Source organism: Amblyraja radiata, chromosome 1 (assembly GCF_010909765.2).
Source record: "Amblyraja radiata isolate CabotCenter1 chromosome 1, sAmbRad1.1.pri, whole genome shotgun sequence".
In the NCBI taxonomy this organism is placed as follows: Eukaryota; Metazoa; Chordata; class Chondrichthyes; order Rajiformes; family Rajidae; genus Amblyraja; species Amblyraja radiata.
Genome location: NC_045956.1, coordinates 112356049 through 112644406, shown reverse-complemented (window position 1 = coordinate 112644406; position 288358 = coordinate 112356049). Strand labels below are relative to the sequence as shown.

At 42.8% G+C, this 288358-nt stretch overlaps 1 protein-coding gene across 1 annotated transcript; it reads left to right on the top strand.

The window, feature by feature from the left end:
- The first annotated feature begins 60370 nt into the window (after positions 1–60370).
- On the top strand, positions 60371–280490 carry sgcz (sarcoglycan zeta). Its single transcript, XM_033034510.1, has 7 exons — positions 60371–60433; positions 61109–61210; positions 138292–138379; positions 190052–190174; positions 226982–227054; positions 269863–269986; positions 278545–280490. Exons 1-7 carry the CDS (start codon positions 60371–60373, stop codon positions 278737–278739), a joined length of 768 nt encoding a protein of 255 aa, XP_032890401.1. The 3' UTR covers positions 278740–280490.
- The last annotated feature ends 7868 nt before the right edge of the window (positions 280491–288358 follow it).

Genomic DNA, 288358 nt, shown 5'->3' with positions numbered 1-288358 from the left:
CCCAGGACATTGATCTCAATGTTGCCGACCCAAATGTGGTCGATAAACTATGTCTGGAACCTGATAGAAAGGTGCACTCTACAGCATGATTGCTTGTACATGCAACACACAAATCCAACACAAAATTTAATTCTGTGCCCATGAGCTGGCAATCTCATGAAGTTTTATCCTTTGTAATTAAAATGGGCACAGTTCACTATTTATTTATTTTTAGATTGCATCGATGATGCATTCACAGCTCTGACAATCATTATTCTCCATTAACCTAATGGAGAGAATATGATGTTTATTGGGGATTTTCTGCAATTATAGTAAAATCATAATTCTTTTGGGTTAAATATATTTGAAGTAAGGTTAATTACATGTTGTCAGTTGGATGAAGCAGGAAGCAAAATCAAATGGAGGGGAAGCTGTGAGCTCAAGAGCAATAGTTTACAAATAGGGTACCTACCCTTTTCAGTAACTATAAAACACAATTATTCATCCTCAAACAGCATGATGCAAATTACAATGTTTCTTGAACAAACGCTTGAGATGGAAATGAAAAGAAATCAACCGCAAAGAGCAGACAGCCTTATTCTCTTCAAATAACTTTGGGAACACTGTGCCTTATCTAATGCCTCCACCCCTTTTAATCTCAATTAAAGCCTGACATGTCCATGGGATACAGTTTATATTACAAGTAGCCCTACATAGGAAGACAAATCAATTGCAGAATAACCCAAGATCAACGATTTAAGATCAAATTTAAATATTTATATCTAGATGTCAGTGTAATACTTTGATAGGCTCTTTCTGGATCCTAAATATTTCCTCATATGTAGTGGGAAGCTGCTTTTCTGTTGTAGCAAGTTGCATATTTTGACTGATTTAAAAATACAGCATGGAAACAGGCCCTTTGGCCCACAGAGTCCATGCCGAGCATTCACACTAGTTCTACATTATCCTACTTTCTCGTCCACTCACTGCACACTGGGGCAATTTACAGAGGCCAATTAACCTACAAGCATGTGTTCAAGAAGGAACTGCAGAGGCTGGAAAATCGAAGATACACAAAAAAGCTGGAGAAACTCAGCGGGTGCAGCAGCATCTAAAAAGGCGCAGGCAGGCCCCGAGGAAGGAGATGTGGCTGTGGTATCTAGTCTGGGTAAGGATGTGGTCGTAGAGTTGGCGGGCAGGGGGGATCACAGAGAGGGGGCAGTTAGAGAGGAGGTTGTGAAACTGTCTCCGGAGAGAGGAGGAGAACTTCTTCAAAGTAGGCATACCTTGAGGAGATATCGCAGTGGAGTAGACAAACTGTTCAAGAAGGAACTACAGATGCTGGAAAATCGAAGGTACACAAAAAAGCTGGAGAAACTCAGCGGGTGCAGCAGCATCAGTCTGAAGAAGGGTTTCGGCCCGAAACGTTGCCTATTTCCTTCGCTCCATAGATGCTGCTGCACTTGCTTTCTCCAGCTTTTTTGTGAACCTACAAGCCTGCATGTTTTTGGGATGTGGGAGGAAACCCGAGCACCCTGAGGTAACACATGTGGTCACAGGGAGAAGATGCAAAGATGCAGACAGTATGCAAGGCGAGGATTGCACCTGGTTCTCTGGTGCTGTGAGGCGGCAGCTTTACCTGTGCCACACATGTTGGTCAAGGAGAAATGTTTCCTGAATGATCTTGCAACATTTCTCATCATATTGCCATTTGAAGTCCAAAACTGATCTCATTTATCAGAGGTCCAAACCTGCTGCAAGAACAGACACTCTGACACTATTTCACAAGCAGTTGAACAATTTCACCAGGCAACGTCACCAGATAATATCAAGGCATCACCAATTATGCACTTCAATTCTACAGCAGAAGCCAGTGGAAGTGCAGTAATTCTGTCAACTGAGTGACTGAGCAGAGAATTGTGCACTTATTTCTGAAGGAATTGTTTATGTTGACTAGTATAGCAAAGCTTTTAGTTTTACTTTCCCTTGCAGGGTGTCCATGCAAGTTATATTTGCCTTTAACCTCTTGAGTTTTACACCTTAGCTTATTGCTTTCCGTGCATTTCTAAAATATAATTAATAATAACTGCAATATCTCAGTTATATTAAATCTCAGCTTTGTTGATTTATTTTTCAAAACTTAAAATTTGTATGACTAAAAACAAGTGTCTCTTTAAAATATTTACTGGCTGTGCTACCATGCGCATAACTTTGAGATGTGGCCATCCATCAGTGAACAACATTCACAGGCAATACAAAGTGAAGTAGTTTGGGGATTTCACACAGCTGAGATATACAGTAACTCAATGTGTTAGATCAGATTTGGATATTATATCCTCATTGTTTGGTTCTCCTCCTGACATACTATATTGAACTAGGGGTCAAACCCTTCTACTTTCTACGTATTGTAATGCAAAAGTTAGTATGCATCAAAGCAGCTGTGTTTTGCAAGTGGGAGAGCCCAAAAGGTCAGGTTTTCTTATAGGTGTAGGAAGGAACTGCAGATGCTGATTTAAACCAAAGATAGACGCAAAATGCTGGAGTAACACAGCAGGACAAGCAGCATCTCTGGACGGAAGGAATGGGTGACGTTTTGGGTTGAGACCTTTCTGCAGACTGAAGAAGGGTCTCGACCCAAAACGTCACCCATTCTTTCTCTCCAGAGATGCTGCCTGTCCCGCTGAGTTACTCCAGGTTTTCTTATATACATGATACCCTCATACAAATATCCTCCATTTGGATTGTGAGTGGTATTCAGAGGTCATTAATTCCATCCTGCAATTGTCTCTTCAAAAGAGCAGCTGAATATAGAGAAACACCCAAAGGGAAAAATAGTGAATTGATGATTAGAATTCTCTGCAGTTCATTTATAGGTATGTGATTATTTTTGCTAGTACTTACCAGGGCATCTTGGGCAAGTTGGGTAGAATGGCCTGCTTCTGTGCTGTACTCAATGACTATAACTGGGTGAGAGGGCCAGACAGAGAAGATACACTTGTGACAAATGCTGGGGATGCTAATGAAGGAAGCAACAAGGAAAACAGTTGTAGTGAAGCTGGGAAAGGGTGGGTTTAAAGGGGAAATTAGATAAATATTGAAAACAAAGAAGCACAGTGAAGCAGTGGGATACGGGTGTCAGAATTATTATGTCTTTGATGGTAGTTGCAAACCTCTTACTGGTTATTTCCAAATAGTTCACCATCAAAGATTTAAACTTTAGACTTTAGAGATACTGCACGGAAACAGGCCCTTCGGCCCACTGAGTCCGCACCGATCAACGATCACCCCGTACACTAGCACTGCCCTACACACTAGGGGCAATTTATTTTACAATTAACAGAAGCCAATTAACCTACAAACCTGTACACCTTTGGAGTGTGGGAGGAAACCGGAGCACCCAGAGAAAACCCACGTGGTCACAGGGAGAATGTACAAACTGTGCATACAGCACTCATAGTCAGGATCGAACCCAGGCCTCTGGCGCTGTAATACAGCAACCCTACTGCTGCACCACCTTGTCGCCCTTGGAGGTGCAAAACCTTTTCTTACATCTCCTCCCTCTCCCCCATCCAGGCACCCAGCAGCCTTTCAAGGTGATTTAAAAATTCATGTGCAGCTCCTCCAACCTTATCTAATACATTCTGAGCTCCTGATGTGGCCTCCACTATGTTAGCGTGAAAAAGATCAGAGTAGATGACCGAATTGCCAAGCACATTGACTATCCTGAGCTTCCAGTTTCAAGCCACTTCAATACCCCTTCTCATCAAACACCGACTTGTCCATCCACAGCCATCTCCATTGCCTGGGTCAGGTCCAATGCAAACTGGCGGAAAAACACAATAGAATAGACAATAGGTGCAGGAGTAGGCCATTCGCCCCTTCGAGCCAGCACCGCCATTCAATGTGATCATGGCTGATCATCCCCAATCAGTACCCCGTTCCTGCCTTCTCCTCATATCCCCTGACTCCGCTATCTTTAAGAGTCCTATCTAGCTCTCTATTGAAAGCATCCAGAGAACCTGCCTCCACCACCCTCTGAGGCAGAGAATTCCACAGACTCACAACTCTCTGGGAGAAAAAGTGTTTCCTCGTCTTCGTTCTAAATGGCTTACCCCTTATTCTTAAACTGTGGCCCCTAATTCTGGACTTCCACAACATTCGGAACATGTTTCTTGCCTCTACCGTGTCCAAACCCTTAGCATTCTTATATGTTTCAATAAGATGCCCTCTCATCCTTCTAAACTCCAGAGTGTACAAGCCCAGCCGCTCCATTCTCTCAGCATATGACAGTCCCGCCATCCCGGGAATTAACCTTGTAAACCTACACTGCACTCCCTCAATAGCAAGAATGTCCTTCCTCAAATTAGGGGACTAAAACCGCACACAATACTCCAGGTGTGGTCTCACTAGGGCTCAGGACAACTGTACAACACCTCGTATTCCACCTCAGGATCCACGAGCCAATGGAATGAACATTGAGTTAGGTAATTCTCACCATCCCACTTCTCCTGCTGGCCCTCCTACAGTCCTCTCATTTTTGTCTTCTTTTCAATTCACCCCCTCCAGCCCCCATTGTCCAATGTTGTGTCTTTCCTGTTCTTGGTTCCATTCACCTACTGTTCAAACATTTAAACAACCAACATCTTCCCCCCACCTCCCCCCTCACACCTCTTCCCAATTTGGTTCCGGTTTCATCTGCCCTTCATGTCTCCTCTAATGGCTCCCATTGTGGATGATCAGCCATGATCACAGTGAATAGCTGTGCTGGCACGAAGAGCCGAATGGCCCACTCCTATTGTCTACTGTTTATTATTTGTCAGTTCCCTGCACTGGTAGTCTTTGCGTTCCCGTTTATCAACCTTTTGGCTGCTTTTACCTTCACCGCCCTCCCTCTATCTTGCTCCACCTGCCTTATTTTCTCTGCTCCCACCTGCCTCTGACTCCCTCTAAATTCCAACCCTCCCCCTCCCCTGCATGACACCATATGTGTCTCACCCTTTAACATTTCTTGATCCAGAGGGGCCTGTGGGACATTAGTGGGTTTCAGCATGCCTCCTCTTGATACTGGCTTCCTTCCCTCTCCATTCTAGGTCAACCTAAAACATCAACAACTCCTTTGTGGCACAGATGCTGCTCAATCTATTGAGTTCCTCTGACAGATTGTTTGTTGCTTTACTTGACTAGATACGTGGATCAGGGACTATAGTTACAAGAATAAATTAGTGAGGCTGGGATTGATTTCATAGAAACATAGAAAATAGGTGCAGGAATAGGCCATTCGATCCTTCGAGCCAGTGCCGCCATTCAATATGAACATGGCTGATCATCAGAAATCAGTACCCCGTTCCTGCTTTCTCCCCATATCCCCTGAGTCCATTAGCCCTAAGAGCTAAATCTAAATCTCTCTTGAAAACATCCAGTGAATTGGCCTCCACTGCTTTCTGTGGCAGAGAATTCCACAGATTCACAACTCTCTGGGTGAAATGTTTTTCCTCAATCTCAGTCCAAAATGGCCTACCCCTTTTTGTTGAACTGTGACCCCTGGTTCTGGACTCCCCGAACATGGGGAACATTTTTCCTGCATCTAGCCTGCCCAATCCCTTAAAGATGTTATATGTTTCTATAAGATCTCCTCTCATTCTTCTAAATTCCAGTGAATACAAGCCCAGTCGATCCATTTATTCCTCATATGACATTCCCACCATCACGGGAATTAACCCGGTGAACCTGCGCTGCACTCCCTCAATAGCAAGAAAGTCCTTCCTCAAATTAGGAGACCAAAACTGCACACAATTCTCCAGGTGTGATCTCATCAGGGCCCTGTACAACTGTAGGACGACCTCCTTGCTCCTAAACTCAAATCCTCTTGCAATGAAGGCCAACATGCCATTAGCTTTCTTCACTGCCTGCTTACTTTCAGTGACTGATGTACAAGGACACTTAGGTCTCGTTGAACCTCCCCTTTTCATAATCTGACACCTTTCAGATAATAATCTGCCTTCCTGTTCTTGCACCAAAGTGGATAACTCCACATTTATCCTCATTATACTACATCTGCCATGCATCTTTACATTCACACAACCTATCCAAGTCACCCTGCAGTCTCTGCCACCCAGCTTTGTGTTATCTGCAAACTTGGAGATTTTACATTTAATTCCCTCGTCTAAATAGTTTATATATATTGTAAATAACTGGGGTCCCAGCACTGAGCCTTGCGGCGCCCCACTAGTCACTGCCTGACATTCTGACAAGGACCCGTTAATTCCTACGCTTTGCTTCCTGTCTGCCAACCCGTTCTCTATCCATGTCAATACACCACCCCAAAACCATGTGCTCTAATTTTGCACAGTAATCTCTTGTGTGGGACCTTGTCAAAAGCTTTTTGAAAATCCAGATACACCACATCCACTGGCTCTCCCTTATCCATACTACTTGTTACATCCTCAAAAAATTCCAGATTAGTCAGGCATGATTTCCCCTTCATAAATCCATGCTGACTTTGACACGATCCTGTCACTGCTTTCCAAATGCGTTATTATTACATTTTTAATAATCGACTCAAGCATCGTTCCCTTGTATGTCTTGTAGCTTTGGGATCAAAACATTCATTTGTAGAAAGGAATGCTGAGGGGAGATGTCATTGAAGTATATAGAAAGAGGAAAGGTCTGAAAGGTGGATAGCAGGAGGTTGATCGCAAAGGCAAACCAAAGGTGACAGGTATAAAATAAAGGGGAAAAGTATTAAAAGTGAACTGAAGTGAAGATTTTTCATACAATACGTGTTTAGAATCTGAAATGTACTCCTGCAGATGTGATGGAGATGGATTCCATTATGAAATGGAATTAAAAAGTGAACTGGTTTAATAGAAGGTGAAGTAAATCTTGCAAGGCTGCGGGTTGGAAATATGGGATGGAAGTATGGATTTGCTGTGCTAAAGAGCTGGCATGGACAAAGTATGCACAATGGTCTACTTCTGTGCTATAAGCATTCTGTAATAGGAAGCCCCTGCAGATGCTGGTTTATACCAAAGATTCAGATTCAGATTCAGATACAATTTTCAGTACAACAAAATGGTTTAGCCTGCAGTCACAACATAGAATAAATAACAAAACACACACTCAACACAGTTTAACATCCACCACAGTGAGTTCACCAGGTACCTCCTCACTGTGATTCAAAGAATCACAGAAAGATGGTCACAAAATTCTCGAGTAACTCAATGTGTCAGTCAGCATCTCTGGAGAAAAGGAATAGGTGACGTTTCAGGTCGGAATCTTTTTCGGACTGAATAAAGGTTCCGATTTGAAACGTCACCGATTCCTTTTCTCAAGGGATGCTGCCTGACACATTGAGTTGCTCGAGAATTTTGTGACCATCTTTCTGTGATTCTTTGAATATCGGTGCTTCCATGCCTCAAGGGAGCAAGCATAAGATGAAGACAAATTGATGTCCGCAGGTAAATTTGATGAGTATGTAGCACAGTCTCTCCCAACTGATGCTGTCAAAAGCCTTGGTGGCATCAACAAAGGTTGCGTGTAGTGGCAGGTGCTGCTCCTTGTATTTTCCTTGGAGCTTTGTGTGTTGAAGATCATATCCATTTTCCATCCACATAGACAAAACCCACACTGTGATTCAGCTCTTTGGCTACTTGGAGAAACTGGCAGAGGGTGAGGAGGAGGAGCCATCTTGGGGAACGGCTGCTAACCAGCAGCCGTCCGTTCAATTCATTTTTTTCCCAGTTTTTAGTTAGTTTTGTTCGTCGTTTTTTCGGAGAAATTGACTTCTTATTGTGGGGGGAAGGAGGTAACCTTACTTCTAGGTCCCTACCTGGTCGGTGAGGCAGCTTTTTCTCTGGGCTGCCCGTCGACCCATCCTCGTGGCTTACCAGCGGGCTTGGAGCGCCGTTTCCTGGTGGGGACCGCCCAGCACCTCGGCTTCGGTGGTGGCACAGCGCTGGAGCGCCATCGCGGAGCGGGCGTTGTCTTGCCTGGGTCGCCGTGCTGGATCGACGTGTTGGAGCTCCGGTGAGCTGGACCGCCGAGAGCAACACCTCCGGGCTGCGGGTCTGCGGAGCGGAGCGGGCAGCGCCGACATTAACATCGGGAGCCTGGGAGCTCCAACTCGGTGCGTCCTTGTCGGCTTCGGAAGCCGACAATCCCCTGCTAGGAAGCGGCCGTTCCAGGTGGCCCAGCCGCTGTGAGGACTCTCCCGACGCCAGGGCAAGACCACCCGGCTAGAACGGCCAGGAACATCGGGCCTCCGTTGAGGCAACAGCGGTGGCCTTAATAGGCCTGACTTTTGGGAGAACTGGGGTTGGAGACTGGACTTTTGTGCCTTCCCCCACAGTGGTAACCACTGAGGGGGGATGATTTTTCTGTGTGTAAGGTACTTTGTTAGTCTGTGTCCAAGATGGCTGTCGGAAGAGAGAGTGGACGCTGGCGCGCTTTAGCTGCCGCTACTCTCTCTTCACATTGTGTTTTTTTTGATTTTGTGTCTTTGGAGCGATTTCTATCTTTAATTTGTGTATTGATGATGTCCTTATTATTTATTTTTCTCCGACTATATGTTTTTTTCTCTCTTCTGTTTAATCTTTGTAAGGTGACCTTGAGATTTGAAAGGCACCCGAAAATAAAATGTATTATTATTATTAGTGATAGTTTACTCTCAAGGTGACTACTTTAAGGAGATCTTGATTAATTACCACAGTTTATTCTGTGGCCCTTCCTTGAGCATTGACATGATCACGGCATTACTGAGGTCTCCTGCGATATTCCCCTCGTCCCAGATTGGGGTTGATGATTCTTGGAGTTGAAGCTCTCCACTGCTGAGTTTTAGCATTGCGTGATTACCATCTGCTCCTCAGACGTCATCTTTTAGTAACCGTGAACTAACCAGCGAGGGGCAAATTAATGTGTGTAGCCTAGATCGACATTCCTACCACATTTTTCACCTGGCTGTATGAAAGCACCAAACCTCAAATAAACAAAAGGACACAAAATGTTGGAGTAACTCAGCAAGTCTGTCTGCACCTCTGGAGAACATGGACATTTTGGTTTGAGACTTCCACGGACTGCAGTTCTAAGAAGGGTCTTGAAACAGAACTTACGTATTTATGTTCTCCTGAGAGATTCCTGACTTGCTGAGTTACTCCAGCGCTTTGTGTTCTTTTGTGTGTTAACTAGCAATTCATTGCTTCTACGTTGAAACCTCAACTACAATTCTCTTGACTGGGGCTGGATAACGCAAGTAGATTTCATAGATAATGATGGTCACCTGCAAGAACATACCATAATTAGATATATTCTCAGAATCATGTTAAAACACCAGGCAACAGCCAGAAAGGTTTACTCCACATATTATGGGATGTGGCAAGCTATTCACTGAGATATACAAAGAGCTAAATCATTCACTGCCTGCAGTTAACTAATGTAATTTCATATTTAATTAACTATACTAGAATGGGGAATTGCATCCTTGTTATAATCAAATCCAATTTCACTAAATAAAGAAATTAACAGAATGGACATGATTGAATTAAAACATTGTGTATAGTGTTGGTGTGTAGATGTGACACTTGTTCATGGCAAAGCACATTACTTGTTATTCTCTTCCTTATTTCAATCCAGGGAATACTGCTGTAGCATTCCCTGTCTCTGGTGCTATTGTAATGAACTGTCAGCATGGAAACTGCCTTTGCTGAGAGACTGATCCAAATATAGCCAGTTATTTTATATCCGATTTTAACGCACCCAGAATTCTCAGACAAATGCCACAAAACATTTTGTTTTTATGTAAACAAGCTCAAACAAGTGAATTTTATTTCAAGTGTTATGCAAAATAATTATGAGAAAAAATGCTTAGTTTATTTATGTTCACACAAGGGCAGTGAACTCGTAGGCTGATTAGTAGCAGCATCCTCCGTGAAGATTAGTAGCAGCATCCTCCGTGAAGATTTGGCACTTCATGTGATGAGTACAGTCATTTATTTGATTTATATTTGCTGTATTTTACATGAATACTTTATACAGAATTGCCATGTTGAACGTTATTATTTAAAAGATAAGGTGATGACATGTAGTTTGGCAATCTATTTAAAGGCTTATGATACATTACGTGTGTGATGTAGTTATGTCATTTTTTTAAAACCACATCTCTCAGGTATCCTGTACCCCCAGTCTCCATGTAGGCCAGATGGCTGAGAGTATATAGGAGCCCACATTGTACCATTAGCAAAGTGGTGGAGGGCATTATCCGCACTTACTCACAGATAATCTGCTCACCAATGGCCATTTTGGGATTTGCCAGGACCAAATATCTCCAGACCACATCACAGCCTTGGTCCAAGCATGAGCAAAAGAGTTGAATTTTAGAGATTAGGCAACGGTGACTTTCTTTGACATTAAGGAACACTGATGGTTGTCAGTAATCAGAGATACATATCATAGTAATAGTCTAGGATGCTGTAGCTGAGTATTACAAATATAACAGAGCTGATTATCAGAAGATTAGATCAGATGGAATCCATGGAGAGCTAGCTAGCTGGATACAGGTACAAAGTGCTGGAGTAACTCAGCGGGTGAGGCAGCGTCTCTGAAGAACATGGATGGGCAACATTTCGGGTCGGGACCCTTCTTCAGGTGAAAAAGGGTCCCGCCCCAAACCGTCACCCATTCTTGTTCTCTACGGATGATCCCTGACCCACTGAGTTACTCCAGCACTTTGTGTTGTTTTTTGTAAACCAGCATCTACAGTTCCTTGTTTCCACATAATTGGATACAGACTTGGCATCATGGAAGGAAGTGGAGGGTGGAAAGATGTGTTTCAGACTGGAGGCCTGTGACAAGCGGTGTGCCTCAGGGATTGGTCCTGGGTCATTGTTTGTGCTTTATATCAACGATTTAGCTGAGAATGTACAAGGCATGGTAAGTTTGCAGATGACAAAGCGTAGTATTGTAGGTATTGACAATGGCTATCAAAAACCACAGCTGTGCAAGTGGGCTGGGGAATGGCAAATGGAATTTAATGCAGATAAGTGCAAAGTGTTTTATTTTCAGAAGTTGTTCCTTGTTAGCATGGGGAAGGTAAAGCCATATTCATTCTCCAACACATAAAAGATATGGTGACAAGTAAAAAATATGCTCTCAACAGTGAATATGCAATTGTTGTGTGGTTGACATAAACCATCTTAATGAACTTCAATATTTTTAAATGATTATAGATTCATGCCTTCTTGAATGATTTAGAGCACAGAAAGTCACACCATATTTCAAGGACAATTCTGACGCAAAATGCTCTTCGTATTGTAATACATAATTCATGTATATCCTTCTTTCAGTTGAAGCTTAGAGCATGGCTCCTACTGTTAGGGAGCTCAAATCTCTTTTAAAGTCTGCATTAAAGGCTGAAATGTGTAACATAAGATTAATGAGCTGTAAAAAGTTAAAACACATTTTTCTCCAGTAACATTTTAATTCTAAAGTTATTAGGTTTGTGAGTATTTTATGAATGTCTGACTTTGTTTTAAAGCTTGACACAATGCATGGAATGGCAGAGTAGCATTGTGGTGAGAAATGTTACTATTTATATTTTGCATTGCTCAAATAGAGTCCAGAGATATGGTCCCCCTTTTGGTTTGCCCTCACAGCTATTAAAGCAAATCTTAGTCATGGATTTTTGTTTATGTGTAGGTGCAATATCCTTTAAAAAAAAACCTTGAATATACACACATCAAGTTTGAAAATCAGGCTAAAATATTTGTCTCCTGAACTCATGTTTACATAGGAAAAGAATAATACATTTATTATCGATAGCTCTTTCTACCAGTCTGTTCATTTTAGCTGCAATATTCCTGCATTTATCCAGCTTTATCTATTTAGAATTTACTATTGATGTAGTAAGTATTTTATTGGCTGGGAGAAATTACTGAAACAGATGGTATGAGGAAACTGAATTAAGATCAGTAAAAATGTAGTCATTAACCTGAGGTATTTCTGCTTTAACTGTGTATGGTAATTTATCTCATTCTCCCTTCTGCTCAGTAATTCATCTTTGCCAGTTTCTTCATTGCTGTGTCATCAACACTTATTAGCCAAACAAACTTTGTTGCAAAGCTTTGATTAAAGTAGACTGTATCTTAATGACATGAAGTCTGTATCCCTTGGGAATTGGATTTTGCATTTTAATATGGTGCCATGGAGGTATAGAGTCATACAGCATGGACATAGGTCCTTCACCCCAACGTAATCAAGCTGGCCAAGATGTCCCATCAACACTAGTCGCACCAATCCACATTTGGTCCATATCGCAGTAAACCTTTCATATCCACGTACCTGTTCCAGTGTCTTTTAGATGACAGCAACAGTACCCACCTCCTCTGGCAGATCGTTCCATATACCCACCAGCCTCTATATTAAAAGTTGTCCTTCAAAGTCCTATTAAATCTTTCACGTCTCACCTTAATCTTATGTCTGGTTCATTATTCCCTACTCTGGGTAAAAAACTGTGCATTCACCCTACATATTCTCCTCAAGATTTTATGCACCTATCCCTCAGATTATCCCTCAGCCTCCTGCACTCCAAGGAACAAAGCTATAGCCGGTCCAAGATCTCCTTATAACTCAGGCCCTCAATTCATGGCAAACATCTCATAAACCTTCTTTGCACTCTTTCCAGCTTAACAACACATTTCCTGTGGCAAGGTGATCAAAACTGAATACAATACAAAAATGCAGCCTCACCATTGTCTTGTAGAAATGTAACATAACATCTCAACTTCTATACCCAATACTCTGACTGATAAAGGCCAATGTACCGTAAACCTTCATGACCATGCTCCCTTTCAGGGAACTATATACCTGCACTTCTAGATCCCCCTGCTCTACGACACTCCCCAGGCCCTGCCGTTCACTGTGAAGATCAAAGATACTGGAGCAAGACAGACCACTCCTGCAAAATCCAATGGACTGACATGTAGTACGCAACGGAGCGTAACTTCTGCTATTTCAGTAAACCCGACCCGACTTCAGTTATGCCTCTCACAGTGTAATCAGTGTTGCGGGGGAACAGTTTGAGTGTTTCAGCGGATCAAGCATCATCTCTGGAGTAAAGGAATAGGTGATATTTCGGGTCGACTTTTTCGATAGCTGCCATGACCCGTTTGATATCATCCTCCGCCCTGCTCCTGGTCTCGGCCCGCACCGATCTGCCGGACATGCTGTGTATATGTGTGTGTTTGTTTGGCGGCATCTGAGGGGAGAAGCGCAGGCACCAAAAACGAGCGAACGTGCGGACAGAAGACAAAAGCAAAGATCATAGAGCGGAATAGGCGATATTTCAGGTCGAGACCCTTCTTCAGACTGAGTTAGGGGAAAGAGGAACAAGAGATATAGATGGTACTAAGGACAAATGAATGGAAGATATGTCTATATCTCCCGTTTCCCTTTAATATTTTGTATGTTCAAAGTTAATAAGGAAGACTAGGCAGGAATATCAAAATGATCACCTGCAGCTGAGAAAAAAAAGATGATGTGTGGTATTTGGTAAGATAATAGCAATATTAAGGCTCCATAACCAAAGCAAAGATATTAGAGCGGAGACAGAAGCTGGTTACGGAAGTGGCGCTAAAGTTTACCCAAGACCTACTACGGCTTTATCGTCGAGTGGACTATCTTGCTCCACTATAGTATCTTTGGTGAAGATCCTTAACCTCCCACTTGTCTGCATCAAACCCCATTAGCCATTCCTTAGCCCACTTGGTCAGCTGATCAAGATCCTGCTGTAATTTTTGATAACCATATTCTCCACGTGCGATACCACCCACTCTAATGTAATCTGCAAACCTACTAATCACACCTTGTACATTCCCTATTTTGCCTGTAGCACCTCTATCTGAAAGAATTAAGCTACTTGTTCCATCCCTCTCTTTGGCAGGTTTCTGTAATGGCTACAACGTCCCAGTCGCACATACCTATCCGCACCTTGAAATCATCCGATTTACTTGTCAGGCCTCTCACATTAAAATACATGCAATTCAATCCAACAGTGTGTCCTTGATCCCTGTTGTATTCCTACCTATTCTGTCCTAAACTTTCTTTCATGTCCTTCCATTCCTACTTCCACTAAACAAAACGATATTCATTTCACAGGACCTCTAACCTTTTTCCTACCCATGTCATTTGTGTCAACATGCACAATGAATTCTGGTTGTTCACCGTCCCCATTGAAAATGTTGCGGTGCCGCTCTGAGACATCCTGGATGTCGGCATCAGAGAGACAACGTACCATCCTGGTGTCACAACTGTTGCCACAGAATCTCCTGCCTGTCCCCATGTCTCCTACCACTGTGCCTCAGAACCAACTGCTGCTGACTCATCTTCCCCCCCTTGCCTTATTTTTATTTGGTGCTCAATTAGCCAAGTTTCACTCCAACAATTATTCCAATTATCGCTCAACCAATACAATGATTGCCTTTTGAAATCTCCCTCAGTCTGCATCAGAGTTTGTAGCATTTCTATATTCCAAAGGATGCAATACTGTTTGGCAATGTAGTGATGTGCGAACTGTGAGGAGGGTGCTATGAGGATGCAGGGTGACTTGGACAGGTTGAGTGAGTGGGCAGATGCAGCTAAATGTGGATAAATGTGAGGTTGCCCACTTTGATGGCAAGAACAGGAAGGCAGATTATTATCTGAATGGTGTCATTTTACGAAAAGGGGAAGTACAACAAGATTTGGGGGCCGCTGCCTCAAACAGGCTGCCAGCATCATCAAGGACCCCACCATCCTGGCCACACACTCATCTCTCCGCTGCCATCAGGTAGAAGGTACAGGAGCCTGAAATCTGCAACATCCAGGTTCAGGAACAGCCTCTTCCCCACAGCCATCAGACTATTAAACACAACTTCAAACAAACTCTGAACTATAACAGCCTATTGCACTTTATCTGTTTATTAAAGTGTGTATATATATATTCTATGGTATATGGACACACTGATCTGATATGTATTTATGCCTACAATATTCTGTTGTGCAGCAGCAAGCAAGAATTTAATTGCCCTATCTGGGACACAAGACAATAAACTCTCTTGACTTGACTTGTTCATCAGTCACTGAAAGTAAGCATGTTAATGGCATGTTGCTAATGGCATGTTGGCTTTCATAACAAGAGGAGTTGAGTTTAGGAGCAAAGAGGTCCTTCTACAATTGTGCAGGGTCCTAGTGAGGGAGTACAGTGTAGGTTCACGAAGTTAATTCCCGGGATGGCGGGACTGTCTTATGTTGAGAGATTGGAGCGACTGGGCTTGTATACGCTGGAATTTAGAAGGATGAGTGGATATCTTATTGAAACACATAAGATTATTAAGGGATTGGACAAGCTGGAGGCAGGAAACATGTTCCCGATGTTGGGGAAGTCCAGAACCAGGGGCCAAGTCAAGTCCAGTCAAGTTTATTTGTCACATACACATACAAGATGTGCAGTGAAATGAAAGTGGCAATGTCTGCGGATTGTGCAAAAAACTACAGAAAAGAATAGAACAGAATCAGTATTTACATGTTAGAAACAAAACAGCAATTTAAAAAAGACACAACACAACAGTAAATTAGTAAATTAGTCGCTGGTGAGATAAGAGTTTACAGTCCTGATGGCCTGTGGGAAGAAACTTCGTCTCATCCTCTCTGTTTTCACAGCATGACAGCGGAGGCATTTGCCTGACCGTAGCAGCTGGAACAGTCCGTTGCTGGGGTGGTAGTGGTCCTTCATTATGTTGCTGGCTCTGGATCTGCACCTCCTGGTGTACAGGTCATGCAGGGGGGTGAGTGTAGTTCCCATTGTGCGTTTGGCCGAACGCACTACTCTCTGCATAGCCTTCTTGTCCTGGACAGAGCAGTTCTCAAACCAGATTGTGATGTTGCTGGACAAGACACTTTCTACAGCCCCTGAGTAGAAGCACGGAAGGATCTTCAGAGAGACTCTGAATTTCCACAGTTTAAGAATAAGGGGTAGGCCATTTAGAACGGAGATGAGGAAAAACGTTTTCACCCAGAGAGTTGTGAATCTGTGAAATTCTTTGCCTCAGAAGGTAGTGGAGGCCAATTCTCTGAATGCTTTCAAGAGAGAGTTAGATAGAGCTCTTATAGCAGATTCAAGAGATATGGGGAGAGAGCAGGAAAGGGGTACTGGTTGTGGATGATCAGCCGTGATCACATTGAATGGTGGTGCTGGCTCGAAGGGCCGAATGGCCTACTCCTGCACCTATTACCTATTGTCTATTGTTTATTGTCTATTGACCAAATACATTAAAACGTGGACTCATTCTGTGGAATTCGCTGCCTCAGAGGGCGGTGGAGGGTCTGTGGAATTCTCTGCCTCAGAGGGCGGTGGAGGCAGGTTCTCTGGATGCTTTCAAGAGAGAGCTAGATAGGGCTCTTAAAAATAGTGGAGTCAGGGGATATGGGGAGAAGGCAGGAACGGGGTACTGATTGGGGATGATCAGCCATGATCACATTGAATGGCGGTGCTGGCTCGAAGGGCCAAATGGTCTACTCCTGCACCTATTGTCTATTGTCTACTGTCTATTTCTTTTCCTTACCCAGAGTTGGGACTTCTGCAGTTGCTGCCAGTAGTCTGATTGTCTGGCTGCTAGCAGTAATATAATAGCATGTTCACCAGTTGGTGGTTCTTCCTCATCGCATTCCACGTGCTTAGTTGGTTGCTCAGGGAATCAAGAAACTGAGCTGATCACTCGCTGCGAGAATTAATTTACTTTGTAAAATAAAGGACAAATTCAAACTTTCAATATTAGGTTCACCCTTTCCAGAAGAAATCCATTCCAGAGATGAGTTTGTGGTGACACAGTGGCATAGTGGTAGAGTTGTTGCCTTACAGTGCCAGAAGCCTGGGTTTGATCCTGACTGTGGGTGCTGTCTGTACGGAGTTTGTACGTTCTCCCTACGACCGCGTAGGTTTCCTCCGAGAGTTCTGGTTTCCTCCCACACTCCAAAGACGTATACATTTATCAGTTAATTAACAATGGTCAAAATTGTAAATTGTAAATTGTCCCTAGTGTGTAGTGCTAGTGTGTGATCTCTGGTCAGCATTGACTCGCTGGGCCGAAGGGCCTTTCATGCTGTATCTTTAAAGTCTAAATTCAAAAAGTAAAGTCTAAAGCCAGGAAAATGTCACCTGCTGTGGACCTTGTGCAACGATAAGCTAAAGGCAGTGGTTCAAGGTTGGTTGGAAGCCTGGTGTCATCACCAGTCTCTTGAAGCACTTTAGGATGGTGGGTATCGGAACCACTGGATAGTATTCATTAAGGCTCTCTTCCAGAATGTTGCCCTACTTGCCTTTAGCCCTGGTCTCTCCATTCTCTATCCATGCCTATATGTTTTCTGTCCTACTGCTTACTCTTACCATGTCCCTAATTTGCTTTGACTTTGGCAGAATAATTTATTTTCTAATTTTCTTATACTCTTTACCATTAAGATGCCATCTTATGGTTAACAGCAGAATATTTCTATAAAACGCATTGAAATTTCTTGAGTCTGGTGTAAGCTACAGAACTAGAATACTACTATTCCGTTTTCGAGCTTTTAATTAAAAGAAAGATATGCACCAGATTATGCTCATTCAGTCTGCAACCTGCATTGTACCTGACCTCCAGGTCATTTCTGGATTCCAATTTCAATGTCTGAGGTGAATGATCTCCTGGGAGGATATGACCAGCGGTTCTCTGAACCATTGATCGGACGTTAGTATTATTTGTCCCTTGTTTTCCCTCAGTCCCAAAAGCACACAAAGCTAAGGTTCTCAAGGGTCAGCAGCAACTGCGCAGAATACCTGTGCCTGGGTTCTTAATTTAGATTAAGAAATCCAGCTGTACTGATCTACGATAAATGTACAGTAGGTTGACAGGGACATTTTAAACCAATTAAATTGTTGTTTGTGCAATATTGTTAATCAAAATTTGGCTAATATTTAATTAACTTTTTTGCAGCACAGTCCCTAGGTTCTTTGTGAATTCCTGTACCAATATTTGAAGAGTTAAATATCTCTTGGTACTTTTTGAAGAAATGCTACAATATCATATAGAGCCATTGAATCATACAGCACAGAAACTGGCCCTTTGGTCCAACCCACCCATGCTGACCAAGCTTCTTGCTGAACATGTCGCATATGCCTTTGCTTCGTCCATATCCCTATAAACCCATTCCTATCCAATATTTTTTAAACATCAGTGTTCTGTTGGCTTCTAATGCTCGCGTGGGCAGCTCATTCCATACATGAACCACCATCTGTGTGATAAAATTGCCCCTCAGTCTCTTTTAAATCTTTCTTCTCTCATCTTAATAGGAATCTGAGGGGTAGCTTTTTTCCAGACAAAAGGTGGTGGGTGTATGGAATAAGCTGCCAGAGGAGACAGTTGAGGCAGGGACTATCCAAACATTTAAGAAATAGGTGCATTGATAGGACAGGTTTTGAGGGGATGCCAGCAGGTGGGACTATTGTAGCTGGGACATATTGGCCAATGTGTGCTAGTTGGGCCCCACACTGTTTCCACACTGTATGACTCTACGACTTAAACCTACAGTGGCCTCCATAATGTTTTGGACAAAGACCCATAATTTATTTATTTGCCTCTGTACTCCACAATTTGAAATTTGTAATATGTAGAAAAATGTACATGTGTTTAAAGTGCATATTGTCAGATTTTATTAAATGGTATTTTTATACGTTTTGGTTTCACCATGTAGAAATTACAGCTGTGTAATTTATGTCATTGCCCCTGTTATTTCTACACAAACTTCCCTCAATGTCCTAGGGAAAATCCTTTCAGGACCTGGAGACTTATCCACTTCTATATTTTTCAAACGTGTCAGTACTTCCTCTTCTATGGTCCTCATAGTTTCCATAGCTACTCTACTTGTTTCCCTTACCTCACATAATTCAATATCCTTCTCCTTGGTGAATACCGAAGAAAATAAATTGTTCAATATATCCTCCATCTCTTTTGGCTCTGCAGATAGCTGTCCACTCTGACTCTCGAATGGACCAATTTTATCCCTCGTTATCATTTTGCTATTAATATAGCTGTAGAAACCCTTTGGATTTACTTTCACCTTTCTTGTCAAATCAACCTCATATCTTCTTTTAGCTTTTCTAATTTCATTCTTAAGATTATTTTTACATTCTTTATACTCCTCAAGCACCTCATTTACTCCATGCTGCCTATAATTATTGTAGATCTCTCTCTTTTTCCGAACCACGTGCCCAATTTCCCTTGAAAACCATGGCTCTTTCCAATTATTACTCTTTCCTTTCAACCGAACAAGGACATAAAGATTCTGTACTCTTAAAATTTCACCATTAAATGTCCTCCATTTCTCTACTACATTCTTCCCATAAAACAAAATCTCTCAATTCACTCCTTTTAAATCCTTTCGCATCTCCTCAAAGTTAGCCTTTCTCCAATCAAAAATCTCAACCCTTGGTCCAGTTCTGACCTTCTCCATAATTATATTGAAACTAATGGTATTGTGATCACTGGACCCGAAGTGCTCCCCAACACATACCTCTGCCACCTGACCTGTCTCATTTCCTAACAGGAGGTCCAGCACTGCCCCTTCTCTAGTAGGTACCTCTATGTATTGTTGCAAAAAACTATCCTGCACACATTTTACAAACTCCAAACCATACAGCCCTTTTACAGAATGTGTTTCCCAGTCTATGTGTGGAAAATTGAAATCTCCCACAATTACTACCTTGTGCTTACTAATATATGCTATCTCGTTACATATTTGCTCTTCCAATTCTCGCTCCCCATTTGGCGGTCTATAATTCACCCCTATAAGTGTTGCTACACCTTTCCCATTTCTCAGTTCTACCCAAATAGCCTCCCTAGACGAGCCCTCTAATCTATCATGCCAAAGCACTGCTGTAATATCTTCCCTGACAAGCAATGCAACACCTCCACTCTTGCCCCTCCAATTCTATCACACCTGAAGCAACGAAATCCTGGAATATTTAGTTTCCAATCACAGCCCTCTTGCAACCATGTTTCACTGATCGCCACAACATCATACTTCCAGGAGTCAATCCAGGCTCTAAGCTCATCCACCTTTCTTACAATGCTCCTAGCATTAAAATATACACATTTAAGAAACCCACCACCTCTAATTCACTATTTGGGTCCCTCCTCCCAACCGTTCCAGTTTAAAGTCTCCCCAGTAGCCTTTGCAAATCTCCCCGCCAGGATATAGGTCCCCCTCGGGTTCAAGTGCTACCCGTCCTTTTTGTACAGGTCACACGTTCCCCAAAAGAGGTCCCAATGATCCAGAAACTTGAATCCCTGCCCTCTGCACCAGTCCCTCAGCCACGCATATATCCTCCACCTCACTCCATTCCTATTCTCTCTGTCGCGTGGCACAGGCAGTAATCCTGAGATTGTTACTTTTGCAGTCCTTCTCCTTAACTCTCTTCCTAACTCCCTAAATTCTCCTTTCAGGACCTCTTCTCTTTGTCTACCTATGTCATTGGTACCTATATGTACCATGACCTCAGGCTCCTCTCCCTCCCATTTCAGGATATCTTGGACACGTTCAGACACATCCCAGACCCTGGCACCAGGGAGGCAAACTACCATCCGGGTCTCCTGACTGCGTCCACAGAATCGCCTATCTGACCCCCTAACTATAGAGTCCCCAATTACTATTGCCCTCCTCTTCTTATTCCTACCCTTCTGAGCAACAGGGCCGGTCTCTGTGCCAGAGGCCCGGCCGCTGTCGCTACCCCCAGGTAGGCTGTCCTCCCTAACAGTACTCAAACAGGAGTACTTATTTCCAAGGTGTACAGCCACCGGGGTACTCTCTAGTCCCTGCCTCTGCCCCTTGCCCCTCCTAACCATGACCCACTTGTCTGCCTCCCATGGTCTTGGAGTGACCACCTCTCTATAACTCCTCTCTATGACCTCCTCACTCTCCCTGACCAGACAGAGGTAATCGAGCTGCTGCTCTAGGTTCCTAATACGGTCCCTTAGGAGCCCCATCTCGACGCACCTGGCGCAGATGTGGACGTCTGGAAGGCTATCAGACTCCATGACTTCTCACATCTGACATCCAGAAAAGTAAACAGCCCTGGCCCTCATTCTCCCCCCTTACGCTGGATACATTACAAAGGCTGGAAGAAATCAGTTTGTGACAAATAAGTTTGACTTTGACTGTTAACTACGCTATCATCCAGACCATTAATGTAGATGGCAAACTATCATGGACCCAGCAGCACACCACTCATCCCAGAACACAATCTGAAAAAACAATTCTGAAACACCACATTCTGACTCCTTCCACCATGCCAATTAGCTAGCTCATTCTGAATCACATGTGATCTAACCTTCCAGACTAGCCTTCCAAGTGGGACCTTAACATTAGCTTTGCTAAAATCCATATAGGCAATGTTCACCACTCTGCCTTTGTTAATCCTCTTGGTGAGCTTGTGAAAAAAATCGTTAGCAAAATCGGGTACAGAGTAACAATTTTACTTCGGAGTCACGCAAGTGACTACGTGAAGACCCCGTCCAGTACACATACGTGTAATATCGTCTCTCGCATTGCGTGACGACTGGCAGGGTGAACGTGATTCTCCTGCCAGCAACAGACCTGAGGTAAGTTTTTTTATTAAACTTTCAGGTTTAAAACTTCTTGCAGTAACCTCTACGAAGAGGTCCTGCTAAAAGTCCGGGGCAAAGTCGGGACGGAGGGGAAACCCCAGTCTCGAACTTCCAGGGAACCCCGGTCACGGGGAATCCCGCCCACGGACCTAGGCGCTCAGAAGACCGCGGAATGCGGGTAGCGAGCGACGGTGTATTCACCTTTGAGCCGCTGGCAGTAGAACCAGCGGCTTCATATTGGTGGAGAACCCGCTCGGGAGACCGTGGGAAGCGGGGAACGGACGGCGGTGGATTCACCTTCGAGCCGCTGGCGGTGGAGCCAGCGGTTTCATATTGGTACCTGAGAACCCGCTCCATAGACTGCGGGATGCGAGGAGCGGACAGCAGTAAGTCACCTACTGTGCCGCTGGCAGTTAAACCAGCAGCTTCATATACCCCCCCCCCCCCCCCCCGAAGCAGGATACCCCCCCCGACTTTGTAAATCGCGGCTATCCCTGTTATTGGGACCGCGGGGATAACCCGGCTGCAGTTACTGCGGGGATATCCAGATCGGGGGGGGGGGGGTGGGGGGAAGAAAGCCCCGACTGGAGAACACCGTGGAGAAGTCCTGTTAAAAGGGACCGCGGGGAAAAAGCTCGGGGGAGAAAAAACCCGCAATGGAAATGTTTCTACAAGGACCACAGAGGAACCCCAGCTGTAACAAACCACGACCACGAGACCAGGCTCGGGAGGAGCGTTTGCCCCGCAGCAGAAGGTTTAAAAAGAACATGCAGGTAAATTCCTTACTCGAAGGTCGTTTTGTACTATTTTGTAAGAATATGTTACAGGAATGGACCGCATCCAGACTGACTGCGGAGGACCGCGGAATTGCGGGCTGTCAGGGCAGTCAGCAGCTGTAGACTGCACCTGGATCGCTATTGATCAGCAGTCTCCGACCTGGCACCTGCACAGTCGGAATCGACACCTCAGACTGGTGGGAAAGCCAAGCAGAAGTCGGACAGGCCGAAGACTCGGACGAGTCGGGCTGTGAAGACTCACCGCCGGCGGGAGCAACTGTGATCGCATATCAATCAAAGGTATCAAAGGTATTTTATTGGTCACATTCACATACACCTAGGTGTAGTGAAGTGAAATGCTTCTTGCCATTTTGCAGCACATAAAGAAGGAATTTCAGACATAACATTAAGAAGAGTTTTAAACATAAAGAACATCCCCCCACAATGGTTCCCATTATGAGGGAAGGCACAAAGTCCAGTCCCCAACCCCAGTTCACCCATAGTCGGGCCTATTGAGGCCTCCACAGTTGCCTCTACGGAGGCCCGATGTCCCAGGCCGTTCTCGCCGGGTGATGTTGCTCCGGCGTCGGGAGAGTCCTCTCAGCGGCTTGGGAACCCTGGAATGGCCGCTTCCGTACTGGAGGCCGCGGCTTCCAAAGCCAACAAGGCCGCGCCGGTTGGAGCTCCACAACTGGCGATCTCATCTAGAGATCCCAGGCTCCCGATGTTAAGTTCAGCGCCGCAGCTGGTCGCTCCACAGTCCCGCAGCTCCGCGATGTTTTCCTCAGCGAACTTCAGCTCACCGGAGCTCCAGCGCGGCGACCCAGGCAAGGCATCGCCCGCTCCGCGATAGCGCTCCAGCACTGTGCCGCCGGCGAAGCCGAGGTTCTGAGCGGTCCCCGACAGGAAACGCCGCTCCAGGCCCGCTGGTAGGCCGCGCGGACGGGTCGAAGCTGCAGCCCGGAGAAAATCCGCCTGGTAGGGACCCTGAAAAGTAGTTTCCCCCTTCCCCCCCTCCCCACCCCCCACATAGAAAAGTCTAGACCTCCTAACAAAACACTTAACTAACTAAAATAAAAAGATGAAAAGACAGACAGCTGCTGGCTGGGCAGCCGTGCATATATCCCGCATGGAGCGGTTGATGGAGCAGAAGCTCCAATGTGACATGCTCCGGCATTGGAGTCTAGTCACCAGGGGGTCCTGGGACGCCCATGGCAGCACCTTATTAAGGGCTGCATAATGCATCTCCCTCGACAAAGGGGGGCATTAGGAGTCACTTCTGCGCTGACTCTGAAGACAGGGGTTTGGCTGAAGAAACCACAAGTGTGCAGGGGGTGCAAGAACAACACTACCAGCAGCAGGAGCTCGACGAGTGGCCGTCGGGTTCAGGAAGGCCACATCATCACGCAATACCTCACATCTTCGAAGGCAGCACCCCGACGCACCCACCAGCAAACCACGATGAACTGAAGCTGGTGAAAGCTTGAAGGCCGTACAACCAGGACAAAGGTCTTTTTTTAGGCCACAGCCCAGAACGGCCTTCCTGGAAGATGTGCCAACCTCGTACTCGAGCTCCTCTACCTCCAGGAGCAGATGTAAAATCATGCACACATGTTTGAGGCAGCTCCTGGGTCGGGTTGCATAAGTTCTCCCATTCGGATAAAGGTATGGAACGACATCGATGATGTCTCCTGTCACGGATACAAGTTGGTAATATTAAACTGGTTTGAATATTTACACTGGTTTGGGATAACACTAGATTAGTTTATACTGCACACAGGTATGGTTGGAGTTGCCTTTCAAGACAAGGCTCACAAGAATGGGATGTGGACTGATCATTGTCAACAGCCTCAACCCGTATGTGCAGTATAGACTTTTCTGAATAACTTCCATGTGATCATTTCCGCTCACAGGGTTGAAGATATTTGAAATTTAACTGGATGAGGCAACGGTACACTCAGAGTGTTGCAAAATGGGCTAACTCCAGTTTCCAGATTATTTACCAAATCACTACTATCAGTGCTTCGGCTGCACAGAGCTAACAAATAAGTAGCATGGCCAATCTGGATGATATTGAACATACTGTATTTTACTAAATTAGCCTTATCAGCCACATAGCTATATTTGAGGAATTGGTTCTCACCCGTCCAGTTAAATTTAAATGAAGTTGATACCAACTGAAACTATTGATTATTGGAATCATCCATTTATTGGTCTGGGATCAGCTCTGAGACAAAAAATTAGACCTCTGCTATTTTTTAGCTGAAACAATCAAAGTCACAATGATGGACAGCTTTGCTCCACTAAAACCTCTTATCCGTAAATCTTCAGTCATTTCCAAACTGATGCTATTGCCCAAAGATGGGTAATTTACTAATACCATCTCTAGTTACGGAGGCAGATGGGATTAGCATGAGTTATCAAGTGTTCAGTCATGGTATCAACTGCCAATGGATACCAGGTGCATTCTGTGCATTAAAGGGTGTGTGGCTATGCACAAGTCCAAGGTGATACACTTTGGTGGTGGTATATGTTAATCATAAAGGTACAATCAAATCAAAGTATCCGCTGATAGTTTTACCAAACCGCATTTAGCACTAGTGTATTATTATGCAAAATCAATGACAACACAGATTGAATGTGTGATCACAAAGTATTTAATGACAATGTGGATTGATAGAACACTAACTATTGAGTTGCTTGCATCCAGTTTCATTCAACAGTGAACGAGGCATACAGTGGTGAAGGGTGCATTCTCGCTACACTAGGAAGGAATGTTCTTTTATGTCTTCCTCCATTTGGCCTCAATAGACGGGTCTTGCAAAATTCAGCAAGATTCCCGCTTCCGGGTTTTCATAGTGCCTGCCTGGGTTATATACTTATGGCTTCTGCTGAGGCGAAGAATGAACATAAAACCTTACATGGTTAATTCCGGATAAAAAGATGCTGGTTCAGTTGTGATGTTGAAACCATCCTCTGCATGATATAATCAATCATACTTGCAGACTCTGAGAGATCGTTTCTGCGGCTTGGGTTGTCAAACCATAAGCGTTAAGAGTGCTCACTACAGATTGCAGGGATAGCACCAAATAGCAGCAATCTGCATAGGAGATGGGAAGCATTGTTTATGCTTCCTTACGTTTAACTCGGCACGGATGACTGACACATTAAAATTCAGTTTTATGGGATTATAACATTAAGTTACTATTCCATTACTGTGCCTTAAGTACCTCCTCATCATTTGGCTGAGGAGTACATAAACCACTCTGTCCGGTCTCACCCTCTGATATCCAGAATATGAAGGTATCGTCAGCTTAAAACCTCCTAGGCTTAGGGACGCAGAGATATGGGTTGTTAACATTGTACTATGTCACTTCACCGATGGGCACCAGCAACATCCCTGTCCATGGTCATACTCACGTACTAGTGATTATGCCATGGCGCTGAGTACAGCGCTATGGGTCCAGTCATTGCAACACTGGATAGGATGATCATATCTGCGGGCTATAATAACATATTTTGTTTATGATTAATCAAGCAGATTAGACAGGGACACAGCCCAAACTAGATGTTGCATATCCCATGGACCTTGGGTTGCGTGTGATCACGCATTTACACCAGTATGTCAAGGTCCCTAAGAGCCTTATAGACTGACAGCAATATTATTAGTTACATAAAATCTTGTTAGAAGGAATCACTACGAACCTTCTCCAGATGGTTATATGGGTCTGGCATATACAGGAGTGTACATTGACATTGAGTCTCACTCCACCAGGACCGCTATACCTCAGCAGCAGGGATGGACCACATCCTAGCGGTTGCAGGATGGTCAAACTATTGATCTGTCCAAATATTCAGAATAAACCTATTGCCAGATCAGGGTTATTTGCCAACTCTATGTTAGGTATGGTTCATACTTCCTCCAGGTTGAGGGAGGTTACTATTGCCACTATTATTCATTAATAGCATCAACATGTCTATATCTATGTCATGTCTGAATGCATTCTTAATGTTCACTCATCATTGGCCTACTGATGCAGTGTATGACGCCTGGACTCGGTTCCACGGCATGAAATCACAGAGCTTTAAAATCTTCACGTAGTCACTCACGTGACTCTGAAGTAAAATAGTAAGATTAAACGAGAATTTACCAGTTTGAAGTTTGATCTTTATTTTATGAGGAGTAACGTTGAGGGATAACGTGCCCTCGGCTGCCAGCCCTCTATCATAAAGTTCGACTGGTATTATGGTTCTCTTATCTTACTATGTTCAGTTCAATAACTGTTATCTGTGATTTCACATCACTGCTTTGAAGATTGACACGCATGCGTACTGGACGGGGTCTTCACGTAATCCCTCAACGTTACTCCTCATAAAATAAAGATCAAACTTCAAACTGGTAAGTTCTCATTTAATCCTACTATTATACTTTCAAAGAATTGATCACAAAAGGTGGAAATCTTTCTTTTCTCTACTCAAATGTTCTTCATGCCTTTTATCCTGAAATGTGGATGTTTGGAAACTAAACAGCAGCCAATTCACATTGTCATGAATACAAAAGTGTATTTATGAGATTAAAGCCATTATTTTCTTAACTATGCTTTCACGTAGCCTGAGGCTTTTCTTTATTTATCCAAAGCCTTTGAAAATCAAAATCATTTTATTATGCATGACATGTTATTGTGAATTTGGAATATTATAGCCTCAAAACTGTTTCTTTACATAAAACATTATGCCAGCATAAATTTTGCAGGAAGAAGTAAAAACAAGTAAGGAGCATTGGAATGCTCACTTATTATGGATTTCAAGATGCAAAGAGATTTGCATTAATCCAAGAAGCGAATGTGCATTAATATATAGAGGATAATATATCGTTATCCTGTATTAATGGGTCAATATTAGAGCATAAGAAATATAAACAGGTCCAGACAATTTGGCCGAAGGTACACAAAATTGCTGGGGAAACTCAGCGGGTGCAGCAGCATCTATGGAGCGAAGGAAATAGGCGACGTTTCGGGCCGAAACCCTTCTTCAGACTGATGGGGGGTGGGGGGAGGGGGGGAGAAAGAAGGAAAAGGGGAGGAGGAGGAGGAGCCCGAGGGCTTCTTCCATTCTCTATTTGGAATACAGACAATTTGGCCCTTTGATTCAGTTCCTGTCTGATCTTTTACCTCATCACCGTTTCTCTGCGCTATACCTTATCCCTTGATTCTTTTAATATCCATAAATCTGTCTATCTGTTTAGAATTATCTCAATGATTGAATCTCCACAGACCTCATTCCAAGCGATTCATCAGCCTCTGGGCGAAGACGTCTTTCCTCATCTCAGACCTAAATGCACAAGCTAATTTTGAGACTTTGACCCCTGATTAATCAGCAAATCACCTTCTGGTCGTACACCTCCTAGATTACTGATGATCTGAGGATCAGCACGGAGACTGTGACAGAGTAATGCTTCATTTGCCCTCACCTTTACATGTCACATTGGCATAACATTGCTAGTGGTAGTTTAGGAAAATAACGACATGGTCCTATTTGCTTCTCAGATGTGTTAAGGGGATTGCAGATCTAACAGTCAACACCAACATTGGCAATATGAAAGGTTAATAGTATCTTCAGATACTATTGGATGGCACAGTGGTGCAGCGGTAGAGTTGCTGCCTTAGAGCGCCAGTGACCCGGGTTCGATCTGAGTACTAGTGCTGTCTGCACGGAGTTTGTTTGTTCTCTCTGTGACTCCATGGGGTTTCTCCGGGTGCTCTGGTTTCCTCCTACATTCCAAAAACATGCAGGTTTGAAGGTTAATGGTCCCTAGTGTGTGTAGGATAGAACTAATGTACAGGTGATTGGTGCCCAATGCAGACTTGGTTGGCCGAAGGGCCAGCTTCCATGTAGTATCTCCAAACTAAAACTATAACTAAATACAGATGTCACTTTCTTACCTGGGTTGAAAATATCATGAGTAAACATTTGTGACATTTTCATCAGGTTGGTGGTTTCTGTTGATCCTTACAATAACCAGCACCACTATCATCCCTTCTTCCATTCTCCATTTTAATTGGAATATGCAGGATTGGGAAGTAGGTTATATTACCTGTAATCAACTGCCCTGATGTACCATGAAATACAATCACAAAGTTATTCACTGAATTAACGTTAGGAGATACCTCACCATACTGCAGTTTCTGAAGAGTTAGTACAGACTACAGCCAAGAATTTGCATCTTGCGGCATGCAATCACCAGTACAAAATAACAGTAGTCCACTATAAACCCACTGACACCCATAGCTATCTAGACTACACTTCTTCCCACACTGCTTCCTGTAAGGACTCCATCCCCTACTCCCAATTCCTCCTTCTACGCCACATCTGCTCCCAGGATGAGGTGTTCCACACCAGGGCATCGAAAATGTCCTCATTCTTCAGGTAATGGGGGTTCCCCTCCCCTACTATGCATGAGGCTCCCACCAGGGTCTCTTCAATACCCCGTAACACTGCTCTCTCTCCCAATCCCCTCACCCGTAATAAGGGCAGAGTCCCCCTAGTCCTCACCTTTCACCCCACTAGCCAAGTGTTATTTGCACTTTATCAGTTCATTTATTCATGTGTGTATACATTTATATAATGGTATATGGACACACTGATCTGTTCTGTAGTCATGCATACTATGTTCTGATGTGCTGAAGCAAAGCAAGAATTTCATTGTCCTATCAGGGACACATGACAATAAACTCTCTTGAATCTCTTGAATCTTGTATCTTGAATCACATACAACAAATAGGCTTCCGTCATTTTCACCACCTCCAACATGACCCCACCACTCGCCACATCTTCCCATCTCCCCCCCGTCTGCTTTCTGCAAAGACCGCTCCCTCCGTAACTCCCTGGTCAATTCTTCCCTTCCCTCCCGCATCACCCCCTCCCCGGGCACTTTCCCTTGCAACCTTGTTACACTTGTCGCTTTACCTCCCCCCATTCAAGGACCCAAGTAGTCGTTCCAGGTTCACCTGCATCTCCTCCAACCACATCTATTGCATCCGCTGCTCTAGATGTCAGCTGATCTACATCGGTGAGACCAAGCGTAGGCTTGGCGATCGTTTCGTCGAACACCTCCACTCGGTCCGCATTAACCAACCTGATCTCCCTGTGGCTCAGCACTTCAACTCCCCCTCCCATTCCAAATCCGACCTTTCTGTCCTGGGCCTCCTCCATGGCCAGAGTGAGCACCACCGGAAATTGGAGGAGCAGCACCTCATATTCTGCTTGGGCAGTTTGCACCATAGCGGCATAAACATTGACTTATCCAATTTCTGGTAGCCCTTGCTGTCTCCTCCCCTTCTCAGCTCTCCCTCAGCCCTTGGGCTCCTCCTCTTCATTTCTCCTTTCTTCTCCCCACCCTCCCCCCCCAACATCAGTCTGAAGAAGGATTTTCGCCCGAAACTTTGCCTATTCCCTTCGCTCTATAGATGCTGCTGCACCCGCTGAGTTTCTCCAGCACTTTTGTCAACCTTCAATTTTCCAGCATCTGCAGTTCCTTCTTAAACATAACAGTAGTTTAGTTTAGTTTAGAGATATGTCACAGAAACTGGCCCTTCGGCCCATCGAGTCTGCGCTGACCAGTGTTCCCCGCATATTAGCACTATCCTACACACTTGAAACAATTTACACTCTTTACTGAAGCCAATTAACCTGCAAACTTGTACGGTTTTGGAGTATGGGAGGAAACCGGAGCTCACGCAGAGTTGCACATTTTCACACAGAAAGTTGTGAGTCTGTGGAATTCCCTGCCTCAGAGGGCGGTGGAGGCCAGTTCTCTGGATACTTTCAAGAGAGAGCTAGATAGGGCTCTTAAAGATAGCGGAGTCAGGGGATAGGGGGAAAAGGTGGGAACGGGGTACTGATTGGGGATGATCAGCCATGATCACATTGAATGGCGGTGCAGGACCTACTCCTGCAACTATTGTCTATTGTCTCCCAGTGAAAACCCATGTGGTCACGGGGAGAACCTACAAACTCCGTACAGATAGCAACCGTAGTCAGGATCGAACCCGGGTCTCTTGTGCAGTAAGGCAGCAACTCTACCGATGCACCGCCGTGGTGTCACAGGAAGTAGGTAATGGCAGCTTCCATTGTATGTGTTATGATCCCTTAATTTAAAATTTTATGATGTATCCATATTAAGAGAAATGTGAAATGAAAAGCTGACAGATTAAGACTGTCCAGTGTATTCACAATTTTTAATAACATCATTGAATGTAATTGCATTGTGGTGCGACAGAGTTGATATAATAGGCACTAGTTGCATCCTGAAGTAGCCTTTACACGTCTGGTCACATCGGATGCCAGTGTGCAGTGCAACCCTTTTGAGATTTGCAGAATTGCTGCCAGCAATGTGCTTGGCAACTCTGTGCCAAGAAGCAGCCCTACAAGTGGTTCACTTACCAGGAAGTGAACATCCCAACAGATTGTGTGAGTGAGAAAGCTGGTCAAGAATTAGCAATGAGACTAGCAGGACAGTAAGAAAGACAATAAACTGGAGAGAAGGTCGTTTTCACACCTTTACCCTTCCGTATCTCTAATTTCCCTCTCCATTGACTCTTAGTCTGAAGAAGGGTCTCGACCCGAAACATCACCCATTCCTTCTCTCCAGAGATGTTGCCTGTCCCTTCCAACACATAGGTTGTTTCAGGCACCTGATGCTGGAAATATTAGCGATGTCGCTCAGCCATGGAGACTGATTGAATGCAGCCAGGGGCCCAATCTTGGAAATGTTGATCTGGAAGAGATTTTATGAAGACGTGTTGGTGTTGGTGTTGAGATGCTTTGAGCTGTCTGCTCTTGGTAATCTGACTCTCAGAGGCATATAGGGGAAGAAGAGTTTGTGAGGATTGTATGAATTTCAAAGTTTGATCTTTGAACACACTTTTCCTAAAATGCAGTGACCTATTTGCAAGCCCTAAATTGTCTCAGAAAAAAGTATGGCTAAATCTAATTGTCTTCCTTTTCGGATGAATAGCTCAGTTACTTCTAACTTCCACATAATTTAGTCCTCAATCACAGGCTCCAATTCATGCCTTTTCTTGGCATTGATTCTCAGATTTGAATACATGTCTGTGCACAAGAAAATGCAGTTTGATCAGTGCAGGGCACACATGAGATTCTTGGCATTGCAATCTGCAGACATAGCAATATTGTTGAGTCTTTCACACCCTTTAATTGCTGCTTCTCAGTAACTGGACATGATTCCAATTTGTTTAGATTTGTGTGCATTTTATGTTTAGTGAATCTCAAAGCTCTGGGCTGCAGTTCATAAATAATGAGCACTTCATTCTTACATCGTGCAGTAGTTCCATTCTATAGGTTTTTGCCAAAGTAAAACTGTAATTGTATCCATTTGACTATGTGCAGCCAAGAGGGGAACTCCACATGCATTTTAAATTACTTAAATGGAGGTATCGCACTTTGATAATCTATCATATGTGGAGCTAGGTTTCCCTCTAATTAGGAAATCATCACGAAAGGCAATGAAAAACATTTTTTTAGCTGACTAACCATTCCAACATTTCTATGTTTGTCTTTGATTGTGAGGGAAACAATACATTTGTATATCTTCAGCTGATAGTTTGAACGCTGCATTTGCTCACAAAGTGAGATATAATTGTACCTCCAAAGAGACTGAGTCAATTTTCAGAAGCACTGGCATAAGACATGAGGGGAGGGGGAATGGATGTTTGGAATGAAGACAACTTGAAGGCGAAAGATACTTGAAGGAGTTAGTCCATGGAGAGTTGATGTGATGGTTAACATTAAATGGAATTTCTAAATTGATGTCTTCACAGATCAGCAAGCAGCTACATTTCCAAGCACAATACAAACTGTGGATAACTGAGTTAATATTCTGTTTAATAGTAAGATTAAACGAGAACTTACCAGTTCGAAGTTTGATCGTTGTTTTATGAGGAGTACGTTGAGGGAATACGTGAAGAACCCCGCCAGGACGCATGCATGTCATTCTTCAAAGCAGCGGTGTGAAATCACAGATAACTGTAATGACTGAACATAGTAAGATTAGAGAAGAAAATACCAGTTGAGTATATGATCAAGGGTGGGAGCGGAGGGCACGTATTCCCTCAACGTACTCCTCATAAAACAACGATCAAACTTCGAACTGGTAAGTTCTCGTTTAATCTTACTATTTTACTTCGGAGTCACGTGAGTGACTACGTGAAGATTTCAAAGCTCTGTGATTTCATGCCGTGGAAACGAGTCCATGCATCACATCTGCCTTAATTGACTGTGGGAGGAATTGTGTTAACATGTTTAGACATGAATCCAACATTGAAATCCATGATAAATTGTTAACAACAAATTATAGCCCCTATTTATGGGGTGAAATTATATTACAGAACTTAAAATTGGCTCTGCAAAGTTCCAGTTTAACTACTGGTTTGTGGTAGAATAGTTGGAACATTTTCCCCTGATCCATTCTGCTGTCTCGAGGATTTGGTTCATTGGTACATCCAACTCCATAGCTGCCAATGTAATTGCAGCCCTGGTGGAATAAGATTTGAATATGTTAGTATCCACCCCAGCTGTTGTTAAAACCTGTTTCAACCATCTGAAAATAGTTTGAACCGACACTTTTTTGTGGGTTTGTTTGTGGCTGATTAGTAGTGCCATCTCATAGCCTCAGATGTTTTTGGTGTTCTCCATATAGAACAATAATTGTCTTATTATACAGAGACGATATCTGTAGGGTAATCCCTAAATTCTATTTTGAGGCCTGATGATCCCGGTCTGTTCTGTTTGACTAATTCGTAATATGAAACGTTATATTCCTGTTGAAGAAGTCATATAGTCCAGCCTTAACTTATGTACGACTGTACCCTTAGTGCCGTGACCAAAGCCATCAGCATGACTGTTTTGTGCGTCAGTCTTATGCAGGGACAGAGCTGTTGCTGGTGACCAATTCCTTAGCAACGTTAGGGCAATACTCATATCCCATTTAGAGAGTACCTGGTTCTTGGGGGATAGATATTAAAATTTCCTCTCATAAGTTTGGTTACCAGGGGTGAGTCCCAACAGAATGATGCTCTGATCCTCGCCATAGATATGTTGATAGGGCACTTCTGGCGCAGTTAATGGCACTGTAACTGAGCCCCTCATCATAATGGAGGCCTGCCAGGAATTCGAGAACAGACATTATGTTCATCAACTGTAGGTGATGTTGTTTCTGTGACAATATATCTCCCATTTCCTGATGTATACCAGATATAGTTTTTTGGTGGACTGTCTGTGGCCCGCTGAGATAATGTTCAATGTTCGGTCCGCCAGTCCCAGTTGCAGTAGAGGTTTCTTTAGACTCTACAAATTGATAGGTTTGTTGTTTTTGACATGGATAGGTTCCCCTGTTACAGGATGAACCAATAATCTGGTTGTTTCAGGATGGTGATGCATGGTTAAACCCCATGTTGAGTATCACAGGGAACCATGGTTAAGTAGACCAATCGGCACTACCAATTAACAGACGCTGAGTCTTGTTGTATTTTTCGTAATACCCGACTGATGATGCAGAAAAGGAGAGAATGCATAGATAAACAATTGCCCCCTCAATGCAGTGAAAAGCATCTGTCCCTGCACTCCCAGGGTCTGGTTCCCAAGAAACACAGTTTGATAACTGGTGATTAAGTCATATTTTATTGAATTTGCGTGACCTGATGTCTGTCACTGAATTTTGGATCACCTGGTAGGTAAGTAGCTGATATTCCAATATTTCTCAGGATACACCATTACCAAATTGACTTCAGGCCATAGAACGCACCCCACATTTCCAGGTAGTTTATGCCCAGTGTCTGTGATAATGATGCCTCCTGTGCCTTTCATCTACCTCCACAGATGGAGATGGAAATTGGTAGTATCCCAACCAAGCGCACTGGCACCAGTTTGTAGCACCACTAAGGGTTTGCTGATAACGATAGGGTTGGAACAATGCCGAATGTTATCCCTCCACCATTTTAATTCCATAAGCTTTGATTGGTGGCTTATTGGTCTGTCGAAATGACCAGTATTAACTTTGAGTGTTTATATTTTGCCCTTTGTAGATTTTTGGTAATACAAAGGTCCAAATTGTGTGGCTGGAAAGGCAGACACTATATGCCAATTACCCTTGCTACCAATCTGATAGACGGTTCACTGATGTCAGTGGGGTTGTTGCAGGCCTCAGTTAAGACTGTAGCCTTGACCTTTGGTAAAGTCACCGACATGTGAGCTGTCAACAGTGAACGCCAAATAATCCATTATGTTGGTAGGCGTTAGTTTAGATTTAACTGGATGGATGATAACCCCAGTTTTCACCCAATTGTATGGTGGCTGTTACAGCTAGTTAGGCCAACTCCAAAGTTATGCCGACAATTAGTATGATCATATGATTATGTATTTGGTAGAGCTCTATACTGCCAGAGCTGCCCCATCCAGTTGAATTTTTTTAAATAACCTTTGTGATCAGTCCGTGTAGGCACTGAATAGTAAGCATCTTTTAGGTCGATGTCGATGTCATGGAGTAGCCTTTAGAAATCAGTCCTTTAGCAGTTACCAGTTCCCATTTTGTACTGAATATATAGTACAATGTATTCCAGCCAATCGTGTTGGGTTTACCCATTACCCCTTTTGCACAATTCAATGGTATATCCCTGGATACTGCTTAGGATATAAGTGTCTGTAGTTAATATACACCATATCCAAAAGAGTGTAATCTCCCACCAATGTGTGTATTATCCACTCTTCCTATAATTTGTAAGGGACCAGACCCACCTACCTCCATTGTTACCAGTGGAAGTTTGCTTCTTCTGTGTGGTCTTCGTGGAGGTTGAGGCTCCGGTGTCTGGGTTTGTTTTTGGGTTGGGGGTTTGCGCATCTTCCAGAAAGGCCGGTCTGGGCTATGGTCTAAAAGACCGCTGTCCTGTATGCCCGGCCTTTGAGCTTTCACCAGCTTCTCTTGTTCTGCTGATGGGTGCATAAGGGTGCTGTCTTTGGCTGTAGGAGATCCTTAATGTTGTCGCCTTTAGGAGCCCCAGGGCTTTCCTAAGTCCTGCTCCGACATGTTTCCAGATGCTATTTCCATGACTGGAACATTCAGGGATGCGCAGTTTCCTGGTCCCAAGTATTTTTGCAGTGGTGTCCATCGTGGTCTGGCTTTATGTATTTGGACACCATGACCAGTAGATTTTGCCTTCTTGCACCCCCTGCACACTTGTAGTTTTGTTCGTCAAAACACCTTTTCAGGGTCAGCCCAGAATTGACCCCCCAGTACTCCCCTCTGATGAGAGAGATGCACTGTGCAGCCCTACAAGAGGTGCTGCTGTGGGTTTTACATAGTGCCCACAGTGACTAGACTCCATCTCCCGGAGCCTGTCATGTTGGAGCTCGGCTCCATAAGCAGCTCCAACTTTCTTTTCCATGTTGGAGCTCGGCTCCATAAGCTGCTCCAATGGGCTCCAGCGCTCACGGTCGCTGGCCGCCCAAAGTCGAACTCATCAGTCAACAACTCTTTTGGTTTCGTCTTGCCTTCCCGCCCAGACGCAGTGTTTAATCTGGCCGGTGCGGGGGCGAAGTCGGGCACAGCTGTTCCCTTACGGGTGATTCCTGTGCCGCCGGCCGCTGCTGGCGTCCACAACTCCGCGGTCTTCCCCCGCCAGCTTTGTCGCAGCTCTGGTCGACTTCTTTGTCTTGTGCATGTTTCCCCCACCTGTAGAACAGTATGGGAACAATAAAGACCGCAGTATCACTTACCTGCAGGTCCAGGCTTAAAACTGCCGTTAAGGGGGAATGTCGTTCCACCCCGCCTCCTGCCGTTTTGATTTGTCAAAGTCGACGGCCCCATTCTGAATAGTCTCCCGCCCGGCCGTGGTGTTCTGGCCGGCGCGGGACCAAAAGTCGGCACAGCTGATCCCTTACGGGGCTTGTGCCTTCAGCTGCTGCTGGCTCCCGCAACTTCGCGGTCCTCCCCAGCCAGCTTCACTCGCAGCACTTGTGGACACTATTTTGTCCAGCTTCCCCCCCCCTGTGTAAAAACAGCGCGGGGACAAACACTACCGCAGAGTAAATCACTTACCTGCAGGTCGCGGTTTCAAACTTACCGCTGCGGGGGAACGCTCCACCCCGCCTGTCGTTTCGCAAGCATGAAAGCGATATGACACGCATGCGTCCTGGCGGGGTTCTTCAAGTAGTCACTCACGTGACTCCGAAGTAAAATCAACTGAACTTCAACATAATTGGAATGACCAGAGTGATACACATTCTGTACTGCTTTTTTCAAAGTCCCATATTAAATGTCCTATTGAACAGATTGTTATGGAGTGATAATGAAATGTTGGAATTGTTCAGAATGTATAAGGATGAGGAAAAGAAGCCTTGGTGAATGGTGCATGCCTTTTGCCTGCAGTGTACAGTATTCAACATTCTAATGAGCCCATCAAAAGGTTTGTTTTATCCTCGAGGACCAGGATAAATGTATTCATTTCTGTGACACAATGCATAAAATGATTGCAATAGCTATTTTTGTCACAATTCTAAGCCTTGGAGCTTTAATCTTTCACACAAGATTGTATTCCATTGAAACATACTAAATTATTTCAGGGCTCAGCAGAATGGTTGCAGGGAGGTTACAACCAAGAAGGATCCCTGACCCAAAACATTAACTAGTTTCATTTTCCACAGTTCCCATTTGACTGATTGATTTCTTCTAGCATTTCTGGTTCCTTTCTACGAGCTTAAAGGGTAAACCACAACGTAACTTTGGGATGAGAAGAAATGTCTTCACTTAGAAGCTGCTGAATATTCAGAAAACTCTTCCCCAGAGGGCAATGGAGGCTTACTTACTAACTTCAATAAAACATTGATCACTAGATGCCAGGAGATTAAGGATTCGAAGGGTATGGGGTTCATGCAGATCAATGGAGCTGAGGTGGCAGTTACCTAGGATCTTGGTGAATGCCAGAGCAAATACCAAGGGCCAGATGGTCTCCAACTTTTCCTTATCCTTATATCCTCATGTTTGTATCTTAATTATTACGCTCATGTTCCCATGTTGTAGCATTGTCAATGATTATAGGACTTTTGTCAGCATTATGTCTGAACTTCTCCTTTTAGTGAGATTTTTATTTTATTTCAGTTCTAAATTTGCCTATTAGTTAGAAAGTGAGTATACCATATCTTTAATTATTCATCAAATCACATGACGAGAAACTAGTGCTAGACAAACCAAAGAGGTTTTGGTTCTGGAGATAGACACAAAAAGCTGGAGTAACTCAGTGGGACAGGCAGCATCTCTGGAGAGAAGGAATGGGTGACGTTTCGGGTCGAGACCCTTTCTGGAGACAGATAGCAATGGGAAGAAGTTGTTTTTAAAGCCTGGACATCAGAGCTGTCAAGCTCCCATATCTTCTCTCCGAAGGGAGATGAGAGAATGGCCAGGATGGCAACCATCCTTGACAATACTTCCAGCCTTCCTGATGCAAAATACCATGAAGATGGACTGGATGGAAGGAAGTAACAAGCCTCTGATGGACGGGGCTGAGTTCAACACTCTCTACGAGTTCAGGCAGTCAAGACTGGGCTGAGTTCACCACTCTCTGCAAGTTCAAGGGGTCAAGAGCAGAGCAGTTGTCATACCACATGAGATTTATCACATCAGAGTACTGTCTACAGCATATCTGTAGACGTTTGAGAGAATCCTAGTGGACATGCCAAAAATCTTCCTAAACACCGAAGAAAGAAACACACTGGGTTCACTGGATCATTTATTACATTATTGTATAAGAACGTACAAAAATATATTAAAAGTGTGGTGGGGTGATATATGCATAATATGTAAAAATAGGAAAAAATTGGCAGTTTAACACCACCATACCGACGAGGTCAGATTACTAGTGTTTTACTATAAACCAATGGAAAATCGGAAAGCAACTTCATTATAAGTTTGAAGGTACACAAAATTGCTGGAGGAACTCAGCGGGTGCAGCAGCATCTATGGAGCGAAGGAAATAGGCGACGTTTCGGGCCGAAACCCTTCTTCAGACGGTCCTTAAGAACCTTAAGATTCATTATAAGTTTATAAGTTTCAGAATTAGTCCATTCAACCCATTAAGTCTACTCCACCATTCAATCATGGCTGAACTATCTTTCCCTCTCAATCACGTTCTCCTGCCTTCATGACACACGTAAAAATCAAAAACCTTCCAATCTCTGCTTCAAATATATCCATTGACTTGGTCTCCACAGCCGTCCATGGTAATGAATCCCACAGATTCAACACCCTCTGACTTAGGAAATTCCTCCTCATCTCCTTTCTAAAAGTACCTAATTTTATTCTGAGGCTATGGCCTCTGGTCCTGGACTCTCCCAATGGTGGAAACATCCTCTCCACTCAGAAAGTGTTCAAAAATAACTTCAACAACTTTTCCTCAACAACTTTTCCTTTGACTCCTCTCATTTCCTCCAAATCTAAGGCGTAGCTATGGGCACGCACATGGGACCAGCTATGCCTGCCTCTTTGTAGGGTACGTCAAGCAATCCTTGATCGAGGCGTACCGTGGCCCTATCCCCGAACTCTACCTCCACTACATTGACGACTGCATTGGTGCTACCTTCTGCACTCATGCAGAACTCACTGACTTCATCCATTTCACCACTAACATCTATCCGGCATTCAAATTCACCTGGATCATTTCCGACATCTCACTACCGTTACTAGATACCATCTCCATCACAGGTAAGAGACTACTGACCAACATCTACAACAGACCTACTGGCTCCCATGGCTATTTGGACTACATTTCTTCCCACACTGCTTCCTGTAAGCACTCCATCCCCTACTCCCAATTCCTCCATCTATGCCGCATCTGCACCCAGAATGAGGTGTTCCAGACCAGGGCATCGGAGATGCCCTCATTCTTTAGGGAACGGGGGTTCCCCTCTTCTATTATAAATTAGGCTCTCACCAGGGTCTCCTCTATATCCAGCAACTCCGCTCTCACTCCCGATCTCCCCACTCGTAGCAAGGACAGAGTCCCCCTTGTCCTCACCTTCCATCCTACTAGCCGTCGCATAAAACATATAATCCTCCGACATTTTCGCCACCTCCAAAGGGATCCCACACTGGCCACGTCTTTCTATCACCTCCCCTTTCTGCTTTCCGTAGAGACCGTTAACCTCCGTAATTCCCTGGTCAACTCGTCCCTTCCCACCCAGACCACCCCCTCCCCTGGTACTTTCCCTTGTAACCGCAGGAAATGCTACACTTGTCACTTTACCTCCCCCCTCGACTTCATCCAAGGACCCAAACGGTCCTTCCAGGTGAGGCAGAGGTTCACCTGCAACTCTTCCAACCTTATCTACTGCGTCCGCTATTCCAGGTGTCAATTTCTCTACATCGGTGACACCAAGCGCAGGCTTGGCGATCGCTTCGCCCAATACCTCCGCTCAGATCGCATTAATCAACCTGATCTCCCAGTGGCTCAGCATTTCAACTCCGCCTCCCATTCCAAATCAGACCTTTCTGTCCTGGGCCTCCCCCATGGCCAGAGTGAGGCCCAGTGCAAATTTCAGGAACAGCACCTTATATTTTGCTTGGATAGTTTACACCCCAGCGGTATGAACATTGACTTCTCCAATTTCAGGTAGTCTTTGCTTTCTCCCTCCTTCCCCTCCTTCCCCTCCCCTTCCCAGCTCTCCCCCAAGCCTACTGTCTCCGCCTCTTCCTTTCCTCCCCCCCCAGACATCAGTCTGAAGAAGGTTCTTGACCCAAAATGTCGCCTATTCCTTCTCTCCATAGATGCTGCCTCACCCGCAGAGTTTCTCCAGTATTTTTGTCCTGTACTGTAACTAGTCTTCAGGATCTTCCTCAAGCATCGTTGTTGGAATGCATCCGGATCTGGAAGAACTTGACTTTTAGCATCTTGGATATCGTGCCACTAGACCATATTGGCTGCATTCTTCTGAAGACTGATGCAGCTTTACCAATTCTAAGGAGATGAATTCCAGTTTCTCCAGTCCACCCATGCAGCTGTAGTCCCTCAAAATGATTCTTGTAATTTTGCTTTTCTCTCTGTACCCTGTCCAATGCTTCCTTTTTCAAAAATGTGGTTCCCAGAATTAGACGCAATAGACCAGCTGGGGCCAAACTAAAGTTTTATGTAGGTTTAGCATAACCGCTGCTCACACCTCCCCACCCATCAGTTAATATATTTAGTGCATCGGTTTACAGAGCATAAAATATTATTAGTAATTTGTATTAATACTCTTGTCCTGCGGCCTTCAAAGGTTTACCTATATCTCCCTTTTTATAATTGTACCATTTTAATTCTAATGGCCTTCCATTTTTACAGAGCAAAGGTAACACTTAACCCTTTTTTTAGATTCCTTGTGCTTTGTGTCCTGCTCACAACCTGTCTTTCTACATCTCAACAAAGTCCCCCACTGTTTCGATTTCATATTTATACTATGTACTGATGGTTGTGATTTAATTCCATGATCAAAGATTGTGAGGAAGTTGATGCAGTAGTTTCACAATCATGGCAACTTTGTCTCACTTAATTTTCAATTAAGAATTTTGGCACATACCTGTAAATCTGATTTGAAGATGTTATCCCTCAACCAATCTTCTAGAGAATAGAAGATTAGTTGTTGGATAATATCTTACAAATAGGAGCATAATAGTCTGAAAATGATGTGAGGTTTTTGATTTACCTTCTGAATCCTAGTTGTATTTGTTCCATTGTCAGTTCTCTTTGTAGTTTGTTCTTTGTCTTCAGGTAACTCTTTGATCAGTATTTTCCTTTGTGAGCCTGGTTCTTGGCATGTTGCTAATTGGTGTTCCTGCATTCCTTTTAATTCAGTTAAATTAAACTATTTGTGTTTCTTGCTTTGTTGTGCCTGAGATTTGGAGAGTCCGTTTGTTCTGATGTATAAATATCCAGCCCATTTATTTTTTTTACCTAAATCAACCCAAAATAAATGGTGATATACAAGTTTCCATTATAAGATGTAAATAATTACACATCAATCTTTTGATGTGTAATACTTGGCATTTAAATAATATTATTGTTGAAATATTTACAAAATAATGCCTATGTATACTTAAATGACAATTCATTGTACTGGTTCATTTCAGGATTTTTATACCTTTGATACTATTAAGGATGTTATTCTAAAGAGCTGCAGAGATTGTATGCCTGATATTTATAGAACTGCAGATCACAGAAGCCTTTGAGGTATTCTGTATTAGGCAACCAGAAAAAAAAGCTTTTGTGTACTTATCATTAAATTGCAAGGATTTGAATAATACCCACCGGAATACTAAGCAAGGAAGGTTAGGAACAGAATACACAATGTAATCCCAGAACACTGTGGAAACATTGGGGGGGAAAATGCTGCTATCTATCTCTGCCTGCCTTTTTCTTTATTTAGCTGCAAATGACTCCTATTGCATGTATTTCCTGCCTGTAACCTTTGCTATTGCAGTCTTTTTATAGCATTTTTGATTTAAAATGTTTGTTGTCTTAAAACAGCTTTAACCTGGAATTATCATCGAACGTATGCATGCATAAGGCAGCATCTTCTCACAACTAGAAGGAATAATCTTTATTAAAAAATAAGTTGCTACATTTAAACATTGTTGTTCTGTGTCCACTTCCTCCATGCCATTTCTGATTCCAATGTTAGGTGTTGCAGCTAGTTAAGGATTCCTGTTGCCCATTCTTTGTTTTAGACATCCTTGACACATTAAAAAAATTGTGCTTTTCTTGACTATGGATAAGGATAAGGATAAGGATAAGGGGTGAGCCATATAGAACGGAGACGAGGAAACCATTTTTTCTCACAGAGAGTTGTGAGTCTGTGGAATTCTCTGCCTCAGAGGACAGTGGAAGCCGGTTCTCTGGATACTTTTAAGAGAGAGCTAGATCGGGCTCTTAAAGATAGCGGAGTCAGGGGATATGGGGAGAAGGCAGGAATGGGGTACTGATTGGGAATGATCAGCCATGATCACTTCGAAGGGCCGAACAGCCTACACCTGCTCATATTGTATATTGGCTATTGTCTATAAAGTTTTTGATGCTTGACATTATTTGTTCTATAACTGACTTTAATACCCTTAAACAATATTGGAGATAAAGGGTAATTAGGCTAGAATTTTTTTCTTTAGAGTATATTAAGATGTTTCAATGGCACTTTTTTGTCACATGTACCGAGGAACAGCGGAATTCATTTTTGTACCCAGTTCAGTACAAGTATCACTATGCATAAGCACTTAGATATGTCTTAGATATGCATCTCAGATACACTGCAAGCGTATAGAGTCATAGAGTGCTACAGTGTGGAAGCAGGCCCTTCAGCCCAACTTGTCCACACGCCAACATGTCCCAGCTACACTAGTCCCACCTGCCTGCGTTTCGTCCATATCCCTCCAACCTTGTCCGAACCATGTACCTGTCTACCTGTTTCTTAAACATTGGGATAGTTCCAGCCTCAACTACCTCCTCTGGCAGCTTGTTACATACACCCACCACCGTTTGTGTGGAAAAAAGTTACCTCTCAGATTCCTATTAAATCTTTTCTCCTTCACCTTAAACCTATCTACATCTTGTCCTCGATTCCCCTACACTGGGTAAGAGGTTCTGTGCATCTACCCAACTTATTCCTCTCATGATTTTATACACATCTATAAGATCACCCCTCATCCTCCTGCGCTCCCAGGAATAGAGACCCAGCCCATTCAACCTTTCCCTACAGCTCAGACTTTCTAGTCCTGGCATCATCCTCGTAAATCTTCTCTGAACCCTTTCAAGGTTGACAATATCTTTCCTATTACATGGTGTCCTGAACTGAACACAATACTCTAAATGCAGTCTCACCAATCTATATTACTAAAAGTCTGTTCTTGACCGGTTTTGGCCATCTTTGCTGCAATTTCCAAGAGAACGCCGCCACCTACGGCCGTCATTTTTGGCCACCTCGCTCAGAGCCCCCCTCCGCCACATGTGTGCCGAGGATTTTTCCAATCGCGGGGGGGGGGGGGGGGGATAGTTAGTGTGTGTGACGCTGCATGCCGCCTCCCCCCCCCACAACCGCACGTTGGGGGAACAGACCCAACGGGTCTGCACTTGGTCTAGTGTCTTATACAACTGCAGCTTGATCTCCCAATTTCGATACTCAGTGTGACTGCAACATGACCTCCCAACTTATATAGTAGTTTTAACGTTACATCCCAACTTCTATACTCAATGCTCTGATTTATAAAGGCCAGGAGATTCCACCTTCAGGGAACTATGCACAGTTATTCCTAGATCCCTCTGTTCAACTGCATTCCTCAATTCGCTACCATTTACCATGTACGTCCTATTTTGATTTGTCCTGCCAAGATGTAGCACCTCACACTTATTAGCATTAAACTCCATCTGCCATCTTTCAGCCCACTCTTCCAAATGGCCTAAATCTCTCTGTAGACTTTGAAAATCTACTTCATTATCCACAACACCACCTATCTTAGTATCATCTGCACACTTACTAATCCAATTTTCCACTCCATCATCCAGATCATTGATGTACATGACAAACAACAGTGGACCCAGCACAGATCCCTGAGGCACCCCACTAGTCCTGGCCTCCAACCTGACAAACAGCCACCATTACTCTCTGGCATCTCCCATTCAGCCACTGTTGAATCCATCTTGCTACTCCATCATTAATACCCAACAATTGAACCTTCTTAATCAACCTTCCATGAGGAACCTTGTCAAAGGCCTTACCGAAGTCCATATAGACAACATCCACTGCTTTACCCTCATCAATTTCCCTAGTAACCTCTTCGAAAAATTCAAGAAGATTAGTCAAACATGACCTTCCAGGCACAAATCTGACTGTTCCTAATCAGACCCTGTTTATCCAGATGCTTATATATATTATCTCTAAGTATCCTTTCCATTAATTTGCCCAACACTGACGTCAAACTAACAGGTCTATAATTGCTAGGTTTACTCTTAGAACCCTTTTTAAACAATGGAACAACATGCGCAGTACGCCAATCCTCCGGCACTATTTCCGTTTCTAATGACATTTGAAATATTTGATTTCAGCATCTGCAGTTCTTTCTTAAATACTTATGAGAGTACTGGGTGTCTGTTGTACTAACTTTTTAGTAAGAGCACAAACGTACAACAGGTAAGTGGAAGCAATACCAACATTCTTGCATGAATTTAGCTCTAACAACAGCAACAAAATATTTCATGTTTTTTTGCTGATCCCCTCCCACCCCCCTTTCCTGAGTGTTGCATTTAAAAAAGTAAGAAATGTGTATTTTAGGAACCACAATTTTTTGAACGGGCAGTTGTCATTATTTCTTTGTTGCACCTGGGCATTTTCCACAACAATATCTGCTGAGTACTTCTGTTGCGAACCGCTGTCCCAGCCAGGGTGGTTGATGGTATCATATGGACCATTTTTCCTGTGGTCTGACATGGTGCTACATCATTCCATGAAAGACTGTCACTGCAGGGTTTTTATTTTCACTCAGGAGCCACTGCTTTTTGTTTCAGCAAACTGCCATTTATCGAGTTCAGACTTGCAATATACTTCCTTTAACACTCGATTTTCAGGCTGAATCTCTCCACTAAAACACTTCCAACTCAGCACCAGCACTTAAGTAAAGATTTTTACCAAATGCTCATGCTCTTTGTAAAATGTGTAATATCTACTTGTAAAAAAAAGGACAATTTCTAAAAGCAATTGTTGCCGGGAAGAAATAGTTGTGAGATTTTCTTGGATGAGTACTTGAGCTTGTCATCCCTGGCTGAAACATGTAGGATTTATAGAGATCTTATGGGAGACGGCAGAGAAGTTTGAAGTGATGCATTTTGATAAGAAGGAGGAGAGGCAATATAAACAATGTGAAAGCAGCTGCAGGAGAATAAAGACGTGCCTTCATGTTCGCAAAGCTTTGAAGGTTGCAGGTCAGCTTGGGGAGGATGTGAAAAAGAACATAAATCATTGACAATATTAACTGACATGCTTCAAACAGGATTTCACTCATTTCTGGGTGCTAATTGCTTCTGAGACACACCCTGTTTATTGCAGGGATCTCAAGATATTGGAAAAATACTCTCAATGCTATCTCTGCAAAGTCCTCCAAACTAACTGGAGGGAAAATCAAAACGACATCAGTGTTCTCTCCCAGGCCAACATTCCCAGCATTGGCCTTAATTATCATCAGAACTACTACACTGGAGTGGCCATTTTGTTTGCACGCCTGATTTAAGACTCCTGGAATATTTCCAAGCTCTATCATGGGAAGAGATTCCAGGCAGACATGAAAAGATTCCAAATAAATGCAAAAACCTTCATGAAGAAATGTAACATGCTTTACAGTGAATGGCAGGGCTCCGGGGATAGTTGTAGAGCAGTGTAATCTAGGGATGCAGGTGCATAGTTCTTTGAAAGGAGTTATGATGGTCGCAAAGGTTTTCGGCACATTGGCCTTCATCAGTCAGGGTATTGAGTATAGAAGTTGGGATCTTATATCACAGTTGTACAAGACGTTGATGAGGCCACCTTTGGAATGTTGTGTTCAGCTTTGGTCACCCTGTTATAGGAAAGATGTTTCAAGGGTCTCGATCCGAAACGTCACCCAGAGATGCTGCCTATACCTCTGTTACTCCAGATTTTAAAGGACAAAGGACATTCATTGTCACACACACAATTTTTGGTGCAGTGAAATTTGTGTTGCCATTTGCAGCACACTAATAAAAATAAAACACAACATTAAAGAACTTGACATTAAACATAAAAAACATCCCCCCACAATGGTTCCCACTGTGAGGGAAGGCAGCAAAGTCCAGTCCTCTTTCTCTTGTTCACCTGGGGTCGGGGCCTATTTGAGGCCTCCGCAGTCGCCGCGACAGCTGCCCGATGTCTCAGACCGTCCCGCCGGATGATGGAGCTCATTTTTGTGTCTATAGGAAAGATATTGTTAAGCTGGAAAGGACGCAGAGATGATTTACAAAGATGTTGCCTGGATTCGAGGCCTTGAGCCATTAGAAGAGGTTGGGCAGGCTAGGACTTTATTCCTTGGAGCAATGGAGGATGAAGAGTAATCTTACAGAGGTGTATAAGATCAGGAGGGGAGTAGATAGGAAGTAGAGGTATAGAGAACCAGTGGAAGAGGGGGGAAAGATTTAATATAAACCCGAGGAGCAACCTTTTCATACAGAGCGTGGTGGGTATATAAAACAAACTGCCAGAGGAGGTAGTTGAGGCAGGTACTATCACAACATTTAAGACATTTGGAAAGGTACATGGATAGGATAGGTTTAGAGGGATCTGGGCCAAATGCAGGCAGGTGGGACTACTATAGATGGGGCATCTTTGTCATAGGAAGGAACTGCAGATGCTGGTTTTAAACCAAAGATAGACACAAAATGCTGGAGGAACTCAGCGGGACAGGCAGCATATGTGAATAGATGGAATGGGTAATGTTTCGAGTCGAGACCCTTCTTCAGCATCTTGGTCTGTGTGGGCAAATTGGGTCAAAGGGCTTGTTTCCTTGCTGTGTGACTCTGCTGGGAAACTCTGGCCCATCACTACTCAAAGTGAAGGAGGTGGGGATGACACTGAGAACTCCAGGCCAGGCATCATAAGCATAAAGAAGCGCTGCATAAATGGTAGAAGGAGTATCCCAGCACACAAATATAAGCATTCATCAAAATAAATTGTTAGGCTGACACAGCATGCTTGGTTTAGATTTTCCTTCCTTTGAAAGATGATGAAACCTGACTTGTGGGATGAATGGACAGCTGCTCTGTTATTTACGCATTAACTCATGCAAAATGAGAGAGAGAGAGAGAGAGAGAGAGAGAGAGAGAGAGAGAGAGAGAGAGAGAGAGAGAGAGAGAGAGCTATTAAAGAACTTCATATTATCCAGCCACAGGAAATTAGGAATAAGGGGGGTGGATGCCAGGGAACAGTGTATTCTTGCACACTTTAATCACCACAAAACACAGTGAAGAAAACAAACTGTTTCTGCTGGACAGTTTTTACGAGCCCCTCAGTACAGATCTCAACTTCCAGTGATCACAGAAGGAGGACTGCTGATTCACTACCATCCAATTTACACACAAACACAATTGAATATTTATCCCTTTGAATCAAAACAGTGTTGGATTCTAACAGTATCTTACTGACACCCTATTTGTCATTGAGGCTTTTTGGCTGGATTTGTCTTTACCTGTACAAATTAACCAGTACAATGGATTAACATCAATTGGAAATTTGTTATTAATCCACTATGCAGGTAGAGACTTGAGGACAAATAGTTAGATATAACAAGGAAAAATATTACAGCTTAAATTAAAAAAAACATGATTTACTCTACACTTTACTGTTCTTTCGGATATGGGTATTATTGGCAAAGGCATGATTTGTTGTCCATCCTTCATTGGCCTTGTAAGGAGTCATAGAGTCTTCTTCTACTTGCGTATGGCGTGCACAGCCTAAAGTTGTAGGACAATTTGTTCTATTTGATCTTATTTGATGTGCACACCGGGTTGATTGGATTCGTTGAAACAGGGCGGACCACGTGAAGATTACAATCTTCCACCCAAAGTCATAGAGTGGAAACAGGCTTTTCGGCCCGACTGGCCCAACATGTCCCAGCTACACTAGTCCCACCTGCTGTGCTTGGTCCATATCCCTCCAAACATGTCCTATCCATGTACCTGTCCAACTGTTTCTTAAATGATGGGATAGTCCCTGCCTCAACTACCTCCTCTGGCATCTTGTTCCATACACCCACCACTCTGTGTGAAAATGTTACCCTCAGATTCGTACTAAATCATTTCCCCTTCACCTTGAGCCTATGTTCTCTGGTCCTCGATTCCCCTACTCTGGGCAAGAGACTCTCTGCATTTACCCGATCTATTCCTCTCATGATTTTGTACACCTCTAAAAGGTCTACCCTCATCGTCCTGCGCTTCTTCGAATAGAGACCCAGCCTACTTAACCCATCCCTATAGCTCACGCCATCTAGTCCTGGCAACAACCTCGTAAATCTTTTCTGAACCCTAACATGTTGCCCAGAAATGAACACAATATTCTAAATGCAGTCTCACCAATGTCTTATACAACTGCAATATGACTTCCCAACTTCTATACTCAATACTCTGACTGATGAAGGCCAATGTGCCAAAAGCCTTTCTACCTGCGACTCGACCTTTAAGGAACCATGCACCTGCACTTCTAAGTCCTTCTGCTCTACAACTCTCCCTAGAGGCCTACCATTCACTGTGTAGGCCTTGCCCTTGTTAGATGTCCCAAAATGCAACACCTCACACTTCTCTGTATTAAATTCTATCAGCCATTCCTCAGCCCACCTGGCCAATGGATCCAGATCCTGCTGCAATCTTTCACAACCATCTTCACTATCTGCAAAACCACTAACATTTGTATCACCAGCAAACTTGCTAATCTGGCCCTGTAAAATTTCATCCAAGAAACAACAAAAGAAACAACTAGCATTGCCATGTGCTAGTAAGAGTTGGGTATGATAGGTTTTCAAATTGCTTTATCCATGTGATGAATTTAGATCCACACTTTTGTTAGGCAGGGAATGTTCATTATGCTTGTATTGCTTTGAAGGATACATAGTGCTGGAATAACTCAGCACGTCAGGCAGCATCTCTGGAGAACATGGATAGGTAATGTTTTGGATCAAGACCTTCTTTTGACTGGTCTGCAGAAGAGTCTCGAACCAAAACGGCACCTGCCCATGTTCTCCAGAGATGCTGCCTGACCTGCTAACATACACCAGTACTTTGTGTCCTTTTGTGTATTAACCAGCATCTGCAGTTCTTTGTTTCTGCATCTTGCTTCGATAGATCTTTTTCTTATCGAGTCCACACACAAGATTAGAAGTTGTTCAGCCAAAGCTGAACACACTTCTCGGCATCTGCATACAATGGTGTCTGCCTTGTTGCTTCTTGTGCTTCTTGTGCGTGGTGGTGGAAAGATTGGTGGAAACAGGGCCACGACATGAACGCTCTTTCCTTGACCCTGCTTTGAAAGATGAAGGAGTAGTAACGTATTTGCAAAATCAGGATGGTATATAACTTTGTGGAGAATTTGCAGCTGGTGAGATTTCCATGAGTCAGCTTCCATTGTCTATCTAAATGCAAATTTAATGGGTTTTGGACATGCTGTCAAAGAAGCCTTTGCCATTTACTGACCAAATCATCCTGGCAGTACTTACAGCAGCCAAGAGTGTTTGTGCTGGATGTTGTTTAGGTTGGTTTAGTATATTGTTAAATGTATCGAAGTACAGTGAAAAAGTTTGGTTGTGTGCTAGCCAGTCAGTGGAAACACTATACATGATTACAATCGAGCCATCCACAGTCTACAGATACATGGAAAAGGAAATAACATTTAGTGCAAGATAAAGTCCAGTAAAGTCCAATTAAAGATAGTCTGAGGGTCTCCAATGAGGTAGATTGTAGCTCAGAACTGCTCCCTAGTTGTTAATAGGATGGTTCACTTGCCTGATAACAGATGGGAAGAAGCTCCCATTAATGCAGTGATGGAGTGCCGGTGAGCAGGTTGCTTCATCCTGAATGATATTGAGCATCTGCAAGTCGACTGCCTCGCCTGCAGCGGGTTCATTGTTTCGACTTTTTTTTTGTTTTTTTTTCAGTATGTCCAAAAGTATGTTTTAGTGGTTCTCTGTATGTTTTCAGTGGGGGGTGGTGGGGAGGAATAGGGCAAAACTGTTTTTCAGGCACCTACCTCGACGGAGATGCAACTTTCTTCATTGTCGCTTCATCGCCCCCCCTCCTCACGGCCTTACAGCTGGTTTGGTGCGGCCTTTCCCAGAGTTGGGCCCAGAGCTTCAGCGGCGGTGCAGCGGGGACTTTAACATCGCGGAGTGGGGTGTCACCTTGCCGGGGGTCGCAGGAAAAGCGCTCCGACCGCTTGCCGGCGGCCTAAAACATCTTGGAGCCTCGGTCTGTGGAGCTTCTGGCGGCAGGCGTGGAGCGGACCTTCCATTGTGGGGCGGGCGATCCCTCACCAGGGGTCGCCGGAGAAGAACTCCGATCGCTGGCCTGCAGCACACAACATCTTGAAGCCACGGTCTCTGGTAAGGAGATGGATGATTTAGGCGCTCTGGGTGTGCTCGACCCATCCCAACCAGAGGGCTTGAACATCGGGCCGTCCGTAGCGGCGACTACGGAGGGTCAGAGCCCCGACCATGGGTGAACAAGGGAGGAGGAGGAGGAGGACTGTCTGAACTGTATTGTCTTCCACCACAGTGAAGAATGTTGTGGTGGATGTCTGTGTTGAATTATGTTTATTATGTCCTTTTTTAATTGTAACGCTGCATGGTAAATTAATTTCACTGCACCTTATGGTGTACGTGACAAATACATTTGAATCTTTGAATTTGAACCTTCTTGGAGCTTTACTCATATAGGGAAATGGAATGTTATTTCTCTCCTGGCTTAGTCTTGTAAATGGTGAACATATTTTAGGGAGTCACGAGTAGAATCACTTGCAGGCAACTCACCTACCTGCAAATCTTTTCTGTTGTCATTATACGTCTATGAAGATAGATACAAAATACTGGAGTAATTCAACGTTTTGTATCTTAGGAGAAAAGGAATAGGCGACTTTTTGGGTCGAAACCCTTCTTCAGATTTCCTCAGTCTGAAGATCAGCACAAAAAGCTGGAGTAACTCAACAGGATAGGCAACATCTCCGGAGAGACGTCACCTATTCCTTTTCTCCGGAGATGCTGCCTGATCTACTGAGTTACAACAGCATTTTGTGTCTATCTTCGGTGTAAACCAGCATTTGTTGTTCCTCCTACACATTATACTTCTATGGATTGGTTTAGCTGAGTTTCTATGACCTTTGGGCATTAATATGGAGATTGTGTAGTGGTAATACTGTTGAATATCAAGAATAGATTGTCAAATTATACTGTAGACATTATTTGAATTGCATTAGCTAACAATATGGTGACCATCTGTGTATTTGTTGTGATCTGCAGTATTAGAACAAGGGAAGAAATATAATTGTAATCACTGCAGGCAGACAAAATTAAGATTCATGTCAGAAAATGTTGTGTTCTTTGAGTTGACATTCTCCATTTAATATTTTGTTTCTGATATTTGTACTTCAAACTTTGCACTCACAATGTGACCTGAGATGGTATCGGCACTGGAACTGAGACAAAGGATGAGCATAACTGAAATAGCTGCACTAAAAAAATGATTGCAAAGGGAAATCTTGTTTACTCAAGCATGGAATGAGATTAATATTTATTGTCATGGGAGCTAAAATGACTTACTACCTTGACCTATAACAAGAAACAGCAACGTGAAGGATAGTTGTGGAGAATATTAAAAATAGAGAAACTGCGCCACAAATACAAACAAGCTGCTGAAGGAACTCCGGGGGTCAGGCATCACCTGTGGATGCAAATGGAAGATGACATTTTGGATTGGGACTCTTCTTTAGACTGATGGAGTAGATAGGATATAATTGATTGAAAGGGGTGAGGAGAAGGGGTGCGGCAAGTGCTAGCCATCTTAAGTGTCTCCATAAATAACCATCCCTGCATTAAAAGTGTCATTTCAACAGCACCGATTTCCATTATTCTCCCAACCCACACTTACCAGGTAATTTTATGTTAATCCCAGGTGCCTGACAGGCTGAGGAGATGATATACTTAAAATTGGACGTAGCATGACAGTAATATGTGCCCTTGTTCTCTTGCACATACAGCATACAATCTGCCTGACTTCCAAAAAGCATAAAGAATTTATAGCAATGTTGTTATGTGTGCGTAAATAGCTTCAAACTTGAGTCTGAAAAAGGGTCTCAACCCGAAACATCTCCTATGCATGTTCTCCAGAGATGCTACCTGACCTGCTGAGTTACTCCAGCACTTGCTATCCTTTTTTATTCAAACTATTTTTGCCATCATATAAAACTATTGACACTTATTCGTGGTTTACTTAAAATCCATTTGCCTGGAGTTTGCGATTAATTGCATTTTTTTCCCTGGGGACATTTTGAATTGAAATTGTCACAATGAGTCTCATGATTCAAATTCATGATTTGTTGTAATTAATTTAAAAAAACATTACACTGGAAGCTGGTCCCTTGTTCACCACTCTTCATAAGTGATAGTCACAATTGGGAGTTACAGGAGTTGACCAGTAGTCCTTTGAGGAGCCTCTGGATCTAATCATAAAGGACTAATGGGAATGAATGGATTTGTGGTAGGATTGGTTAGGCTGATGGTTAGCTGCCAGGCATGGTGGAAGAAGGGCACAGGTGGAGGGTTTTCTTGGCAGAATAGAGTAATGAAAGTGCCAAATGTGTGTCATGAGCTAGGATATTATGGGTATGTACTCAGCGGGCATTATGACGATGTGGTTCTTCTGAGGTAGGTAAATGGTTTCCATGGCAACTCGTATAATGTGACTACATTTATTTTGGATGCATGTTCTTGGGAGTTGAATTGGTGCTCTGTCCTTCATCAATGCCTCCAGATCTGCATTGAAAACTGGGGTGTATGTTTCAGCCACTGACTGACATAGAAACATAAAAAAATAGGTGCAGGAGTAGGCCATTCGGCCCTTCGAGCCAGCACCGCCATTCTATATGATCATGGCTGGTCATCTAAAATCAGTACCCCGTTCCTGCTTTTTTTTTCCCACATCCCTTGATACCTTTAGCCCTAAGAGCTAAATCTAACTCTCTCTCTTGAAAACATCCAGTGAATTGGCCTCCACAGCCTTCTGTGGCAGAGAATTCCACAGATTCACAACTCTCTGGGTGAAGAGGTTTTTCCTCATCTCAATCCTAAACGGCCTACCCCTTATTCTTAAACTGTGACCCCTGGTTCTGGACTCTCCTAAATTCAGGAAAATGTTTCTTGCATCTAGCCTGTCCATCCTTTAAGACTGCATTCTACAAGCGGTGCAAAAGCTTTCACCCTCATCTGTGGCTGCAAATTAAAAAAAACTCCCCTCTGCCATCTGTACGTCTGGCTATTATTGATGCTGGCAAATGTGAACTGGCTTTAAACTGATCAGTGTGGTTTGGTAATATAGCCAGCAGCAACTCATTTATTGCTGGCTGATCCCAGAACTGTTGAATCAGAGCAATTTACAGCACCGAAGGAGGCCATTCAGCCTATCGTGTTCAAACCAGCCGGACAAAGTAGATAGTGATCGACTTCACGAAGTGAAGCGGTACACATACCCCAGTTTGCATTGATGATTGAAAGATTCAAATTCTTAGGAGTAAATATCACCAACAACTTCTGGACCATCCATATTGAAGCAATGGGGAAGAAAGCACACCAACACCTCTACTTCCTTAGAAGGCTTGGGAAGTTGGCATGTTACCAACAACTCCCACCTACATCTACAGATGCGCTGTAGAAAGCATTTTATTGGGATGCATCACAGCTTGGTTTGGGAACATCTCCATCCAAGACTGCAAGAAATTGCAGCACATTTTGGATGCAACCCAGACCATCACACAAACCAACCTACTTTCCATTGTCTCCATTTATGCCTCACGCTGCCTCGGCGAGGCCAGCAACATAATCAAGGACGAGTCGCTCCTTGGCCACTCCCTCTTCTCCCCTCCCCCATCGGGCAAAGGTTATTGAAGTGTTAAAACGCACACATCCAGATTCAGGGACAGTTTCTTCCCAGCTGTTATCAGGTAGCTGAACCATCCTACCAACAACTAGAGACCAGTCCTGAGCTACAATCTACCTCATTGGAGACCCTCTTTTGATCGGACTTTACTGGACTATAACTTGCACTAAACATTATTCACGTTATACCCTTCATCATGTATTTGTACAATGTGGATGGCTCAATTGTAATCATGTATTGTATTGTCTTTCCACTGACTGGTTAGCATGCAACAAAAGCTTTTCACTGTACCTCAGTACACATGACAATAAACTAAACTATATTAAACCAACTAAATTAGACTAAACTAAAAAGAGCTAGTTAAGGTGATTTCACTTTCCGACCCTTGGTCCGTTGCCCTGAGAGTTCTGGCACGGAGATATTTAGTGTTTTTGTTCTCAGGCTAATAAGGTTGCAACAACATTGTTGTGTCTGACCTATAGCTGGACAAATAGCCTTGGGTCAATTCCACATGCTGATCTTACACACATTTTTAATTGTATTCTAATTTTAGTCCCTGCTGGTTATTTGAACGGACATCACGAGAGAATGTTTAGGTTCAAGAGTATTTAGGGCCTTAAATTAGAAAAAAATATCTCAGTTTATTTTGATTAAAAACTAGATGAGATGGTCACTTTTCACCAATTTATGGTGATGCACTAAAATCTTTCGCATTAAGAGCGTTTCAAACCTAACCTGTGCACATCCTATGGTCTGCACCGCTCACCACATGTCAATGAAGAACAAGAAGTTTTTAAAACATCTGACAAACACCTTTATAATATGAAAATGCCCTTCTATCATCCGAATAAGTGGATGCACACAAGTGTTTTTTTATTGGGCGAGATATTATCTCAAAAATGTCCAACACCCTTTATAATAAGGAACACTGACATTAAATGTGCATGAATTCCAGGACACCTGGCTGGAATCTCATTTCTTTATCTCATACACAATCCAAGAGACTATGTACAGCACAACAACTGGAATATCAGTGATGTAGCAGGAGAATGGTTATTCTGGTTTTTCTGGTCCCACCACCTTGAATTTCAGCCTTCAGTATTGAGGAGTCTCTTTGAGGTTGCACTCAGGACTAGGGTTTTTTTGCTCTGGTATTATGATTATTCATTTACTGAATTGGTTTTGTTTATTATATATTATCTGAATGTATTGCGTTGACAGGTCCATTATGCTGCTGGAAGTATGAATGTTATTCTGTTATTGGTACATATGACAATTATACTCTCGTCTCATTGGGTTGGGGATCTCGACCTTCAGTAACAGGGGCATTATTGAACTGGACCTCCAATACAAGGGAGGCATCAATGTCAATGTTGCCCATCAGTATCAGCAGTTTCAGCCTTGACCTTCGGTGTCAGTGGGTTGGAGGTCTCAACCTTTATTGTCGAGGGTTTGGGAACATGGGAACTTTAGTATGAGATAATCTTGGTGGTTTCTTTCAGTATCAGGATTGCAATGATGCCAGCATATAGCCTTGAGGAGTTCAGGAATCGCAACATATAATATAAGGGAGGTTGGGAGTCTCTACCTTCAGTATTGAGGGGGTGGGTTGGGTGTCTTATTCCATGGTTGGTACATATGACAATTATACACTCTTGATGTTCTTGATGCTTTTGACTCTCCTGACTTTGGCTCATTGGGTTGGGGACATTGGCCTAGAACAGGGGGGTTATATAATTGGCCTTCCATAATAGTGGTTGGGGGAGGTTGGCCTGAAGTATGTGTGTAATGGAGGTGTAGGCCTCTCACCCAATGTTATGACGTTTCCTAATCATTGCTTCAAATCAGATTTAGAATCAAAGGACCTAGCCCTTTAAACCTGAGATATGTAGGACTGAATGGCTCAAGAATTTTTCCATCCTGCGCCAGGATGATGTGGGAATAACAATAATTTATGAAGGACTCAGTGCAGCACTGGCAGAGAATAACTTATTTGCTTTTTGAAAAGTTAAAATATTGTTTTAGCAATATTTCTGCAGTGAATCTATCTGCAATTCTGTGAAATCTTTTTTATTGCCCTCATCCTCATTCTCAATAGACAATAGACAATAGACAATAGACAATAGACAATAGACAATAGGTGCAGGAGTAGGCCATTCGGCCCTTCGAGCCAGCAACGCCATTCAATGTGATCATGGCTGATCATCCCCAATCAGTACCCCGTTCCTGCCTTCCCCCCATATCCCCTGACTCCGTTATTTTAAAGAGCCCTATCTAGCTCTCACTTGAAAGCATCCAGAGAACCTGCCTCCACCGCCCTCTGAGGCAGAGAATTCCACAGACTCACCACTCTCTGTGAGAAAAAGTGTTTCCTCGTCTCCGTTCTAAATGGCTTACTCCTTATTCTTAAACTGTGGCCCCTGATTCTGATCTCCCCCAACATCGGGTACATGTTTCCTGCCTCTAGCATGTCCAAGCCTTTAACAATCTTATATGTTTCAATGAGATACCCTCTCACCCTTCTAAACTCCAGAGTGTACAAGCCCAGCTGCTCCATTCTCTCAGCATATGACAGTCCCGCCATCCCGGGAATTAACCTTGTAAACCTACGCTTCACTCCCTCAATAGCAAGAATGTCCTTCCTTAAATTAAGGGACCAAAACTGCACACAATACTCCAGGTGTGTTCTCACTAGGGCTCTGAACAACTGCAGAAGGACCTCTTTGCTCCTATATTCGATTAATCTTGTTATAAAGGCCAACATGCCATTCGCTTTCTTCACTGCCTGTTGAACCTGCATGCTTAAGGGCCTGTCCCACTTGCATGCGATTGCATGCGTCCGGCGCGACCTAACGTGGTCGCTTGAGGCGTACGGGCCGCGCGGGGCCGGTCCCACTTCCAGGCGCGGAGGCGTACGGAGTTGTGCGGGTCTGGTCCCTACATCGCGCGGGGCTCCGAAAATCCCGCACAGTCCGAAAATTATGCGCGCCAACGGACTGTCGGCCCGATGGCGCATTGAAGGCATACACAGCGTCTTGACAGCGTACGCAACTTCTTGACGTCATAGGCAGCGTCTTGACGGCATACGGCGTGGCGACATCACCGCCCGACGCCGTGCGACGTCCAAATTCAGTCGGTCCGCCTCCTGCCCAGCTGATTGGTAAGTATGACGCAAATCACGTCACGCGCGTACTTAGGGCGTACTTTGCGCGTACTCAGCGCTTACTTACCGCAAACTTAGTGCGAACTCCGCTATCATTTGGTTGCGCCAAACGCATGCAATCGCATGCAAGTGGGACAGGCCCTTTACTTTCATAGACTGATGTTCAAGGACGCCCAGATCCTATTGTACTTCCCCTTTTCCCAACTTGACGCCATTTAGATAGTAATCAGCCTTCCTGTTTTGCTGCCAAAGTGGATAACCTCACATTTATCTGCATTAAACTTCATCTGCCATGCATCTGCCCACTCCCCCAACCTGTCCAAGTCACCCTGCATTCTCATAGCATCCTCCTCACAGTTCACACAGCCACCCAGCAAGGCTTGGTGCTGGAACCGCAGCTATTTACAATATACATCAATGACGTGGATGAAGGGATTCAAATGTATATTGTAAATAGCTGCGGTTCCAGCACAGAGCCTTGCGGTACCCAACTAGTCACTGCCTGCCATTCTGAAGAGGTAACAATCTTCTGAAGCACAGAATGAAAAGCTAGCATTAAAGAAATAGAAATTCGTTACAAGACCAGTTTCATTTTAAATATATACATCTTTATGTACCAAAATTAGAGATGGGGAATACTAAGAATCGGAGGTACTTTTGCTCAGATATTAAAGCGAAAATATTGCAGATGCTGGGGAACTGAAATAAATTCCAGATAAAGTGAGTCTTCTCCGCTGGTCAGGCAGCATCTGCAGAAAGGGAAACAAAGAAAGGTTTTGGCTTCGTGACTTTCATCACAATCTGGATGATGAATGATGATTGATATAAATGCCCCTATTTGTCAGCTTTCTGGCCTCATGAGTGCTGCCAGCATTCTCTGATCTTGTTTAAGTTACAATCAAGCACCAAACTGACCGAGCGTGTCAGTGCAGCACCTTGTAAATCCACCAGTAATCTCAGCAATGCCTCTCAATGAAGCCCAAGCAACAGAGAGTTGACTGAAGGAAGGCCAAGGTTATTGAAGTTTACTTTCTATTTGCACACATTTCAAAGTGAAAGTCTTAGTGTCACTACATATCGAACTAACACAGTTCATAACAGATCGGTAGATTACCACCACGTCTGATCGAATACCGTGATTATATGTTATTTACCCAGTTTTATGACAGAGATTAATCTTTAAATGATTATTCTGACAGGAAGCTGGGGATTCACTGCAAGCTATCAGTCCACTACTTCTTTCAGTAAAAATAAGAAACTGCAGATTGTAGTTTACCGAGGAACGACACCAAATGTTGGAGCAACTCAGCGGGTCAGACAGTTATCCCTGGAGAACATGGATAGGTGACGTTTTGTGTCAAGACCCATCTCCAGATTCAGGGAGAGGCCTCAGGTTTAATCTAAACCCAAAACATCACCCAACCATGTTCTCCACGGATGCTGCTTGTTTGGCTGAGTTCTCCAGCACTTTGTGTTTTTCTGTGCTCCTTTCATTTTTGTGTAACGCTCAGGTAGAAATGAACTGAGTACTGTTAATTGGTCCATGGGCAGAAAACATACAGTAGGAATGAATGGGTTATTTCTGAGCTGGGAGGCTGTGATGAATAAGGTGATAGAGTGTTTACTGCTGGTGCCCCTGGTGTTAGAAGTACAAATTCCTGGTTTAAATGGAGGACCAGTATGTCCTTGTGTGCTGAGATGCAAAGCTCCAAAACAGCCCGAGTTGTGAGAATGTGGAGCGGAATCAAATGGATGTGGAGAAGCTAATCATGCTGAGAGATTGGACGATGCTGGTGCTTGGAGTAATCTGCATGTTTTGTGTACAAATCATCTTAAGAAATAACCTGCTGCTTCAGCAAACAATTAGGAAAGTAAACAGTATGTTCAACATGTCTGAAGAAGAGCCTCGACCGGAAACATCAACAATTCCTTCTCTCCAGCTGCTTGTCCTGCTGAGTTACTCCGGCATGTTGTGTCTATCTTAGCTGTAAACCAGCATCTGCAGTTCCTTCCTACACAAACTGTATGTCTACCTTTATTTCGAGATTATTTGGGTGGAAGAGAAAACACTCTTGAAGTCAATAATGCATGGTCCCATATAGTGTACAGGTCTGGTCTCCCCACTTGAGGCTATCAGACTTTTGGCATGGTGCTGTAGTTAGTAGCACGGCTGCCTTGGAGCTCCAATGGCCCAGGTTCAATCCTGACCACTGTTGCTGTTTGTGTGGCATTTGCATTTTTCTCCCAATTGCCTGGGGATTCCTCCAACATCAGGTTGGTTAATACATTGGCCAATATAATGTTTAAGAAAGAACTGCAGATGCTGGAAAAGTGGAAGGTAGACAAAAATGCTGGTGTGGGGATGGGGGGAGTGGGAAGAAGAAAGGAAGAGGCGGAGACAGTGGGCTGTGAGAGAGCTGGGAAGGGGAGGGGAAGGAGGGAGAAAGCAAGGACTACCTGAAATTAGAGAAGTCAATTTTCATACCGCTGGGGTGTAAACTACCCAAGCAAAATATAAGGTGCTGCTCCTCCAATTTGCAGTGGGACTCACTCTGGCCATGGAAGATGCCCAGGACAGAAAGGTCAGATTTGGAATAGGAGGGGCAGTTGAAGTGCTGAGCCACCGGGAGATCAAGTTGGTTAATGCAAACTGTGCAAAAGTGTTGGGCAAAACGATCGCCAAGCCTATGCTTGGTCTCACCGATATAGTGCAGTTGACACCTAGAGCAGCGGATGCAATGGATGAGGTTGGAGGAGGTGCAGGTGAACCTCTGCCTCACCTGGAAAGACTGCATAGGTCTTTGGATTTGCCATGATAGGTGATATTAAGAAGACTGAGCCTGCACTTAAATGTGTTTTGAAGAATGAAGGCTGATTTCATTGCAACATACAAAATCCTTAGTGGTCTTGGCAGGTCAGATGTTTCCCCTGGCTGATATATCTAGAACCAGGAATGATGATCTGAAAATAAGAAACTGGTCATTCAACATAATGATGAGAATAAATTGCTAAACAGAGAGGATGGTGAGGAAGGCTGTGCCGGCTCAGTTGCTGAGTACAATACACGGGTCAATGGATCTTTGGCCGTTAAGAGAATCATGGCTCATACAGTTAGTGCAGAAACGTGGCACTGAGGTAATAGCTCAGCCCATGACCTTATTGAAAAGCAGGTTAAATGTGAATGTCTGAGTGTCTGAGTGGCCTGCTTCTCGTTCTGTTTCTTAAGCTCTAATGGAAAATGCGCGAGGTTTTACAGTTTTGTGTAGGAGGAAGAATTCCAGAAGAAATATGTTGTTAGAATCAAAAATAGTGGCAGAAAGATAATGCAGTTGCAATAACACTTTGAGGAGTTTAATATGAAAGCTTTTAACTGGTTTTAACAATGTTAAATTGCCTTAAAAGTTTTAAAATTGCAAAGGAATTTGTGAACATGCATTTTACACTGACCCTTTGGGCTCTAATTTGGCTGTTCACTTAAGAGGCTGGAGTTCTTGACGGGAAGAAATCAAAGCCATTAACACATGATCGCTTGTAATTACTGACCTCATGCAGAAAATTATTAGAGTTGTAATTATTATAACATTCTTTGTGTTTTTTTCCAACTTATCTACACAGCCACAGATAGGTTAGTGAGCTATGATTATAGATGGTAGAATCACAGTTAAACAGACGTATTTGAACAACTCTCATCAAGGCCAGATATGAAACTTACTTATAATGGATATTGTTAACGTGCTTTTGTTAAAAGATTTTCTTCTGGTTTATACTTCACATGTTGAATGAAAGTTTCCTTTTTTTTACTGATTGCAGAATGGAATGGGAAATCTAAAAATCACAAATAAAGGGATAAGACTGGAAGGCAAATCTGAATTCTTTCTTCCATTATATGTCAAAGAAGTTCATTCACGTAAGGTAAGTAGGAACAGTCCCAGCTGTGATATAAGTATGAAATTACTTGCAGGTTTTGTAGCCCAATAAAAAAACAAATTAACATTCAACCCTTCTTTTTCTTACACCTCAAATTTATGTGCATATACGCAATGCAAACTTGATATAACAATAGACAATAGGTGCAAGAGTAGGCCATTCGGCCCTTCGAGCCATTCAATGTGATCATGGCTGATCATCCCTAATCAGTACCCAGTTCCTGCCTTCTCACCATATCCCCTACTCTGCTATCTTTAAGAGCCCTATCTAGCTCTCTCTTGAAAGTATCCAGAGAACCGGCCTCCACCGCCCTCTGAGGCAGAGAATTCCACAGACTCACAACTCTCTGTGTGAAGAAGTGTTTCCTCATCTCCGTTCTGAATGGCTTACCTCTTATCCTTAAACTGTGGCCCCTGGTTCTAGACTCCCCCAACATCGGGAACATGTTTCCTTCCTCTAGCGTGTCCAAACCCTTAATAATCTTATATGTTTCAGTAAGATCTCCTCTCATCCTTCTAAACTCCAGAGTATACAAGCCCAGCCGCTCCATTCTATCAGCATATGACAAACCCGCCATCCCGGGAATTAACCTTGTAAACCAACGCTGCACTCCCTCAATAGCAAGAATGTCCTTCCTCAAATTAGGGGACCAAAACTGCACAAAATACTCCAGGTGTGGTCTCACCCTGTACAACTGCAGAAGGACCTCTTTGCTCCTCTACTCGACTCCTCTTGTTATGAATGCCAACATGGCATTCCCTTTCTTCACTGCCTGCTGTACCTGCACACTTACACCTTATACATAGCACAGTTTTTGACATAGGATGTCTTTGATCATGTGTCCAATGTTGGAAATTATGTAAATATTAAGTTGATTTATAACATGGATAGCTTACAATGTTACCCTATGCACCAGCACCGTATCGTGGTTGTACCGTCTTTCTAAAATTCAAACTATTTTTTCAAATTGCTCTTCTGATTCTCCCTACTTATGAGTAATAGCATGGCATTGGCTTGGACTGCCAGTAATTATTGAACAATAATCTTTTTTTCCCCTGTTAAGCTACCTCAGCATCATTTTTGGTTTGCCTGAATTCTACAATTAAAATAATTGTTAAGAAATTGCCTGCAACACTTTTAGAAGTCTGCAGCAATTGTTTGGAGTAAACAGTATATATTACTTAACAACATTTCATAAAATTTGCCTGCTCTCTGTTTTTTCAGGAGTGCAGAACTGTAGTTCATGATTTTACTCAGTTATTGGCCATTACAAAATGCAACTATTCATGTTGCGAACATATGTCAGAGGTTTACTCACGGGGCATTTCTTCAGTTAATTTGATTGTTTTCCCATTAAAAGCAAATACGTTTTGAACACTGACATTACCACCTGAAACGTGTTGAAAGTTAGTAATAGAAAGTTTGTGCCGTCTTATACTTGAGAGACATGGATGAAGAAAAGGCAAAATGGACATGCATAAAACATCAGTGATTACTTATGCTCCAGTCACTCCCTCTTCTCCCTTCTCCCGTCGAGCAGTTGATACAAAAGCTTGAAAGCACATACCACCAGATTCAGGAACAACTCGTTGCTCACTGTAATCAAAATACTAAATTAACCCCTCATAAGCTAAGCATTTAGTTCAGATCTCACAACCCACTTCATTGTGACCCTGGCACCTTTTTTGTATCTGCACATTCTCTGCAGCTGTAACACTATATGACTGTAAAACTATATTCTTTACTTTGTTTATTTTTCTATTTGCATTCATTGGCTGTTGTACATGTGTATGCCTTAAATCGTTCTTATGTGTGTTATGATTTGACTGAATACATATTCAAGAACATATTCAGGAACTAATGCTTAAGATCTAACACCAAGTTCAATGTTTGAAATAATCCTATAGAATGGGTTAAAAGGGCTGCAATATCTTTGAACAAGTTCCCCGTCCTGTCCTTTGCATCTTTCCAATGGCATTGACCTTATGAAATGGCTTTTGTCACCTCTGTGGGAACTCATTTTAACTTTTCTTAACCTGGTAACCAATTGTTGATACTTTCAACAGATAAGAAAAATTGCTTGAAGTATACAGTATACATTATACATTAAAATATAGAAATTAAAAGTTAAAAATAATCCCTTAAAAAACAAATATTTTTTTTCATGGGACTGCTCCTAAGGTTGGAAGAGCTGCTGTTTGAAAGATAAGGATTCAAAAAGCAGCACGTTATTCTTGAAAATTACAAAAGAAACTGCAGATGCTGAAAATCTGAAATTAAAAAAATGTAACGGTTGAAGCACTCACAGGACAGGTAAACTCTAAAGGGTCTGTCCCACTTGGGCGACCTAATCCGCAAGTTCTGGCGAGTTTGCCCTCGACTCATACTCGCAGCATAGTCGACACGAGGTCGTAGGTCTTCGTAACTCTCCTTCATGCTCGAGAGTGGTCTCCGCATACTGGAGGCCTCAGCTAGGCCGTTTTTTTCAATAAGTTAAAAAATGCCCGCGAGTAAAAAAAGGTCGCCATGGAAAAAATCACTACTTTTTTTACTCGTAGGTTTAGTCGTAGTAGGTCGTAGTAAGTCATTGTAGGTCGGCATGTTAGTCGTAGGTAGTCGAGGGTAGTCGAAAGTAGTCTTAGATAGTCTTTATCATAGTCGAAGGGAGGTCGAAGGAGATCGAAGGAGGTCATCTTCACTCTCCACTATTCCGTGTCCAATTTTAGCAAAGTTAGTCATAGCTAGTTGTAGCTAGTCAAAGCTGGTCTTCAACATAGTCGGAAGAGGTCTTCAACGTCATTTTTTCAAAATCTTCTGAACTCGCCAATTAGGTTGCCCAAGTAGGACAGCCCCTTAATTTATTTTCCACCGATACTGGCTGAACTTTTAAATGCTGTCAGCATTTTCTGAAATTACAGCATATTATTAGGACATAGAACTAAGGTGAGAGGGGAAAGATTTAATTGGAGCCTGAAGGGGCTGCCCCACTGCGATGACCTAATCTGTGAGTTTAGACGAGTTTGCCCTCGACTCAAACTCGCAGTATGGTCGACACGTGGTTCTAGGAGGTCCAATGAGGTCACTGGAACTCTCCTTAATGCTCGAGGGAAATTCCTGAATACTCGCGGTCTCAGCTAGGTAGCGGAAAGATTTTACAGCATGTTGAAAAATTTTCCGCGAGTAAAATTTGGTTGGCATGGTTCTTTTGAACTTGTAATGCAGGGGAATGGGGTCGCTATTTAGTTACAGGCAGTCGAGGGCAGCCATAGGCAATCTCCTTCGCTGACCAGGCATTTTAATTGGCTCACTGGAGTTTTCAAGACCATGGAAAACTGACCGGTAGGTTAAATGCCCGTTAAACTTCATTAAATGTTGTCTGACTTCTTAAAAGTGTCTCCACTCCTTCCCCATCCTTCTCCCCCCGCCCCCCCCCTTCTCCCCTACTTCTCTCCTCTTCTCTCCCCTTCTCCCCCCCTGTTCTCCCCTTCTCTCCCCCCCCCCCCACCGCGCTCTCTAAAGGACTTACCGTACACTGTGCACTCGTCTTTTACCTTCCTCTTCATTTCAGACAGCGCTCCCCCGCTTTCCCTGGCCCCCGCCTTTGTGATGTGTTTGTGCGTGTGTGTGCGTGTGTGTGTGCGGTCGGTCGATCCAGCTCGCGGTTTCATCGCTGACGGTCGATCCAGCTCAAGGTTTTCCAGGCGAGTGCCCTCGAGCTTGAAGGTCGAAGACACTCTTCTGAATTCGCAGATTAGGTCGCCGCAGTGAGACAGCCCCTTGAGGGACAACTTCAGGTACTATAACAACTATGGCATCGGGGATGATGCCGTGTTGATAATGACTACACCAAAACTTTCAGTAGGGTGTACTCATGTGATATGATATATTTCAAGTAGACAATAATGATGAGAAGGTCTGAGTCCGCAAGGGGGCACAGACCCTTATTATCAGTTTGCATGTAAAGAGGCAATGGCGATCTTGGGCTTGTCCGGGCAGCTCAGTCCTGGTCTCGCAGGGGGAGGGGTGGTGATCGCAGGCGTATTCCTGCAGTTCATTCATTCCTCATTAGGCTTGTCCTGGCAGCTCAGTTATGATCTCGTAGCAGGAAATGTGGCAATCTTAGGCTTGCCCCTGCAGTTCACTCTTGCCTCGAGAGTGGTAGTCTCAGACTTGTCCTGGTGGCTCAGCTTTGGCCTTGAAGAGAAAACGCTGGCTGCCTTGGACTTGCCTTGAAGAGGAACAGACTGGTTCCACCAAGATGCAGCACAGAACGCCACAGGAGATTTTTTTTCCATGTGGCTATCAAACTGTACAACGCCTCCCCATTCTGTCATGGGGTAGACTGAGACTGACTTTCCTCCCCCCCCCCCCCACCCCCCCTTCTCCCCAATCTTTCTGCATCCCCAATCCTCGACTTTCCACTCGTCACTTTAATTTCATGTTTCATGTATTGTTGTGATGTATGACTGTTGTCAGACCAATTTCCCACCTAGGAGAAATAAAGTTCTATTTTATCGTATAGTCTGCCTTGGCGATCTTGGGTTTGTCCCAATTGCTCAATCTTTGCCTTTGAGTGCAGGCTTAGTCCCTCATTGTCTGTGGGTAGGAAAGGAAACGATGGCTGTCTAGAGCTTGCCCCCGTTGCTCAGTCTGAACCTCAAAGAAGGTGATGGTTATCTAGAGCATACCCCAGCCGCTTAGTCGACCTTGTAGTAGTCTTGGATGTGTCCCAGCTGGGAACACAGCTGGTAGGAAGGCTCCCTACTTTCTCTCCCTTCCTCGCTCTTCTTTCTTACTTCTTTCTTCCTCCCTTCCTCTCCTCCTTCCCCTCTCACCCTTTTCTTACTCCTGCTCTTTTTCTGGCTGGATGTGCGTTGACATTTAAGGAGGAGGGCGATGAGGTGCAGGTGGGCCAAGCTATCAACAGCTAATTGGACCTATCTGTTCCTTGTTTGTCAGTGGCCTCAGCTCAGTCAGGAGTTCTGCCCAAGATATTTTCTGGTTTGCCACTGTTTTCCGGAGGCAAGACACTGTTTATGGCGCTGAAGGGCTGGCTTCTCCTGGCCTGTCTGCTGGTGACGGGAATCAGAGCAACACCCAAGAGAGGCGGGACACTCCATTTAAACTGCATTTGGACAGGTAGGTTTAGAGGAATATGGGCCAAACATGGGCAGGTGCGACTAGTGTAGATAAGACATCTTGGTCAGCTTGGGCAAGTTAGGCCAAAGGGTCTGTTTCCATGCTGTATGCCTCTATGACTCTACAACTTGCAAGGGGATGAAATTGGTTGACTGTGAAATATGGATATGGGCTCGTTCTACTCAATCTGCCACATAGGTTTGTGCTGACTGCTCTGATAGCTCTGTGTAGCAAATGCTCCCCAAGATAATCATCAAATGTAAGTGTCTGCAAGGATAATGGTCTCAAACAAGCTAAAGGCTGTCAAAGTGATCGCCAAAATATGGTGGAGTTTCCTGAAATGTAATTTCAGTCTGGAAAATAATTGAACATGGGAGCTGTGAAGAATAATTTTAGAATAGTTTTACTTCTTGATTAGTAAGGGTGTCAGTGTTCAAATGGGGGAGAAGGCAGGAGAATGGGGTTGAGAGGGAAAGATAGATCAGTCATGATTGATAGGCGGAGAAGACTTGATGAGCCGAATGGCCTAATTCTGCTCCTACAGCTTATGAACTAATGAAAAAATGATTGGTCACAGAGGTGCATAGGAAGGAGGTCTTCTGTTGAAGGCATGGTGGGGTAAGAAGGTGTTCAGATCCTCTAAGTCAGATCCTCTAAGTAGATGGTTACGGGGCAGCAAAAACAATCAGGTATCAATCCCAGGAATATTGTGCCAATAACTTGAGTATGGTACAAGGTGAGATTTAATGCCCTGCCAGTCTACCCAGCAGCATCACCACCCTCAGACAGTTCTTAATGCTCTCCATTGCCATCACGCACACCTATCAATATTCAGCCATTCAATTCACATGTTTTATCTAATCCTGAAACACTTTGTACTATTGCAAGCCTCAATTACATTTTCAGTCTGTTCAAAACATTCTATTGACTCTCTTACAGAAGAAGGCATAAAAAAAAAATAACTAGCAGGAGAAAACTGGTGGAGGATAAGAGTCCCTGGTTGATAGAATTCCCACAAAGGGACAATAAAGTTCATCATAGATAGGAACAGTTAAAAGAGTGGCAATTGGCAGAGATAGACACAAAATGTTGGAGTAACTCATCAGGTCAGGTGGGATGTTTAGTTGATGTTTCAGGTCAGGACCATTCTTCAGGCTGGTCATTTAATGCCACACTACTCTCGGCAGTTTTGGTGGAATTTGGAGTCATAAGATCATAAGTGATAGGAGTAGAATTAGGCCATTCGGCCCATTAAGTCTACTCCACCATCCAATCATGGCTGATCTATCTCTTCATCCCAACCCCATTCTACTGCCTTCTCCCCATAACCTCTGACACCCGTACTAATCAAGAATCTATCTCTGCCTTAAAAATATCCCCTGACTTGGCCTCCACAGACTTCTGTGGCAAGGAATTCCACAAATTCACCACTAAAGAAATTGAGTCATATCATGACTCATATCTGACTAAATCATTGAGTCATACAGTAAGAATAAATGCCTTCAGCCCATTGCCACACACATTAAGCACTAGTTTATATAATTCTGCACTAATAGCATTTTCATTTTCCCTATATTTCAACTCCGCCTGGATTCCACCACTCACCTACATGCTAGGGACAACTTACAATGGCCAGTTACCAACCCACATGTCAGAGTGAAGGGGGTGTGCCCAGTGTTCATCAAATTTTATCAAGTTTATGAAAGTTATAGTGAAAAAATCTTTGATTGAATATCCTCTTTATTGTAAGTAAACAATTAAAATTACAACACATATCTGTACGCTGCATTGTAAATTTTTTGGATATTATTGTTTCCTGAAGTGTTCAAATAGTTTTGTTAACAACATTACCTACATGCTGTAAAGCTTCTTATTAGTCATAAAACAATTTACAAGGTGTGAATCATAACATTAATCCTCATATGAAAAGCTGAGAGAATTCTGCACCTCAGAAATAATTTTTAATCCTCTCTGATTAAATTATTTGCCCTACAGTTATAGTTCTGTACAATAATGGTTTTGACTAGTACTATTGTTTATTAAAAATAGTTTTATTGTTTGAATTATTGTAATCACCATTACCAGATAGTTTATATTAACTTTGCACTGTTATGAACAGAAAGATAATGTTTCAAATATGGGAAAAAAATAGTTTTAAGCAGTTTTTTGTACTTTTGTCTATGTTGGCATTCTGTATCCATTCCAATATTAGTCACGGTGCCAGGCTGTGCAGAAACAGGCCTTGAGGTCCATTACATCCATGCCATTTATTATGTACCTATCTGTACCAATCCCATTAACCATCCTTTGATCCATAGCCTATTGGTTTTAGTTTCAGTTTTGCACCAATAAATAAGTAGTGGTAAACTTCTTTAAATGCAGTTGAAGCACATCCAGTAGAGCTTGATTAATTTGTTCAATGGCTAAAATCATGTTGCTCAGCACAGCAGTTTCCCGGTTGAAATACCTTTAGTTCTAATCATTATTTTAAATGACCAAATGAGTAGTCTGCTCATCATCTCAATAAAGTAGGTTGGAATCAACACCAGAAGGAAGCAGTAACCAGATCGGTATCTAATGTGAACAGTGGTTCCACCTCTCTGCCCTGCATCTTCACCTTTCACATCTGCACACTAAAACTTAAATGTTGGAGATGTACTTAATTTAGAAACACAGCATGGAAACAGGTCCTTCAGCCCATTAAGTCCACGCCGCCGTCCACCTGTCCACACTAGTCCTATGCTATTCCACTTTCTCACCCACTCTTTACTCACCAGAGAAAATTACCAGAGGCCAATTTACCTACAAATTGGGTCGTCTTTGGGATCAGGGAGGAAAACAGAACACGCGGAGGACACCCATGTGGTCACAGTGAGAGGGGAATTTGCAAACTCCACACAGACTTCTCCCGAGGCCAGGATCGAACCTGGGTCTCTGGCACCGTGAGGCAGCGGCTCTACCGCCCCACGGTACGGGACTCACCATGGATTGGAGAAATAGGACTCACCATTGGCAGTGAGGACCTGCGTGCACTTTATAACTGACCTCATTTTTAAAACAGCCATGTCTGGTCAACAGGTGTAATCCTCATTCATTTGAATAGGAATGGTAAACTTGATTCAAACGTTAGATTCAGGTTCAGAATGTTCCTTTTTTATTTCACTTTTCAGTTAACTTACAGTAGATTAAAGTATTCTAAATACATGTGATTCTAAAGTTTTCAAAGTAATTTGAAAATTCTGGTTTATTATAAACTCAATGAATCTAAATTATGTTTTAAAAGACCTTGAATAGCTGAGAAGAGGTCTTCAGCAGTGGTGACCTCAAAGCCCTGAGGCACTCCTGGGCTGGTGCCTCAGGTCATGCTTAGTTGCAACTCAAGGCTCTTCCTCACAATAAAGCAAAGCATCTGATACAAGAGATCCCACAAGGCCACAAAAGTTTAATGGATCAGCAGGGACTATGCTCGGTGCAGTTACAAGGCACAAACTAGGTTAGTGTCAATTGTCAATAGATTTTAAATATCTTTGGTCAAAAATTCTCTTGGCTATAGAATTTGTGCACAGTACACAAGTAAATGTTATCGACTTTGTGTGTACATTACACATCTTTGTGAATTTTGACCTCAGCCCCTTGAGCACATGACATGCAGGCTAATGACAACCGTTTGTTTGAAGTGAAATAAAATAGATTCTGTACAAATGTTTATGCCACTTGCACAAATGATTGTGCTACAGGAAACTGTTGAATGATGGGGCTATTCACATTGAAGTAAGCTTTAACTTACGTGAATCTAGCGTTGGTGTTAGTTAAAGGGATTCAACCCTATCTCAACCTCTGATGTTGGAAATGTCCATCATCTCAATTGAACATCGAACAAAGAACAGCAAATCACAAGAACAGACCCTTTGGCCCACAACGTCCATGATGTGCATAATTCTAATTCAAATTAATCTCCCGTGCATGTTCCTGATTAATTCCCCTCCATTTACAGCATATGCATGTGCCTATCCCAAAGCCACTCAAGTGCCACAATTGTATTTGCTTCCAACATCACTTTTAGCAGCATGTTCAAGGTATCCACCACTCTCTGTGTAAAAGAAAAACCTCTCCTTCAAATGTTGCTCCTCTCACCTTAAAGCTATGCCCTCTGGTCTTTAACATTTCCACCCAGGAAAAGGATTTTAATTGTCTACCCTATATATGCGTCGCTTAATTTTATATGCTTTATCAGGTCTCCCCTCCACTTTTGACACTCCAGAGAAAGCAATCCAAGTAGAAAAGTATAACAATCATATAATTATGTTTTCCTTTTAATGCTGTTCTTATTGTCCCCTCTCACTGGCACCGGGTCTGTTCACCTGTCTGCTAATAATGGCAGAGCGTGTGTTTGATGTCCATTCTTTCTAATGCTATTGAACCACTAAACACCGAACCCATTTCTCCCTGGACTAAACCTGAACTCTCTCACATTACGGTTACAGACATGGCTGGGCTTCACAGAACCCGTGTAAGGCCTGTTTGGTTCTGCCGCACATGTTGCCATGGTCACTGTGTGCAATTAAACTTCACCATCAGGGCACCTCATACTAAAATGGCACAACAGGTGGTGGCTGTAAAGCACTTTCTTATTGCTGGACTTTGTGCAAAACATCACAGAATAATGTATGGGTTAGGGACCTCTTGACCTCCCACCACCCAACTGATGGAGCAGTATCCTTGTTCAAATCAAGATGCTGGACTTTCTGGCCAGATCCCTCTCCAATATTCCTTTAACTTGTATCTTTTGCGAGTATAGAATCCCGAGTCTTGTTACTTGAACAAATAAATATTGTTTGGGTGGTTTAGGCACCCAAGTTGAAAGCCCAGTGACCACAGTGTGCATTGTATATCTTGCACCTGGTAAATTCTGCTGTCTAAACCTATTTCTGCAAGGTCTGGAATGCTCCACAAGAAATAATGGATGCTTCTGCCTCCCAATTCAAGTTGCCCGATCCCTGGAAACCGCGTATATGTTGACTGCCTGGCACGATATCCAACGAGGCTGCATTAACATCTGTCCAATGGTTCTGACTGCAGTGGAGCATGTTAATCCATTTTTCTCACTAATAGTAAGTTGTTGGTCAAGCCTAAAAATAGATTGGGCTTCCTGCCAAATAGACTGGCCAATTGTCCAATCTTGAAATTAAATCCATTCTGATGAATGAATAGAAGTGGATCTATTGACTGAATAATTATGTTATGATCAGCATAAATGGATTTAATCATATTGGGTCTGATATTCAAGCATAGTCAAAAATGAAATTTTGTGTTAATTTTATTTAAAAGTAATTGATCTTCCTAATGTTGCATTGAGGAACAAACAATTGGCTTCTTCTAAACCACTCAATGCATTGGCTTCAGGCAAAATTAAATGTAGAAAATGCTGGAAAATAATGAGCTGCTCAAACAGCATCTGTAGAGACAGAGCACAGTGTTAACATTTTGCATAGATGAGCATTTGTCAAAGCATCATTATTTCCTCTCTGGCTTATTTGAACAATAAAAATATGCAATATAATTATGCATGGGGGCTTTACTGAACTCAAATGAACTCTGTTTCTCTCTCCATCAATACTTTCTGATACTGATTATTTTTATTTTCAGAAGCTAGAGCATTCTGCTTTTGCTTTGCTTATAAATATCTTTGGTTAATGAGGTTAAGTAAATGAACAACTTTGGTGGACTTATTGACCTGTGTGTTTCCTTTCATTGTCCTGTTGTAATCGGATTCAAATAACTTTACAGAACTTGCATTTTGCTGCTCTTCAAAACAAATAGTTCAGAAAAAAATATCTCCCATAATAAAGGTGGCAAGTGATTGTTTTCACATGAGATGTTTCCTGGGAAATTCCTATTTTACAACATCAAATAAATTATAGGTTGATAGTGAACAGTGCTTTAGTGAAAGACAAAGCATTGAAATCTTGCAAAAAGACCCATAGAACATGTCATCGGCGCCTGACCTCCAGGGTCTCGAGGTGCTTCACACCTGCCTTGAGGTCCTTTCTCCACCTCTCCCAGCCCTTAGCAGCCCCCTCCCAGTTGTCATTGCCAGTGTTCAAATTTGTCATATCTCTTTGGAACAAATTTGTAGCAAAGCTTTGGTCTTCCTCTTGGCATTGGCAACCTCCCCATATAGCACATCTTTGGGGATGTGCCCATTTTCATTCCTGTGTACATGTCCAAGCCGGTGGATATGCTTCTGCTTGAGGATTGCAGGTATCCTAGAAATGTTGATCAGGACAAGGATGGATTCATTGGTGATTTTGTCAAGGAACTCATGGGATGCGATGAAGACAGCGGAAATGAAAATTATTCAATTTCTATTCTTGATATGGATAAGCCATCCAAGCTTCACTGCTGTACAGTAATGTGCTAAAAACGCGCACTTTCTAGACATATTGTTGTTTTTTATTGGGAGTTTTCTGTTCTTCCATGCCGACTTTGTTAGGCTTCTGAAGGTGGTTGCTGTCATTCCTGCCTTTTCTATACTGGTGAATTAATATGTTCATCCAGAAAGAGGCTATCAGTCATCATAGATCCTAAGTAGGTGAATGTATAGACAGTTTCCAGTGGAGTGGTGTTTAGAGTGACTTCATTGGGGAGTGCAGTGCCTTGACCCATGACAATGGTTTTCTTGACGCTGATTATCATTTGGTTTGTGTTGCAAGCATGAGACAGTCTGTCTATAAGGCCCTGAAGTCCTTCTTCCATTGGGAACTGCAGATGCTGGTTTAAACCGAAGATAGACTCAAAAAGCTGGAGTAACTCAGCAAGACAGGCAGCATCTCTGGAGAGAAGGAATGGGTGATGGTTCTGTTCGAGACCCTTCTTCAGACTGAGGAAGACAACACTCAACACTTGCGTTTACAACACTCAAACTTATCACTGCGCAGATTGCAACACTGACTGCTCATTCATCGAGCAGGGTGAAGCTACTCCCACGTAAGGTGCGTACGTCCAAATGGAAAGGCCAGCCCCATTTCAACATCTCCAATAACATGGGTGAATATTAACATTTCTCAGATCTACTCACCCAAATGCTCTCAACTCTGGACCCTCCAAGTAATACCAACAAAGACTAGAAATCCAGCGGGTGTAGCAGCATCTATGGAGCGAAGGAGATAGATGCTGCTGCACCCGCTGAGTTTCTCCAGCATTTCTGTGTACCTTCGATTTTCCAGCATCTGCAGTTCCTTCTTAAAGACTAGAAATCCCTGGAAACAGTCATTTATGATGAAGCATCATTGGTCTTCATCAAAGAAAAGAATAAGAATACTGGATGGATCGAGGCACACTTTGATGAAATGTCACTACATGCTTGAAGCACATCGTACATGATGTACGACCAAACCCCAACACGCAAAAAGGCCTAAAGCTTGCAAGCGCAGCCACACAGAGAGCAGATAGACAATATGTGAACAATCTGAAGAAGGGTCTCGACCCGAGACGTCACCCATTCCTTATCGCCAGAGCTGCTGCCTGTCCTGCTGAGTTGCTCCAGCATTTTGTGTCTGTCTTCAATTTAGACCAGCATCTGCTGTTCCTTCCTACACATTATGTGAACAGGTACTGGAAAGAATTGTGAATAGAAATCCAAGCTGCAAGTAACTGTGGAAACCTTCGTGCCATGTACAATGGCATAAACCGAGCAATAGGTCCAACCATCTCCAAGTCTGCTCCTTTGAGATCAGCAGTCAGCACCACCATTACTGACAGAAGGAGGCAGATGGATCGGATTGCTGGGTTGAACATTACTTTCAGCGATGTTCATGCGAGGTTGACATCTCTACCGCAGCTCTTGATGCTCTCTCTCAGGTGCCAGTGATGAGTGAGCTCGATGATAAACCACCACTGGATGAACTGGATAAAGCCATCAATCGTCTGACAGCCAGGAAGGCTCCTAAACAGGATGGTATATCTGCTGCGCACCTTAAGTATGGAAACCGTCAACTCATGCCTTACCTGCACAGAGAGGGTGATATTCCACAAGACATGCATAACACCAATATTGCCACTGTATAAGAACAATGGAGACTGTAGCAATTACAACAACTACATAGAAACATAGAAAACATAGCAAATAGGTGCAGGAGGAGGCCATTCGGTCCTTCGAGCCAGCATCGCCATTCATTGTGAACTACAGGGGCATCTCACTTCTGAATGTGACAGGAAATGCCTTTGCCAGAGGGATCCTCCAATGACTTCACAGACTCGTTGGTAGGATATACCCTGAGGCACAATGCAGTTTCCACGGAGGTAGATCCACAAGAGTTATGATCTTCTCCTTGCGTCAAATCCGAGAAACACGCAGCGAGCAGCAAACCCCATTCTACATCGCCTTTGTGGATCTTACATAAACTTTCAATTCTGTCAGCAGACACTGCCACTAGTCTGACTGAAACGACGATATTCCAGTAACACAGCAAGGAAAAAAGATAGCATTTGCATAATATTTATATTTGAACCATTTAATTGGGAGAGGATAAAGATAGCATGGTGCTATAGTATTACGCCAAGGACATTACTGAAGATAATGTGTTATTTCAGACATGTTCAATTGAATACTTTGATTAAAGTTGACATTTCAAAAGGAGATCCTATTAATCACCACATTTGATTCAAAAGGCAAGATTTCATTAGTATCAAATGACAATCCTCTTCAGTAGAATAATGATTATTATTAGCCATAATTATATTACTTCACCATTACTGCGTCAAGTATTGTGTTATTAACAGTTTCTCTTCTGTCAAGATCTGACTTGAATTTAACAAAAGAACATCATCATAATAAGCGATTAAATTAAACTGACATTTTTAAATATAAAGAAGCATTGTTGGTTTTCCACAACCATGAAGGGAGAAATGTAAGATCTTTAAGAGAAAGGCCAAGAGTCAAGAATTTAAGAAAGAACTGCAGACGCAGGTAAAATCGAAGGTAGACACAAAATGCTGGAGTAATTCAACGGGTGAGGCAGCATCTATGGAGAGAAGGAATTGGCGATGTTTCGAGTTGAGACCCTTCTTCAGACTGATGTCAGGGGAGGGACAAAGATAGAATGTAAGCAGAGACTGTAAGGCTGGTGGGAACACTGGGAAGGTGGAAGGGATGGAGAGAGAAAGCAAGGGCTATCGAAAGTTAGAGAGTCAATGTTCATATCGCTGGGGTGTAAACAAAATAATTAGAGGTACTGTTCCTCCAATTTGCGCTGGGCCTCACTCATGGAGGAGCCCCAGACCAGAATGGTCAGATTGGTAATTGGAGGGGGAGTTAAAGTCCTGAGCCACCGGGAGATCAGGTAGGTCAAGACGGACCGAGTGGAGGTGTTCAGCGAAACGATCGCCGAGCCTGCGCTTGGTCTCGCCGATGTAGAGAAGTTGACACCTGGAACAGCGGATACAGTAGATGAGGTTGGAGGAGGTGTAAGTGAACCTCTGCCTCACCTGGAAAGACTGTTTGGGCCCTTGGATGGAGTCAAGGGGGGAGGTAAAGGGACAGGTGTTGCATTTCATGCTGCTGCAGGGGAAAGTACCCGGGGAGGGGGTGGTTTGGGTGGGAGGGGACCAGTTGACCAGAGAGTTGCAGAGGGAACAGTCTCTGCGGAAAGCAGAAATGGGTGGAGATGGGAAGATGTGGCCAGTAGTGGGATCCCGTTGGAGTTGGTGAAAATGTTGGACGGCTGATGGGGTGGAAGGTAAGGACAAGGGGGACTGTCCTTGTTACGAACAGGAGGAGGGGGAGTAAGAGACATCAGTCTGAAGAAGGGTCTTGACTCGAAACGTCGCCAATTCCTTCTTTCCATAGATGCTGCCTCACCCGCTGAGTTACTCCAGCATTGTGTGTCTACCCAAGAGTCAAGAGCATTTAATTGACATACTATATGTACTTCTTCTTCTTATCGAGTCCACACACAAGGTTAGAAGTTGTTCAGCAAGAGCTGAACACACTTCTCGGCATCTGCACAATGGTGTCTGTCTTGCGCTTCTTGTGCGTCTTGTGCGTGGTGGTGGAAAGATTGGTTGAAACAGGGCCGTGACGTGAACGCCCTTTCCTTGACCCCACTATATGTACTGAAACAGAACAATGAAATTCTTCCTTGCAGCAGAGCAACAGGTCTGTAAACACAGTACTCAATAGATAACATTATAAACAAACAAAAACAATTTCAATAAAAAAACAACACTACTGTGAAATAAAAGGAAAGCCTGAATTCCCCAGTGCAACCAAGCCATTTCATAGTTCGAAGTTTAGTTGGTGTTTTAGTGTTCAATAACCTGATGGTTGTTGGGAAGAAACTGATCCTGAACCTAGAGGTCAGGGTTTGCACACTCCTACAGCTTCTTCCTGATGGCAGAAGGGAAATAAGAGGCATAGCCAGGGTGGCATGGTTCTTGGTGATGCTGGCTGGCTTTTTGAGACAGTGTTAAGATCCCCTCAATGGTGTGGAGGCCAGTATCCATGATGAAATGTGCAGTGCCTACCATTTTTTGTAAACTCCTTTTTTCCTGGGCATTCATGTTGCAAAACCAGCCCATGACGGCTCTCAGTCAATATGCTCTCCACTGTACACCTATAGAAGGTCAAGATTGTATTTGCTGACATATAGATTATCCTCAACCTTCTAAGGAAGTAGAGGCATCGATGGGGTTTCTTTATAATTACATCAAAGTGCTGGCTTATGGACAGATCTTTAGTGAAACACATTCTCATTCACCTGATGTTGTTAACTCTTCACCACCGACTCATCAATGAAGACAGGTCTGGGTGCTTGGCCTTCCTCCTATAAAGTTTATTTTTAGACTCTTTGCAGATGCACAGATTGAAATTAATAGTGGGTGCTCGACTGGCTTTACATGTCATGTTTCGTCATGACATGACATGATGTGTCAACAAAACCAAGGAATGAATCGTTATTTTCAGAAAGGGGAAGTCAGGAGACCAAGTGCCAACTTTCATCGGTGGCTCAGTGGTGAAAAGAGTTAGCAGCTTCAAATTGTTAAGCGCTAACATCTGGGCTGACCTATCCTGGGCCCAGCACATGAAGAATGTGCACCAGCTCACTTCATTAAAATTTACAGAGATCCTACATGTTACTGAATACTTGAAAAAACGTCTGCAGATGCACACATGTGGTATTTGCAATTAAGATTGTGAATTGCCGAGATTAAAAAATGCGAGAAGAATTCAAAGTAGATTAAGAAGTATCAAAACATGCTTCAGAAAGTTTGTGCAATCTTCCTTAACTCAAAAAGCATAATTATTTTAGAAGGAATCTAAGAAGTTTAAACCTTTGTTTGCAGAATGGTAGCAATTGATATTTTTTCATGATTAGGGCTTTGAACATTTTAAGTACTCTATCCTCTTATTCACAGAGATGCTTCCTGAGTAAGATGGCATCTTACATTTTTTAACATAAATTTGCATTCGTGATAGTGTAACAAGAAAATAGTTTAATAAAAATTACAATCCTCCCGTTTCAATAAACTTCTTTCAAAGGAATGAAAGCTAAAAATTGGATCTAGATGGGGCCATTTATCATGCACAATTGTGCATGAAAGCAATTTAAGACATGCTAGATTGTGATCATGATAGTGATCATTTCTAGATTAAATTGTGCCCATTAGGAAATTCACCCTGTTGTGTGCAGCTCACCCATGATGTTTTCTAGCATTAGTCATGCAACTAATGAAGTCACACTCCTTACATTTCCTCCTTTGCTGGCATCAATTGCAGTGCAGCTAACAACAATTATTTTTTGAACAGTTTAGGAAAAAAATCTGGGAGCAAATTGAACTCGGATTACCAACGAGGTATGAATTTAAGGGTCTCCAATCTGATAGACACAAAAAGCTGCAGTAACTCAGCGGATCAGACAGCAACTGGAGAAAAGGAATAGATGACGTTTCGGGTCGAGACCCACTAAAGAAGGTCTTAACCCGAAACATCGCCTATTCCTTTTTTCCAGAGATGTAGCCTGGCCCGCTGAGTTACTTCAGCTTTTTATGTCTATCTTTGGTTTCAACCAGTTGCAGTTCCTTCCTATCCATTCTCATATGGATGTTTTGCACACAGCATCAGTCAGCCACAATTTTCCGTGTTCAGGATACGTGCCAACTCCTACTGGTTGTTTCCTCAATGCCCAAAGGCTTTTTATGCGGTGTACATCGGAACTATCTGTCTGATCCATTGTTCATTTCACACTAACAACGGCATGGATGATATGGGACATGATTAGATGGCTGATTAGATGGTCATTGGCATACATGCATACACATGCACACATGTGCACACACACACACACATACACACACACTCACAGATGCATAGAAACATAGAAACATAGACAATAGATGCAGGAGGAGGCCATTCGGCCCTTCGAGCCAGCACCACCATTCATTGTGATCATGGCTGATCGTCCCCTATCAATAACCCGTGCCTGCCTTCTCCCCATATCCCTTGACTTCACTAGCCCCTAGAGCTCTATCTAACTCTCTTAAATCCATCCAGTGACTTGGCCTCCACTGCCCTCTGTGGCAGGGAATTCCATAAATTAACAACTCTCTGGGTGAAAAAGTTTTTTCTCACCTCAGTCTTAAATTACCTTTATTCTAAGACTGTGGCCCCTAGTTCTGGGCCACAGTACTATAATTATTACTGTCTCCCCACCACCCCCAACCCCAACTGCATGTCCCATTTGTAAGCTGTGTGACTATAATGCTATAAAACATCAGATAAGTTGCGCACAAACATGCCTGGGTGAATTTTCCATTGGGCACAATTTTATCCTGAAATGATATGATCGTAATCTAATGTGAGTTAAATTTGGCCTACTTTGCAAGGATAGCTTGACAGTTGGATGTTTTATTCAGCTCCCTTCAGACTTGCACAGGTCCTAATTTAGCACACAATTTGTTTGCAGAATGCTTGATTGGACATTTGTGTGACAATGTAGCATTTGTTTAGCCCACAAATATCGACTGAACAATTTTATGCAAACCGTAGACAACTGCCCCAAATTACATTTATACATTGACAATATTTAGTCAAAAGATATATTTTAATGCAATATTAAATTATAGAATGATGTATAACTTCAGGCAGCAATCAAAACGGTGATGCAGACACACAAATGTATATATATTTTAATAGTCTATAACTTATGCTAGCAGATATTTCAAAGAAATTTTCATTCTTTAAATTCCTGAGAAAGTGATGTTTTATTCAAAAGTTATTTGATAATATGTTAACATTTATAGGAACATAAGAATTGCGAGATAAATAAGAAACCCAAGGTTCATCTGGTCACCTTCCACTATCCTGTTTTTTGCTGGTACAAAGTTAATGGAGTTAAGCACTCTCTGCAACCAATACTTCATAATTACTTTACATTGTAGGAAACAGAAGCATTGCAAAGGACAACTCATTGTCATTGAATTAAATGTCTCAGTAAGGAAAACACCTGAGGTGAAAAGATTTGTGAATCAATTGTCTAAAACTACCTATTCCACCCTAGCATGAAATAATTACCATATACTACATCCTAAATATTATTGTGTGCAAGAAATCTGCATTGAATTTGCATTTGAATGCATCGATACTTTCTGCTTCCTCCTTCTCCCTAGGGAGGCTTCTACATAAATTTATCACATGCTCACTGAAATATTCGCTCAGATTTAGCTGTCAAACTAACTGTGAGGCTAATGGTGCTTGCCATTATTTCTGCATAAGTGGTTACAGCAACTTCAGACAGCGAGGATGTGCAGTTAAGCTCAAACATGAGCAAGTTGTTGTCCAAGTTGTGCAGCTCCACGATTAGCCTGACCACTGAAATGCACCAAATCATGTGAAGGCGCTCTACACACAGGGGGGGGGGGTGTAGGGGAGGGGGTGGTGTTGGGAGGAGGGGATGATGTGGGGGGGGAGGGGGGGTGTGGGGTGGTGTCGGGTGGGGGGGAGGGATTGGTGTGAGGGGGTGGGGTGGTGTGGGGGGGAGGGGGGGATGGGGATGGCATGGGGAGGAGGGTTTGGTGTGGGGGGTGGGGTGCTGTGGGGGGATGGGATGGCGTGGGGGAAGGGTTTGGTGTGGGTGGTGGGGTGGTGTGGGGGGAAGGGGGGGTGGGGGGGGAGGGGATTGTGTGGGGGGGAGGGGATGGTGTGGGGGGAGGGGTTGCTGTGGGGGGAGGGAGTGGTGTGGGGGGAGGGGGTTGCTGTGGGGGGAGGGAGTGGTGTGGGGGGAGGGGGTTGCTGTGGGGGGAGGGAGTGGTGGGGGGGGGAGGGGGAGGGGTAAATGGGAGTGGGGGAGGGGGTGTGGGGAGGAGGTGGAGGGGGGAAGGGGGAGGGGGGAGGGGGGTATGTGGGGAGGAGGAAAGGGGAGGGGGGAAGGGAGGGATGTGGGGAGAAGGGGGTTGTGTGTGGGGGAAGGGACTCCACTCAGCAGCCACCGGCCACAGCACCAAACAGCACCTCCCGACCACACAGCGACTTACCCGACTCCACACAGCGTCTTTCCCGACTCCACACAGCGGCTTACCCGACTCCACACAGCAGCTTTCCCGACTCCACACAGAGGCTTCACCCGACTACACATAGCGGCCTCCTGTGACTCCACACAGCGACTTACCCGACCACACAGCGGCTTACCGACGCCACTCTTGCGGTCTCAATTACCACGGCCTGTTTACTCAGCTCCGCCTCCGGGGTTTTATTCTCCAGCGGGTGCCGGAAGGGGCGTTACCTTCATGGTGACTGACAGGGAAGAAGACCAATCTGTTGAACTCACAATTTTTTAAACCTTCATAACTTTTCTCATATTTCACCGATCGGAACAAAACTTGGTGTCTTGGAGCAGAGGAGAACGGTGAGTAAGGTGGCAAAAAAATCCTCGCCATTTTTGCGCAAATTTAATTACAACACAGACCGGAAGTGGTCAAGATGAGAGTTTTAGTAATAGTATAGATGTATTTAAGTACCTTGAACACTTCAGGGCTAAATACCTTATTTCCTTCATTGACATATTTATATTTTGTTTTTTTGGAGTTTATATTTTAAGTTTATATTTCAGAGATATGTGGTCAGTCCTTGAGCCTGTGGCCTAACTCATCCATACAGCCTATCTAAACTAGTCCCATTTACCCATGTTCAGCTGATATCCCGCAAAAGCTTTCCTATCCATGTACCAATTCAATTGTACTTTAAATGTTGTTATTGTACCTGCCTCAGCCACTTTCCATGGCAACTTGTTCCACATATGTATGACCTTCTGGGTGAAAAAGTTGTCCATTAGTTTCCTATTAAATATTTCCCTTCTTACCTTAAACCTCTGCTCTCTAGTACTTGATTCCACTGGCTTGAAAAAAAGACTGTGTATTAATCCTATCTATTCCACTCATGATCTCAAATACCTCTACAGGATTACTCCTCAATCTCCTACACAATCTCCAAAGCTAATAATATCATAGCCTGCCCAACCTCTCCCAAACATTCAGCTCACTGAGTCCTGACAACATCCTTCTAACTCTTTTCTGCTCCCTTTCCATCACCAAAGCATCCTTCCTTTGGCAGAGTGACCAAAATTGGACATAATACTCCAACTGCAGTCTCACAAACGTGTTGCACTGATGCAACTTCACATCATGACTTTTATACTCATTGCCTTGTCTGATAAAGGCCAACATGCCAAAAGCCTTCTTCGCCACTTTGTCTAGCTATCTAAGTGTGACACCACTTTCAGGGAAGTATGTGGATGTACTTACAGGTCCCTCTCTATACAACACTCCTGGAGGACATAAGTTTAAGGGGAAGGGGAAAAGATTTAATAGGAATCTGACGGATAACTTTTTCACACAACGCTTGGTGGGCATATGGACAAAGCTGCCAGGGCAGGTAGTTGAGGCTGGGACTATCCCAACGGTTAAGAAACAGATAGACAGGTAAACATAGAAACATAGAAACATAGAAATTAGGTGCAGGAGTAGGCCATTCGGCCCTTCGAGCCTGCACCGCCATTCAATATGATCATGGCTGATCATCCAACTCAGTATCCCGTACCTGCCTTCTCTCCATACCCTCTGATCCCCTTAGCCACAAGGGCCACATCTAACTCCCTCTTAAATATAGCCAATGAACTGGCCTCGACTACCCTCTGTGGCAGAGAGTTCCAGAGATTCACCACTCTCTGTGTGAAAAAAGTTCTTCTCATCTCGGTTTTAAAGGATTTCCCCCTTATCCTTAAGCTGTGACCCCTTGTCCTGGACTTCCCCAACATCGGGAGCAATCTTCCTGCATCTAGCCTGTCCAACCCCTTAAGAATTTTGTAAGTTTCTATAAGATCCCCTCTCAATCTCCTAAATTCTAGAGAGTATAAACCAAGTCTATCCAGTCTTTCTTCATAAGACAGTCCTGACATCCCAGCAATCAGTCTGGTGAACCTTCTCTGCACTCCCTCTATGGCAATAATGTCCTTCCTCAGATTTGGAGACCAAAACTGTATGCAATACTCCAGGTGTGGTCTCACCAAGACCCTGTACAACTGCAGTAGAACCTCCCTGCTCCTATACTCAAATCCTTTTGCTATGAAAGCTAACATACCATTCGCTTTCTTCACTGCCTGCTGCACCTGCATGCCCACTTTCAATGACTGGTGTACCATGACACCCAGGTCTCGCTGCATCTCCCCTTTTCCTAGTCGGCTACCATTTAGATAATAGTCTGCTTTCCTGTTTTTGCCACCAAAATGGATAATCTCACATTTATCCACATTATACTGCATCTGCCAAACATTTGCCCACTCACCCAGCCTATCCAAGTCACCTTGCAGTCTCCTAGCATCCTCCTCACAGCTAACACTGCCCCCCAGCTTAGTGTCATCCGCAAACTTGGAGATATTGCCTTCAATTCCCTCATCCAGATCATTAATATATATTGTAAATAGCTGGGGTCCCAGCACTGAGCCTTGCGGTACCCCACTAGTCACTGCCTGCCATTGTGAAAAGGACCCGTTTACTCCTACTCTTTGCTTCCTGTTTGCCAGCCAGTTCTCTATCCACATCAATACTGAACCCCCAATGCCGTGTGCTTTAAGTTTGTATACTAATCTCTTATGTGGGACCTTGTCGAAAGCCTTCTGGAAGTCCAGATACACCACATCCACTGGTTCTCCCCTATCCACGCTACTAGTTACATCCTCGAAAAATTCTATAAGATTCGTCAGACATGATTTACCTTTTGTAAATCCATGCTGACTTTGTCCAATGATTTCACCACTTTCCAAATGTGCTGCTATCCCATCTTTAATAACTGACTCTAGCAGTTTCCCCACTACCGATGTTAGACTAACTGGTCTGTAATTCCCCGTTTTCTCTCTCCCTCCCTTCTTAAAAAGTGGGGTTACGTTTGCTACCCGCCAATCCTCAGGAACTACTCCAGAATCTAAAGAGTTTTGAAAGATTATTACTAATGCATCCACTATTTCTGGAGCTACTTCCTTAAGTACTCTGGGATGCAGCCTATCTGGCCCTGGGGATTTATCGGCTTTTAATCCATTCAATTTACCCAACACCACTTCCCGGCTAACCTGGATTTCACTCAATTCCTCCAACTCCTTTGACCCGCGGTCCCCTGCTATTTCCGGCAGATTATTTATGTCTTCCTTAGTGAAGACGGAACCAAAGCAGTTATTCAATTGGTCCGCCATATCCTTGTTCCCCATGATCAACTCACCTGTTTCTGACTGCAAGGGACCTACATTTGTTTTAACTAATCTCTTTCTTTTCACATATCTAGGTACATGGATAGGACAGGTTTCGAGGGATATGGGCCAAAACCCAGGCAGGTGAGATTAGTGTAGCTGAGACATGTTGGCCAGTGTGGGCAAGTTGGGCTGAAGGGCCTGATTCCACACTGTATGATTCCCTGCAGTTCATCGTAAAATTCCAGCCCTGGTTTCATCTGCTACCATGTGGAATCTGATCAAAGTCCTTACTGAAGCCTGTATACTATGTATAGAAACATAGAAACATAGAAATTAGGTGCAGGAGTAGGCCATTCGGCCCTTCGAGCCTGCACCGCCATTCAATATGATCATGGCTGATCATCCAACTCAGTATCCAGTACCTGCCTTCTCTCCATACCCTCTGATCCCTTTAGCCACAAGGGCCACATCTAACTCCCTCTTAAATATAGTCAATGAACTGGCCTCGACTACCCTCTGTGGCAGGGAGTTCCAGAGATTCACCACTCTCTGTGTGAAAAAAGTTCTTCTCATCTCGGTTTTAAAGGATTTCCCCCTTATCCTTAAGCTGTGACCCCTTGTCCTGGACTTCCCCAACATCGGGAGCAATCTTCCTGCATCTAGCCTGTCCAACCCCTTAAGAATAATGCTGCCATTATCTTATCGAACTTCTTGGTTACTTCTTCACAAAATTCAAAGTCATGATATCTGATCTCCCACATGCTGACTATCCCTAATCAACCCTGGACATTCCCAATGCACCTGCATCTTATCCCTCAGAATCCTCTTCAGTTACTTACCCACCACATAAGTTAGGCTTACTGTTCTATAGTTCCCATGCTTTTATTTGCTGCCCTTCTTAAATAGAGACACAACTTTAGTTTCTCTATTGTCTTCTGGCACCTCACCTGTGACTGCCGATAACATATATATATATATCTCAACCAGGACTCCTGCAGTTTCTTCCCTTGCTTCTGAATGTACCTAATCAAGCTCCAGAGATTTACCCTATTTCATATGTTTTAAGATGTCCAGCACCTCTTTTACTGTAACCCAATCTCAAAGATATCCCCATTCCTGTGTTTCCTATTCTTTACATCTATCTCCACAATAATGACAGAAGTGACATTTTCACTGAAGACTTAGTCCATCTCCTGTGGCTCCACCCATAGATGTCCACTTTGCTTTATGTGTGTCCCTATTCTCTCTCTAGTTATTCTTACTCCCCTAATGTAGTTATAACATCTGTTTGGATTTTCTTTATTCTTCTCTGACAAAGCTGTATCGTGCCAACATTTTTTCCCTCCTGATTTCACTCTTAAGTACACTCCTGCATCCCCTGTATCCCTTAAAGGATACACTCTGTCCCAGTTGCCTATGCTTAACATAACACATTTATTTTCCTGACCAGAGCCTCAATATTTCTTGTCACCTCCTGCCAGCCTTGTCCTTCACACAAATAGGAACATGTAGACCTTGAACTCTTGCTACATCCCTTTAAAATGTTTTGTAAGAAAATTCAACAAGCCAGAGTATTCATCTCAACGTCCCACAACATGCAGTGTAACAAATAACCAAGTAATCTCTTGATTAACCAAGTAATCTTTTCAAACAGGGAAGTTACAACTGAGAGCTTCACCTACAAAGGAAAGCTAGTGCTTGAGAGGAGATGTTAGATTTCACCCCCCAAGAACATCTCAAAGATAAAAGTCTCCATTATTTGATGAATGGGTAAATCCAACCAGAAATGCAGAGTCAGGTTGATGCAGAAGTGGTGTTCCTTCTAGTCAACTTCATAATAGAAAAAGTTTTAGCCTTTATTGAGAAACCCTACCTGAAGTTCAGGTTCAGATTGGGAATTTAGCATATAACTTTGGAATGATTAGGAGTCAGCAGTTTTGTGCGTGGTATTATGTCTCACAAATTAGATAGAGGTTTTTAAAGAGTTCACCAAGACGATTGATGGGGGAGGACACTGTCCGTCTGGCCTTTGGCAAGTCTTTTGACAAGATCCTCCATGGAGAGCTAGCCCAGAAGGTTGATTAATTTGGGATGCAGGGTGAGTTTGCCATCTTGATTTGAAATCGTATTGGTAGGAGTCTGTGGATGATAATGGAGGGTCAGTTTTCTGATTGGGAGACCTGTAGCCTTCTCTATATCAAAGGTAACAAATGTTATAAAATAATAATGGATAGGCCATTTAGGTCTGAGATGAGGAAAAGGTTTTCACCCAGAGAGTTGTGAATTTGTGGAATTCTCCACCACAGAAGGCAGTGGAGGCCAATTCACTGGATGCTTTCAAGAGAGAGTTAGATATAGCTCTTGGGGCTAGCGGAATCAAGGGATATGGGGGAAAAACAGGAACGGGATACTGATTTTGGATGACCAGCCATCATCATAATGAATGGCAGTGCTGGCTCGAAGGGCCGAATGGCCTATTCCTGCACCTATTTTCTATGTTTCTATGTATCTGTGCTGCTTCTACTGTTGTTTGTCATCAATATTAACACGTTAAAACTCTTTCCACGCAGCGCTGCCTTAGCTCAGCTTGAGATGGACATGTAAGCTGCCTGACAATGACATTTTAATTTTTCACATCTGTGGTTTTTTGTTGAAAGAGAATGCTAATTGATGCCAGATTATAGGAAATATTCTTCTGTGACACATATTAAATAGGTTAGAACTGCTTAAATTCTTTCCACTTAAGATCCCTGCAGCTGGCATTGACAGAAAACATGTACATCTCATCAGCTTGGGCCAGATTGAAATTCAGACCATCTGTCATTAGTGAATCCAGTTAAAAGCATTCCTGGCAGAATGATGAAATTGCTCATTTTTCATCTCACCGTTGTGAATTGGGATATTGATGAGTAATTGAATGTTTTGTTCAGAAGGACTAAACGTCTTTGCGTTCTGATTAATGAGGGTGAACTTCATGATGACTCAGATAATAAGAAGGTGCAATCTTCTTTGACTGTTAAACTTATCATCTTCCAAATGCACTGGTGATGCCCAGTGAATGGTACGTGGCAGAGAACCAGCTGTTCTCTAGTTATTGAGATAATGCTTTGACATTGCTGAGACATATCTTAACTACCTGATTTAGCCTCACCCTTAAATGCCTGCTTGGGCCAGATGGAAGCAAAGTCAGTCATTCTTAGTGAGATTATAAATTCTCAAGTATGCAGAGTAATGAACAACACCTTTAGCTTTAGTCTCTAAAAAGTTTTGGAAAAAAAAAAAAGAGACCGTCTTCACCAGCTCACTGCACCACATGACATTTGCTACACGTATCATGGATCCAATTTTGCTATTTTCTTCTGGATGGAGTCAGATATGCAGCGGGATAAGGGAAAGGGAAGAAAGGTGGAGAGTTTAGAGAAGGGGAGGAACTGAGGAGAAGTTGTGTGTTTGCAGCTGGTATACTTGAATACTGTAAGAATGTCAGTGTTGTCAATGCAATCTTTAATTGGACTTTACTGGATTTTATCTTGCACTAAACATTATTCCCTTTATCTTGTACCTGCACAATGTGGACAAATTGATTTAAATCATGTAGAAACTTTTCGCTGATTGGATAGTGCACAACAAAAAGCTTTTTCACTGTACCTCATTACTTGTGTCATTAATAAACAAAACTAATATTTAATTAGTCACTGTCACCAGTAATTGGGCCTCTCCACAACTTAGCAGGAGCACGTAACTACTGCACAGGCTTTTTTCTAATGGGATTCTGTTACTTGGACCTGTCTAAGGAGTAGTGCAGGATGAAGCAGTTTTTATTTGCGACAATTATTGCAAGCGTTTATGGATTTCTGGAACAAATCCTGCTCAACATTCATCAACCTCTTTAGTTAGGAATCAGCCGAGTGATGATTCTTGGCATGCATATATAGATATATAATTCTTCATTAAGAGATCAAAATGTAGACAGTATTTCAGGTGTACTCTCACCAGCACTCTGTAATCACATAAAATGACCCCACATTAACATTGCTTAATGTTTGAAATAATAGCTAATATTCCATGAGCCTTCCTAATTACTTGTGGGGACTACATGCTAATCTATTGTGATCATGCACTCTATCCCCATATCTCTTTCTAATGGCAACAGTTTGTTGTCTCACTTCACTCTCATAATAGCAGGGCTGCCAACATTGGGTGAGAGTGAGAAATTGCGAGAGACCAAGCCCAAGGTAGCGTAGCGACCGAGGGACAAAAACTGCTTCATCCTGCACTACTCCTTAGACAGGTCCAAATAAATGAATCCCATTAGAAAAATGTTAGGACCGACACCAATGTGTCCCCCCTTCCATTGGTACGGAGCTTTCGCATTTTTCAGCTTGAAATTGCGCAATCTGGTGCATACTGTAGCAGGTCTTTTAACTTACACTTGAATGCAATATTTATGCTTTAAATTGAATTAGCTACGAATAAAGTTAGGCTAAATTACATTCCTAATTATATTCCACTATAGAACCAGACTCTGATCAACAGGTGCAGCACATGAATGATCTTAGTATATTCATGTATGGAAATCAGATTATAATCAAACACTTGCCCCATGTTGATCAACGTGGGTCTCACTGCACACCTGGTACTACTCCTGACCCTGATTTCAGTTGCATACCTTCTCTCATTCCTAACCCTGAGTCCAGCCTTACACCAGGTCCCCTATTCTCCCCGATCATAGCTGCTTACCTGCTTAGGTTCCCAGTGCTGAACACTCCCATTGTCCCAGCTTTGACTGCACACCAAGTACCATTCCAGACCTTGACTCTGGATGCACACTTGGCTTTGCTCCTAGCCCTCTGCACTGACAATATATCTGGCTCACACATAAAGCCCCATATCTGACCCCCTGGACTTAACCTAATACGTTCAAGTCCACGGGTGCTTATCTAATGCGGTAATCTTTTATGGGGCACTTCACAGACCAAATTTTGTATAACAAAATTTGCACCATCCATTGGCCTCCTTGTTATCTAGTTCAAAGTTGTCAAAGAAGTCTTCAATTGGTTGAGCATAATTTCTCATCCATAAAATGATGCTCACTCAGCTGTATGTTCTGTTACCATTTCCTTCATTTTCATCATAAACTGTCCTGAAGTCATTTTCACCCACAATATTTTCAGTATTTTGCTGTCTTCCTCTCAGCTGGGATTTTTCCGAAATGCATAGTCCAATAAATATATATTTATGCAATATTATTCTACTAAATGTGATCATGAGAGTAAATAATATATCCTGTGGTATTCATCAAACAACAATGAAAAAAAGATCTTTGTTTTGATTGCACCTACCAACATGCATACATTATTATATTACAATTAATATGTACCGAGGGCAAATTGTTGTTCCAATGCTCCCCATTCCCAATTACTTTTACAGTGAAGTGATTTAAATCCAAGTGAAGTTTAAATGGCATCAGAAAAATAAAACCTCCGGAATGGATGCTATACGTTACATGGTTGGTTGGAGTCAGTAGCAGTATACTATATTAAATTTTGAATCAATAGACAATAGACAATAGGTGCAGGAGTAGGCCATTTGGCCCTTTGAGCCAGCACTGCCATTCAATGTGATCATGGTTGATCATCCACAATCAGTACCCCGTTCCTGCCTTCTCCCCATATCCCCTGACTCCGCTATTTTTAAGAGCCCTAACTAGCTCTCCCTTGAAAGCATCCAGAGAACCCACCTCCACCGCCCTCTGAGGCGGAGAATCTTCAGATGTCCTAGTTCAAGCTAAAACTAAAGACAAATAATAACCTCCTCACACATTCTTCTGCAAGTATCTCTGTCACTCCTTTAAAATATGCCCCTTCTTTGCACAAGCTCTTAAACATCGCATCTGAATCCATCGCATCTGAATCGTTTCCATCTGATTACACTCCTTGAGGATGTTCATCTACATGTTCAATTAATAAAATAACGAGATTGCGGATTTTCTATTCAACCTGTCAAAGGAATTTGTGGAGGGGGGGGGGGTTAGAAATAGTCAGTGAGGTAAGCAAACATAATAATTGAGTGGCAAATGACAGTAGTGCTACCTTCCCAATATTTAACTGAAGGAAATAATGGGTAATCGGGGCTGTATGTTGTGACAGACAGCCTAACACCTTGCATGTCATTTTAATATAAAGCGGCCTTTTCACGGGGCGAGTTGACGCAAGATGTCACCAGAGTGAAGAGGTCGTGGTCCAGCACGAGTCTCGCACGATATAACGGGGGTAGATAAAGAGTTCCCACGGTACTCGGCATTTCTGCTATTTGTGCGAGTGACTTGTCCGTTTCCCGAGCATTACCGTTAAATCTTGAATGAACATCGTGAACTACACGTGACACAAATGATGTAACTTTTTTTTTCACACACTATATATATCCTCCCTTGGTTGAATTGGCTCATTTGGAGACATATTTTACTGTGTATGTGGGAGACACAGATGGACTGAGCACAGTACCTCGGTCTTACTGTGTGTGGGAGAGGGGGAGAAAGAGACGTACACTCACAGAGGCAGAGTCTCTCAGCCTGTGTAAGAGGGAGGGAGAGAGAGAGAGAGGCACACACAAGGTGGATGTGAAATCTCACCTGCCTGTTTCAGTGACAGACACCCGCCGCCAGTAAATGAAGACACCCCCATCTGTCTCCCCCTCCTCTCCCTCGACTCCCCCACCTTTCTCTCCCAACTCCAGTCCCGTCCCGACCCCCTGGGAAACTGAATAGAGCAACAGTCAACTGCTGCCTGTGCGCTGATATGACAATAAAGGCTACTTTACTTTACTGAGTTAAAGAGTTCCCACGGTAGACTGTAAAACTGGGACCCTGGTTCTGGACTCCCCCAACACCGGAACCCTTCTTCAGACAGCCTAATCGGAATTGAGTCTGAAGATGTGTCTCGTCCCGAAACATCAGCTTTTTTTCTCCAGAGATGCTGCTTGACTCGCTGAGTTACTCCAGCTTTTTGTGTCTGTCTTCGGTTTAAACCAGCATGTGCAGTTCACTCCTTACACGGGTCTCTATACAACATTGATTGGTAGCGTTCCGGACCCCTGGACCCGAGGACTCCGACCTGTATCTCTCAAAGAAGTACATGTGAAAAATTTCTCACGGACCATAAAAATGCGTAACCTTTCAGTAAAGTCCCTTTTAAAGATTATAGTTATTTTCTTGAATCTCATTAACATAACTCATGAATAAGTTGATGTCCATATACGGATGCAAATCTTTATTTTTATTTATTTTTTAAATTCAATCCCACATAAGATAATTTTACTCACCTTCTGTTCCCTCTGTCCAGCTTCCGGGTTCACCGTTCGCAGGAGTTCCCACGGTACCCGCAAGAGTTATTACGGATATCGCACTGGCCACTACGTTCATATAATGTTGCAATACTCAACCACAAGTGTACAAGTCACTCTTGGAGAAATTCAAACTTTCTTGAATTTTCTCCCGAGTGACCAAGTTACACGATGACCTGCCGTTAGCGCTACGGTGGTCCACGGTGGTCCACGAATGCCGCACTGTTATCGTACGAGGTTCCCACGATGTTAAACTCCGGTTAACTCTTGCGTCAAGTCGCCCCGTGAAAAGGCCGCTTAACACTTATCCCATCCCCCTGGATTTTCCTGATTAATAAATTAAGGTTTTGGCAACTAATTACAAATCAGGATAATTACAAATCAATTACATTAGCCAACATTTGGCATCGGACTTGAACGAATACGCCACAGTCGTTACAGACTTCATTAAGAAATGTGTGGAGGACTGCATCCCTACAAAAACCTTCAGAGTGTTTCCCAATCAGAAACCTTGGATGAACTTTGAGATTCGCACTCTTCTGAAGACCAGACACCGGGCATTCATGTCTGATGATACAGTGTTCGACAAGAAGTCCAGATACGACCTTGGTAAGGCCATCAAAAAGGCCAAAAGGGACTTCTGCTTCAAACTGGAGGATGAGACAGATGTTTAGCAGCTGTGGCGGGGCCTGAATGCAATCACCTTCTAAAAGAGAAATCAGGAGGCAGCTCGAATGTCGGCAAAACATCACTCCCTGATGAGCTCAATGCGTTTTACGCACGCTTTGATAGGGAGAACACCGATGTGCCTTCCCGAGCCCCAATTCGCTGTGATGGTATTTCAGTCTGTCACAGAGGCCGACGTCAGGAAATCCTTCAGAGGGGTGACCCTCGAAAAGCACCTGGACCTGATGGTATACCTGGTCGTGTTCTGAAAACTTGTGCGGACCAACTGGCTGGAGTTTTTACAGACATTTTCAACCTCTCACTTCTGAGGTCCCCACCTGCTTTAAAAGGTGATGAAGTGCTTTGAGAGGTTGATCAAGGCGCAAATCAACTCCTACCTCGACAAAAACCTGGACCCACTGCAGTTCGCTTACCGCCACAACAGATCAACAGTGGATCCGATCTCGCTGGCCCTCCACTCTGCTCTGGACCACTTGGACAACAAAAACTAATATGTCAGGCTGTTATTCATTGATTACAGCTTGGCATTTAATACTATCATCCCCTCCAAGCTGGTTACCAAACTCGCATAACTGGGTCTCTGCGCATCCTCTGCAATTGGATCCTCGACTTCCTCATTCGTAGACCACAGTTTGTTCGTATTGGTGGAAATGTGTCAGGCTCGATAACAATCAGCACGGGAGCACCTCAGGGCTGCGTGCTCAGTCCCCTGCTGTACTCACTGTATACTCATGACTGCGTAGCCGGTCATAATGCCAACTCCATCATCAAGTTCGCTGATGACACCACTATTGTGGGACGTATCACTGATGGGGATGAGTCAGAGTATAGAAGAGAGATCGAGCGACTGTGCATATGGTGCCAGCACAATAACCTGGCCCTCAAACTCAGCAATACCAAGGAACTGATTGTGGACTTTGGAAGGAGTAGGAGGGGGACCCACAGCCCCATTTATATCAACCATTTATACCATTTATGGTTGAAAGGGTCAAGAGCTTCAAATTCCTGGGCGTGCACATCTCTGAAGATCTTTCCTGGTCCGAGAACTCTGATGCAATAATTACGAAAGCACGTCAGCGCCTCTACTTCCTGAAAAGATTACGGAGAGTGAATCAGTTTGACAAGGAGGACTCTCTCTAACTTCTACAGGTGCACAGTAGAGAGCATGCTGACCGGTTGCATCGTGGCTTGGTTCGGCGACTTGAGTGCCCTGGAGAGGAAAAGACTACAAAGAGTAGTAAACCCTGCCCAGTCCATCATCGGCTCTGACCTCCCTTCCATCGAGGGGATCTATCGCAGTCGCTGCCTCAAAAAGGGTGGCAGTATCATCAAGGACCCACACCATCCTGGCTACCCACACATCTCCCTGCTACTTTCAGGTAGAAGGTACAGGAGCCTGAAGACAATAAACTCACTTGAACTTGAACTCCGAAACACGAAGCGCTGAGCATTGGGATCCAGACATCTCGGACAACTGGCTTCAGTTTCCCTCTGACATCTGGCTGTGCTCTCTGTGGGGAGGCTGAATGATCACTGATCACTGGCCTTGGGGGTACCCGGTGAGGGAGCGGAGCAACCGAGAGGGGGGAGGGTGTGGGAGGGGGATGTCCCCCCTGCGACGGTAGGGACTTTTTGAAATTTGATGCATTAAAATCATGTTTTAGTGCATTGTAAGTATTATTTCAATGTTTTTTGTTTGAAGTATTTTTAGGAGGTAACTTTTTAAGGGGTAACTTTTGCCAGACAAAGAGTGGTGGGTGTATGGAACAAGCTGCCAGAGGAGGTAGTTGAGGCAGGGACTATCCCAACATTTAAGAAACAGTTAGACTGATACATGGATAGGACAGGTTTGGAGGGATATGGACCAAAAGCAGGTAGTGTAGCTGGGACGTTGACGAATGTGGGCCGAAGGGCCTGTTTTCACACTCTATGACTAGATTATACCTCCACCATGCATGAATGCTTCAAAATCAAGTGGTCGAGTTTTATTGCCATATACTCAAGCATAGAAACATAGAAAATAGGCGCAGGAATAGGTCATTTGGCACCTTCGAGCCAGCACTGACTGTTAATGGCTGTTCATCTAAAATCAGTACCTCTTTCCTGTTTTTCCCCATATCCCTTGATTTTGCTAGCTCCTAGAGCTAAATGTAACTCTCTCTTGAAAACATCCAGTGAATTGGCCTCCACTGCCTTCTGTGGCAGAGAATTCCACAGATTCACAACTCTCGGCGTGAAGAAAGTTTGTCCTCATCTCAGTCCTAACTAGCCTACCCTTTATTCTTAACCTGTGACCCCTGTTCTGAACTTCCCGAACATCGGGAACATTTTTCCTGCAGTTACAGTAAGTGAAAATCTAGTAGGCAAGCAGGATGCTTTCTCCAACCACCCCCATTTGAAGGACACTGTCTTCCACCGTTTCTACCCAGTGCTTGGTACTTACTTCCAGCAGCCACTGCGTGTCCTCCAGGATGCACCGAGTCACAGCCTGATCCATGCCGGTCACCTGGGCAAACAGAGACTCTCACGGCAGCTGCGCAATGCTTCCGATGCTTCCGACGGCCCGTGGCACGTGCATTGAGGCTGCTCCATGGCCGGAGCCACAGCGAGCAACTCGCCAACCCGGCAAACACTCGCCAGCCCGGCAAACACTCACCAGCCCAGCAAACACTCGCCAGCCCCGGCTCCCCGTCCGCATCTTTCCACGCCGCTGCTTCTGCTTCCATCCCTCCCTCAGCCCTGGCTCTCCAACAGCCGCGGTCCATGCAATTGAAATGAGTTTTTAAATTTTCGTTGATCACAGAATTTCTCACAACAGAGCGTGAAAAATTTGTGATCAGTGTGAGAGTGTGAGAATTTGGCAAAATGCGTGATTCTCATGCTCAATGCATGAGAGTTGGCAGCCTTGCAATTGTTTGCTTTTTCCCCAAAGTGGATATCCTTGCAATTTCCTCCATTACATTCCAACTCTCTTCTTGGTTATTTACTTGATTTATTTATATCCATATGAAGGCTTTCTGTGTCCCACAACTTGAAAAGACACCTATCTTTCTATCAGCAAATATCGCCCCAGTAAACTTGGTGGGCCCATTATTGGGCACTGTGGTATTCAACTAGTTATTAAATGGCAATCACAAAATGACTAGTTTATCCTTATTTATCTATTATATAGTTTCAGTTAATTTGCTCATCTCTTTTCATGGCATCAAATTAGCCACAACTCTGTGCTCTCTGACCCTGTCCAGTAACGAGTTACTATGGGTTGCCTTCAGAAATGCAAAATATACTACTTCTACTGGTGTCCGTCAATCTACCCTTTGTTTTACATTCTGCAGCAAATATAGAACACAGAATATAGGGCAGTATAGCACAGTAACTCCTCAGGGACAGGCAAATCAACCCACAATGTCCGTGCTGAACATGATGCCAAGATAAATTACTCTTATCTGCCTGCACATGATCCATATTTCTCCAATTTATCATACACTGCTTCTCTTTCAGATATCCCTGATGGCTTTGCTTATAATTTTCTAAATGATCTCCTAGTATCCCCTTAATAGTGGCTTCCAGCCTGTTCCCAATGACAGATGTGAGACTAATTGGCCTAGATGCCTGCGTTCTGTTTCCTTTCTTCTGTGAGTAGTCATATTAATATTGTGTTGTAGTGGCATGTATAAAACTTGAGACATAAGGGTGATGTACTTAAACAATGTGTGAGAAATGAAGGCAGGAAATTATTTGGCAACATATAGAGCAGCAGTCATCAAACAAATAGAGGAAGAAACTGGAAGTGACATTATAGTCAACACAAAATATAGGCCAACACAAGTAATTTATTATGTGTTAAGTTTATTGCTTAGTACTTTAGAGTGACAAGTTAATTTGGTGACAAGTGTTTGCATTTTGGTATTAGCTAAATAATTTAATAACTTGGAACCCAAGAAGAAATTATAAATGCATTTTATCATCAATAAAAAATAGACAGTGCATCCATACTGCATTATGTGTGGGTTTGTGGACAGGGAGATTATTGCTGATGAACTGAACCTCAGGAACTTCTGTGTCCCGGGGAGCCGCGTGAGCCCAATCCACCCGCCAAGCAACCATGGTTCCGACGACTGGAGTGAAGACCGACGGCCGGAACAGCGCCTCGGAGGGCTCGACTTGTCCCACTAGCCTCCAAAGGGACTGCAAAGAAGCTGGGTGTCAAAGGAGCCTCAGTGGTGGCGGCGATGGGAGCCTTGGCGGCGGTGATGGGAGCCCCGGCAGTGGCAGCTTGAGCCTGGACGGCAACGGGAGCCTCAGTGGTGATGGGGCTTCAGCGGCAAGGGGAACCATGGCGACGGTAGAACGTGGGGGTGGGGGTGGGGGGAAGACAATGGGGACCCGGTGTTGGGGGACTGCCATGATGAACAATGGAGAGCCCAGTGGGGGGGGGGGCACTTTAGTTTTAGCATCCTCTATCCAGGGAATATTCCTGTGTTCGTTTGTTTATTTGTTCATTTGTTCTGGTGAAAGCGATGGGCACACAGCAGCCAGACAACACTCCCTTGTCCTTTTTTTTTTTTTTTGCACTTTTAATTTCAAGTTTTTGTGTACCTTCTGTATCGTGACTGTTGGCAGACCAATTTCCCTCCAGGGATGAATAAAGTTTTATCGTATCGTATCATATTGTGAGATCCAAAATCAATCACAAACTCTTCAGAGACAAAATCAAAGAAACAAGTTTTCCTTTATTACATTTCTGCGCTGAAAAGGGTGTCCCTCCTCTATCATCCTCTAGAGACACACAAAAATGGAGGTTGTATCTATCTTTTTATACCTTTCTTCACTATGGTCACTACCTCATGTCTCCCCATCGAGCTTCGTCCAATCATAACATAAAGCCCACATTCCCACGAGAACGTCCAGAAACATCTCGGAACATCTCCTGACGTCAAAGGCTTCTGCTGGAGTTTTTATCTGTTACTTCTTTATCTAGAAGTTCCCTCTGTCCTGTATATTGTTACTTTCTTCGACCAGCAGTCTGGCTTCTGCTGACACCTTATTTCTTTCTAAGTTATAATTTTCAGAGTTCTAGTATAAATCAACCATCCCTATTAACCCTTCTCTCACAATATTATAGTCAGAGAGTTATACAGCATGGAAACAGGCCATTCGGTCCAACTTGCCCATGCTGACCAAGATGCCCCATCCACAGTAGTCCCACCTTCCTGCATTTGGACCTATCCTTTTATACATTTCCTATGCATGTACCTGTCCATATGACCTTTAAAATCTACTTACAATTTCTTTGGCTGTCATTCATTGAAAATATTAGACTGAAATAACTAGAAGTTGTGTATTGGACATTACAGGTGGAAGGGAACCAATTAAAAACTGTACGGTGGTTAACAAGTGTTCAGAATAGTACTAAATGTGAGCAAAGCATCAGAAGGTCAGAGTAGAATGGGAGATTCTGCACCAGTACTGTGGCCTTCGGCCCCCGACTAACAAGTGCCCATCACCAACTCATGCTAATCTGCCACTCCCACCACCCTTCTCACTTTCTCTCCGTCTCCAACCTCCTTGTGTAATGAAGCCTATAGTTAATTACCAAGCCGTAGCCGGAGCTGGAGCCTCGTGGGTCGGAGCCGGAGCCCGCGGCCAACAGAGCCTGCGACTGGGGCCTGGGTCGGCACCACAGAAGCATCATGAGGGGACCCAGCGGTGATCCTAGAGGAGGCCGGTGTGGCGGTCGACGAGGGCACCGGCCGGGGTCAGCGGTCGAGGACGGGCCATGTTGGAGTTGGAGGACACACCGCCAGGAACAAAGGAGGACTCGGCATGTGGGGGGATCGCCATGAATGGGGAGAAGGGGGGGAGAACAAAGGTGGACCTGAAGCAGATACTTTGTAATTTTGTGTGGCGATGATTTGCATATCTTGGACATACACGCAAAGAATTTCACTGTGACTTGTCACATGTGACAATAAAGTAATCAATCAATCTAATGACTGGAACCAGACTATGAATGAGCAGGGCTGCTCCAATCACTTCAGCTCAAAACCAAATGTCACAGAAATAGGCAACTAACAATGTAAGATAACTGAAAGAAACAGGCCATAAAACAGTATGGTACTGGAATAGGCTCTTCACCCTGCACTGTCTGTACTGAATATAATGCCAGGTTAATATCATTTGCTCGGGTATGATTCATATCCCTCCATTCCTGCATATACATGTGCGGATATAAAACCTTTTAAAACCAGCAGCCCTGGCACCCGCCACACGTGTATAAAAACTTGCCCCGCACATCCCTATATAATTAAAAGTCTTTGTCTTGTTTGTGTTTGTGCCTCTGGTTAATTCCTATCTTCTTCCAAACACTAGGCCACAGCCTCCAGCCTTCTCACAGTGATGATGTCACAATGCCTCTCACAGTGCACTGATCACAATGGGCTCTCAAGCTGGCTGCCGACTGCCACAATGACATCACAATGGGACGTTGCCAACAGTATCGAGGTTGCTGCCCCTCTACCAATATCTGAAGGAGCTGCTCATCAAATTCTGGTTGCATTTTAGTCCCACGATCCTGGTGTTTGGGCACAAGGCAGGGAGTGGGGAGGGCCGATGGGGGGGGGGAACTCTCATCGCCCCCACCCCCCACCCCCACCCTCCATCTCCCCAAATCCCCCACCATTTCCTCTCTAACATTAAATCTATTCTCTCTAGTTGTTAACATTTCCACCCTGGGAAAAAAAGGTTCTGTCTTTCTACCCTAACTATGCCTCTCATTATTTTATATACAGTACTTCTCCCCTCAGCCTCTGACATTCTGGGGATAATAATTCACGTTTGTCCAACTTCTCCTCATTGCTAATATCCTCTAATCAGGCAGCATTCTAGCAAATCTCTTTTGAACCTCTCCAAACCCTTCATATTCCTCCTGTAATGGAGCCACTTGAGCTGCACACAATATACCAAATGTGGCTAAGCAAAGTCCTGTGAAGCTGCGACATAATTTCCTGACTTCCTATACTCAATGCCGTGACCGGTGAAGGCAAGTAGACTATAGGTCATCTTTACAACTCTATCTCTCTGCATTGCCTCTTCCAGGGAGTTATGATCCCTCTGTACATGAATACTGTTAAGGGTTTCACCACTAACTGTATAGTTTCCCCTTATGTTTGACCATGTAAAATGTAACACTTCACACTTGCTCAGTTTAAAGTCTGTCTGCTATTTCTTTGCCTGGATTTGTAACTGATCTAAATCTTACTCTGACAGCATTGTTCACAGTCTGCAATTCCACTGACCCATCTATATTTGCATCAGTCATTTATGTATATCACAATTAACAGAGGTCCTTGTACAAATCCCTGCAGGACCCCAGAAATGGCAAACTTTCAGCCAAAATAGCACCCATCCTCCATTATCTTCTGTCTTCTGTGGGTGAGTCAGTTCTGAACCTAAACTACAGTCAGCATGAATCTCATGCATCTTTATCCTCGTGATTAGCCAACCATGAGGTACTTTATCAAATCTTACAAATATCCGTGTCTATACCATCCACTCCCCTATCCATCATCACCTTCTTAAAAAATTAATCAAGTTAATTAGACATGACCTCCCGCAGATCAAGTTATGCTGACTGTCCCTAATTTTCCCATTCTCGTCCAAATGTGAGAAAAAGACCACGAGAAATTAGTAGGGCAAGTGAATGTTGTGCCCAAATTTGAATGGCAAGGTAGATATGAAGAAATTATTTCTGCTCATGAGGAATCTAAGGCTTGGAAATATTGGCTAAAATATTAGAGACAAGCCTTTCACGAGTGAATTATTCCACATTAACACCACGGCCATAGGAGTAGAATTAGGCCATTTGGCCCATCGAGTCTACTCCACCTTCATGGCTGATCTCTGCTTCCTTATCCCATTTTCTTGCCTTCTTCCCATACTCCTTGACACCCATTCTAATCAAAATTTGTCTATCTCTGCCTTGAAAGTATCCACTGTCGGCCTCTACAGCCCTCTGTGACAATGAGTTCCACAGATTAACTACCCTCTGACTAAAGAAGTTCCTCCTCACCTCCTTTCTAAAAGAGTGCCCTTTAATTCTGAGGCTATGACCTCTGGCCTCTCCTACCAGTGGAAACATCCTTTCCACATCCACTCCATCTTTGCCTTTCATTATTCTGTAAATTTCAATGAGGTCCCCCCTCAACCTTCTAAACTCCAGCGATGAGGCCCAGTGCTGTCAAACACTCATCATATGTTAATTCACTCATTCCTGGAATCATTATTTAAACCTCCTCCGGACCTGTACCAGAGCCAGCACATCCTTCCTCAGATATGGGGCCCAAATTTGCTCACAGTACTCTAAATGCGGCCTGACCAGCGCCTTCTACAGCCTCAGCGTTACATCTCTGTAATAGACATATAGCTTTGTAGGTTAATTTGCTTTGGTAAAATTATAAATTGTCCCTCATGTTTAGGATAGAGGTAGTGTACAGGGTGATTGCAGGTTGGCGCAGACACAGTGGGCCAAAGGGCCTGTTCCCATGCTCTATCTCTAAAGTCTAAAGTGTGAGATTTGTATATATATTTTTTTAACCTACAAAATTCAGGAAAGCTGAGTACATTAAATAATGTTTCCGATTAACAATGATCTCACTGATGCCTGGGTCAAGATTGGGAGGCTAAAAGACCTGGCCTTTTCCCTTTGTTTGTCTGCCTGTAAAATACCCAGTAAATGCTGTGGTCTTACCCGAGAAACATTAAATGACCCAAAATACTGATGTTTGTTTCAGTTTCTGCACATGCTGTTCTGACCAACTGAATCTTTCCAGCATTTTTAGCTTTATACCAGTTTCTATAGATATTGGGAATCACTTTTCAGTTTCCCCTTTACTTCCAGATAGACAGAAAATGCTGGAGTAACTCAGCGGGACAGGCAGCATCTCTGGGTTGAGTCTCTTCTTCAGACTGAACCCCTATTCCTCTGCCCTTGAAATTTGCCAACCCTCCTCTGCAATTGGTACATTCTTTCCCATTCCCTACATCTAAGGTTCAATTTATGTCGGCATCTTTAGTTTCACTGACAGTCTGACAATGCCTGTTCATGAGCTGCTATTAACGAAGATTACTATCAAAAGTGCTAAATGTAATAACAGTGATTAATTTAACGTGAAACATAATAAATCCCTCTTCCTCGCTTTGCAACTGAATTGAACAGCCCATTGTGCATTTGTCTGAAGTTTTCCAACTCTAATATTCATACAATAAAACAAGAAGTGCCAGTAAGGCACTTAGCAGGTCAGGAAGCATCAGTGTAACACAAGCAGATAGAGTGGTAAAGATGGCACATGGTATGCTCACCTTCATTGGCCGGGCATTGAGTGTAAGAGTCAGAGAGTCACAATACAGCTCTGTGAGAGACTTTGGCTAGGTCATATTTGGAATATTGTGTGCAGTTCTGGACACAGAATTACAGGAAGGATTGGGGGCCTTTGAAAGGCTTTGTGCAGGGGTTTATCAGAATGATGCCTGTTATTGGGGCCATTAGATATCAGAAGAGATTGGACAGACTTGGTTTGTTCTCTCTGGAAGTCCGGAGGCTGAGGGAAGACCTGATAGAAGTAAGTCAAATTATGAGTGGCATAGTTAGGGTAGACAGTCAGAACTTTTTTTCCCAGGGTGGAAATAGTCAAGACTCGAGGGAATAGCTTTAAGGACAAAGGGAGAAATTTTGAGTTGTGCGGGTCAAGTTATTTTACACAAGGAGTGGTGAGTGGGTGGGTGGTGGGTAGAACCCGGTGCTAGGGGTGGTGATTGAGAAGATACAATAGTGGTGTTTAAGATAGAAATATGGATATGCAGGGAATGGAGGGATACAGATCATGTGCAGGCAGATGAGATTAGTTTATCTTGACAATATGTTCGGCACAGACAATGTGGTCTGAAAATCTGTGTTTCTGTCCTGTATTATTCTATTTCTATGTTCTATGTTCGGTAAAGAGTGTTTCAACAACTGTTCATGTGATGGACTCAGTTTTTGTCCACAACAGCACTCATGGAAGCAGGGCCGGCCTTAAGCCGATTGGACCAATTGCTCCCAATTGGGCCCCGTGCCTAAGGGGGCCCCGTCTCTCTTTTCACTTCTCTCCTTCCCTCCCTCCCTCTTTCTCTCCTTCCCTCCCTCCCTTCTTCCCTCCCTCCCTTCTCTCCTTCCCCTCCCTCCCTCCATTCCCTTCTTCCCTCGCTCCCTTCTCTCTCTCTTTTCCCTTCTCTCCTTCCCTCCCTCCCTTCTTTCTCTCCTTCCCTCCCTCCCTTCTTTCTCTACTTCCCTCACTCCCTTCTCTCCTTTCTCTCCCTCCCTCCCTTCTCTAACACACACACACACACACACACACACACACACACACACACACACACACACACACACACACACACACACACACACACACACACACACACACACACACACACACACACACACACCAAGTTATGGGTTTTTCAGGATTTAGTTATTGAATTATGTGAGGTAAGGGAAACAAGTAGAGTAGCTATGGAAACTATGAGATTCAAAGAAGAGGAAGTACTGACACTTTTGAGAAATATAAAAGTGGATAAGTCTCCAGGTCCGGACAGGATATCCCCTAGGACATTGAGGGAAGTTAGTGTAGAAATAGCAGGGGCTATGACAGAAATATTTCAAATGTCGTTAGAAACGGGAATAGTGCCGGAGGATTGGCGTACTGCGCATGTTGTTCCATTGTTTAAAAAGGGGTCTAAGAGTAAACCTAGCAATTATAGACCTGTTAGTTTGACATCAGTGGTGGGCAAATTAATGGAAAGGATACTTAGAGATAATATATATAAGCATCTGGATAAACAGGGTCTGATTAGGAACAGTCAACATGGATTTGTGCCTGGAAGGTCATGTTTGACTAATCTTCTTGAATTTTCTGAAGAGGTTACTCGGGAAATTGATGAGGGTAAAGCAGTGGATGTTGCATATATGGACTTCAGTAAGGCCTTTGACAAGGTTCCTCACGAAGGTTGGTTAAGAAGGTTCAATTGTTGGGTATTAATGGTGGAGTAGCAAGATGGATTCAACAGTGGCTGAATGGGAGATGCCAGAGAGTAATGGTGGATGGTTGTTTGTCAGGATGGAGGCCAGTGACTAGTGGGGTGCCACAGGGATCTGTGTTGGGTCCACTGGTGTTTGTCATGTACATCAATGATCTGGATGATGGTGTGGTAAATTGGATTAGTAAGTATGCAGATGATACTAAGATAGGTGGGGTTGTGGATAATGAAGTAGATTTTCAAAGTCTACAGAGAGATTTATGCCAGTTGGAAGAGTGGGCTGAAAGATGGCCGATGGAGTTTAATGCTGATAAGTGTGAGGTGCTACATCTTGGCAGGACAAATCAAAATAGGACTTACATGGTAAATGGTAGGGAATTGAAGAATGCAAGTGAACAGAGGGATCTGGGAATAACTGTGCACAGTTCCCTGAAAGTGGAATCTCATGTAGATAGGGTGGTAAAGGAAGCTTTTGGTGTGCTGGCCTTTATAAATCAGAGCATTGAGTATAGAAGTTGGGATGTAATTTTAAAATTGTACAAGGCATTGGTGAGGCCAATTCTGGAGTATGGTGTACAATTTTGGTCGCCCAATTATAGGAAGGATGTCAACAAAATAGAGAGAGTACAGAGGAGATTTAATAGAATGCTGCCTGGGTTTCAGCAACTAAGTTACAGAGAAAGGTTGAACAAGTTAGGGCTTTATTCTTTGGAGCGCAGAAGGTTAAGGGGGGACTTGATAGAGGTCTTTAAAATGATGAGAGGGATAGACAGAGTTGACATGGATAAGCTTTTCCCACTGAGAGTAGGGAAGTTTCAAACAAGGGGACATGACTTGAGAATTAAGGGACAGAAGTTTAGGGGTAACATGAGGGGGAACTTCTTTACTCAGAGAGTGGTGGCTGTGTGGAATGAGCTTCCAGTGAAGGTGGTGGAGGCAGGTTCGATTTTATCATTTAAAAATAAATTGGATAGTTATATGGACGGGAAAGGAATGGAGGGTTATGGTCTGAGCGCAGGTATATGGGACTAGGGGAGAATACGTGTTTGGCACGGACTAGAGGGGTCGAGATGGCCTGTTTCCGTGCTGTAATTGTTATATGGTTATATGGTTATAGTTAATTAAAATATTTTTTTTTCATTTCACAGTCACTAAAACAAGTGGTGTTGTAACAATTACTTTTCAGGGGTGATCTACACAGTTTGTTTGTTACTTGTAGGCTTACATGTATCCAATTTTATATTAAAATATATCTTAGGTCTGTTTGGTCCATTAACTCGCAGGCATTTTTTAAGCGCACATTTTGATTACTATCCATTCTACCATAGAGATATAAAGTCTATGATAGACTGTATGTATATTTCTTTGATTCTACAGACCTTGGCTGGGAACCAGGGGCTCACCAAAATTGTCACAATTGGGCCCCGCACCTCCTAAGGCCGGCTCTGCATGGATGTTTACTGTTGCTTTGGTGGAAACGGTGAGATGATAATTGTTGGTGATCCTAGTGGGGTCCGGCTGCAACTGTGACTCTGCTGGCCCTGTACTTGCTGGAGTTTAGAAGGATGAGGGGGTACTTCATTAAAATGTACAGAATAGTGAAAAGCCTGGATAGAGTGGATGTGGAGAGGGTGTTTCTCTTAGTGGGAGAGACTGGGACCAGAGGGCACAGCCTCAGAATTTAAGAACGCACAATTAGAAAGGAAATGGAGGAATTTATTTTGTCAGAGAGGGTGGTGAATCTGTGGAATTTGTTGCCACAGATGGGTTTGGAGGTCAGATCATTGGGTATTTTTTAAAGCAGAGAATGATAGGTTCTTGATGAGGAAGGGCATCAAAGGTTACAGGGAGAAGGTAGGAGAATGGTTATGAGGGAAAGATAGACCAGCACTTTATGGTTTTCATTTGGTAAACCAGCATCTGAGCTGTGGGCATCATCAACTGATGCCCACAGCTCAGAACTTTGAATCACCTTCATGTGGAACTTTAGCATTGACTTTTATATGCCTAACTACTAAAGCTACAAGCTGTTCTGCTTTGATTCTGTTTTACTTTTATTTTTGCTTTTTTTTTCCACTTTAGTATAGGGGGGTTTAATTTTTTTCTTTTTTTCTCTTTTTTTCCTCTTTTTTTTCTTTTTATCTTTTTGTTTTTATACAGATGTTTTCTTTTAAACACTTAACTATATTTACATAGAGACCGGGAAGTCTATACCCAATGTGTATTTTGACACTGGACTCATATTTAGGTTAGACCTGCCATTAATGTAACCCTGATCCCTATATATCAATATCACTGTTATGTTTATCATTACTTTTTTGTTGTTTTGTTTTTGCTTTTGAAATAAAAATTAATAACAAGATTTTAAAAGAAAGAAAGCATTAGGCACCTGAAGTGTCCAATATGAAGGGTGGTACAGTGGCGCAGTTGGTAGAGCTGCTGCATCACAGCGTCAGTGACCAGGTATTGATCCTGTGTGCGGTTTATATGTTCACTCTGTGACCACATGGGTTTGCTCCAGGTGCTCTGGTTTTCTCCCACACTCCAAAGAGGGTCAGGTCTGCAGGTAAATTGTCCTCCTTGTGCAGAGAGTGGATGGAAAATTGAGATAACTTAGAACTAGTGTGACCATGTGATCGATGGTTGGCATGGGCTCGATGGGCCGATGAGCCTGTTTCCAAGGTGTATCTTTCAATTAATCAATATTAAAACAAGCAGGAGAACAGACTGCTGAAAATGACTGGGCATTTGTTTAACTCTGCTGGAGTTCCAGGGCTGTGATCTTCATTTCAACTTTCCTTCCTTCCTTCAATGTCATTCAACAAAGCAGAAACAATTGCATTCTATTTGTCACTTTGATTGTTATCCAGGTTTGGCCTTGAAAAAGCATAACCTCAGACCTTGTGTCATTATTCATGTGGAACGTTATCATGTCTTGTGTGTTTAATTATGAAAGCCAGTAGCTTTACGTCCCAGGAGTGTCCAATATGAAGGGGACCTACTGTATCCAGTCCCCCATACTGGTGTTTGCAGGAGCTGCCACTTAACCAGTCACCCCATACAAGGAGCCCAGTACAAGTTTGAGGACTGTTCTGCATTTTTTGTTCCTGTCAGCAAAGGGAAGCTGCATTGAGGGAGCCGCCTTTTCCAAAAATAATAGGTTTGTTCATTGTTTCGTCCTCCGGAAAATCTATTTTTTCACCCAAAGATTCAGTCGCTCTCTGACATACTCAGGAGAATCTCGGGTAGTCCATCAACCTGCCAACATGCACATCTTTGGGATATGGGAGGAAACTAGAGCACCCAGGGGAAGATTGCTTAGTCACAGGGAGAATATTTAAACCCCATGCAGACAGCACCTGAATTTGGAGTTGAACCTTGGTCATTGGCACAGCGAGGCAGCAACTCAACTTGTTGCATCATTACACCATCCCCAGGATAACCTTACCAAACATACTCCTACTGGATCTTTCAAACCAAACTCCGCATTTTTCATAGAATCATCTATCTATCTATCTATCTATCTATCTATCTATCTATCTATCTATCTATCTATCTATCTATCTATCTATCTATCTATCTATCTATCTATCTATCTATCTATCTATCTATCTATCTATCTATCTATCTATCTGTCTGTCTGTCTGTCTGTCTGTCTGTCTGTCTGTCTGTCTGTCTGTCTATTTATCTATCTCTATAATACTAAAACTCTTCGTCTTGTTTGTGGCTGTGTGTGTCAATATCTGGTTAATTCCTATTTTCTTCCAAACGTTAGGCCACGGCCTTCCCATTTTCACACATTCTACTCATATTTTTCCTGTCGAGGCGATAAACATCTTCCTGTCGCATTCCTACCTATATTTCCAAAGTTTTTAATCGTTTAAAGTTTTAAAGACAACCCGAAAACTCACCCTTTTTGAAAAGAAACCAGAGTGACGTCACAATAATAATAATAATAATAAATTTTATTTAATGGGCGCCTTTCAAACATCTCAAGGACACCTTACATAGTATATCGGAATAACATATAATCGGAATAAAACAAGTAATAAAGACATCAAAGAGACACAAATTAAAAACAGGATTCAATCCAAAAACAGAAAATCAAAAACACAGTGTGAAGAGGGAGCAGCGGCAGCCAAAGCGCGCCAGCGTTCACTCTCTCTTCACGGCAGCCATCACGGCACTCGCAAGGCAGGACAGGACACTCCGGAAAGAAGGGGCACTCCAGCGTTCGCAGCGAATGAGGAGTGACGCCCGACGCCCGGTGGGGAGGGCGGTGCTGGGGCTGCAGTGAGGGCCGAGCCCGGGGCTTGGGATGGGGCCGTGACCAGGGCCGTAAAAGAAGCTAGTAGATTCATAAAGTCATAGAGCTGTACGGCAAGGAAACATGCCCTTTTGCCTACCTTGTCAATGCCGACCAAGGTGGCATTCTGGGTTGGTCCCATTTCCCCGCATTTGTCCTATGTCCCTCAAAAGTGGCGAGTCTGTGGAATTCTCTGCCTCAGAGGACGGTGGAAGCAGGTTCTCTGGATGCTTTCAAGAGAGAGCTAGATAGGGCTCTTAAAAATAGTCAGGGGTTATGGGGAGAAGGCAGGAACGGGGTATTGATGGGGGATGATCAGCCATGATCACATTGAATGGCGGTGCTGGCTCGAAGGGCCGAATGGCCTACTCCTGCACCTATTGTCTATTATCTATTGTCTATTGTCTAAAAGTCCTCCAATCCATTTATCTATCTAAATATAAATACAAAATGCTGGAGTAATTCAGCAGGTCAGGCAACATGTCTGGACAAAAACAATTGGTGATTTTTCGAGTCGGAACCCTTCTCCTTCAGAAAGATTCCAACCCGAAACATCACCTATTCTTTTTCTCCAAAGATTCAGGTTGGCCCGCTGAGTTACTCCAGCATTTTGTGTCTATCTTCAGTATAAACCAGCATCTGTAGTTCCTTCCCACACTATCTGTCGAAATATCTTGATCACTTATACTATTCATCACCAATGCTTCAAGTTTAGAGTATTAAGAGTTAATTTATTTATTTCCAGACTTTCTCAAATACATGAAACTTAATTTGATACTAGGTAAAAGGATTGCTAAATCCTCATTTAATTCTGCTGGCATTCATTGGAATATTTTCAAATGCAAGACATTGTATTTACATTAATCTTTCTAAACCTTGGCATTACATATTGCTAACCTCATTCATGCCTTCATAACCTCGAGACATGGCTGTTCTAATTCACTCATGTCTAGTTTCCCATTTTTCACCCTCTATAAATTTAAGATTCTCAAATAATATGTTGTCTGCAGTCTAACAAGTGTTGTTCACCATCTACTCAATCATTATGTAGCTACATTGGTGCCTGATTGAGCAACTTTTCATTTAAAAACTCTCATCCATGCTTTAGCCCTTTCCATGGTTTTTCCCCTTTCTACATCTGTAAACTGCTCAAACCAGAGGGTATAGGTTTAAGGTGAAGGGGAAAGATTTTATAGGAATCAGAGGTGTAACTTTTTCACACAAAGGTGGCGGGTGTATGGAATGAGCTGCCAGAAGAGGTAGTTGTGGCTAGGACTACAGCAACATTTCAGAAGCAATTAGATAGGCACATGGCTAGGTTTAGAGGGATATTGGCCAAACACAGGCAAGTGGGCCAGTGTAGATGGTCAGCATGGGCAAGTTTGGGCGAAGGGTCTGTTTCCACACTGTATGCCTCCATGACTCTAAATATGAAAAGCCTTCAAGATCCTGTATCTGCAAACCTTCAATTCAAACCTCTGTCCATTCCTCTCATCAAGATCACCATTGATAGCTGTGCGTTCAGCTGCCTGGAGCCTTCATGTCTGGAATCCTCTCTCGAAACTCACTACCTCTCTGTCTTGTCATCCTTTTTCCAAAAACCCATCTCTTTCTGCTCACCTTCCCTAACATTCCCTGACACTTTGGTGTCAGGGTTTGCCTGATAATACTTAAGTAAAGTACCGGGACTATCTATAACTGGAACTTGTTTGCTAATATTTTTTCCTTTCTAATATGAAATCATTTTATTTATGTCTTTCCCTCTTAAAACCTATTTCAAAAAAGAATGTTAGGAAACTGGATGTAGCTTATTTATACAGACAACTGGTATAGGTCCAATAGAAGGGTAGTTTGGATAAGCTAATGGTCTTTAAGTTTCTGACATGTATGTAGTCATCCTAACAAGGAAATGCAGATGCAGGTTTACCAAATGAAGACATAAAGTGCTGGAGTAACTCAGTGAGGGGGAGGAAAGGAGGGGGGATTAATTTGGGATGAAGGGGAGAAGGAAGGGAACTGTTTGTGGGTTTGTTACTTAGAAATTGGAAAATTCAAATTTTATACAATTGGGTTGCAAGCTGCGCAGGTGGAATATGAAGTGCTTTACCACCAGTTCGTGTATGGCCTCACTCTGGCAATTGAGGAGGCCAAGGGCAGAAAGGTCAATATGGGAATGGGAGTGGTATTTAAAATGGTTATCAACCAGGGGATCCAGTCGGCCTTGGCGGACCAAGTGCAAGTGTTTTACAATGTGGTCACCATGCTTGGTCTCACCAATGTACAGGAGGTCATGTCGAGAACTCTAGATGCAGTAGATGAGGTAAAATGAGGTGAATGTGAACCTCTTCTCACCTGGAGAGACTGCTGGGGTCCCTGCATGTTGGCGAGGGAGGAGGTAAGGGGAAGGGTGATATATATTCTGTGGTTGCAGGGGAAAGTATCAGGGGGAGGGAGTGGTTTGAGTGGGACGGTATGAGTAAACCAAGGAATTGCGAAGATAGTGATTTCTGCAGAAGGTGGAAAGGGGTGGAGATGGGAAGATGTGCCTAGTGATGGATCACGTTGGAGGTGACAGAAATGTTGGAGAATGAGATGTTGGATGCAAAGGCTGATAGAGTGAAAGGTGAACACCATGGGAACTCTTTTCTTGTTGGGATCATGTTAGAGGTGTTATCTTACTTTCTTTCCCTCCACCCCCTCCAATGAACCCTGGCTGACTTAGCACTAGTTTCTTCCCTCCTCCTCCCATTCCCTCTCTTTCTCCAACCACCCCCCCCCCCCCCCCCGTCCCCCCACCTATATTCATTCCACCAGCTTCACAACATTCCACCAGCTTCACAACATTCCACCAGCCTCACAACCTCGAGATTTACAATTTACAACTCTTTATCCATTTGGGCTCATATCTGTCTTTTCAGTGGCCTTCGTCCAGCAATCTGCCCATTAAAAAAAGCCCTCACCTGTGCTGACCTATTAGTTGCCATGCTCGCTCCTGCTCCTCCCTTCCAGCTTTCTTTTGTGTGACCCCTGCAGTCTGTCTGATTAAGTGTCCCAACCCAAAACATCACTTATCCATGTTCTACTGAGTTGCTGTCTGACCCGCTGAGTTATTCCCGCATTTTGTATCTTTCAATGTCAAAAATTATGTTTCCTGCACTGCAGAACACAAAAACTCTGAAACAACCCACCTTGTTCCATTTGCATCAATTTATTTGACATTTTCTAAACACGTGGGATTTTCAACATCTCTTTAAAATAATAATACAATTTTTGCTTTGTGTGCAACCACATATCAGTAACTGCTCCACTCCTCAGGTTGGTGGCCAACTGTCACCATCATAATAAGCTGGAAAAAAACAAATTGACCTCAGTGGTAGCAAAGTACTTTTCACATCAGCTAATGGTCTCATCAGTTATTTCAGTCTCCAGTTGAAGACAAGGCCTATTACTAAAGCCTAACCTAATTTGGCATGCCTGAACATTATTTGAAATCTATCCAAGAAGCTTTGCATTTGTATTCTGAAAGCCAAACCTAACTCCAGTTTTACAGTAAATACAGAGTCAATCTAGTCAGAAGGTTTCCACCTAGAAATGTATATGCCAACCGCTGGGCAAGACGCCTGTATGACTCAAACCAAATAAATCATACAATTTTTCTGCGGATGCATAATGAAATATTGTATTCATTCATTCATTCATTCACAGTTAATTTTTGAATATTCTGTCATTTAGACTTGAACAGATGATGTTTCAATTTAGATGCAGTATATAGTCACAGGTGAAATTTACTTTTCTTCTTTGACTAAATGGAAGATTTTGTAAATCTGTTTCAAGAAAAGATTTAGAACTTTGAACACAGGACATAGAACAGTACAGGACTGGAAAAGGCACTTTGGCTGGCCATGATGCCAATCTAAGATGTGGCTGACCTACAGCTGTGGTGACCAAGTTGCATCTGTCCTTCTACTCAGAACATTATGGAATGTCCTCCACTCAGCAGTGAATCGGAGGGAGGGGGGGCGGGGGGGGCGCTATGGTTCGAAAGGTCAAGTGTAACCTCATCTGAGCTCCAGCGTGTTCTATCCTAAACTGCAATGTGCAGAGCAGACATCTGTAATACTAAACTAAGTGGGACCCGTTGGGTCCTGTGTTCACACGGGAGGGCTGATCCCCCAACGCAATATTCCACCTCTCCACCATTTCCAATTTTGGTGGCCAGTGGGGAGGGGCGGGGGGCTTTCTGGAGCACTAGTTGTGGGCTCTTGGGGTGGCAGCTCAGTCAATCAAGCCTGGTGTGATGGCAGCTCACTCATGGATGGTGGGCTGGCAGTTGACTCACGGCTATTCCTTGAAATTCCATTTCAAGCAGGGTGCAAGGCCACCAATTCAAATGCAGTTTCCGACCATTTCAAGCAGGGTGCAAGGCCACCAAATTCAAGTGCAGTTTCATACCACTTCAAGCAGGGTGCAAGGCCACTAAATTCAGGTGCAGTTTCATACCATTTCAAGCAGGGTGCAAGGCCACCGAAATCAAGTGCAATATCATTCCACTTCAAGCAGGGTGCAAGGCCACCAAATTCAAGTGCAGTTTCATACCTCTACAGGCAGGGTGCAAGGCCACCAAATTCAAGTGCAGTTTCATACCTCTACAGGCAGGGTGCAAGGCCGTAAAATTCAAGTGCATTGTCATACCACTTCAAGCAGGGTGCAAGGCCACCAAATTCAAGTGCAGTTTCATACCATTTCAACCAGGGTGAAACCACCATAAAACCACTATAAAACCACACAAAACACCACATAAACATCACATAAACACCACATTCACAGTTCAGTAGACATTCAGTGTGTTCAGTTGATTCACAGCTCAGAAAGAATCATGACCACTCCCTCCCCCATCTTGCAGAGACTGAGCCACACCCATACTTCCGGGTCTTATAATCCATCCCCCTCCCACCAGAAGGGGTGTGGCCTTCATGGTGTGATTGACAGAAGAGAGATTCTCAACATTTTTTAAACACTAATAACACTTTTATTTTTCAATGATGGGAAGAATCGGTGCTTGCTCGAAGGGCCGAATGGCCTCCTCTTGCACCTATTTTCTAATCCTCTGCACCTGATGACTGAGTAAGATGGCCAAAAATCTCAGCCGTAAGTGGCAGCGTTTTATCTAAAATCAATATACATTGCAAATAGGAAGTTGTCAAGTTTAGACTTTTAATCATTTGCCATTTCAAACCAACCACCACCAACCATTTGCTGTCCTTTATTTCAAACCAACCACCACCAACCATTTACTGTGCTTTATTTCAAACCAACCACCACCAACCATTTGCTGTCCTTTATTTCAAACTAACCACCACCAACCATAAGCTGTCCTTTATTTCAAACCAACCACCACCAACCATTTACTGTGCTTTATTTCAAACCAACCACCACCAACCATTTTCCTACCACATTTGCATTTTCAAACCACATTAAGGGCACTCAAGGTCAGTAAAGCCACACTCACAGTTTAGTAGACATGTGTTCAGTGTTATTCACAGCTCAGACTGAGAGACGTGACCCTCTCGTTTCCCCCGTCTTGCAGAGACTGACTGAGGCACTCAAAACATCCGGGTTTTATGGTCCCTCTGGAAGGGGTGTGGCCTTCAGGAGAGAGAATCTCACCATTTTTTAAACACTAATAACTCTTATTTTTCATCGATGGGAAAAATCCTCTTATCCTGCGCAGCGGAGGGGGACTGAGTCAGATGCCCAAAAATCACAGCCATGAGTGGCAGCGATTTTTCTAAAATCAATATACAGAACAACAGGAAGTGGTCAAGATCAGACTTTTAGTGATATAGATGCTGCATTGCTCCCTACAAGTTCAACTTGCTAACAGCTGTCCGTGGGTCTACCAGCTAACCGAGAGTGTGATCTGACACACTATACTGTAAGGTCTGGGGCTAACTTAATATAATTTATCGGTTTAATTTGGCTTTGCATTCCATTGTTGTTGCTATAAGATGTTCTAATAGCTGCTTTATTTACTTCCCTGCCTCCTTGATGATTTAGTTCACATTTTGTTTTGCCTCCCTGTTTTTCAGCCCTTGTAAAATGGTATCAATTAGCTTGTATTGTGCCCACACTTTTCCAACTAAAATACATCAACTCCCACTTTTGGCTTGAATTTCATCTGCAATCTATCTTCCCATTTTCCAGACACTAATTATCCTCTTTAAGTCAGTGGTGTTTACGCCACTTGCATGTTTTAAGCAATGAATGAATTCTGAAATTATACCATACCTTGCTGTCTCACATGAAATTTCAATAAGGAGTCTATGTACAAATATTTCTCATCTGTGGGGGTAGAAGATAGGGTAATAGTTGCAATTAATATAACTTTCAACGTTAAAAAAAAGCAGGTAATGATAACCTACAACACATCTAATATATCTTACTTCCTATAAATGGAAAGCAACAACAGTGAGAAATATCTGACTGAAAGTCTTGAGCAGTAAAGTGCACCCTGTGACTGGGCTGTGCAACATGGATGAAGTATATAAACCACATTATGCCAGGAGCTGGGTACCAGCATGATCAGAGGACAGATCCTTGTATCATCTGCTCACAGTTTCATAGACATATACATAGACATAGAAAATAGGTGCAGGAGTAGGCCATTCGGCCCTTCGAGCCTGCACCGCCATTCAATATGATCATGGCTGATCATCCAACTCAGTATCCCATCCCTGCCTTCTCTCTATACCCCCTGATCCCTTTAGCCACAAGGGCTACATCTAACTCCCTCTTAAATATAGCCAATGAACTGGCCTCAACTACCTTCTATGGCAGAGAATTCCAGAGATTCACCACTCTCTGTGTAAAAAATGATTTTCTCATCTCGGTCCTAAAAGACTTCCCTCTTATCCTTAAACTGTGACCCCTAGTTCTGGACTTCCCCAACATCGGGAATAATCTTCCTGCATCTAGCCTGTCCAACCCCTTAAGAATTTTGTAAGTTTCTATAATAGTCCCCCTCAATCTTCTAAATTCTAGCGAGTACAAACCAAGTCTATCTAGTCTTTCTTCATATGGAAGTCCTGACATCCCAGGAATCAGTCTGGTGAACCTTGTCTGTACTACCTCTTTGGCAAGAATGTCTTTCCTCAGATTAGGAGGCCAAAACTGTACGCAATACTCCAGGTGTGGTCTCACCAAGACCCTGTACAACTGCAGTAGAACCTCCCTGCTCTTATACTCAAATCCTTTTGCTATGAAGTTTCATCTCCATTAGGATGATCAGAATGTGGACAGAAGTAGAACATAGAACAGCACACCACAGAACAAGGCCTGGTATCAAGTTCGACTAATTTCCGCTGCCTGCACAAGTTCCATATCCCTCCATTCTCTGCTTATCCATGTGCCAATCTAAAAGCCTCTTAACTGTCACTATTGGCTGAAGAAGGATTCCAACCCAAAGTGTCACCTATCAATTTTCTCCAGAGATGCTGCCTGATTCGCTGAGTTATTCTGACATTTTCAAGATTCAAGAGAGTTTATTGTCATGTGTCCCAGATAGGACAATGAAATTCTTGCTTTGCTTCAGCACAACAGAATATAGAAGGCATAAATACAGAACAGATCAGTGTGTTCATATACCATTGTATATATATATACACACATGAATATATAAAACAGATAAAGTGCAAATAAACTGATAATGGGCTATTAATGTTCAGAGTTTTGTTTGAGTTGAGTTCAATAGCCTGATGGCTGTGGGGAAGAGCCTGTTTCTGAACCTGGACATTGCAGTCTTCAGGCTCCTGTACTATCTGCATATTTTGCATGTACTATCGCAGTTCTATAATCCGGAAGTGACGGCGCTGCCCTAGCAGCTGCGGCTCGCCTGCAGTCCATCTGTTTTTTCTTTTTTTTTGTTTTCTTTTGTCCTGTTTTAGTTAATTTTAGTTTATTAGGTTGTGTATGTGTGGCGGGGGAGGTGGGAGAAACATGTTTTTGGACTCTTTCTTCGGGGGGGATGCGACCTTTTCTTGTCGTATCCCCCGTCTCCGTCTCCGCCTGTGCTGAGGCCTAATGGCGGCCTCCAACTGGGACTGACCTCGAGGCTCCGGAGGCAGAGCCAACTAGGACTTACCAACGCGAGGCTGGCCGACTTCGAGGCTGTGGTGGCGTTGCGGTGGCTGTGACCCGACTTCGGGGCTGTGGCGGCGTTGCGTCAGCGGCGACCCGACTTTGGAGCCTCGGAGGCTCAGCCGCGGGCCCAGTGGACGACATCGTCGGGAGCTCGCAGGTCACAGTTTGGTGACGTGTTTTTCCGTAGATCCCGCAACAACAGCTGCGTCCGCTGGACTGGAAGGCGGCAGCTTCGGCAGCTTCGACCACCCAGGGCCGCGGAGTTTGAACCGGCCCGTTCGCGGAGCTCGGATTCAGCCGCAAGAATTGCTTACCATCACCCGGCGGGGTCCCAACATCGGAGGGCTGGATCGCCTCAACGCAGAAAGAGAACAAGGAGGGAAGAGACAAGGACTTTAAGACTTTTGCCTTCCATCACAGTGAGGAGGTGCCAGGTGGACTCACTGTGGTGGATGTTAAATCTGTGTTTATTGTGTGTTTTGTTATTTTATTTTATGTTATGACTGCAAGGCACGAAATTTCGTTCAGGCTGAAAGGTCTGAATGACAATAAAGGATACTTGATACTTGAACAGGCCCTTCATCCCACAATGTCTATATCGAACATGATGTCAAGTTAAACTACTTTCCTCGGCCTGCACAAGTTCCATATCCCTCCTTTCTTTCCATATCCATGTGTCTATCCATCCATAAACGATAGACACAAAATGCTGGAGTAACTCAGCAGGTCAGGCAGCATCTCTGGAGAAAAGGAATAGGTGACGATTTGGGTCGAGACCCTTCATCAGACACTTGATGCCTACCTAAAAGCCTCTTAAATGCCACTCTTGTATCTGCCTCCAGCACCATCCCAGTAGACTGGGTATTCCCCAAACAGCCTTATTGGACTCGATACCCTGTGTCCCCTCCCACTGGTATGGAGCTTTTGCATTATGCTCAAAATTGTGCAATATGGTGCATACTGTAGCGAGCCTTTTAACTTACACTTGAATGCAATATTTATGCTTTAAATTGGATTAGCTATGAATAATGTTAGACTAAATTACATTCCTAATTACATTCCACAGTAGAGCCCAGGCTCTGATCAACATGTGCAGCACATGAATGATCTTAGTATATTCATATATGGAAACAGATTATAATCAAACACTTGGCCCATGTTGAACAAACTGGGTCTCACTGTACACCTGATATTACTCCTGACCCTGACTCCAGTTGCATAACTTCTCTCATTCCTGACCCTGAGTCCAGCCTTACACCTGGCCCCCTATTCAACCCTGGTCATAGCTGCTTACCTGCTTAGGTTCCCAGTGCTGAACACTCCCCTGGTCCCATCTTTGACTGCACATCTAGTACTATTCCAGACCTTGACTCTGGATGCACACTTGGCCTTGCTCCTAACCCCTCTGCACTGACAATATATCTGGCCCAACATAAAGCCCCATATCTGACCCCCTGGACTTAACCTATTACGTTTAAGTCCACAGGTGGATATCTAAGCGGTAATCTTTTATGGGGCACTTCACAGACCAAATTATGTATAACAAAATTTGCTACATCCATTGGCTTCCTTGTTATCTAACATGCTAGTTACTTTGTCAAAGAAGTCATCGATTGGTTGAACACAATTTCTCATCCATAAAATTATACTCACTCAGCTGTATAAGTATTCTGTTACTATTTCTTTAATTTTCCTAACAAACTGTCCTGAAGTCATTTTCGCCCCCAATATTTTCAGTATTTTGCTGTCTTCCTCTCAGCTGGGACTTTTCCAAAATGCAAAATCCAATAACTACATATTTAAGCAATATTATTCTATTAAATGTGATCTTGAGCGTACATAATATTTTCTGTGGTATTCCTAACACAACAATGATAAAAGAAGATCTTTGTTTTGATTGCACCTACCAACATGCATAGGTTCCAATGCTCCCCATTCCCAATTACTTTTACTTTGAAGTGATTGAAATCCAAGTGAAGTTTAAATGGCATCATAAAAGTAAATCCTCCGGAATGGTTGATATTCATTACGTGGTTGGTTGGGGTCAGTATCAGCACAATTATTATATTAAACTTTGAATCTTCAGATGTCCTGGTTCAAGCTAAAACTAACGGCAAATAATAATCTCCTCACACATTCCCCTGCAAGTATCTCTGTCACTCCTTTAAAATATGCCCCTTTTTTGAACAAGCTCCTAAATATCGCATCTGAATCAGTTTCCATCTGATTACACTCCTTGAGGATGTTCATAGCTGTGCTCAATTAATAAAACAATGAGATTGGGGACATTTCTATTCAACCTGTCAAAGGAATTGGGGGGGGGGGGGGGTTAGAAATAGTCAGTGAGGTAAACAAACATAATAGTTGAGTGGCAAATGGCAATAGTGCCACCTTCCCAAGGAAATAATGGGTTATCGGGGCTGTATGTTGTGACAGACAGCCTGAACCTTGCATGTCATTTTAATATTACACTCATCCCATCCTCCTGGATATTCCGGATTAATAATTTAAGGTTTTGTCAACCAATTACAAATCAGGCTAATTACAATTCAATAATATTAGCCAACTCCGAAGCATGAAGCGCTGAGCATTGGGATCCAGACATCACGGACAACTGGTCTCAGTTCCCTGCTCACATGTGGCAGTGTTCTCCATCTGAACCAGGGGCCGTGGAGCGTTTTTGAAAGTGGGAAGGCTGAGCGATCACTCATCACTGGCCTTGGGGTATCCGGTGAGGGAGTGGAGCAACAGAGTGGGGAGAGGGTGTGGAAGGGGGGCATCCACCCAGGGTAGCGACCTTTTGAAATCTGATGTATTAAAATCATGTTTTAGTGCATTGTAGAAGTATGATTTCAATTTTTTGTATGAAGTATTTTTAAGAGGTATCTTTTTAAGGGGTAACTTTTTCCACACAAAGGGTGGTGGGTGTATGGAACAAGCTGCCAGAGGAGGTAGTTGAGGCAGGGACCATCCCAACATTTAAGAAACAGTTAGACTGATACATGGATAGGACAGGTTTGGAAGTATGGACCAAAAGCAGGTAGTGTAGCTGGGTCATGTTGGCGGGTGTATGCAGGTTGCACCGAAGGACCTGTTTTCAAAATCAAGTGATCGAGTTTTATTGCCATCTACTCAAGAATAAAAACATAGAAAATAGGTGCAGGAATAGGCCATTTGGCCCTTCGAGTCAGCAATGCCATTCAATATGATCATGGCTGTTCATCTAAAATCAGTACCTCTTTCCTGTTTTTTCCCCATATCCCTTGATTTTTCTAGCCCCAAGAGCTAAATGTAACTCACTCTTGAAAACATCCAGTGAATTGGCCTCCACTGCCTTCTGTGGCAGAGAATTCCACAGATTCACAACTCTCTGCATGAAGAAAGTTTGTTCTCATCTAAGTCCTAACTGGCCTACCCTTTATTCTTAAACTGTGACCCCTGGTTCTGAACTGCCCCAACATCGGGAACAATTTTCCTGCAGTTCCATAAGTGAAAATCTAGCAGGCAAGCAGGATGCTTTCTCCAACCACTCCCATTTGAAGTCCACTATCTTCCACCATTTCTACCCAGTGCTTGGTACTTACCTCCAGCAGCCACTGGTTGTCCTCCAGGATGCACCGAGCCGCAGCCTGATCCATGCCGGTCACGTGGGCGAATTTGGCACAGAGACTCTCACGGTAGCGGCGCAACGCTTCCGACGCCTCCGACGGCCCGGCACTCTTGCACTGAGGCTACTCCATGGCCGGAGCTGCAGTGAGCGACTCGCCAGCCCGGCAAAAACTCGCCAGCCCCGTTCCCCGTCCGCATCTGTCCCCGCCGCTGCTTCTGCTTCCAACACCCGTGGCCCATGCAGTTGATATGAGTTTTGACATTTTCGTTGATCACAGAATTTCTCACGACAGAGCGAGAGAAATTTGTGATCAGCGTGAGAATTTGGCGAAATGCGTGATTCTCATGCTCAATGCATGAGAGTTGGCAGCCCTGCCTCTCTAACCCCCCCTCTCCTCTCTCCCCCCTCTCTCTCTCCCCTCTCTCTCTCCCCCTCTCTCTCTCCCACTCTCTCTCCCTCTCTCTCTCCCCCTCTCTCTCTCCCTCTCTCTCTCCCTCTCTCTCTCCCTCTCTCTCTCCTCTCTCTCCCTCCCCTCTCTTTTTCTCCCCTCTCTCCCTCCCACCTCACTCTCCCACCTCACTCTCCCCTTCTCTCTCTCTCCCCCTTCGCTCTCCTCTCTCTATCCCCTCTCTATCCCCTCTCTCTCTCCCCTCTCTCTCCTCCCTCTCTCTCCCGCTCTCCCTCCCCTCTCTCTCCCCCACCTCACTCTCCCCACCTCACTTTCCGCCTTCTCTCTCGCCCCCTCTCTCCTCTCTCTCTCCCCTCCCCTCCCCTCCCCTCCCCTCCCCTCCCCTCCCCTCCCCTCCCCTCCCCTCCCCTCCCCTCCCCTCCCCTCCCCTCCCCTCCCCTCCCCTCCCCTCCCCTCCCTCCCCTCCCCTCCCCCTCTCTCCTCTCTCTCTCCCTCTCTCTCCCCCTCTTTCCCCTAACTCTCTCTCCCCCTCTCTTTCTTCTCTCTTCCCCTCTCTCCCCCCTCTCTCTCCTCTCTCTCCACCCTCTACCCCCTCCCTCTCCCCCCTCTCCCTCTCTCTCTCGCTTTCTCCCTCCCTCTCTCTCCCCCGCTCTCTCCCTCTCTCTCTCTCTCTCCACACACTCTCTCTCCCTTTCTTTCCATTTCTCTCCATTTCTCTCCCCCCTCTCTCACCTCTCTCCCTCTCTCGTCCTCTCTCACCCCCCATCTCTCCCCCCATATCTTCTTCCCACCTCACCCTCCCCCTTGCTCTCTCTCTCCCCACTCTCGTTCTCCTCTGTCTCTCTTTGCCCCCCCCCCTCTCTCTATTTCCCCGTTTCTCTCTTTTCCCCCCTCTCTCCCTCTTCCTCCTCTCTCTTTTACCACCCCTCTCTCCTTCCCCTCGCTCTCCCCCTCCCTCACCCCTTCTCTCCTACCCTCTCACCTCCCTCTCCACCCCCCCTCTCTCCCCTCTCTCTCTCTCTTTCCTCTCTCCCCCTTCTCTTTCTCCCCCTCTCACTCTCCCCCTCTCACTCTCCCCCTCTCACTCCCCCTCTCACTCTCCCCCTCTCTCCCTCCCCCTCCTCACCCACTCTCTCTCTTCCCCCTCTCCCACCTCACTCCCCCCCCACTCCTCTCTCTCTCTCTCCCACCCTCCCCCTTTCTCCTCTCTCACCCTCTCTCCCTATCTCTCTCTCCCCTCTCTCTCTCTCCTCTCTCTCCCCCCCTCTCCCTCCTCTCTCTCCCCATTCTCTCCCCCCTGTCTCTCCCACTCTCTCTCACCCCCCCCCCCCCTCCCTCCCCTGTCTCCCTGTCTCCTTCCCCTCTCTCTCTCCGCCTCCCTTTGAGAGTCTCTGTCCCTTCGGCACAGAGACTCTCACGGCAGTGGCACAACGCTTCCGACGCCTCCGACGCCTCCGACGGCCCGGGACTCTTGCACTGAGGCTGCTCCATGGCCGTAGCTGCAGCGAGCGACTCGCCAGCCCCGCAAACACTCGCCAGCCCCACATATGAGTTTTGAAATTTTCGTTGATCGCAGAATTTCTCACGACAGAGCGTGAGAAATATGTGATCAGTGTGAGAGCATGAGAATTTTGCCAAATGAGTGATTCTCACGCTCAAAGCATAAGAGTTGGCAGCCCTGCTAGAATGACAAGAGGAGTTGAGTATAGGAGCAAAGAGGTCCTTCTGCAGTTGTACAGGGCCCTAGTGAGACCACACCTGGAGTATTGTGTGCAGTTTTGGTCTCCAAATTTGAGGAAGGACATTCTTGCTATTGAGGGAGTGCAGCGTAGGTTCACAAGGTTAATTCCCGGGATGGTAGGACTGTCATAGGCTGAGAGAATGGAGCGGCTGGGCTTGTATACGCTGGAATTTAGAAGGATGAGAGGGAATTGAATTGAAACATATAAGATTATCAAGGATTTGGACACGCTAGAGGCAGGAAATATGTTCCCGATGTTGGGGGAGTTCAAAACCAGGGGCCACAGTTTAAGAATAAGGGGTAAGCCGTTTAGAACGGAGATGAGAAACACTTTTTCATACAGAGAGCTGTGAGTGTGGAATTTTCTGCCTCAGAGGGTGGTGGAGGCTAAATAGGGATCTTAAAGATAGCGTAGTCATGGGATATGGGGAGAAGGCTGGAACGGGGTACTGATTGTGGATGATCAGCCATGATCACATTGAATGGCAGTGCTGGCTTGAGGCACCGAATGGCCTACTCCTGCACCTATTGTCAATTGACCAGAAATACATTCCGGCTGAGAGCATTTGAGTGCAAAATTTACTCTTCAGTGCATGGTTAATGACCTTATTGAGAAATATTTTCATGGCCATCGACTTCCACACATTTAAAAGAGATCTTTTTAGTTCATTTTATTACTTTGAAACTTTATTTTTGACACTATTAATATAATCACTGAGACAAAAAACTAATCTATTTTCAAGAAATCTTCTGAAGGATTAATCTTCTAAGGAATAACTAAGCATAGTTCCTCAGCAAATTTTAATAGCAGAGGAAAATTCTGGGGAGAGAAGGGGAGAGAAGGGGAGAGAAGGTGGAGAGAAGGGGAAGAGAAGGGGAGAGAAGGTGGAGAGAAGGGGAGAGAAGGTGGAGAGAAGGGGAAGAGAAGGGGAAGAGAAGGGGGGGAGAAGGGGCGGAGACACCTTTAAGGAGTATAATAAAGTTTTGTGGGTATTTTACCTACTGGTAGGTCTTCCTAGGTCCTGAAACTCCAATGAGCTAATCAAAATGCCCGGTCAGCGAAGGAGATTGCCTACGGCTGCCTTCGACTGCCTGTAAGTAAATAGCGACCCCACTCCACTGTACTACGAGTGAAAAAGACCCATGCCGACCAAATTTTACTCCGCGAGCTAGTTCCCGAGTATTTGGGAACTTCCCTCGAGCATGCAGGAGAGTTCGAGCGACTTCATAGGACCTCCTAGGACCTCGTGTCGACCATGCTGTGAGTTTGAGTCCAGGACTCTTCTAAGGGCCTGTCCCACTGCGGACACCTAATTGGCGAGTTTAGAAGAGTTTGTCCTCGACTCATACTCGCAGCATGGTCGACACGAGATCCTAGGAGGTTTTTGTAACTCTCCTTCATGCTCGAGAGTAGTCCCCGCGTACTCGAGGCCTCAGCTATGTCGCGGCGTATTTTTCAACATGCTGAAAATGCCCACGAGTAAAAAAAGGTTGCCATGGAAAAAATCGATATTTTTTTACTCATAGGTTTAGTCGAGGTATGTCATAGTAGGTCGTAATGCTATCGTAGGTAATCAAAGGCAATCAAAGCTAATCGAATGTAGTCAAAGGTAAAGCTCGTTGAGAAAAAAAAGGTAAAGAGGCTGTCCCACTGCGGCGACCTAATTGGCGAGTTTAGAAGAGTTTAAGAGAGTTTGAAAAAGTGTCATGTTGAAGACTTCCTTCGACTATGTTGAAGACCTCCTTCAACCTCCTTCGACTATGTTGAAGACCTCCTTCAACCTCCTTCGACTATGTTGAAGATTAGCTTCGACTAGCTTCGGGAAAATTAGACACTGAATAGTGGAGAGTGAAGATGATCTCCTTCGATCTCCTTCGACCTCCCTTTGACTATGTTGAAGACTATCTATGACTACCTTCGATTACCTGCGAAAAACATGCCGACCTACTACGACCTACTTCGACTAAACCTACGAGTAAAAAAATTATTGATTTTTTCCTTGGCCACCTTTTCTTACTCGCAGGCATTTTTCAGCATGTTGATAAATACGCCGCGACCTAGCTGAGGCCTCGAGTATGCGGGAACTACTCTCAAGCATGAAGGAGAGTAGGACCTCGTGGCAACCATGCTGCGAGTATGAGTCGAGGGAAAACTCGTCTAAACTCGCCAATTAGGTTGCCACAGTGGGACAGCCCATTAATATGGTTTAAGGCAGGATTAATTTAAAACTGGGAGTTCATGGCTGACAGGGATTTCGTAGGCTAGTCTGATTCCTTGCTGCATTGCTCCATGACTCCAGACAAGAAGCCGCAATGGCTGAGGCATGGTGAGTTCTTTGGGAGAAAGTGGGAAACATAAAGCAAAATTGTATATGGACGATTTAATAATCCCTCACAGCACAGGCAATGTTTGCAATAAAATGCTGAAAGGCAATCTTAGAGGAGAAAATGTCGATTTTGGACTGGACTGAAACATTACAACAGGAAATAATGTCCTAGATTGGATTGGATTTATCAACATTTTCACATGAATTTTTGACCATAAATGTTAGGAGGCTTTGGGACTCCCAGGAGATTAGAGACATCCTGAATTCCTCGGCTAGTCTTCACTGATGATTTCCCAGATTTCTCTGTCACTGGATTCTCCATCGGGGAGGGGAGGCTGAAGTGTTTTCCGAGATTCCCCTGCAGTTACACTACATTTCTCCTGCATTTTCCTTCTTCCCCAGTTCTACAGAAGGTGTTGGAAGCTCTGGCAAGATGGCGCCTGCCTGCGGCGACTTTTGCGGAGCACCAGAACATAAAAGGTTCACCTACAGGCAGATGTTCGGCAGCTGTGGCAGGGCCTGAATGCAATCACCTCCTACAAGGCGAAACCAGGAGACAACTCAAATGTCGGCGAAACATCACTCCCTGACGAGCTCAATGCGTTTTATGCACGCTTTGATAGGGAGAACACTGATGTGCCTTCCCGAGCCCCCATTCGCTGTGATGGTATTTCAGTCTCAGTCACAGAGGCTGACGTCAGGAAATCCTTCAGAGGGGTGAACCCCCGAAAAGCACCTGGACCTGATGGTATACTGGGTCGTGTTCTAAAAACCTGTGTGGACCAACTGGCTGGAGTTTTTACGGACATTTTCAGCCTCTCACTTCTGAGGTCTGAGGTCCCCACCTGCTTTAAAAGGGCATCAATTATACCAGTGCCCAAGAAGAGTAAGGTGACGTGCCTCAATGACTATCGACCAGTGGCACTAACGCCGCTGGTGATGAAGTGCTTTGAGAGGTTGATCATGGAGCAAACCAACTCCTACCTCGACAAAAACCTGGACCCACTACAGTTCGCTTACCGCCACAACAGATCAACAGTGGATGCGATCTCGCTGGCCCTCCACTACGCTCTGGACCACTTGGACAACAAAAACTCATATGTCAGACTGTTATTCATCAATTACAGCTCGGCATTTAACACAATCATCCCCTCCAAGCTGGTTACCAAACTCACAGAAATGGGTCTCTGCGCATCCCTCTGCAATTGGATCCTCGACTTCCTCATTCACAGACCACAGTCTGTTCGTATTGGTAGAAATGTGTCAGCCTCGATAACAATCAGCACAGGAGCACCTCAAGGCTGTGTGCTCAGCCCCCTGCTGTACTCACTCTATACCCATGACTGCGTAGCCAGTCATAGTGCGAACTCCATCATCAAGTTCACTGATGACTCCACTGTTGTGGGACGTATCACTGATGGGGATGAGTCAGAGTATAGAAGGGAGATCGAGCAACTGTCCATATGGTGCCAGCGCAATAACCTGGCCCTCAACACCAGCAAAACCAAGGAACTGATTGTGGACTTTGGAAGGAGTAGGAGGGGGACCCACAGCCCCATTTATATCAACCATTTATACCATTTATACCATTTATGGTTGAAAGGGTCAAGAGCTTCAAATTCCTGGGCGTGCACATCTCTGAAGATCTTTCCTGGTCCGAGAACACTAATGCAATTATCAAGAAAGCTCATCAGTGCTTCTAAATCCTGAGAAGATTACGGAGAGTCGGTTTGTCAAGGAGGACTCTATCTAACTTCTACAGGTGCACAGTAGAGAGCATGCTGACCGGTTGCATCGTGGCTTGGTTCAGCAATTTGAGCGCCCTGGAGAGGAAAAGACTACAAAAAGTAGTAAACACTGCCCAGTCCATCATCGGCACTGACCTTCCTTCCATCGAGGGGATTTATCGCAGTCGCTGCCTTAAAAAGGCTGGCAGTATCATCAAAGACCCATACCATCCTGGCCACACACTCATCTCCCTGCTACCTACAGGTGGAAGGTACAGGAGCCTGAAGACTGTAACGACCAGGTTCAGGAATAGCTACTTCCCCACAGCCATCAGGCTATTAAACCTGGCTCAGACAAAACTCTGAACATTAATAACATTATCTGTTATTTGCACTTTATCAGTTTATTTATTCATGTGTGTATATATTTATATTATGGTATATGGACACACTTATCTGTTTTGTAGTAAATGCCTACTATGTTCTGTGGTGCTTAAGCAAAGCAAGAATTTCATTGTCCTATCAGGGACACATGACAATAAACTCACTTGAACTTGAACTTGAACTACAACTTCCATCAACTCACCTGGATCAGGGAAACGACAGAAATCGATGCAATTTCAGACATGCTGCTTGGGCACCTGAAGGCTCTGGCAATTTCGCGAGCTCCCGCAGCTGCGGGAGCCCTGGACTTTAAACTTTCCCACGCTGGCTGTAAAACTCCCGACCCGACGGAGGAATGCAGGTACTGTACTTGGAAATTCCGGGATGACCTCCAGAGACGACGGGCTGGATCTTCCAGGAACAATTAAGCTGGAGTTGCCGACTTTGAAGATATCCCCGTTCGTTACGGAGCTGGAGCTGCCGTCTGTGAAGGAATCCCCGTTCCAGCGCAGGTTCGCAGAAACAGCAGGTACAGTAAGCACAGTACCTGGAAACAAAGGGGAGGCCTCCATTGTGTCCGGAAACGTGGCCGACGGGAAGGACTTCAGGTCAGACAGAAGCACAGGGGACTTCGGCCCCCTCTCCCTACTATCCTACTGGCCGTTGTACAGTCCCTTGAAAATAAAGTGGAAGACTTAAGGGCAAGTCTGCTTTATCAAAGGGAGCTGAGGGAATGCTCTGTGTTCTGTTTCACAGAGACATGCCTCACCCAAGCTCCCAAGACTCAGCGGTCCAGCCTGAAGGATTCTCCATCCACCGTATGGACCGTACACTGGCATCTGGGAAAGGGAGAGGAGGGGGCGTCTGCCTCATAGTCAACTCTGCGTGGTGCTCAGATGTGGCAGTCCTATCCAACTCCTGATCTCTACACCTGGAATATCTGGCGATGAAGTGCCGTCCCTTCTACCTCCCAAGGGAATTCACCTCCATCATCCTGACCGCGGTCTACATCCCACCCCAGGCAGACGTCCGCCTGGCACTGGAGGAGCTGCACGCCGTGGTCAACAAACACCAGACGCCCTGGAGAGGAAAAGACTACAAACAGTAGTAAACACTGCCCAGTCCATCATCGGCTCTGACCTCCCTTCCATCGAGGGGATCTATCGCAGTCGCTGCCTCAAGAAGGCTGGCAGTATCATCAAGGACCCACACCTTCTTGGCCACACACTCATCTCCCTGCTACCTTCAGGTAGAAGGTACAGGAGCCTGAAGACTGCAACGACCAGGTTCAGGAATAGCTACTTCCCCACAGCCATCAGGTCATTAAACTTGGCTCGGACAAAATTCTGAACATTAATAGCCCATTATCTGTTATTTGCACTTCATCAGTCTATTTTTTCATGTGTGTATATATATATATAATGGTATGTGGACACACTGATCTGTTTTGTAGTCAATGCCTACTATGTTCTGTTGTGCTGAAGCAAAGCAAGAATTTCATTGTCCTATCAGGGACACATGACAATAAACTCTCTTGAATCTTGAATCTTGAATCTTGGGCCTGAAACATTAATTGCTTTTCTTTCCATTGATGCAGCTTTGTATGTTGCCTCTCCAGTTATTACAGCTTTTATTTTAGATTTCCCGTATCTGCATCTTTCTATTTGTTTTCATCAATGCTCATATACCATTCGTGCCCAAAAATACATCAATCAGCCTTGAATGTTCTAAATACCTAAACATGTATAGCTTTCTGTGTTAGAGAATTCCAAATATTTATAACTCTCTGGATTAGGGGACTGTAACTAATTCAATCTCAGATAGTTAGACTGGATGGGATTTTACAGGATGTTACAAGCTCCCAAATTATAGGAGTAGAATTAGGCCATTTGGCCCATCGAGTCTACTCCACCATTCAATCATGTTTGATCTCTGCCTGCTAATCCCATTTTCCTGCCTTCTCCCCATAACCCTTGACACCCGTTCTAATCAAGACAGTTACAGGCAGTGAATAGTTGGGGATGGTGAATACATGGTGAATAGTTTTTGAAGATTTCTGATTGTCAGAAATCGAAGCAATGAAAAATATTGACAGCTTGAACAAATAGCTACGTTGGCGAGTGACTTTATTGGCAAGCATGGGCTCTGCGGCACCTTCACCAAATGTGAGCAATTATACCAACTGCTTAAATTCTTTTTTAGTAAAGTGAATGTGTATCCATATGAAAATGTTCAGTATTAGTTTAGCGTAGTTTAGAGATACATCGCGGAAACAGACCCTTCGGCCCACCTAGTCCGCACTGACCAGCGATCCCCGCACATTAACACTATCCTACTCACACACACACTCGGGACAATTTACATTTATACCATGCCGATTAACCTACAAACCTGTACATCTTTGGAGTGTGGGAGGAAATCGACGATCTCGGAGAAAACGAATGGGGGGAGAACGTTCAAATTCCGTACTGACAGCACCCATAGTCAGGATCGAACCCAGTTGTCTGGCGCTGTAAGGCAGTAACTCTATGCTGCACCACCGTGCCACCGTGTAAAGAAGTATTTTCACTTTCACTTTGGGCTCAGCATTTGGCTATTTACTCTGTCCATTCTTAGTTACTGAGACTGCAGTTAAAACCAAATTAAATGCATGTCGAACATTTTGGGATAATTTTGAGGTTCGAAACAAATTCAGGTTGATTAATTTGGGAAACAAATGCCAATGTGCATATAACTCTAAATGGCTTGCCTTTGTGCTCTCTCACCATCTCAGTATTTCTCAACTGACATACATACAATGATACGTTCTAATTGTTAGTGGAAATGAATATTTATTTTACTATGTTCTAAGCAATCTGCTGGCAAGATTACATTCTAATTATCACTGTGGAACAATTTCAAACAGTTTCCATTGGACACATTTCTAATATAATGGAAATAAGTATAGAACGAGGAGTAGCAAAATCAGATACCAAAGCCTCACACTGTGTCCTACTGGGGAAGGAAATATACATAAGTATGATGTGTTTGATCAAGCATGCACCCTTTTTGTGTAATCTGAGAAGAATCTTAAATAAACTGGACACATCTTCAAGAGCTTAATGTGTTCTCCACTTATACCCGGTGCATTCTGCATATTAATCCACAACACATAGGAATCCACAGGGGATAATATCCTGCACTGGTGATCAGAGAAGGATAGAAAATAATTGAACCTAACAATAGTGTTGAATACATCAAGTTGGCCATTGCTTATAATGGCAGGAGAGTCTGAAAACTCACGATTAGTCACAATAACTTCACTGTGCAAGCTTGCAAATTTAGACTTAAAAACAGGTGAAAAAGAGAATAGTGCATGTCGATCATCAAGTATAAACCTTGTAATTCTTAAAGAGAGAACAGATCAAGGAGGGGGCTCAGACTCAATCTAGCAAAATTAGGGAAGTTGACAATTATAATAAACCACATGAACCCTTAAGCTTTAAGCAAAATGATTAGAGATTTTCTTAAGGGCAAATAACATTGTTGAATATGAAGACAAGAGTGAAAATGTGCCTGCTCAAAACAATGCCATCTCAGAGCATTACAAAAATCCAATCCCATTGATAAGGACAGTCCTGGACACAAAAGTATCCAATTGATTGTATTCATGTATCGTTTTTTTCTCTTGATTGTATTCATGTACAGTCTTTTTCGTGACGTGAACCAAAGTTTTTCACTGTATCTCGGTACACGGGGCAATAATAAACTAGTCTAAGCTAAATTAAACTAAACTAATAATGCCATGTTGGTAGACCATCTGACACTAAGAGCAAATATATTGCATTAATTGAAATGATAGATAGTCACTTTAAACCAGCACCTTCAGAGACAATAGAAATTACAAGTTCAGAACCAGGAACAAAAATCAGATGAGATCTTTAATAATAATAAAACTGTGTTGAAGAATTGATTGTGGCTACAACATTTGATGCTTTCTTGAAATGAGCACTGTGCGACAAGTTACTTAAAAATTAGTAAATTCAATCTAAGTGATGAAATACACATGATTCAACATTTGAGCATGCATGTGAATTTGATGAACATGGCTTCCAAAAGTACTAAGATATTTCAACTGGTACATAATGTCCATGTTGATGCTATAATTGTGAGAGAAAAGGCAAGAGCTCCAATATTAAAATAACACAGTAAAAGCTGTAAATGTTCAGCAGGTCAGGCAGCGGTTGTGGAGATAAACATAGTCAACCTCTAAAGTCTATGACGTGATGGAGGGTCAGCTCCCTGAAACATTAACGTATGATTTTCTCCCAATGGACGCTGCCTGACCTGCTCAGTGTGGCTGGAGTTTTCTACTTTAATTTCCAATTTTCAGCATCTGTAGTTTTTTTTTGCTTTCCAAGCTCTAATCCTAAATCGGAATAAGACAAGAGTGTATGGTGCTAAAGGGGAGCCTGCTAGGAAGAGCTGCTGCCGATGTGGAGGAGATCATTCATCACAAATGTCAGTATGGAGCAGTGCAATGTTTCAACTGCAGGAAGAAAGGGCTTAGATCCTTTGTGTGTAAGGCCAGACAAAGGATTGCAAGCCAAAATTATGACAGTCAAACAGGTTCTCAATGCAAGGGCAACATTTATGACAAAAAAAGTCACAAAGGCAAAGCTTGTACAATAGTAAATGTAATAAACAGTGAACATGGTTACCCAGTAGAAACAAGGAACTGCAGATGCTGGTTTACCAAGGAAAGTCACAAAATTCAGGTGTAACTCTATGGGTCAGGCAGCATCGCTGGAGCAAACGGAGAGGCGATATTTCGGGTCGGGACCCTTCTTCATACTGCTTTTGTGTATCTCCTCTGTATCCCACAATTCTGCTCTCGGTCACCCTTCTCCCAGACGGACAAGAGTAAAGTTCCCCTGGTCCAAAAGGGCCTGTCCACTATACAAACAAATTCAAGAGTTCTCCCGAGTTTCCACAGAATCGAACTCGGAGAATTATGGTAATAGCCGCTCGTAGGTACTCGGGGCTCTCGTGGACATTTTTCAACATGTTTAAAAATCTTCATGAGTCTTCACAAGCTTACCGCGTTTCCCGAGTAACTGCCGTTAGCGTTACGAGCCGCTAAGAAACGTCCCAAGCTCCGACGTACCTGTTACGTACATTCTACGTGCTTACCACGAGTTTAATTTTTTTTTTAACTCAGGAGAGCACTTGAATTACCTCGTACAGTGGGACAGGCCCTTTACCTTTCACCCCACCACCAGCATCCAGTGCATCATTCATAAGAAGTAAAGTAGATGAGCTTGCGGCTCAGTTAGAGGTTGGTCGATATGACATTGTGGGGATTACTGAGACGTGGCTGCAGGAGGATCAGGTCTGGGAACTTAATATTCAGGGTCAAACATCCTACAGAAAGGATGGGCAGGTGGGAAGAGGAGGGGGGGGTGTAGCTCTGCTGGTGAGGGATGGAATTCAGTCCCTTGCAAGGGAAGACATAGGGACTGACGAGGTAGAGTCACTGTGGATTGAGTTGAGAAAATGTAAAGGCAAGAAGACACTAATTGGTGTTATCTACAGACCCCCAAATAGTAGCCCGGATGTAGGGTGTAAGTTGCAGCAGGAGTTTAAACTGGCATGTAACAAAGGTAATGTCACTGTGGTGATGGGGGATTTCAATATGCAGGTAGACTGGGAAAATCAGGTTGGTTCAGGACCCCAAGAAAGAGAGCTTGTAGAATGCCTCCGAGATGGATTCTTAGAGCAGCTTCTAATTTAGCCAACCAGAGAAAAGACAATTGTGGATTTAGCGTTGTCCAATGAACCAGATATGATAAGAGAACTCGAGGTAAAGGAACCGCTTGGAGGTAGTGATCATAATATGATTAGTTTTAATCTGCAATTTGAGAAGGAGAACGTTATATTGGAAGTGGCAGTGATGCAGTTGAACAAAGGGGACTATGAAGGCATGAGAGGGGAGCTGGCCAAGGTAGACTGGAAAGGGATCCTAGCAGGAATGACGGTGGAACAGCAATGGCAGGAATTTCTGGGCATAATCCAGGAGACGCAGGATCATTTCATTCCAAAAAGGAAGAAAGATTCTAAGGGGAGTAGGAGGCAACCGTGGCTGACAAGAGAAGTTAGGGATAGGATAAAACAGAAGGAAACAAAACGGGCAATATGGGGTGAAAAGATGAAGTACAAGGGGAAGCTGGCCAGGAATATAAAGATGGACAGTAAAAGCTTCTTTAGATATGTTAAGTGAAAAAGAGTAGCAAAGTCAAATGTGGATCCCTTGAAGGCAGTCACGGGTGAAATTATTATGGGCAACAAGGAAATGGCAGAAGAGTTGAATAGGTACTTCGGATCTGTCCTCACTAAGGAAGACACAAACAATCTCCCAGATGTACTGGAGGACAAAGGATCTAAGGGGGTAGAGGAACTGAAATAAATTTTCATTAGGCGAGAAATAGTATTGGATAGGCTAATGGGACTGAAGGATGATAAATCCTCTGGGCCTGATGGTCTAAATCCCAGGGCCCTCAGGGAGATGGCTCCAGAAATAGCATTGGTGACCATTTTCCAATGTTCAATAGGTTCAGGATCAGTTCCTGTGGATTGGAAGATAGCTAATGTTATCTCACTTTTCAAGAAAAGAGCGAGAGAGAAAACGGGGAATTACAGACCAGTTAGCCTGGTGGTGGGAAAGATGCTGGAGTCAATTATGAAAGAGGTAACAATGGGGCATTTGGATAGCAGTAAAAGGGTTAGTCCAAGTCAACATGGATTTATGAAAAGGAAATCATGCTTGACTAATCTTCTGGAATTTTTTGAGGATGTGACAAGTAAAATGGATGAAGGGGTGCCAGTGGATGTAGTGTATCTGGACTTTCAGAAAACCTTTGATAAGGTCCCGCACGGGAAACTGGTGACTAAAATTAGAGCACATGGTATTGGGGGTAGGGTGTTGACATGGATAGAAAATTGGTTGGCAGACCGGAAGCAAAGAGTAGGAGTGAACGGGTCCTTTTCAGAATGGCAGGCAGTGGCGAGTGGAGCGCCGCAGGGCTCGGTGTTGTGGCCGCAACTGTTTACCGTATATATTAATGATTTGGAAGAGGGAATTAGGAGCAACACTAGCAAGTTTGCGGATGACACAAAGCTGGGTGGCAGCGTGAGCTGTGAAGAGGATGTTAGGAGGTTGCAGGGTGACCTGGACAGGTTGAGTGAGTGGGCAGATGCGTGGCAGATGCAGTATAATATAGATAAATGTGAGGTTATCCACTTTGGCGGCAAAAACAATGGGGTAGATTATTATCTCAATGGGGTTAGGTTAGGTAAGGGGGAGGTGCAGTGAGACCTGGGTGTCCTTGTACACCAGTCACTGAAACTTGGCGTGCAGGTACAGCAGGCAGTGAAGAAAGCTAATGGAATGTTGGCCTTCATAACAAGAGGATTTCAGTATAGAAACATAGAAACATAGAAAATAGGTGCAGGAGTAGGGCATTCGGCCCTTTGAGCCTGCACCGCCATTCAATATGATCATATGATCATGGCTGATCAGGAGTAAATTATAGGAGTAAAGAGGTTCTTCTGCAGTTGTATAGGGCTCTGGTGAGACCAAATCTGGAGTATTGTGTACAGTTTTGGTCTCCTAATTTGAGGAACGACATCCTTGTGATTGAGGCAGTGCAGCGTAGGTTCCAGAGATTAATCCCTGGGCTGGCGGGACTGTCATATGAGGAAAGATTGAAAAGACTAGGCTTGTATTCACTGGAGTTTAGAAGGATGAGGGGGTATCTTATAGAAACATATAAAATTATAAAAAGGACTGGACAAGCTAGATGCAGGAAAAATGCTCCCAAAGTTGAGCGAGTCCAGAACCAGGGGCCACAGTCTTAGAATAAAGGGGAGGTCATTTAAGACTGAGGTGAGAAAAAGCTTCCGCCGACAATTAGTGGAATCCATCACTTGACGCAATAGATGATAGTGGTAGCAGAATTAGCTCAGGATACTTCCAGTCTCCAGCCCCAGAGGGCACAGTCACCCTACTCCTTTCTCCTCCTTCACACACTCATCTCCCTTCCCCAAGTCCCTCATTTCCCTTTTATCCCCACTGTTTACCCTCCACCCCACCCCTTCCGCCTATATCCCTCCCTCTCGCTTTACATTTCACTCCGCTTCTCTACTTATCTCATACTCTATTGTCTTCTTTTCATCTCAAGCCTTTGTTATTTACTCCACGCATACAATCCCTCTCACCTGCATTCACCTATCATTTGCCAAGCGTTTCCCCACCCCCACCATTTTCTTTCCAGCTTTCTTCCCCCTGCCACTGTCTTCAGTCCCAACCCGAAATGTCACTTGTCCATAGATGCTTCCTGACCTGTTGAGTTCCTCCAACACATTATGCTTTGCTTAAGCTTCCAGTATCTGCAATTCCTTGTGTCTCCCCTGTACTATATTGTATCTGAAGAAAAGCATGAAGAGCAAAGCTTAAACAGAAATGCCACTAGCAACAATAATAGAAATTGTAACATTAATTATAAAAATTAAACTGAAATAAATGATCAGTACATCAATGTGAACACCGTTACACTTACTGGCTTAAATATGAGCGTCATCAAAAAGATTGGCAAAGTGCCATTCACAAAAAAGCACAGAAAAATTGAAGGATATTGAAGGATATTGAAGGACACTGAGACCGTTATATATCTATATTACTAAAAGTCTGATCTTGACCACTTCCTGTTGTTCTGTATATTGATTTTAGATAAAACACTGCCACTTGTGGCTTTGATTTTTGGGCATCTTACTCAGAGTCCCCCTCCGCTGCGCAGGACAAGAGGATATTTCCCATCGATGAAAAATAAAGGAGTTATTAGTGTTTAAAAAATGTTGAGATTCTCTCTCCTGAAGGCCACGCCCCTTCCGGAGGGACTATAAAACCCGTAAGTGTTGAGTGCCTCAGTCAGTCTCTGCAAGATGGGGGAGCCTACTAAACTGTGTGGTTTTACTAACCTGTCAGTGCCCTTAATGTGGTTTGAAAATATAGTTTGGAAATGCTAAAGCTGTGTTGCCTTTGCTTTGGAAATGCTAAAGCTGTATTGCCTTTGGTTTGGAAATACTAAAGCTGAGTTGCCTTTGGTTTGGAAATGCTAAAGCTGTGTTGCCTTTGGTTTGGAAATGCTAAAGTTGTGTTGCCTTTGTTTTGGAAATGCTGAAGCTGTGTTGCCTAATTAAAGTTGCCTTGCCTAATTAAATTTGCCTTGCCTAATTAAAGTTGCCGTGCCTAATTAAAGTTGCCTTGCCTAATTAAAGTTGCCTTGCCCAATTAAAGTTGCCTTGCCTTCAATATAATTAAAAGTCTAATCTTGATCACTTCCTGTTTGCGCTTTATATTGATTTTAGAATAAACGTTACCACGTACGGCTGTGATTTTTGGCCATCTTACTCAGAGTCCCTCTCCGCTCATCAGGTGCCGAGTATTTTTCCCATCGATGAAAAATAAAAGAGTTGTTAGTGTTTAAGAAATGTTGAGATTCTCTCTCCTGTCAATCACGCCATGAAGGCCACGCGCCTTCTGGTGGTAGGAGGGAAAGGACTATAAAACGCAGAAGTGTGGGCATGGCTCAGTCTCTGCAAGATGGAGGAGGAAGAGGTCGCCACTCGCTGTCTTGAGTGGCCTTGCACCCTGCTTGAAATGGTATGAAACTGCACTTGAATTTGGTGGCATTGCACCCTGCTTGAAGTGGTAAGAAACTGCACTTGAATTTGGTGGCCTTGCACCCTGCTTGAAATGGAATTTCAAGGAATAGCTATGAGTCAACTGCCAGCCCACCAGCCGTGAGGGAGCTGCCAGCACAACAGGCTTGAGTGACTGAGCCGCCAGCCCAAGAATCAATTCGGCCCACAATTTCCATACTAGCCCTCTGGAAACCAGTCCCTTCAGCCCACAACACCCATACTAGCACTCCAGAAAGCCCCCCCCCCCCTCCAACTGGCCACCAATTTTGGAATTGGTGGAGAGGTGGAAGATTGCGTTGGGGGACCAACCCTCCCGTGTGATGCTTAGTCTAGTAATTTATATAAATGGTCAAAAATTGAAGATTGTATTTATGGAAGCTGTCTTTACAAACTGACCAACTCTATGAAGAAAATGTATTTCAAAGAGATTTGGCTGAAATCAACTCGCTTTAGCTTCTGCAACAATATGTCCACATATGTTGGCATTATGGAGTAGAAACTTACTTATGCATTAACTCCAACACATTAAGTTCATCCGGTAGTAAAGTGTCATTGCCAAGGATCTGCCCCCAACTTAAACTTATAGCCCATAGATAGGCTCATTTTACGTCTCTCTTGGAAACCCTTATAGCCTTGCAGAAGCATACTTGAACTCCTTGCACAGTACAGATTTGTAAATGAGACTAGCTTAGAGGCTAGCTTGGGGCATCTTGGTCAGCATGTGCAAGTTGGGCCGGTGGGCCTGTTTCCATGCTGTATAAATCTCTAATACAATCAAGTGTTAGATGCTGTATGACTCTCTAAGTCAATCAAGCAGCGTTGGAATGTTCCAGTGGTCGTGTGGGAAAAGAAGACAGTGGATCTTGTCGCAAGCTTCCCCAAGTAAACTGCCCAAATCACATGGCCAGTCACCATAGAAAATCTCAGTTCAGCATCAACACTTGGTTTGCTGGTGAGGAGAATAGATCTTCATCGATCCTTCATCTTGCAACTCAATCCCACCACAAGCTGCCTTTGAATTGGCTGCACTCTGGTTGAGATAGATGCCCATTTCCTCCTGGAGCATGTGCTTGTTGAGAAGAACCCCAGGGCATGGGCTGAGTTCACAGTTGTCAGAAATGATTAACCACGGAAGACACAAGTTGGTCTACCTGAAACCTGTTGGCATTCCAGTGTGAGGAGGTGCCAACAACTTAATGTGGCAAGAGGGCACATTCTGAGACATAGAACCACATACTGAGAAAAGCACCTAACACAAAAGCTTGATAGGTAAACGGAGTCCTCCCATCACTGGGCACTTAGGCGCTGGTCCCTGTGTGACAGTAACTAAAAACTATTGCTAATGGGATTTAGGGGAATGAAAAATTGATGACCTGCTGCTATAATGTAAATATCAGAAATGAAAATAATAATATGCTAGTACTTCAAATGAATTCAATGCACTAACCTGTATTGTATAACTGTATATTTAAGAATAATATATGTCTTGTTCTATTTATATATTTACAACAAATATGTACTATTTGCTTTTCAGTTCTGACACTTTTTAATATATTTTTACATTACAGTAAGCTGCTTTGAAAAGAGTTGGGTGTCAGGTTGAAAGCTAACTGTTTTGGCTGTGACAAATTTGGATAGCAATTAAGAAACTGCATGGATGAATTATTAAAGTAATTAATGATATTCCTGAACAAGATCTGATGTGAGAGTCAGTGCCTAGGTGAGAGAAGGACATTTTTTTTTTAGAGAAACAAAGCTTTAATGAATTAATTTTTTTCTTTGTCACATGCTTTTGATTACTGTCATTCATTGGATGCCAGTTTATCGTCTCCACCCCATAAAATAATATTTTTATGTGTAATAGGGAATTATTTCTTGCCTTTTTTGGTTCTATCATAATTATGTCTCTACCCAGACAAATAATTTTGAATTCTGCGTGGAAGCTTATTGATAAATATAGTAGTCTGGAAGTTCCACAGAGATTCTCTTCATTGTCTGCTGAAGTATCTGTTGGGAAACTTACAGAAGCTGCTGACAAAAACTGCAAAAGGCTGCAAAAATGTACTACTCCTTGCACCAGTCTTCTGCTCTGTCAATCTGTGGTTAAAGGTGTGATGGGAGAACCCATGCAATTTCAGGACACTGAAAGTCCTGAAAATTGGTTCAATCAACACTGGATTATGAGAGAATCAGAAAGTAAGTAACATTTGCATTGTAAAGCTCACAGTCCAATCATGGATGGGTTCATTCCTGAAAGTTTGATCAAAGAAAATTCTGGCCATATGATGTGCAGTTAAGTCAAGCTTTGAGGCTTCAACAGAAGATTTGGCATTAGTTTTCCATTATCCCGTTCTCCATTGGTCCACTAATGAAATTAATCTTTCCTGATTTACCCAAAGTACAGTTTGCATAAGGCAGAAAATAGGTTTTCTCGAAAGGATTATCTATATTCTTGATTCATCATAAGAATGTTGAATTACTTAATAATAATTTAAATTGAGTGAAATAAATGTCATTGCAATACCGCGACAAGATGTGAATTTAATGCCTACACAATAAGGGGCCTGATGATTTGAATGAAATGACTTTGAGTTACAAGGGGTGGATTGCAAACCCTGTCTGGTAATTTTGCTTTGCATTCTTCAAGCTCACCTCAGTATCATTTTATCCCTCCCCACCCCATTTTTCCTTTCTTGTCATTATTTCTCAGGACAGCCCACTGATGTTGCAGTCTGACAGGAATGTAACTGTGAATGCCCGCAATAACCTTGGACAGATTACTGGGCAGCTGACAATTGGTGAGTTTGTTATTCTGTGATTGTATTTTTCAGTCAGAATCACTTTATCTGTCCGCTAATCGGGTGACAAGCTCTGTAGATCAAGTGTTTGCAGATTCATGCCAGCACTTACCCTCGTCTCTCAAGTCTCATTTGTATTAAAGCATGTCCAAGGCTTCAGATCCAACATTTCTTTTTTTGTCTAAATTACTAAATTATTTCTTTCAATCTGGGTTATATCAGCATTTGATCATCCCTTTCAGAAGCCTTACTATGGACTTCATTGCAATTAATTTATGCTATTTAATTAAAATATATCTTTTTATCAGTCTGCACTTCATAACCACCAATGTAATAGCTCTCATACCATGTTTCTCCACAAGATTTATAATGTGATATTCATTTTATCTTTAACTTCCTCTTGATGCCATGATATTAAATGTACTATCAAGCAATTTGCAGGTATCTGAGAAAAGATCAACATTTCATTTTGCATATGTTGTTGATGAGTTTTTATACATTAATTAATTTTATTTAAAAAAAATCCTAGTTTTAATCTTCCACTGGCTTATGCCTCAGTCATAAAATTAACTGATCCTTCTTCCTTCAGTTTCAATGTGAACACACAGCCGTACAAAGCGGGCTGAAATTATCAGAACACTGCAGGCTTACAAAATGAGGGCTGCAAAGCTTACTTCAAAATATAAATGCAACTGTCATTGTAGTCTCTAAATATTACCCTATAGACGAGACTGTATTCTCAGAAATACTAGGCAAAATTGCTTGTTCACAATCTAAAGCACTGGAATGAACTCCCTTGATAGGTCACTTGCCAATTCAAACAACCCAAAAGGCCTCAGGTTTGATTCTTGGCCTGTGCAAGTTAGATGACCTTTGCAGATGAGAAAGTACAAGGATTAACTTAAGGCTCCTTGGCCAAGAAGAAGAAAATCTGCTTAAGTGCTGACAGCTCATCTCTAGTTGGTGCTTTGCTGGAAAATGCATGAAAGGAGATCCTAGGTGAGCTATGGCAGCTGCAATTACGCTGCATAGCCAAAAGAAACATCAGATCAACAATGGAACAAAACGCTTGAGGCTTTGTTACTTCAGTCTTACATTTTCACAGGAAGGGCACTGGCAAGTGTTTCCTAAAACAACTTCAAGAGGCCATTTGCTTTTTCATATCGCCAATTAGACAAAACTCAAATTGAAAGTAAACCATAGAATAGCAGATATTTTTCAATCATCTTTTCCATATGTGTCACTGATTAGATTAGATTATAGCCGGTTATGGATTAGACAGTGCAATTCAAGTTTGTTTTTATCCTCAGAGGTCAAACTGTAATTTAATCATCCAGTCACACAGCATGATATGTTACTGGGCCTAGAACCAGGACATTCTCAGAATCTGCTTGTCTCAACCAAAGCAGTGGAGGATCATATTAACTGACTGTATGTTCCCAGAGGCCACAGTTTAAGAATAAGGAGTAAGCCATTTAGAACGGAGACGAGGAAACACTTTTTCTCACAGAGAGTGGTGAGTCTGTGGAATTCTCTGCCTCAGAGAGCAGTGGAGGCAGGTTCTCTGGATGCTTTCAAGAGAGAGCTAGATAGGGCTCTTAAAAATAGCAGAGTCAGGGGATATGGGGAGAAGGCCGGAACGGGGTACTGATTGGGGATGATCAGCCATGATCACATTGAATGGCGGCGCTGGCTCGAAGGGCCGATTGTACTATTACTTATTGTCTATGTTTTTGTGCTTAAAATAAATACATTATTCCCTTTTTCATGTATCCGCTCACTGGGTGGCTCAATTGTAATCATGTATTATTTATCCGCTGACTGGTTAACACGCAACAAAAGCTTTTCACTGTACCTCAGCACACGTGACAATAAACTAAACTAAAAGTCCACCCTGTGGAAAGTAGTTTGAGGGGGGGGGAGGCTGGTAAAGAGAGGTGATGGTGGGGCTGGGATAAAGCCTGGCAAGGGATCGGTGAATAATGATTGGGGGAGATTGTGATCATTGGCAGATGGATGAAATGACAAAGGCTGGAGATGAAAAGAAGATATGACTAGAGTGTCAGATAAGGAAAGCAGAGGAGGAGAGAAATTTAAAGCTGAAGGGAAGGATATGGGTGGAAGAGGATGGGGAGGAAAAAGATGGGAAATAAATGGAAATGAAGGACTCGGAGATGTGGAGTGGGAGATGGTACAGAGGAGGGGAAAAGAGTGGGATGAGTGAGTAAATAGTGAGAGAAATGTGAGTGCACCAGGGTGGGGGGAGGGAGAGAGGTTAGGATGGGAGGATGGAGGGTTGTTGAGAGGTGTTATGTGAAGGTAGATAATTCAATGTCAATGCTGCTGGTCTACCCAAACAGAATATGAGGTGCTGCTCTTTCAATTTGCATGTGGCCACACTCACTTGGCAATGAAGACAGTCAAGGACAGAAAGGTCGCTATGAAAATGGGAAAGGATTTAGATCAGTTAGCAAACGTGATGTCCAGCAGGCCTTGTGGGATGACGTTAAAAGATCCAACTTCAAGTAATAGTCCCAGTCCCCCTCCTCACACCCACTCCTTTCCCTTCTCTCTTCGTTTATTACAGACTTCTTGTGTTTACAGTAATTCAAGATAGAAACAGGCCCTTCTTCCCAATTTAGCATCAATAACTCAGTTACATGAATCCTCCACTATTACCATTTCGCCCTCACAGCTTGCTGCTGTGAATGTGACCACTTATTTGCAAACTGGGTACAATTTACAGTGGACAATTAACCTACCAGCCTGAATGTCTTTGAGATGGGGAGGAAACCATGAACAACTGGAGTAAACCCATAGGGTCATATGAAGGGCCCTGTCAGAACAGGGTTCCGACCTGAAACTTCACCTATTTCTTTTCCTCCAGAGATACTGCCTGGCCCGCTGTTCCTCCAGCATTTTGTGTCTTTCTTCGGTATAAAACAGCATCTCCAGTTCCTTCCTACATGTCATAAGAAGGAAATGCATATTATACATGGACAGCACCAGGGTTCAGAATTAAACGTAATCACTGGAAATGTAAGACGTCACTGTGTTGCCCTCATCAGCAGTACAAAGGCTAATAAACCAACACCTTTTATATCAAACCTATATGAATCTAAAGAAATGGCATCCATTTCTGCAAAACATAGAAGCATAGAAACATAGGAAATAGGTGCAGGAGGAGGCCATTCGGCCCTTCGAGCCAGCACCGCCATTCATTGTGATCATGGCTGATCGTCCCCTATCAAGAACCCGTGCCTGCCTTCTCCCCATATCCCTTGAGTCCACTAGCCCCTAGAGCTCTATCTAACTCTCTCCTAAATCCATCCAGTGACTTGGCCTCCACTGCCCTCTGTGGAAGGGAATTCCATAAATTCACAACTCCCTGGGTGACAGTTTTTTCTCACCTCAGTCTTAAATGACCTCCCCTTTATTCTAAGAAAAGATGAACTAAGGAAAAAAAAGTCATTTAATTGAGGAAAGCAAATGCTGAAGTTATGTAAAGTATGTTATTTCAATGTTAAGAGTTTAAAGTAATGATTTGTAGTTTTGTATTTAGTATTTTGGAGTGCCTTTCAATTACCAAGGGGTAGTTAATGAAAGATTTTGAAATGCAGGATTAATTCTAACTACAGGCAAATTATACTATGATTATGTTAATCACCTCCCAGAAGTAAAATGTAACTGAAAAAAGGCAGACATCCGAAGAAATAATTACACAGCTTCCTTCTATTGTCCCAGGGAAAGCTTGGGGCAAGGTCAATGGAAGTTTTGAAAACAATTCATACGTGATCTGGATCAGGCAGAGTTTAATTGAAAATGTCTCTTCTACCTAGCAACGTTTTCTGGAAAACCTGAGAAATAAAGCTGAGAAAGGGCTTCCTTATCGAGGCTGGCTGTAACCTTTCATTTTCGTTGGGAAGAGGGCACAAGTCCAGCCTCAGATGAACTGATAGTCACATGCAATGTTATGAGAAAATGAAAAGTAAAGACGTTGATGGAACTTAGGTCTAGAATGTGCTAAGTATGAAGCGTGTGCGGACGTGGCGCCGACGGACGAGAGGCAAAGCAAAGAAGTCGAAGCCAAAGAACGTAATGGAAACGAGGCCGAAACGACAATAAACCGAAAGAGTCCGAAGACGGAACGCCTACTAACCGAAAGGATGGGACGCCTAAATGCAAACTAACCGAATTTCATTCGACTTCTTTGCTTCATCTTCTTGTCTGTCGGCGCCACGTCCGGGTACCGTATGAAGCAGTCAAGTGGTAGGACACTGTACCAAAAACTTAGGGCCTTTGTGCTTGAATTTTGGGCTATAATGGCAGCTGTAAAAATACGGTACCGAATCCTTAGGGTGTTTGGGCTTGAAATTTGGTCACTTGTAAAATGGTGCTGCACTGGGGACTCATGCCTCTTTCTTGCTGTACAGAAGATTGAATGTCTTACATACACAGCGGGTAAGGTGGCATGAATGGCTTGTGCTCGGGTCACCAACATGGTTCCACACAATAATTTCAGGAGTCATGTTTGACTGAGGTGACAGTACAGCTAAATTCCACAGAGCTGAATTGCTGACCCAAATACTGAATTTGGGTGGACTTCCAACAGTGAGTCAGTCTCATGAACAGTGTCTGTGCAAACATGGAATTTGGTATGGAGGCAGCTTAGAGCTGGATAGATTGGATGTAAAACAGTGGAAAGAATTGGGTGTCTCATGTGCCGTTAAGCATCAAAGAGAAGAATTAGAAATGCTAGAGGTCCGTTCTATGATGTGCTACACAGTGGATGAAATATTTTAATCTCAAATATTCCTTGCAGCCTGTTAATGTTATGTACGTGTCCCTTGGTTCTGTTTTCAGAGTGCAAAATAATTTGTATGCATGGAATTGCATTAGCTTGTCCTCATAGCACTTTAAAACTTATACTGAAACAAGCAAAACTGACTCGGAAAGGTTAAAGCAACATATTGTAATCCTATAATCGTGGTGAAGCAATCAAAATTGATTCGGATGACTAATTCGATGTTGGTTGTTGAAATGACACTGAGAGTCATCATGGACTTAAAGGGCTGAATGGCCTCCTATATTGGAATAAAAGACACGAAGAAAGAGACAATATGGTAACAGAATGTACAGTGCCCATTATGATGTTTGGGACTAAGACCCATCATTTATTTATTTGCCTCCGTACTCCACAAATAGAAAAACATCACATGTGCTTAATGTGCACATTGTCAGATTTTAATAAAGGCATTTTTATACATTTTGGTTTCACCATGTAGAAATTACAGCAGTGTTTTTACATAGTCCTCCCATTTGAGGGCACCATAATGTTTGGGACACAGCAATGTCATATAGATTCAAGATTCAAGAGAGTTTATTGTCATGTGCCCCAGACAGGACAATGAAATTCTTGCTTTGTTTCAGCACAACAGAATATAGCTGCCCGGGAAACTGGGGGGCCTGGATGGTCTTCAGGTTGTTGTAGCTGAGATCCAGGTACTGCAGGCAGCTCACATCCCGCAGGAAGTCCTTGGTCAGCTTGGAGATCTGGTTGCGGGTGAGGTTGAAGACGCGCAGGATCTGGGTGCAGTTGGACAGCCTGCGAGGCACCGTGGTCAACAGGTTGCTACCGAGGTCCAGCAGCTCCAACGAGCCTAGCAGGTAAAGCCTGCCCCAGTTGAAGCTCCGCAGCTGGTTACTGCTCAGCACAAGCTCCTTGAGTAGCGGGGGCAGGCGGTCAAACACGTCGTGCGGAATGAACTCGAGTCTGTTGCCCAAGAGGTCAAGGCGGCTCAGGTTGGAGAGATTCTCAAAGAACTCAATGTACATGTAATTGCCGTCGCTCCACATGTAATTCAGCTGGTTGTCCTGGAACTCCAGCACGCTCAGCGAATTGCTCCTCAGCTGTGAGTAGGCTGAGGTATAGATGTCGTTCTTGCTCATGATCAGCTTGGAGAGATTGGTGAGGGTGTGGATGAGGTTTAATCTGTGCGTCAACCCTTCTATCTGGAAATAGTGGTTGTTGTTGCTGAAGTCCAGCATAGAAACATAGAAACATAGAAACATAGAAAATAGGTGCGGGAGTAGGTCATTCGGCCCTCCGAGCCTGCACCGCCATTCAATATGATCATGGCTGATCATCCAACTCAGTATCCCGTACCTGCCTTCTCTCCATACCCCCTGATCCCTTTAGCCACAAGGGCCACATCTAACTCCCTCTTAAATATAGCCAATGAACTGGCCTCAACTACCTTCTGTGGCAGAGAATTCCATAGATTCACCACTCTCTGTGTGAAAAATGTTTTTCTCATCTGGGTCCTAAAAGATTTCCCCCTTATCCTTAAACTGTGACCCCTTGTTCTGGACTTCCCCAACATCGGGAACAATCTTCCTGCATCTAGCCTGTCCAACCCCTTAAGAATTTTGTTAGTTTCTATAGATCCCCCCTCAATCTTCTTAATTCTAATGAGTACAAGCCGAGTCTATCCAGTCTTTCTTCATATGAAACTCCTGACATCCCAGGAATCAGTCTGGTGAACCTTCTCTGTACTCCACTTGAAGTTCCTGCAGTTCCTGAAAGGCGGACTCGTAGAGGAGGTCGATGCGGTTGTTTAAGAGGTCCAGGTAGCGCAGGTGAGGGAGGGAAAGGAACTTGGAACCATTCAGGGTTTGGCTGAGGGCATTGCCAGACAGGTTGAGACACTTGATGAACGAGATGTTCTCGAACTGCGCCGGGCTGATGTAGAAGATATTGTTCCTGCTGAGGTCCAAGGTGGAGCGGTGGCGGTCGCACTCGTTGTAGCTCACCGACAAGAAAGTGACTACATAAAATCGGTGGAAGGAAACGGGCAGGTGAGGTTTCGAGTCAGGGTCCTTCTTCAGACTCCATGACCCACTGAGTTCTTCCAGCTGTCAAATGGAGACATGGGGGACCACAGATGCTGGCATGTTGAGCGAAACACAAAGTGTTGGAGCAACTCGATGGGCCAAATGGCCTAATTCTGGTCCTATGACAAAGTGTCGAAGTAAGCCAACGGGTCAGGCAGCATCTGTGGAGGGAATGGATAGGCAACGTTTCGGATCAGGTCCCTTCTTTTCGAGCCGAATCAACGTCTGTCCATTCCCTCCGCTGATGCTGCCTGTCCCGCTGAGTTACTCCAGCGCTGTGTGAGTTCCTGCAACACTTTGTGTGTGTTTTATGATCATGATTCCAGCATCTGCAGTTTCTTGTCTCTACATAAACTAGGCCTCAGCAACACTGAGTGTACTAACCGGGAGATTATGTTGCTGCTGCCAAAAGAACAATTGACAATGTATGCACGGTAGATGTCACATTGCGTGGGAAACGAGGTCTCCAGGGAGACAGGCACAAAGTGCTGGAGTAACTCGGTGGGACAGGCAGCATCTCTGGACATTTATAAAGCATTACATTTTGGAACACAAGGAACTACAGAAGCTGGATTACGAAAAAATACAAAGTGCTGGAGTAACTCAACATGTCAGGCAAATTCTGTGGAGAACATGGATAGGTGACGTTTCGGGTGAAAGAAGGGTCTAAATTTTGAAGAAGGGTCCCGACCCGAAACGTCACCTATCCAAGTTCTCCGGAGATGACTAATCTTCAACATTTCACTTCTGACACTCAGACCAAACCCACGGTAGACTGAAGAGTCACTACGGTAAACTCACGGGCTACTACGTTCTTACAACGAGTTTAAACGTTTCAAATTTTAACTTCAAGAGTAAATTTGACTCGTGGAAATCTTTAAACATGTTTAAAATTTTTTAAGAGTTAACAAGTTTCCCGGGTACCTGCCGGTAGCGCCACGAGTCACTCAGTTGCGTCCACGAGTTCTGACGTTTCCGCTACGTTAATTGTACGTGATTACCACGAGTTTAATTTGTTTTAAACTCGCAGTCAATCATGGGTCGACTCGCACCGTGAGACAAGGGTTTAACTCAGGAACTGAAGAAGGGTCTCGACTCGTAACGTCACCCGTTCCTTCTCTACAGAGATGCTGCCTTTCGTGCTGAGTTACTCCAGTTTTTTGTGTCTATCTTAAGAATTATTCCAGGAATGAATAGGTTAGCATATGATGAACGTTTGACAGCACCGGGCCTGTACTCGCTGGAGTTTAGAAGGTTGAGGGGGGAACTGGTTGAAATTTACAGAACAATGAAAGGCATAGACGGAGTGGATGGGGAAAGGATGTTTCCACTGGTGGGAGAGTAGGACCAGAGGGCATAGCCTCAGAATTAAAGGGTGCTCTTTTAGAAAGGAGATGAGGTGGAACTTATTTAATCAGAGGGTAATCTGTGGAACTCATTGCCACAGAGGGCTGTGGAAGCTATGTCAGGGGATATTTCTAAGGCAGAGATCAACAAATTCATGGTTAGAACAGGGTTATGGGGCGAAGGTAGGAAAATGGGATTAGGAGGCAGAGATCAGGCATAATTGAATGGCGGAGTAGACTCAATGGGCTGAATGGCCTAGTTCTACTATAACTTGTGAACTTGTAAGTAAAACATCTGGAATGTGCTGCCAGAGGAAGTAGTTGAGGAAGGATCAATGCCAATATTTAAAAGACATTTGAACAGATACGCGGATCGAAAAGGTTTCAAGAGATATGGGCCAAATGTGAATTAATGTGGTAGGCTTAGATGGAACATGATTCCATGACTCTATGCCTTGCGTGGTTGTAAAGACTCAGGGTTTAGCTGAATTTGTGTTTGTATTTTACCAGTGCCTACTGTACATGCCATGCCGGTCGGTGTGTGGAATAGCCAGATAATGAATGTGCAAAAGTGCATTGTTCATTAGATTATACTGCCACCTGTAGGGTCAGGTGCTGAAACAAATATCATTGCAGTGCTCAGTCCTTGGATCAAGGTAATTGTAAACAAAAGAAAACCAGGGAACAAAGCAAAAATCAGATCAATTAACTTCTGTTGAAGGAAACTTCCTTTCCTGGATCTATCACAGAATTCAGATATTGGAGATGCGTAGGGACTTGGAAGAGCTGGTGCAGGATTCCCAAGATGCTAATTTGCAAGTTGAATCAGTAGTAAGGAAGGTAAATGCAATGCTGGCATTTATTTTGAGAGGACTAGAGTATAAAAACAGGAATGTTGTGCTGAGGCTTTATAAAGCAATGGTCAGACCGCATTTGGAGTATCGTGAGCAGTTTTTCCATATCTGAAGAAGGATGTGCTGGCATTGGAGAGGGTGGAGGGGAGGTTTACGAACATAATTGCAGGAATGATTGGGATAATTTACGATGAACGTTTGACAGCCTGTAGTCGCTGGAATTTAGAAGGATGAGGGGGAGAACTCATTGAAACATACCGAATAGTGAAAGGCCTGGATAGAGTGAATGTGGTTATGGGGAGAAGGCAGGGGTTATGGGGAGAAGGCAGGGGAATGGGTTGAGAGATCAGTCCTGATTGAATGACGGAGTGGACTTGATGGGCTGAATGGCCTAATTCTGCTCCTAGAACGTATGAACATCCAATAAATGATCAGCTCTCAAATCTATTGTATATGCAGCAATAAAATTATTAACAGTTGACTGACAAGGGGAGGTTTAAATATCCCAATGAAGACGATGTTGAGGGGTTGATTTACTGCACTATTTCTGCTAATTTTACACTGTTACCATTTTAAGTGTGCTGTCAATTGCGAGTTCAAACTGCCTGCCAAAGGCATGGAGGTATTTATTGAATGTATGTCATTGAGGTCCCCTGCTATTTTCCCTCAAAATCTGGAAACAGTGTCAAACATCAGACTTACCAATTAAAACCCCGTGCAATTGGCTTCTGCCACAGCTGTAGATTATAATTGGTGCCATTCGCCTGTAAGCACTCTGATCAGAAGATCAGTGAGACATTGTGGTTTGTGAATTCCCAGAGTATAATGGAATTGTTTTCTGCTGAATTTCATTTGTTTATACACTCTGAATATACACCAAGAGCTGACTATCAATGGCATTTGTGCTACTTTAATTTTGTTGCGTGAAGAATGAGAGACTCCAGCCGCAGGCCAAGTATGAAGCTAGGTGAATTAGAGGGTAGGGTGAAAGTTTGCAGCAAAAACAATAAAAATCAGTGAGTTCCACACACATGTAGAAGTTGCCCCTGATGCAGCCCCTGATGCAGCCCCTGATGCAGCCCCTGATGCAGCCCCTGATGAAGTGAAGAAAGAGTCGGGGAGTGGTGCCAGAGTAGGTTTGGAACAAGGACTGCTTCACGAAGCGAAAAAAGACAGGTGTAGTTGAGGTCCATGTGGGTGCCCAAGGCTACACCTTTGATTTGTAGGAAGTGGGAGGAATTTGGTGGTACATCGGTGCAGCTGGTAGACCGCTGCCTCTCAGTGTCAGACGCGGTTTCGATCCTGACCCCAGCTGCTGTCTGTGTTGAGTTTGCATGTTCCCCAAACAGAGAAGTGATGGGGTGCCCAGGTCTTCATCTTTCTTCTTGCTCCAGCAGGACACCACCACTTATCACATCATTCTCTCCCCATTTCTGTAGCACTCTCACCGTGACTTCCTGGTCCACACAGCCCAACCCACTCAGCTCTCTCCGTCCCTGTTACTGTAACTGTAACTGTAGCAGATGCTGCATTGCCCTGTCCGCCATCTGTCTTCGCTGCCACGGTGAGGTCAAGTGCACACTTGACAAACAGCATATATTCCACTTTGATAGCCAAATGATATGAACATTCAGTTTTCCAATTTCTGGTTATCCATACGCCCTGTATTCTTTTCTCACTCCCACCAGTCCACGCAGGTTTTCCCTCCCTGTGTTAAGCTTTTCCATCCTTCCCTCTTTATTAACATGATTAATGACCCTTCCTCACATGGTTCTATTTGCCCAGCATCCTTCTCTTTTCTGGTTCCACATATCACTTACTAGCCTCTGTCTCTACTTTCTCCCTCCCCTGTCTTACCTGTTTCCATCTGCCTAATCTCTCTCCACCCCCACACCCTCCATTTTACTTGTAGATACTGGTTACCTACCTTCTAAACACTCAATCCCGATGCAGAGCTTAACCATGTCTTTGCCTCGACAGATGTTGCCTGAACCATAGAGTTCTTCCAATCATCTATGCTTTGCTCCAGCCACAGTATGCTGGTCTAGCAGAAGGAGCAGTCTGCCCCAGTGGAGGATTGCAGGTGAAGGGAGCTGCTTGCAGAAGGCCTTACTCACCAATAGGATCTATAGACACAGACCCGGCACGATGGCCGCAAAGCTACTGCCTTAAGGGCCTGTCCCACCAGCATGCGACTCCATCCGGCAAGCGCGACCAAACGTGGTCGCTTGAGCCATACAGCCTCGCGGGGCCGGTCCCACTTCAATCGCCGGAGCCGTATGGAGTTGTGCGGAGCTGGTCCCGACATCGCGCGGGGCTCCGAGAAACTGACCGTGCGGCAACGGCCTGCCGGCCCGCAGTCGCATTGAGGCCGTACGCACTGCTCGATGGGCGTGCGCATCGTCTCGACACCGTACGCAGCGTCTTGACGGCTTACGTCACGCGCAAACTTCCCGCGGACTTTGCTCGAACTTCACGTCACTCACTCAACCTCCGCACGGCCCCCGCTTCCGGTTTGGTCGCGCTTGCCGCATGTGCAGGTCGCATGCTCGTGGGACAGGCCCTTTACATCACCAGAGACCCAAGTTTTCATCTGACTACGGGTGCTGTCGGCTGAATGGGTGGCTACGGGAGCGTTTGATGGCACTGGGCTTGTACTCGCAGGAGTTTAGAATGAGAGAGGATCTCATTGAAATGTACAGAATAGTGAAAGGCTTGGATAGAGTGGATGTGGAGAGGATGTTTCCACTAGTGGGAGAGTCTAGGACTAGAGGTCATAGCCTCAGAATTAAAGGACATTCTTTTAGGAAGGAGATGAGGAGAAATTTCTTTAGTCAGAGGGTAATGAATCTGTGGATTTCTGTGGACACCGTTGGTGGATATTTTTAAGGCAGAGATAGATAGATTCAAGTCAACTTTATTTGTCACATATACATACAAGATGTGAAGTGAAATAAAAGTGGCAATGCCTGCGGATTGTGCAAAACAACAGAACAGAACCAGTATTTACATGTTAGAAAAATAAAAACACACAACACAACAGTACATTATTCCCTGGTGAGATTAGAGTTTAGTGATTAGAGTTCTTGATTAGTACAGGTGTCAGAGGCTATGGGGAGAAGGCACAAGAGTTGGGTTTGGAGGGAGAGATAGATCAGCCATGATTGAATGGCAGAGTAGATTTGATAGGCCGAATTATCTAATTTTGCTCATATCACTTATGTTCTTATGATCTGTCTGTACAGAGTGTGTACGTTCTCCCTGTGAGCTGTGTTGGTTTTCTCCGAGATCTTTGGTTTCCTCTCATACTCCACAAAGACATTCAGGTTTGTAGGTTAATTGGCTTGGTGTTAATGTAAAAATTGTCCTTAGTGTGTGTAGGATAGTGTTGATGTGCGGGGATCGCTGGTCAATGTGGACTCGGTGGGTCAAGGGTGTATTCCCGCACTGTATCTATAAACTAAACTAAAACTAATTAGAACCGTCTGCAATACAACACTGTGCTTTTACTGACTAATTAGTGGAATTTAGTGGAATTACAGGTGCTGGTTTACAAAACAAAAAGACACAAATTGCTGGAGTGAATCTGTGGGTCAGGCAGCATCTGCCTATCCCTGTCTTGCAGAGATGCTGTCTGATCTGTTGAGTTACTCCAGCATGCTTTGTCTTATTTTAGGGACCCAATAGTGCCTTGCAATATTGCCAAATGTGGAATTACCAGAATCGTGATTTGTCTTTTAGATTCAGATTCAGATTCAACTTTAATTGTCATTGTCAGTGTACAATACAGAGACAACGAAATGCAGTTAGCATCTCCCTGGAAGAACGACATAGAATATGATTTTACCAGGGTCAACGGCACCTATGTATGTAGAGTAGAAACATGCCAATGTGCAACAGTGCAGCATTCATCAAATAACTAATCTTGAATCTCTGCATCTAACTCCAGAAGTGTTTATTAACTGCTGGGGCAAGTGGCCTTAAGAAGCCGTCATTGTCAATTCTACAAGGGACATTTCTATATGTCGCTGTCCAATGTTTATGAGTGCATTATCCAGGTTACCAATGTACCTTTTGCCAAGTCCTGTGATTATGTTGCCTTTTTAATGGATTCCAGCATTAATAATGAAAGGCTCTGGGGTTTGCTGGAGCAGCTGGCATCATTTGTATGTGGCAGATCATAGACTTTACACATGCTGCTGTCAAAGAACCAGAAGACCAGTCAGGGATATTAATTCATATAAATGGAGTTCCTTCTATTAATGCAAAGCCAAATTGTAGCCAACACAATCTGACTGTGAAGCTCTGTAACAGGGTTCCATTATGCTATTGTAATCCTTTTAACATCCTTCAACCAGCTTACCCTTCATAGACACAAAATGCTGCAGTAATTCAACTGGTCAGACAGCATCTCTGGAGAAAAGGAATAGATGACATTTCGGGTCAAGACCCTTCTTCAGACTGGAGAAGGGTCTCGACCCGAAATGTCAGCTATTCCTTTTCTCCAGAGATGCATTACTCCAGCTTTTTGTGTCTATCTTCGGTTTAAACCAGCATCTGCAGTTCCTTCCTACACCTTATCCTTTACATTTACCCATTTCCTCCAATATCATCCACTAGAATAAGGTTTACCAATTCCACACCCAGCTGATAACATTTCCTTGTCACCCAACAAAAATGGCAAATGGGATAGGATTGGAACTCTGGAGCATCCAGACGTTTACCAAGCCGCCATTTTGGTGACATGAGGAGTGCTGAGTTTAACATTATCGACCTTGGAAAAAGGCTTTTGATGGTTTAACCTGTAAAATCTTCAACTTTAAAGAAGATAACATTTAAGAAGGCTAAGCAAGGCTAAGCTAAGGCAAAAAGGTAGAATTAACTTTGGTTAAATGGCTCACATGTACCTAGCTAAGATTTTCATTAGTCATAGGATAGTTAATCTGTGGAACTCATTGCCACAGAGGGCTGTGGTGGCCACGTCAGTGGATATTTTTAAGGCAGGGACAGACAAAATCTTGATTAGAACGGGTGTCAAGGGTTATGGGGAGCAGGCTGGAAAATGGGATTAAGAGGCAGAGATCAGCCTGATTGAATGGCAGAGTAGACTCGATGGGCTGAATGGCCTAATTCTTCTACTTAACTTGTGAACGTGAACTACAGTGAAATTATTTTTGCATACTGTCCAGTAATACTCTGACTATACATTAGGCACAATATTACTTAAGTACAAGAGAGTAAGATTGTCGATTACACTTAGGCAGTACACAACAGTCACCTCGTTTCCAGTGCCACTTGTACCCATCCAAGTTCAGAGTTGTTACCAATGTTTGAGTCTTAACTTGGCCATAAAGGCCTCATTGTCCTGATGGCGTCACTGGGTTGGAGTTGCAAGGGTGGTCCTCTGCCCTCCTCGATGTCCTCCACCGCTGCTCAGCTGGTCCATGCCCGCTGCAGGCAGCATTCGATCTGTCACATGGCCACTGAGCAGTGCTCAACCTAATTGAGCCTCAGGCTGCTGAAGGGCCTCCTGTGGCCCATTCCACCGATGCCGCGATCCAGACGCATCACGTATCGGCCCATGGACACGTCGACCCTTGCCTTACATGGCTACTGTTCAGACTCTGTGTCCCGGGCCCCGACTTCGGAATACCCAGAGCACCTGCGAGGGAGTTTGAGGTGAGACTCCTGTCCGCTCACCAGCAACTGAGGAAGATCTGGGTAAAAGTGACAAAAAGACAAGTGGTGATTGACTATTCCACCTTATGGGCATGAATGGCAGGAATATGTAATGCATGGTGCTTTGATCAACTACCCTCACTTCACCGCTTGTGAACTGTTAAGTTATTCAGACTTCTACCTGTTAATCATCCTTTTTTCTTCCTTCTGACTATAGTGAACAAACATACCAAACGGTCTATTATCAAGATCTTGGTTGATTTCTATGTTGCAGCAGTAATTAGAATTCACAAGTACTTATTGGTTGTAAAGTGCTTTGGGATATTTGAGAGAGTAGCGAGAGGTGCTGTATAAATACAAGTAGTTCTTTCTTTGACAATTGGCAACAACATCACAAAATGGCGGGCTCAAAGATGTCATATCGAAGACAGAGATATGAAATGATAAATTGCGTCGAAGACAATGCAATCATTGCCATGAATTCCTTTCTTCCCCAAGTTTCAATGTACTGAGACTTCTTGAAATGATGTCCTATTGACTTCACTCTTCAAACAAATTGCTCTCCAGTGACTAAGCACAGATGGTTTATTTTTGTGTGAGGATTGCTTAGATACTGATAATTGTGAATACATACGATCTTGAGAGGCCTCAATGCAGTTTATCGCAATGGGACCGTCTGGCCAAGACAACGAGTGATTTGACATATTGATATATTGAGAAATGGCAGCACATGTCAGGCCCATTATGCCACAACTGTTTCCAATGTGTTACTGCTCATCAGTCCCATCGATTTGCAAGGGATTAGACCAGAAGAGATGACTGACTGCCTATACATGTAGTCCATTCATCTTTGAAAGATGTACGAAATGTTGGATGCATTTCCAGACTGATGACAGCTGTTGAGATCCAGCAAAGCTACATGAATTAATGATATAGATTTATGGAACAGACTCAAGTTGAAAATAACATAGTTTAAAAAGAGTTCATGAAGAGTGACAAATACAATTGCAGAATTTAGGATTTGCACTAAGAAATGCCTTGTACAACTTGTGGACCAGATGCTGGAATCTTTAGCAAAAAAACAAAAACAACTGGAGATGCAGAGTTGGTCGGGCAGCAACTGTGGAGGAAAGTTTCTCACCACCTGTACAACGTACTTTATTTTATTGTTAATAAAGGCCGAAGGGAAACAAATTCAGGATGTTGTGATCTGAAGCGGATGTTGGTATTGGATGAAACATGGACATTACAGCTCCAATGGTAAAACAGCAAAGAACAGTATTTTGGAAGAATTCAGCCAAATTCTATGAAGGGCTTTCTTCATCTGAAGCTATGGTACAATTTTCTTCTGAATTATATATTTATTTCTACTATAATCAGACTAATCATTTCCTGCTAATTGATACAAAGCCTTCATAAGCTGTTATCAGGCAACTAAATCATCCCACCACAACTAGAGAGGAGTCCTGAACTTCTATCTACTTCATTGGTGACCCTCCTACTCTATTTTTCCAGCATCTGCAGTTCTTTCTTAAACACTCAGTCTCTTTGATTGGACTTTGTTGGCTTTACCTTGCATTAAACATGATTCCCTTATCTTGTATCTACACACTGTAAATGGCTCGATTGTAATCATGTGTTGTCTTTCCTCGGACTGGTTAGCACACAACAAAAGCTTTTCACCGCACCTCGGTGACAATAAACTAAACTAAACTGAATATTGTCCCAAGTTGGAATGAAACTAATGCAATGGACCTTGAAGTTTATTTTGTTCAAATACAATCTAACCATTAATACTGCACAGGTGATATGTAGGCCAACCTCGAACACTCAGTAGATATCTTTAATTTAATGAGGACTTCCATATTGAACTTATGTGTAAATAGCTCGTTCTAAGCTTCCCCTCAGTCTAGTTTCAGTCAAATATTACTGAGTCAAGCACTTGCGCAACTAATCTTTATTTTGACAAAACACAATTACAGCTCCCACTACTATACCTAACCACCACGGGTTCGATCCTCATATCTGCTGATCATGCCCTCTTTAGACTCGCTCAAGCAGAGACACTCCAGAAGGTCACGCAGTCCCAAGTGTTCTCCCAGAAGATCAACACAGGATCTTGTGGGAGCGGCCTTTTATAAGTCCCCGAACCTTGAGGGGCCGAACCACATGGGGGTGGTCTCTTTACAGTCCAATAATAGATATCGGTTAACCCAGTACATGAAAGACATTTCCCTAATCCAATAATACAGTAACCAATACAATGTATTCAAATGAAGCTTCTGAAAGGAAGCAAGCATAGCAACATTTGCCCAGATATTCAAGAACCCCAGACAAGGCTCAATACTTAATCCAATCAACATCTAAAAGGAAAGCTTTGCAACATTATATACAATGTGTATGTCTGGTTTGCATTCATCCAATCCATTCCATGCAATTTGCACCTCATTGTCAGGATCTGCAGATGTTTCATTCTCTTCCTGCAGCTCTTGTCTAGGCTCTAGACAAACTGGCACCATTCTGCAGCTTAACCTATTTCTGCAGAAGGCACATTTAAATTGACCAAATGGCCTAGCAGCCCAGAAGCTTTTACTCAATTTTAGTGTCCTGGTCGCTCCAATTTGGCCAGAATTAACAATCCTTCCTTTTATCATACATGAGAAACCATCATTTATGAGAACCAAATAGTCAGATAATCAGATAACCAGATATACATATGTGTGTGTATTACATTCTCCATCTATTAACAACAACAAGACAATTATGTTTCTTCCCAGAATCTTGTCAAGCTTCCCAGGTTTTCGTGGGCGTAGCTTCCCAATTTCCGTCTGTTGAGTCTTCACCTCCCGAGTTTTCGTGGGCATGAATTTCCTCCATCTGTGTTGTTGCCCATTCTTCCATCCCTTTCCATAGTCAATCCTATAACCTATAATTCCTGAAAAATATGGGACCATTCATGCACCAATGCTTTCCTATACATTCACTGTAATTCTGCAATACTATCCCTTTCCTATTTCACTATGCTGCTCTATTGTATTCTACTCTATCATTGTACTATTACTATTCTGTATTATAATACTATCCTAGGATTAACACTAATCAGCTCTCTCCGTATTCACATGATGTTATAATATGTATATCTGATGATGGTTTCTCATATAAATTTCAGCTGGGCTCAGTCCAGATTTCCCTACAGGAATGACTCTTATTTAAAGCAAACCATGAAGAATGTTTCAATTCAACCAAATTCAGTTTCAGCCTTCAATTTAATATTTTAAATTTCAGTGTCCATCTCATCCTTCTCATTCCACAGCACAGTGGCCGATAACACAATTCTATTCCAATTCTTGTGGAATTCCCAGCTGTTCAAATTTAATCAATCAATTTCCATATGTTGTCAATGGCATCATAAATCCAATTAAGAATGCCCATTCTAGGGACAATTTATTTCCACCTTGATAATAGAAGCCGCTTTACTATCAAGGGTTAAACAATTTATATCCACCGGTCAAATACATCGACTCTGATATCTCAACACCCATTTAAGTTTTTCCTTATAATTCAATAGACTTCTCCTCCAGTATTTCTTCTGTAGTATGTTGGCTTGGCTCTCAGTCCATAGGGGTTCTCTCTTATACTAGTTTCCTATCCACTGAGTAATTTCTAGATGATCTCTCAAAGGGAAGTCTTGCTGTTCACAGTTCCTCTTTTGACCATTTCCAATTCCAACTCTCATGTTCCCTGAATAATTGCCGTTATCAGATCTTCCCAAGTTCCATCCTTCCTGATGTTCTCTGAATAATCCTTCCCATCTTTGGCTGCCTGTCTGGGGATGAGACAATAACAATATCAATTAATAATCAAACTCCAAATATTCCTAAGCCAAATCTCACAATTTGGTTTAAAATCTCAAACTTTAAAGTCCCCCCAATTCATTACCATACAATTTAGAGACCAAATTCAATTATTTATCAATTTATTTCTAATAATCATAATTTAGACGCAAAGTAGGTGTTTTACCCCAAACCACAGAGGAATGTATTTTTCAAATTCAAATTCAGTTGTTTAAAGTGGAGCTTGCCGCAATAGTCGTCATAGGTTGTCGTTGTTGTTTCTTCAGGAAAGATTGGATATTGTTACTTTCCATTCCTTCCACTGGTGTCAAAAGCTAGATGATGTTAAAGTTGGGCACTAGGGTAGGTATCTACTTCTTCTTCCTTGATGTCAGTTTCAAAGGAGCAGGGATACTGAGGAGCAGCTTTCTCTATCTGTTGGTCTTCCCAGATTTGTCTTAAACAGACAAGACAGCATCATTTCCTCCTTGTTGTTGATTCCTGTTTCTGTGGAGCTACATTACCTGAGCTGTCTTCTGCCTGTTCTCAAGGGGTCTGTATATTCTTTACCTCACTCCCCAGATAGTATGTTGTCGATTATACTGTTCTGCAGGACCAAACTTAGTAACAAGTTACAATAACAAGTAACAATAGCTCCTTTCCCCACTCCCATCCTCCTGCACAATAACTTTGTTTCTTCCCTCCCTAGTGGCATTTCAGTCCTCCTTAGTTCCCATTCCTTCTGACACCAGCTACTATGTTTCCCTTTTCGTAGTCTTTCCTTTTAGTGAGGTTTCTCGATCCCAATTAGATTCTTTGTGCCTCTCCTCATAGAATTTGGAAGAGGGTGATGTTCTTTCTGGTTGTTATTGTTATTTTTGGGCCCTGTGAGGATGCCTTCAAATTTCATATGTTGTTTTAACTGGCTGGTCAGGGCTACCGGAATGGGTTTGGTTGCCAAAATGTCCCTGATCTCCTGACCAGTGTCCTCTTCCTTTACCTTTGGGGTCCCAAGTGTCCCGGTAACCTCTCAGGATCCACTGATTCCTGAAACCCGGTGGCCCTCTTCTTTCCCTCCCCCCCTCCTTCTCAGTATTCCCTCACAGAGCACGATCGGCTCCAATGTCCTGATTCCCCACGTTTGTAGCACTGATCAGGTCTAACAACTCTATACCCTCCGCAAACAAACCGAGGAAAAGTCAGCTCTCAGAATGGCATGTCTATCCAAGCTTTAAGATACTCCTCCTCCTTATCTTCCTCCGAAGTTATTTCCCATTTCTGGATTCTTAGTACGGATGTCTCAGCTGTCGTCAGACCAGGTTGCATTGCAATGTGGACGTCTGTGGCCCAGGGACCATTTACACCTACTGCAGGACCTAATACCAAAGGTGGAGTAGGCAGCTTCCTACAAGGGAATTGCCGACGGGGAATCTGTTCTATACCCCCATCGTCGGGAATTTGCTCCGACTTAATAATACCATCAATGTCAGGATCAGCCACTTCGTATCCTCCTGCTGTCTCACCCTCAGAAAAGCTACTTGTTCTCTCTCTGGAAGGATTCTTTCACTTTCCCACTAGATTTCCTAATTAATTTTGATACCCACTTCGGTGGAACATTCCTTCTAGCTCCTTGATCTCCCATACTACCCTCCACTGGGGGAGAAATCATAGAAGCTAGAGAGACCTTCCCCGATTTTTCCACTTTTGATTTGAACTTAGTCGGTGGAGTCGAAGATACTGCTGACTCCTCGAATGTCTCGAGAAAGACGAGTTCTCTGTTGTTCCCCTCTAATCCCAAAATTGAACGCTGCCATTCTTAGAGTACAAAGCAGAACAATTTCTTAATCTTTCTGCTTCATGCGGGAAGTTTCTCACAAATTATACTTATCGGGCTTTCGTGTCTATTTGATAGGTCGTTCTCTGGGACATTCCTCATTTTTCTGCACAATAGTCACAATACAAAATAAAATTCCAGACACTCACACCTATTCCAACTCACTCCTTCCTTTCAGACTCCAAGGTCAATTGAATCTCTCCAATGCAATGACTAATCATCTTCCAGATTCACACCTCTCACACAATTGTTCCCTTCCAACCATTATTCAATCACTCACTCAATTGCTCCAATTCAATTATTCAAATCACTCGCTCGTACTCAATCGCTCTCCCAACTTTCTTATCAGTTAGATCACAATCACTTCATTCAACTCTCAACCTTCAAACAAAGGATCTCTGGTTTCTCAAACTAAAACTCTTAATCACAATCTCTCCCACGCAGCCATCTCTCCCACTCAAACCACTTTAAGTTTGCACAGCCAAACAAATCCGAACCATGGCAGTAACTCAAAAAAGAAAGTATTCCCCTAAGTAACCCCAGACACACCCCAATACAAGCATCCGCTTATTATACTGATAAATCACACTCTAATAAATCTTCCTCGACGGAACCAGGGACAGAAAAACCCGGGGGGGGGGGGGCAGAGGGGACACGTCCCCCCCATGTTTTGAGAGGTGGGGGACATCCCCCCAAGTTTTTGTAATCCGGATTTTAAAACCCGGTGAAAGACAGTGGGGGTGGGACTGATGATCGAGGGCGCCGATTGGACGAGAGAGACGTCGGTCAGCAGGCAATGGGGGCGGGACATGATGATTCAGCGCAATGATTGGAGGAGGGAAGAATGTGGGGGGGAGGGACTGAGGATAGAGTGCAGTGATTGGAGGAGGGAGACGTGGCACAGACCTGCGCTTCATCCGCAGTCAGGATCGATCCCGGCCGGCTCTCCGGCGCTGTCCTGAGTGCTCCCCGCCCCACCAACGGGTGGCCAGAGAGGTCGGCAGCAAAGATCCTCCGCTATAGGATCTTTGGTTGGGAGTCAGACGCGAGCTGTACCCCCAGGCCACAGCCAGCGCAGAGATGCTGCGCTAAACCCAGCTCAACTCTGCCTATCCCGCCAGGTGAACCTGCCTGGGCTTGTGGGAAATATGGCCAGCATGGAGTATTTTGGCCGCCAAAAAATTGTGTTCCCCGGTCCCCTCCATGTTTTGATAGCGAGTTCCACTCTTGGACGGAACGACTCCTCCCCCGACACAGCGATCGAAAGTGTACGAACCCTGATCGAACCAACACGAATCGGATTCTAACAATACTACATTCTAAACAATTACAAATATTAAATTCAAACACACCTTTACTTCAAATATCTAACACCCAAAAATCCTTAAGCATTCACACAAGCAATACAAATAGCGGTTGGCGAACACTCTAAATCTTAATACACTCTAAAACTTTTTACATACACAAAGTATTTATTCAATTCGGATCCAATAACGATGCTAAAAAAGACGATGCTGGAATTTTACAATTTACAATAACAATTTAACGAGCTAGCGCACAGTTTACAAACACTGGAGCTCAATGCCGTGTAACACTGTTGTCAATCAGTGAACCTCTCCCTCTGATACCGAAGATTTTCCCCTTCCTAGGGTACTCTTTGCTGAGAGGTACTACTTCTTAAATGACTACTTTTCCTCCTAAATGTTACTTTCCTCCTGCTGAGACTGGACTTCTATAGGGGGACTTCTATCCCTCCTCTCTAAGCTACAGAATTAGGGGTACCTTTCGCATCCGGGTATTTTTCACCAAGTAAACCAGGTTCCCATCTCTCAGTTACTCTTCGCTATCAGGTACTAATCAACAATCAATCAGAGGGTTACTATTCACTGCTGATCAGCCGCTATTCGGAATCGATCTCAAACATGCACAAACTCCGAAGTTCTATCTACACAGAATTCAAATTCTACTGTACGGGCAGAACTTCAATGTGAAATTCTGTATTTGGAAATTTGATTCTGCAAATCTAGACTCGTTCTCGGACCAACCACTTTCGGTGCGTATCCACATAAGCGGGCTCTCGAATTCAAACTAAATTGCCCAAAGAAATGTCGAATGGACTAGAGTATTCCCAGCCAATCTATCCTCTAGCCACCGAGCCCAGTGTCTTTACGAGATTCCTTGTCCATCACTCCATGGAGGGACTCACATACCTTCATGCAGACACCCCTCTCTGCTGGACAATGGAGGTTCAGAGCCTAGCCACTTCGCGCTGTTAGTCGATGTCGATTTTCAGAATGCACCTTTTTCAATACCCCACCAAATTGGGACAATGGGCCACCCCTCGCCCTCGAAGCGCGTCAGGCTCTCGTTAAAGCAGCTGCAGTCTGCCAACTATGACCAGGTTTTGGGCCACCTCGACCTGTTTTATGGCCCCCCTAACCCAAAGGCGTGCGTACCACCCTCCCGTGCTTGCTAGACTCTGCTCTAATGATCTCGATTGGACCCTTTCCCAAGCCCGCGAATGATCGATCCGCTCCGACTAGTGAAGTGCCGAAAATCAATGTGTAAAACGCACAGTGGGCCCGATTTCTGCACTCGCGATTGAAACAGCTCAACACCCTTGATCACAAAGTTGTGTTTGGGGGTCCATTGAGATCCCAGATGAGCTCCCAATGGAAATAGCTCATTCTAAACTTCCCCCCCAGTCTAGCTTCGGTTAAAAATCACTGAGGCACAAGCACTTGCGCAACTAATCTTTATTTTGACAAAACACAATTACAGTTCCCACTACTATACCTAACCACCGCAGGTTCATTCCTCGTATCTGCCTGATCACGCCCTCTTTAGCGTCGCTCAAGCAGAGACACTCCAGAAGGTCACGCAGTCCCAAGCGTTCTCCCAGAAGATCGACACAGGACCTCGTGGGAGTGGCCTTTTATAGGTCCCCGAACCTTGAGGGGCCGAGCCACATGGGGGTGGTCTCTTTACAGTCCAATAACAGATATCAATTAACCCAGTACATGAAAGACATTTCCCTAACCCAATAGTACAGTAACCAATGCAATGTATTCAAACGGAGCGCCTGAAAGGAAGCAAACATAGCAACATTTGCCCAGATAATCAGGAAACCCAGTTATTTCATAGAAGGCTGAAAGAGTTTCATCTTATCTTTTGAAACTTTAGCAAATTAATGTGTGATGGATTTTCACTTAAACACCAAATTGTTCCATCACCACACTGGAAATGTTGAATTCATTGAGGTTAGATTAGTGTTGGAGTGAATTATGAAATTATTTCTTGACTCTTGCCTCATGCAATACATTGTCATAAATTAGAATTAGATAAATTCCTAATTTCTATAGCTTTCTGCCTTTAGCCTTTTTTATATTCTTTTAGCTGCTTTGGTTCAGTTGCTTCAATGTTCCGTAGGCTGTATTTCTGCTGAAATATTGAGTGCATTTTAAATGATAAGTTTCAAATGTAAAAGTTCTTGTCAGCAACGCAAGCTAGTTTTTCCTTTTCACTTTTCATGAACAATGCAGCACCGTAACAACATAAATGAAATATAATAAAGCAATCTTTGGAAAATTATAAGGCATGCTGATTGGATTTTTTTTCCATACCTAAAATAAATATTGGAAGATTGGAGGCTTCAAGAAATAATATTGTGCATCTAGGTTTGCGTGTTTAATTATTAATTTTGTTATGTAAGCAAGCACACGTTCACTGTAATTGTAATTCATGACACAAGGGGTTCAGCGATCTTGCTGGCAGTATTGATATTAAGGTATTGTGTCATTTTATTGCAACTAAGACAGTTTTGAAAAAATTATGAGCAATGACTCCAATGTCATCACTTGTATGTGTCTATTGTCACATTTAAGAATAGGCGATGTTCCATGTGTATACAGATAAAGCAAACAGAATTAAATTTATACAGCACTTCATGTTTCACATCAGATTCTTACCAAGTCTCATTGATTGTTGGGAAATAGTGAGAACCTTTTGAAATGTGCTATTATTTTCTTATTGGAGGAAGAGGAATGCTATTTTTACTTTATATTGAATAAATAAATAAATAACTTGCCCGTGGGAACTCTGGATTGTTAAACATGTACATGATCATGCACCTGGGCACAACCATTGTTTCTTTCATTCAACATGAATAAATCAGGATGCACATTGTTGCATTTTCTGGAATTACATATAGGCCAAACTGCACCTGGTTGGTGGCTTTGTTCCCCAGAGATCAGGGAACCATTGCATTTTTACCTCAATCCAATAGATTGCAAACATAATATTACCAGTAGGAGTTTGTCATTCCCCACTAAAAATTGCTCGACCAAACGGTAAAATCATGATTGATTTGATTGTAACTTGGTCCACTTTCCTCTCTACCTGAGATAACCTTTCAACCCTTTGCTTATCAAGTATGTATCTACTTCTGTCTTAAAAAATATTAAACGACTTTGTTTCCCCTGCCTTTTGAGTGACCTTTCAATCTTTGACCCAGCACTGCCATTCAATATGATCATGGCTGATCATCTAAAATCCGTACCCCGTGCCTGCTTTTTCCCCATATCCCTTGATTCCTTTAGCCCAAAGAACTAAATCTAACTCTCTCTTGAAAACATCCAGTGAATAGGCCTTCACTGCCTTCTGTGGCAGAGAATGTCACAGATTCACAACTCTCTGGGTGAAGAGGTTTTTCCTCATCTCAGTCCTAGATGGCCTATCCCTTATTCTTAAACTGTGACCCCTGGTACTGGACTCGCACAACATCGGGAACATTGCCTGTCCAATCCTCTAAGAATTTTATATGTTTCTATAAGATCTCCTATCATCTTTCTAAATTCCAATGTATGCAACCCCAGTCGACCCATTCTTTCATCATATGTCAGTCCCGCCATCCTGGGAATTAACCTTGTGAACCTACGCTGCAATCCCTCCATAGCAATAATGTCCTTCCCCAAATTAGGAGACCAAAATTGCGCACAATACTGCAGGTGCGGTCTCACCAAGGCCCTGTACAACTGCAGTAGGACCTCCTTGCTCCTAAACTCAAATCATCTCGCAATGAAGGCCAACATGCCATTAGCTTTCTTCACTGCCTGCTGTATCTGCATGCTTACTTTCAGTGACTGATGTACAAGCACACCCAGGTCTTGTTGCACCTCTCCTTTTCCTAATCTGACACCATTCAGATAATAATCAGCCTTCCTGTTCTTGCCACTAAAGTGGATAACCTCACATTAATCCGAAACGTCTCTACCCAAAATGTCACCCATACCTTCTTTCCAGAGATGCTGCCTGTCCCACTGAGTTACTCCAGAACTTTGTATCTATCACCCTACTTTGGTGTTTAATTACCCTATTAATAAATTAATATGTGCTGTTATGTTTTCCAACTTTACAATACCTGAATACTGCCCTTTTGTAATTCATGCTCGAGAACATTGAGAGACTTCTGCTTCTCCTGGTCCTATCATTTATATACTGTTTTATTTCCCTTCAACATGGACCATTTCACATTTTTCCATATTATACGACATTTGCCAGATCTTTGCTCAATCAGTTAAGGGCCTGTCCCACGGGCATGGGACCTGCATGCGGCAAACGCGACCTAAAGGGCCGGTCCCACCAGCATGCGCCTGCATGCGGCAAGCGCGACTTAACGTGGTAGCTTGAGCCGTACGGCATGCGGCAAGCGCGACCAAACCAGAAGCGGGAGCCACGCGGAGGTCGAGTGAGTGATACGGCGTTGAGGCGGCTGCGGGCCTGCAGGCCGTTGCCGCGCGGAATTTTTAAACACGGTCATTTTTTCGGAGTCCCGCGCAATGTCGGGACCAGCTCCACACAACTCCATACGGCCCCGGCGATCGAAGTTGGACAGGCCCCGCGAGACCGTGCGGCTCAAGCAACCACGTTAGGTCTCGCTTGCCGCATGCAGGCGCATGCTGGTGGGACCAGCCCTTTAGGTCGCGCTTGCCGCATGCAGGTCGCATGCCCGTGGGACAGGCCCTTAAATCTATTCAAGCAACCAATATATGAACTCTTCATACTAGATTTGCAATTTATTCATATTTCGTCTCCGTACCTACTACGTCTGAGCAACAACCACTAAGTTTAGGAAAAATAGCTGGATCCAGGAGAAATCTGAATACTTTGCCAACCTCATGCTCTCTTAATTGCTTTCTGCATTATGATTACCATGAGGACTCACACCTCACAGATACATCATTATCCTCATTAAGAGATAAATGTCCCAAATACTTGCAAAAGGCATGTGACCTGTGGAGATGCAACAGGAACTGGAACAATTTATGTCTTCCTCAAATTCCAGTGAACAAGATCTGCAGGAAGTTTGTGATCTGAAATAGGCCTGAAGCAATTTCATCTGAAATAATAAAAAAACAATAAGGAAATAAAACATGAATCCTGCAAATCTAAAAAAAATATCCATTCCAGTGGGAAAAAAAAAATATATTTGTATTTTTATGTGAAAACAAATTCGCAATTGAAAACTGAAAGACAACAAAGGCCCTTCATATTATTTCACAAAACAAATACAAGTGAAACATATTAATAGTTCAATCATAGTCAAAGTTCAAGACTCAGTGTGAAGAGTGTTTTATCGTCATCTGTCCCAGACAGAACAATGAATTCTTACTTGCAGCAGCACAACAGAATATGTAAACAGTGTACCCTGTAAACAATATAATAAATGAGAAAAATGGTTCAGTATGTGTATATATATGTGTGTGTGCATGGGCATGTATATAAAGAAAAAAACCATATTTATTTATTTATATACATGCACACACATAAAAACAAACAAACAACAATAGTGCAAAAAAAACAAAACCGATGCACTTAAGTCTATGTAGTTCACAGCTTATTTGGAGGTTATAGTGTTTAATAGCTTGAGGCTACAGAGGAGAACCTGTTCCTGAACTTGGATCCTACTGCTGGGTAATATGAATCCCCAAAAAATGAATGATCTAAAAATTCAAATTGAGCAGCATAGATAGTTTATCAATGTCATATCTTGATATTGAATTATGAAAGAAGAAACCTACATGTAATTGATGTGCTCTCATGTAGAGTCAAGATACAAAAATGTTGCTACATGTAACTGTGGAGTTAATCTGCAGATTAATTAATTGACCATTCTGGAAGTAGATGAAACCTAGAAGTGATATGTAAAAATTATCTCAGTAGGCAGCAGCAAAAAATATAAGCAAAACAAAATAATGGAATAATGGTTAAAACAATTTGTAAGATGGTCATAACCACTGGAATTTGGGATGAATGATGAAGAATTTAAGGTGGTTCTCAATCTAGATATAATCAAATGGAAACTGGAATAAGTGGGCATTTTGATTTTATATTATTGTAACTTTAATGTACCTTTAAGTCTCCTGAAGATTGCGAACATTGGAAGAGTGAATCTAGAAATGGTTTGGGAGAAAATGCAATTAAAAAACAGTGTAAAGAAGATAGGGGAGAAATTGACATATATAATAAGAATCATTCCCCTCAGTTCCTCAAACATGGAATTTAGATTCAGCAGATCATAAAGGTGTCACAGCACAGAAGCAGGTCATTTGGTGTATTGAATCTGTACTGGGTCCTCAGAGAGCAATCCTGTCAGTCCCATTCCCTTGTACTTTCCCTGGAGCTCTGCAGATTATTTTCTCTCAAATGCTCTCAAATGCCTCACCAATTCTCTTTAGAAAACTTCCATTAGCTGGTTCCACCACCGTTTTGGGAATGAGTTCCATGTCATGACTAATCTCAACACAAAATGCATTTTCTTCACACGCTTTGTATCTTTTGTCTACAATTTTAAACTGGTATCCATCCCCAAATATGGTTACCGGATGTCGAGACAAACACGCATAATAATTAACATTTTAATTGTCCACAAATTTTAAATGATTTCAAAAAATTTCAGTCCTGAAATATTTTAATGAAATTATTATTATTATTATTATTATTATTATTATTATTATTATTATTATTATTATTATTATTATTATTATTATTATTATTATTATTATTATTATTATTATTATTATTAAATATAAGCCCTAGTCCTTGAACCACTACTAATGAAAACAGGTTAATAACTACCATTTTAGTTGTTCTATGGCCTATCATTAACTTCCCCAAAGTTAGTTCTAGGATTTGCTTTTTTCTTTGGTAGGGAAACATTGGTAGGGAACACTGAGTTTAAATCATATGTGAATTTTGGTATATTAACATTCTGCTAAAATGTTGAATATATGCCAAAGAGAAAATTCATAATTTGAAGAAAAGTCTGAAGAAGGGCCCTGACCCGAAATGCCATCCATCCTTCAGAGATGGATGGCATACTCCAGAGATGCTGCCTGACCAGCTGAGTTACTCCAGCACTTTGTGTCTATCTTCATTCATAACTTGGAGTTGATGAAAGTTAGAAACACTGCTGGAATAAGAGGAACATTTTTCTACTTTATGATGGTAGCATAATTTAACCTTCAGATGGAGGTGGTTATTCTAAAATTGAGGTATCAAAGTAATTCTGTACAAGGAACTGGTGGCATTGAATTAATAACATTGTACAGCTAGCTGCATGATCAACAAGACCTTGTACTTCAGTGTAAGGTTTTTAAATGAAAAGTAACTACTCAATTTGAATTAGTGTTACATTTTTCATATTCATAAGGTGCAGGGTAGTCTGAAAAGATTAAACATTTATTTAGATTATAATGCGGTAATTACATATAATATTGACAATAATTATGTCAAACCATTTTTTAATTCTCTCCAGGCAGCCTTTCTTTATTCGACGACATATGCTGCTTGTAAGAGCAGAATGGATATTACAATGCTATCTGAACTAATAATTTTATCATGCATCCTCCATTCCATTGTCACAGATTGTAAACCATTATTAAACAGCATTTCATTCCCTGGTTTTCAGTAAATGGTGATTAACATTTTCATTCCACCACTGCGAACAGAATTGCTTCTAATAAAACAGTTATTTCAGTAAGCTATTACTTATGGATTTCCTGTGAGAAATCATTTAAGAGAAACGCGACAGAAATGAATTATTAATTTGATTTTACACAAAGAATCAACAAAAAGACAGCTCGCAAGCTGTAGACTATTTCATTTTGCCATTTAATGAAGATCAAATGTGTCTCCGCTTTGTGCGACTCAATTTAATTTAAAGTGAAAGCTGAATTATAAAGAAGAGGCAGCTTCAAGCAGCTGGTGGTGAAATCAATTTTGAGGCAGCAAGGAGGCACAGTTAAATGACACAATTCTAGCCCAGATGATTATGCCAAGACTGGAGGAGGAACAGCAACATCTAAATTATCTCCTTTTGAATTCTTGTTTGGTAATCTCAAACAATTCACAAAAGCCTAAACTAAAATTAATATTCTCTTCAAGCTTTGTATACAATAAAATAACACAATTCTTTTCATTCTGTAAGTGAAGCAATAGCATGAAGGGCTTCAATAAGTTATGCTCTCAGGTCTTTCGGTGATGGATAAGTGGGAGATTAGTATTACAGGCCAGGAAAATATGGTTTAACAATATGTTACATTGTAAATATATAATATTATACCTGATGCATTGTACCGTATTTTTGTTTTTGTGATCTCATCTTCCTCCTGATTCTGATCATAAATGCAATAACGTCCCTTTGGTGAACAAACATAATTAATGCGCTTCAACCATGCCGTGTCTCAAACAACACAGAGAGGAAAGACAAATGTTTTAAGATGATGTAGCTGAGGGAAAGATTGTGATGATAAAGTCTCTACATGAACCAGGGAAAAGTATCCTCCGTGGGTTCTGTTTAAGGAGCTGTTGAAGGCATTAAACAGAATTCCATTTCAATATTAGACCGAAAGTACTGGAGTAACTCAGCGGCTCAAACCACATTGCCGGAGAGCGTGGATTATGGTGAAGGGGGGAGAAAGCGGTAAAGAGGTAGGGACAGTACAAAGACTGGCAAGTGAGAGGTGCATACAGGTGAAGGAGCTTTTTGGTTGGCAGATGGTTGTACAAAGATTTGAGATGAAAGGACTAAGGTGAGGGGATAATGGTAGAAGCCAGGGGAAGGAATATAAATGGAAGGGGATAAGGAGGGTGGGTCGGCGAGAAATGGGTGTGAATCCAGGTGGGGTACAGGTAATAGAGAAGTAACAAAAAGTGGAGGGAGAAAGTGCGAAGGTTGTTTGTAGGTTAGTTAGTTACCTAAAATTGGAGATATTCATACTATTAGGTTGTAAAGTGCCCAAGCGGAATATGTGGTGCTGTTCCTCCAGTTTGCATGTGGTCTCTGTCAATGGAGGAGGCCCAGGCCAGAAAAGTCAGTATAGGAATGAGAACAGAAGTTAAATTGGTTAGCAATTGGCAGATCCAGCAAAGCCTAATAAAGGGCTTCAATATGTGATTCTCTCAGGTCTTTCAGTGATGGATAAGTGGGATATAATAACCACTAGTCAGCAAAATATGCTTTAACATTATGTCAAATTGTAAATGTATAATATACCTGATGGCTCTCCTATTTGTTTTAATTGTGAATGCATTATCATAGAAACATAGAAACAGAAAATAGGTGTAGGAGCAGGCCATTCGGCCCTTCGAGCCAGCACCACCATTCAATATGCAGCGTAGGTTCACCAGGTTAAATCCCGGGATGGCGGGACTGACATATGATGAAAGATTGGGTCAACTAGGCTTGTATTCACTGGAATTTAAAAGGGTGAGAGGGGATCTTATAGAAACATATAAAATTCTTAAAGAGCTATATCTAAATTCTTAAAGAGCTATCTCTTAAACAGATCCAGTGAATTGGCCTCCACTGCCTTCTGTGGCAGAGAATTCCATAGATTCACAACTCTCTGATTGAAAAAGCTTTTCCACATCTCAGTCCTAAATGGTCTACCCATTATTCTCCAACTGTGACCCCGCTGATTCTGGACTCCCCAACATTGAGAACATTTTTTCTACATCTAGCCGGTCTAATCCATTAAGAATTTAATATGTTTCTATAAGATCCCCTCTCATCCTAAATTCCAGTGAATATAAGTCCAGTTGATCCATTCTTTCATCATATGTCAGTCCTGCCATCCCAGGAATTAACCTGGTGAACCTACGCTGAACTCCCTCAATAGCAAGAATGTCCTTCCTCAAATTAGCAAAACTGCACACAATACTCCAGGTGTGGTCTCACCAGGGCCCTGTACAACTGCAGTAGGACCTCCTTGCTCCTATACTCAAATCCTCTCGCTATGAAGGCCAACATGCCATTTGCTTTCTTTACTGCCTGCTGTACTTGCATGCTTACTTTCAGTGACTGATGTACAAGGATACCCAGGTCTCGTTGTCCCTTTTCCGAATCTGACACTATTCGTGTGATGTGTGTGATATAATTAGCATATGTTATGTCTTGTGCGAGAGGACGCATGCGCTGGGGGAGACTCAAGGTGGCGTCCTGGAATAAAGAAGCTTGTTAGTTTATTCCCGTATCTGAGTGTTATTTTAAGTCAGTTCCAAGCACCCAAATACACAACAATTTGGATAATAATCTGCCTTCCTGTTCTTGCCACCAAAGTGGATAACCTCACATTTATCCAAATTATATTGCATCTGCCATGCATCTGCCCACTCACCCAACCTATCCAAGTCACCCTGCAGCCTCATATCATCCTCCTGCAGCTTGCACTGCCACCCAGCTTTGTGTCATCTGCATACTTGGAGAAGTTATCAATCAATTGCATTTTTTCCCTTAAGGATTTCATAACATCCTTCTCTCTAATTGAGTATGATGCAGAATTTTGTTTCCCAGGTTGCTCCAAAGCACATTCCATCCAAAAAAAACCAAGGTGCTGCACAGGTAAATGAAAGTGGGATCCCTGTGTCTCTCAATACACAGCATAAGTGATTGTTTGGGACACATGGCTTGTTGCGTTGCTTCATCTTGCTGACTTTTATTTGCATTATTACAATTCCCAGAAAAGTTACCACATTTCCTTTGGTCCTCCTTGTACAGTTTGCATGTCCCTTACCTATTTTTTTTTATGTTGTGATTTCATCTACCTCCTGTTTCTGATCGCAATGGCAACAACTTTCCATTGGTGAACAAATGTAATTTATGAGTTTCGACCTTGCTGTGTGTCAAACAACAGAGAGGAAAGATAGATATTTTAGGATGATGTAGTTGAGGGAAAGATTGTGAAGATAAGGTCTCAAAATGAACGATGGCAAAGTATCTTCTTTGGGTTCTGTTTAAAGAGCCAACAGGAGGCTCTTTGTTGAGGTGCTGAAGGCATTAGACAGAATCCACATCAATGTTATTAATTCATGTTGATCGGTGACTTGATTGGGAATTAGGATCTGATAGGTGTCTCACTATGTTGTTTCTTTCGGCCTTGTTGTAGTTAAGGTTATGTGACTGGGTGCTGGTGTAGAAGTAATGTTGGTAAATTGGTCTAGTTTATCCTATTGGTTGCACATGTTGCTGCCAGGACATGCTAATGATAGATGGAGTAGATATTGAGATAGGTGGCAGAGTTACCAGTGATTCAAGCAGCTCTTTATTGAGAATGTAGAGTTTCTTGTAGCTTTACGCCTTAAGGCAAATTATAAATGTTTCATACCCAGCAGATTTCAGTCATGTAGATGGTGGAAAGGTTATGATGGTTAAAAAGATTCTATCCAAAGCGTCACAAAGCTTGCACAATCTTCTTATGTTATGTTAATATATCTAATCGAGTATTGCTTCTGATCAGTGGGGATCTCCAAGATATCAAGTGAAGTCGGGTTGCTACTGTTGTTGAAGATCAGATTGAAAGAATTGTCTTTCACTTCATATTATTACTTGACACAGGGGAGAATATTTATCTGACATTACCTAAAGCCTGTTTTTTTTCGTGCAAATCCTGTTTTGTTCTAAAAAGAATTGTCAACAAAGCTGAATATTGTAAAACTCCTCACCAAAACAAAAATACAATCCTGGTATTTAATAAATGGTTACTGAAAAATGTGCTTGATTGTAGTGCTGGGGTTGCTCCTCTGAGGAACGGTGATTTGTACTTGCATTCTTTTACCATTCATGTTCGTGGACAGAAAATAATTTATGGCTCGGAGATTAATTTGTATTTCTACCAATCGAAGCTTTTTTTTCAATGTTGAATTTGTTCCTCAAATTTCCGTAACTTTACTTCAACTTGAGCTTTGTGCATTGTTGCAATTACATTAGACATTGCCTTTCTCTAATTGCCCCCGAGGGAAGGCTATGGGTTTTCATTTTGAATTGCGGTATTCTGTGTGGTCAACTTGCTTCCATCATGAACTTACACAGCTCCCTCTTTAAACATCCAATGTTAACCTCTTCGGCTTGGTACGGTATGGTAGTTTATTTGTCACATGTACCGAGGACAGTGAAATTCATTCTTGTATACAGTTCAGTACAAGTATTACTATACATAAGCACTTAGATATATATTAGATAAGCATTTCAGATGCAGTCCAAGCGTATAGCAGTAGTACACTGAGACTGTATTCAGAGTTTTCAGATTCATGCCATTCTCGTCCCAAAGTTGTAAGTGCAGGGATCTTGATCTGATCATGAAGGTCATAAGGTCATAAGTGATAGGAGTAGAATTAGGCCATTTGGCCCATCAAGTCTACTCCGCCATTCAATCATGACTGATCTATCTCTCCCTCCTAAGCCCATTCTCCTACTTTATCCCCACAACCTCTGACAACTGTACTAATTAGAAATCTATCTATATCTGCCTTAAAAATATCCACTGACTTGGCCTCTAAACCCTGCTGCTATGTAAGCTGCTGCTGAGATTAAAAATAAAATATATTACTTTCTTGACATGTGTACATAATGATGTTATAGTGTCATAGAATTATTATGTAATTGGGATCCATTCAGCCTAAATATCAGATTCTTGTTGAGTCGACATATCCCCAATTCTTTCCCCATTGCTGTGCAAATTATCAGCTAGTGAAGGGTTTTCCTTGCAAGTAGCAATAGCGACAGAAGTGTGGCAGAGAGAGATCTCAGGCCTGTAGACTACTTTTGTCCAAACATCCGTCAATTTAGTTTATTGTCACGTGTACCGAGGTACAGTGAAAAGCTTTTGTTGCGTGCTAACCAGTCAACAGAAAGACAATGCATGATAAGTTTGTAGCGTGTAGCTCCATGATAAGGGGATAAGGTTTATTGCAAGGTAAAGCCAGTAAAATTTAATCAAGAATAGTTTGATGGTCACCAATGTAGATAGTAGTTGAGCACTACAGCTGTGGTAGGATGATTCAGTTGCCTGATAACAGCTGGGAATAAACTGTCCCTGGTGTTGTGCATTTTCACACTACTGTGCTGGTGTGCTAGGAAGTAGAGGCGTCAGTGTGCCCTCCCCTTTGCCCTCCCCTTTGCCCTCCCCTTGTGAGAACACAACAAGCACCTATCCTTTACAGGCATTGTCATACTGAGCGGACAGAGCCTCTGTACTATCACTGCTTCTGCCTGATGGGAGAGGGGGAAGAGGGAGTGGCCAGGGTGCGACTCAACCTTGATTACGCTGCTGTCCTTGTTGAGGCAGCTTGAGGCATACATGGAGTCAATAGGAGGTTGGTTTGTGTGATGGTCTTGGCTGACAATTCGCTGCAATGTCTTGTGGCCTTGGTTGGAGCTGTTCCCAAACAAAGCTGTTATGCTTCCTGATAAAATGTTTTCTATAGTAGAGAAAGATATTAATTCGCTTGTTGGAAGGGGACACGTGTGACTGAGGGCACCTTCCATTTCCAGTGGAGATTATTGTCTGGTGGCTGCATTAGTAAGTGGCTGCCAAATGGATTTAATTTCAGTCAAGCGTGAGGTTAAATATGTGGGGAGGTAAAATAATGAAAATATGTGATAAATAGAATTACACTGAGAATGCATAGCAATAGAAAATCCTGGATCCACAGATCACTGGCGTAATCAAAGCAGGCAGATAAGGTGATGAAGAATGGTGGGGAGGCAGGCTGCAATGCTAGGAAGGTTGTGATAACATGAGATAATTTATGAGGAAATTGCCACAGTCGGAGAATTATGGTTGTAAGATGTAAATGGGGGATAAGGTTTTATTTAGAGCAAGAATACTGAAGAGACAGTTAATTAACAATAGGAAAGACCTCAAATTAAAAACGTATTTACCCTGACAGCTTGGGGACATGATAGGTAGAAGGATTAGAGGAATCATTTTTATCAACCAAATGGCAATGAAGGTCGGTATTATTTACCTCTAAGAGTAGAGGTGGTAAACATCATCAGGTATTGTATAGTGTATGATAACATTTTTATGTATATTTGTACATAAAAAATATACACAAGAAATACAGTACAAGAGGTACCAGTCCAAAAAAATATTGTTGGTCACCAGAAGACCCTCACCCTTTAAGATTAGGGATTGAGTTTCCTTGCATTGAATGGCCTCCTCCTTAAACATGGTTTTCTTTGATTTTGCAATCACAGTTTAGCACTGATCCAGTTTGATTTCTTGAGGTCAGCCTTAACAACATATTGTAGCAACCTGAGGGAAACTGAAAAGTCAGTGTGTCCTAGAGACTTTTGTGTTTCCAGTGCAGATAAATAAGCTGGTGGTTGCACAAACGGGTAAGTGGGTGAGTTCCTCTGGGACACGGTGTCACCTCTGTTATTGGGAAATGTAATGCTGCGATTCAACAAAAATTGTCCTCAACCCATTTCAATGGTTCATTATTGTACCCAGGATACAGTGACATTCTTTTTTTTGCATACAGATCGGTAAAGTATTACTATACATTAGCACAGTTTTCATCAGTATAAGTTCAAGGAGCAGAATAAGGCCATTCAGCCCATCAAGTCTACTCTACAATTCAATCATGGCCGATCTATCTTACCCTCTCAACCCCATTCTTCCGCCTTCATCCCATAACCCCTGGCACCCATACTAATCAATAATCTGTCATTCTCTACCTTAAAAATATCCATTGACTTGGCCCCCACAGCCATCTGTGGCAATGAATTCCAGGGACCAGGCTCAGAGGCTTCCTTAGTCATAGAGTCATAGAGTCATAGAGTGATACAGAGTGGAAACAGGCCCTTTGGCCTAACTTGCCCACACCGGCCAACGTGTCCCAGCTACATTAGTCACACCTGCCAGCATTTGGTCCATACCCCTCCAAACCTGTCCTATCCATGTAGGATCCTTCCTGAGGATGGGCTGCACGGCTCTGCAGCGGAAGAGTCAGGCCTGCTGCTGGGCAATAGACACATCACCACGGCCTGCCAGTTGTCGACCAGTTGAATGAAAAGGCATTGCACTTGCTCACTGCTCCATTCAGTTCATATTCACAACATATAGTTCAATTTGTGGCAAAGAAATAATTTTTTTTAAATCATTTATATAAACAAAATCTGAATTAATGTCATTGAATTGTTATTGCAATATCTTCAGCAGTGATGGAATAGGTCAAGGAAAAATAAATAAATGGGAAAGTCAACTGGAGAAGAAATGATTTAAGTCAGTTGAACAAATATCAGCCTCAGTTATATCAAAAGCAAGGCCTAGCAGGTAAAACAAAAAATAAAAAATTGCAAAGCCTTCAAAGACAGTCATCTAAATATTCTATCACGTAGCGCTATGTTTTACTTTGTGTGATGGTAGTGAGTATTCAGAAATTAGATGCAGATTGCCCCATGTATGTACACTCGGAGATCACTAGGCAGCAGGCCGTCAGCGTGAATCCTGCTCAAACTTGTTTTGTGCAGTTGTTTCTCACAAATGTAAGTTTTCTCTGGAGAACTGAGAGTTGCTGTAGAGTCTACTCGGGCAGTTGCGTAGAGTCCTCCTGCCTATATGCAAGAAGGAGTACGGCCAGGGGGTCTAATTTTACCAAAGTGAGTGCGAGGGATGAAGCGATCAGCCTCTTTGATGGTGGAGGAGCAACGGCCAATTTGATCCTGCAGTGGACACAAGCTGGTTATTGTTAGAAGGTGACTTCCTCAAACTAGCCTTGCTGAAGTCCCTGCATATGATGGACAAGGTGTTGGGATATGGCCTTTGGAGTTTGTTGACCATACCATTCAGTTCCTCCAGTACTAGCAGCTGTCATGATCTTGGAGGTAAAGTCCCTCGGGAGATAGAAGAGATGATATTTCACTTTTAGATGTTCCAGGTGCAGGGAGCAGGAGCTGGACATGTAGACAAGTAGAGTTTATCTTGAGGTAATCCGGTACACGTGAAAGATCGAGAAAACTTTGGCCTGGAGGACTCAGTCTGGAGAGTTTAGGTGAGCCATGTCTCTGTGAAACATAGAACACAGCATTCCCACATATCTCTTTGGTGAAGCAATCTTGCCTGGAAATCCTCAATCTTAATTTCTAGAGACTATACATAGGCCAATAGGATGCTAGTGAGGGGTAGGATTGTGGTCTCAGTGGCTTCATTATTTCTCGCAGGCAGCCTGATAACCATGTTCAGACACAATGGAGGCCTCGCCAGTGCTTCCAGATACTCTGATCAGTGTCTATGTAGGCTCAGCGATTCCTCTACTGTCTTTGATTTCTCTGCCATCGGGAACTCCATTGCCATCAGGAATTCACAACAACACACTCTATTTAAATGGACTATCAGCCTGTCTGTTCAGGCACTGATTTGTGCTGCTTATTTTAATTTAAGAAGCTCAAAATGACGATATTGAATCTTGACCTGTTCTGCTGCTTATAAAATATCACACAATCTGCCGCCATTTTGTTTAGAAGGCACAGGAGCCTGAGAAACATTAACATCCAGGTTCAGAAACATCTTCTTCCCATCAATCACCGCATTCTTGAACCACCCTGCACAACCTTGACCACAACCCTCCCTCAGCACTGAATCACTACAGATTTTGCACTACTATTGTTGCTACTCACACGTTGATTTTGCACTATAATGTATTTATATTTATTGTTGTTGTTGCATCTAATGTGGCTCCAAGGCTGCAGTCAGTGAGAACTTGGTTGTTCCAGTTCATATACAGAGCATAAGACAAATAAACACTCTTGTGGACATTACATGTTTCAACCTGGAAGACCTCCCCTGTCTTGCACAATACCTTAAACATTGTGGTCTTGGAGGGAAGGATGCTCCTCAAACTGCGGAGCATCCTGGATAATACAGCTCACCCCCTCCATCACACACTGGTGCACCTTCAGCAACAGACTGATTCCACCAAGATGCAGGACAGAACGCCACAGGAGATCCTTCTTCCCTGTGGCTATCAAACTTTACAACTCCTTGCCCTTCTGTTGTGAGATAGGCTGAGACTGACTCCCCCCCCCCCCCCCCCCCCCCCCCCCCCCCCCCCCCCCCCCCCCACCGCCCCCCCACCCACCAATCTTTGCACATCTACCAAGCCTTTCCACTCATCACTTTAATTTCATGTTTCATGTATTTTGTGTTTTTATGACTGTTGGCAGATCAATTTCCCTCCTGGGATAAATAAAGTTTTATTGTATCATCATATCACATCGTACATCATGCACAGAGCAGTACACCTGCCTGGAAACCTGGCACAATATTGGTCCAGGCCCCCACACATCGGCATGTAGCACAGAAATAGGATCTTCAGCCAACCCTGTATATCAATTACCCATCTGTACTCATCGCAATTATCAACACTTGGCCCATCGCTTACCTTGATGTTTCAAGTTCTCATCCTGAGATTACTTACACGTCATGAGAATACTATCACCACCATCTTCCCAGGCTTAACAAAAGTTGCTTGATGAGTTAAAATGATTCGGCTTTTGGTTAAATCTGTCACTTTTCAATGAAAGGGTACAGATGTACCCCAATAGCGAGAGATCTCTGGATAGTTATAGATTCATAGTTAAAAGATGGTAAGAGGAGGCTTATGATAGATGTTAGCTTCATAAGACATCAATAATGCAAGCAGAGATTATGGAGGAGAACTGATAGAGGAATGAAATGGCATTAAAGTGAATGCATGAGAAAAGATAACTGGGAATATTAATGGGAACACTAAACTCTAGAAAACAAAGTCAAAGAACATAAGGGAGATGAGACTGCGGCATTAAAAAAATACTTTGTATCTCTATTCATAACGGAGAATGCTGCCAATGGTATAACATTGAAGAAGAAGACATGAAGAAAAGAAAATAACAGTACAGTTGGCTGTGCTTAAACTAGCAAAGTAACTAATTCAGGTTTACTCTCCTGTTTTACTGAAGAAAGTGACATGAAATGATGAAGCTCTGGCAACTACCTTTCAAATGACTGTGGGGGAAAAGCTGGTATTACAGTATTAAGGAATTGGAAATGTTACACTCTGAAAAAAGAGGTGAAAAAGTAAATCAAAAAAGCACTGGTCATCTAGTCTCACGCTATCAGTAGGAAAACCTGTGGAGACAATAATCCAAAACAAAATTAATTGTCGCTTGGAAGAACAGTGATTAATATCTGACAGCCAACAGGGATTTATTAAGGTCAAATTGTGGCTGGCTAATTTTATTGAGTTCTTCAATGAAGTAACATAAAGATTAATGAAGGCAGAGTTGTTGAATGTATGTTGAATTTCAAAGGAGTTTGATAAAGTATCAAGTAATAACCTTTGAGGAAAACTGAAGCCTTACACTTGCTCAGGTCTTGGGAATATAATTTTGAAATTTGTGGATTCAGGTCACAGAGAGAAGTGTTAAATTGGCAGAAACATTAAAATTTAATGCCAAGAAGGATGAAGTGACTTCCATTGGAATGAAAGATAAGAAGAGGCAGTGTTAACCGAATGGTGAAATAATGCACAGACATATGTAAGTACATCCACAAAAGCTACTTCCTGCGCCCCCCCCCCCCCCCCCCCCACACACATCAGTCTGAAAAACTGGAAATGTTTGGCTGTGCCGAACATAATGACAAGATAAGCGAATCTCGTCTGCCTTCACATGAACCATATCACTCCATACCCAGCATATCCATGTGCCGATCTGAAAACCTCTTAAATACCAATATCATGTCTGTCTCCACCACCACCCCTGGCAGCGGGTTCCCACCACTCACCACCCTCTATTGGGTGGGAGATTGCAACTTCACGTGGTCCGCCCTGTTTCGACAAATGCAATCAACCTGGCGTGCACAATCAAGTAAGATCAAATAGTACAAGTTGTCCTACAACTTTAGGTTGTGCATGCCATATGCAAGATGAAGACCACCCTCTATGTAAAAAAAAGCTGCCCCACACATCTCCTTTAATTTTCTCGCCTTTAAGATATGCCCTCTTTGTCCTTTAACTGTTGACTTATTGAGAAGCAGACCAAGCTGCACAACCCACAGGAACCATTCCTTGTCCTATTTCCTCTGTAGCCAGCTTCATTTTAATACATATTGATTAATACACTGTTTAATTACTTTTTGCCTGCATTTGTTGTGCCAAAAATAAATGCAATTTGTTTTTTGTTTGTGAGTTAAGTGTGTGCACAGCAAGATGAATATATTTGGCTACGATTGAGAGTGATATACTTTATCCCATTTTCAGATGATAGCTGATAAATATAATCAATCAGTAATTAATTTAAAAGTGATCGGGCAGTTACAAATAAAATCCAGTACATTTGATTGAGCAATTTAACTTTGCTAATTTGTGCACAGATAATGTTAAGAGGAATCCAATACATTAATATGGGGCCTGGTATCTTGTGTGAGAGTTATGGTAATTATGTGCTATAGACTTGCTCTCCTTGGTGAATGCATGGAAACTATTCAACTGTGGTTTCATTTTGACCTTATCAATCTTTCTTTAATTTGATTTGAAAGTTAAGTTCAGGACTTGAAATAGACTGTTCTTGGTCATTACATCAGCAAAGACCGGATTTTGTAACTTAATATCTCAATATTCACTTAATTTCCCCTGAGTTCGAGAAGTTGAACTAGACTTTTTTTCATCATTCTAGCTTTTTTTTAATCAGATAATTAAAATGTTATTAATTTCATTAACATTACATCAGACACAAAATCATTTTTTGTTTAAAAAGCAGTATCCTTATCATCAGTGTTTAATCATCTCTTTGAAAGGAAACTTTAGAGATGGAGCTTTAGAAGATTGCCTTCTTCAAAGTTAATTTGAGGGAGGCTTCATTATTCAATATTGTGCTTCTCCAATGTGCTGTATGGTTTAAGCCAATTAATTGGATGCTATCTTAATTGGGAGTGACATTCATTGGCACAGATGAAGCTGCAAGGTCAGATAGCTGCATGCTGCTCAGAATATAGATTTAGCTCTTTTCTTGTACACTGCTTCACTGAATTGAAATTGCCAAACAATTCTCTGCCACAAATTGCTGAATGCCGAAGACTGAATAGAGGTATGCCAAATGGAGTTGGCAAGACATTCCTTCCCACAAAGCTGAACAAATGGTGTTTTGCTTTTGAACATGGACCTAAACTGGAGTAGAGTCCAATTGCACCCACTTCAAGGGTTATCAACATCTGATGGGAAATTTCACCCTAGATTTTCCAGCAGAAAGTCTCTCTTATGTGGTGAACATTAGTCGAACATTCAATATTTATCTTTGGTTTGACTTTCAACACCAATAATCTAACCCCAACAACCATCAAAATGATAGATTTTTTTTCCCTTGCAGAATATCCAACTTTTACAAATCCTTCTGTTGCCTCGCTGTTTATCATATACATTTCTCCATAATGGATCTGAGTCTTTACTTGCACCTTCATGAACTGTTTAGGACTCAATGCTGACAGCAAATGGGGGATTTGTCTGGACCTAACATTGGATGGCGTGCAATTGGACTATTATATCAGAGACACCACAGGCAGCCATTGAGACCATGAGGATGCATTGGAAGGTTTAACACCAGTGCCACATTGTATACTTTGCTGTGTATTACTCTTTTAGAGAGACTGCTAATGTCCACACGTAAATATTTCTTTTATTTCTCCTTCAGCCCGCAGAGGCAGGCAGAGCAGCAGGGCGCATTGCTATTTTCTCAGGCTTTCTAAAAGTGCAGGCATTCGTAGACTGCATTCATTGTATGTTATTACTTACATAGAAACATAGAAAATAGGTGCAGGAGTAGGCCATTCGGCCCTTCGAGCCTGCACCGCCATTCAATATGATCATGGCAGATCATCCAACTCAGTATCCCGTACCTACCCTCTCTCCATACCCCCTGATCCCTTTAGCCACAAGGGCCACATCTAACTCCCTCTTAAATATAGCCAATGAATCGGCCTCAACTACTTTCTGTGGCAGAGGATTCCACAGATTCACCACTCTCTACGTGAAAAAAAAAATTCTCATCTCGGTCCTAAAAGACTTCCCCTTTATCCTTAAACTGTGACCCCTTGTTCTGGACTTCCCCAACATCGGGAACAATCTTCTTGCTTCTAGCCTGTCCAACCCCAGGTGTGGTCTCACCAAGGCCCTGTACTACTGCAGTAGAACCTCACTGCTCCTATACTCAAATCCTTTTGCTATGAATGCTAACATACCATTCTATTTCTTCACTGCCTGCTGCACCTGCATGCCTACTTTCAATGACTGGCGTACCATGACACCCAGGTCTCGTTGCATCTCCCCTTTTCCTAATCGGCCACCATTCAGAGAATAGTCTACTTTCCTGTTCTTGCCACCAAAGTGGATAACCTCACATTTATCCACATTATACTGCATCTGCCATGCACTTGCCCACTCACCCAACCTATCCAAGTCACCTTGCAGCCTCCTAGCATCCTCCTCACAGCTAACACTGCCCCCCAGCTACGTGTCATCCGCAAACTTGGAGATGTTGCATTCAATTCCCTTGTCCAAATCATTAATATTTATTGTAAATAGCTGTAAATACTTACAAGGATCTACCAGGCAATTCCTTGCCAGGAACAGCCTGGCTCTCATTCCAGAGATTGTATGTTCCCATTAGCACCAGAAGCATGTTACCTGTGCATAATGTTTTTTGCCAACCTGTCCATGCCACCCTGAGCACACTTTCCCTTCTCGCATCAGTTCTACATTCTTTCATGAAAAACTTTTCATGAGCACACTACAGTAGCTCTAAGAGTTGTGCAGGAAGGAACTGCAGATGATGATTTACACCGAAGATGGACACAAAATGCTGGAGTACCTCAGCAGGTCAGGCATCATCTCTGCATAAAAGGAATTGGTGATGTTTTGAGTCAGAATCCTTCTTCAGACTTCTCCTGAGATGCTCCCTGACCCTCTGAGTTACTCCAGCATGTTGTGCCTCTCTTAGCTGTAAGAATTGTGCTCATTGTTTATGTGCACATTGCTTTAAAGATTTATGCTCAAGGCGTCAAGTCAAACTATGACATTTCAGGCTGGGAGTCCTCTTCAGACAGACTTGAATCAGTCTGACGAAGGGTCCCAACCTGAAAAGTCACCTATCCATGTTCTCTAGAGATGCTGCTTGACCGGCTGAGTTACTCCAGCACTATGTGTACCTTTTGTGTAAACCTGCATCTGGAGATCCTTGTTACTAAGGTTGTTTTGGAAGCCTTCCTCTAGCCTTCATGGAACTTTTAAGAACAGTGTTATGGTGGATACAGTATTATGGTATTACCACTTGTAACAATGAGCACATTTGTAGCCTTTTTTTCACCTGTATTAATTCCAGACTCAAACTACTTTCCAATAATACAATCTGGTTTTAACTGATTATAGATAGATAACTGCTCAAACAATTCCAGTTAGAATCAAATACACAGGACAAGATGTTAAGAAGTCCCTTGTGCCAATAGGTGGGGAGCATTTCACGACATTCGTTGATTGTTGAGAGTGGTAGACGCTCAACATCGGTGGGGGGGCGGGGGGGGAGTGGATACGTATATCTTGGCCTGGGTAACCTTCAGGACAGTTGGGCACAGGACACATCATCAGTAGTGTACCCTTGCATCACTGGGTGTTTCGGCCTTTTAACACTATACACCCTCCACAAGGGCGGCCCGCTGCAGGATGATCAGCCCTCAGCGCGTGTCCCGTGTCAAACCGTCCCAAAGATTCACCCTGAAATACTTGGGGCCCAGCATGGGTCTTTCCGCTTGAGCCAAATCCACCGGCTGCTTCTTTCAGCCGCCTCTGAGAGTGATCTTATGGTCTTCCGCAGAGCCTGACCGTGGATTCCAAGCTCCTTCAGCAGTCTGATGGTAGATGACGCAACAAATCCTCTGCATCCCACTTCAACTGGATAGACTTTGGTGTTCCAGCCACGCCGCGTTGCCTCTGCTGCAAGCTCTGCGTAACGCAGCTTCTTACGCTCATAGGCCTCCTCAACAGAGTTCTCCCATGGAACTGTGAGCTCTATGATGTAAGCAGTCTTCTGTGAAGGGGACCAGAACACCAAGTCTGGCCTGAGGTTGGTGGAAGCAATTTCAGGTGGAAAAACTAGTTGTCGGCCGATGTCCGCCAGCATCCTCCAGTAGCGGGCCCTGCATAGGTTTCCTTCTTCTGATCTGGTGGAAGGATGTTTAGATGTTTTCTGTCCTTCTCGGACAAAGGTTGTTGCCCTTAGGGGGGGGGGGGGGTTGCTTGCTCTCGGAGGCAAGGAGTTGGTCGCACACCGCTTGTTCTCAAGGGCTGATGCCAGGCTTTTTAGTACCTGATTATGCCGCCACGTGTATCTCCCTTGCGTGAGGCTGGTCTTGCAGCCTACCATGATGTGTTTGAGGGTCGCTGGAGTTGGGCAGAGGGCACAGGTTGGATCCTCGCCGTACCACTGATGGAGGTTCTTTGGTGATGGAAGCACGTCATAAGTCGCTCTGATGATGAAGCTGATCTTGCTTGCTTCCATTTCCCATAGTTCTTTCCAGCTGATCTTCCTCCGCTCCACACCTTCCCACTGCATCCATTGCCCCTGTTTGGCAAGAGAGACCGCCTTTGCACTTCTTGCGGCCTCCTCTTGTCGCCGCACCTCCTCGACCACCAATGTCCTCCGCTCTGATGTTGTGGCCTTTCGCCAAGTTGGTTTACTTGTCGTAAGGCCAAAGCCTCCTCTTCCCTGCTGGACTTGCCCCACGATGTCTTTGTGTCTCAGGGCTGATGAAGCTTGCTGTACTGCATCAGATGGTGTCCACTTCCGGCCAGTTACTAGGGGCGGCGCAACAGCACTGATGGTCTTGTCTCTAGAGTCCCTCAGTGTCATCTGAAGTCTTACTTTAGAACACTTGTATTCCTCTGTTAGACTAGTGAGAGGTAGTTCCAGGACCCCTTTGCCATATAGGCCGATGTTAGTTAGACATCGTGGGACCCCGAGCCATTTCTTCGCGTATGAAGTTATGGTTCGCTCCATCTTCTCCACAGTTGTTATTGGGGCTTCATAAATGGTCAGTGGCCACATTGTCCGAGGAAGGAGTCCAAACTGTAGGCACCAGATCTATAAAATTGATTTAGTTGGATTTATCATATAAGGTTGAATCGTCATGACTGCAAATTAGAAACTACAGAAAGAAATGGTGGAAATTGAATAATTATAAAATATTTCTGACATGAGTAATAGTCTAAGTGTAATCAAAACCATTGCAATGTATGTCTTGCATCATTGTGGGAGCACAATCCACAGAGGGCTGCTATATATAAGGTTGTGGCTGTTACAGGGAAAGTACTACCTTTTCAAGACAACTGTGAATGTGGAGTAAACATGACATTACTAACTACCACATCCCTTTGCATTTCTCAGGATAAAAATAATGCAAAACATAAGTGAGTAGTGAACAAAATGGAGGCTTTCAGTGTTGTTATTTCAGGATAAGAAAAACAAAGGGAAAGTGAAGAATTAATAATTAACAGCATTGAACAATTGAAGGTTGAGGAGAGACCTGATAGAAGTATATGTTAAATTATGGGAGGCTTAGATAGTATAGATAGACAGAAACTTTTTTCCCAGAATGGAAATGTTAAAGTCTAGACATAGCTTTAAGGTGAGAAGGCAAAATTTAAAGGAGATGTGAGGGGCATGTGTTTTACACAGAGGGTGGTGATGCCCCGAACGGGTTGCTGCAGGTGGTGGTTGAAGCAGATACGGTAATGGCATTTCAGAGGCTTTTAGATCACCATGTGGAAATGCAGGAAATGGAGGGATATGGCTCACGTGCAGGCAGAAGAGATTAGTTTAACATGGCATTATGTTTGGCACGGACATTGTGGGCTGAACGATCCCTTCCAGTGTTGTACTGTTCTATGTCAATTAACACATGTTTATGCTGTTTTCTGATGTCATGTTTAAATAATCTCAAAACATCTGCACTTGACTTTGATCAAAACACTAAAGTTTTCAACTGCATCTATTAATTTGAATTAGCGAATTAAAATATATGAGTATTTTAACATCTTGAATCCATTATTGTGATGTAGTTTATGACTGCACTGACACATGAGAACCATGCTATTCCTGATTGCAGTGGTATCCCAACTATACAACTGGAAATAGACACAAAAAGCTGGAGTAACTCAGCGGGTCAGACAGCATTTCTGAAGAAAAGGAATAGGCGATGTTCGGGTTGAGACTCTCCAGCTTCGACTTGAGTTACTCCAGCTTTTTGTGTCAATCTTCGGTTTAAACCAGCATCTGCAGTTCCTTCCTATACAACTGGGAATTTGGAATCAAGGCTGGATAATCCAAACATAACCTTTAGTAAGGCTTATGCAAACCACTTTGATGGCAAATTTTAATACCTCTGATGGAAAAGAAACAAACTTGAACTATGTGCACTGCCAAACCAGCTAATAATCTCTTTTAAATGTGAGCATTCGGTGAAATGTAAAGGTTATTTCTTACTTTATGAGACCTGCTTTGAAAACAACAGTCTATTTACAATGGTCCTTGACTATTTGTTATTTTAACGCTAGTTAGGATGCCTGACAAGAAATCCAAAAGATTTCTTGGGTAAAATCCAATGAAGGATATATCTGTTATGATAATTTGTATTGTATTGTTAGAATATGACTTCGACTTTGCTTATAATGTGATGTTAGGTATAAAGTGAGTAATAAAGGATTATTTTCAAATTGAAGGCATAGTATAACCAAATTGCTTAAATGAAACAACTGAATAAATAATTGTAGTAATACATTGCTTGATAAATAATATATAAGTTACAAGCCAATGTTCAAAGATAAGATAAAAGATACTCTAGATACTCTCCTCCGCTTAGCGGAGCTGGTGCTTATCCACAACAACTTTTCCTTTGACTCCACCCATTTCCTACAAATCCATGGCGTAGCTATTGTCACGCACGTGGGCCCCAACTAGGCCTGCCTCAATCCTTGTTCAAGGCGTACCGTGGCCCTATTCCCAAACTCTACCTCTGCTACATTGATGACTGCATTGGTGCCACCTCCTGCACCCATTCAGAACTCACTAACCATCCATTTCACCATTAACTTCCATCCAGTACTCAAATTCACCTGGACCATTTCCGACATCACCCTACCATTTCTCGACCTCACTATCTCCATCGCCTATTGACCGACATCTACTACAAACCCGCTGACTCTCTGGACTACACATCTTCCCACCCTGCTTCCTGTAAGGACTCTATCCCCTACTCCCAATGCTGCCGCATCTGCACCCAGGATGAGGTGTTTCAAACCATGGCATCAGAGATGTCCTCATTCTTTAGGGAACGGGGGTTCCCCTCTTCGACAATAGATGAGGCTCTCACCAGGGTCGCCTCTATATCCCGTAGCTCCATTCTCACTCCCCATCCCCCCACTCGTAACAAGGACAGAGTCCCCCTTGTCCTCACCTTCCACACTACCAGCCGTCACATACAACAGATAATCCTCCAACATTTTCGCCACCTCCAACAGGATCCCACCACTGTCCACATCTTCCCATCTCCTCCCTTTTCGGCTTTCCGCAGAGACTGCCCCCTCTGTAACTCCCTGGTCAATTCGTCCCTTTCCACCCAAAACACCCACTCCCCTGGTACTTTCCCTTGCAACCGCAAGAAATGCTACACTTGTTACTTTACCTCCCCCCTCGACTCCTTCCAAGGACACAAGTAGTCTTTCCAGGTGAGGCAGAGGTTCATCTGCACCTCCTCCAACCTCATCTATTGCATCCACTGTTCTAGGTGCCAACTGCTCTACATCGGTGAGACCAAGCGCAGGCTTGGCTTTCGCTTGGCCCCAACAACTCCGCTCAGTTCGCATTAACCCACCTGATCTCCCAGTGGCTCAGCACTTCAACTCCCCCTCCCATTCCGAATCCAACCTTTCTGTCCTGTGCCTCCTCCATGGCCAGAGTGAGTCCCACTGCAAATTGAAGGAGCAGCACCTCATATTTCGCATGGGTAGTTTACACCCCAGCAGTATGAACATTGACCTCCAATTTCAGGTAGTCCTTGCTTTCTCCCTCCTTCCTCTCCCCTTCCCAGCTCTCCCACAGCCCACTGTCTCCGCCTGTTCCTTTCTTCTTCCTGCCCCCCACCCCCACATCAGTCTGAAGAAGGGTCTCGACCCGAAACGTCACCTATTCCTTCGCTCCATAGATGCTGCGTCATCCGCTGAGTTTCTCCAGCATTTTTGTCTACCTAAGATAAAAGAATGCTGGCCATGTTTGATTGAGACATAAAAACTGCAGATGAGGGAATCTTGAGTAAAACACAAAGTGCTGAAGCAACTCAGTGGGTCAGGCAGCATTAGTGGAGGGAATGGACAGGGGGGTATTTTGGGTTGGAAACCTACTGAAGTGGGATCCCGGCCCATAATGTCTCTTGTCTATTCCCTCCATGGATGCTGCCTGACCTGTTGAGTTTCTCCAGCACTTTATGTTTTCATTGTCAAGTTTGTCTTTTTTTTTTAATACAGAGACATGAAGCTTCAGAATTTAAAGCAACTCAGACTGCAATGGAAGCTATTGTCAGCATTAGAAATTGTTAAAATATACCTGTGATTCCATGGAAGAGGGAAAGGTTCATGAGTCCATGAGAAACCAAACGAAAAACAATTGATAAGAGATAGGGAAGTTTGGTCAAATTTAAAGATATGAAATTAACTTAAGTATAAAATCAGAGAATTAAGAGATGATAAAAATGTGCTGATAAGAGACATCAGAAGAGTTTGTTGGATCATGTCATGAATTCCATGTACAAAGATAATTTTATCAAGTTTTTGCAAAAATGTTGGGAATGTGAAATCAACTGCCAAAATGTGCTTGTAATGGCTGCATTTCATTTGTAATAGCTGTCAGCTATATTGAACAGTGGCAAAGGTGAATTGTTCTGATATAATTCTAACAATATAAACATCATGGTTATCTCCTGTGAGATATACAGAGCAGAGACTGAAAAATGACTGTAAAGCACTACAGAAGTACCAGTAAAGCATATTTAATGTGAAGACATTCTGAATAAAGTCTTTGCTAATTCTGTCTCAACTCTGATTAGTCCCAAGATAAATCAAGAGAAAGATTAAAAAAACAGCCGATGGCTGTTTAATCCACTGCATGAAATTATACATTTCTCAATTATGCCATCATCTTGTAAATAATGTGTTGTAAATGATCAGCAAAATATGAATGTAGATGTGAGAACAAAGACAAACATATTTGAGTTTATTGTGTAAGAAAGAACTGCAGATGCAGGTTTAAACCAAAGATTGACACAAAAAATTGGAGTAACTCAGCGGGACAGGCAGCATCTCTGGAGAGAAGGAATGGGTGACATTTCGGGTCGAGACCCTTCTTCAGACTGGTTAGGGATAAGGGATACGAGAGATATAGATGGTGATGTGGAGAGATAAAGAAAAATGAGTGAAAGATATGCAAAAAAGTAACAATGATAAAGGAAACAGGCCATTGTTAGCTGTTTGTAGTGAAATTGAGAAGCCAGTGCGACGTGTGGGGGAGGGATAGAGAGAGAGAGGGAATGCCAGGGCTATCTGAAGTGAGAGAAATCAATATTCATACCACGGCTGCCCAAGCAAAATATGACATGCTGTTCCTCCAATTTATATTTAGCCTCACTCTGACAATTGAGGAGACTGAGGACAGAAAGGTCTGTGTAGGAATGAGAAGGAGAATTAAAGTGTCCAGCAACCGGCAGATCAGGTTGGTTCAGGTGGGCTGAGCAAAGTTGTTATTGTCATGTGCACAATTACGATGAGGTACAGGTACAATGGAAATCTTGCTTGCTTCAGCATCATGGCACTAGACTAAGACAAACACCAAAACAAAAACATATACATACAGTTTATTTTTTTAAATTTTAGTTTAGTTTAGTTTATGTAAGGTACAGTGAAATGCTTTTTCCTTACGTGCTGTCCAGTCAGCGGAAAGACTATACATTTTTACAATCAAGCTGCCCACAGTGTACAGATACAAGATAAAGGGATAATGTTTAGTGCAAGATAATGTCTAGAAAAGTTCATTAAAGATAGTCCGAGGGTCGGCAATAAAGTAGATGGTAGGTCAGGGCTCTTCAGTTGGTGATAGAATGGTTCAGTTTCCTGATAACAGCTGGGAACAAAATGTCACTGAATCTGGAGGTATGCGTTTTCTGACTTCTCTACCTCTTGTCTGATGGGAGAGGGGAAAGAGGGAGTGTCCAGAGTGAGACTCGTCCTTGATTATGCTGGTGGCCTTGCTGAGAGGCAATTACAAATGAAATTCATCACTGCATTTAGATTAGGATAAGAAAAACACCAATAATGATAGATTTAATAAGTGTGGTGCGTACAAGGAATCAACTACCAGAAGTACAGGGGAAAGCAGGTACAATTGTGACATTTAAAGAACACTTGGACAGGTACATGGATAGGAAAGGTTTGAAGGGATAAGGCTTGAAGAAGGGTCTGGACCCGAAACATCCTTCTCTCCAGGGATGTTGCCTGTCTGCTGAGTTACGCCAGCATTTTGTGTCTCCAGCATGTTGGAGGGATATCGGTTAGGTGCAGGCAAGTGAGACTAGGTTGGTTTGGTTGGCATGGAAGAATTGGGTCGAAGGGCCTCCTTCTGAGCTATCTAGCTCTATGACTGAGTTCAGAAGATTTTATGAATTTCATTACAGGTTTTCAGTTGTTTTAAAATTACACAGGTGTAAATGAAAATGAATAGTTCCAGAAGAGCATTTGAAGATGTTTTTACTTTTTGTTACTCTTTGCCAATGAAGCTTCTAAAAGACAAAATGTGCTTTATTTTCCTTATCTTATTCCAGGTTCTAATGCTGTAGAGGCCCAGTGCAGAAGATTTGAAGTAAAAGCAGGAGATGGCAAGAAGGTGTTATTTTCTGCAGATGAAAATGAAATTGCTATTGGAGTTGACAAACTGCGGGTAACAGGTAACACTCATTAAAATATAACACAATTCTTTCCTAATTCATCTTTTTATCTTTCATCTTTTCTGCCTTAAAGATTGAAGAACCACACCGTTCAGTTATGCATTGGGAGATGCAGGGATTAATACCATGCCAAAAAATAGTGAAATTGATTAAGAACACTGATATTGATAAGAGCAGAATGCAAACCCTTAGCCGAAGTAATCAACATTTGGTGAACGATTGGTCCTGGCAGGGATCATATGTCATCTCGTTTTTAAATGAGATTGCTCTGAAGCGATTTTCACTCTACTTTCATGTTGAAGCAGTGAGCCATATGATTTAAATTTAATCAGATGTTCCTGAAATAAACATTGGAGTCAATTTTGTATTGACTTTGCATCATTATTATTGTAAGATATGTAAAAAAGAGCCGTCATGCATCAAATTGCTAATAATCTACTCCTAAAATATGATACAATGCTATGTCACTTACTGCAGCAGTTTTTGTTTGATCACCTTTGCTGGTGAGTTTAGTTTAGTTTAGTTTAGTTTAGTTTAGTTTATTATATTGTCACGTTGTACCGAGGTACAATGAAAGGCTTTTTTGTTCCATGCGATCCAGTCAGCGATTATAGAAACATAGAAAATAGGTGCAGGAGTAGGCCATTCGGCCCTACGAGCCTGCACCGCCATTCAATATGATCATGGCTGATCATCCAACTCAGTATCCTGTACCTGCCTTCTCTCCATACCCCCTGATCCCTTTAGCCACATCTAACTCCCTCTTAAATATAGCCAATGAACTGGCCTCAACTACCTTCTGTGGCAGAGAATTCCACAGATTCACCACTCTCTGTGTGAAAAATGATTTTCTCATCTTGGTCCTAAAAGACTTCCCCCTTATCCTTAAACTGTGACCTCTTGTTCTGGACTTCCCCAACATCGGGAATAATCTTCCTGCATCTAGCCTGTCCAACCCCTTAAGAATTTTGTAAGTTTCTATAAGATCCCCCTTCAATCTTCTAAATTCTAGCGAGTACAAACCGAGTCTATCCAGTCTTTCTTCACATGAAAGTCCTGCCATCCCAGGAATCAGTCTGGCGAACCTTCTCTGTACTCCCTCTATGGCAAGAATGTCTTTCCTCAGATTAGGAGACCAAAACTGTACACAATACTCCAGGTGTGGTCTCACCAAGACCCTGTACAACTGCAGTAGAACCTCCCTGCTCTTAAACTCAAATCCTTTTGCTTATAATCCTGCTCTTATAATCAAATCATTTTGATTATAAATGACCATACATGATTATAATCAAGCCGTTCACAGTGTACAGATCCAGGATAAAGTTTATAACATTTAGTGCGATAAAGTCTGAATAAAGATTTTTAAATTGCCTCTCTACCTTAAATATAAACAGAATAGGCTGGAGCTGGTCAAGAGATAAGCCAACAACTGAGGAAAGTGAACCAGTCAGGTCAAGTTTAATAACAATGAGCATTTGTGGGAAGAATTCTGGTGAAGAACATCAACCAGTTTCTCCTCCCAGAGATGCCGCCGACCTGCTGAGCATTTCCAGAGTTTCCAGATCCTATTTCAGATTTCTGGGCGAGGTGGTGTTAACCTGATGAATTGTTTACAATGCACCTCCAATTGTCTCTCCACCAAGCCAGAGATGCTCACTGGGCTTAATGATGAATCCAGCAGAGGAATGGGAAGTTAAAGTCACTGGTATCTGAACCTGCACAGATATCCCAGTAGTGTAGAGATATGGGCCTGCTGATTCCCTAGGGAACAACCAGACATCAGTCACTTCAATTAAATCAATAAATAATAATGAACAGAAATACTTCTCATTGTTAAATATTTTTTAATGATCTTGCTGAAAATAGCTATCATGGAAATCTTTCCTTATTATTTAGTAAAATAAAATGGCTACACAATAAAATCCAGTGTTATTTTTTATCACTGTAGTTATGCCACTTTCACATTTATATATAATTTTTATTTCTAAGCAGAAACACTTCTCGGTTATAGATTATTTAGACATATATCTGATGCTGTAATTGTGCAGTTCCGCAGTTTATTTTGCAATGCCCTTCCAACCTCATTCATTTCACCAAGTCTATAATCTCCCTTGCTACATCCTTACTTCACTGAGAATAACTGCACTAAGAGTGCCACCTGGTGTCATCTCAGATGAGTAGTCATCATGGCCTACTTATTTTTCATTAGGGGCATGGATCTCCATCTGAGAGCCTTCAATTTAGTGCCAAATACTTCCCCAATTATTCCCACATATCAGGTTTGATAGTAAGCTTATCCTGGCTGTGTGAACACCAACAACTCACATCCTAATAAAGGGACCTCATATGATCTTGGTGAATGTCTGCAATGTCGGCGAGGCACGTGGTGAAATGTGCTCCTTGCGGATTTCTTGCAAGGACATATGCTCAGTAATCCCATCATTATTTGAAATGGAAGAATATAAAACAAAAATGGAAGAAGAGGAAGAAAAATGGATAGGATAGATTTAGATAATGGACAACAGATGCAAGAGTAGGCCAATCAGCCCTTCTAACCAGCACTGCCATTCAATGTGATCATGGCTGATCATCCACAATCAGTACTCCATTCCTGCCTTCTCCATATATCCCCTGACTCTGCTATCTTTAAGAGCCCTATCTAGCTCTCTCTTGAAAGTATCCAGAGAATCGGCATCCACTGCCCCCTGAGGCAGAGAATTCCACAGACTCATAACTCTCAGTGTGAAAAAACGTTTCCTCATCTCCGAATGGCTTACCCGTTATTCTAAAATCCTTAGAAAGACACGGGCCAAATGCAGGCAGGTGGGAGGTGCAGATGGAGCATGATGGAGATGGAGATGGATTCAATAAACTCTCTTGAATCTCTTGAATCTTGTTGGTCAGCTTGGGCACGTTCAGTCGAAGAGCCTGTTTGCACGCTGTGTGACTCTATTAATCTAAAAGCAGGGGGAAGGGGAGGGAGGGGTGGTGCGGGTGGAATTTGGGAATAGGGCACCACTATTGTTGAAATAGTAGAGATGCTGCCTCACGACTCCAGTGATCTGGGTCCACTGCCAGCCACTGATGTTGTCTATTGTTATGGTGTAGATCCAATTAATAGCCTCTTCATCAACTTCAGTGCTGTTTCCAAACCATGTGGAATCTCTATGGCAGATTTTGAAGGGGTCATTGGTGCAATGCCCTGTCTATTAGGATAGAGATAACAATCTAGTCCAACAGTAAGTTGACAAGTAAAAATAAATATAATCTATTAACAATGGAGGATGGGTGAACAAGGAGACCCCTCAATGATGAACTCGATGTCTCTCAGTGTGTCTTGTGTGTGGGTTGGTGTAAGGGGGTGAGGGGGAAACCGCTTTTGGTCGCCTCCTCCACGGAGAGGTGACTTTTTCCATGTCACCTCCCACGCGGCTTAACACTAAGGATTGGTGCGGCATTTCCCGGAGTCGGGCCCGGAGCTTCAGCAGCGGGCGCAGCATGAACTTATTCCGATCGCTGGCCCACGGACTGTTCTGTCAGAAGGCCTGCGGAGCGTTTAGCCGCGGGCGCGGCGTCCGGAGCCTGGGATCCCTTGTTGGGGACCCCTGGAGGAGAAGAGCTCCGACCCGCCGGCCCGCGGCCTACAACACCTTGAAGCCGTGGACTGCAGAGCTTCTAGCCGTGGACGCGGTATCTGGAGCCTGAGATCCCTCATTGGGGACCCCCGGAGGAGAAGAGCTCCGACCCGCCGGCCCGCGGCCTTCAACATCTTGAAGCCGCGGACTGCAGAGCTTCTAGACGCGGATGCGCCGGAGACCTTCCAGAGCGGGATTCCTCGCCAGGAATCCCTGGAGAAGAGCTCCGACCGCCAGCCTATGGCCTACGTTATCCTGAAGCTGCGGTCTCGGTTGGGAAGCACCGATTCAGGACTTACCCTCCAGACGAGAGGGCCTGTCATCTGGCCGCCCGCAGTGGCGGCCGCGGAGATTATGGCCCCGACCACGGGGGAAAATGGAGGAGGACTGACTATACTTCGTGTCTTCCACCACAGTGAAGAATGTGGTGGTGGATGTTTGTGTTCAATTTTTATTGTGTATTGTGTGTTCTTTTTTATTGTTCCACTGCTGGCAAGTTCATTTCACTGCACTTTATTGTGTATGTGATGAATAAATCTGATTGATTGATCGATTGATTGATTGATTGATTGATTGATTGATTGATTGATTGATTGATTGAATTCACTGACTGCTGTTCTGTAAAAGACAGCAATAGGCAATCAAATCCCAAATTATTGCCTTTTGTCATTTGAAATGATTACTACATCAAAATTCCTGCAATATTAAGAGGCTGTTTGTTTTTAGTTTGTCTTATGCTGTCCATGGTTTATTCCTTTGATGATTGCACATATTGTTTCTTAGCAAAAGGTGGTATTGGAGGCAGAACTCAGCCAGAGGTCGTGTAACATTGTGGTTATAATCAGGTTTGATCACTTCTTAGTTTGGAAACAGTTTGGCTCAGCCACAATGTGTAGGGAAGAACTGCAGATGCTTGTTTATACCGAAGATTGGCACAAAATGCTGGAATAACTCATCCGGTCAGGCAGCATCTCTGGAGCAAAGGAATAGGTAACGTTTTTGGTCTAAAGTCTAGAGGAAGGCTTAAAATCCGAAATGTCACTATTCCTTTTCTCCACAGATGTTGCCAGAGCGGATGAGTTACTCCAGCATTTTGTGCCTATTTTCGGTATAAACAAGCATCTGCAGTTCTTTCCTACACATTGTGGCTGAGCCAAACTGTTTCCAAACTAACAGTTACAGCCCAGTGTTTTTAAACACTGAGACTACCCTCACCAAGTGGAAAAATAAAACTGCAGATGGTGCAAGTCTGAAATAAAATGAGAAAATAAACAAAAAATGCTGAAGTAACTCAGCGGTTCAGGCAGCATTTCTGGAGAACATGGATAGGTGATTTTTTATGTCTTCAGAAAAGCTGGAAGAGAGGCGGGGGCAGGACAGCCTGGAAAGTGATTCCTGGATAGTGAAGAAGGGTCTCGACCCGAAACGTCACCCATACCTTCTCTCCAGAGATGCTGCCTGTCCTCCTGATTTACTCCAGCATTTTGTGTCTATCCTGGAAAATGATAGGTGGGTACAGGTGAATAGGGTTTTCAATAGGTGCACAATTGGGCAAAAAGTCAGAGATGAAGAGACTAACGGGCCTGTCCCACTTAGGCAACTTTTTAGGCGACTGCAGGAGACTACGCAAACTAGGGGAACTAGTTGCGGCTTCATTATGCTCGCCGCAAATCTTTCAACGTTGAAAATTTACTGAAGAATAAAGCCGCCATGAAGAGTAGCGAGAATTCTCGTGCCGTAGGTGGGTCGCCCGGAGGTCCCGGTGGGTTGCCAGGAGGTCGAAGATTCTCGGAGGTCCTCGTAGGTTGTAGCCGATGCTGACCGGTGAATTTCATTGGCTCATTGGGAAAAAAAACCGTAAGCAGTCATTTTCAGAACCAACGATAATCGACCGGTAATGTAAAATGTCCGCCGAACTTCACAGCCGTGTATCTCTGGCTTCTTAAAAGTTGTCGCCACTCTTTCTCCCCCCTCTCTCCCCCTCTTTTAAAAGACTTACTGTACACTGTGCTTTAGCCGTCTTAATTACAGCGGCAAACTTCATATTCATCGTGGTGTGTGTCTGTATCACCTTGGCTGTGCACCGTGTGAATTTCACTTAGCCATTCTCCCCCGTTTGACATGTCCCCCGCCTGCACAATGGGCTGATGAAGGAAGCGATGTGTGTGTGTGTTCCACTCTGACAGTCGCCGTTCCAGTTGCCGGTTTTTCAACTTGACAGTCGCCTGAACAATTGCCCATAAGATTATGAGATAAGGGTAGAAGATGTGCAAATTGTGAAGTCTGAGTAAGGAATGTAGGTAGAAGGAGACAGGGGTAAGGGGAAGGAGGGAAATTAGTGTGAATCTAGGTGGAACACAGAGAAGGTAAGGGGGGGGGGGGGGGGGGGGAAAGGAGCGAGTTGTTAGGAGACAACAGACTTATTATTATTGCACTATAATTGTTTGTTTTGTGAGTATGTATGTATTTGTATATATACACACTGAACTTTTTTTCTCTCGTTTATGTACTATGTTTACATATTCTCTTGTGCTGCAGCAAGTAAGAATTTCATTGTTCTATCTGGGACATATGACAATAAAACACTCTGGACTCTTGAGTAGATTAGTTACTTGAAATTGGAGAATTCAATATTCAGACCATTAGTTAGTTGTCCAAGCAGAACATGATGTTCTGATCCTCCAGTTTGCATGTGGCCTTACTCTGGCAATGGACTGAAAGGTCAGTATAGGAATGGGAAAGGGGAGTTAAATGGTTAGAAACTGAGAGATTCAGCAGGCCTTGGTGGTCTGAGCTCAATTGTTGGAGAAACAGTCACTTAGTCCACACTTGGTCTCCCCAATGTAAAGGAGACCAAGCGGAGACCAGCCTATAAATGTAATTGTTTTTAATAAAATCATAATGATCACTTGTGAATGCTACAAATGCCACAGAAGGCAGTCTTAGCCAATTCACTGGATGTTTTCAAAAGAGAGTTAAATCTAGCTCTTAGGGTTAAAGGAATCAAGGAATATAGGAAAAAGCAGGAACGGGGGACAGATTTTAGATGATCAGCCATGATCATATTGAATGGCAGTGCTGACTCGAAGGACCAAATGGCCTACTCCTGCACCTAATTTTCTATGTTTCTATGTTTTTCAGTTTAAAGTGACAGAACGTATTCTTTGTACAGTGCATAATGAAATCAAATATATTTTAAGTTAATTGACAGGAGTCTGTTGATAAAATAAAGACCAGAGGCTTGGACTATCAAATGCAAGCTGCAGAAAAGCTGTATTGGGAACACAGACATTTAGCTTCCATTGCTTAGTCGCTTTGAATAACGTAAAAAGCTGACACACCAAGAAATCCAGCATGAATCTACGTTTGCTGCAGTGCTAAGCAACTATGTTGGTGCTGCCTCTGCTCTCATTAGACTACAAACTGAAATTTTCAAAAGCAAGAGGATTCTAGTTATGGGAAATTATGGCACAAAAACTCAGATATGAAGAAATTTGAGTATAAAAGTATATGCTATCTATGAATAATGCAGGACAAAATGCTGAATTGGATTACATTTATATTGAACATATATTTTTAATTTTAAAGACGTGCTGTTGTGTTCCACCATGGTAGCCACAAAATAAAATAAATGTGACTTCGTTTCTTTGCTATAGATGTCATAGATGCAGCATATTTTCTTAAACAAATAAACATCCTTGGGCTTTTTAATTTTGCTTCTCTCATTACGATAACTTTGGAATGTATCTGCTGTCTGTAACTAGTGCTAAACAGCTGATAGTTAGATTTTGGTCATTGTTTTTTTATATTTCCTTTAATTTTCACTCATATTGACCATTCTAAGTAATAACTGTAGCTATAGATAAGACTTCATATTTTTAACCACTTTCTACTTCGTAAATTTCTTGTGCTCAATTAATTATGCAGCTTACCATTCTGCATTTTAAAAAGATAACATACTTCAGGTAGACCAAATTGTACTGGAAGTCAGGATAGATAAACAAAATCCACAAGCAGGACTGCCCTGTCAAATGCATTGTCGTTTCTTGTCCAGTCCCTTCCAACCTACATCCAAGATCTACAACACAAGCTCTTTACCGCTTTAGTAACTTCCAATTCCTTTTAGCTATCACCACATCTTTACCAAGGACATCCATTTACTGTACACTTTCATTTCCCCATCAGGAAGGTCTCAGGTCCTTCCAGTTCTTCCTTGAACAGAGACCCACTCAACTCCCCTCTATTAACACACTCCTCCAACTGGCAGGACTTGTCCTCAACCTTAAAAACAGAGTACTTGAGTAACCATGTTCCATGTTCTCCAGAGATGCTGCCTGATACGTTGAGCTTCTCCAGCACTTTGTGACCTTTTTTGTAAACCAGCATCTGCAGTTCCATGTTTCTACATTTTATCTTCAAATTTATCAACTCCTCTTTGGGCCCCAGCAACTGCTGTTGTTTTGTTGTTTATGTTGAATGCTCCTTGTTTCAAACGTGCACCAGTACCAGCCCCCAATTCATTCTCTGCTACATCGACAACTGCACCTGTGCAGAGCTCATTGATTCCATCACTTTACCACTAAGTTCCACCTTATCATCAGATTCATTTGGACTATCTTTGACACCTCTCTCCCTTTTCTCATTCTAGTCAAGTCAAGTCAAGTTTATTTGTCACATACACATACGAGATGTGCAGTGAAATGAAAGTGGCAATGCTCGCGGACTTTTGTGCAAAAGACAAATAACCAAACAACCAAACAAACTATAAACACAATCATAACACACATATTCTTTTACATAATAAATAATGGAAGGAAAAACGTTCAGTAGAGTTAGTCCCTAGTGAGACAGGCGTTTACAGTCCGAATGGCCTCTGTCTCTGTCACAGGAGACAGACTATCAACTAATAACCACTATAAACCCACTGACCCCCACAGTTAGCTTGACTATACTTCCTCCTCTTGCAAGAAAACAATCTCTTACTCTTAATTCCTCCGTCTCTGCTACATCTGCTCCTAAAATGACACTTTCCACTATAGGCTATGTAAGACATTCTCTTTCTTCAGGAAGGTGGTTTCCCTGCTATTGTTGTTGATGGATCCCTCATCCATATCTACTCCTTGTCTTGTACTTCAGCTCTCACATCCACTGCCCCAGATGAAACTTGGATAGATTTCCCCTGATCCGCACATTTTCATAACACATCAGCCTCTGCATTCCACACATCATTCTTTGACATTTCTGCCACATTCACTGTGATCCCACCACCAGTTACATCTTCCTGTCTCCACCCCTACCCTCTTTTCATAGAGACCACTCCCTCTGGTACTTTTCCCTGCAACTGCAGGAGATGTAACACCAATCATTGCAGCTCCTCTCTCACTTCCATCCAGGGACCCTACCAGCCCTTGAGAATGACACAAATGTTCACACCTTTTCAAACCTTGTCTACTACATTCGGTCCTCCTGATATGCTTCCTTTACATCGGCGTAGATTAGGCAACTCATCCCCTGAACACGTACTCTGTCTGCTGAGGCCTGCTGAAGCTCCTGGTTGCCATCCATTTTAATTCCACTTCCAATTGCCATACCGACCTTTCAGTCCTGGGCTTCCTCCATTGCCATAGTGAAGCTACTCACAAACTGGAAGAACATCACCTCTTATTCTTCTTTGGGAGCTCACAACCTAATGGTACGAACATCAAATTATCCATCTACAGTAGTAATTTTGCCTACCCTCCCTCTCATGCCCCTGTTTCCCTTCCCCTTCCATGCACACACATATTTGGACCATATTTCCCTTTATTACCCCCTAATTCCCCTTCCTGCCATCTATCATCTATACATACCCTATTTATCAGCACTTGGTCCATAACCTTCTTTACCTTGGTGATTCAAGTTCTCAGCTAGATACTACAGCCTTCACCATCCTCTTAGGCAGTGGACTCTAGGTGAAAGAATTCTTCAATTGTCAGAAACTATTCCCCAGGATGGAAATGTCAACGACTGGAGGGCATTCCTGGAAGGTGAGACAGGCAAAGTGTAAAGGAGATGTGCAGGGAGATTTTTTTAAAATAGATAGTCATGAGTGCCTGGAACTTGATATTGGGGGTGGTGGTGGAGACAGACATGATAGTGGCATTCAAGAGACTTTGGACTGGCACAAATACAGTGCCCTCCATAATGTTTGGGACAAAGACCCATCATTTATTTATTTTTCTATTACAAATCTCAAATTGTGGAGTATAGAGGCAAATAAATAAATGATGGGTCTTTGTCCCAAACATTATGGAGGGCACTGTATACACAGGGATATGGATTATGTGCAGGCAGATAAGAGGTGTCATGTTTGGCAGAGACATCGTGGGCCGAAGGGCCTCTTCCTGTATTCTACTGTTCTGTTCTATATCTACTGCCCTTCATACCCCTTATAATTTTATACACCAAATTAGTGTCATAGGTTGATAAGGTGGTCAAGAAGGCTTTCATCAGTCAGGATATTGAGTTGGGATGTTATGTTACAGCTGTACAGGGCACTGGTGAGCCACAGTTGGAGTATTGTGTTCATTTCGTGTCACCCTGTTGTATGAACAATGTTGGATAGAAGATTTCCGAGGATGCTGCCAGAACCTGCGGGCCTGAGCTATAAGGGTAGGTTGGGCAGGCAAGGACTGGAATATTTAAACATTACAAGGTTAGAGAGGAAAGATTTAATGGAAATCTGAAGGGCAACATTTTCACACACAGAGTGGTGGGTATATGGAATGAGATACTAGAGGCGGCATTTGAGGCAAAAACTCCAACAACATTTGAAATAAATTTGGACAGGTGTAGGGATAGGAAATGATTTGATGGCCAAACGTAGGCAGGTGGGGCTAGTGTAAATGGGGCACCTTGGTTGGCATCGGCAAGCTGGGCGGGAGGGCCTGTTTCCGTGCAGCAGGACTCTCTGATTCTATCAGACACCCCTTCAGCTCCCAGGAAAACAAAGCCAGCCTAACCAGGTCTCTTCTCATAACTGAGCCACACCAACCCAGGCTATATCCCGGTGAATCTCCTCTGTACCCTCTCCAGAACAACCATGTACTTTCTATACTGAGGTGACCAAAACTGCACTCGGGGTTCTAGGTGTGGCCTCACTAATGTTTTATAAAGCTGAACTTAAACTTTCCTGCACATATATTAATGAAGGCAGGCTTCTTGATTGCTTTATCTCCAATTAATTACTTTCCACTTCAGGCTGACAGCAAACCAAAGATCTTTTTTGTGCCAAGCCCACTACATCTTAAATCCCAGCAGAATCCCAGTTACACAGTAAGACCTTAACTTGTATAAATTCATAATACCTCTAAGAATGTTGTCTCCCTCGAGATGACAAGATTGGTTCAGGATCTGAGCACAAAACTACCCAGATTATTTCAAACTGCTCTGAGAACTAGATATACATGGGGTGGTGTTAAACATATCATTTGCCAGAGATAAAATGATTGAGTTTAGAAAATGCAATGAAATGAAATTAGGCAAAAACACAGAAACATTCTTTGCACCATCAGAAATATTTTAATGTTTTTTTAGCAGGAACAGTTCCCTTCCACTGGGCTGAAATAATTACTGAAGCTGTTACTTTAAATTTATAAACCTTCTGTGATTTGCTTTGATCTCAGGCTTCACTGAACCCATTTGACGTATGTAAGCCAGTATTTTGAGTCGTCTAACCAATCTCAGACTCCAGCTTTCACAATCAAATAGAGGGAGCATATCCCCCAACAAAAATCTAGTTATGTTATCCTCATTAGCAGAGTAGGAAAGGACAATTTTCACACAGCACTAATGATCAAGCGATGAGATTATTATCACCAGTTGGGAAGAGGCTGCATTCAGCACAGTTAATGACCATAATGCAGCATCTCTTTTGCATTAAGTTTCTGATTGCATGTGAAGATGGTCTTAACCCCTGTGTAGAACAGGCTGCAGCAATCATTCTGTTCTTCATGTGTATTTGTCATTACATTTTGTTATGAACATCCTAAAAGATGGAATTAGCTTTAATACCTCTTTTACTCATGCAGGTTCTTACAGAGATTTATAAAACGTATATATGGACTTCAGTAAAGCCTTTGACAAGGTTCCACATGGAAGGTTGGTTAAGAAGGTTCAATTGTTTGGTATTAATGGTGGAGTAGCAAGATGGATTCAACAGTGGCTGAATAGGAGATACCAGACAGTAATGGTGGATAAATGTTTGTCAGGTTGGAGGCCGGTGACTAGTGGGGTGCCTCAGGGAACTGTGTTGGTTCCGCTGTTGTTTGTCATATACATCAATGATCTGATGATACTAAGATAGGTGGTGTTGTGGATAATGAAGTAGATTTCCAAAGTCTACAGAGAGATTTAGGCCATTTGGAAGAGTGGGCTGAAAGATGGCAGATGGAGTTTAATGCTGATAAGTGTGAGTTGCTAAATTTTGGCAGGACAAATCAAAATAGGACGTACATGGTAAATGGTAGCATTTGAGGATTGAGGAATTCAGTTGAACAGAGGGATCTAGGAATAACTGTGCATAGTTCCCTGAAGGTGGAATCTCATGTAGATAGAAACATAGAAACATAGAAAATAGGTGCAGGAGTAGGCCCTTCGAGCCTACACCGCCATTCAATATGATCATGGCTGATCATCCAACTCAGTATCCTGTACCTGCCTTCTCTCCATACCCCCTGATCCCTTTAGCCACAAGGGCCACATCTAACTCCCTCTTAAATATAGCCAATGAACTGGCCTCAACTATCTATAGGGTGGTAAAGAAAGCTTTTGGTATGCTGGCCTTTATAAATCAGAACATTGAGTATAGAAGTTGGGATGTAATGTTAAAATTGTACAAGGCATTGGTGAGGCCAATTCTGGAATATGGTGTACAATTTTGGTCGCCAAATTATAGGAAAGATGTCAACAAAATAGAGAGAGTACAGAGGAGATTTACTAGAATGTTGCCTGGGTTTCAGCACCTAAGTTACAGGGAAAGGTTGAACAAGATAGGTCTTTATTCTTTGCAGCGCAGAAGATTAAGTGGGGGGCTTGATAGAGGTCTTTAAAATTATGAGAGGGATAGACAGAGTTGACATGGATGAGCTTTTTCTATTGAGAGTAGGGAAGATTCAAACAAGAGGACATGATTTGAGAATTAAGGGACAAAAGTTTAGGGGTAACATGAGGGGGAACTTCCTTACTCAGAGAGTGGTAGCTGTGTGGAATGAGCTTCCAGTGGAAGTGGTGGAGGCAGGTTCGATTTTATCATTTAAAAATAAATTGGATAGGTATATGGACGGGAAAGGAATGGAGGGTTATGGTATGAGTGCAGGTAGATGGGACTAGGTGAGAGTAATGCCCCTGTCCCACTTTGGAAACCTGAACGGAATCCGCTGGAGACTTTGCGCCCCACCCAAGGTTTCCGTGCGGTTCCCGGAGGTTCCCGGGGGTTTTTGTCAGTCTCCCTACCTGATTCCACTACCTGCAACCTCCGGCAACCACCTGCAACCTCCGGGAACTGCACGGAAACCTTGGGTGGGGCGCAAAGTCTCCAGAGGTTTCCGTTCAGGTTTCCTAAGTGGGACAGGGGCATACGTGTTCGGCACGGACTAGAAGGGCCGAGATAGCCTGTTTCCGTGCTGTAATTGTTATATGGTTATATGGTCCCTACATAATACCATTCACATTCACCGCCATGGATATTTTATCCACTATCACTATGCTGTTGTACAATGATTTCCACAGTGATCTTGTGACTTTGGCAATATTGGAGCCAGATAACTGCGAAAAGGCCTTAACCTTGCTTACTGATAGACTGCAACATTGTTTGAATGCACAGTAAGAATTTGTGAGTGTCAGACTTCAATTTAATATTGATGACAACTCAGTTGACTCAGTCGAAAACGATTCCCTGGAGATATGCTGGAATGTATGACTAAGCAGTCAGTTATAACTGTCACGGCAAGTGTGTACAGGGGGAAATCTGGTCCACTGAATATTTATTCGATGCTAAGTCAGCACAGTAATCAGTTTAACGTAACATTAAAAAGTTGAGATTCCAGCAATTTCTGTTTCCATTTCAAATGTGCAGCATCTGCAGTTTATAAAGAAAAAAAAAAACCAGATTGTACAGTTTGCTGTGTGTTATTTCGAAAAGATAAATTGGTCCAACTTGATTGTTTTGATTTTGCAACCAAAAGCCAGAGGGTGTGTTTGTTTGGTAATTCAAATCCTCAGTGACGATTTGTATTACCAACTAATCATTGTTAGTAAAATGATTTACTCCCACGTGCCTTTGTTCCTCAATAAGCCTTATATCCCAATACCCTGATGTATGCTCTTAGAAAAGGCTTAATTTCTCCCCAAATAATTCAAAACAAGATTAAAAAGTAATATATCTTATAGTTTGTGAAATTTCAGCTGGACCCCATCCTTAATGGGAATTTATGACATATTTATGCAAGACTTTATGCAAAAATGTATGCAAAATACGTAGGTGACCAGCTTCCAATATAGGATATATTTTCTTTTTGGTTTTTTTTTCATTAGCCAGGCTGAATGTAAAGAGAGTGCACCTGTCATATTGCTAGCTTGCTGAACCAATTAAACTGTGTGGACTTCCAGTGAAGTGGAAAAACATTAGAGAAGTAGTAAAAGCCAGTGAAATTGAAGGCTAAACCAATATCTTCCTGCATTCTGGTTTACTGCCAGGTGCATTCAAATTCTCCTTGTTTATTACTGAGGTATTCACAACCAAGTTGCCAGTTATTAGAGACTTGGATAGGCGTTTACAGCCCAGCGCAATCTAGTTAGGTTGTGGGTTATTTGTCACAGAGATTAATCAGCGTTTAATCCATAAATATTGCTATATTTGTCTGTGAAATAAAAAATCTGCCCCCAGCAATCACAAACCTTGCTCTAATTGATTTCTAAAATCCTATGGCTCTGTTTTTAATAGTAACTAGACTAAGTGGGACCCATTGGGTCCCAGGCACATGGGAGGCCTGGTCCCCCAATGCAACCCATTCCCCAATGCAATATTCCACCAAGGTGTGGGAGCGGGGGTGGTGTGGGGGTGGGAGGGGCTGGCATGGGGGGAGGGAGGGGGTGGCGTGGAGTCGAGGGAGGGAATGGTGTTGGGGGGAGGGAGGGGTGGTGTGGGGGGCAGAGAGGGGGTGGCGTGGGGGGATAAAGGGGTGGGGTGGCATGGGGTGGGAGGGAGGGGGTGGCATGGGGGGGAGGGTTGGCGTGGGTGGGAGGGTTGGCGTGGATGGGAGGGTGTGGCATGGGGGTGAGGGGGTAGCATGAGGGGGTGAGGGAGTGGCGTGAGGGGGGAGGGGTGGTGTGTGGGGGTGGGGGGGGGAGTACAGGGAGGGGTGGGTGTGTGGGGGGAGGGAAGTGTGTGGGGAGGAAGTGGGAAGGGGGTGTGTGTGGAGAAGAGGGGGAGGGGGAAAGGGGGGAGGGGAAGTGGGGGGTGTGGGGGGGGGAGGGACTCCACTCAGTGGCCACCAGCCGTGGCACCACACAGCGACTTTCCCGACACCACACAGCGACTTTCCCGACTCCACACAGCAACTTTCCCGACACCACGCAGCAACTTTCCCGACACCACACAGCACCTTCCGACCACAAAGCAACTTTCCCGACTCCACACAGCAGCTCCTGATCACACAGCGACTTTCCCGACAACACACTGCGACTTTCCCGACTCCACACAGTGACTTTCCCGACTACACAGAGCGACTTTCCCGACACCACGAAGCGACTTTCCTGACTCCACTCTTGCGGACTCAATCAGCACTTGTATACTCAGCCCCGCCTCTGGGACTTTATTCTCCAGCGGGTGACGGAAGGGGCATTACCTTCATGGTGACTGACAGGCGAGAAGACAAATCTCCTGATCTCACGATTTTTTAAACCATCATAACTTTTATAATCTTCCACCGATCGAAAACTTGGTGCGCTTGGAGGAGAGGAGAACAGTGGGTAATGTAGCGAAAAAATCCAAGCGATAAAGGGTACCTTTTTTGCACAAATTTTAAAAAAAAAACAGAAGTGATCAAGATGAGAGTTTAAGTAATAGTATAGATATCAACTTAAGGTTACGATTCTGTAAGGATACTCTCAGCATGCTTAGGTATGATTTTCAGGATTTAGACCCAGTGGCAAGAAAAGAACAGTGACATATTTAAGTGATACAATTGGTATTAATGTAAGGTTCATTTTGGAAGATTCCTACAGACATGATGTTCTCATCTGCCTGCTACTTGAATACTTCTTTGTGGAAGAAACCATATTATTGGGAGGTCAATGGAAAACAACTGCAGATATTTTGCGCATAGCTTCCACTGAAGCCTTAGGTGCACTGCTTGAGGAAGGAACAAATAATTAGGATGGTGACTGTATGCTGGCCAAGCAGACTGCTGTTTCTGAAATGGTTTCGAGCTATTTGAGTATTTTCGGAAAGTCTTCCATCACTATCTTGCCTTTATCCTTTGAGATGGTAGAAAAGCTTTATGAGTCAAGTGATGATTCACATTCTTTCTCTAGTTGGGTCGGTGACCATCACTTTTACTTCTCATCCACCCAGGTCATTAATGGTGGGGAATTTGTTGATAGTAATAGTACTGAATGTTGAGAGGAGGTGGATCCCTTTTTGGAAATAGCTATTTGATGGTAATTGTGAGATACAAATGTTATTTGTTAATTATTAGCCCAGACCTGAATGCTGTCTAAGTCTTGATGCCTGCAGCCATTAGTTCCTTCACTTCCAGAAGACTGACATCTGGAACTGAACATTATGTAACCATTTCCTGCCATTGACCTTGTGATTGAAGAAAGGTCATTAATGAAATAGCTCTAGATGGTTGGGCTAAGAAGACTGCCTGAGGAAATCTTTCAGTAATGTTCTGGGCCCGGGATGATGAATCACCAACCATGCTTCTTTATCCCAGGTATGACAACAATTATCGAAAGGTTTCTATTTTGATAATTCTCAATGAATTGAGTTTTACCCATTGCCACACATATTCAAATGGTGACTTAATGTAAAGGTCGGGACTATGGTCATGTTCATAAGACATATGAGCAGAGTTAGGCTATTCGGCCCATCCAGTATACTCTGCTATTCAATCACGGCTAATCCATTTTTCGTTTTCAAAACCATTCTCCTGCCTTCTCCCCATAACCTTTGGCATCCTTACTAATCAGGATCCTATCAATCTTCACTTTAAAAAAAACCCAATGACTTGGCCGCCACAGTTGGCTGTGGCAATGACTTCTACAGATTCACCTCCCTCTGGTGAAAGGAATTCCTCCTCATCGCCATTCTAAAGGTACAATCTTTAATTCTGAGGCTGTGCTGTCTGGTCCTAGACTCTTCCACTACTTGAAACATCCTACATCTAGGCACTACACTATTTGATACGATTCAATGAGATCCTCCTCATCCTTCTAAATTCCAGCTAAATGCTCCTCATACATAAACCCAATCATCTCCACGATCGTTCTTGTAAAGCTTTCCTGGACCCTCTCCAAAACCAGCGCATGCTTCCTCAGATATGGAGCCCAAATTTGCTGACAATGATCCAAATGTGGTCTGGGCAGCACCTAATAAAGCCTCAGTCCTGCTACGATCCAGGATATAATGATGTCCTAGGAGTCATCATGAAGCAGATTATTTGTAGGAAATTAATAATGAAAATCACTGTTGACAACACCTTTCAACATCTTTCTATTGATTGATGGGAGAATAATTACATTCATTAATTGGATTGATTGGATAATTAATGTAAATGTTAGGTCTATATAGCCCCTATCTAGCCCATTTTTTCTTTCTGGGTAATTTTCCATATTGTTGGGTAGGGTCTAGTGTTATATTTTTAGAGGAGTAGCTCGCTACTGGGATGTTGTCAGGTCCCATAGATTTTGCTGTATCCAATGGTCACAGTAGTTTCTTGCTACCTCACGGCTCAATTCATTGGGTGAAGTCAAGAGGAGGCCAAGCTAAATTATTTGATCATCATTTCGGGCTGATGATGTTCTTTCCTTGTCAATCAAATGCTGGGCTTCACCGCAGCTGAGGAAGGGAATGTTCCTGGAGTCTGCTACTCTAATTATATATAATTGTATCCCACTATTCCAGCTGGATTTGACAGGTCAACAGAATTCTGATATATTATAGCAAGGTCACCAGCATAATCAAGGATGAGTCTCACCCCAGACATCCCTTATGTTCCCCTCTCCTATCAGGCGAGAGATACAAAAAACGCCACCTCCAGATTCTGGGATAGTTTAGTCCCAGCTGCTATCAGGCAACTGAAACATTCTCTCACCATCTAGATATCGGTCCTGACCTATCATCTATCGCCTTGCAGACCCTTGGACTATCTTTAATTGGACTTTACTGAACTTTATCATGCTCCAAACTATATTCCCTTTATTCTCTCTCTGTACACTGTAGATGGCTTGATTGTAATCATTCCGCTGACTGGATAGCAAGCAACAAATAAAGCTTTTCAATGTACCTTGGTACATATGACACTCGAGTCATAGAGCCACAGAGTGATACTTGCCTGCACTTGATCCATATCCCTCTAAACCTGTCCTATCCATATGTGGCTCGGTGATCGTTTTGCTGAACACCTCCAATAAGTCTGCGTTAACCTACCTGATCTCCCGGTTGCTCAGCATTTTAACTCCCCCTCCCGTTCCCAATCTGACCTTTCTGTCCTGGGCCTCCTCCATTGTCAGAGTGAGGGCCAGCACAAATTGGAGTAACAGCACCTCATATTTCGCTTGGGTAGCTTACACCCCAGCAGTATGAACATCTCTAACTTCAAATAGCCCTTGCTTTCCCTCGCACTCCATCCCCTCCCCATTCCAAGTTCTCCCACCAGTCTTATTGTCTCCGACTCCATTCTATCTCTGTCCCACACACTCCCCTAACATCAGTGAAGAAGGATCTCGAACCGAAACGTCACCCATTCCTTCTCCCCAGAGATGCTGCCTCTCCCGCTGAGTTTCTCCAGCATTTTTTGTCTATCCATGTACCTGTCTAACTTTTACTAATTAACCTATAACTATAACTAAAGTAAACTTGTGTTCTGAGAGATGGAGTCTGACCAAGGTTCCCCCAGCTCTTCCTCATTGCCAGCATCCATCCACGTGGCTGAAAATCTCACTAATGCTGAAATAAAATGAATCAATATAACTTGCAAGAAGATTTATAATTACACAAACATTAATGCCATTTACACTATGTTTGACAGCTAATAACAAGTGTATCTAAAACAAGCAAGATAAAGAAAAGTGAAATCAAATCTTCCTTCATAGTGTAAATTGTAGATTTTTTAAATTGTGAAATTTGTTTAGCAGGGAACAGAAATGTTACTTACCCGATTGTCCTTATCCATCAGGGTGATAATTTAAAGTTTAATTTTACAACCTACTATCTCCCTCCAAAAAATAAAAACAATTCCTGTTATGCCTCAAATATGTTGCTTAAATGCAAAATGTGGCCTGGACCTCCACAACATTGATCTATGCTTACACAAAAATAATTCATTAATTGAATTGATTGAAAGCTACAACATGGAAACAGGCCCTTCGCCCCACAGAGTCCATGCTGACCATTCATCACACTAGTTCTATGTAATCCCACTTTCACATCCACTCCTTGCACACTCTGGGCAATTTACAGGAGGCCAATTAACTTACAAACCCCATGTCTTTGTGATGTGGGAGGAAACTGGGGCACCCAGATGAAACCCACAAAGTCACATGGAGATCATGCAAACTCCACGCAGACAGCAGCCGAGGTCAGGATAAAATCCGGATCTCTGGTGCTATCCTTAGCAATGTGATGCTGGAATTCTGATAAAAAGACAAAAAAAGCTTGAAATACTCAGCAGGTCAGGCAGCACCTGTGGGGTGAGAAACAGAGTTGAAGACCCTTCCTCAGAACTCTGCTGAGCATTTCCAGATTTTTCAGTTTTACTTTAACATTTCAGGTCCATTACCTTTCAACAGAACCAAAACAAGTTAAAGATAACATTTGTTTTTAAGAATCAGAGAACGGGGGAAGTTAGATGAGAATATAAAGGGTGATCTATCATGGAGTGGAGAGGAGAAGAGAGTGAGTAATAAAAGGGATTAGAGTGCAAAGTGAAAAAGGGCATTCAATGGTTGTGTGAAATACAAAACATTGGTCTGGAGAAAGAAAAATGGGGGAAGCAGCAAATTATATGTTATTATTATAATAAAAATCTGTGTATGCCAGAAATTTGTAATGCAATGCTGGAAAGGGTGATTATCTGAAATTGTTGTATTCACTGTTGAGTCATGAGGATGGTAATGTGCCTAGTCAGAAGACTGTATGCTGTTCCTTAAGCTTTAATTGCAGTTTATTGGAACATCGTGGGAGACTCAAGAGAACGAGAGGTCAGAGTGGGTGTGAGATGGAAAATTAAGGTGAGGGGGACCTGGTTGACACTGGGCCCCAGTTGTTTGGAAATGGCAGAGTAGTGCGTTCCAGTTCGGTGATTGATAAGCACAAAGCCGCAAATACTGAAACATTGAAACAATAACAGAAAATATTGGAAAACTGAACAGGTCAGGCAGGGGGGTGGGGAGGAAGAGAGGGAGAGAGAGAGGGAGAGAGGAGAGAGGGAGGGGGAGAGGGAGAGGGAGAGGGAGAGGGAGAGAGAGAGAGAGTCTTGCTCAGGGCGACTTGTGGAACTTAAAGAGAAGATTGAAGCAAGCTGTTAATTGATTTACTTTAATGTTACTCAACATTAGTTTATTGCAACTTGGCCAAATGAATCCATCCCATAATATGTACAGGCTGTGTCTCAGAGTTAATGGATTTCTCCAAAGTTAATCTGACATTCGGCAGAAGTGCTTGGTCATCAGTTCTCAAATGAATATAGATATTGCACATGGTACATAGAGCACTACAGCACAGGAACGGGTCCTTCGGCCCACAATGTTAGTGCCGAACACAATGCCTAGTGAAGCAGATTGCATCTGCCTGTACATGATTGATGTCCCTCTATTCCCTGCACTTCCATGTGCCTATTTAAAATAAATCTGAAGAATTGATTCTTTTACTATCAGCAACGCAGGACAACTGATCATTAGCAAAGATTTCCATTAATTGTTTTCTTTGCATAAAAATTACAAATGTATGTTTTTTCTACAAGCAAAATGCAGTTTTTCCACTAAGGATTGACCTGATATGCCCTTATCTTGTGAGCCAGAATATTTTATCATCGTTTTATGTTAACTTTATATAGGGGGGAAATGTTTAGCCGTTTGCCTGTTATCTCTTCGCTTTTCTTCATACGTTTATATTCATCAGTTATAGGACCAGAATTCGGCCATTCGGCCCATCTAGTCTACTCCGCCATTCAATCATGGCTGATCTATCTTTCCCTCTCAAACCTATTCTCCTGCCTTCTTCTCATAACGATTGACACCCGTACTAATCATGAATTTGGTCATTTATTTATTTTTATTGTTTATTTATTTTTATTGTTTTGGGATGCATTGAGCTGTATCCAGCACATTGCCTAGTCTCATTATTCATGGTTCCCAGCCATCAGTATTCTAATAATTTTGAAGAGCAAACATGCAGCTTTTAAAGTTATACCAAATAATGATTGTAAGTAATAGAGCAGCATAGTGGTGTAGCAGTAGAGTTGCTGCCTTACAGCACCAGACACCTGGGTCCGATCCTGACTACGGTTGCTATCAGTACGGAGTTTGTACATTCTCCCCGTGACCTGCGTGGGTTTTCTCCGAGATCTTCGGTTTCCTCCCACACTCCAAAGATGTACAGGTTTGTAGGTTAATTGACTTGGTATAAATGTAAAATTGTCCCTAGTGTGTGTAGGTTAGTGTTAATGTGCGTGTATTGCTGGTCGGCGCGGACTCGGTGGGCCGAAGGTCTTGTTTCTGCGTTGTATCTCTAAACTAAAAAAATTAACCAAACCAGTGATAAATGCCTGTGTTTCCTGCATGTCCACAGTTACCCGTTGGATGACGAGCGTTGAATAGTGACTACGCTTTGGGTTGTTCTGAGGGTCTGCCTTCCTGAGTGCCCCAACAGGCTTCGATGAAAGGCAAAGCTAGAGACTTTGGTGCCTGTCAAGAGCATAGATATTTTTAATTGTTTCCTGAAAATCTCTGACAATTATCAGCATTTGAAAACTAATAAAATTCAAGTAAATTGAAGTTCACATCAATGATTTGGATGAGAATGTAGAAAGCAAGATTACTAAGTTTTTAGATGACACTAAAGTGGGTGGTATTGTAGAGAGCAAAGATGGTTATCAAAATTTACAGCAGGATATTGACCATTTGGGCAAGGGGGCTGAGGAATAGTTAATGGAGTTTAATGCTGATGTGAGAAGTGTTGTATTTTAGGAAGTCCCTGAGGGGCAACTTTTTCACAGTGTAGTGGATATATGGAACAAGCTGCCAATGGGGGTAGTTGAGGTAGGTACCATAACAACATTTAAAATACATTTGGACGGGATACATGAATAGGATAGGGTTAGAGGGCTATGGGTCATTTATGGCAGATGGGACTAGTGTAGATGGGGCATCTTGGTCGGCATGGGCAAATTGGGCCGAAGGGCCTGCTTTCTGTGCTGTATGATTCTATGTCTCCAAATAATTAAAAAATATTTATTTAACAAAACTGAAAAGAAATCAAAGTTAATATAAAACACACAATTTAAAACTAAAAATTAAAACTTAAAAACATTTACTTAAACAATGAAACTTGCCCATTATCATTTCCCTTTTTAGAATTAATTCTGATTGAAACATCAATGGTTGAGTTAATAGGCTTTTCATTTTCAACGCTTTCCTATTTTAATTTTTGATAAAACTTTCCAAAATTCCATTCCATTCTAAGCGTATTTAAGGATATGGTTATTTACAAATTAAATATAATAAATGTTACAGCGTTTTAGTGTGGTTTGTCCTCAACCATTGTACCTGTGGTTGTTGGATCACTTCAATTTCTCATGCCTCCTTATGAAGGAATGTAGAGAGTCACTAGTTGCAGTTAGCATCAACTTCATTAACTGAACCACAATGCAGAGCCTGAATTCAATAATTAGAGTTGGCTTGCTGACAAGTAGCCTTTACAGGGAATCTCCATATTTATCACACAGTGTGTATTTTGTGTAAACTCAAGCGGCTTCAGTTGAAGGATATAAACAGCAGACACTCAAACTCCTATTCATGTGGAATCACGCTTGACCCAATCTCTCTTGTGATTGATAAGAATAATTCTCAAGAGAGTGGTTACCTAGAAATCTTTAAAAAGAATATCTCAGTAGTTGTTGTTCATGTCTGTTTAATCTGTGTTTGGCAAAGTACAAATTAGTCTGTCAGATATGCAGTACGGACACCCACCCTTCGGCCCAACTTGCCCCCGACGACCAAGTTGCCCCATCTAAATCAGCCCCACCTGCCCGTGTTTAGCTCATATCCCTCTAAATCTTTCCTATCCGTGTACCTGTCCAAATGTCATTAAAATGTTTTTATAGTCCCTGCATCAATTACCTCGTCTGGCATCTCGGTCCATATACTCACTATCTCCATGTAAAAAATTGTGTCTCAGGTTCCCATGAAATCTTTCCCCTCTGACCTTACAATGTTTACATTCCATATATATTGGTAATTGCACTTTTTATCATTTGACCAGCAATCTTTGCTTCAAATACAGATAAATAGTGATGCAGAAGGAAGTTAGTCAGCCCACCAGGTCCATGACAGCTGACAGGAGAGCAATTCCCCCTCTCCTTAATTCCCTGAACTTCTCCAACATGTTCTCTCTCTCGTGTGTCCATTGGCTCCCATTTGATTATTTTGGCCATTAATCTATACTAAGGGATAATTTAGTGGCCAATTAATCTGCCAGCACATATTTTTTTCATGAAGGAGGAAGCAGAGGTATCTAAGCAAAGCTAAGAGAGCGACAGAGAATGTGCAGACTCCATAAAAACAGCACTTAAGGTCAGCATCAATCTAACAGCTCTCAGGCAATAGTGATAGTTGCTGTGACACTGAACCGCACATCATGGTAAAACACATCTTGGTGGCCAACTTTCAGAGAGGGCAGCCATTGACGATGAAATTCACTATTGCCGTCAATTTAGAAACACAGTGTTTGATCGATTTAGGAAAAGGGATAATGAAGATCAAGACCTTGGCTTTTAATTCATGGTCTATCAGACAACAATAATCCCAACCCTTTCAGAGGCTTCTGACACATAGACTCCAGACTGTAGGCAACTCAAGACACTGGAAAGATGACACCAATGTTCTCTCAGCAGAAGCATCCAAATGCACTGAACCAGGATTAGTGTATCAATGTCAGTATCCTCCCCCAGACAGACATTCCCAGTAGATGGACAAACTGCTGGAGTAATCCAACGGGTCAGACTGCATCTCTGGAGAAAAGGAATTGGTGACGTTTTGGGTTGAGACCCTACCGCAGACATAGAGTCAGGGGAGAGGGAAACTAGTATGAAGAGGTACAGAACAAATCAGAGCTTGCACTGATGACTCGGGAAAGGTGGAGCCCTCAATGGTCCATTGTTGACAGTGGAATAGGTGATAACAAAGGGATATGAACAATTAAACTATCAAGATGATCAGAAGCTATTCGCAGTATCCAGTTTTCTAATTGCACTTGTCAGCTATAATTGCCAGCTATTGTCAGATATCACATCATCACCAGAGCCTGAAACAAACAAACTGTTCCAACCTATGTCATGAGCAGAAATGACCAAGCCGATGGAGAAACATATTCTAGGATGTGCGGATACCTGGCCTACAACTGCAGTGGAGATGCAGTGATAGTTATGATTTTGTATGATTTATGGTTTTACATTTTTAATAACCACAAGACTGTGCTTCAAGAGTGCAGAGAGGTCAAGCAAGAATGACAAAAGATGTGTATTGTGAGACAAACTCCACACCAAGCTGACCTTTCAAACACCACCTCTCTGTCTATGGAAGAGTCTGCAGTTTCCACATTGACTCAGAATCCACAAAACTGGATTAGCAGTCCCCCTGATCCTAAGAAGAAGATTCACAAATTGTTAAATATAATTTGAAATCCTTTGAAGGCAGACAGTGCTGCAACAACTCAGCGGGTCAGGCAGCTGTTTGTTTATTGGTCCAGATTCCAGCATTTGCAGTCTGGGGTCTCCAAATAAAATTATGTTTTGAGTAAAAACAATTATTAATTGCTGATAATATTTTCACACATTGATTTGGTATGAAGTTCTCGAACAGGCAGATAATACAAATGTAGTGCAAATTCAAAAAATAATTGATATATTTATCGGCATTTTTATTTAGCATAAGGAAAGCATAGTCTTTCAAAATTTGGTTGTGCATAAATGGAATGATGATTTATTGCATCACTTACCTAAACCTATAATTCAGAAATATTTACTGCTAACTTAAGCCCCTGTCCCACGATGCGAGTTTACCCAAGAGCTCTCCCGAGTTTAAAGAAAATCAACTTTGTGGTTCTTCATCACGAGTGTTGTTTTACTCTTGGAAATTTTTCACACTGTTTAAAAAACTTCATGAGTTTCCGCATTTCCTGAGTACCTGCCGTTAGCATTACGAGCCGCTACGAGACATCCACGAGCACCGACGTACCTGCTACGTACATTCTACGTACTTACCACGAGTTCGATTTTTTTTAAACTCGGGAGAGCTCTTGGGTAAACTCGCGTTGTGAGACAGGGGCTTTATTGTACAGTTTTGCAAATGTTACGAAGTTGTTTGATGTAATCACTTCCTGATTTCTGTAAATAAGTCCACACTTGCTAACGATTGACATTAATTGACTGATTAAGTGATTGATTGACAGATTGATTGATTGACAGGTACAGCATAGAAACAGGCCCTTCGGCCCACTGTACATCGATCAACAATTCACACTAGTTCTTTGTTATCCAACATTCACATTCTGTCCCTACACACTAGAGGCAATTTACAAAGGCCAACAAACCCTATTTCCTTGGGAGATTGGAGGAAACTAGAGCACTCGGAGTAAATCCACATAGGGTGAACATGTAAATTCAAAGTAGACACAAAATGCTGGAGTAACTCAGCGGGACAGGAAGCATCTCTGGAGAGAAGGAATGGGTGACGTTACGGAGCAACAATAGAATAGACAATAGGTGCAGGAGTAGGCCATTTGGCCCTTCGAGCCACCACCGCCATTCAATGTGATCATGGCTGATCATTCCTAATCAGTACCCCATTCCTGCCTTCTCCCCATATCCCCTGACTCCGCTATTTTTAACAGCCCCATCTAGCTCTCTCTTGAAAGTATCCAGAGAACCTGCCTCCACAGTCCTCTGAGGCAGAGAATTCCACAGACTCACCACTCTCTGTGAGAAAAAGTGTTTCCTCGTCTCTGTTCTAAATGGCTTACTCCTTATTCTTAAACTGTGGCCCCTGATTCTGGACTCCCCCAACATCGGGAACATGTTTCCTGCTTCTAGTGTGTCCAAGCCCTTAACAATCTTATGTTTCAATGAGATACCCTCTCATCCTTCTAAACTCCAGAGTGTACAAGCCCAGCTGCTCCATTCTCTCAGCATATGACAGTCCCGCCATCCCGGGAATTAACCTTGTAAACCTACGCTGCATTCCCTCAATAGCAAGAATGTCCTTCCTCAAATTAGGGGACCAAAACTGCACACAATACTCCAGGTGTGGTCTCACTAGGGCCCTGTACAACTGCAGAAGGACCTCTTTGCTCCTATACTCGATTCCTCTTGTTCAGTCTGAAGAAGGGTCTCGACCCGAAACGTCACCCATTCCTTCTCTCCAGAGATGATGTCTGTCCTGCTGAGTCACTCCAGCATTTTGTGTCGACCTTTGATTTAAACCAGCATCTGCAGCTCTTTTCTACACATGTAAAATCAACACAGACAACAACCAAGTTCAAGATCGAACCAAGTTCTCTGGCGCTGTGAGAGTGTATCTCAACCAGCCGCGCTGCTATGCCACCATTATTGTTATAAAACATTGAAACTTATGATTAATTGAGAATTTCAGAATAATGATTATAACTGTTAGAAATAATTGATATCTTCTAATTACAGAGATTGGAAAATAACCATGAGAATTATAATAATAAGCATCCTTTTTTTTAATTCAGAGTATGTCCTGTTCTGTGAATTTTAAATGTGCCTCTGTTGAAATATATTAGGATAAGTTTCCTGCAAATGCTCTTGAAACGAGAAAGGAACCTTGAGTTGACATGTCACCTGAATGTTAGCTAATAATTATATTACTTTTCCATATTATTCCTGTATATTTTCAGTAATGGAATTATCCTTATTTTTTAAGGTAGTGCTCGGACATTTGCTTTAATCTAGATGTTGGGAAAGATGCATAAATTCAAACTGATACTTCTTTGAAAATTCCAAATATGAAAAAATTATTCGAGGTGGAAGCAACACGGTGATGTCAGCGGGCAAAATTATTTCAGAAAAAAATTGGAATTTTTTTCAACTGCGAAAATTCAGATTGTGCTTCTGTGGTCACCGCTGAAGCATCTCATAAAATAAAGTTCCATTTATGAATCTTTTAAAGATAACAATAGAACAGTACAGAATAGATGAAAACCATTCAGGTCATCATGTCTGTATCGACCTGAGTTAACATTGCTCCATGGCTTCTTCTTCACATCTGCTCATTTTTATTGTTATTGATATTGAACACGTTCGATGATCAATGGTGCTTTATTGTCACATTTGCGAATGTACAGTGAAATTCTTTTTTTCACATACAGTTCAGTAAAGTATTGCCATACCTTACCTCAATCCGAGATTAGCAAAGTGTACAGAAATAATCCACTGTGACTGCATGCAAAGGTTCGCCAAGTATTGGCACCGTTTTCAAAGTCCAGTCCATGCTTCAGGTCTTATGAGCAGCGCCTGATCCACATGAGCACCAGGCTGCTGCAGGGCCTCCAGCCATTGCGCTCCTTGGATGCCTGGATCGTTCAGCACACCAACGTCCTTCTTGTCATCTGTCTACCTTTGTACCCTGGGAGCGCCTCCCACAGACAACCTTGAGAGCACATAAGGCCAGACCCCGTTCACTCTCCTACCGTCCTTGCTCCTCGCGTCTGTCATCACCGGCTCCCTTCTCTCCAATTTCTGGGCTTCCCACTGTTTTAAAAAGGGTCTCGACCCGATAACGTCACCCATTCTTTTCTCACTATTGGATCCCATTGCATTCAGAGAACTAGATGTTGATTTGCAAAGCTGTGGGTTGGGGGTCCAAGTCTGCCCAGTGTGCTCAGCCCTCTCCTCTACTCCCTCTTCACCCACGACTGCATCCCTAAGTACGGATCCAACGCCATCATTAAGTTTGCTGACGACACCACGGTGGTAGGACTGATCAGTGACAACGATGAGTCAGCCTACAGAGAGGAGGTCCAGCACCTGACAACCTGGTGTGCCAACAATAACCTCGTCCTCAACTCCAAGAAGACGAAGGAAATTATTGTCGACTTCAGGAAGGTCAGAGGAGGCAGTCATACCCCCATCCATATAAACGGGACTGAGGTGGAGCGCGTCTCCAACTACAAATTCCTCGGGGTACACATCTCGGAGGATTTGTCCTGGTCCCTCAACACCTCCAAGCTGATCAAAAAGGCACAGCAGTGCCTTTACTTCCTGAGGAGGCTCAAGAAAGCCCACCTGTCCCCCCAGATCCTGACCAACTTCTACCGCTGTACCATCGAGAGCATCCTGACCACCTGCTTCACAGTATGGTACAGCAGCTGCACTGTTGCGGACAGGAAGGCACTACAACGGGTGGTGAAAACTGCGCAGCACATCATCGGTGCCCCGCTCCCTGCCATGGATGCCCTCCACTGAAAACGGTGTCTGAGACGGGCTGGGAAGATCATTAAAGACCCCTCCCACCCCAACCATGGACTGTTTGCCCTCCTCCAATCAGGGAGGCGGTACAGGAGCCTCAGGTCTCGTACCAGTAGGATGAGGAACAGCTTCTACAATTATACCATCACATTGCTGAACTCGGAGTCCCGCCGATAGATTTCTCCGGTCCCTCCGTCCCCATTGTTTAATTATTCTGTATTTTTGATTATTCTGTATCTTCTTTTTTTTTAAATTTCTATATGCACTACTACTACGGACTGATGCAAAACTGCATTTCGTTGTACCCATACTCAGTATTTGTGCAATGACATTAAAGTTGAATTGAATTGAATTGAATGAATTGAATATAAAAATTTTGCTGACTAATAAGGAACGCTGTCAAGCTCCCTACTGTTTTGTTTTTCTAGCTAAGACTGTCCAACCTGTCACATTAGGGGCTTTACAACTTAAGGGGTAAAGTTAGAAGAAATGCAGTCCCTGATAATATTCACCCAACCCTCCCAAGGTTCCATTTGGAAGTCAGCTTGGCTATTATTCATCAACAGAAAAATTTCTAAATAGATGTAAGCTTACTTTTTCAGTAAACTTCTTGGAGTTTATCCAGTCCAAACATCCATCACTGGAGGATTTATGTTGGATTTAAATCAATGCAAAAGATACATAATTTATCTCCATTTCATGGAAAATTGGCCGAAGTTAGACATTGTACAACTGAAAAGTGGAAGTTGAGCATGCAGAGACAGATACCTAATTGCTGTTTCACCAGAGAAGTTCAAAGGTTCGAAGGTCTGTTTATTGTCTATTAATTTAATCCATCAATTAAGGTGCAGTGAAACTCGAATATATCGGTGGATAGATAACTGTGGAAAAACATTCACATCATCTTCCTAACCACAGCACAATCATACAGAAACTTTGGAACATACTTTTTTCTTATGGAGGATGTTGGATTGCTGTAGAATTACATAGAATCAATTGAACAGGGATGAGTATAAATGAGTACCCTGTTTCTTCCAATTTATCAAGTGCAGTGGCATCTGGAATTTTGATAAATTGACTGTTAAATTTCTGCTTAATAAAAGTGATGGCAAGTGCAAAAGGATGGGTGCTAAATGTTTGAGATTACAAGCTAGAAGATCTTTATAAAATATCTTCATGAATTTACTTCATGTAATAATGCATTTATTTTAATGCATCACATTCATTCAGATAGCATTGCACAGAATAACATTAGATTTCATGTTTCCTTAAATAATTCAGGAGATTTATGTTGTGTCCCTGGGTGGTTTAATTCCTTTCACTTCATGGAATTTGAAGCATCAAAATCAACCGTGCAGTTATCGTGCAGCTATTGCTTGATCAGATCAGACTGGATCTGGCCTGCTTGCTAAACCTACCACCCATTGTGCCTGCCCATCCGCTCACAGCAATCTGTTCCCGACACAGTGGGCCATCCGAGCTGAGCCTGCGTATGCCAGAGGCATCTGGATATCTGACAAGAGTAGGCTCAGTACTGTGAGTGGGCCTCGGGGTACGGATAAAGAAGCTCTATCCCCAGAGTGCCACGGCGCCAAAGCCCATTGGAACCGCTTTAATAACTCTATTGGGCAGAGAATATTAAACAGTGTTTAGATTTGTTAATAAAACACTTTACAATGATAGAGAGGAATTGAAATAAGTAAAACAAGAACGTTTAGCCATCTTTAACGAAGGGTCAATAAGGGTCAATAAGGGTCAAATGAATGGTGTCATGGTTTGTTGGACAATCCTGGCATAAAACTGAGGAGCCTGATGCGAAGTACATCTGGCTTCTCTTTTCAGTATATTTGTGCTTTGCCTTTGGACTATTATAGTAGTGTTTGCCTCCTTGCTTATCTCTTTCTTCCATTCCTCAACGTACAGAAACAACCTGCTCAGAGAGAAGGAGGTGATGGTCAGTGAATTCCTCTGGAAACCCTGATAGAGGTTTAGCTGATTTAGTACAATAAGTGCCATTTAACAATCAATGAAATCCAATAGTGTTCCATTGTTAATCTTTTTTTCCCCTTCCTAATTAATAAATATTTCAAACAATATTCTGTGAGAACTATGTAAAAGTATCTAAACTATTACTGGTTGTCTTTTTTTTTTCTTGTGTTCATTATAGTAAGGTACAACAGTTTAGTTAACAGTGTGCGTAATCTGAAATTGTTTTCACTATATTTTCTTACAATATCTTGTTGCTGACAGTTTCACCATTAGGGATAAGTTAGATGCTCTATTGATTTGTCATTGACTGAGCTGTTTGGTTCATGTGTACTTGTCAGTTTACTTGTTGAGAAACAGTACATGAATTTCAGTGTGAATCACTTAATTACCATTCAAACAAGATGTTTAGTTGATACCCTCTTTGTGAGAGTATGTGCTTATTATTGATATCCTTCAAAATACTAAATGGAGGAGGACCGGAGATAAACACACCTGCTGATTTGGAGTGAAATGGGTACGAACTGGGGTGAAGTTTAACTATTGGGTGAGTGATTGGCAGAGACTTGGTCAGTTGCCTGATGGTGAAATAGCTCGGTCTATTGACAAGGCCTAGCCTTGTTTTCTACATGGTCAGTGCACTGTGGTCACAAGAGTTCCCACTGCAAAATCTTGTCCAAATATATGCATGCAGGATTTTTTAAAATAATTTTCAAAGTAGCTTGTTTACAACAAGGAGCTATGGGACTACTGGGTGCAGAATTTAACTTCTCAAAATTAACCTTATGGATTTGTTTATTTCACTAATGTGATGAGGCAGACTTTTATTCTGGTATCATGTGGCCATTAGCATTTTACATGGGACAACTGATAGGTAGCCATAATAATTAAACTTTGTGCAACAGTGCCCCATAGAATCCAGTGGTGGTTTGACATTTACTGACTTATCATTATCATTAAACCCAGTCCTTTTAATGGAGACATTTATTTATACAATTCCCATATGACCTATTCTCATAAGAGAAGATGCATTGATTTCATTAATATTGACTAAAATTGAGCAGCAAATATGCATTTGAACATTAAATGGAGACACTGGAGTCAGCAGGTTCTGAAATTTTGAGCCAAAAAAAAACTGTTTGAGGAACTCAGTGAGTCAGGCAGAAGCAGTGGTGGGAAATAGACAGATGCTGTTTCAACTTAGGGCTCTTCTTCCTGACTGGTGTAGACGGGAGATAGCTGGTAGAAAGAGTTATGGTAAGGGGTGGGACAAGAGCTGGCATATACAGGGCCCTCCATAATGTTTGGGACAAAGACCCATCATTAATTTATTTGCCTCTGTACTCCACAATTTGAGATTTGTAATAGAAAATATCACATGTGGTTATAGTGCACATTGTCAGATTTCATTAAAGGGTATTTTTATACATTTTGGTTTCACCATGTAGAAATTACAGCTGTGTTTATACATAGTCCCCCCCCCCCCCCCCCCCCCCCCCATTTCAGGGCACCATAATGTTTGGGACACATGACTTCACAGGCGTTTGTAATTGCTCAGGTGTGTTTAATTGCTTCCTTAATGCAGGTATAAGAGAGCTCTCAGCGCCTAGTCTTTCCTCCAGTCTTTCCATCACCTTTGGAAACATTTATTGCTGTTTATCAACATGAGGACAAAAGTTGTGCCAATGAAAGTCAAACAAGCCATTATGAGACTGAGGAACAAGAATAAAACTGTTGGGACAACCACCAAACATTAGGCTTACCAAAATCAACTGTTTGGAACATTGTTAAGAAGAAAGAGAGCACTGGTGAGCTTTCTAATCGCAAAGGGACTGGCAGGCCAAGGAAAACCTCCACAGCTGATGACAAAATAATTATCTCTATAATAAAGAAAAAAAACCCAAACACCTGTCTGACAGTCAGAAACACTCATCATGAGTCAGGTGTGGATTTGTCAATGACCATTGTCCGCAGAAGACTTCATGAACAGAAATACAGAGGCTACACTGCAAGATGCAAACTTAGCTGCAAAAATAAGATAGCCGGCTTACAGTTTGCCAAGAAGTACTTAAAAGAGCAACCTCTGTTCTGGAAAAAGGTCTTGTTGACAGATGAGATGAAGATTAACATATCAGAATGATGGCAAGAGCAAAGTATGGAAGGGAGAAGGAACAGCCCAAGATCCAAAGCATACCACCTCATCTGTGAATCACGGTGGTGGGGGTGTTATGGCCTGGGCATGTATGGGTGCAGAAGGTATTGGCTCACTTATCTTCATTGATGATACAACTGCTGAGGGTAGTAGCACAATGAATTCTGAAATGTATAGACACATCCTATCTGCTCAAGTTCAAACAAATGCCTCAAAACTCATTGGCCGGCAGTTCATTCTACAGCAAGACAATGATCGCAAACATAGCGCTAAAGCAACAAAGAGTTTTTCAAAGCGAAAAAATGGTCAATTCTTGAGTGGCCGTCAATCACATGATCTGAACCCAATTGAGCATGCTTTTTATATGCTGAAGAGAAAGCTGAAGGGGACTGGCCCCCAAAACAAGCAAAAGTTAAGATGGCTGCAATACAGGCCTGGCAGAGAAGACACCCAGCAACTGATGATGTTCATGAATCGCAGACTTCAAGCAGTCATTGCATGCAAAGGATATGCAACAAAATACTAAACATGACTACTTTTATTTACATGACATTGCTGTGTCCCAAACATTATGGTGCCCTGAAATGGGGGGGACTATGTATAAACACTGCTGTAATTTCTACATGGTGAAACCAAAATGTATAAAAATGACCTTTATTAAAATCTGACAATGTGCACTTTAACCACGTTCAATTTTTAAATTGTGGAGTACAGAAGCAAATAAATAAATGATGGGTCTTTGTCCCAAACATTATGGTGGGTGCTGTAATTAATGGATCCAGGGAAGATCAAGAGATAGGAGAGTCAACAGTCAAAAGTGTTTAATTGTCATGTGGACCAGCAAGGAAACAGTGAGATTATTATTTGCTGCTGCTTTCAGGCCCATTAGACAATAGACAACGCCTTAAGAATTTTGTAAGTTTCTACAAGATCCCCACTCAATCTTCTAAATTCCAGCGCGTACAAGCCGAGTCTATCCAGTCTTTCTTCATATGAAAGTCCTGCCATCCCAGGAATCACTGGTGAACCTTCTCTGTACTCCCTCTATGGCAAGAATTTCTTTCCTCAGATTAGGAGACCAAAACTGTACACAATACTCCAGGTGTGGTCTTACCAAGGCCCTGTACAACTGCAGTAGAACCTCCCTGCTCATATACTCAAATCCTTTTGCTATGAATGCTAACATACCATTCGCTTTCTTCACTGCCTGCTGCACCTGCATGCCTACTTTCAATGACTGGTGTACTATGACACCCAGGTCTCGTTGCATCTCCCCATTTCCTAATCGGCCACCATTCAGATAATAGTCTACTTTCCTGTTCTTGCCACCAAAGTGGATAACCTCACATTTATCCACATTATACTGCATCTGCCATGCATTTGCCCACTCACCCAACCTATCCAAGTCACCTTGCAGCCTCCTAGCATCCTCCTCACAGCTAACACTGTCCCCCAGCTTCGTCATCTGCAAACTTGGAGATGTTGCCTTCAATTCCCTCGTCCAAATCATTAATATGTATTGTAAATACCTGGGGTCCCAGCACTGAACCTTGCGGTACCCCACTAGTCACTGCCTGCCATTCTGAAAAGGACCCGCATACTCCTACTCTTTGCTTCATGTCTGCCAGCCAGTTCTCTATCCACATCAATACTGAACCCCCAATACCGTGTGCTTTAAGTTTGCATACTAATCTCTTATGTGGGGCCTTGTCAAAAGCCTTCTGAATGTCCAGATATAACACATCCACTGGTTCTCCCTTATCCACTCTACTAGTCACATCCTCGAAAAAATTCTATGATTCGTCAGACATGATTTACCGTACATAAATCCATGCTGACTTTGTCCAATGATTTCACCACTTTCCAATGTGCTGCTATCCCATCTTTAATAACTGACTAGCATTTTCCCCACTACCGAGAAGAAGCTGTTCTTGAACTTGGAGGTTTTCAGGCTCCTTCTCCCCAATGATAATAGCAAGATGAAAGTGTGGCCTGGGCAATGTGGGTCTTTGATGTTGTTAGCTGCTTTTCGAGGCAGCACTTCCTGCAGATCCCTTTGATGGTGGGGAGATTACTACCCATAATAGACCAGGCTACATCAACTACTTTCTTGACATAGAACAGTACAGCATAGGAATAAGCCTTTCGGCCCACAATGTTTGTGCCGAACATGATGCCAAGTTAAACTGATCTCATTTGCCTGTACATTATCCTTATCCTTCTATTCCCTGCACTTCCATGTGCCTATCTAAAGGTCCCTTAAATGCCACTATCATATCTGCCTCCTCCACCAACTATGGCCAGGCGTTCCAGGTCCCCACTACTCTCTGTGTAAAAAAACTTGCCCCGTACATCTCCATTCAACATTTTCCCTCTCTCCTCTAGTGTTGGATATTTCCATCCTGGGGAAAAAGTTCTGACTTCATCCTATTTATGCCTCATAATTTTATAAACTTCTAGCATCTCCCTTGAACCACTGATGTTCTAGATAACACTATCCAGGTCTATCCAAACTCTCCCTGTAGCAGAATACAGGCTGCATTCTTGTAAACCTCTTCTGCACCCTCACCAAAGCTTCCACATCTTTCCTGTAATGGGGCAATCAGAACTGCCTGAAATACTCCAAATGCGGCCTAACCAAAGTCCTATAGAGCTGCATCATGACTTCCTGACCCTTATATTAAATGACCCTAGCTATGAAGACAAGCATACAATATGCATTCTTTTTCACCCAATTTTCTTGGGTTACCACCTTCAGTGAGCTATGAATTTGGACTCCCCAAGATCTCTCTGTACATCAATGGTGTTAAGTGTCTTGCCATTAACTGTATACTCTCACCTTATATTCAAACTCCCAAAGTGCAACACCTCATAACTTGCTCGGTTAACACTTGCTCGGTTAACTTCCATCTGCCATATCTCTGCCAATTTCTACAGCTGATCTATATCATTGCTATATCTTCTGACAGCATTCCTCACTGTCTGTAATTCCTCCAATTTTGGTTTCATCCGCAAAATTACTCATCAACTCACCTACATTAACGTCTATGTCAATTATATATATATATATATATATATATCACAAACAACAGAGTTTCCAGTACAGATCCTTGCGGAACTCCACGTCACAGACCTCAAGCCAGAATATCTATCTTCCACCACCACCCTCTGTCTTCTATGAATATGCCAATTCTGAATGCATATGGCCACAGCATCTTGAATCCCCAACATCTTAATCTGGATCATCCCACATGATAGGGGTGGGAGATTGCAACTTTCTCGTGGTCCGCCCTGTTTCGACGAATGCAATCAACCCGGCGTGTACAATTAAATAAGATCAAATAGAACAAGTTGTCGTACAACTTTAGGCTGTGCACGCCATACGCAAGATGAAGATGATCCCACATGATAGACATTAACAAAAGCCTGACTAAATTCCATCTACACAACATCCACCATCCTACCTTCACCAATCTCCTTTATCACTTCTTCAAAAAACTCAATTAAGTATGTAAAACACAAGTAGAGGCTCGTTTGTTTCTGGGCATTTACTGTAAATTGATACTTTCCTCTGAAATATAAATGTTGTAATAATTGGTATTGATAAAATTCTAATTAAGGAAACATTAGTATCTGCATTTGTGAGCTTGGCATTGATCATGTCCGTCCAAAGATAGTGTTTCTATCACATTATAGATTTTGTTTTATAACCAACCTAAGTGCTGTGGGGTTTTGTCTGTTTATGAGTCTGAACCAAACATATCATTTGTGTGAGATTGCCACAAAATCCTGGTGCAACTCAGCTGGTCAGGCAGCATTTCTGGAGATGTCATGATCACCAGCCTTTCAAGGGCATTTGGCCAAGGTCAATCCATGCTGGCCTTCCCCGAAATGCCCACAAAATAAATGAGAGGATGTATCTTAATAATTTAAGTGATGTTCAGATACACTGATCTTATTAAATGAGAATACAGATGATTGTTTCTAGCTGAGATTAATTTTGACCCAGAGCATATGTTACATTAGATGGTGCGTATTTATGGCTTCCCTTGCATTTCTTCCGCAGGTTCAGAAGGTGTAGTATTTGAACAATCAGTGGAAACGCCTCATGTCAGAGCTGAGTCTTCACAAGAGCTCAAGTAAGTGATTGCCTTGGATATTTGTAGTCATCTTTCTTCGATCGAATGCCAATTGTTTCAATTTTCACTTAATACACAGCTATTTGAAAGACCAGTGATCATTTGGAAAATAAGTTAGGATAAATAGGTATTTTTCATTCACAAGCTTTAAAACCAGAACTTCCAGTTATGAAATTCAATTCTAATATAATATAGAAGAGTGGAAAGACTTTGCATTTGTACCTGTACCAAAGAATGCCTCTCCAGCTTGTTTGAATGACTACCGACCAGTGGCCCTCACCTCGGTAGTCATGAAATGCTTCGAGAGGCTGATCAAGAACCACATCTGCGCCTTCCTCCCTCACAGCATGGACCCGCTACAATTTGCATACTATCCGAACAGATCCACGGACGATGCGCATCGCTCTCTCTCACCTTGACAGTCAGAAGGGGGGCTATGTGAGGATGCTGTTTATAGACTTCAGTTCAGCCTTCAACACGATAGTCCCCACCAGAATTGCTGAAAAGCTGCTGGAACTGGGGCTTAACACTCCCCTGTGTGCCTGGGTCCTGGACTTTCTCATTGCCAGGCCCCAGGTAGTCAAGATGGGAAGACATACATCGAACACCCTCACCTTGAACACAGGATCCCCCCAGGGTTGCGTCCTCAGCCCCCTACTGTACTCCCTGTACACACATGACTGTGTGGCTAGGTTCAGCTCCAACTCTATAATCAAGTTTGCTGATGACACTGTGGTGGTGGGCCTGATCTACAATAACAATGAGAAGGTCTACCGGAAGGAGATGGCTGATCTGGCACTCTGGTGTCAGGACAACAGCCTCCTCTTGAATGTCATAAAAACTAAGAAGCTGATTGTGGACTTTAGAAGGGCACAACATCCGAGGACGTACACACCACTGGAGATAAATGGGGATACTGTGGATAGGGTGAGCTGCTTTAAATACCTGGGAGTCCACATCATAGAGGATAGAGGATCTGACATGGACAACACACGCTGCCGCACTGGTGAGTAAGGCAAGGCAGTTCCTTTACCACCTCAGGCAGCTGAGGAAATTCAGAGTCTCCCTGATGATCCTTCAGTGCTTCTACTCTGGGGCTGTAGAAAGCATCTTGTCCGGCAACATCACAATCTTGTTTGGGAACTGCTTTGCCCAGGACACGAAGGCTCTGCAGAGAGTAGTGCATTCGGCCGAACGCAATATGGGTACTACACTCGCCCTCCCTGCAGGACCTATACATCAGAAGGTGCAGATCTAGAGCCAGCAACAGTATGGGGGACCCCTACCACCCCCAGCAATGGACTGTTCCAGCTGCTACGGTCAGGCAAATGCTTCCGCTGTCATGCCGTGAAAACAGAAAGGATGAGACGGAGTTTCTTCCCACAGGCAATCAGGACTGTAAACTCTTATCTCACCAGGGACTAATTTACTGTATTAATTTACTGTTGTGTTGTGTCTTTTTAAAAATGTTGTTTTTTTTCTAACATGTAAATACTGATTCTGTTCTATTCTGTTCTGTAGTTTTTGCACAATCCGTAGGCATTGCCACTTTCATTTCACTGCACATCTTGTATGTGTATGTGACAAATAAACTTGACTTGACTTGATTTCCTAAACAGGCTCTCACTTGAAATTAAAAAAAAAAAAATTAAAAATCTGGAATTAAACAAGAAGACAAGCGTATTCATCGAGAGAAAATAAATTGAGCTTTCAGCACAATGCCTTTCTTCAGAAACATTAATGCAGCTCAACGCAACTAACTAAATAGGATAAAGAATGCTATCTCCTTTGCACAAAAGTAGCAAAGGAAATGAACAATAACACACTAAACCATGATGGATATTGCACACCAGCTGTTGAAACCGCTGAAAAGAAAATAACAATGAAAATGCAAAAACAAAAAATGAAAAAGTTTTTTAATTTAGCTAATAATTCTCTGCCATCCTGAAATTATACATATTTCCAGTTATTTCTCCTGCCTCTTCATTTCGCATTATCAGTAGTTTTGGGGCAATTTCCTAAATTTTCTAGTCTAATTTATCAATATACATTAATGGTAACATTATGAGTACATTAAGAAATGTTTGTGCATGCAGCTTCTTTTTCTAAGTCTTTGTCTGAATACGGCCTGATTCTTTTCTACAAAATCTTTTATGAGACACATTTTTAAATGTCTGTATCTATTTATTCTATTCTACCTGCACCAACCTGCTGATAAATGCTGAGCCATCCTTGTGAACTCAAGACACCTGAATAAGCAGGGCACTCATCTTGGATAGTCTTGATCCCAACAATTTGTTGAGAGAAAGAAGCTGGCCTAATCCTCATAGAGGTGCTTAAATGATTTCCATGGTTCATTTTTTAATTGCCAAGCATATCAGAGGTAATATTGGTTAACAGAAATCAATTAAATGTTTGCCAAAAATTGCGGAGTGCTGTTCAAAGCAATGGACTTGAGGGTGGGATGAGGGGTGATCTTATAAAGGTGTGTAAAATCATGAGAGGAATAGATTGTGTAGATACGCAGAGCAGGGGAATCGAGAAGTCGTAGGTTTAAGATGAAGGGAGAAAGGTTTAATAGGAACAGGCAGGGTAATATTTTCACACGAAGTGTGGTGGGTGTGTGGAACAAGCTGCCAGAGGAGGTTTATCTAGGTTATGCATAATTTGGTGGGTTTCAATGAGATTCCCTCCCCTCATGTACGTTCCCAACTCCCCCCCCCCCTCCCTCCCCTCCCCTCCCTTCATCTCCCTTCAAGTTCAATGAATATTGTCAAACAAATATTTAGAAGGAAAGGGTCATTCAGTTATTGTATTTTAAGTTGTCTTGTTTAATTACTTGTGTTCGTTGCATTACTGACTAACCACTTTTTTCATGTTCTTTGTTTTAAATGTAATCGGTTTTTTTAAATTTCGTAATGGTAGACACAGTTAACTCTCATTACAATCAATTACAGCTTTATAGCTGAGGGTGTCCACTTGAGACAAGAAACTGCAGATGCTGGAACATTAAGTGAAGCACAAAGTGCTGAAATAACTTAATGAAGGGAAAGGAGAGATGATGTTTCGGGTAATGACCTTTCTTCAGACTAGAGACCACACTGAGGGGCCTCCCAGCTTTGAGTAATGTCAATAGTTATCAGGAATGTTTTAGGAGGAAGCCTCTACGAAAGACCATGCCTCTAGACTTTGGAATATGGAGAGACAGCAAGATCCAGCCACGTGAGTTTAGATGAGGGGAAATGCAAGTGTTGACTGAGCCAATATTACCCAAGTTTCAAATGTATGGCTTCAAACCTGCTGACTGTAAATGTATTAATGCCTTATACAGTTCTCATAAATTTATACAAATAAAAGTTCCTGAAGCTGAGGATTGTGCCCATTTTATACCAGAATATTACTATTCCTATCAAGCAGCTCTGTGCTGTCTTTTTTGCGAGCAATGTTTTGAAATGTTAAGAAAGGCTGTCTTGGTTGATGTGTACAAAGAAATAGGTGTCAGGAAGGGGAACATATTCCAAGGATGACGATGACATTACAACTCTGCTTTTTTCATTTTGTGTTGTCTCCAGATAGATTACCCTCAGATATTTTTATTTTCTCTTATTGCATGTAGCATTGCTGTTAGTGTTCATCCAAATGTCACTTAATAAACACTATGTGCAGGGCAGCAGGCTTCCCATGGCTGGCATTGTCTGCAGCTTCTGGAATATTTTATTGTCTGTATTGTATTTGAGATACCTACCTTAATTGTGAAGGCAGACAGCTCCAAGTTAGAGTGTTGACAACATGCAAGCTGACTGAACTGACAAGAGAAACAACATTCTCTAATTTCCCCAATCCTATTTCCCCAGAACTGGAGAGTGAATAGGAATGAACTGCTAGAGGAAGTGATAGAAGTGGGCAAAATTTTAAAGGCATTTGGAAAGTAAGGTGTTAGAGGGATATGGGGCAAATACAGGCAAATGGGAATAGCTCAGGTAGGCACCTTGGTCGGTAGGTCAAGTTGGGCAGAAGAGCCTGTTTCTGTGCTGTATCATTCAATGACTAAAATAATATTTTGAGAATAATAATTTCAATATTTATAGCTCTAACTGCTCTAGTTTTATGCCATTTTTTTAACCTGTTGTTGTTAATGCAGCTTTTCCATTGAAATCATTGCGCATTATTCATTTCAATATTAGGAATAGTTTTCAATTTGTATGTGCCCTGACAGAGAAATGGCACATTAGAAATATCAAAACAGAGCACCAGATTGAGTAAAAGAGCATTTTGACGACGCTGCAATACAAAATAGAGTATTATTTGATATCGACCAATTAAAAAGATGTGATTTGCAACAAAAATGCATCTAAATCTTCTTTTGTTGAAATTATCATTAAGATAGCTGCTTCTTTTGAGATCAGTACCCAGTTGATCAATGTGATCCATTGTGATTGTTGCAGCAACTTTATGTCTGAAGACGCTCACTATTATTTATGCTCACATTATGCAGAAACAATTGGCAAGGGATTAAACTCAAAAATCATATTTGTGGTCCTCCACCACACCAAAGGTTAGGTAGCATCTACAAAGAGAGAAATTGAGAATTATTTTGATGAAAGGCTATGGACGGGCAATGTTATTCTGCTTCTGACTGAAGAAGGGTCTTCTTTGAGTCTGAATAAGGGTCTCGACCCGAAACGTCACCCATTCCTTCTCTCCAGAGATGCTGCCTGTCCCGCTGAGTTACTCCAGCATTTTGTGTCTACCTTAGATTTAACCCAGCATCTGCAGTTCTTTCCTCCACACAATGTTAATTCTGCGATACTCTTCACAGATGCTGCCTGGCTTCCTTAGCATTTCCTGAACCTTTAGTACAAATTTCTGATTTCTTAAAATCACATCAGGTTTTAATTTTTGTTGGAGATCTTAATAACATAATATTCAATCTAGACCTTTTATTCCATTCACTTTGTTTTCTGAAGTATTTTGCTCTTGCAAGGTGATTATTTACTGGGTGAGTACATAGTGAGTTTAACCATCCAGACTCAACAGTAGTCATGCAGTGAAACTGGTGAGATCCATGCTTCTGTGTTCATGGAGCAACGATATTGATGGATTCCCATGCCATGCTGGATGCCCCAAACATTGTGATGGGACTTCCCTCTCAGTCTTGAGCCAGGATGGTGACCTGGTGCAGGATTTCCGAACATATTCACTTCCATTGGATTTGTGGTGAAAGGATATAGGACACCAAGGGAAATGTTAGTTTCATTTTTTAGTTTAGTTTAGTTCAGAGATACAGCGCGGAAACAGGCCCTTCAGCCCACCGAGTCCGCACCGACCAGCGATCCCCGCACATAGAAACATAGAAACATAGAAAATAGGTGCAGGAGTAGGCCATTCGGCCCTTCGAGCCTGCACCGCCATTCAATATGGCTGATCATCCAACTCAGTAACCCATCCCTGCCTTCTCTCCGTACCCCCTGATCCCTTTAGCCACAAGGGCCACATCTACCCCTTAAATATAGTAAATGAACTGGCCTCAACTACCTTCTTTGGCAGAGAATTCCACAGATTCACCACTCTCTGTGTAAAAAATGATTTTCTCATCTCGGTCCTAAAAGACTTCCCTCTTATCCGTAAACTGTGACCCCTAGTTCTGGACTTCCCCAACATCGAGAATAATCTTCCTGCATCTAGCCAGTCCAACCCCTTAAGAATTTTGTAAATTTCTATAAGATCCCCTCTCATTCTTCTAAATTCTAGCATGTACAAGCCGAGTCTATCCAGTCTTTCTTCATATGAAAGTCCTGCCATCCCAGGAATCAGTCTGGTGAACCTTCTCTGTACTCCCTCTATGGCAAGAATGTATTTCCTCAGATTAGGAGACCAAAACTGTACGCAATACTCCAGGTGTGGTCTCACCAAGACCCTGTACAACTGCAGTAGAACCTCCCTGCTCTTATACTCAAATCCTTTTGCTATGAATGCTAACATACCATTTGCTTTCTTCACTGCCTGCTGCACCTGCATGCCTACTTTCAATGACTGGTGTACCATGACACCCAGGTCTCGTTGCATCTCCCCTTTTCCTAATCGGCCACCATTCAGATATTAGTCTACTTTCCTGTTTTTGCCACCAAAGTGCATAACCTCACATTTATCCACATTATATTGCATCTGCCATGCATTTGCCCACTCACCCAACCTATCCAAGTCAACTTGCCGCCTCCTAGCATCCTCCTCACAGCTAACACTGCCCCCCCAGCTTCGTGTCATCCGCAAACTTGGAGATGTTGCATTCAATTCCCTCATCCAGATCATTAATATATATTGTAAATAGCTGGGGTCCCAGCACTGAACCTTGCGGTACCCCACTAGTCACTGCCTGCCATTCTGAAAAGGACCCGTTTACTCCTACTCTTTGCTTCCTGTCTGCCAGCCAGTTCTCTATCCACATCAATACTGAACCCCCAATAATGTGTGCTTTAAGTTTGCATACTTGCACACTAACACTATCCTACACACACTGGGGACAATTTACAATTACACCAAGCCGATTAACCTACATACCTGTATGTCTTTTGGAGTGTGGGAGGAAACCGAAGATCTTGGAGAACACCCACTTGGAAAAAATACAAACTCTGTACAGACAGCACCCGTGGTTGGGATCGAACCCGGGTCTCTGGCACTGCAAGCGCTGTAAGGCAGCTACTCTACCACTGTGCCACCGTGCCACCCAAGAGAGAGAATTAAAAAAAACTATTACAATCAATTACAGCTTTCACCATTGGCAAATCTATTCCCCGGCTTTTCCGGCTTCCAAAGGTTGACAGGGAATTTTAGGAGTAAGTCCTCCTCGGATTACCACTCATGGCCCAGTTCCACTCTGGACCATGCAATGAGACTCCAGGCCACCTAAATGGGTTCTCCGAACCTTACACAGATAAGTCCAGATGTGGTTGGACCAAAGGTGTTAATTCTGGGTGTGGGACTATTGAACCAATCCGGCCCACTCTCTTGGTATCCAAAGCACCAATTCAACACCGGAACTTCAGTTTTGTCAATTCAATTTATTTTGCCATTTTAAATGCTTAATGTCTTTATTACTGTCAATCAGCCCCCTTGTTACAGAACATTTCTTCATGGTTTAATGTTTGTTAGAAGTCTTAATATTCAATTTAGATCTTTTATTCCATTCACTTTCTTTTTCCTAACCCTTTTAATATCAAATTTCTCTCTACTTTATTTTCTTCCAAGTAAACAAAATATCAAAATGATCTGCTTTAATTAACACTTTCTCTCTCATTTCCCTCCTAATTTGATCTGATTGATTAAGGAATCAGATAATTGCTGCAACCTGTTCGATAATTTCATTTAGAAAAATGTAAAATCTTAACATACAAAGCCCAGTCCAGTCTTGCAGTAGGTGTAGTTAGAATCTGTGAAAACAAAAATTGTGGGCCAACACATTAGTGGATTATTTATTGCTGTGATCAATGTCTCAAAATTTACAGGAAATGTTTATACATTAAATTATATTAACCTATTTGGGTCTACATGGCTGGAAATAAAGGACGTGTAAATCTGCAATTTCCCTGATTACACGATATCCCCAAAATGCATTCTTGCCAAAGGTTTATCTTTGCTTATCAAATGCATTCTTGCCAATGGTCACTATTGTTTTATCAGCCAACACAGTGGATAAGGTCATAAGGTCATTTGGTGATAAGTGATAGGTGTAGAATTAGGCCATTCGACCCATCAAGTCTACCTCGCCATTTAATCATAGCTGATCTATCTCTTCCTCCTACTCCCATTTTCCTGCCTTGCTTGCAGTATGTGGGAGGTCAAGGACACCGCTGGTGCCTCTGGCTGCTACAAATGCGAGAGGTGCATCCAGGTAGAGCTCCTGAAGGGCCGTGTTGGGAAACTGGAGAAGCAAGTGGATGACCTCCGGTTCGTCCGAGAAACGAAGTCGTTCCTTGACAAGTCCTACAGTACGATTGTTACACCTAAGGTACTGGAAGAGAGAAGGTGGGAGACAGTGAGAAAGGGAGGGAAGCATGGAATGCCAACGTCCCCGGCGGTTGTACCTCTTGTGAACAGGTTCACCCACTTAGAAGCTGTCGGGACAGAAGACGTGTTTACACTGAGCGGCGGACTGGCTTGCGATGCGAATAGGGCAGTTGAGCCAGAACCAAAAAGGCCTAAGGCAGGCAACGCCATTGTAGTGGGAGACTCCATTGTGAGAGGTACGGACAGGGGTTTCTGCGGCAACAGACGGGATGCGAGGATGGTGTGCTGCCTTCCTGGTGCCAGGATCCAGGATGTCACGGACAGAGTGCAGAAAATCCTCAAGGGCGAAGGTGAACATCCGGAAGTGGTAGTGCATGTCGGCACAAACGATGTCGGAAAGAAGGGGATGAATATTCTGCAGCGTGACTTTAGAGAGCTCGGAAAAATGCTGAAAAGCAGGACCTCCAGGGTTGTTATCTCCGGTTTGCTTCCAGTTCCTCGTGCTGGCGAGAACAGGAACAGGGAGATACGGGACCTGAACGTGTGGCTGAGGAACTGGTGCACGGGGCAGGGATTTAGATTCTTAGATCACTGGGATCTGTTTTGGGGTAAGGGGGAACTGTACAAAAAGGACGGATTGCATCTTAACAGGTGTGGGACCAGCATTCTGGCAGGCAGGTTTGCCACTGCTACACGGGTGGTTTTAAACTGAATAAGGGGGGTGGGGTGTCGAATGGGCTAGTGGAGGATGGAGTTAAAGGGAAAGGGTTTCTTAAATGTGTGAGCGTAGAGACAGAGGGGTGTAAAATGAGGGTAGAAGCAATAGGTAGCAAGGCGAAAAGTAAAAGTGGCAGGCCGGAAAATCCAGGGCAAAAATCAAAAAGGGCCACTTTTCAACAAAATTGTATAAGGGGTAAGAGTGTTGTAAAAACAAGCCTGAAGGCTTTGTGTCTCAATGCAAGGAGCATTCGTAATAAGGTGGATGAGTTGAATGTGCAGATAGCTATTAATGACTATGATATAGTTGGGATCACGGAGACATGGCTCCAGGGTGACCAAGGCTGGGAGCTGAACATCCAGGGATATTCAATATTCAGGAGGGATAGAGAGAAAGGAAAAGGAGGTGGGGTAGCGTTGCTGATTAGAGAGGAGATTAACGCAATGGAAAGGAAGGACATTAGTTTGCAGGATGTGGAATCGGTATGGGTAGAGCTGCGAAACACTAAGGGGCAGAAAACGCTGGTGGGTGTTGTGTACAGGCCACCTAACAGTAGTAGTGAAGTTGGAGATGGTATCAAACAGGAAATTAGAAATGCGTGCGACAAAGGCAAAACCGTTATAATGGGTGACTTCAATCTACATATAGATTGGGTGAATCAAATTGGCAGGGGTGCTGAGGAAGAGGATTTTTTGGAATGTATGCGGGATAGTTATCTAAATCAACATGTAGAGGAACCAACGAGAGAGCAGGCTATTTTAGACTGGGTATTGAGTAATGAGGAAGGGTTAGTTAGCAGTCTTGTTGTACGTGCCCCCTTGGGCAAGAGTGACCATAATATGGTTGAGTTCTTCATTAGGATGGAGAGTGACATTGTTAATTCAGAAACAATGGTTCTGAACTTAAAGAAAGGTAACTTTGAGGGTATGAGACGTGAATTGGCCAAGATTGACTGGCAATTAATTCTAAAAGGGTTGACGGTGGATATGCAATGGAAGACATTTAAAGACTGCATGGATGAACTACAAAAATTGTTCATCCCAGTTTGGCAAAAGAATAAATCAGGGAAGGTAGTGCATCCGTGGATAACAAGGGAAATCAGGGATAGTATCAAAGCGAAGGATGATGCGTACAAATTAGCCAGAAAAAGCAGCATACCGGAGGACTGGGAGAAATTCAGAGACCAGCAGAGGAGGACAAAGGGCTTAATTAGGAAAGGAAAAATAGATTATGAAAGAAAACTGGCAGGGAACATAAAAACTGACTGCAAAAGTTTTTATAGATATGTGAAAAGAAAGAGATTAGTTAAAACAAATGTGGGTCCCTTGCAGTCAGAAACGGGTGAGTTGATCATGGGGAACAAGGATATGGCGGACCAATTGAATAACTACTTTGGTTCCATCTTCACTAAGGAAGACATAAATAATCTGCCGGAAATAGCAGGGGACCGCGGGTCAAAGGAGTTGGAGGAATTGAGTGAAATCCAGGTTAGCCGGGAAGTGGTGTTGGGTAAATTAAATGGATTAAAGGCCGATAAATCCCCAGGGCCAGATAGGCTGCATCCCAGAGTACTTAAGGAAGTAGCTCCAGAAATAGTGGATGCATTAGTAATAATCTTTCAAAACTCTTTAGATTCTGGAGTAGTTCCTGAGGATTGGCGGGTAGCAAACGTAACCCCACTTTTTAAGAAGGGAGGGAGAGAGAAAACGGGGAATTACAGACCAGTTAGTCTAACATCGGTAGTGGGGAAACTGCTAGAGTCAGTTATTAAAGATGGGATAGCAGCACATTTGGAAAGTGGTGAAATCATTGGACAAAGTCAGCATGGATTTACAAAAGGTAAATCATGTCTGACGAATCTTATAGAATTTTTCGAGGATGTAACTAGTAGCGTGGATAGGGGAGAACCAGTGGATGTGGTGTATCTGGACTTCCAGAAGGCTTTCGACAAGGTCCCACATAAGAGATTAGTTTACAAACTTAAAGCACACGGCATTGGGGGTTCAGTATTGATGTGGATAGAGAACTGGCTGGCAAACAGGAAGCAAAGAGTAGGAGTAAACGGGTCCTTTTCACAATGGCAGGCAGTGACTAGTGGGGTACCGCAAGGCTCAGTGCTGGGACCCCAGCTATTTACAATATATATTAATGATCTGGATGAGGGAATTGAAGGCAATATCTCCAAGTTTGCGGATGACACTAAGCTGGGGGGCAGTGTTAGCTGTGAGGAGGATGCTAGGAGACTGCAAGGTGACTTGGATAGGCTGGGTGAGTGGGCAAATGTTTGGCAAATGAAGTATAATGTGGATAAATGTGAGGTTCTCCATTTTGGTGGCAAAAACAGGAAAGCAGACTATTATCTAAATGGTGGCCGACTAGGAAAAGGGGAGATGCAGCGAGACCTGGGTGTCATGGTACACCAGTCATTGAAAGTGGGCATGCAGGTGCAGCAGGCAGTGAAGAAAGCGAATGGTATGTTAGCTTTCATAGCAAAAGAATTTGAGTATAGGAGCAGGGAGGTTCTACTGCAGTTGTACAGGGTCTTGGTGAGACCACACCTGGAGCATTGCGTACAGTTTTGGTCTCCAAATCTGAGGAAGGACATTATTGCCATAGAGGGAGTGCAGAGAAGGTTCACCAGACTGATTCCTGGGATGTCAGGACTGTCTTATGAAGAAAGACTGGATAGACTTGGTTTATACTCTCTAGAATTTAGGAGCTTGAGAGGGGATCTTATAGAAACTTACAAAATTCTTAAGGGGTTGGACAGGCTAGATGCAAGAAGATTGCTCCCGATGTTGGGGAAGTCCAGGACAAGGGGTCACAGCTTAAGGATAAGGGGGAAATCCTTTAAAACCGAGATGAGAAGAACTTTTTTCACACAGAGAGTGGTGAATCTCTGGAACTCCCTGCCACAGAGGGTAGTCGAGGCCAGTTCATTGGCTATATTTAAGAGGGAGTTAGATGTGGCCCTTGTGGCTAAGGGGATCAGAGGGTATGGAGAGAAGGCAGGTACGGGATACTGAGTTGGATGATCAGCCATGATCATATTGAATGGCGGTGCAGACTCGAAGGGCCGAATGGCCTACTCCTGCACCTAATTTCTATGTTTCTATGTTTCTATGTTTCTCCCTATAACCTCTGACACTTGTACTAATCAAGAATCTGTCTATCTCCGCCTTAAAAATATCCACTGATGGCCTCCACAGCCTTCTGTGGCAAGGAATTCCATTGATTCACCTGCCTCTAACTACAGAAGTTTCTCCTCATCTCCTTCCTAAAATAACGTCCTTTAATTCTGAGGCTATGACCTCTAGTCCTAAACTCTCTCACAAGCGGAAACATCCTCTCTACATCTACTCTATTCAAGCCTTTTGTACACAAAGGATTCTGCAAGCAGCTTTAAAGTTTGACTGCTTGTTTGTTTTACTGGTGGTCTGGATTAAACTTTCTATGGGGAATATAATTGTTCTTACTTAAAAAAAGGGTTAACTCTTGTTTGCAACTAGCCGCCAAAGCGACATGGGCAATTACAGTAAATTAATTTAATGATAAATGATCACTAAAGAAAAATCTGACCGATCACTTAATTGGTATGAATGACGCAAAGCTCAGAACTCCATTTCTATCGTGCTTAACACATCATGCAAAGCATGTTTTTTGCTCAATGATTTCTTTGACAAGATCATTTGCTGGTGGCAATCCATCTACTTGAGAATAATCTTAACCATGTTTGTGGATGGATCATTTCCGAATGGATTCAGTAAACCGATCCTGGATCTACAGAGTTGACCACTAAAACTGCAAATGTTTACAGGTAGACAAGTTGCCCGAATGCCAGCAAAACTTTTACCACCTCACCATAACTAAAAACTGACAGCTAGATACCAGCCAAGTCAGAACATTTCCAGACTGTAGTTTTCTTCTGATCATATCACCAAACCTTGGCAAAATAGACATCATCAATCAACCCAAAACATCACGTCCCTTTTCTCCAGAGATGATGCCTGACCTGCTGAGTAACTTCAGCATTTTGTGCCTATCTTCAGCATAAACCAACATCTGCAATTCCTTCCTACACATCATGATAGTTTAACCGCAAATCAATTTATGCTGGATTATCCAGCCTGGATAATGGCAAAAAGAGATATGAAACTCTCCAAGGGTGAAGTAACATGTCATGAAAGATATTAGGCCTGAAATGTTAATTAATTTTTCTATTGCCACAGATGCAGTTTGCCCTGCTGAATATTTTTAATATTTCCTTTTGTTAATTTAGATATTCAGCATCCACCATATGTTGATTACCAGATGGTCTGCTTGTTAGTATTCTGCCCTCCTTTGTTACAGCTAACCTCTGATATTTACACATAATTTCATCTGACAATGACTTTGAGAACTGAATAAATAGACCTGATACCAAATAAATTATAGCATCAACATTAAAAGGAACAAATCAAATAACAGAAAGTTATAACAAGAATTTCACTAGAAAATAGTAGCCTAGTAATAACATATAAAAAAAGAAGAGGTGTTCCCATTCTCAAGCAGTGAAATTATTGGACAGATGTGTCAATTAAGATGTTGGAAGTGAAAATAAATTTATATTTAAACTAAAATCATTGCCAATGAAGAATTTTCCATGTACAATATCATTCTGCATTAATCCAAAATGGTATTTAATCACTAAAGGCTCAAAGGCTCTTTCGCAAATGCCTTGAGATTGCACAGATCAATTAATATGTATCTTCTAAGTGATGAAGGTAAAATTAAACATTAGTGAACCAAACGAGCTTTATGCAACAGGAATGCAGATCAAAGATTTGAACGCTAGGATCAGTGGGTCAGAAATGTGGTCATTCAAATTTAAAACAAACTTTGCATGATGAAAAATTGATCATTTCAGGAGTGAAATATAGTAGCTTCCATTTCCAAATCATTCGGTGTCAAGCTGGATATTCACTGAAGCCTTCCCAGAGTGATTCAGCATTGTAAGCCTGCATTTCTACATCAGTCACTTCCATATCAATGTAACTCACCAAGCATCAATCCATTTGGAATAAAAATATAGACACAAAGTATTGGAGTAACTCAACGGGTCAGACAACATCTCTGGAGAACATGGATAAATGTGAGATACCGATGCTAATGTAAGATGCTTCAGGTCAGGACCCTTCTTCAGCCTGGAGAATTCAGATTTCTTCAAACTCTTCTTTCTATGATAGAGTAATAGAGTCCTACAGCGTGGAAACAGGCCCTTCACCCAACTTGCCCATGCTGACCGACATGCCCCATCTATTCTAGTCCCAGCTGCCTGCATTTGGCCAATATCCCTCTAAACCTATGCTATCCATGTATCTGTCTAAATGGCTTTGCAGGTATTGCTGCTGCCACACAGTTCCAGCAATCCAGGTTTGATTCTAACCGCTGGTCATCTCTGTGGAGTTTGCACATTCTCCTTGCAGTAGTATGGGTTTTCTTTTTGTCCTCCAGTCCTCCAGTCTCCCTCACATTCCAAGGACATGTTGGTACTTGGTTAATTGGCTGCTATAAATTGACCTACTGTCTGGTGGAGGATTGGGGTGTTAATATGAGAGAGAATAGGTTACAATAAATAGTGAGGGTATGTGATTGTTCTGAGAGCCTAGCATTCTTGTATGCAATAAAGAAACATAAATGTAACAAAATTAACATTAAATGTTTTTATTAAAAGAAAACTGCAAGTTTTATTGCACGAATAATCTCAAATAATAGTTCCTCTGCTTGAAAGCGAAGGTAAAAACATTTTAAGAGCAGAAAAAAACATGTTTCCCCATTCAATATCTGAACCTGTCACTGCAACATTCTTCATTCTTCCAAATCCGGTGCGGTCACAGAAATTTTATTTTTGTTTTCCACCTTAATTCACAAGGTTTTTAAAACTATATTGGTATCTTGCCTTTATCCATGATATATCAAAAGATAATCCATGTAAGACATCGATAATTGTTTAGTCTTGATATTGAAAGTGAGTTTCAGAAATGCAACCTGATAAAATGAAGGGTATATGATGAATACATGATGATGATTGTAAGATCCAAATAAATTAACCTGAACATAGTCTGATATCAATCTATTTGTGAGTATATTTAATTGCCTGTGGATTCAACGCGTTTGAGCATAGTGTTTAGTGTTTTCACCCATACGTTTAACAATTCTACAGTTGTATATCCCAGGATAAGAATGGATGAGGAAAGCTGCAGCCTGATTTTTTACTTTCCTACTCATAATGACAGCCAGTAATCCTACTAGTTCTGAAATAATTCCAAGGGTTTGCTCTGAATTGACATAACCAAAAATCCATTCCAATTGTACTTCAACTTTTCAATAAAATTTACAGGCACAAGGAACCGCAGATATTGGAATTTTAAGCAAAACACAAAGTGATGGAGTAAGGCGGGCGGGTCAGGCAGCATCGGTGAAAGGAATTGATAGGTGATGTTTCACAGAAGGTGAAGAAGGGTCCATTCTCTCCACAGATGATGCCTGGCCCGATGAGTTGCTCCAACACTTTCTGTTTTGCTTGCAAATAAAATTAGCCCTTATCAGGTGCAAAATTTCATCCTTTTCCCTCCCTTTCATGCTTATATTTAATTTACAGCTTTGCTTGAATTATTCGCTGCTGCTCTTCATCACACAGGCATTTTCTTTCAGAATAACTTACTCCAGTATTTATTTTAATTATATATTTTCTGCAGCTTCCATTGTTTAAGCAACCTTTTTGTGATACAAGATTGACAAAGGCACAATAAAGTATGACATCCATTAATTGAATTCCATGTTACAGTCATAAAATGATACAGTGTGGAAACAGGCCTTTCTGCCCAACTTGCCCACACCGGCCAACATTTCGCTACACTAGTCCCACCTGCCTGTGTTTGGTCCATATCCCTCCAAACCTGTCCTATACATGTACCTGTCTAACTGTTTCTTAAATGTTGGGATAGTCCCAGCTACAACTACCTCCTATGGCAGCTTGTTCCATACACCCATCACCCTTTGTGTGAAAATGTCCTCTGGTTCTCGATTCCCCTACTCTGGACAACAGATTCTGTGTGTCTACCTAATCTATTCCTCTCATGATTTCATACACATTATTGGAGGAATTCACTCCTGCAACAGTAGCTTTCCCCATGGGGCCCACTTTAGACAATCTATCCTTGGAAACGTATGCATACAACTAAATTGTTGTTGCCACTCCATTGGTGCATAATATACAAACATAAAAACACAGGACACAATTTAAAAACAATGTTACAAACTAGGTATTAAAATAAGTAAGTAATCATTAAAGAGTCAAAAACTGTAAAGTATCTTGGAAATAATGTGGAAAGACTCAAAATGCGGGAGTAACTCAGCGGGACAGGCAGCATCTCTGGAGAGAAGGGATGGGTGATGTTTCGTTAATCAGACTAAGTAACACACTTTGAAAACTCTATGACTTAAGGGTTTGGTCATTCAGGGCTAAAATGACTGGTTTTAGCACCTTGCACATGCCTCAAAGTCTGATTCAACATCAGAAGTGTGACTGTTGCTACGATAGTTTAGAGACTCATAGGCAAACATGGTGGCCATGTAAAACAAATATAAGTGTGCTTCATACATGTTAATAAAGCTTGTGCTTGAGTCAGGATTATTTTTGAACTGATGTCGGAGCAAGCACATAATGTTAATTTTAAGCTTTCCCAGTAGGTCTTAATGAGAAATGTTACAAAGTGGTTTTCACAAGCAGTATTCCTAAGATCTTATTTCAGCAAGGCCTTTGATAAGTTTGTGCATGGGAGGCTGTTCGGGAAGGTGAGATTGCACGGGACCAAGGGAGTGCTGGCTAACTGGATATCAAATTGGCTTCATAGTAGGAAGCAGAGGCTGGTGGTGGAAGGTTGTTTATGAGACTGGAGACTTGTGACTATTGGTGTACCTCAGGGATCAACGTTGGGTCCATGCCAGTTTATCATCCATATCCTCTCTACACTCTATACCCATGGCTGTGTGGCCAGATATGGTTCTCTCATTAAATTCGAATTACGGATAATGATGAGTCAGAGTAAAGGAGGGAGATCGATTGCCTGACTGAATGGTGCCAGAACAACAACCTTTCTCTCAATGTCAGCAAAACCAAGGAAATGATTAATAACTTTGGAAGATGAAGGACGAGGATCCGCTATCCTGTCTTCATCAACTGGTCAGTGGTGGATAGAGTCAACAATTTCAAGTTTCTGAGCCTGCATATCTCTGAAGATCAGATTTGGACTCAGAACATTAATACAAACATAAAGCCCATAAACGCCTTTATTTCATTAGAAGATTGAGGAGATTTGGTAAAAACTCTTTGCATTTATCTTTTCTAAACTAAACTACACCTCGATAAGAACAACCCTCATTCTTCTGCGCTCCAAGGAATAAAGTCCTTGCCCACTCAACCTCTCCCTATTGCTCAGGTCCTTGAGTCCTGGCAAAATCCTCCTAAATCTTCTCTATACTTTTTTCCTAATTTACATCTTTCCTCTAACACGATGACCAAAACTGAACACAATACTCCAAAGGTAGCCTCACTAATGTCTTGTACGATTGTAACATAACAACCCAACTTCTTTATTCCATACCTTCACTGATGAAGGCCAAAGTGCCAAAAGCCTTCTTGTTCACCTATCTACCTGTAGCACCACTTTCAAGGAACATTGTACCTGAACTCCTAGATCTGTCTGCTCTGCAACACTCCCCAGATCTCCGCCATTCACGAAGGTTCTACCCTGGTTTGACTTCCCAAAATGCAACATCTCACACATCTGCATTAATCTCTGTTACGAATTCCACAGCCCACCTGCCCAACTGATCAAGATTCCGCTGCTCTCAAATCCTTCTGTGGTGTTTAGTTTTGATCACCATGGTCTGGGAAAGTTCCCATTAAACTGCAAAGAATGAAGAGAAGATTGACAAGGATGTTGCCAGGCAAGGGCCTAAAGTACAGTGCCCTCCTTAATGTTTGGGACAAAGACCCATCATTTATTTATTTGCCTCTGTACTTCACAATTTGAAATTTGTAATAGAAGAAATCACACGTGGTTAAAGTGCAAATTGTCAAAGTTTAATAAAGGCCATTTCTACGCATTTTGGTTTCACCATAGAGAAAGTACAGCAGTGTTTATACATAGTCCCCACATTTTAATAATGTTTCAGTAACATCAGCAATTTATTTCAGCGATTCAACAAACCCCAGATGAACTACTTGCAAAGTGACAAAATTGACTATGCATTGAGATCACTGAGTTTGACTAACAAAAGCAAATGTTGTATTCATTTGGCATTAAGTTACTTTACTGGTTTAATTTCATCTTGTGTTCCTGCAAATTTATCCTGAACTGTTCTTCAATTACAATGGGCGATTATCTTTCCCAGGACAGCTAATAACCAAGGAGAAAGGGCATTGCAATTTCTCATAATGCTGGATTCATGTAGGAGCGCAGCACCACAGGCAGATGGACCTCCTCCAACCAGGGAACAAATACACTTCTTAACTGGACAGGATTTAATTTACTCAGTGGAAGACTCAAAGTGCTAGAATAACTTAGCCAGTCAGGTAGCATCCTCCAGTAAATTCTGAAGAATTCTGAAGAAGGGTCCCTACCAAAAACGTCACTTGTCCATGTTCTCCAGAGATGCATCCTGGCCCACTGAATTACTCCAGCACATTGTGTCTTCTTTTAGGTCTTTCGTGTCTGTTTGTTTCTTCAATTGGCACAATGTTCTGCATCATGCAAATCTTTTTTTAGAACACAGTAATTTCTAGCTCTGGATGTCCCAGCCTTTAAGTCACAGATTTGTCTGTGTGGTTTTGCTTCTGATTTAAATTCCTTAATATTTCCAACTTATTTACAGCTGTTGATTTTTCTCCTCATGAACTATAAGCACATCCTTGTGCCTGTGTTCTGACAAATGTTTTCAGTCCTTAGAACCATACACTTCCACCTGGACCATTGAGTAACAGGTCAACCATTGGAGCTTAAGGTCCATCTTCTCACTAAATGTCTTGTAATCCTTTCTAAGTGAAAGGCAAGGTCAACGATCAATGGTATAATGAAGATCCTCTATGGCAAAGTTCTGAATGACAAGCTGGCACCATGGATCCACTGCATCAAGAGTAATACTTGGGTCATGAGTAATATAAAGGGGGTGGGGGAGGTTGCCTTGGAGGAAGTGGTGGGGCATGATAATGGCGAGGATCCTGATGCTGCAGAGGAAGTTCTGGAGCAAGAACCAGCACCACTGCAATCTTCTAAGTGTATTTAAAAAAAAATATCGAGAAGAGATTCTCCTAAACCATCTTTGCTTTCCTCAGAGCACTCTTTCTCCCAACCCATTCCCAAAATAACTGCACCAATGTTCTCAAACAGTACAATTGCATGCGTGTTCCTGTTACAGCAGCAACATTATGAATACCTACAAGTTTAACAATGCAAATTCATTTATTTTCAGTTTTTACATATAAATGTTCCAGCTTTAATTTGACAAGTGGTAGTACAGATCATGCTTGTAACAATGGGCAAATAATAGCCTTGTCAGCTCAGTTATCTGTACTGTTTCTCGAACAAGATGTTTCCCAACGGATGCAGTTTGGAAGTTGGGATTGTTGCTGGTGTTATGCTCTGGGTCCTTGAGATTCCCACTCCAACTTGTGCCATGACAAGTTAGGGAGCTATCTGCTCTGAACAAGACCATTGATTCAAAGGTTGATAGTACAGCAAACTCAGTTCAGATTGATTTATTGTCACGTGTACCGAGGTATAGTAAAATGCTTTTGTTGCGTGCTAACCTTGACAATCGAGCTATTTACAGTGTATGATAAGGGAATAACGTTTAGTGCAGTGTAAAGCTAGCAAAGTCAAGTCAAGGATAGTCTGAGGGTCTCCAATGAGTTAGATAGTAGTTCAGGACTGCTCTCTTGTTGTGGTAGGATGATCCAGTTGCCTGGTAACAGCTGGGAAGAAACTGTCCCTGAATCTGGAGGTGGGCATTTTCACACTTCTATGCTGGTGTTCTAGGAAAATAGAGGAGTTGGTGTGCTCTCCCCTTTGCCCTCCCCTTGTGAGAACACAACAGGCACCTTTCCTTTGCAGCCATTGCCACACTGAATGGGCAGGGCCTCTGCACTATCACTGCTTTGCACAAGAACAGAGGTAGACTACACAGCTCTGATCCTCTGCATGGAGTCTCCAAAGTTGTGGCATCTCTAATAGCAAGACCAGTGTTTCCACTTTGAAGGAAATTACCCGAAATTCGGGAAATTCTGGTTGCCTTCGGGTAATTTTATGGAAATTGAATAATTTTGGGAAATTTCCGCAGCCGGCCCGCGAAGGGGTGTAAAGGTAATACACACAGCACTGCCGGTTTGGCGCTCAAATAGTTAAACAGAGCGCTGTCAGTTTAACATGTGGGAATTTAAGCAAAGAGCTGTCGGCTGTAGCGCTATGGGTTCTAAATATAGCGCTACCGGCTGGAGTGCTATGGGCTTTAAACATAGCTCTATGGCCACAGCGCTATGGGTCACAGACTGTTTGGGAAAATTCACGTATAACAAGATAACAATTCTCGTATAACAAATTCTCGTCTTTGGAATTCTCTTTCTCGGTGGAAGTTGAGCCTTTGATTAATTTTTCAGGCATTGTGAAAAGTTACCAGTGGGCGGTGGGATTGCAGTTACATTGGGATTGGCCTTGATTTTACAGAATGGTGGGTGGGCTCAAGGGGCTGAGAGGGAGAGAGGGGGATGGAGGGAGAGAGGGAGGAGGGAGGGAGAGGGAGAGAGAGTGGGAGCGAGAAAGGGAGGGAGAGAGGGAGGGAGAGAGGGAGGGAGGGAGAGAGGGGAAAGGAGAGAGGGATGGAGAGAGGGATGGAGAGAGGGAGGGAGAGAGGGAGGGAAGGAGAGGAAGGGAGGGAGAGGGAGAGAGAAGGAGGGCAGGAGGGAGAGAGAGAGAGGGAGGGAGAGAGAGGTAGTGATGAAGAGAGGGAGAGAGGGAGGGAGGGAGAGTGGGAGAGAGAGAGAGCAGAGACTGAGACACATGAGAGCAGGTTGAAAAAACGAAAACAACGAAAGCTGTTGGAGGCAACGAAAGCTGCCTTGCATTACACTGTACAAGCGAGTGAGTAACAGAAGCAGGCAGATACGGTGTAGTTACATAGATCTGTTTTGCCTTGTTCTTCTTTGTGTTGTTAACGTGTGCCTGCGAAAATAATCAACAAACAAATAGCACGCAGGAATCATTTTTGGAAATTTCAGGTGATACCATCAAATTCCAGGAAGTTTGGGATTCTATTTAAGGAAAATAAAATTTGAGGTGTGGTGGCACTGAGCAAGACACTCTAGAATGTCTTTCATCATTTGTTGCAACTATAATGCAATAATATGTTCAGAGGTTTCTGTGGGAACTTAGCGAACAAATCTAGCTCGATTTAGTGTTAGCCACTCGAACTGATGCACAAATGCATTCAACAGTGCAGTTTGTTAGAGTTCAATGTTGATATCTTGATAAAGAATGGGTTGAGTTTTGTGTTAGGACTGCAAAGGGATTAATTACACCACATAATCTCCTGTTTTTAACAGTTATCAGCCTCTTAACTTTGACAGATATTTTTTCATTTTGTCAATTTGGGTTTAATAGTGTGACCTACTGGAATTAATTGTATTATTACAATGTAATTTTGAAGAAAATTTCAATTATTCAGAATCACAAGAGATTAAAAAAGTTCCTCCCCCCCCCCCCACCCCCTACATAATACAAAATTAAAGATACACTAAAATATACATTTAACAACAGACTTAAAACAACAAAAGAAGAAAAGGACGAGACAGACTGTTGGCGAGGCTGCCTTTGTACGGCACCACCCAATGGACGTTTCCCCCGCGGTATATTGTGTGTCTATCTTCAGGATGAACCAACATCTGGAGTTCCTTCCGAAACAAAAAAACAATGATTACTCGTTTACCAAATTGGTTGAATTCCTTTATATAATAGAACTGGTGAATATACTAAATATATATATAATAGCAGAAAACATTTGTTTTAAAAATGTTACCTGAAGATTGCATTGGGAATAAAACTCAGTTTAACACCATCAATGCATCCTGTAAGAATGTGTTTTTTTGTCTAGTTGTCAATGTCAATAGTCCATTAGCAGCTATTTTGGAGGACTACTTATCTTCAAGTAACTCTTTGCTAATGATGCCCATGAGAAAGCAGAGTTTGTTTAGGGAGAGTTGTGATAGAATATCAGCACACAGCGGAGCAGGGAGGGGTGCTTCAAATGCTTTACCGCTGTAAGCATTAATTGGAAATGGTGTGTGAAGAAAGCCAGAATTGTAACAACAGTTAGCAGTTAAAGTAGATTAAATGACATTCCCAGCTCTAATAGGCATTTTAATGTTTAAATCAGTAGAACAAGCAGCAATTATTATAAGTACAAGAGTATATAAATATGCGAGCAGAATGCTGGAGATTGGTCATGGAAACCAATGTGTACTTGCCTAACGGAGGAATTTAGAGCGGTGTAGAACAAGCACAAGTATAGATAGGAAGAAAGGAGCCAACACCAGAAACAGCAGATATACACAAAAATCTGAAGTAACTCAGCGGGTCAGACAGCATCTCTGGACAAAAGGAACAGGACCAAATACCCTCGACCACTGCTACACCACCATCAAGAAAGCCTATCGCTCTATCCCTCGCCCTCACTTTGGGAAATCCGACCATACCGCAGTGCTGCTTCTTCCTGCCTACTGGCAGCAATTAAAGAGCGCACCCCCAGAGGTGAGGACAATACAGAGCTGGTCAGGGGGAGCAGAGGAACAACTACAGGACTGTTTGGAGTCTGTAGACTGGGCAATGTTCAAGGACTCAGCAACGGACTTGAACGAATATGCCACAGTAGAGAGCATGCTGACCGGTTGCATCGTGGCTTGGTTCGGCAACTTGAGCGCCCTGGAGAGGAAAAGACTACAAAAAGTAGTAAACCCTGCCCAGTCCATCATCGGCTCTGACCTCCTTTCCATCGAGGGGATTTATCGCAGTCGCTGCCTCAAAAATGCTGGCAGTATCATCAAGGACCCACTCCATCCTGGCCACGCATTCATCTCCCTGTTACCTTCAGGTAGAAGGTACAGGTGCCTGAAGACTGCAACGACCAGGTTCAGGAATAGCTACTTCCCCACAGCCATCAGGGTATTAAACTTGGCTCGGACAAAACTCTAAACATTAATAGCTCATTATCTGTTATTTACACTTGATCAGTTTATTTATTCATGTGTGTATATATATATATAATGGTATATGGACACACTGATCTGTTTTGTAGTCAATGCCTACTATGTTCTGTTGTGCTGAAGCAAAGCAAGAATTTCATTGTCCCATCAGGGACACATGACAATAAACTCTCTTGGATCTTGGATCTTGGAGGTGATGTTACGGATCGAGACCCTTCTTCAGAAGCAGCAGAGTGGTCAAGAGATAGGAGAAACATCATCTATGTGCACCATCCTTCAGCAGTGAAGAGGTTGACAAGACCAATGTGTGGGGGTCCAACTGAATCCCCATAACTTGACAAAGTAATGAAATTGTCTTCTTTGGCAAGAAAAATGAAGAATCATATTATCTAAATGATGAACAAATGCAGAATTTTAGGATTTTATTACGTACATGCATCCAGTGCAAGATTTGCAAAATTTAATAGCCGGTTTAGCAATGATAAATGAAGAAAGATAACAGAATATCATAAACTATTTTGTGTGGAGAGGGACTGCAGATGCTGGTTTAAATCTGCCAGCCAGACAGACAGACAGACACAAAAAGCTGGAGTAACTAAGCGGGTCAGACAGCATCTCTGGCGAAAAGGAATAGGTAACATTTCAGGTCTAGACTCTTCTTCAGTGTCAGGGGAAAGGGAAATGAGATATAGATGGTACAGAGGACAATGAATGGAAACATGCAAAAAGCAATGATAATCAAGGAAATGTGGAGCCCACAATGGTCCATTGTTGGCTGTGGGATTGGTAATAACGAGTTATACAGACAGTGGAGCTCAACACGAAGACTGTAAAACTAGTACGATGACTAGGGTGTTGGAGGGACGGAGGAAGAGGGGATGCAAGGGTTACCTGAAGTTAGAGAAATCAATATTCATACCGCTGAGTTGTAAGCTCGCCAAACAAAATATGAGGTGCTGTTCCTCCAATTTTTGTTTGGCCTCACTCTGACAATGGAGGATGGCCAGGACGGAAAGGTCAATAGGGCAATGGGAAGGGGAGTTAAAGTGTTTGCCAACCGGTAGATCATGTAGGCCGAGGCAGACTGAACAAAGGTGTTCAGTGAAACGATTAACGAGTCTGCACTTGGTCTTGCCAATATATAGAAGTCCACACCTGGAACAGCGGATACAGTAGATGACGTTGGAGAAGGTGCAAGTGAACCTCTGCCTCACCTGAAAGGACTCTCGGGGTCCCTGGACTCTGCCCCCAAAGACCGGGACAGGAGAGGAGGTGGATGGAGTTGGCGACGGTGGCGATCGGCTGGACAAGTGACAGTAGGAAGAACTGTCTTATCTTCCATGCCTTCAAGGTTGGCTGGTGGAGACACCCTTGGGGCACAAAGTTTGAAGGAAAGGAGAGGGATGATAGTTTGCAGGTCGGCCGGATGGAGGAGATGGCTGTAAAGGGCCTTGTGGCCAGCTGCAACTGGAACTGTGAAACAACGCCAAAATCTGGCAACTATTGCATATAGTAGGCCATGTCTGTGCATCATGTACATAACTGGGGATTATAATTAGGCTTGGCAATAATCTTACTGATCTATATGCAAAACAAATCACTGTCCTTGGTACACGTAATAATGGAAGAACCATTGAGCCATTATATTTTCCAAATGGTGGATTGGCCTTGAAGGGAATTGTCCTGTTACTAATTCACATGAACCAAATGCACATTTTAGCAAAAGTCAGTACCTGTACATTAAAAACTTACAGCAGTGAAAGCTGAGAATATTCAACAGACCAAGCACCATGTGTTCAGGGAGAAACAGAATTAACACTTCTGGCCAATGCTTTTTGATATTACACATTAAAGACTGATTGTAGTCTTATTATTTTAACATTTTCTTTTCCAATGGGGCTGTGAATATGGTCAAACCAAAATCACTAAATACTACCTTGCCTCTCCTTTTTCACTCTCATCAACATTGCACTCTCAGAAAAGTCCCACCCAATGAATCTTAACATGGAGAATCCAAGCAAACAGATCTGGAGGTCACTCAAAATGCTTTGTTTGCATGTGTGTTCCTGTGCCTACAAAAGTCATTCCTCCTCAACAAGTTTGTATGTTCTCCCCGTGATCATGTGGTTTCTCTGAGATCTTCGATTTCCTCTCACACTCCAAAGATGTACAGATTTGTAGGTTAAATGGCTTGGTATAAATGTAAAATTGTCCCTAGTGTGTGTGGGATGATGTTAATGTCAGAGGATCGCTGGTCGGTGGGGACCCGGTGGGCCGAAGGACTTGTTTCCGCACGGCATCTCTAAACTAAAAAACCAAACCAAGCTTTGCCGATGCTGCACACTCACGTTGAAGGTGATAGCTGATAGCTCCATTCCAGGTAGCATCTTTACTTTAGACGTCGTCCATAGGATACAGCGTGGAACCACGCTCTTCAGACGGCCGACCAGCAATCATGCCGTATACTAACCCTATCCTACAGACCAGGGACAAATTACAATTTTACTTCATACCAAAGCCAATTAACCTGCAAACCTGCATGATTTTGGAGTGTGGGAACTGGAGCACCCAGAGAAAACCCAGGCGGTCACACAGAGAAAGTACAAACTTTATACAGACAGCACCTGTAGTGAGGATCGAACCCGGCCCTCTGGTGCTGTAAGGCAGCAACTCTACCACTGTGCCACAGTACCGCCCTTGCAGATTCCCACCCCCTCTTTGGCATCCTTAAAACAGGGCAAGAAGCTATTTGTCATAATTCGAACGGTAACCGCATTCCTTGTTTCATTTGTCCTCTTTCAGAAAAATCAGATGAGCCTTCTGCTGATCATTTGAACAAATATGAACCCCAATGTATATTTGGGGTTTTTGAACTGTCAAAATGTTGTGGAAACAGGGGAACATGGACCAAAATTCCAGTAAGATGGAAGATACAACATCTTCACAAATAAGTTTTAACCATATATTTTTCGGACAAGATTCTTCACACTTTCTGTGTAAGAAATTAGGTAGTGGTTCAGATGGCTGTTGTTTTCTTATGGCCCCCAGTGATTCATATTGTTTGTGACTGATGCCAGAACTATTTAGCAGCAGTCTTAAGTGTGTTGTAGATAGTATAGAAAATCATTTGTGATGAACTTGAAGATTTAGATCTATAAGAGGAGAAAACTGAAAGAAAAACGTGGGATGTTTTAATAATAGTAACCTTGAAATCCCTAAATTATCATTATTATTAAGGCTAATTGCAACAGTGTCAGGAAGGAGCTGGGAATGTCAGTCATGGCCAGATTGGGGAGGCTAGGACTCTAAAATTGAGTAAAAGCTTCAGGGCTGCTGGGCCATTTGGTCAATTTAAAAGTGCTCTCTGTAGAACTGGGACAAGCGGCAGAGTGGTGCCAGTTTGTCTGGAGCCTAGATCTGAGCTGCAGGAAGAGAATGGGAACATCTGCAGACCCTGGCAATTAGGTGCAAAATGCATAGAATGGATTGGATGAATGCAAACCAGACATACACCTTGCAAATAATGTTGCAAAGCTTTACTTGGCTGATTGCTGATTGGACGAGGTATTGAGCCGTCTGGTTTTCCTGCATATCAGGGTAAATGTTGCAAGGTTCACTTCCTCTGAGAAATACAATGTATTAGCCATTGTATTATTAGGTTAGGGAAATTTCTCTCACATATGGGGTTAACCGACATCTGTAATTGCATTGTAAAGAGACCACCCCCATGTGGTTCAACCCCTCAAAGTTCGGGGACATATAAAAGTCCGCTGCCACGAGGTCCTGTGTCGATCTTCTGGGAGAGCGCTTGGGACTGCGTGACTTTCTGGAATTTCTCTGTTTGAGCGAGGCCTAGAGGGCTTGCAGGAAGATACGAGAATCGAACCCACGGTGGTTAGATATAGTAGTTGAACTGTAATTGTGTTTTGTCAAAATAAAGATTAGTTGTGTAAGTGCTTGATTCAGTGGTTTTTGACTGAAACTAGACTGGAGGGAAGCTTAGAATGAGCTATTTACAGGGAGAGTAGATTGGCGGCAGTTGTTATAGGGTAAGCTCACATCTGCCATGTGGGAGTTGTTTATAGGCCAGCTGGGCACAATTGGCATGTTCCTGTGAAGAAGAAAGAAACGGATGGGAGAGTGGATGAGGAATGGTGTTACAAATTTAGCCAAAAAATAAAATAAACCATACCGAAGATTTAAGAGGTTAAATTTGGATAGGTCCCTTGAGGAATATAAAGGAAGCAAGAGAGACATTAAACAGGCAATCAGGAGGGCTATACGTATGATTAAAGATAATCCTGAGGCATTCTATACATACTTTAAAGGTATTTGAAGCTGCAAATTCTACCCACCAATGAAAACTCGTGCTTGGCCTCTCATAAATAATAACTTTCTAAAGTCAGCGATTAGTCCCTTGGTTTTGTTGATATTGAGCGAAAGGTTGGCACCTCTCACCCGCATGTTCTATCTCTCTCCCATCTGCTGAGTCATTACCACCCATGATTCACCTATCTAAAGTGGCATTGTTGGTGAATTTACAGATGGCATTAGAGCTGTGCTTAGTTTAGAGAGAGTAGAGCAGATTCTGCCCACACAACGTTGAGACATGTTGATGAACAGTGAGTTGACGACGTTGTTACCAATCCATATTGATTGAGGTCATTGAGGAATACACATTGAGGTTATTGAGGAATAAACAAAAGCTTTTCACTGTACCTCAGTACACGTGATAATAAACTAAAATGAATAGGTCGGTCCATGAGGAAGTCAAGAATCCAGTTGCATTGGGAGTTACAGAGGCCCAAGTCCTGTAGTTTGGTGATTTTGAAGGGGATGATAATTTTGAATGCCGAGCTGCAGTCAATGAACAGCAGTGTAATATATGTGTACCTGTTATTCAGATGATCCAGAGCAGAATGGAAAACAAGCCAGATAACATTTCACTTGGACCATCTCTGACACCTCCCTCCCCTTTCTTGATCTCACCGTCTCCATCACAGGAGATAGACCATCAACTGACATTTATTACAAACCCACTGACTCTCACAACTATCTTGACTACCCTTCTTCCCACCCTGATTCCTGCAAAGACTCTATCCCCCTACTCCCATTCCTCCGTTTACGCTGCATCTGCGCCCAAGATGAGGTGTTCCATACCAGGACATCTGAGATGTCCTTATTCTTTAGGGAAAGGGGGTCCCCCTCAGCCATCACATATGAGGCCCTCACATGTGTCTCCTCAGTACCTCTGCAGCTCTGCCCTTGCTAGTCGCAACAGGGACAGAGTACCCCTAGTCCTTACCTTTCACCCTATCAGCCATTGCATACAGCACATAACCTCTGACATTTTTGCCACCTTCACCTTTCCATATCCTCCCCTTTCCGTCTTCCACAGAGACCATTCCTTCCGCAACTCCCTGGTTAACTCATCCCTTCCCACCCAAACTGCCCCTTCCCCAGGTACCTTCCCCAACAACTGCAGGAGATGCAACACTACATGTTGATTTGCTTAATGTTGCAGGATGTAAGTGCTACCAGTCAGTCGTCATTGAGGCAGGTCACCATGCTCTTCTTAGGCTCCAGTTTGATAGATCCGTTGGGTAGCAATGAGATAACTAACTAGGTTATTTGCTTTGGTATTATAGGTTAAGAGATAACTTTTCAAATGACCTTGACACTTTTTAAAAATTAACGAGTGATAGTTTCCTTTTACTTCCACTATCAGAGTCTCATTAAGAAACAAAAACGTGCAACTGTGCAGCACTCCCTCAAGTGGCAGTCTACATTTAACGCTTGTCTGAAATGGTGCCAGAATTTATGACTTTCACGTTACCTTTCGAAATAAAAATGAGAGATGTCTAACTGATGATTGATTCAATATTATTATAATCTGTTATCCAATGTTGAAGTCACTGCAGTGACCTTGGTAAAATATATTCCACAGATGTTTTATTATTTTACTTGAAGCATCTGTTGATTATGATCAAATTAAAAACATTTTCTCATGTCATAATGTTATCTGAGGGAAAGAAACAATCTTATTTTCTTTCAATAAATTAAATAGGGTGAACAAACATATCATCCTAGAAGCCATTACTGTAGGTTATTGTAATCTTTTAGAATTGATTTTGTAAGAATATGACTAAGTCTGGCTGGAGGAAAACTAATTGAACACAATTATAATTATAATTTTACCTCTAGAATACACAAGAGGAATTCATCTAGTTTCTCTAATATTTGTGTGTACGTTACTACAATTAAAGGGCAAATACCATGAACTTGTTTTGTGCTATTGAGTCCCATTTTCAAGCAAACAGTGAAGGAGGAATAGGAAGGGAGAATTTAATGAAATGAACCATCTTGCAGGAAGCAAGTTATATTAAAGTGTCTGAGGGTAATGCCATTAAAGAAATATAGATGGAGGAGATATAGAATCCTAAAATTGGACATTTCTATAATGACATTAAATATGCAGTGGATGCAATAATACAAATTGCTTTTGGCTAGTAGTTACATTCCATTAAATTCTCCCTTTCCTAGTTAATGCACTGAGATCCTCCTTCACCACTGCAGCTCAGTAGAATGCGATCGAGTTCACATTATTTGCCCTTCCCGTGAAGTAAATTACTTTGTTCGTCATTTATCACTGCTTCTGAGGTACATTATAGAGATAAAGTTTAAAGTGTAATTGTGTTCAATTAATTTTCTTCCAGTCAGAATTAGTAATGCTCTTGCTAAATCCACTGTAAAGAAGGAGGCAGGGGAGGTGGGTGAACTGCCGTAATGATTTTCTTTTGATAGTAGCTACCTTATTTTGCATTGAAAGCAGAAAAAACCTTATATTGTTCTCCACGTTACTTCCGTCTACCAAGGGAAGCACCTAGATTTAGAAAGTACTTTGTTATGTGAATGAAAATATTTTTAGTGTGACATATTCAAAATAAAAATTACTAAAGTAAGACCACAACTGAAAGGATAATTCCTTCAGAATATATTGATCAGGATGTGACTCTTTTCTATGGAAAAGAGCGTTGATTGGCAACCAAATAGATGTCTTTAGAATAAGGAAAAGCTTTGATAGTAAGTTTATAGATACATTTTCCACATGCGCATGATAAATATAAGATTGCCACGAAGATCCAATCAAGGTCAAGAGAAACATCCTCCAGTCTACTTAAAATGTGAAATTCCCACAGCAAGGGTTGTTTGAGATGAATACAATTGTTCAATGGCAATTTATTGTCACATGTACCGAAGTACAGTGAAATTCTTTATGTATACCGTTCAGAAAAATTGTTACTTTACATAAGCAAAATCTTAGATTCAGTTCAAGCGTATAGGAATAGTACACTGAGACAATATAAAACAGTCTGAAGAAAGGTCTCAACCCGAAACGTCACCCATTCCTTCTCTCCAGAGATGCTGCCTGTCCTGCTGTTACTCCAGCATTTTGTGTTTATCTTCGGTTTAAACCAGCATCTGCAGTTCATTGTTACACAACATACAAGAGTCGACAGGTTTTGGCGCCATTTTCAAGTCCAAGTTGTTATAAGTGCAGAGCTCCTAGCCTGGCCATAAAGGCCCATTGTCCTGGCAGCGCTGCAGGGCTGGCCTGGCCAAGTGAAGCCATTGGTGACCTCTACTGCTGCTCCATGACTCTGTGCCGCTGCAGGTCACGTCCAGGCACAGCACTGTTGTCTCTTTAGGTATACTTTATTACTTTAAACAAGGGAAAGTTAGGTAAGCATATGACAGGAAAAACAATGAAATGTTATGTTGATGGGCTTGAGCGTAGGAGAACAGGAAAATACTCAGATGGAACATCAATTCTGGCCAAGACATAGTGGGTCAGAATATTTGATTCTGCAGTGCAAATACTTTATTGCCCTAATGATGTGCTTTAAATATATTCACAGATTTTTATATGATTAGTCACTTAGTTGATATACAATGTTGTTCTCTTATATCTTCCTGCATCCATTTCTTCATTCTTTGGTAATCCTCAGTTTTGCTTGTATTCTTCTCCTATCCTTGGTAGCTTGGATTTCCCTATCAACTAGCTCCTAATTTCCAGAAGCACAGTGTCTGACATTAGAAATGACAGTGTCCCTCACGAATTTCTCCCACTTCTTGGGCTTTCTGTCCATTCCATTTCATATCCATTTTGCGAGGATCAGAAAACATTCCAAAATTGTATGTGCTGTAAACTTTTGGATCTTCTCTGTTTTTGAACTGAGCAATGACTTCCACCAGGCAAGTCAATATAAATGCTGCAGGACATCTCAACTAGGTTCACTGCTTTCAGCATTAAACTTTAAACATGTAGATTAACAAATTAATCATGTTTAAGAAGGAACTGCAGATGCTGGAAAATCGAAGGTACACAAAAATGCTGGAGAAACTCAGCGGGTGCAGACTTCTTCTGAAGAAGGGTTTCGGCCCGAAACGTTGCCTATTTCCTTCGCTCCATAGATGCTGCTGCACCCGCTGAGTTTCTCCAGCATTTTTGGGTACCAACAAATTAATCATGTTGGCTCAGTTTACCTTCTACGACATGAATGTAGCCTGCCGGGCAGGTCCCACCACTGTACTATTCACAAGTTATCTTTACCTCAGATGGTTGGTTCACCTTAACCATTGAACACTGGTATCTTAGAGAGTCAGAGAGTAATATAGCGTGGAAACAGGCCCTCCGGCTCAACGCCCACAGCGACCAACATATCCCATTTACACTAGTCGCACCGGCCTGCATTTCTCCCATATTCCTCCAAACCAATCCTATCCATGTACCTGTGTAAATGTTTCTTAAACATTTCAATAATCCCTGCCAATCTCGTTCAATTGTGGGTAATTTACCACCAAGCCAGCCAAGAGCCTTGACACCAACACTTATAGTGTTCAATAGTATAGGCATCAATGGGTAAAATAAAAAGAGTTTAAAATTTAATCTGGTATCTTTCCCAAAGCATTTGACAACCAACATAGTAACCATGAAGCTTAGTGAACAATCAATGATTGGAACATTGCCCAATTATTCCACATAAATGAAAAACTGAGAATTCTGGAAATGTAGATCAGCTAGTATCTGGGGAGAAAACAAAAGATTTAATTCCATTGATGTTAGACAATAGACAATAGATGCAGGAGTAGGCCATTCGGCCCTTCGAGCCAGCACCGCCATTCAATGTGATCATGGTTGGGGCCCGGGTCGGCACCACGGAGGCGTGAAATGGGGCAGCAGTAGCTGTGAGGCTTCGGTGGCAGCAGTGAAACCTCGCGATGATGGGGCCTCGGCAGTGGTGAAGCCTCACAGCGGTGGCAACACCTCACGGGTCAACCCGTGGTCGACAGTCAATGAGAGCGTGGAGGACCGTTGTGAGGGGGGAGGCGGGAAGAACAATGGAGGACCCGGCGTGGGGGGACTGTCGTGAGGGAGGTGGGAGGAGAACAATGGACAGTAGGCGGGGAGGGGGGGGGAGGAGAACAATGGACAATAGGCGGGGGGGGGGGGGGGGGGGGAACAATGGACAATAGGCGGGGGGGGGGGGAGAACAAAGGACAATGGGGAACCTGCGTGGGGAAACCGCTGGAGGGGGGGGACCAAAGGGGAGCCTGCGTGCTTTGTAACTTTGTCAGTGCCGTAGGTGGCTGCTATTTGTATACATTGTTTATGCAAGCAAAGAATCTCACTGTGCCAAGGCACATGTGACAATAGAGTATTTCTATTCCCTATTCCTACCTGCCAACTACAAAACACGCATGTTAAATTTTAAGGCTTTTACGTGAAGCAACCTAGTATATTGGTTTGTTAAGGTGAGTATATCTCTATGTCTTAAACATAGGGGGCTTTGCATTTGATAGCAAAAACAAAAATGCCGAAAAGCTAATTTGTAGGCAAATATTTTAAATGTGAATAATTAATCAAAAAATATTTTTCTTCTTTGGGATTCTTTGCTAATTTCCCAGTTGGGATTAATAATTTCAGCACAGACCAGACATTAAACCTTGGGTCTTTCTAGTAATTAAAATGTATTTCATTTCTCTCAAATTTCAAATTTATTGATCGCGTTATCAAATGCTACAGACTATTTCATTGCGTAAATCCCTCTGGATAATCTGGTGTGTTTCACAATTTCTTGCAACGGCTTTGTAGTAAGATAGCAAAAGTCCCAAGGGTATTGTTCTCATCCTTGCTTCTGTTCTACATGACCACACTTAATCAAACAACTTATACACTGAAGGTACATTGTTAAAAAACGAATCAACATGTTATTAGGCGTACAAAATAAGAAGTTAACTACCAATGGTTGAAGTAACAAAGGAACGTCTTATATTTGCTGCTTTACCGCATGCAAGCACACGTTTTCACACACACATTTTCACACACACTCATACATACCTACACAAAAAATCATGCAATGAGCTGACATCCATGAAACTAACCGCCACACATGTGCAGCACATAGGAACACCCCCACCACCCCACCAAAGAAAATTATTTGCTATCCACCTATTTCAGTGTAGAATAAAAACACACATTAAAGGACCTCTGAAACTAAAAGGAGCACACAATCCCAAGCAGAGATTGCAAAAACAAATCAGGTACAGTTTGCGAAGTAGGGTTTGATCATAGGCTGTTTTTTTTTTCTTAGTCCGACTCTCTGAAGGGTTCAGGATTTCATGAAGCATTTGCGATTATGTAGGCTCTTTTATTTCAGGATTTTCTATTCATCAACAGCAATTGACTTCTGAAATTAACTCTGTTAGGGGCGGCACAGTGGCGCAGCGTATTAGCCGTCAATCACAACAGGCGGCACAGTGGCGCAGCGGTGGGCAAAAGGGCCTGTTTCTGCACTCTTTCTCAAAAGTGTAAAGTTTAAACAGAAACCAACTAACTTTGACTCTTGCAGTCTCCAATTTGCTCATCATAACATCGAGATCCCAGCTAGTATTAGTATTCCAACGTTATGAAGGATATTGGGTACAGAGTTTCATTTGCATCTAATCGCTATTATGACTATATGCTTTCTTGAAATACATAATAGTTAAACCCTAAGTTTTGAACATGGGAAATATATTTATTTTCCTTAAGCCCACTGAGTGTGCATGTCTAGAAACATGGTCCTTACAGAGATTAACCAAACTTCCTTCTCTCAAAGCTCACAACAGAAGTGCGATGATCAGATCTGGCTTGGAGGAGAACAGCTATAAACATTCCGGTCATTAGTGTACACTGAATGAAAGCAACTAAAACATACTGAGTAATTCAAGTTCAAGCTCAAGTGAGTTTATTGTCATGTGTTGCTGATAGGACAATGACATTCATGCTTTGCTTCAGCACAACAGAACATAGTAGGCATTGACTACAAATTGACTTCTGAATTAAACCTGTTAAGAAAGGGAGCCAACCAAAATCATTAAAGGGCCTGTCGCACTTAGCTGACTTTTTAGGCGAGTGCACGAGACTGCGCTCACCACATGATCACCACATGGTCGCCACATGTTCGCTGGCGGTCTCTGGTGAGTCCCCTTCATGTTGGAGAGGAGTTCCAGCATTCTGGGAATTAGTCATGGCGTCAGTATGGTCGCAGGAAATGTTTCAACATGTTGAGAAGGAAGTCATATAATTGAGAAGGAAGTCATAACTCGTCAGTGCCAAAAGTTGCACATTAGATCGGATAAGTAAGCGCCATCTAGTGTCCAATGCCCATATTACACCATGGGGAGCCTATTTCCATGTTGTAGTCTATTTAAACTATATTTTTATACCATCTATATATATATATGACCTGTGAATATGACTGTAATCATATACAATTATGTATAATTGTATTCTATAAAATTAATATCTATATTACTAAAAGTCTGATCTTGACCGCTTTTGGCCCACTGTGCTGCGATTTCCGAGAGAACGCCGCCACCAACGGCCGTCATTTTTGACCACCTAGCTCAGAGCCCCCCTCCGCCTTCCTGAACCAGAGGACTTTTCCCATTGATGAAAAATCAGAGAGATATTAATGTTTTTTTAAAATCCCCATTATCTCTGCTGCTCCCGCTGGCGGCAAGGGGAGGGACTATAAAACCCGGAACTGTAGTGCCTCACTCAGTCTCTGCCAGACCAGGAAGCGACAGGGTCACGGCTCTCTGAGCTGCGAATAACACTAAACGTACGTCTACTCCATGGTGAGTCCCCTCGATGCAGCTGTAAAGTGGCTGCAGCCCAATTGTTTGCCTCGCCTTTTTAAAAAGTTTGTGTTCACAAAATGAATTTTGGTTGTCGGGTGGCTGCAGCCCAATTGTTTGCCTCGCCTTTTTAAAAGGTTTGTGTTCACAAAATGAATTTTGATTTTCAGGTGGCTGCAGCCCAATTGTTTGCCTTGCCTTTTTAACAAGTTTGTGTTCACAAAATTAATTTTGGTTGTCAGGTGGCTTCAGCCCAATTGTTTGCCTCGCCTTTTAAACAATTTTGTGTTCACAAAATGAATTTTGGTTGTCGGGTGGCTGCTGCCCAATTGTTTGCCTCTCCTTTTTTAACAAGTTTGTGTTCACAAAATGAATTTTGGTTGTCGGGTGGTTGCTGCCCAATTGTTTGCCTCGCCTTTTACAAAAAGTTTGTGTTCACAAAATGAATTTTGGTTGTCGGGTGGCTGCAGCCAAATTGTTTGCCTCGGCTTGGCTTTTAAAATTGTTGAAACAGTTGGCTGCCAGTCCAATAATCCATTCGGTCCACAATGTCTATACTAGCCCTCTGGAAACCAGTACCTTCGGCCCGCAACACCCATACTAGCGCACCAGAAAGCCCCCCCTTCCCCCCCCCCCCCCCCACTGGCGAGCAATATTGGAATAGGAGAGGTGGAATATTGCGTTGGTGACCAGCCCTCTCGTGTGATGCTGGGACCCAACAGGTCCCACTTAGTCTAGTAATGAATATAATTGTGAGTGGGTTTTTTTTAATGAGACTGCCGCAGAGGTCCTTTTGAACTAGCCTAATTAATAGGTCAGGGCAGTTCTTCAGGGTTCCCCCATTTACTGAACCCCACTGACTGCCAGTGTGCAGAGTGGGGGTCTCGGCCATAGTGGGACTGGGGCAGTGCCAGGCTGGGGGAAGGCTAAGGCAGGAAAACGCCTAACCCTAACCCTAACTCGCCCCCCTCCCAGAGCTGCCCAAGGCTGGAGCTGGAGCCGCTTTGGGACCGGCTGCGGGCTCCGTACTGTGGCCCCGCAGCTTGTCCATCTCGGCCAGCATGCCCGTCTGGTGGTGGCGATGGAGAGGGGCAGCACTGCCATGCATGTCGCCCGGGCCGCCTTCAGCACCCAGATAGTGCCGGCTCCATCAGACCACCCGCTCGCTTGCTGCAACAACGGCCGGCTGGCTGACAGCCCGACTGGCTCCTCGCAGCACTCACCGGAGGCCCGGCCCAACCCTCACCTCCCAGTGGCCCAACCATCACCTCCCGGAGGAACCCCGGCCCAACACTCACCTCCCGGCAGAGGCCTGGCAGAGGCCTGACAGACAGACAGACTACAGACAGACAGACAGACAGACAGACAGACAGACAGACAGACAGACAGACAGACAGACAGACAGACAGACAGACAGACAGACAGACAGGCAGACAGACAGACAGACAGACAAACAGACTGACATACCGACTGACCCTAATCCTAACCCTAGCTCTACATTTGTTATTTATCATTTTTATTTACCAGTACACATTATCACGATAAATCAAATGAAAAACAAAATTATCAGCAAGGTGAGCATTACCTTTATCCTTGGAAACCTTGCTATTGCTATTGATGAGGAGGCAGCCATGATCCCAGCATCCTCGCTGCCTAACGACCATAAAACAAAGCGCGGGATTGGCCAATTTGCGTCTGACCTCAATGTCCAACGGCATTGATTGGGCAATTACTACTCAGAAAATGTTAGGTTTTTCTCATATTTCTTAAAAATGTGCAGGTTTTGGTCTTGACGTATTTCAGGTATGATTTATATAATATGTTAAAAATTCAGGTAGTTCTGTGAGTTGGGTCACGAAACTAAACGAAAAAGCTCATCGGTCCACAGCCTCCAAGGAAAACCGACCGGTAATGTTAAATGCCCGCTAAACTTCACAGATGTGTATCTCTGGCATTAAAAGTTGTCTTGCTTCTTAAAAGTGTCTCCACTCCTTCTCCCCCCCCCCCCTTTCTCCCCCCTTCTCCCACCTTCGCCCCCCCTTCTCCCCTCCCCTCCCCGCTCTTTTAATGGACTTCCGTACACTGTGCTAGCCGTCTTTAAACTTCCTGTACATCGCGGTGTGTGTCTGTATCACCTTGGCTTTGCGCCGTGTGAATTTCAGACAGCGCTCCCGCCGCTTTCCCTGGCCCCTGCCTTTGCGATGTGTTTGTGTGTGTGTGTGTGTGTGTTTGTGCGTGTGTTCCGCTCTGACGGTCGCCGTTCCAGTTCGCGGTTTTTCAGGCGAGTGCCGCGAGCTTGAAAGTCGCAGGCAGTCCGCTGAAAAGTCGCCTAAATGGGACAGGCCCTTAAGCCAGTCTTATAGACATCACATTTGCAGCTGGATTATGATACACCCAAAAATTCGACAGCCTTGAAGTTTCAATCTTAGGTTTCTTGAATGAACTTCAATTGTCCCGGAGTATAGACATAGAGTTAAGCTACTCTTTTGGGGGTATGTGTGTGTTTATATAGCTAGAAGCCAAAGCTAGAAGCTAAGCTAGTTATACAGTAATCATATTTGTAGTAAACAAAGTGTTTTGGGATAAACTTCACTGAAAAGAACTTAAAAAAAATGAAAATATCAATTTGAAATAACATCCCATCTTTTCTAGATGTGGGCTACCTCTGAAATGAATTTCAACCACCCACGCTTTTTAATGTGCAATCATCCCGTTGCACTGTTACAAATGACAGCAGGGAGGTTCTCCCCAGCTTCCTGGCAAATACTTATTCTTCAATTGAATCACTGCAACGGGTTAGCCACAAAAAGCTGGAGTAACTCTACAAGCATGGTCCTTCTCAGGCAGCATCTCAGAAGAGAAAGAATGGGTGATGTTTCTGGTCGAGACCCTTCTTCGGAATAGTCCCGCTGCCTGTCCCGCTGAGTTACTGCAGCTTTTTGTGTCTATCTTCGGTTTAAACCAGCATCTGCAGGATACAGTACAACAGGCTGTCTGCTGTTTGTGTGATGTTGCTGTGCATAAAATGTCTGATGCTTTGTCAAGTCAAGTCAAGTCAAGTCAAGTCAAGTCAAGTCAAGTCAAGTTTATTCGTCACATACACATACGAGATGTGCAGTGAAATGAAAAGTGGCAATGCTCGCAGACTTTGTGCAAAAAGACAAACAAACAAACAACCAAACAAACTACCAATAAAGACTGCAATTTAAAGTATTTCATCATCTATTAAATGGCTTGGTATATCCTGAGGATGCGAGAGATATGTTTTAGAAACTAATCCTTTTTTTCAACTGCACAGTTTGCAATAAATTGTTATACTACACTATGAGACCAATATTCCTGACCATAAAAATACACTGGAGCTAAATTTGAAAGCAAAAAATAAAGTTCATAGTGCAACTGAAGACACAGTCCATGGAAGATCATAATTGCTGAGGTAGTGGTTTGTGTTATGCAGTGCTCAAGAGCCTGATGGTTGCTGAGAAGAAGCTTTTCTTGAACCCGGTGGCATGGTTTTCAGGCTCCTCTACCTCATTCCAGGAGGAAGTCGTGAAATGACAGCATGTCTTGGGTGGCATGGGTCTTCGAGGATATTGGCCAACCTATTCAGGCAGTGTCTATTGTGGATTGCTTCTATGGTGGGGAGATAAGTACCTGTGTTTGTCCAGGCAATGTCTACCATTCTCTGCAGTCTCCTTCATTTCTGGGCATTCGAGTTGCCTAACCAGGTTGTGTTACAACCAGTCATTTCCATATACCTGTAAAGGTTCGATAGAATATTCATTGACACAACAAATTATCCTCAAGCATCGAAGAAAGTAGAAGCATTGATGAGCTTTATTTGTGATTGCATCGATAAGCTGGGCCCAGGTTAGATCTTCAAAGGTATGTACATCAAGGAACTTGAAACTGTTGACTCACTCCACCACTGTTCCCTCAATGAAGACAGGTTTGTGGATACCCAGCTGTCCCTTCCCAAAGTCAACAATCCGTTTGAGTAGGTGCTGCCAAGCCGCAGGTTTCTCCAGCAATTAGTTTTTTGCTCAATTTCCAGCGTGCTGCCGCTTGGGTCTTCATTGATTTTAATCGTCTCGGTGCATTCTCCATAACCTTTGCTAGATAATGATCAAAATTGCTGCAAATCCCAATATTCCCCCTCAAGTCTGAGGAAAGTGATTATGACTGTTGCTCTGGTTGAAATCTGAGCAGTTCTTAATGTGAATTACCCAGCACCATCCATGTGCTTTCATTTATTGAGATACCGGGGGATATTTCAGTATTTCAGTTTAATTAATTGTCTTCTCAGTGTGGGATCTAACAGGAATACTAAGATTCAACGTGCAGAGGAAAGGGCCTTGACCTAAAGCACCAACTCTGTTTCTCCGCACACAGGTATTCCCGAACCAGCCAAATATGTCCTTGTGTTTTGTGCCTTCATTACAATAGGCAGTGTAGGAGACAACTCAATTGTGTGGAATAATATCAGCGATCTTAGACAATTCTCACAACCTCTTGCTTACATCTAGTTTTTGTTTCCATATTGATTGCAAGTGGAAGTCAATTGCAAAATAATAATGCAAATGGAAAATATCTGAGATTGTTACATAGAAACATAGAAATTAGGTGCAGGAGTAGGCCATTCGGCCCTTCGAGCCTGCACCGCATTACAGCCTTCGAGCCTGTTCTAATTACAGCTGACAGGAAATACAAAGTAATGTGTTTTTCACTTTGCCATCCAAGTTTTTAATTTGCTCAGCTGACTGTGAATGAAATGTATTATTTCAGTAAAACAATCAATAATCAAGAGTGTTTCATTGTCAGGTGCACCAAGAACAGAACAATGACATTATTACTTGCTGCAGCTTTTGCAGACACATTTATACATATAAAATTATAAAAAGGCTGGACAAGCTAGATGCAGGAAAAATGTTCCCAATGTTGGGCGAGTCCAGAACCAGGGGCCACAGTCTTAGAATAAAGGGAGGTCATTTAAGACTGAGGTGAGAAAAAACTTTTTCACCCAGAGAGTTGTGAATTTATGAAATTCCCTGCCACAGAGGGCAGTGGAGGCCAAATCACTGGATGGATTTAAGAGAGAGTTAGATAGAGCTCTAGGGGCTAGTGGAGTCAAGGGATATGGGGAAAAGGCAGGCACGGGTTATTGATAGGGGTCGATCAGCCATGATCACAATGAATGGCGGTGCTGGCTCGAAGGGCCGAATGGCCTCCTCCTGCACCTATTTTCTACGTTTCTATGTTTCTATTTATGCAACAAACACAACCAATAAATATACAATAAATAATAGTACCATACATAGAGACACGAGGAACTGCAATGCTGAAATCTTGAATAAAACACTAAGTAGGTATGTTGCAAAGCCTACCTGAAGCGTCGTTGAAGATCTGCCGCTGAGGTTGTGCGCGATTTTGGCGCCGTTTAGAGGGGGCGGGTTTAAAACGCGATTTTCTCTAAGCTGTTCCAATCGAAAATGTTCAGCCTAGTTAATTATTAACGAAAAATCGCTGATAGACCCCGTCGCAAAAGCTATTATTAGGTTTAAAGGCCTTGAATAATAGTTATAGTAGTTTAAAAATCAATCTTTAAACCCGCGACCGTCAGCAACCGCAGAGTCTCATAAAGAAAATAGCAGAAGGTAGGTTGTATATTTTTACATTCAAAAGGGCTTCTAAAGATCCTTTTATACAAAATTTAATATTGCGAGTAGCTCAATTTGGGCCCATTATATCGCGCAGTATTTTTCTCGGCATTTGAGGCACAAATCTACTGCAATGTGAACGTTCTAAACCAGCGCGTTCCACAGGATCCCGCTAGAAAGCTGATTTAAATGGGCATTTATTTACAGCAATTGAACACTGAATTCCTTCCATTTGGCCTATAAATTAATGTAAATGAGATTTTAAAATCATGTTTTATTGTGAATTATTTGTGAATATTATTTGGACATTTAGGCTATTTAAAAATGTTAATCATTTATTAAGAAATGGATAGATGTTGAGATCTAGTAATTGAAGTCTGAAATTAGCTACAATTAGGTAACTAACTAATTATATGCTTTAATTTCAGGTCATTCAAGTAAGATTATTTTATATTTGTTTCAGAATGCTTCAATCTATGATAACTGAAAATTTCATTCAGTTCTCTTAATTTTTAAGAAAGTTATGGGCTTTTGACTGTTCACGATCACAACTTTTTTGTTATGTCCATAGAAAATCAATAGGGAACAAGATGCTCATTTCCGAGTATGAAAATGGCCATAACTTTTTAAATACTTGAGATATGAAAGTGAATTAGATGTCAAATTAAACTTATTTTTATGCTTTATCTGATGGGATAAATTACAGACTTGATTTTTAAAATCTCAAAATTTTGTAACATTGCTACACTAAGTGCTGGAGTTGCTCAGCAGATCAGGCAGCATCTGTGGAAGGAATGGGATCTGAAGAAGGGTCCTGACCTGTAATGTCACCTACCAATTTCCCCCACAGAAGCTGCTGGACCTGCTGAGTTAGTCTTTCACTTTATGTTTTACATAATACAATAAATTATCGGTTAATATTTTTGCATGTTCTCCCTGTGACAACGTGGATTTCGTCTGGATGTTCTGGTTTCCTCTGACGTCCTAAAGATGTGCGGATTTGTAGGTTAATTGACCTCTGTAAATTGCCCAAGAGTGTAGGGAGTGGATTTGGATACCATATAACTAGTGTGATCGAGTGATTGATGATCAGCATGGGCTCGGTGGGCTGAAGGGCCTGTTTCTAAGCTCTATCTCTAGAATCTAAACTTAGGATTGATAGGATACTAATTGATAGGATGCTTTTAAAGGGATATGGACCAAACACAGGCAGGTGGGACTAGTATAGATGGAACATGTTGATCAGTGTGGGTTAGTTGAGCTGATGGGCTTATTTCCACGCTATGACTCGATGACTCAACCATATATTATGGAGAGAGAATTCTCAGTTATATTAAAATAATTTGTTCAAAGTAGAAACAATAGCTGTTGCTATATAATTTACCAAATCAGCAATTCAGTTCTAAACCCACAATATCAGCAGCGTTTAGGGTGACTTTGAATAATGGGGAACAAGCAGGTTAGTGGAATTGAGTCCAACATCAGAGCAGACATGGCCTTACTGAATAGAAAACATGGGCTGTGAGTTTCCTTTAGCTCCCAGTTGTTATGTTCTTATGATCTTGTTTATTCTTAACTTAAAAGAAAACCTTCTAAATCAAACTGTGAACCTTACTTTTTTTCAAAATTGTTTATTTTTCAGTTGCTTGTATCTGCCAGAATGTTCTCTGAATATAAATGAGCTTCTTGAAACACTTTTTCTTTTCTAAATACATCTGAAACTTGCCCAAAATAAACCCTGGTGATATTTTGATCTAAAGCTTGATTAAAATGTGTGCAGCTTCCTGAATTAACCCATCACCATTCCTCTTTCAGCAGTCTCAGTAATCAACTGTATAATCTGGCAATTCAATCCATTGTTCACAGTTCCAGAAATGTGAAGGAAAAGCCTTGATATTAGTGGGTGCTTTGTTCCTCATAAATTTGTTTTCCGAATGGAATTTGTAGGCTGGAATCTCCGACCCGGAGTCTGACAATGGAAGCCCCAAAGGGAGTATATATCACTGCAACGGAAGGGGGTCTCAAGGCTACCTGTCGAAGAGAACTTGAGCTCCAGTCTACAGATGGGGAGGTAAGCTCTTCTTCAGAGGGAGATTTTGAATTTGGGTCTTGCTCCAGATTGACTCTCTTTCCTTTTATCAAGATAGTAATTGGACATGAGTCGGAGTAAAAAAACTGTAAATGATATACTGTGGTTGATTTATAGAGAAGCAGAACACAAACCCAGGTAGCCAATAACAACAGTTATGCAGTGAGATTGCACGGAAATTATGCGTAAGCCCTGGAAAAGGCGCAATAATGGTTTGCACGGTTGATGGCAGATGCCAGGGTAGATCCTTCTCTGGAGAATAGAGAGACAGACAGAGACCTGCACAGTAGATTGCATGTGGTTATAATGTGTAGGAAGGAACTGCAGATGCTGGTTTAAACCGAAGATAGACACAAAAGGCTGGAGTAACTCAGCGGGATAGGCAACATCTCTGGAGAGAAGGAATGGGTGATGTTTCGGGTCAAGACCCTTCATATAAGATAGGTTACTGCCCATCATAAGGTCGATGATTTGCATTCTATTGAGATCTAAGTCTGCTCAGGCGACAAATGATGGGAAGGAATGGAAGTGTTTTATTTAACTTTGTCATCAGGAATGAAAGCAGGATTGTTTGCTGAAGTAAGGTTTGGATGAAGAACTGATAACTGCCTGCTGTGGTAAGTCTATCTAATTTAGGGCGATCTTTGGTCTGCATCTAGAACCTTGTGGATGATAACCAAGCCCTTGACGATGGGTGTGTTGTGTTGATAGTGCCTCTAGTTTTGGCTACTAGATTCCTAGAGACAAATCTGTCTCTTGGTTTAGTTTAATTTGAAGATACATCATGGAAACAGGTCCTTCAGCCCACTGAGTCCATGCTGACCAGTGATCCCCGTACACTAGTACTATCCTGCATGCTAGGGATAATTTACAATTTTTAAAAACCAAATGAACCTACAAATCTGTTTGTCTTTGGAGTGTGGGAAGAAAGCGGAGCACATGGGGAAAACCCACGTGGTAACAGGGAGAACGTACAAACTGCGTGCAGACAGCACACAGAGTCAGTATCGAACACAGGTCTCTGGCACTGTAAGGCAGCGACTCAACCGCTGTACCACCATGCCGCCTCTTGCTTTCCTTTCACAACTGCTTGTTATGGCCCAGGGTGGCCTCCAGTGGGATGCCTACTTCTTGGCTGGGGTTTTGGTCTTGAAAAACCGAGAAGAAAAGCTTGACATTAAACTTTATCCTTACTTGTCTCATTAACAGCCTTGGAACCTTTCCAGAATCTAATAATCTACCGCTTTACACATTCCACACTATGCGGTGTTAAATAATTGAATTTAGAGAAAATAAATCAGATGGAAATATCATCCCCTGGCAAATTGTTACAGCAGTGCTGAACATGTGCCTGACACAGCTGCTTGGAAAACCCCAGGAAATCCAAAATTACATTGGAGATGATTATCAGAGCTGATGCCTCTGCTCCCAATGCCAGGTACATATGTGTTGTTTTCCTCTAGAAGAACAGCCCAGAGTACATCTAAATAATATTTGATTCAATTAATGTTGCAATTATTGCAGATGTTCAGGCAGTGAAGTTCCAATTAACCATAGATGCAAGTTTCAACAGCAGATTAAGTCAGAGAGCCATAGATTCTTATAGCGTGGAAACATGCCCTTCAGCCCAACTCGCCCACACCGACCAACATGTCCCATCTACACTAGTCTCATCTGCCTGCATTTGACCCATATCCCTCTCCCAGAAAGAAAATAATATAACCATAATATAACTCATGAAAAAGGGAATTCTCAGCTCCAACAAAATACTACGGGTGCTGTCTGTACGGAGTTTGAACATATCCCCGTGACCGCATGGGTTTTCTCAGAGATCTTCAGTTTCCTCACACATTCCAAAGAGGTACAGGTATGTAGGTTAATTGGCTTGGTGTATGTGTAAATTGTCCCTAGTTTGTGTAGGATAGTAAAATAAGTAACTTTTTAGTGCCTTGATTACTAGATAAATGATTTAATTACGTGCTGCTAAATGGCTAACAATCACGTGAGTCTGAGTATAATAAGCTGATGTCTGATTATGTAAAATAGCTGACATCTGCTGGCTCTGATAAATGGTTTAATTAAGTGTTCTTCTATATAACTTGTGTTCTTCTATATAACTTCCATACAGACTGCGGTGTATCAATTTCCCCCAAAACAAACCAAGCATATCCAGTCTGAATATAACATACATAACATTATAACGTATGTTCTACCCCATGCAACATCTTGGTAAATCTCCTCTGCATCCTCTTCAATACATTCCCTTCCTACAGTGTATGAACGAGGGCTGCACACAACTGTGTCCAACCAATGTTTTATAAAATTGGACCATGACTTCCATAGACTTTAATATTCTATACCCTGATAATGATGGTCAGCATTCTATATGCCTTCTTCACCACTTCTATCTGGCCTGCTGCCCCTCAGGAATTCACTGACCTTTACACCAAGGACCCTCTGTTTCTCAATAGCTCATTTGGGTTTTATCATTGATGGTTCACACTCTTACATAGAAACATAGAAATTAGGTGCAGGAGTAGGCCATTCGGCCCTTCGAGCCTGCACAGCCATTCAATATGATCATGGCTGATCATCCAACTCAGTATCCCGTACCTGCCTTCTCTCCATACCCTCTGATCCCTTTAGCCACAAGGGCCACATCTAACTCCCTCTTAAATATAGCCAATGAACTGGCCTCAACTACCCTCTGCGGCAGAGAGTTCCAGAGATTCACCACTCTCTGTGTGAAAAAAGTTTTTCTCATCTCGGTTTTAAAGGATTTCCCCCTTATCCTTAAGCTGTGACCCCTTGTCCTGGACTTCCCCAACATCGGGAACAATCTTCCTGCATCTAGCCTGTCCAACCCCTTAAGAATTTTGTAAGTTTCTCCTATAACACCTCCTGAAATGCATTAACTTCCTCTTATCAGAATAATATTCCACCTTCCATTGCTCCTCCCAACTTAACAACTAATAGACTATCGTCTTTACTATCCACAACAACACCAATTTTTTATATCATCTGCAAACATATAAATCCTACTTTCTACATTCATATCAAAGTCATCAGTCTTTGTTACCCATGACAAACAGGAAGAGTCCGAGCACTAATCCATGTGTTCCACCACTGGTCACTGGCTTCCAATCGCAAAAGCAACCTTCCACTATAGCTATCTATCTTCCAATACCGTAGCCTTGGATCTTATGACCCCAGCCATTTTGATAAGATTTCCATGTGGAACCTTGTCAAAGGCCTCACGGAAGTTCATGTAAATTATATCAAACACGCTGCCTTCAAATATATATTGTGTTACATCTTCACTAAACTCAATCAAATTAGCAAGACTGGACTAACAAGTCCACCAACAAATGCATGCTGACTATCCTTGATCAACTCGTGCCAAGCATAGATTATTCAGTCATTTAGGTCTTCTTCAATATTTAACTATACCTTCCCTACAAATGTACACCTACAATGCACCCCATTCCTTTGTCTTTGAAATGAAACATTAACTCTGTTTCCCTTTCCTTCCAACTGTTTTTCACTGAAGTAAAAACTGCATGTTCTGTTTAATTTACTCCTCCCTCAACAAGATATAGCTGAAGTCCATAGACAGTCCATTTAAGGCAGAGATAGATAGATTCTTCTGAATCTTCTGAATCTTCTGAATTTGTAGTCGGCAGGGCAGTACTCTGCATATCGCCAACTTGATTCTTGATTGGTACGGATGTCAATGGTTATGGGGAGAAGGCAGGAGAATAGGGTTAGGAGTGAGAGATAGATCAGCCACGATTGAACGGCGGAGTAGACTTGATAGGCCGAATGGCCTAATACTGCTCCTATCACTTATGACCTTATGACCTTTTATATAGACACAATTAAAGGGCTATTTGGGGGTGAAGATAGAGAATGAACAAATAACCTGGCAGGTAGACAAAAATGCTGGAGGAACTCAGCAGGTGAGGCAGCATCTATGGAGAGAAGGAATAGGTGACGTTTCAGTCTGAAGAAGGGTCTCGAACCGAAACGGCTTCTCTCCATAAATGCTGCTTCACCCGCTGAGTTCCTCCAGCATTTTTGCTACCTTTGATTTTTCCAGCATCTGCAGTTCTTTCTTAAACAAATCATCTGCCAAATGACTTAATTGCAGAATGCAAACCTATTCCCCTGAATCTCTGCCCGATGGAGACATAAAGAATTGCAGATGCTGGTTTTGAGTTGGAGTAACAGAATGGGCCAGGCTGCAGTTCTGAGGAGAAGGATCCCAACCTTAAATATCACCTATTCACTCTCTCCAGAGATGCCACATGAGCCGTTGAGTTACTCTAGCACTTTGTGTCTGAAATTCGGTCCCTTATTTTGTTTCCAATTATTTTCTGATAAAATGTCTGATTGTGTCTTTGGTTCACCACTTCTCCTTTATGAAGGCACATAAGGGAATTCTTTCCAGTAAACTCTAATAAACACTCAGGTGAGAGCAACAGACTCCAAACAAAATTTACCAAAGACGAGGGAACAAACCATGAAGTGATTTATGTTCAGCATTTGCCCTGAAAACTGCAATAGTAGCAGATAAATGGAGCAAAATAGCTTTCTGTTTAGGCCAATCCACCCCACTCTTATAAAGTACTGGAGTTGTTCTATAGGTCTCCATAAGTCATGACACCCACACTGACTTTCTGCACAAGTTCTACAATTAATCCTGCTCTCTGACCGATTTTATTTCTCTGAAATGGGTGCCACTGACACTCTGCATTGCAATATTAAAATCAAAAGAGAACAATGATATTTTGGAAGGGAACACAGAGAAATGCCCTTAACATGGACTGGCTCCATCTGTAAAATCAGGGAATGGAGTTAGAGTCAAAGAGGCTGGAAGTCCCCTACTATTGAAGAAGTAATGGAAAAATATGACTCCAACAAAATAGATGTTGCAGTTTTCATTTGGAGCCATAAACATAACTGTTTCAGAGACACATATGTTGTAGTTTCTTTAGGTTCTATGTTGATTGTGTAATCATGGAGGATGTGGGGCAGCAGAGAATGATAAATCATAAGATTGAGACGAATGGTTGGTTAATTTGAATGGCATTAAGCAGGTGGCTGATCTACCACAGCACACTGGATCAACAGAACTGACAAGACATTTGTGTCAATTTGAAACACAAAGGACTTTTACCTGCCGAACAAATGCTCCCATACCGAAGAAAACATTGATGTTGTCTTCATAGTGCATCTGTAACATTGTTTGATGCTATTAGCAGGTTGCTTACAGTTGTGTGGCTATATTTAGCACAGCCAAGAATTAACACCTTTTAAGTAGGAGTTTACAGATTACAGATGAAAATTACATGAACTATTTCTCTTGGGATAGATGAACTTTCTCAATCCCCATATTATTGAATCACATTTATTTGATGTGATGTTTGATTTATTTGCCTGCCTGGCACCCAGTTAATGTTAGCCCACAATCTGCAATTGGGGCAAAACGCATCTTATGCAAGGTTCTGAATCAACCTTCCCCCTCACTCACACCGTCTCCCCACCTTCTAGCCAGCACAAGCTTTGACTGTTGATGACTCACTCTGCAGAAAAATTTAGTTGTAAACAAAGCCTTGTTCAACATCATTCTTTCCCTAATTTTAACGGAGGAATAGAAAAAACCCCACAATTGTCTAACAAGCTGCTGCATCTGGTAAAGATTAATACCGAAAAATTTATAAGATTACATTTCATTGTTTCTTTCAGCAATTAACAAGATATCTTAGAATGCCTTCCCCACAGTGAGAAAGAAAGATAACGCATAATGACTCAGATAGCTTCACTACTCAGACTTTTCTTCCCTCTTTTATTTTATAATAACTCTTTGTCATTCCGCACCTGCGGGCAGATAATCCAAAAACAGTTTAATTTCATGGAACAATTGTTCCATCCAAAGGTATTGTACCTTAACTCTTTCAAGTCTACTTACCTTAAACCTTTAGATTTTAATACTCTGAGCTGAATGCCAGAGCATGAATTGAACCCTGCTGTATCCTCTTCATCAAATCTATTACCCCAGTTCTTTCTGAGGGAGCCCAAGATAAAGAAAGTGTTTGATGAAAGGTTGCCCAGTCCTGCATTCCTGCCATCGTCCACTCCATTATGGGAATTCTATCCTCTAACACCTCTGTCTGAAAGCATGGTCCAGTTTCTGACCAAGGACCATCATCAACTCATCAGCTTGATCTGAATGCTATGCTGCATTCATATATATAGAACATGGAAAAGTACGGCATAGGATCAAGCCCTTCAGGGTCTTGACCCGAAACGTCGCCCATTCCTTCTCTCCAGAGATGCTGCCTCAATCGCTGAGTTAATGGCCAGTCCCACTTTGTGATTTTTTTCGGCGACAGCGGGCGTCAGTGACTGATGCGTCAACCAACGTCACAATTTCCAGGATCTCAACAGCGGCGACAACATATGACAGCCTACGACAGCGCCTACACCATCCTGCGACTGCACTGACGTCAAACAGCAACAGCCGAAGTCAACAGGACCCACCCGCGACACGATACGGCAAGATACGAAAGACTGCGTCACTGTCTACGACATCAGAGGACAACAGGTTGACAAATGATGACACATGACGACATATGATGACGCAGGCGAATTAGCCGAGATCATGACCTTGTGTCACCAGGCGTCACCCGCAGGACGGCCTATATCAGCGTGCGACAGGGCGCATGACATGATAAGACACGCAGGTGTCGCGGAAAGATTTTGAACATTCCAAAATCCAGGGCGGCAAGGAGACACCGCGTGTCATTACATGCGTCACCCCGAGTCATGTCGTGACCATGCCGCGACAACCTCTTTTCAGGCGGTCGCCGAAAATGTCATCCAAGTGGGACTGGCCCTTTACTCCAGCATTTTGGGTCGACCTTCAGGACACAATGTCTGTGCTGAACAAGCTGCCAAGATAAACTGATCTCATCAGCCTGCACATGAGCTATCTTCTTCCATTCCCTACATATCCATGTGCCTATCTAAAAACCTCTTAAATGACGGATTTGGGGTGACCTCATTGAAACTTAACGAATAGTGAAAGGCCTGGATAGAGTGGATGTGGAGAGGATGTTTCCACTGGTGGTAGAGTCTAGCACCAGAGGCCATAGCCTCAGAATAAAAGGAAGGACCTTTAGAAAGGAGATGCGAAGTCTCTTTAAAAGTCTCTTTAGTGGGACTTTTTTTTTTGTCAAAGGGAAGATGAATCTGTGAAATTAATTGACGCAGAAGACTGTGGAGGCCAAGTCATTGGATATTTTTAAGGTAGAGATTGACAGATTCTTGATTAGTATAGGTGTCAGGGGTTATGGGGAGAAGGCAGGAGAATGTGGTTGAGAGGGAAAGAGCCATGATTGAATGGCAGAGTGGACAAATGGCCTAAATCTTCTCTTATGACATGAATTTATGAGCATAAATGCCACTATGGTTCCAGCCTCCATCACCACCACCAGCAGCACACACCAGGCACCCACCACGCTCTATAAAAAGAAAACACCCCACACATCTCCTTTAAACGTAGCCCATTTCACCTTAAAGCTATTCTTTCGAGTCCTTAACATTTTCCCCCTGGGAATAAGGTTCTGACTTTGAGTATCTAGTCTAGGCTGAGTACCTGGAGAAACCAGACAAGGAATCTGTCACTGGCTCCTGGGAAATTCGGGGCTGCGTTTTTTTATGAGAGAGTATAAAATAGAAGACTGAGAGATGTGTCGGAAGGAACTGCAGATGCTGGTATAAACCGAAGATAGACGCAAAATGCTGGAGAAACTCAACAGGACCGGCAGCATCTCTGGAGTGAAGGAATAGGTGACGTTTTGTGTCAAGACCCATCTTCAGACTGAAAGTCACGGGAGAGGGAAACGAGAGATATAAACAATGATGTCGAGAGATACAGAACAAGTGAATGAAAGATATGCAAAAAAGTAAGGATGATAAAGGAAACAGGCCATTGTTAGCTGTTAGCTCGGTGAGAACGAAAAGCTGGTGTGACTTGGGTGTGGGAGGGATGGAGAGAGTGGGAATTCATGGGGTTACTGAGAGAGTTGGATTTGGTCAGCAAAATATGGAAAGGGAAGGAAACTTATTTGACAATCAGATATGCTGCCTGTTGCTCTACCATTTTGTGTCTACCTTTGGTTTAAACCAGTATCTGCAGTTCTTTCCTACACAAAACCTATTTGATGTTATGTATAAAATAAATTGGATGAATCAGCTGTTCTAGAAAGATGTCATGTTTCATAACAGATCCCTGAAGATAGGTTACACCATTATAAAACTGAATGTATTATTTCACGGTTGTCAGTGATTCTACACTGAGGCTGTCTTGTAAACCAGCATGAAATAAATGAAACAAAATGTCCACGATGTTTAATTGCCGTATTTAATAAACATCAGCATATGTCCCGTCTGTGTTGCCGGGGCCACACCTGCATCACAGGACATGGCCTTTAACTCGTGGTTAAAAAAAAATCACCTTTTTTTTATCTCTACAGATATTTTTAAATGCAAAGACAATCCGATTGGGAAACATCCCCCAGGTCTCAGCCTCTTCACCGTCAGCCAGTTCTTCGAACCTGCGTCAGACTGTCTATGAAGTATGTGTGTGTCCGAATGGGAAACTCTTTCTGTCGCCAGTATCAGCGGGTTCCACCTGCCAGTCCAGCAGCAGTGTCTGTTTGCGGATTTGAGCCTATTGACGCTGCTGCACTTCTACCACCGTAAAAGCCTTCTTGGTACTATCCCTCGGCTCTGTTTAACTGTAACAGTGAATTGGGAACCATTATGAAGCTACAAGGCCTCTGCTGGAACAGGGCAGGAGGACATGGCTGCCTTTCAAACGGTAATGGACCAGTCAGTGTATTGACTGTGGGTGAGGACAAGCCTGCACCAGGACAAACTGGATACCACCCTCCTTCTAGATGGGGTAAAATACACAGGTGCCTTTGCTAATCCAAGTAAAGCACATAGTTATATTTTATTGTTAGCAGGACCTGGTTATGAAAGGAATGAGCATTTAATACCACAAATACGATAATGTCATTTCTCAGAACTTTAGTTTCCTTTTTCACATTTAACTGGACTTTGGTTTTGTCATGTAGTTCTAGACAGAAAAAAACAAGGGATTCCTAATTCATTTTGACAGAACATTTAAAGTGTGGTATTTGCATGTCAGTCATTTGAAAAGGAATGAACAAATCATTTGTTCATGTTCCTTTTGTTTTCCAATGTGTAAAGAAATAATTTCAGCTGTAATGAACACATTCTTTCTTGGCCTTGTTGGTGAAACTATAGCTTTGTGATATTGATTATTTTTGTGATGTGGTATAAACCAAAGAATGGAACATGTGATGTAGATTCCAGACACCGCAGAGTGCAGGTGGTACTAGCCAGCACAACAGCACCAAGAGCATTTCAGAGACATTGGTGAGTGAACATCCATTTCCTATAATTGGTGAAAAAATATCCAGAATTTACAATCTGGCCGTACCATACCCAATAAATCATGAACTATTGATTCCGAATCTCAACTTCTTAAATATTTGATTCAAGGACAAATCAAAAACGTGGTGCTCCCTCAACCTCGCACAGCTTGGTTTTGGAGTGGTTCTGCGGAACCACTTAATTTAAATTTGTACTCATCCCTAAAGGACATCACATCCCATCTTTTATCTGTTACACCAGGCCTGCCAGTTTTTTTTTCTTTCCTTTCTTTACTAATCTCATTAAAGTACATTTTCTTTATGTATGGAAAATTAAATCTGAATGATAAAGGAAACTATTTTCTTACACATTCTATGCAAATGTTTGTAAAATTGCAATATTGCCAAAATGACAAAAGCTGTGCTTTTGTACTCTATGTCTCTTGCTTTATGTAAAATGAAAACATTTTTTCTACTTATAAGAGAGGAGCTGTATGGCTTGTTAACTGTGGCTAAGGGTTGTAAGACCTCATGTCAGACTCACCATAACTTCATGAATTATAAACCAGGTTTGAAAAGTTGTCAGTTAAATTACGTTTGACTTCCAAAGCAAACTTGACTGAAGAGGTTTGGCCACAGTTTGCTTGCAGCAAAAGCATCTGACTTCAGACAAACCTGTGGACAGTTGGTGAGAGTAAGGCATTGCAGGAACTGTTTGCAGTAGACTATGTTATATGGCGGAGAATATTGGCAAGCCTTTAAAATGATTATCTTATTCTGCTACATTTCAAAGAATGGATAAATGAATGGGGCTAATGATATATTTTGTGTAGTTTTTGATAATATATTTAATATGAATATGTTTATCACTCCTTGCTTCAAAAGTAAAATAAGGCAGTTCAGAAAAATCTGTTTAAATTGGCCTTTTGTTATAATGTCAGCGAAATGTGAAAAAGGGGATTGATAGTGTGAATGATTGATAGTGTGAATAGTGTGAATGAATTCTAAAAGGAAGTGAGCTTTAAAATCAATTAGGTTGTTTGAACCCAGTTTTGTAAGTTCAGCTCATTGCAACAAACCTGGATATCAATCGTACAGATATAAAAACAGTAGTCCTACTTTAAATTTTGGGCAAGTGACCAGTTTTTAATCTGACTGATTTATCTCAGTATAATGGAAGTGCCCGATCAAAGTATCTAATCAAATTCAGTATGATCAGGCTGAACGATAGCATCCTGTCAGTTATGAATGTGGCCTTTGTTATTATCTGACTATATTTACACTGCAAGGATGCAATGAAATATTGGTCTCCAGTAACTACAATTATAATTGCATTATCTATATCATCAGGCTGACCTCACCAAGTCATGCATTGCCCATCTTAAAATTTAGCTTTAAAAAAACAATATGTTGCAGACAAAAGTTTTGATTGAAATCAACAGAGTACAACTTTTCAAACTTGGTGTTTAATTATTATTTTTTTATTATTTCAGTGTTTCGCTGATTTTTTTGTGACTGTGCATACATGTATATTTTGGTGAATTTGGTTGAAAGTAATGAGTTTTATTTTCTTCAAGCCACTGTTGTAGACTTGTTCAGTTGGTCTCCAGAGGTGTCCAAGGTAAAAGGGGCACAGGGTCCAATTAAACATGGCAGGGATCCTGACACACCAGACCACTTCTGCTTCCAGGTTTTTCCTTCTTGCTGCATAAGGGATAAGAGCTCCATCTGATCCTTACAGGATAAACATCATCGCGAGTGGTGGTGATGGGATCTGAACATGAACATGGGGTTGAGTTTAAGAAATACTCAGTAAAACCACTTCTGTATTCCTGCTCCATTAGTACAGGAGGCCAGGACATTGATGCAAAATGAAGAAGATTCTAATTGACTCCAGCAGGGTGCGGGGATTGCAGGTTGGTTCCCACACAAGTGGGAGATTGGCTGACGTTATGATGGGAAGAGGGGTGGGTTCTTTTTTGCGGAATGGGGCAGAGGGATAATGTAACCCCTCCTACCTCACATCTATAAAAGCCAAGCACATAGTTACTTGCTTACACAAGTGTTGGAGGTGTGGCTCGTGCACCTTACCCGTCAGCCAAGGCAAGTCACAATTCTTGAGTATAGCAGTTGGGATGTTGCAGTTGCATAAGACGTTGGTGAGGCCACATTTAGAGTATTGTGTTCAGTCCTGTTATAGGAAAGATGTTGTCTAGCTGGAAAGTGTACAGAGAAGATTTACGAGGAAGTTGCCAGGACTAGAGGGTGTGAGCTACAGGCACAGGTTCAGAAATGTGGGACACCATTCCTTGGAACACAGGGGGATGAGGGGTATCCTTATAGAGGTGTATAAGATCATGAGATAAAGAAATTGGGTAGATGCACAGGGTTTCTTGCCAGAGTAGGTGAATCGAGGACCAGAAGACATAGGGTTAAGGTAAACGGGAAAAGATTTAATAGGAATGTGAGGGGTAACCTTTTCATACAAAGGGTGGTGGGTGTATGCAACAAGCTTCCAGAGGAAGAAGTTGATGCAGAGACTTTCCCAACATTTAAGAAGCAGTTAGACAGGTACATGGATAGGGCAGGTTTGGAGAGATATGGACCAAATGCTGGCAGATGGGACTATTGTGGCTGGGACGTGTTGGCCGGTGTGGACAAGTTGAGCCGAAGGGTCTGTTTCCACACTGTATCACTCTGTGACTCTATGACTCCTGCCAGCTTTACAAATTGAAGAAGGTCAATTGCGAAAGTTGCCAATGGGTGCAACCACCTGGGGTTTTACTGAGATTTTCCGCTAAGAATGAGAACTGGATAAAGAATCTTTGCACAGCCTGTAAAAATACTCTGATATGGAAAAGTACAACATAATATTTGTGAGAATTAAACTGTGTTTGATTTGGTTGATGGAAAAACATTTTCATTGATTCATCCCTCTGCTACTAAATTAAAGCAACGACTGTGTATATATTAACTCTTTTTTAGCCACTCCTGTAAATTTGTAACATTTTGTATAAAAACTACAGTAAAATTTTCAAAAAATATATGTACAGTATACATTGTATCTAATAGGAATACCATTGTCTGCTGGCAATAACAAACAAAAAGGTATATGGCTGTCGTATTATGAACATGAGCACTTTCTGATAAGTGGAACTTGTATAGATAGCAATCTGGGGAAACATGGTGGAGGATTATAGAAATGCACAAAAAGCCTCATATCTTTTTTTGTTTGTCACTGCATTTAGATTCAGTCTACCTGGTTAATTAATTACAGAAAAAATAAAAACTATTGTAGTGTTTGAAAATGTTGTTTTAAAATGTAGATTTAATGGAATACCCATTCTTTCGACCTGTCTCACAATCACGCCTACTGCATATTTGGAACAAGTTTACAAATACACCAATGAATGATTTGCACTAATAAGTAGAATCTCCTGAAAAAAATATGTTGCAAATGCTGTAATTCTGAAATAAAGACAGAAAATGGTGTAAGGTAGTCACAAAAATGCTGGAGTAACTCAGAGGGACAAGCAGCATCTCTGGAGAGGAGGAATGGGTAACGTTTTGGGTGGAGACCCATTCCTTCTCATCAGAGATGCTGCCTGTCCCACTGAGTTACTCCAGAATTTTGTGTCTACCTTCGATTTAAACCAGCATCTGCAGTTCTTTCCTACACAGAAAATTATGGAAATAGTCATAAAAGCAGGCAGCAATGATGGTGGGAAACAATGAGTTAACATTTCAGGTTGATGCCCTCTCATAATTTTTTGGTACCTTCATGGCATTTTGTCCAAATGTCCAAATATTGTGTATTGTACTATTGTCAATATGGAGATTATATTGTGTATTTATATACAGGCAGGGCTGTGTGTTTGTGTGTGTGTGTGTGTGTGTGCGCGTGCGTGTGTGCGTGCGTGTGCGTGTGTGTGTATGTGCACGTGTGTGTGTGCATGCATGTGTATGTGTGTGTGATTTTACACATGGGGCATTGCTTCCCAAAGTGTCACATGCATGCTGTATCATTTATGTCAACCACCTCAATGGATATCTGAGAGACACTGTCTGTCATGGATTTATTTTTATTTATTTTTTTTATTTTCATTTTTATTTATTAATAGTAATTAATTATAGATTTTTTTGTGGTTTGCAACTCAGGTGAATTTTTTAACTTGTCATAGTTAAACCCCTGTCTCACGGTGTGAGTCCACCCACGAGTGATCCCGAGTTTAAAACAAATCAAACTCATGGTAACCACGTAGAATTAACATAGCGGGAACGTCGGAACTCGTGGGCGTAACTTAGCGACTCGTAACGCTAACGGCAGGTACTCGGGAAACTTGTTAACTCGTGAAAATCTTTCAACATGATGAAAGATTTCCACGAGTCAAATTTACTTTTGAAGTAAAAAATTTAAACTTTTAAACTTGTTGTAAGAACATGGTAGCCCGTGAGTTTACCGTAGTAACTCGTGAATCTACCGTGGGCACTCTTTAACTCAGCGGGACAGGCAGCATCTCTGGAGAGAAGGAATGGGTGACGAGATGACGTTTCCAAAATTCTGCTGCGTCTTTGTGTTACTCCAGCACTGTGTGTTCACTTTCTGTCAACCAGCATCTGCCCTTTCTTGTGTATGACAGGAAACTGAAGCAGGCTCACATAGACTTAATATTTTCTTGAGGTTATTAATGACAGATAAATGGAAGGGAAGGGTTTAGAGGGCTATGGGCCACATGCAGGTAAATAGGACTACCCCTAGACGCCAAGTTGGACAGCACAGCCAAGCTGGGCCGAAGGACCTGTTTCCGTGTTGTACAGCATCATGACTAAGGCCTATCCAGTGGGATTGAAATGTTTTGTATTTTTCCTTTCTAAAGATGCAGTGTATTTTGGTGACTATTGCACACTGCAGACCTGAGGCGCCTTCAATGCCCAGATATACCAGTTCCACACAAAATCTTTGTTTGCGGCAACTGTTTATAATGCTCTCTGCATTATGAAGTCCTCGACAGTGAACCCCATGGGCAATCACTACCAAAGTGGCTGCCCACACAGTCAGTACACCTCTCCTACACTTATCTCCCATACTAAGTCACCCCAAACCCCCCCCCCCCTCCCCCCTCCCCCTCCCACGTTTCCCTCACAACTCCAGTTCCGTCCCGACCCCCTGGGAAACTGAATGGGGTGACAATCAACTGCCACAGATACAAATAATGTCACTACGGTAAACTCACGGGCTATTACGTTCTTACAACGAGTTTAAAAGTTAAACATTTTTGCTTCAAGGGTAAATTTGACTCGTGGAAATCTTTCACAATGTTGAAAGATTTTCACGAGTTAACAAGTTTCTCGAGTACCTACCGTTAGCGTTACGAGTCGCTAAGTTACGCCCACGAGTTCCGACGTCCCCGCTACGTTAATTCTACGTCATTACCACGAGTTTGATTTGTTTTATACTCAGGATCACTCGTGGGTGGACTCACACCGTGAGACAGGGCCATTACTTGTTTCAAGGTGTCTTTCTTCCTCTGGGTTGAGAATGACTTGCACCTATTCCATTTTTATGAATTCTGCAGTGGCTAAAGAGCTCTACAGGAGATTTGCAGACTCTGCTACAGGCAAGGCAGGTGGTGTTTCATGGAGTGGGAAGGTGAGTGGATGGGATGGTGTACACTCCCTCCCACCATGGTCTGCTCATGAATTCTGTGTATTCCAGTGGTTAAGCCTCAAAATGCTCAGTACCTTCCCAGATGTTCCTTATTCATTTTGAACAGTGATGCACCAGGAATTCCTGTGAGCTGTCGAAAATGTTTTTTTATAATCAAAGAGACTTAGACAATGTCGTTGTTGTGAACAGTCCAACTCCTTTGCACAAGCTGGGTTCAAGGTTCTGCTGTCCGCAGATAGAGTGGATTGACACTGATCAGCGCCATGATGCTATGGATGTTGGCCTGGGAAAAGGTGCCAACATAGTTTCAACAATGCTGCCAAAAGATTGATGACAATATGAAGGATTCCGACTCGAAACGTCACCTATCCATGTTCTCCAGAGATGCTGCCGGACCCGTTGAGTTATTCCAGCATTTTGGGTCTTTTCACTAATCTGAGTAAGAGAATGGAGGGTGGGGGGGGGGGGGGGGGGGGGGGGAGAGGGGCACTTGATATCCACAAGACAAAGGTCCTCCACCAAACCAGCACTCACCACACTACGCCAACCTCATCAGTCCAAACACATATTGCTGCTCCAGAAGTATGTGGATGAATTCCAGATCAAGGAGCCACCTCCCAATGAAATACGCTACCACCTCCAATGCGCCAGCACAGCCTTTGGTTAAATGAGGAAAACTTTTTCAAACACCTAAAAACCTGGTACCAAAGCCATTGTCCATTGAGCTTCTCTCCTGCATGCATCATGGGCAGCATACAATAGGTGAACACTTCAAAACACTTTAAAGTGTTTCAGAAGAATATGTAAATTGTTAGTAGTACAAATCATATTTTTTCTCTAGCCAGTACCAGTGTTGTTGCTGAGAATACTGGGAAGGCATCAAACACTGTATAAAAGCTCAATCAGTGAAGCAAAACATGACACATTGTAAAAATAAGTATCTACCTAGATATAAATATAACAGAAAATGAGATTTCATTGGGAGAATGATGAATGACTTCTGATGCAATGCCTTTGATTTGATGAAATTCTATTGACTATCAAGCTACGGAAACAGAAAATGCTGGGAACACTCAGAAGGTCAAGGTAACGTAACATCTATGGATGGAGAAGACGAGTTAATCTTGCATGTTAGCGGCCCTCTTGTCAGACCACAGTCTTTGATCAGAAATGTTAGCCGTGTTTTTCTTTATTTGACCTGCTAAGTGTTTCCAGCATTTTATGATTTTTATAATTAATATAGAATTTGGTGCACTCAGCATAGTTAGTCCCAGGTACTAAATTCCTGAGCAGTTATGGTGTAAATGTCCGGTGACCATTGCCATGCCTAACTGACTAGATATGCTAGTTTAAGGGATCCGTCAGCGTGGAACAATCATTCCTCAGCAAGCAAACATTTTATTATTAATGTCTTTATTATTAATGTCCTTTTGAACTTCATTTTCAGGTAATTTTGCAATATATAAATTTACTATTACATAGTTTTATGGACTAAATTTTCATGGACTAACAAGCTGCGAACATCTCCTCTGTGCATTTACCTGCAAATGTTTGGTTTGGTTTAGTTTAGTTTAGTTTAGTGAAACAATATGGAACTACCAAGTCCATGCTGCCCAACAATCACGCATTCAGACTAGTTCTATATTATCCAACGTTCTCATCAACTGGCGGCAATTTTTTAATTATAGAGGCCAATTAATCTACAAACCTGCACCCGTCTCAGATCCCGTCTTCAGGATATGAGATGAAACCGGAGCACCCAGGGAAAACCCAGACAGTCACAGGGAGAATGCGTAAACTCGCACAGACAGGACCTGAGGTCACAATTGAACTGAGTCTCTGGTGCTGTGAGGCAGCAACTCTACCAGGTCAACTACTGAAGCAAAACAAACACAAATCACCAAAAACATTCAGTAAGATCAGACTACGTTATTAGTGAACATGACAATAACACTTGGAAACTTCACTGGCACTTACCCTGGAAGTGAGTTTCTGGACTGATTCCTGGGATGGCAGGACTTTCATATGAAGAAAGACTGGATAGACTCGGCTTGAACTCACTAGAATTTAGAAGATTGAGGGGGGATCTTATAGAAACTTACAAAATTCTTAAGTGGTTGGACAGGCTAGATGCAGGAAGATTGTTGCCGATGTTGGGGAAGTCCAGAACAAGGGGTCACAGTTTAAGGATAAGGAGGAAGTCTTTTAGGACCGAGATGAGAATTTCTTTTTTCACACAGAGAGTGGTGAATCTGTGGAATTCTCTGCCACAGAAAGTAGTTGAGGCCAGTTAATTGGCTATATTTAAGAGGGAGTTAGATGTGACCCTTGTGGCTGAAGGGATCAGGGGTATGGAGAGAAGGCAGGTACAGGATACTGAGTTGGATGATCAGCCATGATCATATTGAATGGTGGTGCAGGCTCGAAGGGCCGAATGGCTTCCTCCAGCACCTATGCTCATTTTCCCTGGGCTTCTGCCTTTATGTCACATATTTAGATGGACCAAGGGGACATATAGCTTTACCAACCATTGTCTACCAAGGAAAAGATAAGGATATTTTCTAGTTCCAAGATAGCTCAGTAAACCAGTAATAATTGCCAAATCGCAAAATCTTGATATCTGTACTGATGGATGAAATTCAATGACTGGTGGACAAAGCGTAGTAGTGATGCATTTTCTACTAGGACTACACGTGTGGGTTTAAACTAAATTGTTGGGGGGGAGGGATTGACAAATTGGGAGTACAAAGATGTAGTTGAAGGGGAAGTGAGTACAGGAAAAGTTACAAAAGACTCGAATTAATGGAAGGAAAGTTCAAGAAGGGATAAGAGAGTAAGATCAGGGCAAATTGTGAGCGGTGCGAGAGGGGAGGTGAATACCGAGGTCAAAGTGTTGTATATGAATGCGCAAAGTATAAGAAATAAAGTGGACGAGATTGAGGCTCAGTTAGAAATTGGCAAGTATGATGTTGTGGGAATTACAGAGACATGGCTGCAAGAGGGCCAGGGCTAGGAACTGAATATTCAAGGGTATACCTCCTATTGAAAAGACAGACAGGTGGGAAAAGGGGGTGGGGTAGCTCTGTTGGTGAGGAATAAAATTCAGTCCCTTACAAGGGGTGACATTGAAACAGGAGATGTGGAGTCAGTATGGATAGAGCTAAGGAATTGTAAGGGTAAAAAGACCCTAATGGGACTTATCTACAGGCCCCCAAACAG

Bases quoted from the DNA above. Each gene is read 5' to 3' on its own strand.
- sgcz (XM_033034510.1), top strand. From the start codon at position 60,371: ATGGATCTTTGGCCGTTAAGAGAATCATGGCTCATACAGTTAGTGCAG. The intron at 60,434-61,108 runs GTAATAGCTCAG...TACTGATTGCAG, and splicing joins TGCAGAAACGTGGCACTGAG to AATGGAATGGGAAATCTAAA. The intron at 61,211-138,291 runs GTAAGTAGGAAC...ATTATTTCTCAG, and splicing joins AAGAAGTTCATTCACGTAAG to GACAGCCCACTGATGTTGCA.